Genomic DNA, 288,358 nt, shown 5'->3' with positions numbered 1-288,358 from the left:
TTCTAGTATACATTTTAGTCTTTTTTTTATCAGGTCCCTACAAACATCATTTCATGAAACCCTAAGCCGGTGAAACTTCCACTTGTGCTGTTCCATAATTCCACCATCTGGATTATTATAGGAATGATCCAGATTTCCTTTTTCTATACATATCCCAACATTCAATTTAACATTAAGAATGACTTCAAAGCATTCCAGAAGCAGCCTAATGTCATTAGTGCGTAAGTTGCATAGTAATTATAAATTGTGATAAGTATGCATCTGTCCCAAGTTTGCTTTTCTTCTGTCTCTTTGACACATCACACTGCCTCAATATCTGAATTAGATACCTGCCACTCTTTTGTTCTATCTAGGCCTCTCTTAATCTAATCTAATTTGTACTGCCCTACCTGGACATATAATAAAAATACAGTAGAAATTCAGTCTACTTCATATGCACAGTATGTGCTAAGTACAGAAAATTTACTCTGAAGACTAAAAGGCAAGTAAGGAATGTAATAGGGGGTCAAGACCCATGTTACTTTAAAAGAGGAGAGAAGCTAGAGCTACATCCTGATGAGGACAACAGAGCTTAAGATAGCAATATTAGAGGTAGCATAATCTGTAGCAGGGAAGAGCAGGTAGCACATTGACCTGAAAGGGGAGACCTGATTCAGTAAGAAAGCTAAGGAGAGGCCACGTGACTGGAAAATAAGTGGAACCTAGAAAGATAAATTTGGTCCTGAGCTAGAGCAGTCAGTCAGGCATGGATCTCCTGATGGAAAGGAGCATTTGCCTGCAGGGAAGCTAGAAACCTAGAGAAGCATTTGTAGCAAGGAGAGATGTGAGGTGTGCTACAAGATTATGTTAGATATTGTTGGGTTGATGTTTGTGTTTTGTGATTAAGTTTAGCTGGAAGACTGTCTTGTGACTATAGGGATGGACAAGAAGCCATTCAGCAGGGTGTTTGGGTACTCTGGAGTTTAGGCTCTGTACTGAGCAGGGGTCTGTTCAGGCTAAGTCTGAGAGAGTTGAAACCTGAACAGAGACAAGCTAAATCTGTGATAGGTAGAGTCAAAGCAGACAGGTTGAAGCCCTGGAAAGAGCTCAGCGGTAAGTGTGTGGCCAAGAGGCCCAAGGTTGGGGTTTAGTGGAGGGAGTGGTCAATAAATCCAAAGCTGGGACTGAGAAGAAGAAACAAATCCAGACAAGGAATGGAACCCATAAAAATAGATTGAGCCTTGCCAGGACCAGGGGCCTGGTGAGCTGAGACAGACAGAGCCAGAGCACCCAGGGAAGCACATCTAAAGTGACATATGTGAGGCATTGTTATGGCTATGGGGAACATGGAGGGCACAATTAGATCCCTTAAGGCACAATTAATGCCAAGAGGACCACAATTAATTCCCTAAGGCAATTAATGCCTGTAGGGCTAGGATCAGTACAATGATGGCAAGTTTAGGGCCATCAGAGCATGAGTAGAATGAGACAATGAATAGAATAATCTTGTCAGTGGACAAGGGTCTGGAAAAGTAAGTGAAGTGGGTCTAGAGACAGCACCATCAGGATCACTCAAAGACTCTGGCAGCCTCCTTACATGCTATAATACTAATATCAAGGCATGGAAGGTGAGATAACAAAAGAGAGTACTCTGAAGAGCTGGAATGAGGGCAGGATTAGTTCAGCCACTGGGGGTTATTATGACTGCCCTTTGGGGCTGGGGTGTCCTGTTACAGGGAAATTACACTTTAGTGGGCAAAATCAGCTTGTACTAACAACAAGATGACTGGCTTAAAATCTGTTATTACTACTGCTTAAAACTGCCTCAGGAGTATATTTTAATACAAGAAAGTATAATATTCATTCAAAGCAAGACTATGCTTTTTCATGCTGGAAGGGATTTATGGCAGTAGTTATACAGCAGGAGTTCCCAGGAGAAGTTCATGCAAAGAGTTCTGATGAAAATATTTTATACATTTTCAAAACTCCAAAAAAACCAAAAAAAAGGACTTGAAAAGGTGAACATGAAGTTGTATCTACAGAAAATACAGCTGTGATATAACTTTAGTCTGTTTCTATTAATTTATTGTCCTAAAGAGAAAATAAAAGACTAGATGACCTCTGAGGTCCCTTCCAATCCTAATTTTCTATGATTTTATGAGAATGCATAAGCTCATGTTGCCAATTGTCACATAGAGCATGTGACGGGCCAGTGGAGGGTGGTCTTGTATTGAACCACCGACCTCACTGCACCCAACTACCTTCCAGGCTCCAAGTGCCTGCCTAGGGGCACCTCACATCCAGCTGACTCTCTTCCTGGAGCACACCCGCAAACCTAGGGATAATGCTGACACCACCCAGAGTCTGGACTGATCTGGGACCTGCACCTGCTGAGAAACACAGCCCTAGTAGTTATTGAGGGTACTTGACCCGCTCCAAGATGCTGGGGTGCTTCCCTCAGTCTGAAGCACAAATAGTGGTCTCCCTTAGTCAGCTGAATCAAGGGTACTCCAAAGAATAATCTAGGCCGCTCTCCCAATAAGTCTCCATGCTAGGTACAAAGGAGAACTTCATTAGTTACAAGGAGTCAGTTTGGAATAGGGTACAGGGTAGAGCAATGTCAGGGAAATACCTTAGAGCAAACAGTGGCATTGTAGCCTTTGATCACGCATCTGAGTTATTGCAAGCTATATATCTAGTTAGATCTGTGGTAGCTTACTCAGAAGTGTGATCCAGAGGCAGGTGTAGATTCCCCCTGGAGGCAGGCAGTTCATTGATTGTGAGTTTCAAGAGAAAGAGAGAGTTTCAGATGGTCCAACTTTTCTGAGAGTTTTCATCATAGCTACTGCCCCTCCTCTTGGGCAGTCCTTCACTTATATTGCCCTTATGATCTCATTTACCTGATCCAATGAAGGCCAGCCAACCAATTTGAAATGCATCACTGGTGGCTGTGTAGACTGTCAGGGCCTTTAGCCCCCTCCAAGTCATGTCGGCCTTGCTTAAAACAATGGGGAGTTTAAGCCCCCCACCCAGGTATGTGAAGTCAGTCACATAGGCAGAGGGAGCAGGTTTCTCCCCTCCCTCAGGAATATATCCAGCTCAGGTTATAACTCAGAGTTATGTAAAGCCAATGGGGAAGAGGTAAACATCTCTTATAGATGTGCCCACTGTGGCCCAAGTTAATCCTGAAGGAATGACTCCCACAAGAGAAAGTAATTTCTGAAAGTTTACATTCACAGATTTTCCACTTGATTGCATAAGGAGAAGAATATTCTCCTGCATTCTTTGAAATAAAGTTCATCCTGTGAAAAGTTTGATTCTTCTGGATTCCTGGCAGAATTTGAGTGCCTAGGATTATTCATACAGTGTTTTCCACTCCTCCTTCCAATCTTTTATGCCAATATAGCTCTAATGGGAATTCAGTCTCCCCTGGTTTCACACCCAGAGTTCCATATAGCCCTGAAAGCAGACAGGCTATCTAGCACAACAAGGCCAATGGGTGGACACAGCCTGAGAACTGAGTGGGGCATGCCATAATATGAGATCACAGCCTTCAAGGCAGACAGGTTGTTTAACATAACAAGGACACACAGCCTGGGAACCAAAGAAGTATATACCATACTGTCCTATATCACAAGATAAGTGACACAAGCTACAAGGCGCCAGAGTGGCTGAGTCCTGGTTTTGGGGGAACAGACAAAATTAGGAGAAGGTTCAGAAGGCTATGTGGATGTGTGACCACAGATAAACAGCCAACCAGAGATAGCTATGGATGAAGAGTCAGCAGGAGTCATCAAGGGGGAAGGAGAATACAAAAGCAGAGACTTGAGATTAACAAAGGGGCCCTCCTCCCTTTTTCTTATTCCTCCCTGTCCCTCCTTCTCTTCCTTGAGAGGGGTCTCCATCTCCATCCCTGTCCCCCAGGAAGGGTCCCCAAGGCGACCATGGACTGAGAGGATAGCAGCAGCCCATCACATACACCTCACTGCAGGGGGGCCGTAGGGCTCAGCATCCAACCTCCAGATTGCTGACACCTAAGAGAAAGAGCCTCAGAGTGGAGCCTGCATCCTGACTAGATATACTTTGACACTGATGACAGTGCTAGAATTGGTACATGTAGAATTGCTTGATTTTTTGTATTGTTCCTTTTTTGTTATCACAATGTATCAATAAATTTGCCTATTATCAAGTGGCAGGTGTTGTGGTCAGTCTGAGGGTTGTGCCCACCTGGAACAAAGGCATAAGGACTGGGTTCCTAATATCCAGTGCCAAGAGCAGGGAGTGCCAAGTACATTAACTTTAGTGTCAAGTCCTTGCATGTGTAGACACTTGCCAAAAATTGCTTAATGCACATTATCTTAATGCACATTAAATTTAGTCAAACTTAAATGCACATGTAGACATGCCTGTTATGTAGGACAGGGGATTCATCTGTCATCCGTATACTTCCTGAAAGTCTACCATTGGATTTTGCTATCTTCTATGTAGGCAAATGCTCTTGGTACCACTGCAAGATATTTGTCATGTAGACAGATAATGGTAAAACCAGTTCTTAGTAACAGATGCTTATCATTTCTTAAACTTTGAACCATGGCTACAATGTATGCTCATGTTTAAATCTGGTATTTATTCAGGACTAGATTTTGACAATTTTATCCAAAGGAGGATCCACAGTGACTCTGTACCGGTCGTTCTGCACTCCCCCACCCTCCAACCAGTCTTTAGTTTGTCTTTGCACTTATTCATAAATTCATAGTTGGTTAGGAGCTGGGAGGGACATCAGAAGATGATCCCTGTGCAGTTGTTACTGTGCATTTATTTAGTACTTATTTATACAAGTACCCAAGTTACTGAATAGTAGCACTGGAGAATGCTTTTTTTGTGACACTTATGCACAGCAGCCTAATACTACCATACAGTAGTGTTGTATCATGGCTTGTGCCATACAATACTACTGTGCAGTAGTATCAGGCTATTGCATAGTCAGAATGTCATGTAAATGCTATGTTTGGGACTATGTTTTTCTCTCTAGCTTTCTATCCTCCTTAGATACAGTTACCCAGACTCCCCACAAAATTATTATAAAACTTTAGTACTAATCCCATCAGTGATTTTGTTGGAAATATTGTGCACAACCTTCTTGCCCTTCTTGCCAAGAAGGGTGACAGCATACTGAGCTACATTGGTAGGATTGTTGTCAGTTAGTCAAGGAACATCTGGTCTGGATGATCTTCACCCTAGAGTACTGAGGGAATTGGCTGAGGTCATTCCGGGACCCCTGGCACGGCTTTATGAGCATTCATGGTACTCTAGTGGTGCCAGAGGACTGGAAGAGGGCCAATGTGGTTCCCGTCTTCAAAAAGGGGATGAAGGAGGACCCGGAAAACTATAGGCCAGTTAGTTTTACTTCAATCCTGGGCAAGCTTTTCGAGAAAATTATTCTGGTCCATATCCATGAGAGACCAGCAGGGGAGATTATGCTTAGGGGCAATCAACACGGGCTCATTAGCAGCTGGTCCTGTCAGACCAACCTGGTGGCCTTCTATGACCAGATCACCAAATCCTTAGATGCAGGGGTAGCAGTGGACATAGTCTTCCTAGACTTTCAGAAGGCCTTTGACACTGTCTCTCACCCTGTTCTCATTAAGAAACTGGGGGACTGTGGCATCGACACCCACACAGTCAATTGGGTCACCAACTGCCTGGAGGGCCACACCCAGAGAGTGGTGATGGATGGGTCATTTTCGACTTGGAGGTATGTGAGCAGTGGGGTTCCACAGGGCTTGGTCCTTGGGCCCGCACCGTTCAACATCTTCATCAGTGACTTGGACGAGGGGGTAAATAGCACCCTGTTCAAATTTGCTGATGACACTAAAATATGGGGGGATGTGGGCATGCTAGAAGGGAGGAATATGTTGCAATTGGACCTAGACAGGTTACTGGAGTGGGCAGATGAGAATAGGATGGGATTCAACACCAACAAGTGTAAAGTGATGCACCTGGGGAGGAACAACCGGCACCATACCTACAGGTTGGGTAAGTCCACTCTCATCAGTACAGAGGCAGAAAAGGATCTTGGAGTCATCATTGACTCCAAGATGAACACGGGCCGGCAGTGTGGGGATGCAGTCAGGAAGGCCAACCTCACCTTGTCATGCATCCACAGATGCATCTCAAGCAGGTCCAAGGAAGTGATACTTCCCCTCTATGCAGCACTGGTCAGGCCACAGCTGGAGTACTGCGTCCAGTTCTGGGGACTGTACTTCAAGAGGGATGTGGACAACATGGAGAGGGTCCAGAGAAGGGCCACTCTCATGATCAGGGGGCAGCAGGGCAGGCCCTACAAGGAGAGGCTACGGGACCTGAACCTGTTCAGCCTCCACAAGAGAAGGCTGAGGGGAAATCTAGTGGCTTGTTACAAACTAATCAGATGGGACTAGCAGGCACTGGGGAAGTCCCTGTTCCCCCGTGCACTACCAGAAGTGACCAGGAATAACAGTCACAAGCTGGCAGAGGGTAGATTTAGGCTAGATATCAGGAGGCACTATTTCACTATCAGGGTGACTAGGATCTGGAACCAACTTCCAAGGGAAGTGGTGCTGGCTCCTATCCTGGGGGTCTTTAAGAGGAGGCTAGATGTACACCTTGCTGGGGTCATTTGACCCCAGTACTCTTTCCTGCCATGGCAGGGGGTCGGACTCAATGATCTGCTCAGATCCCTTCTGACCCTAGAAACTATGAAACTATGAAAGTGATTATTCCCCTCTACTCAGCACTGGTGAGGCCACATCTGGAGGACTGTGTTCAGTTTTGGGTCCCCCACTACAGAAAGGATGTGGACAAATTGGGGAGATTCTAGCAGAAGGCCACAAAAATGATGAGCACATTTCTGAAGAGAGGCTGAAGGAACTGGGCTTTTTTAGTCTAGAGAAGATAAGATTGAGAGGGGATTTAATAGCAGCCTTCAACTACTCAAAGCAGGATTCAAAAGAGGATAGAGCTAAACTGTTCTTCTCAGTGGTGATAGATGACAGAACAAGGAGCAAAGGTCTCAACCTGCAGCAAGGGAAGTTTAGGTTATATATTAAGAAGAACTTTCTCATTAGGAGGGTAGTAAAACATTGGAACAGGCTACCCAGAAATGTTGTGGACTCTTCATCTTTGGAGGTTTTTAAGACCCAGCTACACAAAGCCTTGCCTGGGGTGATCTAGTTGGGGATGGTCTGACTTTGAGCAGGGGGTTGGGGTTTTTTTTGTGGGGGTGGGTTTTTTTTACATATTTTACAGGTCAGTCAGCATATCTGGACAGCTTCACAGCCTGAGTTCTGTTCTAAGTAGGAGCACTTGTTATATGATCTGCCCCTCCCCAGTCCTTTTGTTTCACTGCATGTGACCCAGCATGAACCAGGAAAGCACCAACCTGAAGTACAGGCTTTGAAACTGGCTTTTTTACATGGTGTATTTGAGGTATGTTCATGCAAATTGTTTACATCCTTCTCACAGCATAGTTGTGGGATATCCAAAAACAATATTGACGTGTCAGAAAAAATACTGTCTGTACCACATGTGCAATGAATCAGATATTTTACAAAATGATAACATGTCTTGAATGATCTCCTGTGTTTTTATTAGCATGCTTTTTCTTCAAGATTTTTCATTACTGTTGCTGAAGGTTAACCAAAATCACTTTTAGCTTTTTGCTATCTAAGCTTTTCATATACAAAGTGAGTATCATCTAAAATGTCCTTTGTTCACAGAGAACACAGAGGGCCATTGAGATGAGGTTCATGACATTCTTATTAAAGCTATGGTAACTAAAAAGAGTCTGGTAGAGGTTTAATCTCCTTGAAAATACTTGAATACTACTTGAAAAAAATGTAGCTAAACTATAGAAATATATATATAATTACATTAAAGTCTCTCATGCAAAATGATCTGACTTTAAGACTAACCTTCTAATGAAATTTATAGTACAGAAGATGAATTTGGAATATTTTTTATACCTTCAGATAATTAAACACTCAAACTAAAACTGCAGTTAATGAAAAAAACTCTCTTTAATTAATTTTAATATAAATCTGTATTTGGGCAGTAGGTATACACAATCAAAAAGATGCAGAAGCGATAGGACTTGTAGCAAAGATGAACTAATGAGCCCAATTTAAGATCGTATTTTTACCGCACCTGTCTGTAGGGTGAAACCTATTGCAGTGGAAGGGAACCTCTTCAGTCATCATGGTAGGCAATCCAAAGTAAAATGTAAATTGAACAGTGAGAACTCATTCTGTTAATTTAGGCCTTATACAGACCATCAGTTTCTCCTGGGAAAACTGCTCTCCCAGGAGAAACCACAAATGTACAGATATTCAGCTTTTTTCTCCCAGAGTAAAAATGGCTGCTAAAGGAGAAAAATTACCTGGGAACAAGTAGAGTTACATAACTCCCAGGAGAGTGTCTTCTGGGAGAGAAAAGTCTTTACATGGTGGCTTCTCTCAGAAGAGAATATAGTCCTCCCCTCCTGTCCCCTTACCTCCCCCTGCCAAGGACAGAGGAGGAAGTGTGTCACTGTATGGACTTTGCTGCTCTAGCAGGGATCAGAACATGACCTCTTCATCTTCATATTGTACTGCAGGGAAACAGAGGATGACCATGGTCAGTCTGAGTCAGTCAGTCAGAGCATTCCTATGCCCTGCTGCCATCTATCTCCAAGCAGACTACAGAGTAAACTGAGAAGTGTCCGCAGAGTACCCACCTTTACCTTACCCCCCCGCCCCCACACACACTGCATTTTGTCAGCATTACAAGCTCTTTAGGATGCCTACACTCACATGTCTGTATACATGGTTCTGGATATGATTTTTCTACCGGGAAGATAAACATGGCAGAATTCTCCCAGATTATTTGAATGTTTGTACACAGTTTGTATTAGTGACAATTTTGCTCACTCAGGAATTCTGTAAAATTGTTCATCTTTATTTTAGCCTAACAAAATGATGTTTGCTAGCCATTACTTGCAATATTTTTATCCTGGCAATACCTCTCTGATGTTGAACATACAACTACATAATTTGGTGGATAAAAGAACTTAGTCATATAGAACTCTGGGGTGATTGAATCCATTGCCCTAAAATCACAGGCAACCACATTACACAATGCCTCTTTTAAAGCTTATAACAGATTAGCTTTTTATGAGGAAAATGTTTAGTTTTGGCTTAGACCTGAATGCAATCTTAGTGTGACCCTTAAATCCCAGAACTAATTTCTGCAAATTGGGGAGCAGTCATTTTTGTGATTGCTATGGTTTCTCATGCTGTTAATTATGATTCAGTGGCTATTTTACCCACTTTATAGAAAATTAAATTTTCTTTTATAGCCTAAATCTAGTTTCCCTGAAGTAGCTATTAAACTGAATGGGATAAGTATATAATTATACTGATCTTTGGTTCAACACAATCTTGGATCAAAATTTACTTTATGATCACTTATTTTCATCATTTACTCTGAAAAGAAAATAATCTGATTTCTTTATTATTTTGTGGTTGATTGATATTTATTTATTAATTGTTTAGGCTTTGTATCACGTTCATTAGACTGTGAGTGGGGTACAATGGGTGGTATGCTTTTAAGAATTTCCCCAGGGTCATTCTCAAAGCAAAAGTGTCAAATGCTTAAATCTTGTCGACAATTAGAAAATTACATACTAGAGTTAAAAAGGCATTTAGGCACCTAAGGCTGGAATTTTATTTTCCTTTGTGCACTTGAGCAGCTGTCTTCTATCTGCAGAAGTGGTGTTTTTGGCACTTACACACAAGCTGGAATTCTGTTTCCCTTGCACTATAGACATGTAACCATGCACACATAGATTTAGCATTAACAGTAAACTGTGTACTGGCTGGGCTTGTACACAGCTACATATGCATGTGCACTGTAGATACATATGTGCACCTAAGTCATGAATAAGATAACCAACCAGAAACCATGACTAGTAGGTACTACATGCAAAATGAGGAAGATCCTCCACTTTTTAACCTCAATAGTTGAGTAGTTCGGTACTTGTCCAGGACACAGGTTCTGCCTTCCCCCTCACTCAGGGGATGTTTGAACCTTTTTTCTTTGACTTTCCAGCACAGAACTCTAAGCAATACACACAGGTCCTCTCTCCAATTATTCTTTTGCAGCTAAAGTACTGTCTCTTATACTTAATAATCATTGGATAAGAAGGATGAAGAAGAATGCAGAAAGGAAGTTTCTGTTCCATTAAGAACAAAGGTCGAGACTAGACTGGTATTCTAGACCCATAGGCACATCATTGAGCCATACACCACCTAACTTTCCTTTTCCTCCTTGTTCCAAGTTTCTCTCAAGGAGCACATGGGGGGAAAGTTGCATCCCTATTCAGCTGTGTGGCACAGATGCAGTGAGTTTTTTGAGATCACTGGCCTAGCAATGCAGCTCCAGAATCCATAGATTGAATTTCACCACCTCTTGCACTTCCATCCCTGAATACAGTTCCATATCCCCTCCTGGGAGACCAGAACTCAGGTCTTCCACTCCCTAAACATTTCAATAACAATGGGATTTGGACATCCCGTGAGATGCTATCTGTATCTTTTGGGACTTGATTTTCAAAGGTATTAAGACTTGTAATTGTGCCTTTGAAAATCTTATATAAGGATGTTAAATGTATAACTGTTAAGAACATCTTATCACTCTGGAGGATCAGAATAATAATTCTGTTCTGACACATTTGTATCACTATTGTATGGTAAGGTAACTCTCTTCAGGCCAGTAAAATATTTCTTTGGCTGAGAAGAACTCCCCTTTGGCCTAAAACCACCCTGGAGTAGGATGTGTCAGGGACTCTGATCAAGCAGGTTGTCCTAGTTGTCCCCCAGGGCCAATCCAAAGGTCCAGCTACCTACATCCCAGCTGAACCCTCACAGCAAAATATGCCTCCACAGACCCATGGTGGCATGGAGGGATGGATCTATACTGAGACAGATTTCTGGGGGTGAGCTGATGGCTGTTTTGTAGGGCTAGATGCCTAGATTGTAGCCCTGAAAGCCCAATGTACCTGGCTTTCATGCCCACCAGGGGAGCCAATCCACTAAGCTCAACCTGAACCCCAGGTCCCATTGCTCAATACATACAGTGAAGACCCCCATTGCTTCAGGGGGTTCATTAAGCAGTGCTGCCTCACTTTTCATCTCTGCCCCAGAACCTACCCACCTGATATGGCCAAGGTGGGACTGATCATCCATCTACCAAATGGCAATATCCTGGCCTGGGCTTCCATGCTTTTGGGATAAGCCAACCTTCTGCTTGACAACTTTGAAAACTTTATCTAGGCCATGGTCAAAATCTTGGGTGATCTGGTTGCTGACACAGAGTGGAATAAGACAGCTCAGCATTTCCATTTTTGCCAGGAGCCTCAGGGCCACGTTAAAGATGAGTTGGCCCAGGTGCAGCTTCCAGCTACTTTGTATGTATTCACTGATCTTAGTATTTGTATTGATCCCCATCTGTCTGAGTAACAACAAGAGGGCTGAGCTGAACCTCTCTCTTTGGGCCCATCTAGGCCCTCAGAAGAGCTGACACTGCTCCCAGTGGAGGCCATGCAAATAGATGTGGCTAGGAAATGGCTCTACCCAGAGGAGACTGCTCATCATCATGCCCAGGGCCTTTGCCTCTATTGTGGGGAGTGTGCATGTTTTGCCCATATCTGCCCAAGGAGAGGAATGCCTGCATCCTCTTGGCCTTGATAAAGCAGTGGTAGAGACCAGTCAGTCAGCCCCTCCAATTCACAGTAAATTCCCAAGTACCTTCAAACACTGAGGGTCACTATTGCTAATTATTGTTCACCTACAGTGTACATCTTTATTACAGTCTTCCTAGATGAGGAGACTCTGGTAATTTCATAGTCTCAATCCGCATGGAACATCAGATACTGGTTCAGCCAAAACAGAATCCTGAGGCAGTAGAAACCACAGACAGATTCCCATTATCATCAGGCTTCATCACTAGCAAAATAGTCCCACTGGGAGTCTTCATTGGTGATCACCAAGAACCTTTTTGTTTTGAGCTCATCTGTTCCCCTCACTTTTTGATTATACTGGGAACCCCTCGGTTATACCTCCACAACCCAGTCATTCTGTGCAGCTTAAGGAAACTTCATTTCAACTCATCTTACTGCTTTCATTGATTTTTAGGGGGATTTACCTGGTCATTACTCAGGCCAAAAGCAGGACTAAAGATATCAAGTTGCTTGCACAAACCATAGAAGGTTTATAGCCAACCTTAGAAGAAAGTACATATTCCCTGGATACTAACCAATCTTCCCCTCCAAATATTAGCATTTGGCTGATGTATTTGATAAGAAAGAAGCAAACCAACTTTCCCCGTACTGCCGTTATGTTGCTCCATTGTTATTGTACAAGGAGCACAGATGGTAGGCCTCTGTGAGTCTTCAGATCCTGCTTCAGATCCGGACCCACTTCAAATGCTTCGGTGTCCAAAACGGCACTTCCAGGTGGAAGTGGGACACCAGCAATGGTGTCTGGAGTGGGTCAGGGGCATACAAAGCACTTTGGACCCACTTTGGATGCTTCAGAGCCACTTGAGAGCAGCTAGGACATTTTGTAACAATTAGAAAAGGGAGGAGAAGCAGGGGAGGGATGGAGAGTGGGAGCAGGGAAGGGAGGGGAGCAGGGTGGGGGGGAAGACTGATGTGTGTAGATAGCCAGTAAGAAGGATTTCTCCCTGGCTACTTTTCCAGTGGCAGTGTCTGGGGTGGGACTAAAAAAAAGTATAAAAGCCCCTGTTTTCAGCCCTTCTGTGCCTTTTGCAACTCATTCCCTGTCAGCCGCTGTGTGAGAGAGAAACGCTGCGACTAAGACCTGCCTGCTGCTTTTCCGTGTTATAAAGGAGTGGTTAGGATTTAGCTTAATTTAGCTTAGTTTAGCTTAGCTATTCAATTCAGTTATTAGTAGTATTACAGTTCAATTTATTTCTTTGAATTATTTTTGGGGGAACTTGTTTTGGAAACTTTGCAAAAAGACAGTTGTGTTTTCCCAGCCAGTGTTATGTATCACTGTGCAAGGAGGCATAGATTGCTTGCTTGCACACATGCACACATGCATGCACACATACACGCACATACACAGAGAACCAAAATATAGAAAAAAAAATTACAGTGGAAGAAGACAGACAGATATTTACAGAGGAGCAAGACACAGATAATATATTGAGACACAGGAACACATGCAAATAATTTTATTCACACCACAAGACAGACAATATCGTGAGAGCCAAAAAAAAGATGCACAAATATTCACAGCACAAGATAGACACAGATATTCACAGGAGAACAAGACAGACAGATATACAAAAGGATTCACACACACACACACACACACACACACACACACCTTTTGCAGCACAGGAAAGATAAATATGAAGTGTGCTGAAAAGACAGGTGCCGGGTATTCTGGAAGGGGAGGGAGAGGGGGTAAGGAGAGAGATAGAGCTGCAAGCCCACACCCTCATCCCAAACAAAGATGCATTCTTTTCCCGAGAAGCCATGACATCAGTGATCCCAGTGAAAGCTAAGAGGTGTGAGCAATGTCTGCACCTAACTTCCCTGTACCTGCACCACCTCCACTCAGTCCAGAAATGGGTACCAGCAGTGGAAACACTGCCTCTTCCACCCCAATTTCAGCTCTCAGCATAAGCCTCCCACTGCCAGAGGAGGAGCTGGAGCTGGAACCAGGGATGCTGAACACACTGAATCAGGTAATTCCGGGGAATGAGGGGGAATCAAAGTTAGTGCTCCACAGCCCTCATGTTTCCCCTACACCCAGGTCTCCTGCAGAAAGCAGCACCTTGGAGGAGGCTGATGTTTTGAAGGCGGGTGGCTCAGCAGAGGCAGTTACTCCTGCTGTTCAGCCTCAGCCTGCTAAGAAGGGAGAAAAGGCAGGATCCTTGCCCTCAACCCAGAAGCGGGGGAGTAGTGTAGTGTGGGATCATTTTGAGGTGGCAAATGATCCCAGGTTTGCCACCTGCCAGCACTGCTGAAGGCACATGAGCCATGGCAAGAACGTGAGACACTTTTCCACCATGGTGATGCTGCTGCATCTAAGGAGGCACTACCCCCTTGACCTTCTTCCTGCTGCTCAGCCTGGCACCAATGTGAGTGTGCTGAAAGGGAAGTGCCCTGCTCACTCCAAAGCCCCCTTCCCCCCAAAGCAGAGGCAGGTCATCCTGGACCAGTGGGGGAAAGGTGGACAGAAAGCGGGGCTTGTTCCCAAGGCATGCAAGATCACCCAGAGCATTGGGGAGATGCTTGCTCTGGATAGCCAGCCCTTCTCCCTAGTTGAGCGACCAGAGTTCAGGTAGTTTGTAGCACCTCTGGCCCCATTTTACAAAGTACCCACAAGCACCACCTTTAGCAGGGTGATGGTGCCCCCCTGTATCAGGCATGCAGGGAGTACTTGAGGGAGGAGCTGTGGGAGGCAGAGCCACAGGTAGCCTTGCACTTCACCTCTGACATCTGGAGCAGCTGGGGTGGTGATCACACCTACCTCTCCCTCACAGGGCACTGGTGCAATCAGTCAGGCCATTGGTGGGCTCTATTGCAAGCCAAGGTGCTGCATAAGTCCCATACGGCAAGGGAGATCATGCGGGCCATGAACTGCATGGTGCAGGGGTGGCTCATTGGGCAGGCTGAGCTCAACCGCGGGTTCATGGTCACTGACAATAGGGCCAATATGGTGAAGGCTGTCCCTGATGCCAACTTTGTTGGCATCCACTGTGTGACACACAGGCTGCACCAAATAGTGAGGGATGCCTTGGAGGGGAACAGGGCTGCTGATGACAGCACCACCACCAGTTCTGCTACAAGCCAGCTGATTTCAAAATGCAGGAAGGTGGCAGGCTACTACTACCACAGCATCAAGGGGGGCAAGATGCTGTGGTAGAAACAGGCAGAGCTTAGCATCCAACAGCACAGAATCATACAGGATGTGGAGACTCAGTAGAACTCCACGTACCTGATGCTCTAGAGGCCGGTGGAGCAACAGAAGGTCATCCATGAGATGGCCTTGCTTGGGGAGATTGGAATCAGTGCCCCCCGAACAGAGCTGAGTGGGATACCACCTCCCAGATTTTGGTGGTCCTCAAGCCCTTCCTCAAGGCCACTGAGACCCTTAGCACTGGTAATCCCCTCCTCAGCCAGGTGATCACCATAGTGAGGGAACTGGAGAACCAAAGTTCCAGGGGATCAATGTTCCTGGCTGGGGTAGGCCCCTGTCATCAGACATGCAGACACTGGTGATGTGGCTGAAGGAGGGCTTCAGGAGATGGCTAGATCCCTTGCAGTCCAGTACAGTCCACATGATGGTGGGCATGTGCGACCCAAACGTGAAGGGGAGCATGTGCACTGGCAGCCCCAAATCCCTTGATCACTGGACGCAGATGCTGGTGAACAAAGTCAGGGAGGCCAAAGTGCAGAGGTGAGGGGGATCCACTTTCCCATACCAGCACTCCCAGCACCAGCACCAGCACCAGCCAGTCTCCTCCATGCCAGCCACGGCCAATATGGGCTATGGGCATGGCTTCAATGCTGGGGTCCAAATGCACCAGACCCCAGCCTTGGACATGTAGTGCCAAGGCTTTGGTGGCTGCTTATCTTGCAGAGGATGTGGAGCCACTGGAATGTGACCCCTTAGCTTACTGGGAAAGCCACAGCCAGATGTAGCAGGATTTGGCCACGGTTGCTTGGCAACACCTGTCCTGCCCACCAACCAGTCCTCCAAGTGAGAGGGTGCTCAGCATTGCTGGGGATGTTGTGACACCCCACCACACCTGCTTGGATCCTACGTTGGTGGAACAGCTGCTGTTCCTAAAGGTGAACTTCCCACTGCTGGGGTTCCCCAAGCTCCACCTGCAGACAGAGTGCCACCCTCCTTACTCTGTCTGCACCAGTTTCCTTTTTTGAGGTTTTGAAAAGCCAGGTAATGCCCCACTCTCAGCTGGAGGGGGCACTAACTGCATCACCAGCCAGCAGGGGAAGAACATGTCTCTGGTGAGCTCATTCCCACCGGGATGAATTTGGAGGCATTCAAACACTTTGTTAATGATATATTTTGAGATATGTTGGATCCATTTGTTATAATTTATCCTGACAGTATTTTAATTTATTCTGATGATCCCACTCAGCCTTCAGAATCACCTATCCGGGGTTATTTGACCCCAGCATTCTTTCCTGCCCCTGGCAGGGGGTTGGACTTGATGATCTGCTCAGGTCCCTTCTGACCCTACCAACTATGAAACTATGAAGAACATGTGCATCAGGTCCTGCTCTGGCTCTGAAAGAACTCCCTATATGTTAAGCTAAAGAAATGTGAGTTCAGTCAGACCTCTGTTGAATTGTTGGGTTATATAAATTCCACCAAGAGCCTAATGATGAAAGCCCATAAAGTGACTGCCATCATTGAATGGGCTGCACCACCCTATGTTAAAGAGACACATGGACTTTGCTAACTTCTACAGATGCCTTATCAAAGGGTCCTCACAGCAAGCAGCCCTACTGACCACCTTTCTTAAGAAAGTGGTTGCATTCAAGTAATCTCTAGAAGCTGTTGAGATATTGAAAAGGGCTTTTACCTCTGCACCCATCCTGGTTCACCCAGGCCCCATGAAACCATTTATAGTGGAAGCTGACTCCTCAAGTTGTGTCATTGGGGCTATTCTGTCTGAGGCTTTCAGCAGCCAAGCAAGTTGCATCATTGTGCCCTTTATTTCTGGACCCTGATTCCCACCAAAGAGAATCACGACATTTGGGAGGTGGAACTCCTTGTGATCAAGGTAACATTTGCAGAGTGGCAGCACCTTTTGGAGGGGGCTTGTCATCCTTTGTAGGTAAAAAGGACCATAAAATCTTGGACTACCGCCAGACAAGCCAGAAACTGAATTCATGGTAAGTCCACTGCCCAGAATCAGAAGACAGATGCCCTGTCCCATAAGGATAAAATCTCTGCTCTAAATCTATCACCAACTTCCAATATTCTCCAGGCTAAGAATTTCATTTGGGAAATTACTCAAGAAAGCCTCCTATCAGCCAACCAAAAAGCATGTGATCAAGCCAAGAAACCTCAAATCAGGCTGGATGTTCTCCTCCAGCTCACTCCTGTGCTACTGTGGTCAATGTTCTCAGTGGATTTCATTATGGATATCCCACATTCAGAAAATTCTCCTATAATCATGGTCCTGGTGGGCACACTAACTAAGATGGCCCATTTTTCCCCTGCCCAGGCTGTCTCCACTGCCAGTGAAATGGCCAGCCTATTTCTGAGACATATATTTCACCTACACAGCTGTCCATCTCCAGTGCTCTCTGATCATTTATTTATTTATCAATTTATTTCCCACTTCTGGCATGAGTTCTGTAAGACTATGTGAAATCATCTGCCTGTCACCCTCAGGCTAATAATCAAATAGACCCTTGAGCAATAATATCTCAGATACTCTTAAAATTTCATCAGGATAATTGGGTAACTTTGCTCCCTATAGATGACTTTGCATACAACATCACTACCCATATTTCCACAGGCCAGATTCCATTTTTTGCCGACTATGGATTCCATCTTCAGTTCCACCCAATACCACCTACCTTCCCATGGCTTTCAGCAGTAAACAGCTTTGTATCACATCAACAAGTTCAGCAGGAATTAAAGGCTTATTTTGACACAGCTAAGACACAGGCTAAATATCACAGATAGTCCAAACCACCATTTCAGTCAGTGACAGTGTCTGCTCTCCTCAAAAAATATCAAGACCCCAAGATCTGCAAAACTGGATTACCAATATCTGGGGATATTCAAAGTTGTGGAACAAATAAGCCCTGCTGCATTCAAGCTCTAGCTGCCAGAGACATTGAAAGTACAACCTTTTTCCATGTATCCATCTTCAAACTACTCATCAAGAAGCCCTTTCCTGAATGTCTGAACCCTCTCCCCACCACCTGTGATAGTGGAAGGTCATGAAAAATATATTGCAAAATAGGTTTTAGACTCCAAATGCATCTGAGGCAAGCTCCACTACTTGATCAAATGGGAGGGCTATGGCCTGGAAGATGATCTTAAGAACAAGCTGACCACACTTATGTCCCCCAACTAGTAAAAAATTTCTGTTGAAAATACCCAGAAAAGCCCAGTCCTAGGCTAACTGGAAGATAGACCTATAACAGCATGGGAGGTACTGTCAGGGACTCTGATCAAGCAGACCTGGCTGTGGCAGGCACTTGAGTTATCACACTTGCCCATGGTTCCTGGCTAATGTGACTGATCCAGTTCTCTGCAACTAGATTGGCTGCTAAAAGCACCACTCATCCCTACAGCCTCAGGCTGCAGGCATGCCTTCACATAAACTCAGTCTGTTCTGGCAAGTCTTGCATTCACTGCTGTCCCTAGACCCTGACTTTTGACCTGACTTTGGCTGCTTCTGGCCCAGATCTTGAATCTCCCCTGAAACTCAGTGCTGGTTCTGCTCTCTCTGGTTTTCCTGTCAGCCTCATTCCTGACTCAACTTGGCCCCGATCTCAGATTTTCCCTGAACTTGGCACTAGTTCTCTGTCCCCAGTGACCAGCTTTGACCAGCTTGGCTTATATCTCAGACTGCATCTCTTTGATCTCTCCTCTCAGTTCTGGTAATGTATGCCCCCACCTTGCTAACCTCCTAGTTGCCCGCCCAGGGCCTACCCTTAGGCCTGGCCATTTACATCCCAGATGAACCCTCACAGGATGCATGTTATGGGAAGAAATGTTGTGTTAAGGTAACATGGAGGAATGATAAAGATCCACTCTATTTATTTATTGTCCATTAACATAGAGTTCCAGAAGGACCATATATCAGAGAGAGAAGTCAAAGTAACCCACTGACTACTCTAAATTTATGTAGCCCATAAATTTATGGGCTATAATCATTATACTAATGACCCCAATGAACATTCCTCTTCACTCAGCTCAGATATGGTGTGGAGGCATATCATTCACAGAACACTCTAAATAAACTTTAACCCCCAAGAATCTAGAATTACATGCCTCTTCAAACTGCAATGTTTCAAAATTTCTTGGAATTTTTCAAAAGTACACCAGGAAAATAGAGTACTGTTTTGAGCTGGTCTTCTATGATCTGTTACGTGTGGACAGACAGCATTCTGTGCCTAGTCAATAGACTCACTAGTGTCTGGTGAGTCCTCCAGGTATCCTGCACTGCTTCTCCTTCCAGCCCCCAAACATATTCAGGGGAAGAAGCTGCTCTGAAATGTAACCAGGACTTTACTCTGCAAACAAAAGACCATTGTCAACATGAGAGGGGAACCAAAGTGCCTGTTTCAGCATACTTTCCCTACTACAGACACTGAGGAGTGGGGAACTAGTCAAATTTTGGGTGGGAACTGAGTGGGAATGGAGGGGTTGTCAGGTGCTATATTGGGATGGGGGAGAGGTTGTGCAGCCCCCTGCTTGTGGTTTGGTAGCAAAACCCCCCAGTTTTTCTTTCTTCTTTTAAAATGCAATACCTCCCCTTCCACAAACATTTCTGACTTTTTCTCTCCCTCTCGATTCCACTATATATAAGTATAAGTAAGCTAAAATGTAGGATAAGCTTTAACATTTCATTTTAGGTAGTAAGTTTTATTTTTCTCTCCCCTCTTTGCAGATGAAGTGCCCTTCTATTTAGATATAAATATCCACTGCTTTATAAGTGATTATTATTATATTTTTATTGATTTTTTTTTACTGCTTTTATATTGTATGATTAGTGGTTTAGGCCTGAGTCATGTGAAAGTTTCCGTCTTGTAATGTCAAGCCTCTATCTTATCCCCATGCCTGGTTGTGTAACCTATGACTCATACTACCCCTCCCGTGTAACTTGGTTCCTGAATGAATGGGGATGAATGAGGGTGCTTGAGAGACAATGGCAGCAGGTCTAAAAATAGCTCCCTCTGAATGACTGAACCATCAACACCAATACCTGGAACGATGACCCAGCCCTTGGAACCACCCTCAGCATTCAAGAAACAAAAGATGAGGCAACCCACCATTGTGCCAAGGCTGCACATGCTCAGTAAGAACATCTGGAACCCTCTGGAACAGGACTGACACTGCTTGGAGAGTGTCTTCCCATAGGAAATCAGAGGTAGTCTGCTCCATAAAAAGGGGTAGTGAAGACTAATTCCTTGGGAATTCCATTTCCATCTGGACCAGACCAGCTCCACATCACGCTGCCTATACACCCCAGATAGCCTGCTGGTGTCAACAGCCTATACACCCCAGACACCCCTCTGGACAACACTGAGCTAAAGGAGACCTCAACTGGGCATCAAGGAACCACTTTCAGCCTGGGATAAGTAGATATCACCTGCATATTTCCTCCTTCAATTTGGACTCTATTTCTCTCCTCCCAGACTTCAGTCCCTGCACCAAGCTTCTTTAACCCCTACTGCCATTGTGTGTGTGTCTGTGTGTCTGTGTGTGTGCAAAGGAACCAATACAATATTGTGTCATCATCTCTCCTGTTCAATAAAACCACTGGCATTTGTAACCCCAAGTTGGGTTGTGTTTTACTGAGCCCCGGTCCATTCCCTATCTTAAATTCCAGGCTCTGTCTCTCTCAGGGCTCTCAGCCCTGTTTCTGCCACTTTTGCCCCCTCTCTGTTCCCCTTCTGCAGGCTCTCAGCCCTGTTGCTTTCTGCTTTCAATTAACACCAATTAACCTTAAATTACCCCAATTTCCGTCCAACTCTCCCAGTTCTAATCTTGGCAACTTTCATCTCAGTCTCCACCAGCAGTAACCTAAAGTAATCCCAAGACTTAGCTTCTTAGCCCAGCTCTCTCTAGTCTACAGGGTCTAATCCTGGTCCCAACAACTTTCATCCCCTATATTTTCACTCTCTGTCTTGCATACATACACACCCCAGGTATCCCAAGTACACCAGGCACATACATACACAGGAACTCACCTGTGTGTATGTGTACGTAAGTGGTGCAGTGGGCCAGTAGGGGGCACTCTTGCGTTGAACCACCCACCTCCCTGCACCCGACCACCTTCCAGGCTCCGAATGCCTCCCTAAGGGTGCCTCACGTCTGGCTGACCCCCTTCCTGGACCACACTCGTTAGCCTGGGGGTAACATAGCTGCCACCACCCTGAGAAGGGACTGTCTCATCCCAGTGTCCTCAGGGAAACACACGCCTAAAGTACTACAGGTACTCAACCCAATACAGGCACTTGGGGCACTTCCCCAAGTCGGGGGCCAAAAATGAGTCTCCCTTAGTTTGCAGACCTAAGGGGTCTCTTGGGCATAATTTAGACCCACCCGTCAATAAGTCTCCCACACCGGTCACAAAGGAGAACTTTATTGATTACAGGGGTAGGGTGAAAGTAGGGTACAAGATTGAGCAATATCATAGAAATCCTAAAGAGTCTGGCTGAGGTAGCCTTTTGATCACACATCTGAGTTACTGCCAACTAGCTATCTAATCAGATCTCAAGTGTCATCCAGAGGCTGGTGGAGATTCCCTCTAGAGGCAGGCCATTTCTAGCTCATGGGATTTGGTGAAAAGAGCAAGTTTCAGATAGTAAAGCTCCTCTGAGTCCCCCGCATGGCTGCTGCCCCCTCCTCCTGGCCAGTCTTAACTTATATAGCCCCTGTGACCTCATTCACCTGGTCCAGTGGAGGCCAGCTCCAGTTGGCTGCCGGCCAACCAATTTGAAATACATCACTAGTTACCAGGCAGACTCTAACCCCCAAGGTATATGCCCCTTACCTAGGTAGCCGATACCAGTCACGTAGGTAGAGGGAGCAGGTTTCAGATTTGAGTAGCTTACTCACAAGCATCTTCCAAAGGCTGGTGAAATTCTCCTCTGTAAGCAGGCAGTTTCTAGCCCATAAGTTTGGGGGAGAGAGCAACTTTAGATGGTAAAGCTCCTCTGTGTCCCCCGCATGGCTGCTGCTTCACCTCATGGCCGAAGAGACCACCTTCTTCCCCATCCAAACTTATATAGCCCCCGTGACCTCATTCACCTGGTCCAGTGGAGGTCAGCCCCAGTTGGCTATCAGCCAACCAATTTGAAATACATCATCTGTCACTGGGCAGATTCCAGCTCACCAGATAGAAACCCCTCACCCAGGTAACTGATGCCAGTCATGTAGGCAGAGGGAACAGGTTTCCCCCCTCCCTCAGGAATGCAGCCAGCTCAGGTTACCTAAAGAGACAGGCTGAGGTGTGAATCCTCTGTGCTGGCCCATCTTGATCACATTGTCGCAGGGCAGAGATTTTGGGGAGAAACCAAGGTGGCTTTCTGCCACAGCATGTGTATTGGGTGTGCAGGTATTGGTAATTAATTCTGGTCTAATTTCTTTTGGTCTGTATAGTGTGTATAGGTGCTTGAATTAGTGATAGGTCTGCATTTGCCTAGGCTGGTAATTTTGGATGTGTATGTGCCTGAATTCGTAGTGTGTGTGTGCACATCTGGTGGGGGGTGCATGCACTTAGAGTGTGTATGCACTTAATTGATTTTTGAGTGTGTACCTGTGCAATTGTACACTATGCCTCCTGTCTAACAGCGCAATATTGAGATCCACAGGGCAACAGTTTCAGAGGTGCTCTGTGTTCTGGGGCCCTACAGGGCCTCCACAGCTTTTCAATCCCTGTGCCATAAAGAGACTTGTCAGTCTCAGGTTCCTGCTACAGCCCCACACTGTGATTCACTGGCTCATTTGGCATAGTAGCAGGAGTGCCTTTTTCATTGAGGCAAGAAAAGAAGGCTTTCTCTTTCTCTTTCTCTCACTCCCATCTTCCTCTGTGGTGGTATGGAGCACAGTATTTTTGGCTCCAAAGAGAAAGAATCTAGTTGGGTGGCCAAAGGAAACAAACAAACAAACTTGTGACTAAAGAAAGGGCAGAGACCTGCCATCACAGGCTGGGTTTCAAATAGTTGCCTCTTAAAGCAGAAACTAGCACTCTGGCAAGTGAGCCACTGAAGTCTGTATTTCTTACATTTTCATCCAAGAATCTAGGGTCTTCAGCAAGGCACATAGAAGTCTCCAATGGAAACTGAGGCACAAGGCCTAATGCTTGCAACCCAGGCTCTGTGGATGTGGAATCAAAGGGGCCAAAGCAGAGTCATAGGCCCAAGCCTGCAGATCCACTTTGGAAGGAGGGACATCAATTTCTGATGAGAATGGCAACATTCCTTGAGCAAGAGGAAACTAGCACAGAAAAGACTGCATTGTCTGGGGATTGAACTCAAGGCTCCCACATAGAAGGTGAGAATTCTGCCGATGAGCAATGAAAATACTGGTTAGAAACTGTTGGGGGCCCCTCACCCACCAGACCTCTCCTCAACACTGACATGCATGAATCAACACTGTGCCCCTTGTTATGAGCCAATAGTATGCCCTTGTTGAAACAAGGCTAATATCATACTGGGCTGTATTAGTAGAAGTACTGCCAGGAAATCAAGGGAAGTGATTATTCACCTCTGTCTGACAGTGGTGAGGCCACATCTGGAGCAATGTGTCCATATTTGGGTTCCCTGCTACAGAATGGATGTAAAAAAATCAGAGAGTCCAGTTGAGGACAACAAAATGGTTAGGAAGCTGGGACTAATGACTTATGAGAAGAGGTGGAGGGAACTGGGCTTATTTAATTTGCAGAAGAAAAGACGGGGGGGGGTGTTTAATAGCATCCTTCGACCACCTGAAGGGTGGTTCTGAAGAGGGTGGAGCTAGACTGTTCTCAGTGGTAGCAGATGACAGAACAAGGACTAATGGTCTCAAGGTGCAGCAAGGGAAGTTTAGGTTAGATATTAGCGGGAAAATCACTGGAAGGGTAGTAAAACACTCTTATCCTGAGAGGCCCAAGGAATCCGAGGCCCCTCTTCAACCACAGAGAAAGAAACAAGGATAGAACACACCCCTTTTAGCAGGCAGAAGGAGTGCCAGTGAATGCCATATTTAGGGTAGTGTTTCTCAGGACAGTGGCTTTCATGAATGGGATGCAAATCCCAGAGCATGGGGCTGTAGCAGAGAACTGAAATTGAGAAGTCTTTTTTCCAGCAGAGGGGACAAAAATCTGTGGAAATCATGGAGGATCCCAGAGAAGCCAGCATACTGGTTGGTTACCACAATTAGCTCCCACAGCATCTAGCAACTCCTCCATTCCCAGTCCTAAGAGCCAACTGAGTCAGTCTTTTCCCCCTCATGGGATCCAGGCTCTCCCCTCAACACGTACCTGTGCATCCCCAGTCAAGGTACCACCAAGTACATTTATTTAAAGAGTAATTCTATTCTTTATTAAACTCAATTGGTATTTATTTACTTACTTATTTGAGAAGGGGGAGCAGAAATTACAATGGTTGATCATAACATCGTCTTCTTTCTTAGTATCTAGTCAATATGGGTCTTCCTTACCCTCTAGTGGAATCCTGCACAAGCTCCAGGCTTGATGAATTGGCTACTCTACCACCCTCTGGTGGCATTTTTTCAGCATTGTAATTGTAAGATGGGACAGTTCTATTTTGAATCTGTAACAATGCACATGAGGATGCTTCTGTCCAGGGACAAATGTGAACCTGTTTCTAGTCAATGACATTCTTGACATTGGTTAAGTGTTATATCTGTCCGATGCAGTAGAATCGGCCCCAACTCTTCGAGGAGTAAAACAGTTATGTCTTTGTTTGTCATTGAATATATGATATTTTAACACATACTCTTCAGCATAATACTTCAGAAAAACAGGGGAGCATTTGCATTTCCCTCAAAATATTTATCATTCATTGGCTCAAAAGTTTGTAAGAAGCATAAAAATATTTGGAAGGATGTCAGGAAAAGTAATTTTTGGAGGTCCTTTTTTCTGTTTACAAGACTAAACTGGGATCATTTCTTTTTCTTCAAAATAAACTAAGCTGCCAATTCTTTTAGTTCATTATAATGAGGAGGATTACAATAATGTAACAAAGCCGATGGCAGCAAAGGGGAATTAGGGAATAATCTCATGTAAAGGTTTTCCTAAGAGGCTCTCATTTACCACATCCAAAATAATGAAGAGGAAACTGAAAATTAAAGCATGAAAAGGAAGATTGAATATTCTACATATATATTTCTTTCATAATCTCCAGCTATTTAAATGATTCAGTTCACTAGTTTTAATCACCCAGCTCTATACTGCACCAGTAACTCTCTGAGCTCAGGATGAAAAATTATTTTTCTATGTAAGTAACTATCAGATGATGTATTATGTACTGCATGAAAAATGGCAACTCTTTAGGCTTCTAGAAAAGCCATTAGAAAGCTTACATATTTTAATTATATACATTCCTTTTTGTTACAGTGCATATAGATTGTAATTTCTCCAGTAGGTATTTTTCATACTCAGAATTGATTTTATTACTTATAATTATTATTTGTATTATGATAGCATCTACAGCTTCCAACTAAGATTAAAACCAAATTGTTTGGCTCTGTACAGATGCATATTGATGGTTATAATGTGAATTCATCCCAGAATTAATGCATCCATTGCTGAGCAACATGATGATTCCATTCTCAGAAATGAAAAGATCTGGGGATTGAAATATAAGAAAAGTATGGCAGCAGCACCTAGAAACTTCAGTCAAGACTCAGACTGCATTAAGGTAAGTATGGTACAAACACATTTTAGACAATTGTTTCAATTGCATTGAGGAGGTTGATGAAGTGAAATTCATAGGCTCATCTGTGAAAAGTGTTTTGTAAATTCAAACAAGCACCAAACTCACCACCAGAAGCAAAATTCCTACAGCTCAAAACACACACTAAATAAATCCAGATCAGACCATCACAAGAAATGCAAAACCTGCCAATAATATCTCCTGTACCCTCACAGTTACTACACCCCACAACAGAACCATTACCATTCCTGGAGCTTACAGCTCCAGAAACGTTATATACCTCACTGAGTGCAACAAATGCCCTGATGGAAACTAACTTAGGAGAGACCAAACAACAACTGTGCACCAGAATGAATGCACACCGAACATCTATTTAAGACAAGAACACCCAATTACCAGTGGGGGTACATTTCTCACCAGAAAACCACTCTTTCTCCAATTTCTCAGTCCTCAAACGGAATTTACAAAATACCTTTTGTAGAAAAGCCTACAAACTTCACTTCGTAAATGTACTGGATATAAAAAAAACATGCACTCAATATAGACACTGGATTTATTACACACTGTAATCTGCCTGACATCTGACTCCCCAGATACATCTCCACTTTTACCTGCTACTTACCTCTTACTCCCCCCCTCCCTCCAGCCTGTCTCTCACCCCCTGATGCCTCAATTTACATTTTCACTGACTGACTTTCTTGCCTGAAGCTTAGCCTCTGGCTTCTTTACTATTCATTCCATGCAGGAAGAGCACACAGACCAATTGCAGATGCTTCCTCAGCCTGATGAATGGTTTTTAAACCTGAATGCTTACTAAGATATATTTCTCCAACTGTTTAGTTGGTCTAATAAAAGATATCATATTGACCCAAAGAAACTTGTCTGCCTTGTGTATATTAAGGCAGAGCGGGATGAATGCAGCAGGGATGGTAGCCTGTAACAGGAGGCCTTCCCAGTGCCGGTTAGATTTCAGCCTTCCCACTTGTTACTGGGCCAGCCACCCACCCTTTTTTTTCCTGCCACACCTTGATGGAAAACTGGTTCAGATGTTACCCAAATGGGAGGCTGTCCATTTAGGTCCCTGGTGTTTAGGGTTGACATGCATTCCGCAGCTCTGTGCTTCCTCTACACTGCGGCCCATGCCTCGCACATTGCACCATTCACCCCCTCCAGCTGTGGTTTCCTCTCTGGGACCTTGGCTCCCCCTTAGGCCCTGGCCTTGCCTTCAGGTCAGTTGGAATCCTGAGCCTCTTGCTCTCGATGGAAAACTGATTCATATGTTACCCAGGCAGGAGACTGCCCATTTATGCCCCTGATGTCTAGGGGTGACATCCATTCTGTAGCTCCATACCTTCGCTATGCTGGGGCCCATGTCTTGCAGATGGCTTTCCCCAGCCACAACTGTGCATGTGTGTGGTGGCTGGAGGTTATCAGGCACCCTCTACCCACCTTTCACCTGGGAGGTTAGTGGTCCTGGCATTTCCTGGGGCTGCCACACCACCGGCAGTCCCACCAGGCCTCCTATGCTGGCAGGGTGAAGTTTTAAGTCATACCCAGGACCCGGAGCCTCCTCCTTCCACATAACCCCAGCCCATACCTCCAAGTTTGTCCTGGCACAGAAGCTCAGTAAAGAGATGTTCTTCCCCTGCTGGCAGGTGAAAAACTGCTGCCTCCAGCTCTGAGAGTGGAATGGTTGTCAAAGAAAATTTAAAAAGTAAATAGGTGTGGAGTGAGGATGGTGGCACTCACTTCATCAGCATGTAGAGCTTGGAGAACCCTAGTAGTGGGAGGTTCACCTTCAGGAACACCAGCTGCTCTACCAGACCAAGAAGGTGTAGTGGAGTGTCACAGCATCACCAGCAATGCTGAACACCCTCTCACTTGGAACACTGGTTGGTGGACAGGACAGGTGTTCCGAGGCAACCATGGCCATATCCTACCACATCTGGCTGTGGGTTGCCCAATAGGCCAAGGGGTTGCATTGCAGCAGTTCCACATCCTCGGTGATGTAGGTAGCCACCGAGGCCTCTGTACTACCTGCCAGATGGTGGGGTCTCCTGCCTCTGGACCCCAACTTTGAAGCCATGCCCTTGGCCCACACTGGCAGTGCCTTTGGTAGAGGAGATAGGCTGGCGGATGGTGTGCTGGCATAAGACAGTAGATCCCTCTCTTCAACTCCCCCCCCCCGCCTCTGCCCTTCTGCCTTCCTGACTCTGTTCATGAGCACCTCCATCCAGTGATCGAGGGTTTTGCTGCTGCAAATGCTCCCCTTCACCCTCTGGTCACACATGTCCACCAGCATGTGGACCGTACTGGACCACAAGAGATCTAGCCATTTCCTGATGCCCTCCTTCAGCTGTTTCACCAGTGCCTGCACCTCTAGTGAAAGCAGTTTGCCCCAGCCAGGAACATCAATGCCCTCGAACTTTTCCATTTGATTCTCAAGATCCTTCACTGTGGGGATTTCCTGGACAAGGAGGGCATCACCAGTGCTGAGGCTCTTGGTGACCTCAAGGAACAGCTTGAGGATCACCAAGATCTGGGAGATGGTATCTGTAACAGCAGGACTTCCAACCTGGGATGCTCAAAAAAGAAGAGCTGGCTATCCAAAGCAAGTATCTCCCCAATGCTCTGGGTGACCTTGCTCACTCTTGCATGTGCCCCCCTTTGTCTTCAGCTTTCCCCCATTAGTCCAGGGTACCCTGCCCCTGCTTTGTGGGGGGTGAGGGCTTTGGAGAGAGATGGGGACTTATTTGGGGGCACATTCTCACTAATGCCAGGCTGAGGAGGAACAAGGGCAAGAGGGTGCTGCATCCTAAGACGCAGCAGCATTGTCATGGTGGTGAAGTGTTTCACCTCCTTGTCCTGGCTGATCTGCCTTTGGCAGTGCTGGTAGGTAGCATACCTGGGATCATCTGCCAACTCAAAATGATCCTTTGGCAGAATACCATCTCTGTCTCTCCCCAAACTCTGCTATCTGAACATTTGGTAACCATAGTCACTGGAGAGGGCAAACCCCTCTGGTTTCATCTGCTTCAGGTAACCCTGAGTTGAACCTGAGCTAGATACATTCCTGGTGTGTGGGGGGGAACTTGCTCCCTCTGCCTACGTGACTGGCCCCACATACCTGGTTTGGTGGGGCTTATGCTCCCTATTGTTCTAAGCAATGCCAATATGACTGGGAGGGAGCTAAAGACCCTGTCAGTCTACCTGGCAACCAGTGATGCATTTCAAATTGGTTGGCTGGCAGCCAGAAGTTGCTGGCCTTCATTGGATCAAGTAAATGAGGTCATGTAAGTGAAGGACTGCCCAGAAGGAGGGCCAGTAGCCTTAATAAAAACTCAGAGAGAAGCTGAACCATCTGAAACTCTCTCTCTCTCTGGAAACTCATGATCAATGAACTCTTTGCCTCCAGAGGCAATCTCCACATGCCTCTGGAGGATACTTGTGAGTAAGCTACCTGAGATCTAACTAGATACATAGCTTGCAGTAACACAGATGTGTGATCAAAGTCTATCATGTTTGCTCTAAGGTATTTCTCTAATATTGCTCTACGCTGTACCCTATTCCAAACCTACTCCTTGTAACCAATAATGTTCTCCTTTGTACCTAGCATGGGAGAATTATTGGGTGAGGGTCTAGAATATGTCTTAGGGTCCTTTTGGTTCAGCTGACTAAAGGAGACCATTATTTGTGCTTCAGATGAAGAGAAGCACCCCAAGTTCTTGCAGTGAGTCAAGACCCCTTAAGGACTACTAGGCCTGTGTTTTGCAGAGGGTGCAGGTCCAAGATCAGTCCAGACTCTGGGTGGTGGTGGCATTACCCCCAGGCTTGCAGGTGTGCTCCAGGAAGGGGGTTGGCTGGACATGAGGTGGTCCCAGGGAGGAACTCAAAGCCTGGAAGGTGGTCAGGCACAATGAGGTGGGTTGCTCAACACAGGATCACCCCTTACTGACCCACAAAAGTTCCCATACTACACTACACCCCTCCCCCTGCTTCTGGGTTGAGGGTGGGGATCCTCCTTTATCCCCTTCCTCAGAAGGAAGAGGCACAACAACAGGGGAACAACAGCCACCTGCCCACACAACCTCCTCTAAGGTGCCTTCCAGAGGAAGGGACCTGCCTCTAGAGGAACTTTGAGGGGTGTGGAGCACAAGCTCAGATTCCCCTTTCTTCCCCAGTATTTCCATGGCTATGGCACTCAGCTCCCCTGCTTCCAGATCCAGGTCCTCCTCTGGTACTGGGAGGCTAATGCTGAGAGCTGAAATTGAGGTGAAGGAGATTGTCAGGCTGGTGCTGGTGGCTATTTCTGGTGTTAGTGGAGGTGGTGCAGTTGCAGGGACAGGTACTGCTCCTACCTCCTTGCTCCCACTGGCAGCAGAGACTTATCGCTGCCAGGAAAAAGGGTGCATGCATGTTTAGGGGGGAGGCAAAACTTGCGGTTATCTCACTACCCCCTCTAGCCCCTCTCCATCCCCTGCTAGAAGACCTGGCACCTACCTTTCCAGCACACTTCATAATGTTTGGTGCACTGTAAAATGTGTGTGTGTAATATACCTTCTATCTGTAATATATCTTGTGTCTGTTTAATGCGTATGTGTGTGTGTAATATACCTTCTATCTGTAATATATCTTGTGTCTATTTACTATATGTGTGTAATATAACTTATATGTGTTTAATATGTGTGTGTGTGTGTGTGTGTGTGTGTAAAATATGTGCTTTCCTGCACAGTGATGGATGAGACACAGCCAGGGAAAACACAGCTTTCTTTTTAAAATTTTTTGGGGAAATATTAACAAGAACAAATAAGTAGGTTTTGGTAGAAGAATAAGTTGAAAGAAATGGATTGGATAGATAAGGATAAGTAGAGGAACTCTAGGCAAGGGTAATTAGTAAGATGTATCCAATCCTTTCCAAGAAGAGAGACTAGCAAGAGACTGACTAGAAAGCCAGCCAGTACCTTTTACATACTGTTGCTTCCAGACAGAGACAGAGACTTCACAGAGACCCTTATATGCTGTTTCTATGTCCCTCCCCCAGACCACTGAGATTGTAAGGGAACTCAGAGAAAGAGAAGAACTCTTTCACTGGCCAGCTACAGATGTCAATATCAGAGCAGTCTCCCTGCCCCCTTCTCAGATTCTGTTTCCGAATCACCGAATCACCAAATCTTTTCTGAATTGATTCAGATGCTTCAAATCTATTTGGAGCTTTTAATGGGTCTCCTGATTCAATTCAGATTTCATGATTCAGCCACTGATTCTGATTGAATCTTCTCTGAATCAAATCAATGTCCAAAGATTCACACTGTCCCCAGTGGACACGAGGTACAAAGATTGCCTCAGGACATGCCTCTGCACATGCACTTCACTGTAGGATAAATTGTCCTGCAATGGGCAAGCTGCTCTTGGCCAGCTCCTCTTGGCTCTTGTGCCAGGGAGAGCTGGATGCTAGGGCCAGTCTTACCTTGTGGTGGCATGCTGAAGCAGCAGGGGCACAAGTTAACCTTAATGAGCTTTTGTGAGCTGTTTCTGCCAGAGCAACAGCATCAGAAAGGTAATGTGCTGCCAAGCTTGTTTCATAGTCAATCCGTTGCAACTTGCATGGTCCTTTTTGTTCTGGAAAGGATTGGATAGGATTTATCTTACCTTAGCTTAGAATCTCTTTACTTAATACTATCCAATTAATTTCTTTCAATTTATATTTGATCTCTTTTTTTTGTGTGCAAACTTTGAAAAAAGAAAACTCAGTGTTTTGCCTGCCAGTATGATCCATCATTGTGCAGGGAGGCACACAGATTGTACACATACACTTATAATATACACACATAGAAGAATAAAATCAGATATTCATAAGAGAAGAAGAGTGTCACATTATATATAGTAGTTATTAGTTATTAATATTATTATACTTAGTTTACATAGAGACTGAAGACAACACAGAAGTCAGAGATTCACACTGAGACTAACACAGAACTCAGGGTCTTAGAAGAAGATGATATATCATTTTAGGTACACATTACAACACAGAAGAAGAATCAGAAGTACAGCAGTAGTCACACATTCACATTAATAGAACATCAAAGAAGAATACATCATATATAGTTATTAATAATCAAAGTAGAGTCCAGTGCATGCACGCAATGCAGAGGGAATAGAACACAACAGAGTCACACTTCACATTCATAATTCATAGTAAGTAAATACATCACAGCAGAGAAAAAGATGGACAGACAGACAGCACACATTTTTTACATAGTTCTTATTACTTATTACTGAATCGAACAATCAAAGAAGAGTCCAGTGCATGCATGCAACATAGAGAGAATAAAATACACACCACAAAAGGAGTTACACACACACACACCTTTTGCAGCACAGGGAAGATTAATATGAAGCGTGCTGGAAAAGCAGGTGCCAGGTCTTCTGGCAGGGGAGGAAGGGGGGGTCGGGAGAGAGATAGAGCTGCAAGTCCCCCACTCCCCAACATAGACACATTTTCTTCCCAAGCAGCCATGACACTTCTGCTTCCAGTGGAAGCAAAGAGGTGGGAGCAGTGTCTGCACCTGATGTCCCTGTACCTGCACCACCTCCCCTAAGTCCAGAAATAGGCACCAGCAGTAGAATCACTTTCTCCTCCACCCCAATGTCATCTCTCAGCATAAGCCTCCCACTGCCAGAGGAGGAGCTGGATCTGGAACCAGGGGTGCTGAGTGCCTTGGCTCAAGCAATTCTGGGGACCAAGGGGGAATCAGAGTTTGTGATCTACACCCATCAAAGTTCCCCTAGACCCAGGTCTCCTCTGGAAAGCAGCATCTTGGAGGAAGTTAAGGTTGTGAAGGCAAGTGGCTCAGCTGAAGCGGCATCTTCTGATGTTGTGCCTGAGCCTGATGAGGAGTGGGATAAGGTAGCATCCTTATCCTCAACCCAGAAGCAGGGGAGTAGTGTAGTGTGGGAGCATTTTGAGTTGGCAGATGATCCCAGGTTTGCTATCTGTCAGCACTACTGAAAGCACATCAGCTGGAGCAAGGAAATGAAACACATTTCCACCATGGCGATGCTGCTGCATCTCAGGAGGCAGCACCTCCTTGCCCTCCTTGCTGCTCAGCCAGGCACCAATGTGATAGTGCTGAAAGGGAAGTCCCCCTCTCACTCCAAAGCCCCCTTCCCCCCAAAGCAGAGGGAGCCCACCCTGAAATAGTGGGGGAAAGGTGGACAGAAAAGGGGGGAGAGTTGCAAAGGCAAGTAAGATCACCCAGGCCACTGGGGAGATGCTTGCCCTGGATAGCCAACCCTTCTCCCTAGTTGAACGGCCAGGGTTCAGGTGCCTCACAGTGCTTCTGGCCCCATTGTACAAACTGCCCATATGCACCACCTTTAGCAGGAGGGTGTTGCCCTTACTGTATGAGGCATGCAGGGAGTACTTGAAGGAGGAGCTGCACGAGGCAGGGCTGCAGGTAGCCTTGCACCTCACATTCAACATCTAGAGTAGCCAGGGTGGTGATCATACCTACCTCTCCCTCAGAGGGCACTGGTGCAATCAGTCAAGCTATTGGTGGGCTCTCCTCCAAGCCAAGGTGCTGGATGAGTCCCACACGGAAAGGGCAGCCATGAACCACATGGTGCAGGGTTGGCTCATTGGGCAGGCTGAGCTCACCCATCGGTTCATGGTCCTGTCCTGTCCACCAACTAATGTTCCAAGTGAGAGGGTGCTCAGCATTGCTGAGGATGTTGTGACACCCCATCACACCTGCTTGGATCCTACGTTGGTGGAACAGCTGCTGTTCCTAAAGGTGAACTTCCCACTCCTGGAGTTCCCCAAGCTGCACTTGCAAATGGACTGAGTGCCACCCTCCTCACTCTGTACCAATTTCCTTTTTTGATTGTTTTAAAAGCCAAGTAATGCCCCACTCTCAGCTGAAGGGGGCACTAACTGCATCACCAGCTAGGAGGGGAAGAATATGTCCCTACTGAGCTCGTTCCCTTGCCAGGATGACCTTGGAAGTATGGGATGGGGTTACAGGGAAGGAGTAGGTCCCAGGTCCTGCACCCTGCCAGGGTAGGGAGGCCTGGTGGGACTGCTGGCAGTGTGGCAGCCTTGTATATGCCAGGACCAATGATCCTCTGGTTAAAGTCCCGGCTGGGGAACACCCAGACCTGTCACGTCTTTGACAGTTTTGATGCTTGCTGGTTACAGTGAAATTGTGAGGCTCCTGTTGTGCTCAGCTTAGCTGCCTGGGATGCCACCTTTTGTGTTGAAAACCCCTTTGTCAGGCTGAGGAAGTACCTGCAGTTGGTGTGTCTCCTGGTCCTGGATGGAAGGAATAGTAAAAGCAGAAGCTGGCCTGGCATGCAATGCAGGCAAGAATACCAGTCAGTGAAAATGGAAATGGAAGCAACAGGCTGGGTTGGGGGGGGTGACAGAGAAAGGGGGAGGTAGCAGCACAGGTAAAAGTGCAGAGGTACCTGGGATAGTGGGAAATCAGATGTCTGGCAAGTTGCAGTGTGGCAGAATTTCACTGTCTAATCTGTATTGAGTCCATGAGTTTCTCTACCTAGGAAGCCAATTAAGTGAAGTTCATGGGCCCAGTTGTGAAAAATGGTTTGCATTGTAAGTTGTTCCCTCTCAGGATCAGGCCTGAGAGACTGGAGAAGAGTGTTTTTTGTTCGTAATTAGTAGTGATGTACATGTTGAGTTTAGTATGCAAAAATGGAAAGAAACAGCAACCCCGAAAAAATGCAATACTTACTGCAGAAAATATTTTTTCTGTAATGTTTATTAGGAACAGTTAATAAATGTTTTTCAGACTTTGCAGTTTAACCTAGTTACTGCAGAACCCAATGGGTTTTTAAACAAATATTTACAAGCTTTTTGACTTTTTTTTGGCAAACTATAAAAATGTGACTTCTTGAGAGTTAGGGACACCAAGAGGTACTATAAGTATGCTGACCATAACAGAAGGACCAAGGAAATTATGGGTCCTTTGTTAACAAGCCAGAGGAAACTCCTAAACAGACATACAAAGAAGGCATAGGTACTTAACAGCTATTTTGCAACAGTCTTAACAAAAATTAAGCTTCCAGTTGCATACTAGGGATTATTTTGATAAGGAAGTTGGCAAGCTGAGGAAGGAGATAGCAAAAGAGACTGTCAGAGGGTTTTTGTTGGGTCTAAATTAATTCAAGTCAGCAAAGCAAAATCAGCTTCATCCCAAGGTCCTGAAGGAACTGGGAGAGGAGATCTTGGGCCCCTTGAAAATGATCTTCATGAAGTTGTGCATTATGGGCTAGGCACCAGAAGACTGGAAAGGGGTCAGTGTAATGCTTCTTTTTAAAAAAAAAGAGACGAGGAGGTCTTGGGGAACTGCAGACTACTTAGCTTCACCTCAGTACCTGAGAAGTTACTGGAGCATATCCTAAAAAATGACATTTGGACGCATCTAGAACAGGGGTGGGCAATTATTTCGGGCAGAGGGCTGCTTACTGAGTTGTGGCAACTTGTCAAGGGCCACATGGGTAGCCCCATCCCTTGACAGGTGCCCCACCCCTGGTCACCATCTTCTGAGTGGAAGGCCCGCCTCTGAACCCCCAACACTTACCACCAGAATTCCCTCTCCTTGCCCCCAGAAATACTTCTTTCAGCAAGGGGTTTTGCCATCTCAAGACCAGAAAAATACCAAATTATATTCTAAAACTCGAAAATCTACAACATTCATTAATTTGATTTCAAAAAATATTTTTGTCCTGATTTACAAGTCTTTGTGTACTGTACACTGAGGTGATTGCACAATAGCTTAAAGTGAAGTCTTACTCTTGTATACTGTGGGGGGGGGGGCATGGGGATAGGCTTGTGGGGGGCTGTTAGTGTGTGGGTATGTGGGGTGTGTGGGAGGTTGAGGGTATGAGTGTGGGATGAGGGAGCATGTTGGTGTGTGTGTGGATATGGGGGGAATGGGTGGGTATGAGGTTTGTGGGAAAATATGTGTCAGGGGATGTGTGTGGAGGGAGAGTGGCTGGAGTGTGTGAAGGGGTCTGGGTATGGGGGTCTACATGTGTGGCAGTGGGGAGTGTGCGTACATGTGTATGGTGGTGTGCAGATGTGGGACTCACCCTGTGAACAGACACACAAACACACTCACACACACAGTCTCTCTTTCTCTCTCTCTCTCTCTCACACACACACACACACACACACACACACGGTCTCTCCTTCCCTCATTTCTCTCTGTCTATGTCTCTCTCCCCCTCCCTCATTGTATGGGTGGGTGCGCACACACACACACACACACACACACACACACACACATGCATAAACCAGTCTGAAAATAGCTGAAACTGATTTGAGATAAACCTGGTTGAATTTAGTATCAGACATAACTGATTTGGCTCAAACCGGTTTATGAAATGTGTGTCCTAGACCCCTTGCTGGTTTAAGGTAAACCAGACACCGCCAGCATTCCAGCATGCTCTCTGGGCTGGGTGGGGCTCTCTGCTCCATAGCAGGGCTGGCCCCTCCCCTCTTCTCTTTCACTGCAGCTCCAGCAGAGACTTGCAGGCACAGCAGGGTTTGTCTGGCTTCCTCCTGCCCTACCCCCCCCACCTTGCTACTCGCTGTAAAAGCAGGGATCCCCCTCCTCCCTCCCATCTACTTCCCACAGCAGAGACCCCAGCCCCACCAACCGTAGGCATGTGGTATGCTATATAATGCTGAGAGGGGTCTCTGTGTGTCTCTCTCTTCACTTTCACTGGGACAGGCAGACAGAACAGTGACCACTTAGGGATGGTTGGAGCTAGTCAACAGGTCAGCTGCTAAGTTTTTTAAGAAGAGTTTGAAGTAATAGAGAGGCTATTGTTTTACTAATGAGGTGATAAACACTGTTATCAGCCCCATGCTGTCTTACTCACCTGCCAGTTTGGTACAGACAGTATAAAGAAGCAGGGAGGGAGATTGAAAAGCTCCATATCATCAACAGATGCATGCACCGCACACACCCCTTGCTTCAGAGTTCTAGCAGGGGGATAGGATCTAGCAACACTCCTGCCCCTGGAGAAGCAAGCAGGAAAAAGCCTGGGATGGTGCAGGCAGACCCTCACTTAGCAGAGCATTTGGCTGAGGCCTGGCCATACCCCCATTATCTCAGTGCTGTATAAGGAAGGGAGGGCTGCTCTAGCACCCCCACAACCTCTAGCCTGAGTCATTGCAGTCATGTGCCTGCTTGTCTGCCATGTTTGTGCAGTTACAGAGTGATTTAGCCTAGCCAGGTTAGACTAACCTGCAAAGATTGAATCAATTCAAGCTTTTTGAATGTCTTTCCCTAGTCTATGAGTCTGCCATGTGATGTAGCCACACAAAAGGAGAATGTGGTTTTAGCCTGCATCAACAGAAGCATTAGATGTGTATATATGTATATATTCATGTTCCTAGTAGTCCCATATCTGTTTTAATGTTTACACATTCTATAACAGAAAAAAAAAAGTGTTAGGCACTACTGAGAGTACCATTGTGGGAATTAGATGTACATATTTTTAACTAGCCATTTTTTGTCTGTGGAAAAATTCCCCTTGACGTTAGTGGGTGTCAGTTGACATAATGTAACCTTACTTCACAAAGACAAGGCTCTAAATATAACAGAAAATATCTGTTTTCAAAATACCAGTTTAAATCTACTGAAACAAATGGAGCTATTGGTATTTCACGATACTCATAGGTTACTCATAGAAATTCTGTGCCCTGTGTCATGTAGAAAAATCAGGCTAAATTATCATAATATTCCTTTTGGTCTTAAAATATCTCTCTCAAGATCACTACATATGGTTGAAGAAGTGTCTGCTTTAAATACACATCCAGCTTTGATTTGAAAACATGTAAAACTAGCATGTGATTTGGTAATTTTTTCCAATGTTTGAAGTTATTTTTTTCTTAAAACTAGTACCTTATTTTCAGGGTGAATTATATATTTTCTTCTTTCATTCATTCAGTCTTTCTGTTTTACTGTCTGTAGATTAAATAGTCCTCAATTATAATAAATATGTTTCCAATCTCTTTTAGAACAAACACAGACATGACTTAACTCTTTCTTTGTCAAGCAAAATGGATTCTATTTCTTTAGACTCTTACTCTAATCAGACCTGAAATACTATTCCCATGGGTCTCTTTTGAACACCTTTCCATTTCTCGCCCCTTCCCCAAGATTCTTGGTGAATACAAGAAATAGATACATGAGCATACAAATACAAGTATGCGTGGTGGTAAAAGATACTTGAGATAAGGAAAGGGCAAGAAGTAAACTTCATGAGACATCCACATTATTCTGTATTGTGACTGATATAAGAAAACAACATTCAGGCCAAAAAGAACAACTGCTTGATAGAGTAGATTTGGGTAGTTCTAAGAGATCTTCCTGTGCTATGCAAATATTTCTGAGGATGAAGAAAATCTGCTTTTGAAAAATAAATATTACCCCACAAAATATAAAGGCCATGCCAGGTGATAAACTTGGCTATATCCATGAAGTGATTTTTCAGTTTATGCATATAAACTTTCACTATTGCTATTTAGCCCCGTCCCCCCACTCCCCGCACTGTTTAGAATTTGCTCTATAACAATATTGAGGGCTTTCAGAAGAGTACTAGGTCAAGTCTGTGTATCAGAGAGTTATTCTTATTGAACATATCCAATAATATTGATAATAAGAGAAGTCACAATGAATGAACAGATCCTTATTTGGAAGAGAAAATTAATAGGAAGAATATTGGTTTGAGTGAGTCTTGTTTCCCAATCTGTGATACTCTGTATGTTACAGGGGGATAATCATACTTAACTGAAATAAAACTATTTAATCTTTGTGATAAAAGGAGGTATGTTAGTTATCTGGTTATTATATTATTGTGTGTTAGAACTGATAAAATGTGCTCAGATCATACAGAATCAGGTTTGAGATTGCATTTCTAAACCTAATGATTCATTGGAGCCGGAGGTAGAAAATATTTATTAAACCATTCAGGACATTCCTGGCAACAGCAGAATTGTCCAGTTCATTACATCTCTAGTGCTTTATGCAATCTAGTTTTAAAAGCCCTGTGTTGCCATTATTTCCCTTGAGACTCTTATATAATCCAGTATGAAGAACTGCCTCAGACTGCAGAAATAATTTTGCAATATTCAACGTATATTTCACATTTTTAATTCCATCTTATTACTCCTACCTACAGCCTTCTGTACCACACAAAATAATTCTGCTTATTCTTGAGATTACTCTCTCTTAATTAGTTATAGTCTGTACTCATAATCTTTCCTTTACTCATTGATATTAGCTCAATTTCATACTGTCCCTGATTTTCATTAGCATGCTATTTGCTTCCCTTTTATCATCACTAATGATGACAAGTACTGCTATGGCACCTTACCCTATGCTGCTCCCATTTGATATATTTCCATTTTTTCGTTTTGCCTTCTTCTTGTTGGTTAACAATATTGTCACAAAGAATGAATGCAAGAGACCTGGATTTCTTGGGGTGATATCTTTATTTGGACCAACTGTGTAGAAAACCCTATCCCAGGCAATTGGTCCAATAAAAGATATCACCCCAAGAAATCCAGGTCTCCTGCTTAATTCCAGGACCATCAGGGCTATGACATCAGTCTAACACTACAAAGAATAAGCCCAGGATCATTTAAATTAATTGTAAAATATGACATTAATGAATTTACTAGTAAAATTTAATACCTACCGCATTCCTCACATCCAGACGTTTTAATTCTGTCTAAACATCAAAGGTTTTCTAGCATGAATTTTCTTTTTACAAACCTATGCTGCCTGTTGCCATTATTACTATCTTGGGGAACAGCCTTCTAAAATAAGATGTGGGTCATTTTTCTGATTGAGAGTTGAGCACACAACTTGAAGTTTTTACTTAGGCAAAGCTCTTACTAACTTTTATGAGTTTTTCCAGAAACGAGAATTTCAAAACATGGCTTTCTGCCTTGAATACAATTTAAAGGTATTATTTAATACTATGGAATTCTGGATGATTTTCTTGTGTTCATGCCAGTGGATATAAATTAGATTCTAACTGACAGGAACACCCTTGTGTGGGACCAGAAAAATGCTGGTTCCACATCATTGGCACAGTGTAGGATAGGGTCAAGGAGCTCATCGGCCCTGCACCCAATGGGAGTGTGCCATATGGATGTGAGCTTACCCAGTTTCATAGTTGGTAGAGTCAGAAGGGACCTGAGCAGATCATCAAGTCTGATCCCCTGCCATGGCAGGAAAGGGTACTGGGGTCAAACAACCCCAGCAAGGTGTTCGTCCAGCCTCCTCTTAAAGAACCCCAGGGTAGGAGCCTGCACCACTTCACTTGGAAGTTGGTTCCAGATCCTAGCCACCCTGACAGTGAAGTAGCATCTCCTGTTGTCCAGTCTGAATCTTCCCACTGCCAGCTTGTGACTTATCTCTAGTCACTCCTGGTAGTGCTCAGGGGAACAGGGACTCCCCCAATGCCTGCTGGTCCCCTCTGACTAATTTGTAACAGGCCACTAGATCCCCCCTCAGCCTTCTCTTGTGGAGGCTGAACAGGTTCCGATCCTGTAGCCTGTCCTCATAGGGCCTGCCCTGCTGCCCCCGATCATGTAAGTGGCCCTCCTCTGGATCTTCTCCATGTTGTCCACATCCTCCTTGAAGTGCGGCGCCCAGAACTGGATGCAGTACTCCAGCTGCAGCCTGACCAGTGTCGCATAGAGGGGGAGGATCACCTCCTTGGACCTGCTTGAGATGCATCTGTGGATGCATGACAAGGTGCGGTTGGCCTTCCTGACTGCCTGCATCCCCACACTGCCAGCCCATGTTCATCTTGGCATCAACAGTGACTCCAAGATCCTTTTCTGCCTCTGCATTGACAAGAAGGGAGTTCCCCAGCCTGTAGGTATGGTGCTGGTTCTTCCTCCCTAGGTGCATCACTTTGCACTCAACAGTGTTGAAACCCATCCTGTTCTCATCCACCTACCTCTGTAACCTGTCTAGGTCTGATTACAGCCTATTTCTCCCTTCTAGCATGCCCACATCCCCCCACATCTTAGTGTCATCAGCAAATTTGAACAGGGTGCTTTTTACCCCCTTGTCCAAGTCACTGATGAAGATGTTGAACAGTGTGGGCCTAAGGACCAAGCCCTGGGGGACCCCACTGCCCACATCCCTCCAGGTCAAAAATGACCCATCCACCGCTGCTCTCTGGGTGCAGCCCTCCAACCAATTAGTGTCCTATTTGACTGTGCCACAGTCCCTTAGTTTTTTTAATAAGAATGGGGTGAGAGACAGTGTCAAAGATGTTCCTAAAGTCCAGAAAGACTACGTCCACTACTACCCCTGCATCTAAGGATTTTGTGACCTTCATAGAAGGCCACCAGGTTGGTCTGACAGGACCTGCCTCTAATAAACCCATGTTGGTTGTCCCTAAGCATAACCTCCCCTGCTGGCCCCTTGTGGACATGCGCCAGGAAAATTCTCTCAAAAAGCTTCCCCAGGATTCAGGTAAAACTAATTGGCCTATAGTTTCCTGGGTCCTCCTTCCTTCCTTTTTTGAAAAGGGGAACCATGTTGCCCGTCTTCCAGTCCTCTGGCACTACACCAGAGCACCATGAGTGCTCGTAAAGCTGTGCCAGGGGTCCTGCAATGACCTCAGCTAATTCCCTCAGCACTCTGGGGTGGAGATCATCAGGACCTGCTGATTTAAATACATCCAGTCCTTCCAGAAGTTCCTTGACTAGATCCTAACTGACCCTTGGCCTGAGTGCGCCTCCCCTGGGGCCTGAGGGAGTCCCGGTAGGGGGGCTGATCTGGTCCCTGCTCAGGAAAATGGAGGCAAAGTGATTGTTAAATAAGTTAGCTCTGTCATCTGGTGTGATGACCAGATTTTCTTAGCATGTCTTGCAGGGGCCCCACATTACCCAGTACTTTCTTTTTGCCCCCTTGTGAGGGAGTGGGGCCTAGGAGCGGCCATGAACTCCCTAGCGCCTCCTACCATCACATCAGGTGGTCCACACACCCTCGAATCCTCGCCTGCCATGACTTTGCTGTTTAATAGGTTAAATGGGAGGCTGCCTTTGTTCCCCTGGTGAATGGTATGCGTGTTCTTGCCCCTACTCCAAATGGGGTGCCTCTGTGCGCCCCTCCCTTAAGGGGTATGCGTGCCTCCAAACCTCCCCTTTAGCACGCCCCAAGCCTTGCAGCTGTTCCGTGGGACGTTGTGCAGTCCCTCGCCCCTCTGGTGCTCTCTCTTTTTCTCAGGCACCCTGGGCTCCTCACCCATCTGGCGCCCCTGGGCCGGGCTCCTATCCACCAGCCCGCTCCCGGCACCCCCGGGTCTGTCTCGCCGATGTCTGGCTACTGCCGGTGCCCCGGGCCTGGCCTGATACTGCCGCCCTGTCACGGGCGCCCTTGGGTCTGGCCCAACACCGCCGCGCCCGCTTCGCCCCCTCTGGGGCCTCTCCCGCTTCTCATTTCCTGCTCTTGGGGCTCAGGTGGCCGTAGCCGTGCCTGGCCCCTTGACCCTTTCTTGGGTTGTTTGCCCCACTGGGCAAACTGCTGCCCTCACGGGCTGGGGTCCAAACCCCATACACCACACCACTCAAGTGCAAACAGTCGTGCCCCACTGGCACTGTGCCCACTCTGGGGCCTATACCACGCCTCTCGCGCTTCGCCCCCTCTGGGGCCTCGCCCTCTCTGGGTTCTGTGTCGCGCCTCTCGCGGCTGGGGCTACAACCCCCACACAGCGAGCGCCCTCCTGGCACTCCGTATACTGTGCCTGCTGTGGCACTGTGCCCCTAATGGGCACCGGGAACCCCCAAGCTGCTGGGGAGCTCCCGTGAGGCCTCCTCACTCCCCTACAGCCTCACCCGGTCCTCCAGAGTAACTATAACACAACGCAAGCCACCTGGCTTCAACATAAAACACAGAGCCTCCTGCTCTTAACATAAACACTGAGCCCCCCACCAGGGCCTCCAACCCTACCATTCATCAAGGGGTTCTCATCCCCGGCATCATCGCAGCCAGTCAGCACCACAAGGCTGCCACTACCGATTCAGGCTGCCCTGCCCTGCCCTGCCCTGCCCTGCCCTGCCCTGCCCTGCCCTGCCCTGCCCTGCCCTGCCACAGAGCTCCTGCTCCTGCAGCTGCCAGAAGGGAACTGCTAGTCAGGCTGCAGCCTGGGCTGTTTATAAAGGCCCAGCCCTGCCCCCTTCTGGCCACCTGACCCGTCTGGTTGCCCTGGCAACCGGCACCTGAGCTGCCTGGTTGATTGACAGCTCAGTTCCTTTTACTTCCATGGCACAGGACACCTTGGTGCTCCTGTGACACCCATACGTATTTAAAAAAGGACTTCTTGTTGTTTTTGATCTGGGTAGCTAGTCCCAGTTCCATCTCAGTCTTTACACACAACTATGGTTTCCCAATTCTTGCAAGCCACATCTTTATGTCAAACTAGGTTTTTTTGAGAGATAGTTTACTTCAGCTATATGTTATGTTATATGTCTCCCTGTCTCCCTTAGCACTGGCAGCTGGCCAGCAAAACCCTATGCTGCCTTGGGTGGGGCCATGTTTGATCAAGCAGCTGCTCGTGAACTGGGCTGGTCCCCTCTTGCCCCCATCATTGGTTCCAGCTTTGTCAGTGATTCTTCCCCCTTGCACACTCAGAGGTATTTGTTTTTATTTCTTTACACACACTTCTACAAAGTTCCTCAGCTGTGCATGATTTGTCATCAGTACATTTCATAGGCATTTATCTCAATAACTGCCTTTGATGACAGTGCAGAAACAGCAGCTGATACAGAATGAGGAAGCTCATCTTCTGACAGGAGTGGGTTACCAAGTGCACATAACTCCAGTACTCCAGAGTTTGCACTAGCTTACAATAGCTTTTTGGGTGAAAATCAAGGTGGTGATATTGATCTATAAGGCCCTACATGGTCCAAGCCGCATGATCTAAGAGTTTGTCTTCTCCCTTATGCCCCATTGCAATCCATAGGGTCAGAGGAGATTAACTTCCATCAGTGTACTAAGTTCACATGGTAAACACATGGGACATTGTTCTTCATAGTCTTGCCTCAGTTTTGGAACTCCCGTCTCACTGAAGTCTGCCAGAGCCTCAGCTATGATGAGTCTTCCAGAAGCACTGTAAGACTGTCCTATCTGGGCAGGAATTTAGCAAGCAATTCTAGGCCAGGGTATTGGTTAGGGAGTTTATTCTTTTATATTCAAATTGCCTTTGTAAGTTTTGTCTCTTCTTGTAAGCTGGTATGAGCCTTTGGGGAAAGTGGTATATACGACATCTATGTAAATTCAACATATATGAAAGAGATATTGCATATTAAGCCTATTCTGTCTTGTATGGAAGTGGAGTGTGTGCTGGAGGGTTCAAGTGGGGTTCCATGGGAGGTCTGTTCTAAATTTGTTGCTGCTTAACATATTTATTAATGGTTTGGATGACAGAGAAGAGAGCCTCCTGATCATGTTACAGATTATATGACATTGGGAAGCATTTCAGTCATTTTTGAGGATAGAGATAAATTCAAAAGGACTTTGATAGATTGGAGGGCTGGGAGAGAGACAACAAAATGAAGTTCAATGCAGGCAAATGTACATGCTATACCTAGGGAAGAATAATCAAATTCATTAATACAGAATGGGTAATAACTGGCTGGGCAGCAATGTCCCCAGAAAGGATCTAAGGGTTTTGTTTGGTCACAGACTCAACATGAGTCAGAAATGCTGTCACAAAAAAAGCAAATGTGATTATGGGCTTTATCAACAGGAGTATTTTGTTTAAGTCTTAGAAGATAATAATACCATCATAACCCATGCTGGTTAGGCTTCATCTAGAGTGCAGTTCTGGGTATATTTTGAGAAGGATGTGGAGAAGTTGGAAGGGAACTGAAAAGAGGTTGGAAGACAAGTTTTACAAGGAAAGCTTAGAGAAAGGGACATTAAGGAGGAACACAATATCAGTTCTCAAATATTTGAAAGAAGAGGGAGAGAAATTGTTCTCCTTTGCCACAGAGGTCAGGACATGAAACAACGACTTAAAATTGCACAAAAGTAAAAATTGATTAGATTACAAGAAAAAAAGAGTCTTATTATAGGAACAATAATGCAGTGGAACAGATTGCCCAGGGAAGTTTTAGACACTCCTTCACTGGAAGCTTTTCAAAGGGAGACTGAATAAGTGTTAGTCAGGAATGATTTAGAAACAGCATTCTTTCATTCTTCCCTCAGGGTCCTTTCCAATCCTATGAATCTATGATTCCATGACCACCCATGTTCTCCGGCTTTTCCTCCGGACAGCATATGGAGGGTATTTGGCTGGTCCAGAATGTGTATGGGAAACATGGGTATTTTGGACAGTCTTGGAGGGACATTTTTATTTTTTGTTGATGGGTGGGGGCTAATAGGAATTGTCTGCTGCCCATGGCCACAATTTTAGATGTAGGGAGTTTCTCCAGAAAACAGAATACTGTAAGAGGCAATTTTTCTTTAATTGTGTTTGCTGGGAGAGAAGTGGAAGAAAACTTTATAACAAGGATCCAGAAAGGATCCAAAAAGGTTTTTTTTTTTTAAATCCCAATGGTCTAGTGTTAGGGCACTTACCCAGGAAGCAGGCAATCCAGGTCATAGGCCCTGTCAAGCAGAGGAGGTTTGAATCTGCACTTCATTTCTCCTGGCAAAGTGTAACCACCAAGTGACAGAGAAGTAGTTAGCCATATTAGCCTAAAGTTATACAGAAGGCAGAGCAGGGTGGTATTTTATTAAATAACAGCAACATAGCAAGGGCAGTGCCAGTGATTCAATGGCACTAGGTGCCCTTGCACAGGGGAAACCACATAATATCATGAAGTGGGGTGCTCTGCACATGACCTGCATTGAGTGCTGAAATGCTTGGCTATAGCTGTGTAGACTAACTGCTTTAGAAGGGCATGAGCTTTCACAGGCAACCGCTTACTTCATCAGATGCTATGAATGGACTTGCAGAGAGCAGGACTACTAAATAGAAGGAATTAAGTCATTTTAACACAAATGATGGGAGAGATATGCATGTGGTGTGGGTGAGGTATGTGGGCCCTGTGGGGGGGAGTATGTGGGCCATGCAGGGGGTGCATGTGGGTCCTGTGGGGGGGTCATGTGGGCCCTTTGGGGGGGGCATTTGTGCCCTGTGGGGGCACATGTGGACCCTGTGAGAGGTATGTGGACCTGTGAAGGGTGTGTGCCCTGTGGGGGGGGTGGTTCTGGTCCTCTGGTGGGGGCTGTTGCCCTGTGGGGGGAAGCTGTGGCCATGTAGAGGGGGTTGTGGCTGTGTGGAGGGGGGCTTAGACTCTGTGGAGAGAGCTCTTGGCCCTGCTGGGGGGCAGTCTGTGTGCTCTGCCTGTTGTGGGGGACAGGGGACCTATCCCTCCTAGGCAGCACCCCCAAGGAATCCTCCTACACCCACAGTTCCCCCACAATCCACCCACAACACCCACATCCCCAAGCCACACCCACACACCCCCACACAAGCCCCATACCTCTCCCAAACCTCACCCCCACAAACTCTACACTCACCCACAAACTCCCCTTACCCGCCCATATTGCTTTACACTTCTAAATATATCAATAAAATATCGTCTAACTGGTCTCTCTATATATAGTGGTGTTTCATTTTAATAGTGGAAGAATACCATTTTGGCTATTTTAATGAGAGAATTTGGGTTTCTTATCAGGGTACCTGCAATTTTTAAACAGGAACACAAGGATCTCTCCTGGTGAGACAAATGATGAGACCACCCATGCAGAGGAATCTGGCCAGAGTCAGCACTGGGGACTCAGCTGGGGGGCAGATGAGGTGTCTGACCTCTTGGCCATTTGGGGCCAAGAGGATACATTTTGACAGTTCAAAGCAGGCCACCAGAAGGAGCATATTTTCTGGGTGATAGCTGCCCAGAGGGCAGAGCGGGGGCACCCCACCTGCATCTGCAGGGATGCATCCATGGGGCTGCAGGTCCAAGGGGTTGGATGCTGTTGCAGGTGGCAGCAGGTCACAGCCAGGCAACAACCCCCACTGCCAGACTGCTGCAGTAGGTAGGGGATGCAGGGGCCACTCCAGCTCACGGCTACTTCAGTAGTGCAGCTGGCACTAGGAGTAATGTCCCCAGATGCCAAATTGCTGGGCCTCAGAAGCTCCTGAGAACAAGTAGCTCTGAGCTGCTCACCAGGGCAGCTCTTTATATGCTGGGGCCAGCACAGGGCAGGTTTTTATACTGCTGATGTCAGTACAGTTGCTGGCCTCAGGCCCTAGCTCCCTCTGGATGCAGATCCAGGAGGAGCTGGGCAGGGTCATGTTGCTCCACGTGGCACAACTTACCCCACACCAAAGTGCACGTCCAGGCACATGCACTGAGACAAAAATGCCCAGCACAAATTTGTGCCACTTCTATTTGAGCTGCTGCAAGTGTACATGCCTGCATGTAAGGATGAGCCCTATATGTCCACATTTTCTAAGTAGCTATTACAAATGGTTGTGTGTTTCTTTTTGCAAGATCTCTCTCTCTCTCTCATCCAATTTTCACTGGAAAAAAATTTTTGGAGAGAGAGAAAAAAATAATTCAACAGATTATTTTCCATTCATCATAAATTTAGGTGGCCTCCTCTTTCTCCTTAGTGCATCCTATGATTTCTGATTTGTAAATATCCAAGATTTATGTATCTCCTTTCTATTTCCTTTGCCCCTTTGACCATGTTCAGCTGGCATTTACTCATTTTGCTTTTCTATTTCCCTTTTCTTTCCCCTACAAGTATTAATGGATTGAATAAACTTGTTCGTGTCTGTTCCATTATCTCCATTTGTGGTAAAGGTTTTATTTTTATGCATGGATATTTGAGTAACCCATGAGAAGCTTTCCTTGTTCAGTTTCTTCCTCCTTCCCTCTCCCAAACACACACACACATTCTTGCTTTTTTGATAAACAATAAAAAGAAGGGTTCAGTGATTACAGGTTTTTTGTGTTTATGTTTGAAAACAATATTTCTCAGGTCATGCTGTGCTTCAGTAAGATGTAGAAAGGGTTTGTAGATGTATTGGATGGTATATTTTCTTCTCTGACTAGCAAGGCATTTTGCATTACAAAAAGATAACCTGAGACTTTTGTGGTCCAAAATAGGAAAACCAGTTGCTGCTCATTATTGTGGCTTTATCGCTCCTGTTTCTTAATAATGAATGGGGTTTTAAACTTTGTATGACAGTTTGGTAGTGAAATTATGAGTCATATATTTGTCTGTCCATGATAGCCTGAAAATGTATGTATTTCATTCTTTCTATATACTATATATGAACTGTTAACAAGCAATCTAAACATTCTCCACCAATGGATGTGACTGCAATAAAAAAAATTACTGGCTTGTTTTTCATATGTATTATGCATCTGCAGCTTTCATTGATTTAACTGGCAATTGAGAACGTTTAACACTTCTGCAAATCTAGTTACATGGCAAAGCCTGCATAATAATAATCTTCTAAAGGACCTGGGTAAGTTAGCCACAATGGCAATGTCCTTTTAATGTATTTTTATTTTTGTTTTAACTATACTTTACTCAGTACAGAAATGTCTTGCATTTACACAGTGCTTTGCCTTTGCAAAAGACTGTGAAGAGATTAATACACAGAACTTCTAACAGGTAAGTATGAAAATATTATCTCACTTTTTCAGATAAGACCATTTCACTGAAAATTTAAGTGACTTCCCAAGGCCATATAGAAAGATAAGAATACATCTGGGCTTTAAATTAATTCCTAGTTTCCAGGCCTGAAATAAGACAGAATTATGAATGTGTGATATACTGCATACAAACCAGTTAATCTGATGCCACAAAAAGAGTAATAAAAATGATAGCACAAAATGAGAAAGGCCGTTTTTTGTTCTTTTGTGCTTGCTGTTAAGACTCTTTCCTCTGATTTCTATGAGGCCTTTTCCCTTATTGCCTCAAGTTGTTACTAGAGAACCCCACCTTTTGATGTCCAAAGATTTGCCTGTAATAGTTTCAGTGACCTGTAATAGGTTTCGTGGCACAGTAGATGTGGCAGGGATCAGAACTGAAGCAGGTACAGCAAGAAATAGAGAGCAGAACAACAGATTTGGCAGGAGAAAGGGACTGAAGAGCCCCTGGGGGAGGGGAGAGGGTTTATCTTGTGCCATACCTATCAAAAAGGTTGGCATCCTGTGGTTTATAGCAGTGGTATTCAACTCATATCCCTGCAGGCCAGCTGAGTGTTATGAGGCTGATCTGTGGGCTGGATTAGGCTCCAGGTACTAGGACTGGACTCTACATAGCCTTGGCTGGCTCCTGAATGTAGCTGGCTCAACACACCACGATTGGGCCCAAATCGTGGTCCCATGTGCCAGAATTATGCCCTGTGCTACCTGCAAGCTTGACCTAGCTTGCAGAGTCATGCACCACTCCCCCACTGACAAATTTTCAGACCCATAGGGAACCCTATGAGCTGGATGATATGATGATGGGAAACATCTCTGGTCCACAGGCCAGGAGTTGAGCATCCCTGGTTTACCTCCAGAATGCCTCCTCTTGCTGAATGTATTCTACCAGTCCCAATGCACATTGTAATATCAAAATCAGCATCAGATATGAAAATAGTAGAGGAAATTCTTACAAACAAGAGTGGAAACCTTTCATTCTGTAAGATCTTAATTCATTATACAATCTAGAAGGAAAACATCTTTGGACATAAATTAAAATTGCATTAAAATCAAAATCCCAAGCCAAATAGCTGAACTTCCAATCCACTGCTTCTAGAATATTTTCTTGCTTTCTTCCCTTCTGCCTCCAAGCTTATTTTCTATATTATCTTGCGACAAGGTGCACTGGCTGATTATTTCCTGAGCAGGAGTTTTATTCCCAAACAAAATATTAATCTCATGGGTAACCCACTTCTGGAAGAGAGGGGCTTGTTTTACAGCTTAGCTAACCTCTCTCTTTGCCATTCCCCTATGTAATGATAATGTTGTTCTGTGGAGAGGATAAGGACTTTACTAACAACCATCTAATGCAGGTGTTCCCAAATTCTGGTCGGTGGAGACCTGCATAGTCACATGGAATATTTGCCCTTATTGCTTCCAGCTGCAAAATACCGAGGTTGGAGAAGAGTTTAAACCATGTGTACAAAATACATAATTTGAATAACTGTAATCAGAAAAAGAACAACAAGCATGAAAGATAATTAAAAGTGCACAAATTGCCTTAATGTTACCTCTTCAAGGAAATCGTTATATTTCTTTGCCTGATGCTTTTGCAGGACTGTGACATAGTTGAACAGGAAGGAGATATATCCAAGAGTCTGAACACTTTGTTAAAACATAACCTTTATTTTGAGAAATTTGACGTCCTCTGATCTAATACACAAACAAGATGCTGTGACTTTGTTACCGCTTTTTGACATATCCATATATTTTCCATCCAATATACTTTGCTGAAGGGGAAAAATGCAAGACTCTGAAGGAATGTGATGCAGCTCAATCACTGCCACCAGTTTGAGATTACTTAGAGGGGAGAAAGCAAAAGTTTTACTTTTTCTGACAGAATACAATTTAAACCAAAAGCCTCATTTCACAGTCCACAAGCTACCATGCTTTATACAGTAGACTCTTCAAAAAACTCCACTCCTGATATTCCTTCCATCTCTCATTAGCATGCAGACATTTTTCTTTCTTTTTATTCTATTCCTTAAAATAGGAAGTTAGTATTGGTGAAAGCTACAATATTGGCAACCCTGGAGTGTAATGTCTATCATTTATCTAAAGAACAAGCATAGCACAGCTAGGGACAATGAAAGCTTCCTCCAAGTTGCCTTGCCAATGTGTTTCAAAGCTGATCTAGAGAGACCCTGTTACTAGAGATAAAAGATAGTTCCAGGCTATCTCCAGGCCTATCCAGTCCATAGTCTACTTATGGACATTATTTAGTAAAGTTGCCAATTAACATAGCCTTCTTCCCACTTGCATCAGAAAAAAAGATACCAATTCTTGTTTTTACCTGCAATTACGTTAATTCCTTTAAAATACTGTTAAGTTTTTTACAAACAAGGATAAATAATATTACAATTTCACAAAGATTCTGCCCTACATAGGAAGACTAGAAAATCCAAGGGCAGAATCCTGTTTCCCTATATGCACCCAGAATCCTGTTTCCCAACTGAATAACTGACACACCTCTCTCGCCTCCAGATTTTATTATATCCAGACATTAAAAATGCCAAACCTTATCAGGTGGTGTTGTGAAGTGTGCTCTGAAGTGCAGTTCATTTAGGTAAAGATGTACTATAAAGGTGGTGGAGGACCAATGTGATGATCCCAGTCTAAGTCCCCCCATGTCCTTGGACAGCTGCAGGGTCAAAAAGCAACCAAGAATGATGTTCATTTACAAAATTAAGCAGCTTTAGAACATTAGGAAAAGCAGTTTAAATTAATCTTAACACAAAGTTAAAATTAGTTTGCACCATTCCCCTTGCATATGTAAATAATCATACATGTTATTATTCTTGCTAAATATGGAATTTCTCTTTCATCTGTATTTGTTATTAGAGGCAAATGCAGATAGCCATTATTGGATCATAGAAAAATACACCTAGAAGGGACTTCATGAGGTCTTCTGGTCCAGCCCCTGACTCAAAGTAGAGTCATCCCTGACTAAACCATCTCACCCAAGTGTCTGTATAAACTACTCTTGAACACTTCCAAGAATGGAAATTCTACAAATTCTCTAGACAGCCTGTTCCAATGCCTGATCAGCCATATAGGCAGAAAGTTCCTCCTAATCTCTAATTTAAATTTACCCTGCTGTAGTTTGAGGTCATTGATCCTAGTGCTGACCCCTACAGCCATAGAAGAAAGCTCATCTCCATTCTCTTTATAAGTCCCTTCATGTATTTGAAGACTGGTATCAAATCCCCTCTCACTCGTCTCTTCTTAAGACTAAATAAGCTTAATTCTTTCAACCTTTCCTCATAAGTCTTGCCTCCAGGTTCTAAATAATTTTTGTTGCTCTTCAAATTTCAGAACACCTAAACTGAAAAAAAAAAAGAATCTGCTTACCTGCATTGCAATTTACCCTTTAGTATTCTAACTTTATGTACAGGCCGTACTAAGTTTGACAAGGAAAACAATTACTCTTGACAAATAAATCTGCAGGTGAAAATCAGGAAAGGAAAAAGCGATTTAAGTTAAAAAGCAGTGTCAGCATAAGATAAAATGAATACTAACAGAAGCAAATTTGGGCTTGAAATTCAGAACAGCAATTAGAGACGTTTTGGATGATCTTGTAGTGGAAGCAAGAAACCTGAATTGCTTCAGGAATGATTTTGATCATTTTATGGAATGTAGAAGACAATGGAATTTCATAAGGGGGTAAAGTCTGTCCATATAGATACAGTTGTGGGACTAGGGCCTAAATTTGTAATGAATATATTCATATTGAATATACTTGACCAACTGTAAACATTACCTTACCATTCTGTGGCAATCAAGTAATATCTACGCAGGGCTGTCTTTGAAAACCATCTAGAGTTGCAGTTGGTATAGAATATGGTAGCCTTCATGGTAGTGCTCCAGAGTCTGTACTGTCTCTCAAAAGCTTTTCAGGTGCAATTTCAAGGTGCTGGCTTTGACCTGTAAGGCCCTAATGTATCTACAAAATCACCTCTTTTTCCTTGCACCCACTGTGATCCCTAAGGACAGCTGAGAGCCACCTTCACCAAGTAACATTAGTAGTTTCATAGTTCGTAGGGTTGTAAAGGACCTAAGCAGATCATCTAGTCTGACCCCTGCCATGGGAAGGAAAGGATGTTGGGGTCAAATAACCTCAGCTATGTGACTGTCTAGCCTCCTTTTGAAGACCCCCAGGGTAGGTGTGAGCACCACTTCACTTGGAAGTTGATTCCAGATCCTAGCCACCTTGACTGTGAAGTAGTGCCTCCTGATATCTAGCCTGACTCTACTCTCAGTCAACTTATGGTTGTTGTTCCTTGTTACCCCCGGTAGTGCTCGGGGGAACAGAGACTCTCCCATTGCCTGCTGGTCCCCCTTGGCCAGTTTGCATGTGGCCACCAGGTCCCCTCTCAGCCTTCTCTTGTGAAGGCTGAACAGGTTCAGGTCCTGTAGCCTCTCCTCGTAGGGCCTGCCCTGATGCCCCCTAATCATGTGAGCAGCCCTCCTCTGGACCTTCTCAATGCTTTCCACATCCTTCCTGAAGTGTGGCACTCAGAACCATATGCAGTACTCCAACTTTGGCCTGACCAGTGTTGCACAGAGGAGGACGATCACCTCCTTGGACCTGCTTTTGATGTATCTATGGATGCATGACAAGGTGCAGTTAGCCTTCCCCACATTGGTGGCCCATGTTCATTTTGGAATCAATAGTGATTCCAAGATCCTTCTCTGCCTCTGCACTGATGAGAAGGGAGTTCCCCAGCATGTAGGTATGCTGCTGGTTCTTCCTCCCAAGGTGCAATACCTTGAACTTGTCCGTATTGAAACCCATCCTATTCTCATCTGCCCACCTCTGTACCCTGTAGAGATCTAGTTGTAGCCTGTTACTCTCTTCTAGTGTGCTCACTTCTCCCCACATCTTAATGTTATCTGCGAACTTGAACAAGGTGCTTTTCACCCCTTCATCTAACTCACCGATGAAGATATTGAACAGTGTGAGCCTGAGAACCGAGTCCTGGGAAACCCCGCTGCCCACATCTCTCCAGGTCAAAAATTACCCATCCACCACCTCTCTGGGTGTGGTAAATCAAGTCCTCTTGGTGAAAACACATGGGTCTAAGTCATTTTCAGAAGCTGTTCCTCCACTCTGAAACTTGCTTCCTCTTGAGGATTGCCAGAGCCCAAGCTTGGACATCTTTCAGCAGCCCTGTGAGACCTTTCTATTTGATAGGTATTTACCAAATAAAGCTAGAGTGAGATGTTGTTTAGGGGGATCACTGTTCTATCTTGATATTCTACTTCCCTTTCAAATCATTTTGTTCTTTTGTCACTCTCCTACTTTGGGATTTATTCTATTCTCTTACTATAATCTGCCCTGAGCCTTTGTTGGGAAGAACAGCATACAAATCAACCAAGCAAGCAAGCAAGGGAACAAACACATAAGAAAATGCTCCACAACTTTAACTCCAAAGTAAAGAAAATAATTAAAGTATAAAATACGTGAGTCACTTATATTATGTAACTCACACTTATGGTACAATTCTCTAGTATGCTGTAGCACAAGAAAAGATTTGTAAAGCTGTACAGCTTTCTGTGTTGACTGTCAGCTTCAGAGCAGAGGCTTAGTTTGCTTGCAAATAACTTACCAGATTGTCATACTGCACATAGGTTAAATGCCTGAGATGTGAAAAAAGTAATAGTTAAAGATTTAATTTTTGACCTCAGGGGAGAAGAAAAAAAAATGGTGATGTACTATCCAAGTGATTTTTGTGCAGTATTCTCATACGCTGTCAAAATATTGTTCTTAGTTTGAATATCATATTTTTGTCCTTAAGATGCTAAGTCTAACTTGGCATACTTATGAAACAGAACAAGGTGGAAGTCATTGAAGAATTAAGGTCTTTTAGAAGAAATATTTCCTTCTTCTCTTGGAGGTACAGATTTGTTTAATGAGGTCATCAATTGTTATCCAAAAGGAAGGCAAATCTGTTATTAGAATCCATTATCTACCAAACTGTTACATATGCAGTTGTTTTTATTATACAGGTGCATCCTACAATTGTTTATTATTGTTGTTTAGTTTCATGCTGGTTCCCTTTTCTTCAAAGAAAGATTTGATTTGAGCAAACCCACCACTTACTGATTTCAGCGTATCAAAACAAAGAAGTAAAAGTATAAAAGGTACATATTATCCAATTCAAGATTACAATTATCTGTTAATTTGAAGTAGATATTATGAGGATTAAAACACATACAATATATCCTTTAAAATTTGGATAGGTACTTCCTACTGGTTTCAACAGAAATGGAGCTAGGACCAAACTGAATGCTTTTGAAAATACTGTCCCTAATATCTGTGTACACTAGATCCACACTCACGTTTCCATCTTATTAGACAAGTACAACCTTTACAAGAATGGACCATTTTCACATGTTCCGCCCTTCTTAAGAGATGTAAGTCATAATCACCTCTACCCTCACCAAAAGTATTACATTTTTTCACCTACTCCAATCCAGACGCTTATATTACATGCAACTCATCACAATAACTTGATTTAAATATAAAGTTAAATTACTACCCAACTCAAGGATTTGAATTATATTTTAATTTTCAGCTGAAAAAATAAAAACGAGAATACCTGCAGTGTAACCTTTAAAAGGAGAGTAGGCACTAACCACTGATTTCAATAGGAAGGACATTAAGTCACAGCTGAGTGATTTTGAAAAGCACAAGTGCAAATCACAGCTTTCCTTGCCTAGAGGTTAATGAGGAAAGTCCTGATTTCAGTAGGACTTTAACTTAATTGGAACAGGATTTCATCCTTAGCATTTGCATGGCTACATCAATAACTGGCCATTGATTGTGAGAGTCAGGGCAAATTCCCAATGTCATCAAGTCCTAAGGGTAAGTCTGCCTGATATATTGTAGAGTAGTGTAAAGCTACCCAATCTAGTACTACCTAAATTAGTTTGGGTACCAAAAGCAGTGTACCTGAAATAGTGTGGAGCTCAGTGGAACCCAATTTATTTTGCTAACAAGGTACCCTGAAAGTAAATGAGCTTGCATGTAGCTTTGTGCTGCAGCTGGATTGTTCCTAGGACCCACACTAACTCATTTAGCTTTACCCTAATGTGTGGTATAAATTACTTTAAGATTCAATTCTTCTTGTCATAGGCTTGAAGGACCCTACCTGGCTGAATTTGAATACTGAGCCCTCTTTGGGAACAACAGGATTTGTAATTGCTAATAAAGGTATCCTTTATGCAAATATTTTTGTTTGTTTTCACTTTGAAGCTGGTTTCAAAATAGAAATAGCACTAATTTATCCTAATCCTAATAAGGTTACTGGTTGAATATCTTTATTGTCTTTTCTGTAGATGCTTATTCATAGGGTTTTTGTACCTTGTTAATTTGCCTATAATTAAAAAATGATTACTCTAGCTAAGTAAGTAAATTACTAAAGTTTCTCAAGGTCTATTTGTTTCCCATATTTTGAGAAATATCACAAAAATGAAGAAAAAAATCCATCCACAGGAGTACCACTATATTCTACACACATACACATGACTTCAAAAGATGACTTGGCTATCCATTGTGCAAGAAGGAAACTGTAATGAAATTCTGTGCAATTAAAAAAGGCTCAAAATAGAAAGAAAATAAATGAAAAGTAGAAGGAACAAACTTCAATGTCAAATCTCTATGTAATTTGCATTCTTAAAGGCAATTTACCAAATATAAGATTGGCATGGCTATATTAAAGTAGGATACTACTGTCATTCAGAATATTGGCTTATATTAACAGTCTGAGTGGAAAAATTAAGGTAGAAAACTTAAATTAAAGTGGAGTCCATGTACAGACTTAGTACCCCCACAGTCTGATTTGTCCATTCATTCAAATTCAACTACCTGCATGTCTAAGATTATTATTATCACTTTCCCTACATGCAGTAATCAGATTGTTGTAAAACTGTATGCTATGGCTGTCTCATTTTTCCATGTAAAGTAGCTCTTTTAGAATCTCTCTAGAACCATCAGACAAGGAAATTGAATTGTTTTAAGACTGATAGACTGAACTGGAATCTCATCTCATTACATTGGTGTGAATCAGGTCTAGGTCCCTTGAGGCCAAGAAAGTTACATAGATAAAAAACCTGTGAGATCAGAATCAAGTTGTTAATCCATGAACCAGTAACTTATTCAGAAATGTTCCCAGCAACTTTGAAGAGAAGATATTGAGTAGCCTGGCTTATGCTTTTCCAGGAGATATGTCACCTGATTCACAGCTAAATCCTTAGGTAAAAATTGTACTCCGCATGTGTGCTGAAATATGTTTTCTTTTGCACAACTTCTCTGGCAGGTATTAACTCAGTGCTTTTATTTCCTTTCCAAGGAAAGATAGCTTTCTGTGATAGTTTCCACCCCACAAATTCCTAAATGGCACCTAGGCAATCAAGGTTCTTTGGATAGATGTGATATCTTTTACCAGGTTTGACTGTGAATAAATGGCACCTATATTCTCTGCTTTACCAACACAGTGGTTTGGGACCCATAGTTTGGGCTTGTAGTAGCACAGTTGGTCACAATATTAGATACTTATGTTGAAATAACAGGATAAGAAACCAAGCTGTAAAAGACACCACCTGTGGTAGAAATTACCTGGCCACTCTCCTGGCACACAAAAGAGCCTATATGATGACCTAATTCTTCATGCACTCAAACAAGGCAGGACAGCGTTGTAACAGGCGTCCCCTAACTCCTGCTACTTGGAGAATAAGAGGGCAGCATCAGAAGGCTGCAGTGTGGTGTCAATTAAGAAAGTGCCATCTACAGAGGAGGAAGCATCATAGGAACAGAGAAAGGGAGGAGCTAGATACCTCCCTCACAATAAGCTATGGGAGTAGTGCTGCAAGCAGACCAGTAACTAAAGTGCAAATGGGCAGAGTGTGGTGGAACAGAGCAAGTGAAATCATGAGCTGAGCAATAAATCCTGAGTCAAACAGAGGTCAGGTTACTGGCAAGAAGTGAAGCACCTGTATACTTAAAGTCTAGCTCCAGAGTTAGAGAAGTTGCCTGGCAGAACTCCTTAGAGCTCAGGTTGCTAAGGGAGGGGACCTAGTCTGCTAAAGTATCATGGCAAGCTGGAGGGGGCCAGCAGGCAGAAGACTGGCAGCTGCTGGGGCCTGGAGACTTGGGAGACCAGAGGCTTTGATGTGACTAATAGATGTGGTTTTGGAGGCCATAGGCAGGGTGCCTTGGACACACTCTATGTCATAAGGGGCTGAGACACAGATAGACCCCTGCAAGGGTCTAGGACCCAGTGAGCTATGTGGGCTAGAGACAAGATAAGGCTAGGTCCAGTGTGTGAATAAGGAAAGATCTGAGGGCAAGAATGAGCCCTGCAAGACTCAGGGGCCTGGTGAGTTGTGTGGGTTTGTAGGCAGATAGTATCAACCCAGAAAGAGTCCAGGATTCAAAGGGTCGAGGCAAAAATAAGACTAGAGGGCCCAGTGAAGGGCATAAAGTAAGACTTGCAAGGCATATGTATAGTTTTTGGGGTAGCTGGAGGCCGTGATTAAAGACTATAGGGCCCTGTGCAAGAGAGAGGAACAGTAAGCCTGTCCAGTGAGTTATAGAGGAGGTTGGAGCCCCACATGACAGCTGGTGTTCCAAAGGGGATTGGGGCGCCATAAGGTGTAAGGGGGGTGGGGGAGAGAGAGAGACTGTGTCTGGAAAGCTCACATTGGCCTCAGAAGGCAGTCTATCCAATTTCACTATCAGTATCCGGTGGCAGGTGGGATGACAGAGTGATACACTGGGACGCCAGAGGGAAGTATCAGTCCAAGTGAAGCTTCTAAGAGGTTCTATGGCCTGTCTCAGAGACTAAGCCCTGCTCAAGGTCTTCCTCTGAATAAGCTACAGCATGGGATCTACCTGGGAGAATAGTGAAGATGTAAAGTCAGTGAAAATTCTGGAATTGGAGGGATCATTCCAGGATTTTAGCTGTAAAAGTAACAATAATGCAAGGGAGAATGTTTGTTTCCTGTCTGAAAAAATAGCAAAATTATGTATCCAACTATTTAATAGAGTAAAGACTGCAAGATCTGGCTTCAGCTGACCAAAACTCTTCTCCAGTGGAGCTGACTTAATGAACTAGGAGCAGAATTAGCCCCACAAGTTCTGGCTTAAACAACCAAGGGGCAGATAACGCTTCCTTGAGATCCAGGCCGCTAAAAGCTTCTCTTAACAATGATGTCCCTAGTATATCACTTATCTGCCCTCATATTGTAGACTGAGTTCTTATTTGTAAATTGCTATTCTAGTTTGCATTACATTGTACAATGGTGTTCAGATTGGTGTTCACAGTGTATTGGACAAAGGAAAGGAAGGAAACAGTCACAAAGGGATAAAATCATGAGTCCAAAGTTACACAGAAGGTTAGTAGCAGAGCCAGGAATAGAATCCCAGTACCCTGCTATTTTTCTGGTGATTCATACGCAAGGCTTTGTTCTTCTTGTCAGCTGTTATTTGAATTTTCTCTAGAGTTAGAAATGAGGAGGTTTTATTTTACTTTGTTTTTCCAGTTAAGGTGTTTTGACCCAGTTCTACAGAGATGATACACCCACATTTTTCTGAAACCATCAAAAAATAATTTGTCTCATTTCTGTAGAACTGCAATATTTCTGTTCATTGAGTTAACTTGCTGCCCTCCCCCACCTTCAATTTTGTTTGTTTTTGTTTTTCATATAAAAGGTAAAATTTGGATTTAAAAATATAATACCAAGGTGCTGTGGATATATATATATTTGAGTCAGGTTTCTCTGCTTTGCCCTTTCTGACATCCTAGGTGAAGGAGGCTCACTAAGCTTGCATCTCCTGTTACAGTGTAGCATTTATCACAGTCAATGCAAGCTTCCACCTTGCACTTCCTAAGCACTTTGGACATTTTTACACTTGGTGTGGGACGTGGCACTGGGCACTTTAATTAGTGAGCCGCACTAATTAAAAGCACCCACGTGTCATGTGTCTCGGCATCACTGCACATCCCCACAGTGAAAAAATGGCAGTAGGGCACTTTGAACTAAAGCTCATCGAATGTGTTTTATTTCACAGCACACCACTGCCATTTTTTCAGCATGGAGATGCACGGAGGTAGTAATATACGTGTTGTGGAAGGCTACCAAAGCTGTGTCTGTTTTCATACTCCAGCAGACTCAATTAATCAAATCTGTTCTGATGTGCTGGATTTCCAGCGTGTCAAAGCAGGCTCCATGCACATGTGTAGGAGCCCTATAATGCCAATAGCATTGTTCCCTACATTCCAATTAGCCTAGACAGAAATAGCTGCCACAGGCTTCAGGGACAACATTTTGCTGGAAATGAAAAACATGCATAATTCTTACTTTTATGGTTGACTAGCCAATAGCTCTGACAGCAATTCTAAGCATACATAAATCCTCAGGGCAGTGCAAAAGAATCAGAGCAGGTTTATCTTACCTTTTTTACATGTCAGCATCTTAATTTGGTTTGTCTCTCCTTTCCTCTTGTGCTCTGTCCTTTTTTTATTTTTATTTTTTTTTGCTCCATCTTTCTCTTCACTAATCTGCTCACTAGCTGTAACTTGTTTATGCTTTCTTTAGAGTGTTCCTGCTGCTACAAAACTCTTTTCTCTCCTCCTTTTCAGGTTGCACTTAGTGCTAGCTAACATGGAAAATGTTTGCATTACAGCAGAAGGGGATGTTCCAGAGCCACTGGGATCCTGCAATGGGGGCAGCTTGCTGAACCTGGTGGTGGAAGGTGGCAGAGAGCCAGTGGTAGAGCTGCTTGAAGCACAGCCCTGGCTCTGAGTACAGCCTTGGCTAGTGGTTCTCCCCTGCCCCCTGAAGCTGTTTTTTAAGCCTTTTGTTTCATTTTGAGGTCACTGTTTTGAGCTCAAACACATTGAAACAACTTTGAAATGAAACACTCACCAAAATTTCAAACAGCCCTAGAGGCTTCCCATGCCTCTTGTGACATGAGTGACTATCACTGGTTTGAATTATGTTTTTTTTTTGTTCGTGACTTGTTTTTAACCAGCATATGTCTTCATTGGTTTTACTTACACACCTAATAATGTATGTGAATAATTCCAAGCCCATGAAGTATAAACTATCAGTAAAAATGGTCAACAGGGTATCAACATGTGGGAATGCATTTAATGTCAGGAGTGAGATTCAAAGCTACATCACTAAGCAAGGCTACAAATTTAGCACAATGCCGTAGACTATTAAGCCATCCTGATTTGTTCTTAACAGCCTTGTGGTTGGTGGAAGGGTTCATATGCTTCAGTAACCCCAGAAACTATTACCACAAAATGAATAACCTCCTGATAGGGGCCAACCATCCTGGACAGAATAGTTTGTATTAATGTGTGTAACATTTATTCTGTAAGATGACAGTGGCCAATGTTGTTGAGCAACTGAATAATGACCAACAGTTTTTCTGGTTGTTAAAGTATTATCTCAACAGTCAAAAAGTAGGTGAGCCCAACTGTAAATTGGGCACATGAGCCCCCAAATGACAGATGAAGTCATGTGGATCAAGAGCAGCTGAGGAGCACAGTTCTCTGCTCTGAGGTATCTCAGAGTAGCTATATTGATGTTCAGGGATTGCATCCTTCCCAGTCATAGCAGATTTTACTCTTCCGCTGGCTTTGAAAATGCTGAAACAACAGAGTGGGGGTGGTGGTGTGTAAGTGCCAGGCCAGAGCCTCAAACCTGACACCTCAGTCTGTCACAGCCACTCATCCCAGTCCACCATTGTGGCAGCTGACCATTTAGGCTGAACAAGCTGACCAAAACTTTCTATCTGGGTCAACCCATTTGCCCACTCCCTGCCACTAGAGTGGCTGGCAAGGGTCATCTGACCCCTAACTCCATCCCATATAAATCCCTGACCCCAAAGAAGTGTCTGGGTAATAGGGTGCAACCCCTATTCAAACTACCTTGCTGTTCCCTGTGGCTTATGCCTCTACCTGCTCTCTGCTTGATCTCCTGGTTACTTCCAGTTCACCCTCTAATTCCATGCTGTGCCTGATCCTCCAGCTTCCTGACTCAGATTCTTGAATTGAACTTCTGGCTTCCTGAATTCCACTTGTTCCTCTTGACTTCAGTCAGCCCCTGGGAATCTGGGGGACCCCCAAACTTGGCTATGACCTGACATGACAGCAAGCTACTAAGACTTTAAACCATTTATGCACTTTCACATCTATAGTCTTCTGAAATTCTCTCTCAGGTGATTTCTGCCATTGCAAAATTGGAAAGTTGATTATCTAGAGAGACTTTAATACACGTGTTGTAAAAGATTATTTGGCATGGTTTAATGGGCAATCACAGCATTGAAACTACCAGTGCTAGTGAGCATATACTGTCCTGTTTGTGGTAGGCAAAAAAACTAACCAGGACATTGCTTATTGTGCACTAAACAAACCATTGAGTTGTGGTCACTGAGACTGGGTTAATGCAAATGATAATATCATCCAAAAGCTGTTAGAGTGAAAGAGGTTCACTGAAAACTCTTTGATTATGAGGTTTCCCTTGTCCATCAAAAGGATAATAGAGAGGCTTGTTAGGAAATTATTAGTGCCTGATTCAGACAAATGTATGAATGTCAAAGCAGATGAGCTGATGACATGAGACAATTCAACACAGAGCTTAAAAATGTATATGGTTCTGCTCACGACACATCAGTGCCCAGGAAAGGCAGTCATAGTTGGGTACTGATTTTTGACTCTGCTAATATCCCATTGTGATGGCAGTAGAATTTCTAATACTCAGTCTAATATTGCTGATGCATTGATACATACTTTAGGCAAGATCTCCTGAATATGCTATTCAGAATATATATATATATATATATATATATATATATAAAAATCAGTTAAAATCTTTTGGTAATATACCAGAAGGGCCTGGAGCTTTCTTCCAATATAAATATATATATAGATATATTAAAGCACAGATTTCATAGACATTAGGGCTGGAAGGGACCTTGGAAGATCATCAAGTCCAGCCCCGCAACCAAAGGGCAGGAAGTCAGCTGGGGTCATAGGATCCCAGCAAGATAAGCATCCAATTTACTCTTGAAGGTGTTCAATGTAGGTGCTTGAACCACCTCCGATGGCAGGCTGTTCCAGACCTTGGGGGCTCGGACAGTAAAGAAATTCTTCCTTATGTCCAGCCTGAAACGGTCTTGTAGTAGTTTATCACCGTTCGACCTCATCATCCCTTGCGGTGCTCTGGTGAACAAACATTCCCCCAGGCACTGATGGTCACCTCTGATAAACTTATAGGTGGCCATCAGATCACCCCTGAGCCTGTGCTTTTCCAGACTAAAGAGCCCCATGGCTCTCAGCCTGTCGTCATAAGGTCTGTTTTCCTGACCTCTGGGCATGCGCGTGGCTCCTCTCTGGACTTTCTCAGACTTCTCCATATCCTTTTTGAATTGTGGGGCCCAAAACTGGACACAGAACTCCAGCTGCGGCCTCACCAAGGCCGAGTACAATGGGTGAACGACATCCCAGGATTTGCTTGAGAAGCATCTATGGCTGCAAGCCAGTGTTTTGGTCACTTTACTAGCCGCTGCATCATATTGCAGGCTCATGTTCATCATGTAGTTAATGATGACCCCCAAGTCTCTTTCTTCTGTAGTGCTAGCCAGCATAGCACTGCCGAGTCTATAAGGATGCTGCAGGTTTTTCCTCCCAAGGTGGAGAACCTTGCATTTTTCGGTGTTAAACACCATCAGGTTCTCACCTGCCCATTTGCTGAGCCTGTCCAGGTCAGCCTGGATCACCCGCCTGTTTTCTGGTGTGGATGCTTTGCCCCAAAGTTTGGTGTCATTGGTGAACTTGTTCAAGTTCATTTGCTGAATCTGAGAAGAGGGAGTTTTATACTTTTAAGAACTCACAGATACAATGGTAATTAAGATCTACAGAAAGGAAAGGAGATTGAACAGATTTTAGTAATTATTAGGGGATCTTGTTAGTGACTGCTAATAAAACTCTGCCTCAGATCCTCTTTAATAGACTGTACTTGCACAAGATCCTAAATTCCCAATGCAGCTTTCAAATGAGTTAAGGGACACAAGACGTGATGTTTGATCCACAACAGATCCAAAAAAAATGCCATGAATAGAACTGTGATTCTTATATAGCTTGCACTAACATCAAAAAGCCTTTGACAAAGCCAGCCAGATGGACCTCTGAATCCTTCCAGACAGGGTCATGAATCCTGTAAAATATTCATTGTCCTATGTCTGCTTAATGAAGGAATGTGTGGAAGAGTAAGGATTGCCATAAACATATCTAAGTGTTTTCACACCTCTAATGGAATTAAACAATATTGTTTCCTTAAATCTTTTTTAACTCTTCCATATAACACTTGTGCAGGCAACATATTGAAATGACTTTAAACCTGTGATTTTTAGTTACCATTTTAAGGCTCCACAGAATTCTGCAAATACCATTACAGCAAAGATGAGTGAGAGTGCTCACCTGGAATGTGGAAGACCTAGTGCAGAGGTTGCCAACCTTGTTGGGAAGAGTGCCAAAAACACCCACAACCTCAACTCATAAAATGTTGGTGTGCCAGAGGTGGATGGCAGGGGAGCTGCAATGGGCCTGATCCTCGGTGTGGCAGCACAGTCTCAGCCCCTTCCCCACTATGCACTCCACGGTGCATGTGCCAAGCAAAATCCCTTCGAGTACCATGCTCTGCACCTGTTCCAGGGCTTACCTACCCCGACCTAGAGTCAAAAGATTCCTGATGTGAAAAAAGGATTTGAACTCAAGGCTTCCACCGCCTAAGGGCATGCACTAACCCTTAGGCTATTAGGCAACTTGTGGTTGCTTTAATGTTAAGGGTTTACACCTCTGGACACTTGTGTGAGGTTGCCAGCAAGATCAAAAGTTCCCACACAATCATTCCATACATTGCTTTGTGTGGACAGCTATACTTTTTATGGTATAGACAGTGCAAGTGGTGGTTGTCTGCTTCACAGCTGCTATAAAAAGCTTTGGGATTAAAGGCTGAAGTCATGTATCAGCTGGTACCCAAAAAGAGTTACTTGGTTCCTGCACTGTACTTTGGTAAAGAGAAACTTCTGGTGGTTTATGAGTTCCACTGTCTAGGCAGTGATTAGATAAAGTTAGTATTGATGAGGAAGTCATTCCACACATCCTGAAAGCATATACAGTCTTTGACAATTTGACCATGTGGGTCTAGATGTAATGATAAGTCAAGATCTCAACAATGATTAAGGTTTATAAGACTATAATTCTTATTGTTTTGTTTTATAACTGTAAAACCTGGACATATCACAACACTTTCAGCAGCTGCAGAAATGCTTCTTTCATTTTCTTTTGGGAGTCAGATGATTTGACTGAGCATCTACTACTGAGGTATTGTAATAAGCTGGTCATTACAGCATTGACAGCAAGGATACCTGATTGGGAAATTTGGGTTCGTGTCCTTCCTCCCACCCCCAAAATGATTATTCTACCTTGCAGTTGTTAAAGTACACTTGGGGCAAGGGAGAAGGAAGGAAGGAAGGGCTTAGACTCTGAGGTAAACCTACTAGACTGTCAGGAGGGTGCTAAAGGACCCAGGCTGCTATCCTACAAGGCACTAAAAGCAGGGTAGGGAGTCTATGCTAACTTATCCAAATAGAGGCAAGAATTGTGGAGCCCCAAGAAAAGACTTCAGTGAGAGATTGGGGACTTAAATAATCAACAGTTATTGGAGGGAAAAGGAACATAATATTGGAAGAAAACTTCTTAGTCACTGAATCCAATCCCTTGATGATGTGACGGGCTAGCTGACAGTGACCTAGCCGAGGGGTTTTGAAAGGGTAAAAGATGACTGGAGGACTTGAGATTCCCTTTCCTCACCAATCTGGTAATGATTTTGCCCAGGGGTTTTGAAGGGGTAAAAGGTGATTGGAAGACTTGTTTCCTCACCAATCAGACCCCAGAGACTCACCCTCCATGTACTCTGATTGGCCCCTTGGGTCACCTGGAGGGGGATAAAAGGGGCAGCACAGCTGACTCAGGGGAGACCAGTGAGGGACCATGGGGAAGGAGTTTCAAAGAGTTGGCAAAGAGCTCTGCCAGCAGGGTGGGAGCAGTTTCACCAGAAGAGCCTGAAGGCATGAGACCTGCAGGCAGCAGTTGGACCCTCAGCAGTGCGGCATGTGGCCGGCAGAAGAGGCTACCTGCTGGGCTTCAGGATTGCCTATGAGAGGCTGCAGCCAGCAGGAGATGCTCCCCAGCTCCAGCAAGCATTTGAGCAGTGGCCTGAGAGGTTCCCAGCTCTGCTTCCAGCTCCTCCAATAAGAGTCCAGGCAACTCAACATAAGGCTAAGACTCCTGGATGGTCAAGACCCCCACCAGCTTGGTGAAATACCAGCACTAGTAGCTGTAGTATGGAGCTTTTGCCTACCATATGGGAGATCTGAGTTCAAGTCCCAGCTGGGGTGATTTAGTAGGGAGAAATTCTTGTTGCAGTGGAAAAGGGGCATTGTGTTTTCCCCTTTCTCCCCCATCCAGGCACCTAGGTCCTATATTCCTTGTCATTTGACATTTTGTATTTTGTGCCTTTTATATTTCACCAACCAGTATTGTTTGTTCTGCTGTTTGTGTTTTATATTTTGTTAACCCTGTCTTTTGTCAACTGAACGAATATGTCTAAGACTGTAAGTTTCTAACCCTTTGTTGAATCCTGCCTCCTTGGGATGTTGTAGTGTCCCCTGTACCTCCTGGTTTATACTGGTTATGTTCCCAGTACTGTTCTCTCATTAAAAGGTATATGGTTAAGTCCTCATTGGTGGTCTGGCTCTGCTCTACAGGGGGAGGAGAGTCCCTACACCTCCCACAGTGCCTTGTGCACCTGCTTTGATCCCTTCAATTGGAGAGGGGGTATCTTTTGGAGTACTGCCCGGGTTACACTGTCACAAGTAACTATGTCATATTATCCTTTTCATCAACTGATTGAGCTCCATATTAAAAGCAGTTAGACTTCCCCCCCCCCCCAATACTTCTTGCTTTAATGGACAGGAAACTTCTTTTCAATTTCAATTTCCCATGTAAATTTAGTCACAGTCTACACATGAAATTAATGTAATGCAATAAACTACAGCACATATCATGACAGAGCTTATGGTTCCTGGACTCCAGAATTGTATGCATGTGCTTGGGACTGCAGCACATTGAGTCAAGTCAGAGTGGCTGGCTGGGGCATGAAAGTGCATGAAGTGTGGGCCTAGTCAGTAGGCAGTTCCCAACTGAAGCATCTTCATGCCCCAGCCAGCCCAATAAATATCTATATATGTGTTTCTGCACACTAAATAAAACTGCTACAGGGTAGTACTTATGTTTGCAAGTACTAACCTATGGCAGAGTTAATTAGTTTCTTATGGCTTAATAGGACTTCACATGTAGATGCTGAGTCTTTACTGCAGAGCTCATGTAGAGTTTCCCAGTAAGCTCCTACCAAGGAAGGTGCAAAAGTGACAAGCAAAGTTAGTTGGGGTAGGTGAGTGGAGCACCAGCCCTCAGTGACAAGTTAGGAGTGCCACAATCACCCCAACCCCTGCAGAGTCTGTATCTCAGCAGCAGAAGCAGCCCCATGACGTTGCTTTTGCACTATCTGCTAAGTGCATGGCACTGTTGCTAGGTACAGAGAGTCAAAAAGCCCAAGACTGAATTGATTCAGTCTTTGCAGGTTAGTTGAGCTACAGGGATTGACCTGTTAAGCAAATGAACACACATTGACATTTGATTCAGGAAATGCAGCCACATGCCTGCAGTGGCTCAAGCCAGAATCCAGGGCGCACTAGAGCATGCCTGCCAGCTACTGCCACAGGAGAGGGAAGAGAGAAAGCCCTGTCTATGTTGGAGGCATGGCCAAACCCCAGCCTATGCTCTGCCTGGGCAGAGTGTGGGGCATGGGGGGAGGAGGAGAGGTAGTGGCATTGAATTTATAAAAGCTTGAACAAGAATAGTTCTTTCTCTGAAACACTATAAACTGAAGAGCTATACATTCAGCCTGGACTGTGTGCTCGCTTACTCTTCCTGCTGCCCCTGAGGTCTCTGGGATTTGCAGTCCACAGTCAGAGCAGCAGGACTCTCAGGGTTGCTCATCACTTCCTCTTTCTGCTTCCAAGTGCCTCTGAGAGCTGTAGTCCACAGTTGCAGCCAGCACTAGGTTTTAGCGAGGCAGGGCAGCTCTGTACTCATGGTTTGCCTGTGGCAGGCAGTGAGCCAGCCATCACTGACCCAGCTAGGGAGCAGAGGGGTGGGGCCAGGCCTGCTCTCTGGAGTAGACAGCACAGCCATCCCAGGAATAAAAAGCATGCTGGGATGCTGGGGGACTGGAAGGGGTCTGGGACAGAAGTTTCATAAACGAGTTTGACCTAAATCAGTTAAGTCTGATACTAAATTCAACCAGGCTTATTTTAAACCAGTTTCAGCCATTTTGAAACTGGCTTATGTGTACTGAAGTTCCATTCTGTTACAGGTTTAAATCAGTTTCTGATCACTTAAACTGGTTTATGTGTAACTTCTGTTCCTAGCCTGTGCTGCTACTGTACAAGCAACAACAGGCAGACCATGCTGTAGCAGCAGCAGCAGACACTGTTACTGTTGCTGCCATAAAGAGCTGTTTTTGAGTCCATAGCATAAGTAACATTTCCCTGCTTCCCCCTCCCATCTTATAACCTCAACCTTTCTGGCATTCAGTGGCACCTCCCCATCTAGGAAACAAATGCTGCTCTGGCCAAGCAACCCGAAAAGACCTCTGTGATGTGAAATTTGTTTCTCTTGAATATACCTGCAAATCAGCAGTGTTTCTGGGGGTAGAGGCTAGAAAGGGAAGTAATTCTCATAACATAAGGTAATATATACATTATGGAAACATCTTGATGCAACTTCTCAAAAATTATCATTCCTTAATATGATAGGCTCTTCTGCTTGTTCCAAACTGCGGATCAAAGAAATAAACTTTGCTTGATAGTACACTTCAAAAACTTCTCCTCACCCCAACTAGTAGTGAAACATGCTTTTAAACATATATACAAACTATAGGCATTTGGTTCAGAAAAGATATGAACCTAGAAATGCCAAAATTGCCATATCACATGAGTGGTTGCTCCTAGGTGTTCCAAAAAAAGGAGAAAGAGATTTTGCAGCAGAGTGCTCTGTAATAATCTGTCAATAGGGGAAGTATCTCCCTTATACCATTCAGATAGAAGCTCTCCTACACCCTGAAGAATGCTGTTTATAGAATAGAACCTCTCCTTCTACAGTGAATTTTAAAGAATAAGATTTTTTGTTGTTGATATAGAATCATTAGAATAATAGAAAATTAGGGCTGGAAGGGCCCTCAGGAGGTCATCTAGTCCAAACCCCTTCTCACAGCAGGACCATCCTCAACTAGATCATCCCACTCAAGGTTTTGTCTATCCAGGTCTTAAACACCCCTGAGGATGGAGATTCCACAACCTCTCTGGGTAACCTGTTTCAGTGCTTTACTACCTTGCTAGTGAGAGATTGTTTCGTAATATCTAACCAAAACTTCCTTTGCGGAAACCTGAAAACATTGCTCTTTTTTCTGTCATCTGCCACCACTGAGAACAGTCTAGCTCCATCTTCTTTGGAACCATTCTTCAGGGAGTTAAAGGGTGCTATTAAATCTGTGTTCAGTGGGCATGGCTACATGAGACACTTAATGCACAGTAGATTAATTCTACTATGCATTAGTGCAGCTAAAACTAATGCACAGTAGAATTAGTCTAATGAACTTTAAGCATCACATAAAGACTGTGTACCTTTGCTACTGAGCACTAGTGCCATCTCCTGTGCCTTTATGTAGTACCTCATACATAAGGTTTGGAGGTACTAAACTTGATGTGTAGTAGCAAAGGCAGATTAATGTACGTGTAGATGGCTCCAGTCTTTTCTACTCTAAACGAAATGAGCCCAGTTCCCTCAGACTACTCAGAAGTCATGTGGCCCATCCCCCCAAACTGCTTTTGTTGCCCTCCACTGGATTCTCTCCAATTTGTCAACATTCTTTTTGTAGTAGAGGACCCAAAACTGGACACAATACTCCAGATGTGCCCTCATCAGTGCTAAATAGAAGGGAAGAATCACTTGCCTTGATCTGCTGGTGGCAATCCCACTAATGCATCCCAGTATGCCATTAGCCTTCTTCACAACAAGGGCACACTGTTGGCTCATATTCAGCTTATTGTCCTCTGTAAGCCACAGTACTTTTTCTACTTTTTCTGCAGAGCTGCTCCTTACCCACTTAGTCCCCAGCCTGTAGCAGTGCATGGGATTGTTCTGTCCTAAGTGCAAGACTTTGTACTTGCACTTATTGAACCTCATGAGATTTCTTTTGGTCCAGTACTTCAAACTGTTGAGGCCTCTCCAAATCCTAGCCCTACCCTCCAGCATATCTACTACTCCCCACATCTTGGTACCACTTGCAAACTTCCTGAGGGTGCAATCTATCCCACGTTCCAGGTCATTGATGACAATATTGGACAAAACCAGCCCCAGGACCAATGTTGCCTCTAAGGAGCAGCAGTCTGTGAGTGCACTGCCTCGGTCTTTGAGTGTGCCACCTCGGCCCATGAGGGAGCCTTCTGTTGCTATATGTGCAACTAAGCAAGATTTTTCTCCATAAGACAAAAAGGTACACTTACAATTCTGTTCACTCTGCATTCCATCCCAAAACATGCGCCCCAAAGGGTGGTAGATTATTTAACCATGCGCCACAGTTAACATCAAGTACTTGCCAGCATGATATAGGTGGGCATATTCCTGCAGCTCACAGAACCAACAGTGATTTCCCAGAGCATACTTTCCTTATCCATCCTGTTCAGTCGAGTCCTCTACTGAAACTGCTGTGGCAAAATATGAATCAAAGAAAGGTTTCTCTTTCTTCTTAGATCAGCTGGAGGAGGAAGTCACTGAAGTTACTCTACGTGCACATATGTTCATTTTCTTCCTAAATGTAAGCAACAGCACTACTATGAAAAAAAAATATGATTTGATAGCACCATATAGTTAAGGGTCCAAAGTTGACCGTGATATCAGATTTTATAGAGCACTTTACAAACAATAATTAATTCTATGTCACAGAAACATATATTTTTAGATATTTTTTCATCAAAATTAAATTCAGGGTATGTTCAATGCCTAACTTCCCTGTTGGACAGTTTGGCAAGATTGTTAGATATAAAGATTTTTGGATTTCTCAGGGATAGTGACATCAAGTTCTGATTTAAAGGAAAGCTGTCCCTGCCATGATAAAAGTGATATAATCTTTTCCAGCCCTGATTTGTGGCCTGTATCTTGGTCAAGAAATAAAGCTCAGACTTGCATTAGCCTTTGGAGTCCCATTCTTTTATTACAGGTGGTGGGATTATTGGTCTGTCATTATTTCTGGGCAAAATATAATGGATCTTCAAGTCACCACAATACTTTGCGACTATTTAGGATAGGTAAATAGAATGCAGATGAAACTAAAGCTTGCATTTAAGTATATGGAACTTAATGATCTAACTGATTTCAGAGAGGTAGTTAGCCATGTTAAATTGAAGTCTGGTAGAAGGCAGGGTAGAGTAACACCTTATAAATTAACTAAATCAGAGATATATAGTATAAACTTCCATAAGCAGAGGACTTAACCGGTATTTCACTGGATTCTGTGAATAGTCAATATAGTCTATTTCATTGTCCAGATTCCTGACTAAAAGAAAATTGTGTCAACTGCTTAACTACCATTGAAGTTTATTGCATCAGTTTTGAGAAATCCAAGAACTTGCCTATAAATGGTAAGGCCTTATTGTGTCTAGTCTGTGGAATCCAACAAAAACACAGCCTTATACAGTATGGTTCATCATTAAATCATGAAATAAAGGAAAATAGGAAAAGAAAGGAAGTGTATGGTGGGGAGGGAAAAGGGGCTGTTATCCAGATGGAGAAGCAAAATTGAAAATTATGACTTTGTGATCATATACTGGTACTTTCATAGATTCATAGATTGTAAGGTTGGAAGGGACCTTGGAATATCATCAGGTCCAGCCCCCTGCACCAAACAGGAAAAATATTTGGGGATCAGGTGACCCCAGCAAGGTGACTGTCTAGCCTCCTCTTGAAGATTTTCAAGGTAGGTGATTGCACCACCTCTGGAGGGAGCTTATTATTGTTCCTTGATAATGTTCACCTCATACAATATATCTTTCTAGGATATTAACTAAAACTTTTCATTCCCTTATTTTGTTACTTACAATAACTTCATACACAATTTTTCTATTAAAGATTAACAAAAAGTATCCTGTCTTCCTCTACAACATTATGTTTCCATTCATTCTTGCCTCATTCTAGATTGTACCTCCTCATGATAAATCACTAATATTCATTATAAAGCCTCACTAGTGAATAAAAATTACACCTGCAGTCTTACAGTAGTATATGTGAAAGTAGAGTTTGTTTTAAGTAGACCCTACTGATTGGGACACTGGAAGTTTACATAGGGTTCTATTTATAGTTATCAATCTACAGAATAAATAAAAGGCACTTAAGAGAAAACATGATAGCAGCCTTTAAATACTTGAAGGGCTGTTATAAATAGTGTAGAGAATACCTTTTCCTTTTGCTACAGCGAACGGGATGTGGACCAATGGCTTGGATTTGCAGCAAAGTAGGTTAGATTGGATACCAGTAAAATCTTCAGTGTAAGAACTGTGAAGCAATGGAATAGACTGCCTAGAAAAATCATGGATTCTCCATCCATGGAGGTCTTCAAGAAGAGGTTGAACAGCAACTGGTTGTGCAATGACTGTGTTTTACTGTGGGTATTTCACATGCTGCTGGGCTTTGCTGGTTGCCACATGGGACTGGCAGGGAATTCTGCACCCCCCCCCCCCCAAACTTGCTACCTTGTAGTGGTGGGGTTATTTATTTTTTAAAGCCTTTTTCAGAAGTGTAAGGTGTTGGCTACAGCCAAGATTGGGGATTTTGACTCGGGTGTGCCAATACTCCTGATGGGACTTAAATTCAGAGGTTCCTGTCCTGAATGTCTTTCCCCTCTGCTCAGGGCCATATTGGGGTCATGAAGGAATGTTATCCTCTGATTAGATTGGTATGACCTATGGGGGGTTGCCTTTCTGTGTAGGAGGCGGCATGTCCATCTTCCTGAGATCTCTTGAGAGTATTTTTAGCAACCTTTGTAGCAACAGAAAGTTGGCCACCATGGTTCTTCTGCTCTGGCTGTGGCAGATTAGGATTTTTATGTCTTGTGTACAGTCAGGGTTGACTGTATAATTTTGCTAAGAGCTTAGATAATGGATTTTTATGGGATAGTTGGGATAAGAATAATCCTTCCTTAGGCAGGGGGTTAGACTAGATGACCTCTCAAGGTCCCTTCCTGCCCTACTTCTCTATGAATCTATGAAAATGAGACACACTAATAAGGAGAATGCCAAAATAAATTGTATGCGACCATAAAATGTCTATTAATTTAAGCTCAAGAAAATTGACAGGATGTCATAATATTCACATTTTGGTCTTCAGCATTGCATACCACAAACATTTAGCTTGTGATATTGTAGCTCAGCACAATGAAACGTTGGCTTTTTTATTAAGATTAAAATTAAAAAGGACATAACTCATATCAAAACCAATTAGAATCTTTTCAGTATCTGGTAGAAACGTGCTGTTAAATCAAAAGAGGTCTTTAGCAATTTAATTGGATATGTGAGTCTCAGAATTAATCAAGTATTCCCTTTATAAAGAGTAAATGAGCTTCATATCAAAGAATAGAGCAAAATTTAAATTGTATCAAGAATTGATATTCAATACTGCTCTCTCTTTGAGTACTCCTTTTAACTATTGCTTTGCTTGGAAATTAGTTTGCTTTTAGGATAACCTAATAATCTAATCTGTGTTCTCATATTTGAATGTTAAGAAGTCACTGTAAAAATTAAGTAAAAGTTGTACAAACAATAAAGGAAAAAGTGGAAAATTATTCAAGAATCAAAATATAGAAGTTCAGATTCTTATGATTAGTCCCACATTGGTGGGCATTTACACACACAAGTAATTACATTTACATCAGTATAGGCACTTTGATTACAATTTAATATAGTTTTACCAGAAAACAGCTGAAAATAATGTCCTCCTTGGGAAAGGGACAGGCAGCAGAGTAGTAGATAAGGCAAGGAGCAGAAAGAGTGTCAGATAAGATCAGAACAAAAGGAAGCAGAAAGCAGAGCAGCAGCTTGAACAGGGACCACAGGGCAGGGAACAGAGAGATGAGCAGAAGAACAGGAAGGGAAAGTGATAGAAGTATCACTCAGGGAGGCGTAGGACTAACTTGTGACATCTCTACTAAAAAGTTTGGCCCTCTCTGTACTGTCATCTGTAGCATCCTCTGTAGTTCAGTATTGTTACATTCAGGGTACATCTCCACATGCAATTAGTGTGCCTGAATTTTCTGTGCAGAAAATTAAATCACGTCTGGGCATGTATATATGTGTGCACCTGGGTTGGAAGCAAACTGAGCCAGAAAGGAGCAGCTTACTGCAGGCCTGCTCCTGCCCGGCTCTACCTCCCTGCAGCAGCCAGGGAGAGCTCCCAGGCTAGGAGCACTGGGCGTGGAAGTCAGCCCCAAGCTCTGGTAGGCAGCTGGGGAGAGCCCCAAGCTCTGGGAGGCAGTTGGGGAGTTATCCCTAGCTCTATGGGCAGCTCTGAGTAGCAGAGAGCTTGGAGCTGGATGAGCAGGGCAGGGCAGTGACAGCCCAATTTCCTGGGCTGGTGGCAGGGAGCTATGTCCTCTACTCTGTGCCTCTGCGAGGCTTACTGTTGCACTACCCTGGGTGCCTTGGAGCAGCACGACAGGGGAGGGAGGTGTTAGGGGGAGAGTAGGTTGCAGGCAGCCAGTACAAAGGGAGGGCAAAGTTTGCTTGGCTTTGCTCAATCCCCAGCAGCCTGGAAGCTGCAGCTGCAAAGACACTGCCTCCACCTCTGCCCAGCTGTTTCTTCCCACTCTGTATCCGTGAAAGGTGAGGGGTCCTTGCCGGGAAGTGCTTTTCATCCTATGACTGGAGGAGGAGGGAGGGGAGGCAGAGAAAGGCAAGAAGATCCTGGTGGAGGTGCAGCTAAACCAAGGAGAGTGCATCCTGCTTTTCCTGACAGCTAGAGGCTCCCTGACCCATGTGCCTGCAGGTGCTGGCTGCTGCAATGCTACACATGGATGAGGGAGCCTCCAGTTGTGGGGAAAAGAGGGGTGCATGCCCCTGGTCTGCACATCCCCCACATAGCTCCATTACATAGAGGTCCACTGCCCATCAAGCCCAGCTCTATTGCATGGGAATGCATTACCCAGCCTATCAGGAGATATGATTGCTTTATTGGGCTTCACTGCTCCCGCCCCCCCCCCCCGCCCCAAGCTTGGGACTTGGCTGAACAGTAGCTATGGCCCACTGCTGTCTGGGCTGACCAAGAGCAATTTGGTCCTGGGTCAGCATCGATATGTATTAATGGAAAGCACTATTGGCTAGTACTTGTATCTGTCAGGACTAGCAAACAGTATTTTATATTAATTTACTGTGCAGTAATTGCAGTGCACATGTAGATGGTGATGCTTTACTGCACATTACATTAGACTAATGTGCAGTAAAGTGCATGTGTAGACATGCCCACAATATTTCTAATATTGAGTTTAAAAGTCTGAAAACACATCACTTTTCTTGGGAGATAATTTGGTTTTCTGATGTTTCTCCCAGCCCTAAAGCATCACTGAATAGGCAAATTCTCCCCTTGTTTTTCAAACTACTGATTCCTGTGTTCTTCCTAGATCAGTTCAGAATGGAATGTCATAGTGCACCCTTATTATTTAAAACTTTTTCTCAAAGATTGTTTGAATGAATTAAATACATAATTCTATCAAGTACATTCTGTATCATATCTGTATTTTAACATCAGTAAAAATTCCTTACCGTTTTTCTTTGTACAAATCTTCTAGACATCAATACCAAACTTCACTGTCATCATTTCTGTTCAAGATGAAACTGAATTAATAAGACAGTGAAACTGATAAAAATTCATTTGAAACTTCTTCTGCAGAAATAATACAAAAAACCCATGTAGTTTTGGTAACCACATAAGGTCATTAAGGGCAACTCTTTTAAATTCTTTCAACCTGGCATGTGTTGAGATTATTGGATTTATCCAGCTGGATGCTTTGAAACAATCTCCTTTTGCACATTGTTTGAACATAATGAAATATCTGTAACAGACTAGCAAACATAGACTGACATTTTCTCTGACTATGCCAAGAGCTGCATTAAACAGATAAGCCCCTAAAAATACAAGTGAGGAAACTCAAGAGTTCTTATTTGTACAGTTGATATGGTTTCTACCTGGAAGATAGCCCAATTGTTGCTGCTTTTGCCTGCAATTAAAATAAGCATTGGCTGTTATAGTTTTCTTTTACAAAATAAAACCTGTCAGTACATGGGAACATTTTGCTGCTGGGCTGATACTGTGTCATTATAGACACTAAATCTACTGCATTGAGGCTTGTTTTGAAACTAATAAGAGCCCCAGAGTGTAGTGACTTTCAGTTACTCTGTAGCTTTTAAACACTGTAATGGGACTCACCTCATGAGGAAGTGCATTACATTTGTGCAGAGTGAAGCAGGGTACACGTCAAGGGGTGGCCATGGTGCCCATTGATGGCTGAAGTACCCCTGCCTCACTTAGTTTTGTCCAGACTTCTCAAGCTACCACCTAATCTCGCCTGCCACATCTTGATGGAATATTATAAAGTTTGGTAGACTGCCTCCTTGGGACTGGGATGAACCCTTAGGTGCCTCTATTCCTCCTCCTGCTACTCTTTCTCTTTCATACGATAATCATGTATTTTCACTGGAAGAGCATCTAGATGGAGGGCCCAGTGGAAACTGAGGTTTATTAAACTAGGAATGTATACTTTAGCTTTGTTACAGACAGATTGAAGAGCCTGTCTTGATAAATGAGGCAACCAAAGGGTGGGAGAAAAATAACACTGTTTCACACCCTTTAGAGAGGAACAACTGAGCCACAAAGATTTTACACCTGCCTTGCAGAATCTCTTAAACTTGGAAATTCTCCATACTAGTTTAGCACTTTAATCCCACAGCAATCTTTCTTCCTACCTCTCAATATAAAACACATATAAATGGAAAAAACCCTGAGTCATCAAGCCTGATCCTGGAAAACCATGTTGTATAATTCCCTTCATAAATTTCTCAAACTCTGTCTTCGCACCTTTTACTTTGTTTCCCCCTATTACTTGTAACAGGGAGTCTTTCACTCCCTCACTGATCTGATGTTTACAAATCTTATTCTAAATTCCAGCCAAATTTTATTCAGGGTAAATTAATACTAATTAGTTCTTAAGGCAACATTGTCCTGTACTTTAACTAGCTCCTCTATCTCTCCTTTATGCTTGGCATTTAGAACCAACAGTCATACCAAGCCCTGGTTTCAGATGTTGTACCTTTTATACAGCATAAGCCATCACCCTACTCCAACGTCCTTCAAACCTACATTGTCCCCTAACCAATCATCCAAAATCATTTAGTTGATGATGTTTTCTTGAGTTTTAAGTATAGAGGAGTTAAAGCCATTAGATAAAATAAACTTGCTTAAATCAGAGATAATATCAGTGTTCTTGCTGCTTTGAATTCTCAGTGCCAGACTGCAGTGTCTGCCACAGGAGTTAGTGACCAATTGTTTTTCCTGATCTTAGTACTGCAGAACTCATTGCAAGAAGTATGCACATCTCTATAAAACATACAGGTGGAGCTGGATGTGAAGAGGATTAAATCTGTTTTGCCAGTGAAATATATTGTACCCAAACTGAAGCAGTGAGTTGATGGCAGAAATTAGATAGCTGTTCCCTGAATCCCTCACTAGAACCCATTGGGAAGAATGAAAGAATAAATGTAGGACATAGATATATTTCAGGGATGTGATAGACTGGAGGAAAGGAATCCTGGGGAATTTTGTTAGTTTCAGTTAAATACCACTTTAATATTATGTGAGAAGCAAAGATTGTTGTGGGTGATATCTTTAAATGGACAAAATGCATGGTTAGGATAGATACAGAGAAGTTTTTGAATGCAGAACATTCTTCTGAGTTTTCAAGGTCACCTTCTGAGTTCTCAAGTTTGGTCCTGGGAAACCATGTTGTATAATCCCCTTTATACTATCAAAGGTGGCCTGAAGAAGAATACAGTAAATTCAAAAGTAGTCTAAGTCTATCCCAACCAAGACATTGGCCCAGTAAAATATATTACTCACAAAATCCTTTCCTCTTGCAATTTCCCTGGACCATAATTGCTAAATAACTCCAATACTTCTTTGATTTTTTTTATTAATTGAATTATTATGGAATCATAGAGTTGGAAGGGAGCTCAAGGGATGTCTAATTTAATTCTGTGCACAAACATAGCCTGTGTCCTAATGCATCCTAGACAAAATAACTATCCATACCCTTCTTGACAACTTTCAATGAAGAATATTTTACAATCTTATCCCACTGGGGAAGCTTACCCCATTGTCCACCTGTTCTAATAGTGAGGTGCTGTATCCTGAAATTTAATCCCAGTCTACATTGCTACATTTTAAACACATTGATTTCTATCTTCCCTTCTTTTATACAGCAGACTTTCAAATATTTGAAAGCTATCATATCTCCCTTGAATCTCCTTTCCTCCAAACTAAACATACCTAACTTTTTCAACCCTTTTTGTACATCTTGCATGCTAAACTTTTTATCATCTTTTTGCTTACCTCTGGCTCCCCTCCAGTTTCTCTGAATCCTTCTGAAGAGGCAGAGCCCAGAACTGCACAAAGTATCCAAGCGGAGGTCTATGCAGCACTGTGTAAAATGATACTATCAATTACTGTATCTTAAACACAATATTTCTCTGTCAATGCAGCTTAGGATTTCATTTGTCGTTTTTGCGACTGCATCATGTTGCTGACTGAACATAAGTGTGACAAAATGAGGCTCAGGTATTCAGAAGATGTGCACGATATTAAAGTCTAGATAAATAAAGTTCTAAAGACTGAAGGTACCAAATCATCTGCCAAATGAACCAGGCAGGTGTTATGAACCTCTAGTTCTGTATCATATTTCAAGGTAGAACTGGACAAAGCTGAAAAGGAATGCAGTTTCCTCTGTCTCAGCCTGAAAAAGACCACACCATGATGTACCCAAAACATAATTTCTTTGTTTTATTAGCTTCCAAGCTATTTCCTATGTATAGCTGCTGACACACACATAATTGTTTCCTTGGAAAAAGAAAATTGGAGTAGCTGAGCATGTTTATTTTCCATGATCAAAATTTAAATTAAGTAAATTTGAAAAAAATCAAAGTGTCTGAGGAGAGCAAAGTATTAATGCCCCAAATGATTTCTAAAACATTATATATGATTAGAAAATTCAAGCAATTTGAAGTAGTGACCTACAGCTTAATCACACTTTTTATTTCACTTTTTAGTTTACTAACTGTATAAGTATTATTACTGATCTGTTGCTAAAATTAAACGTCAGGACTATATCCTCATAAAGTAAGCCAATTTGGATGCAACCCACTCTTGGATGAGACATCTCCAAGGAAAACCCAGGATGATTGGCTTTAGAAAGCACCATTTCCCTTGACTAAGTTCCAAGCTAATTTCATGTTGTATTGCCAGAAGCTATTATTGCATTGAAGGAACTGATCCTGATTTTTATCTCATTTATACTAATTCATGCTTTTAGATAGTAACATATGCTGTTTGTAATTAACAAAAAGAAAAGTTGGTTTGAAGAACATTATTCTTAGAGGGGGTGTCATTGTCTAATTAGTTGATTATAAATTGAAGGTATAGACTACTAGCCTTTTTCCTAGTTCCATAAAGCTTGACACTGTATCATATTCTTATTCAGGCCTTTTCTTTCAGGGTTTCATTTAATTTCTTCTGCTTAAAAACTGGTTATTGGGATGCCCACATCAGTCACTCCATACCACTCACCCAGGGCTCAGACATTCATAATAGGCTCCTCTTCTACAAACTAACTGTCTTAGTTATACACAAATTGTGGGGGGTTTTGGCCTGACCAACCCAATGCCCTGTCAGAGCTTCCCTACGCTTACTAGCTCTACTACTGGGAATTTACTTGGGCATTCCACATGCTGATTGAGCCCTTACTTCCATCATCTTTAGATTCTTATTCAAATGTGGAATATTCGTTACTTGTCTAATAATCTGACCCCTGGTCAGTCCTGGGTGGGAGATAACCAGTGAGTCACAGATGGGACTGAGCATCAGCTCCCTACAAAAGGTAAGCAATTCTTTGACACTTCTCCACAAATTAGAGAGGATGTGTCAACACATGGTAATTTAATGCATATTAGCCCAATTTAAACCACATTGGGGCATGTGACTACATGTGCACACCCATAATACAGCTTAAAAATGACGATTTTAGGCTATGTGATCCTAAATTTGATACATGCCCAAACCAAGTATCAAATTTAAGTGGGTCTAGTTAATGTGGATTAATGCATGTGTAGGTGTGCTACTCTGCATCAATGCAGGGAATTTAGTCCTAGGTCTGTCCAGTCCCTAAAGGACCCACCAGACCCCAGCCACAGGACTCCTGGCTGGGCACCTCTCCTCCTCCAAGCCTGGGCTGCTCTCTATATAGTTGGGTACTTGTAAGCAGGTTTTTTATTATTGGTGGGTGGGGAGGGTGGTGGAGGGGCACTGTTTGTGAGAGGGGAGAAGGGAGGGATGGGGGTGGGTCTTGTTTAATATATTTTTTTTGTTTCAACTATGTGCATATCCTGAGAGTGCTGCAGGGGCTAGGGGATGCATGGGCAGGAGTGCTGGAGCAGAGAATGGCAGGAGGAAGGGGTTGGTTAGGACCTCCTGCAGCTGGTGCCATGATGTCTGCTGGCAGGTGAGTAGCTCTCCTGGGGCCTGGCCAGGGGGTGCCTGCAGGGGCCAGTACCAGGGCCAGCAGGATTGTGGGGCCCTGGTTATTGCTGGCAGGGGTGCTGAGCATTGCTGGTGGGGGAAGGGGCAGGGGCAGCACAGGTGCATGGTGGCAAGGTGGGTTTAGAGGGAGCTGCCATGTGTTGCCCCTGTGCTGGGCACATGGCTCCTGGGCAGAGAAGGAGCTGTCCAGGGATCAGAGGGCAGGGATGTGTTTCCAAGATGGCTGCCAAATGCTGGTAGCTGGCTCTAGCTACAGCATCACTGCCAAGTGCTAGCAGCCATGTGTCTGGAGACTGGAGCTCCCCCAGGTAGTCATAAGGGCACGTGGCAGGGCTGAAATGACCTGGGACTAAAAGTTAGTTCCAGGGCTCACCACGTGTAGACACCTGCCAAAAATCATTTAATCCTACATTAGTTTAATGTGCATTATGTTTAAGACCATTTAAATTTATGTGTAGACATGCCCAATATGTCAGAATTTATGTGAGATAGCTCAAGATAATTTATTTGATGTCTCATGTTAACTCCACTTTATAATAGTTCTAGATGGGGCTTGGTTCAAGATTTGATAATGACTGAGCATGTCTACATGAAATGGTCTACTTGAGATTAAAGCAAATTACTGTGCAGTAAGAATCACTGTCTTCATGTGAAGATGCTTACTGCACAGTAATTGGCTCTAATTGTGAGTAAATTTGTTGCCTGTAAATACAAGTATCAAATTTACTTGCAATTACTTACTGCACTGTGTGGCACATGTAGGCAGCTGACTGGGAGCAAACTTGTTCCCGATCAGCTGGGCAGCAGGGGGTGGGAGATTTCTCCCTGTCCCCGGGAGTTGCCTGCTGCTAGGGCACTGGAACTTGGGCAAGGACCATGCTATAGCAGAAGGGAGCTCACAGTACCTGCTCCCAGATCATGATCACAGAGCGACATCTGGGGAGATTGCTCCCAGCTTCAGCTCCACGATCATAAACATCATGGAGATGGGGCTAGGAACAGACTGCCCAGTCCCCGCCCCATAATCATGGAGTGAGGGCTAGGAACTGTTCCAGTCAGGGGCAGGTCCCAGCCCCATCCCCTGATTGGATGATTGAGGCATGGGGTGTGGAAAGAACTGAAGGGAAGGGGCAGGTCCCAGTCCCCTACCCTGATCCATGAGTGGAGCAGCTAGCAGTGAGCACCCAGCTGGATGGGGAATCTCTGCCCAGCTGGGGGCTCACTGCTAGCTGCCCTACCAGTGGATTGGGGTAGGGCACTAGGACTAACCCCTCCCCTGCAGTCCCCTGTCTCCTATCAAGGATCTGGGGCCAGGAGCTACCTGCTCCCAGAGAAGGGGAACATTGTCCCCACCAGGTCTCTGGTGGCAGAGCCTACCTCACCAGTAGGCAGTCCCCTGGGGGGGCAGGGAGCAATGTCCCAGCCCCTGCCAGGAGACAGTTGTCTCCTGGCCCCGGGCTCCCTGCCAGGCCCTGGGCTAGCATCCAGAGGATGCTTATGTTACACAAATCATCAGTTGGTCAAATCAGGAGTGAGGCTTTATAAAGGGGGATAAGGCAAGGTGCCGCGTTTATTGATTACATGAGTTAGACATAAAGGTTCAGGCACACTGTTCATACAAACACACACAAATCATCATATACATCATTACACACAGGCATATACATACATAAAACAACCATTTCATCCACACATACGCCAGATATAGCTACCAGAAATTGTTGCTCAATATCAGTCCAAGGTGGCCAACCCAGGTTTATTGAGTAGATGATGATGATTTGAAGATAGCAGATTTAAAGATAACAGCTGGAGCAGGGTGAACAGATGCATTTGTGCTCTGATGAAACAACAGTAGAGAAAGAGACTCACCTGACTTGGCATTTTCAAAGTGTTCTTTTATAGGGATCGGCAACCTTTGTTTCAGTGCTTTGGGGTTTTTCCATACCCAGCTTCTGTTTTTGCAGTTGTTCTTCTTTTGACTTCAGCTTATCTTAGCTTTGGAATGTTTTTGTTGCCTGTCTGGCAGATTTTCTTCTTCTGTTATCTCCTTTGTGCCTTCAAGCTTCAAAGGAAGTCTTCAGCCATTTGTTAATTAGTTAGTGGTTAGTAACTTACATTTGGCACCTTGTTGCTTTCATAAACAGTTGAATCTTCTCCCATCTCTATGCCATTATCTCACCATTCACCTTTTTACACACACTCATACATAAAGGCTATGCAAAGTTCATTCACTTATGTCAAGCAGAAAGATACAAAATGGAGTTTTCAAGTTGCTTACAGGACAAGACTAACATGGTTACATTTCACTATTATTACACTCTATGTTAACATCAGCTACATTAGTTCAGTTCATGCTACACTTAGAGCTCCCCCTGGCTGCTCTAGGAGCCCTGTATAGGTCTTGTGGGCATGGGAGCAGACTGCTGCAAGGAGCAGCAGATCTGCTCCCGCATCCCTGCATATGCAGACACCTGCGCATGTAGACATAATGACAACATACTATTTTCTAGAAGAAAAAGTTGTCTCAATCTGAGTGAAGTACTGCATGATTTAATACAATTTTTAAATTAATGATCATAAAAAGAGATGGAAACCAAGAGACATCAACTATGCCAGTGGGTACCAACTTTTTTTGGCAGATACGCCACAAATTAGCCCTGTATCCTCCCTAAGTACCATTCCAATACCCTTCCCCTCCCTGATCTGCTGCTCTGCTTTTTGCCTCAGTCTTACACTCCATGCCTGATCTGCTGTTCTACTTTCTGCTTCCTGTCCTATCTGCTGTTGTGCTGCCTGTCCCCTGCCAGATCTTCCATGTACCACACACAAAGGCTGCCTGTATGACTTTTGGCACCTCTGATCTCTACTATATTTGTTTCTTCAGTGTCAAAATATAACACTGAAATTGTTCAGGTCAAAATAAAAAAAAATATTTCCAGAGGTTTTTGTTCTACCTCTTCCCAAATGTTGGTATATAGTAAATTAAGTTGCATCATTGTGTTCATATATTTTCAGTAGGAAGAATAAATAATTATCCCAAAATAATATTCAAAGATGAAATGTTGAAAAAGCCAATGAGTGAAAAGTGAAGTTGTGCTGTGTGGAATGGACAACATTGGGGACCTGTGTATATGTGCACACTTGTCAGAGGCTCTATGAACTACTGTCAGTTGAGAAAAGGAAACTTTGGAGTGTTTAAATAACTCTTTTCACATAACCTAGTAGTATGGTTGATCAGCATTGAAGGAAGCCCTTTCTCTAAATGTAGCCATGGGCAACTGGTGCCTCTTGAATCCGGGGGAGCACCAGCAGTTGATCGCTGACCAGAGGGTTTTCCCCCTGTTGCCAATCTCCTGTGGAGGGGGGGTCCCCCTGCAGCTAATCGCCAACCCCAGAAACACTGTTGGCAAATACTGCCAGTGTTTCTCTCAGCACACCCGCACTCCCTGGCCAGTGAGGGCCAGTGAGAGCCAATGCAACTGTGCTCTGATGAAACAGCAGTAGAGAAAGAGACTCACCCAACTTGGCATTTTCAAAGTATTTTTTTTATAGGGATTGGCATCCTTTGTTTCAGTGCTTTGGGGTTTTTCCATACCCAGCTTCTATTTTTGCAGTTGTCTCTGACTGGGACAGTTCCTAGCCCTCACTCCATAATTATGGGGCAGGGACTGGGGAGCCTGTTTCTGGACCCATCTCAATTATGTTTATGATCGTGGAGCTGAAACTGGGAGGAATCTCCCCAGATGTCTCCCCCCTCCCCGCCCCATACACCCTTTAGGCATTGCCTATGAATGTAACTGGTCTGGTCTAAGCACTAGGAAGAAAGGAAGGAAATACATAAATCTTAAGAGAAATCAAACCCTGATCTTTCACCCTTTCACAGCCACTTTATAAACATCACCTGCATTCTTGGAGGGCTGAAGAGGGGACTCAATTGCAATTTAGTTTTTAGTTCTTGGGTTTATGTCTCCTTCCCCTCCTACAATTGCTTCTCCTCATTTGTCCTCTCAGTGGTTTGTTGTTTTATGCAATGTACACAGTAGGGCATCCCAGCTCTGGTGTGAGACACGTGGGTGTAAGCCTGCTGTGCTCCCATGAGCCCAGGGACCCCAGCAGCAACCCCAGGACCCCTGACAAGCCCTGGCTTGCTGGCAAGTAAGCAGGGTCCCATGGAGGGAAGGACCTAGCCAACTGGGAGCAGGCTAAGTGGACCAAGGAGGGTTGTGCCCCCGGCTCCTACTTGGCCCAGCCCCCAGGGAGCTGCGTGACCCCCCTGCAGGCACACATGCCAGGTTAGGGGGAAGTCACCCACCTGTTCCTTCCCTCAGTGGTGGGGAGGGACCCCCCTTAGCCCCCCAAAAGCACTGAGGTGCTGGCCGGCCCTTCTGCACATGCACACAGTTTAAAAAGGGCCCGGCAATGGCATAAGCCTCATCAGCATCCCAGCTCCATGTGAGATGTGTGGGTGGAAGCCCACTGTGCTTCCGTGAGCCCAGAGATCCCAGAGGAAACCCCAGCACCCCTGACAAGCCCTGGCCTGCCAGCAGGTAAGCAGGGGCCCATGGAGGGACGGACCTAGCCAGCTGGGAGCGGGCTAAGTGGACCAAGGGGTGTCACGCCCCCCCCAGCTGCTACTTCACCCAGCCACCCACAGAGCTGTGAGATCAGAGTCTCACAAACAGGCCGCACAAACAGGCACGCTCCTGAACCCAGCACACGAGTTAGCGCAGGAGTTTGCACAGAAGGGCAAGAGGGAGGACCCAAGGCCCTGCCTATAAGTCCCCCAGAGCGGACAGTCCCAGCTACAGCCAGCCCACCAGCAGCATGATATGGATGGGCACATGCTGCACCCCATTAGTCCCCTCAGGGTCTGTGGCCCCGCCTCTGGCATCTCAGAGACAGCCACCCAGATGGAGCCCACGGTTCTGGGCTTCACTCAGACAGAAGCTTTGGCTATAAGCTATGGGGGCTGCCTGTCCCTTTTTCAGGCTCTGGGGCCCTGGAGCATGGCCACCTCCCCTTGTGGGGTATGCTCCCTACTGGGATCTCTGGCACGCCAGCTGGAGGAGCTCCAGGCCACAGTCCAGGGACTGCGTGCCATCAGGGACTGTGAGCAGCAGATAGACTCCTACTGCCAGGCCCTTCACCCCTGGGAGGCAGAGGGTAGACCACGGTCTCCCTCCAGGACAAGGGAGGACCCGGGGACTTCCTCTTCTGTCCAGCCATGAGGATGGACCAAGGTGGTCAAGGGCCCCAGGGCCCACCACACCAAAGTCCCTGCCCCGCTGGTGCTTTGCAACAGGTACAAGCCTCTTGCAGCCCCAGCAGAGCCTGCTGAATTGCCAGCTCCCATAGGCAACACAGCACACTGTAACTACCATCCCCACTCTCCCCAAGACCAAACACAAAGTGTTTGTTGTGGGAGACTCCATCCTGAGGGGGACTGAGGGGGCAATCTGCCACCCTGACCCCTTAACCCAGGAAGTCTGCTGCTTCCCAGGGGCCCTCATCTGTGAAATTGTGGACTAGATCCCTAAAATCCTCAAGCCCACAGACCACTATCCCATGCTCTTCATCCATGTGGGCACCAATGACATGGCTTGCAGTGCTCCTAGCTGGATCATGAGACACTTCAGGGATTTGGGTGCGGGGCTAAAAGTTCTGGGGGCACAGGTGGTGTTTTCTTCAATCCTCCCAGTCTCGGGCTATGGGCTGAGGAGGGCGAGGAGGATCCACATAATCAACATCATCAGTGACTTGGACGAGGGGGTAAAAAGCACCCTGTTCAAATTTGCTGATGACACTAAGATGTGGGGGGATGTGGGCACACTAGAAGGGAGGAATAGGCTGCAATCAGACCTAGACGGGTTACAGGGATGGGCAGATGACAATAGGATGGGATTCAACACTGACAAGTGCAAAGTGATGCACCTGGGGAGGAAGAACCAGCACCATACCTACAGGTTGGGGAACTCGATTCTTGTCAGTACAGAGGTGGAAAAGGATCTCAGAGTCATCATTGACTCCAAGATGAACATGGGCTGGCAGTGTGGGGATACAGTCAGGAAGGCCAACCACACCTTGTCATGCATGCTCAGATGCATCTCAAGCAGGTGCAAGGAGGTGATACTCCCCCTCTATGTGGCACTGGTCAGGCTGCAGCTGGAGTACTGCATCCAGTTCTGGGTGCCACACTTCAAGAGGGATGTGGACAACATGGAGAGGGTCCAGAGGAGGGCCACTCACATGATTGGGGGCAGCAGGGCAGGCCTTATGAGGAGAGGCTACGGGACCTGAACCTATTCAGTCTCCAGAAGAGAATGCTGAGGGGGGATCTAGTGGGCTGTTACAAACTAGTCAGGGGGGATCATCAGGCACTGGGGAAGTCCCTGTTCCCCCGAGCACTGCCACGAGTGACCAGGAATAACGGTCACAAGCTGGCAGAGGGTAGATTTAGGCTAGATATCAGGAGGCACTACTTCACAGTCAGGGCGGCTAGGATCTGGAACCAACTTCCAAGCCAAGTGGTGCTGGCTCCTACCCTGGGGATCTTTAAGAGGAAGCTAAATGTACACCTTGCTGGGGTTGCTTGACGCCAGTACTCTTTCCTGCCATGGCGGGGGGTCAGACTAGATGATCTACTCAGGTCCCTTCCGACCCTAGAAACTATGAAACCATGAAACTAAAGACTGCAGCACTGGTGTCATCGGGAAGGCTTTGGCTTCCATGACCACAGTCCGCTCTTTGGTGAGAGAGTCAGTGAGCTGTTGGGAAGGGATGGCCTCCACCTCTCTCCATTGGGGAGGAGGCTCTTCTCAGCTAGACTGGCTGACCTGCTCCACTGGGCTTTAAAATAAGCCGACTGGGGGATGGGGGGACTACTGCCACTTCTGGCCCACCGAGTGGCCCTTGCAAAGCCAGCAGACCAAGGCACATAAGGGATCCCACCCCAGCCCTGGAACCAAATATAAGCAAGGCAAGGGCCCCTAAGGGAACACTTGCATGTCTATACACAAATGCCAGGAGCCTGGGGAATAAACAAGAGGAACTTGTTCTCCTCCTAAATGCAAATAACTAAGATGTCATTGGGATAACATAGACCTGGTGGGACTCCACCCATGACTGGACCACAGGTATAGATGGGTCTACCCTGTACAGGAGGGATCGAGTGGACAAAAGCGGTGGGGGTGTAGCTCTCTATGTCAAGGAAAGCTATGTATCCCTGCAAGTTGATATTGGCACCCATGGTGGATGACTTGAGACCCTCTGAGTTAAAATCCATGGGGAACACAGCACAGAGGATACTATGGTGGGAGTCTACTACAGACCCCCTACCCAGATTCAAGACCTCGACCAGGAGTTCACCAGGGAATTGGCTGAGGCTGTACAATCCTGATGTATAGTTGTCACAGGAGACTTTACCTACCCAAATATCTCGTGGGAGGAGCGCTCGGCCAAATGTAAGTGGTCACAAAGCTTTCTCTCATGTGTGGATGACCTCTAAGTGATGCAGGAAGTCTATGGGCTGACAAGAGGTAAAGCACTGCTCGACCTTGTACTGCCAACTGGGGAAGAAATTGAAGGGAAGCTGGTTGACAGTGATTATGAACTGATCACCTTCACCATCTGCCGTAAAGCTGGCAAGTCAGTCAGTTGTACAGAAGTCCTTGACTTCAGGAAAGCCGACTTTGACAAGCTAAGGAGGCTTGTCAGAGAGGCCCTAAAAGGCCACAACCCAATGGAGAGGAGAGTTCAGGATGCATGGTTGATCCTCAAGGGAGCAATCCTGGATGTGCAAGCAAAGTCCATCCCGTCTTGGACGTAAGGCAGCAAAATGGCACAGCAGCCCCCTTGGCTCCCCAGGGAACTCACGGACCTCCTGTGTCTTAAAAGGAAGACCTATAAAGGATGGACGACTGGAACCGCCACCAAGGAAGAATACTCTGCTTTAGTCCAGACTTGCAGAGAGCAAATCAGGAAAGCCAAGGCTGTGATGGAACTCCAGCTAGCTACAAATATCAAGAAAAATAAAAAGTCCTTTTTTAGATATGTGGGGAGCCGGAGGAAAAGCAAGGGCAACATTTGACCCCTGCTAAACCAGATGGGGCAACTGACAACTGACACCCAGGAAAAAGCAAACTTGCTAAATGGGTACTTTGTGTCAGTTTTCCATCAGCCCCATGAGATGCTCCTGCCCACTATGGGTCAGGGAGGCCCAGGTGAGGGAGATTCCTTGCCCTCCATCGAAGCTGACCTTGTGAAGGAACACCTCGACACGCTGGATACCTTCAAGTCAGCAGGCCCTGATGGGTTACACTTATCAGCTGGACAGAGGGGAATAGATTGACGTCATATACCTCGACTTTAAAAAAGCCTTCGATCTGGTATCCCACGATCACCTCTTGGTTAAATTGGCTAACTGTGGCCTTGACGTCACCATGATCTGCTGGCTAGGGAACTGGCTCTGTGGTGGACCCAGAGGGTGGTGGTCGATGGAAGCCAGTCATCCTGGTGCGCTGTGACCAGTGGGGTCCCACAAGGCTCTGTCTGTTTAACATCTACATCGATGATGTGGACATTGGTGTCAGAAACGGACTGGCTAAGATCGCTAATGACACCAAACTCTGTGGTAAAGCATCCACACCTGAGGACAGGAGGGTGATCCAGGCAGATCTGGACAGACTCGTAGAATGGGCAGACGAGAACATGATGGTGTTCAACACCGAAAAATGCAAGGTTCTCCACCTTGGGAGGAAAAACCTGAACCATGCTTATAGGCTTGGCAGTGCTACGCTGGCTAGCACTACAGATGAAAAGGACTTGGGGGTCATGGTTGACCACAAGCTGAACACGAGCCTTCAGTTTGATGCTGCAGCTAGTAAAGTGAGAAGAATGCTGGCTTGCATCCATAAATGCATCTCAGGCAGATTTCGGGACGTAATTCTCCCGTTGTACTTAGCCTTGGTGAGGCCGCAGCTGGAGTACTGCATCCAGTTTTGGGCTCCACAATTCAAAAATGATGTGGAGAAGCTTGAGAGAGTCCAGAGAGGAGCCACGTGCATGATCAGAGGTCAGGAAAACAGACCTTATGATAAGAGGCTGAGAGCAATGGGGCTATTCAGCCTGGAAAAGCGCAGGCTCAGGAGTGATCTGGTGGCCACCTATAAGTTTATTGGGGTGCTTATCAGGATCTGGGGGAATGACTGTTCACCACAGACCCCCAAGGGATGACAAGATTGAACAGTCACAAACTCCACTGTGACCGGTTCAGGCTGGACATAAGAAAGAACTTCTTCACTGTCTGAGCCCCCAAGGTTTGGAATAGACTGCCACCTTAGGCAGTTCAAGCACCCACTTTGAACACCTTCAAATCACATTTGCATGCTTATCTTGCTGGGATCCTATGATCCCTGCTGGCTTCCTGCCCCTGAGGCAGGGGGCTGGACTCGATGAACCTCCAGGGTCCCTTCCAGCCCAAATGTCTATGAAATCTATGAAATGGCACCGTTCCATTTTGACCAATATTTCAACGTTTCGATGGAACAGAATTCTGTTTTGAATTTTGTTTCCTTTCAAAACAGCTGTTCCATTCCATTCCATTGAAGCAGTTTTGCTGTTTCGACCCTGTTACGATGTTTCGCCCATAGGCTATAATGGGGAAGGTCAAAACAGCCTATAACTGTAATTTCTGGCCTGGCTTGGATGAAAATTGCAGGATTCATAGCCCCTTCTGAGGACATGAAGCTGCCAAGCTTCAAGAAGATAGGTGCAGGGGGTTCAGGGAAACTGCACCCCAAAATCTTGAAAGCAAAACTTGTGTTACATGTATATGTTAAGCCACAGCAAGGTCAAAACTGAAAGCAGTCTAGTCCCTGCAGGGGCCACAAAGCCTGCTAAGTTTCAAGAAGATAGGTGCAGGGGATTTTGGGAAACTGTACCTCAAAGTTTTGACAGCAAAACTCATGTCATGAGAATAAGTTCATTAAACAACTGTGAAGTACTATGGCAGGCTTTGCGGCTGCAGCAGTTTTCACCCCCCTCTGCCCCAAGACAGACACAGTCAGTTGCACAAGCACTTAAGTCATGAATTTTTCCTGTTAGCAGCTTGGGATGAAGGGCCCCAGACCCCTCCCCGCCCCGTACCTATCTCCTTAACAGCTGGCAGGCTTTGTAGTCACAGCAGGGCCTAGCAGGCCTGCAGTTTTCACCCCCCTCTGTCCCAAGACAGACAGTCCCATAAGCACCCATGACATGAATATTACCTGGCAGCAGGTAGAGGTTCAGGGCCCCAGAACCCCTGCACCTATCTCCTTTAAATCTGCAGGCTTCACAGCTTCAGCAGGGGCTAGCAGGCCTGTAGTTTTCACCCTGCTGTGCCTTAACACAAACAGTGTCACCCATGTCACGAGTTTTGCTTGTCCACAGCTTGAGGTACAATTTCCCCCAAACCCCTACACCTGTCTTCTTGAAACTTGGCAGGCTCTGTGGCTTCAGCAGGGGCTAGGATGCCTGCAGTTTTGACCCTGCTGTGGCTTAACATATACTCGTGATGTGTGTTTGACTTCAAGACTTTGGGGTGCAGTTTCTCTGTACCCCCTGCTCCTAGATCCTTGAACCCTAGCAAGCTTCATGCCCTCAGAAGAGCTTACAATTCCTGCAAGTTCATTCAAATCAGGCCAGAAATGACAAAGTTATAGGTTGTTTCAACCTTCCCCATTATAGCCTATGTGTGAAATATTGCAACAGCTGTGAAATGGCGAAACATCTTGACTTGCCTCGTTTTGTTTCGAAGCTGTTTTGACGATATCCATTCCATTTTGATTTTGCTGTTTTGACCTTGAAATGAGTTAAAAGAGTATCAAAACAAAACTAGCAGGAAAATTTCACACAACCCTATTACACAGGAGTCTATAAATCTGACCATGAAGATTAGTGAATGGGAAGCAAACAAAAACCCCAACACATCTTTGAAGGAAAAGAACCTGAACCTCTTGTATCTCTTGGAAATAACCAGCTTAAATAATAAGTTTTCTTCTGTACATACTTGCTTGCTTTCTCCCTCTCCACTTCCCCCTCCCCCAACCCCCACTACCTACCATCTCTTTTTTTTCTGGCCACCATCAATACATGATCATTTTAGAGCTCTGGCAAGAAAATAGTGATATGAGGCTACAGACTGAATTGTAAAAAGCCCATATGAAATGAGATAACCTGCTTTTCAAGGATGTCACCTGGTCTGATTTCTGATTTATGACAACATAATGAAGGGTGAGATTGTCTTTTCTAGTTCTATTTGGACATATGATCTTGTAAAAGAGTCGAGAGAGCAATAGGACAGGGAGTCTTGAGAAGTGGAGGCTCAAGAACAGAGGAGAAGGGGGAAGCCCTGGGGGAACTAATATTTTATAATGTTCATGTGGATTTATGGCACATTATCACCTGCCTACCATATGATAACCCCAAGTAACCTGTCTGCATTTTACCAGCTACATTGTATCACCAGTTCAACATTCCCGCTTCTACTTCCACCACCTACTTGTCTCACTACTATTGTCTCCCATTCCCTCTGATCCTCACTGCCACACATTTGCATTTTCACAGACCTACATTTTGCATACTGGCTTCTGTTCTACCCAGGAGAGCAGACAAACACCGGCAGAATCTCTTAAAGCTTTAAGAAGGGTGTTTGTGCCCAAAAGCTTGCAGAGAACATTTTTTCCAACTATTTAGCTGGTCTAATAAAATATATCACATCTATCCAAAGAATCTTGTCTGCCAACAGGAAAACAGTTCTTCATCTGCTTGAGATTAGAACTTTATGTTAGTGTTCTCTTAGGTGCTTGAATAGGGTCAATTTCAACCCTTCTATTTATTTGTTTTCATTATGTTCATCCTTATCATACATAATGATTTGTTCTTGGCTGTCTATGTCTGATATTCAAACACATACTACACCTCCTTCTGATCTATGAAGGCTAGAGGGGATGGGAATCAGGCATGCTGGAATATTGTGTGACTGAAATTGTTTGCTTTATCTCTGTGGAGCAGACTAACAATACCCTAGTTTGAGCTAGGTAGAATGGTTCAAAGATAACCCAGTGGCATAACTTTAGAACTTTAAAAGGTTCTTAGGTTCTTAGGTTAGTTTAATACCCTTAATATGTGGATGTTTCCATTTTAAGTGTCTTAGGATGGTTTAAAGATAACCTATAACACCACTAATTGAGAAGATTTTTCTGTATTTTTCCCTGTGTTGCCTTCTAACTGAATTCTGAGGTGAACTATGCTGAGGTAAGAGTACAACTGAATTTTCCTTCTTATCTTGTCCTTTGGGGGGGAGGGAGCTCAGCTGTGATGCTGATTCCCTCACTTGTAAAGAGTGGGTATTTATTTAACCTGTTGGAATCATGCTAAGCATGCCAATTCTTTTTGCATCACTACACAACAATAAGAAACCACCTTGCTTGCCACAAGACTTGAACAACAGAAACATTCCTTACCAATGCCACTTGTCTTCTACAAGTAACAAAATGATTCTAAAGGACTTCAAACATATTAAACAACTTAGGTGTAATCATGACTGTTTGGAAAATAAATAGCTCTTACTTATTTTGACAGGTTCTGAGTCAGCTTGTCAACTAACACTACTCTATTAAGCTCTCTGCCTCATCAGACTTTTTTATAAACTGTATGAAGTTGACAGGGCATACTACATAATAAGATTTAAGAAACACAGCATAATAAAAGCTTAAACTAATTTTCAGAAGTTTTCAAGTATATTAAAAATTTTATATCCATGGTGCTTTGAAGCCTGAACTAAAATGTTTGATATTTTCTGTAAAGTACTGTATTTTGTAACATACTCCTTACAGTCAGGAATAGTTTGTATTCAGGCTAGAAGCAGATGTTGCATTTGTCCCTGGACAAGTAGTGACTTTGTCCTGCAACACAGGTACAGAGTCTTGGATTAGCATGTACACACATCATCCTTCTAATGATGTGGCTGGGAGTAGTCCTGACCACATCATGAAGGACTTCCATGAGCTGAGGGGTCAGCCTCAGAAAGTGAGGGGCACAGGTGGTATTCTCCTCCATCCTTCCAGTTGGCAGCAGCCAAAAGCACCAGGATACCCATATCAGGGAAGTCAACTGGTGGCTCCAGAGATGGTATCTTCAGGAGGGATTCAGATTCTGCACCCATGACCAGCACTTCCAGGGAGAAGTCTTCCTAGGATGGGTCGATCTTCATCTCTTTCCTAGAGGTAAGCATCTGTTCTCCCACAGGTTGGCTGATCTCCTCCAAAGAGCTTTAAACTAGGCTCTATGTGGGATGGGGAACTGGTGGTTGATGTGAACCTGGGTTTGGAAAGCCACAAGCAAGGCACTGGACCTAACCAGGTAAGCACTAAGGGGAACATGTGCCATCAAGGCAAAGGGACACCAAGAGCACCCATTTCAGGGCTAAAATGTCTCTACACAAATGCTAGGAGTATGAGGAACAAGCAGGAGGAACTCACACTCCTGCTTGCTAGCACACAGTATGACCTAGTTGGTTTAACTGAAACATGGTGGGTTTCTACACATGACTGGGTGGTAGACATTGAGGGGTACAGTTTATATAGATGAGACAGAATGGGGAGAAAAGGCAGGGGTGTAGATCTCTATGTTAAGGAGCAGTACACATCTTCTGTCATCAAGGCAGGAGTGGAGGAGGGTAATACTAAGATACTGTGGGTCAGGATCCAGGTGGGGCCGGGGAGAAGGACTTGGTAGTGAGGGTCTACTACAGACCTCCTCACCAGGATGACAAGATAGATGAGGTATTCTCCAAGCAGCTTTCAGATGCCATGCAGGCAAAGGAGGAAGTGGTCAAGAGGGACCTAAATTACCCAGATATCAGCTGGAAGGAACAGGCGGCCAAAACAAGCCACTCAAGGAGGTTCTTACACTGTGTGCAGGACCTCCACCTAACTCAAATGGTGTTCAGTCCCACCAGGGGTAGTGCCCTGCTAGACCTGGTCCTAGCAACAGGGGATGATCTCATGGGGGACCTGCTGGTACACAGTAACCTGGGTGATAGTAACCACAACTTGGTAGAGTTCACTATTTAGTGAAGGGAGACACAAATATCCAGTGATGCTAAAGTTTTAGACTTCAGAAGGGCCAACTTTACTAAACTTAGGAACCTAATGAGGTAGCCGAACTCAAGAGCATTGATCTAATGGGGGCCCAAGAGGGTTGGAAGTTTCTCAAGGGAGTGATTCTTGAGGCACAAAAGGAGTCTATCCCCTTATGCAGGAAAGGGGCTAAGGGGATTTTAAAAAGCCCCCTTAGCTGAACAGGGAGGTTCAGGAAAGACTGGGGGCAAAGAATGAGATATATAGGCAGTGGAAGCAGGGGCAGCCACCAAGGAGGCATACATCACCCTGGCACACTATTGCAGAGAATCAGTTAGGTAGGTCAAGGTAAGACTGGAGCTTAGGCTGCCTACAACAATTAAAGACAATAAAAAGTACTTCTACAGATAAATAGTGAGAAAAAAGAAGGCACAGAGAAGCATAGGGCCCCTGCAGAACAAGTCAGGTCAGTTGGTGTTTGATGCAGACAAAAAGGCAGAACTCTTCAATGAGTTCTTCACTTCAGTAGTCCTTAATACTGACCAAGACAACCCCCCCTCCACACCTTGAACACAGACAGATGTCCAAAAGGCACCAGACCACCAAAGGTTAGTGCTGACTTAGTTAAAAAGCACTTGGAAGGGCTGGATGGGTCAGCTGGCCCAGATGACCTCCATCCATGGGTGCTGAAGGAATTGGCTAGTGTCATTGCTGAGCCACTGGCACAGCTGTTTGAGCTCTCATGGTACTCCAGACAGGTCCCTGAGGACTGGAAAAAGGCCATTGTGGTGCCCATTTTTAAGAAGGGGAGAAGGGAGGAGCTGGATAACTTTAGGCCAGTCAGTCTTACCTCTATCCCTGGGAAAATACTAGAAAAACTTATCAAAGAGCATATTTGTGAAAGCCCAGCAGGGGAAACAATGCTGAATAGAAACCAGCATGGGTTCATCGCAGGTAGATCCTGCCTGACAAACCTTATATCCTTTTATGACCAGGTCACACACTGCCTTCACACAGGAGCAGAGGCTGATGTCATCTACCTGGATTTTAGGAAGACCTTTGACACAGTTTCACATCCTATTCTCATAGGGAAGCTAATGGGCTGTGGAGTGGATGCCTACACAGCCAGGTGGGTGGCTAACTGGTTTAGGGACCAAACCCAGAGAGTGGTGGTTGACAGGTCATTTTCAATCTGGAAGGAGGTGGGCAGTGGGAACCCACAGGGTTCGGTCCTTGGGCCAGTATTATTTAATATCTTCATCAGTGATTTGGATGAGGGTGTGTTGAGCACCCTCTCCAAGTTCACAGATGATACCAAATTATGGGGCAAAGTTAATACACCAGAGGGAAGGGAGCAGTTACAGGCCAATCTGGACAGTTTAGATCAATGGGCTGAACATAGTAGAATGCAATTCAACAAAGATAAATGCAAGGTACTCCACCTAGGAAGGAGGAATCTCCAGCACACCTACAGGTTGGGGGATGTCCTCCTCAGCAGCTTAGAGGCTGAGAGAGATCTTGGAGTCATAGTTGATGCCAAGATGAACATGAGCTGGCAGTGCAACGAGGCCATCAACAAAGCCAATTGCACCTTGTCATGTATTAGCAGATGCATGACCAACAGTTTGAGGGAGGAGATGCTTCCCCTCTATGCAGCACTAGTCAGGCTGTAGTTGGAGTACCGTGTCAAGTTTTGAGTGCCACACTTCAAGAGGGACACAGAGGATCTGGAAAGGGTTCAGAGGAGAGCCACCCACATGACTAGTGGTGTCCATGAAAGACCCTACAAGGAAAGGTTGAGAGATCTGGATCTCTTCAGCCTATACAAAAGACAGCTGAGGGGTGATCTTGTGGCCACCTATAAATTTATCAGGGGAGGAAAGCAGGGAATTGGGGATGCACTGTTTACCAGAGCACAACAGAGAGTAACTAGGGATAATGGGGGCAAACTAGTGGACAGTAGATTTAGGTTTGACATTAGGAAGAAATGTTTTACAATAAGGGTGGTGAGAGTCTGGAATGGGCTTTCAAGAGAGGTGGTGCTGTCACCTAACTTGGAGGTCTTCAAGAGGAGGCTTGACAATCACCTGGCTGGGGCCATCTGACCTTGATCCTCTTTCCTGCCAGGGACAGGGAGTCAGACACTATGATCTATTGGGTCCCTTCCGCCTCTATAATCTATGAATCTATGAATAATCAGAGGTTAGTGACTGTCTGAATGTACTGCTACCTTTCTGCCATTGATTCAATGATGCAATCCAGGATAACAGTTCAAATGCACTTTGCAAAATCCCGGGAAAAACAGTTAGTACTTCTTATCCCATTAATCATTTTAGGATCTATCCTGGCACAATGGACATGGGCATCTAAAATTTGTCCTGGGATAAATTAATTATGTTGTAAATGCTTAAACCAACATGCAACAGGGATTCAGACAATCTAGGGTTTTTCTAGCGAACTATGTAATATAATTAATGTGATACAACTATGCTGGCATAATTCTCTCTATAAACACTTTCTTCTGGTATAATTAGTCTTTGCTAGAAATTGCTTATTCTATAATAATGCCAATACAGGCAGTTGCATTGATATAACGATAATGATATTATTTCAACTACTAGAATTATTTCTACTACATAGATTAGTAGTCCAAAGATGTATCTTTTAACAACTTGCACTATAGTAACATTTCCAGGAGAAGTGTTATGAGCAAAACCGACCTCTCTATTTGGCCTTCACTGACCTCTCTAAAGACTTTGATTCTGGAAACCACAAAGCCCTATGGAAAATCCTGTCCAAAACTGGCTGTCCAAACAAGTTCGTCAGTGTTCTGAGACTTCTCCATGACAACATATCAGCAAAGGTTTTCAGCAACGGGAATTAAACAAAACCATTTGAGGTGAAAACTGAAGTGAAGAAAGATTGCGTCATTGCTCCAACTTTGTTCTCCATCTTAATTTCCACCATAATGCACCTTGTTGACAGAAAGCCCCCACCTGGTCTTGAAATTGTGTATCGGATGTACAGAGACTCTAGGATGGACCTCAACAGACTCAAATCCAAAATGAAGACCACAACAACATCTGTAATGAAGCTCCAGTATTAGGATGACAATGCTGTCATTACTCAAAACAGACTTCCAAACCATTCTTAATGTATTCTCAGAAGTCTACGAGAGTATAGGTCTATGTGGGGGGATGGGGTGGACTACTTGGTGCTGGTCCCCCGTACCCCTCGATGGCCCCTGGAGAAGAGGGGGAATCTGCTGTCCGCCTCGCGCTTCCGCCGATCTCTCCTGCCACGACTTGATGGAATTTTGGGGGGTTCACCCATCTGGGGAAGCAGGCAGTTCGGACGCAGTCCTGAGGGCTCCTCCTCCCCTACACCCTCACCCGGTCCTCTGGGTAGCCGCCCTCTGGGTGGCTCCCTACAGGGGCTAGCCCTGGTAGGTAACAATGTCAAAGAAACAAAGTAATGTAACGTCAGTCCAAACGTAGTCGCCCGCTTCTCGGGGCGGAGGTCAGTTCCCTCTCCCAATAGCCTTCGGCCCCAGTCGGGCGGGGCCCTCGGCCCCTTAGTCTGTCCACCGGTCCCGCAGTGGGGTTCCGTCCTCCCACTGCAGGACCCTATAAGAACCCTCACGGTACCTGGCTTGGGCCGAGTGCCGCTGCCTCCTGCGGCCCTGGGGTCGATGTATCCCTACCGCCTGACGCCCACAACCTGCGGGCGCGTTGGGGCTTACCTCCAACCCCGCGGGTCCTGTTGAGTGGCCAGGTGGCTTGCATCCACCTGAGGAGGGTCTTTCCTTTGGGGCCCCTCTTACCAGGACCCTCCGGATCTGCTGCCGCTGACTCAGCTGCCACCGGCTCTACTGCCGTCGGCTCTGTTGCCGCCGTCTCCGCCACCGCCGGTGCCACTGCTGTCGGCGCCAGCCTCGCTGCTCCCGGATCCGCTGTCTCCAGCTCCACGGCGGCCGGCTCCGCCGCCTCCTGCTCCATGGCGGCCGGCTCCGCCGCCTCCTGCTCTGCGGTTCCCGGCTCCACCACCTTTGGCTCTGCTGCCGCCGGCTCTGCTGCCGCTGGTGTTGGCTCCAGCTGGAGCCTCTCCCTTCTCCTATTTGGGGTTGGGGGGCTCCTTTTATCTCTCTGGGCCGGTCCTGACCCAGATCTGTCCGGGTTCTGGGAAGGGGAGAGCTCCCGAGCCCACTTCCGGGTTCGCACCTGGAAGTTAGGTGGGACTCCGCTGTTTTCTGCCCGACCCCGGCCCCCCGGGGCCTTGACCCCTTCACAGTCTAACTCTAAACATCAGGAAAACACAAGTCCTTAACCAACCTGCTCCAAATCGAGAAACAAACGCTGCTTCCATTCAAATCAATGGAGAATTGCTCAAAAACGTGGATCACTTCACCTATCTTGGAAACCATCTTTCATCAAAGGCAGACATCGATACAGAAATACACAACCACTTGAAAAGTGCAAGTTCAGCCTTTGGACACCTGAGTCAGAGAGTCTTATTAAATCACAACATCCTTGCTGAAATGAAGCTCTTTTTTTATTGAGCCATTGTCATTCCAACTCTACCATATGGCTTGGAAACTTGGACCACATACAGAAAACATCCCAAGAGCTTGGAAAAGTACCACCAATGGTGCCTTAATAAGATCCTTCAGATTAGCTGGGAGGATAGACACACAAACATCAGCATCTTGGCCTAAGCAAATTCCAACAATATTGAGGCCGTGATCATCCAAAACCAACTTCACTGCATAGGCCATGTTGTTTGCATGCCGGACCCCCACCTTCCAAAGAAAATCTTTTTCTCACAGCTGAAAGAAGATCAGCAAAGTAGCACAGGGAAAAGAAAGGGCTTAAGACACCCTGAGGGCAATCATGAAGAAGTGTAACATCAACATCAACACTTGGGAGACTCTTGCTCAGGACTGACCAAAATGGAGGAAGGCTCTTTGAGAAGGACCTCAGTACTTTGAAACAGCTCAATGACAAACAGAAGAGGAAAAGAGGAAGAAGTGTAAAGAACATCAGAACGTCCAATGCAGAAACACAGGGCCCATCCCTCCTGGAAACACCTTTTCTCAGTGTGAATAGACATGTGGATCCAGAATTGGGCTATGGAGCCACCTGTGGACCCACTATTAAGATCCTTGGAAGACAATCTTACTCATTTGTGAGTGATCATCCCCTCATCACCAGTAACATTTCAATCAGGAATCAGCTTGTTTTATGTTGATCAAAGTAATACTTTCATTTATTGTCCCAGGAGATGGTCAGCCAGAAATGTCCAAAGGTTAAAAAAATGTGTATAAGAGTTAACACACGAATACTAATTTTCATCTAAAGAATACCACTGTTCTGTGAGCAATATTTCAAACCTGGTATAAGCAGGTTACTTAGCCTCCTGGCATCTGTAGGTAGGCTTTGCTTCCTAAGGAACTCCTCAGCCCGTCCTCTGAAGTCTTTAGGCAACAAACAGGCAGACAAATAAACCAAATAAAACCCTTCTGCCCTTTCCAGAACACTCAAGGAGGAGCCATTTTCTCTGGCTCCCAGGACAGCAGCCTGCCCCCTGCCCTCTTTCCCCCACCCCCACTCATCTCCTGTCTTCTTGTAGAAAGCAGTTGTATTCACAGCTTGTTTCCTTATCTCCTTATTTCCTTATCTCTTCCAAGAGCTCTCTCAACAGGGATGATTGTTTCATCTTAAAGGCACAGACCACTTAGTTACACCTGAATGTTTTGGTGTTAGACACCTAACCTATGTTTAGATATTTAAATAATATGATTTTTTCAGATACTGAATTCAACAGTGGATGGGCTTTGTGAAAGGCCATGTAAGTATTCCCTTGTGGATTTTCGTACTAAACATTACATTTTCAGCTGTGAATATTTTGGCCATAACTCCTCTTAGTTACTTCCCTTAGTTTATCTTCAGTAGGGCAGATGCTTTCCATTGCCTAAGCTGCCATAATTTTTTTCCAATGACTATATTAGTGACTCAGCTTCAAAAGGATCACCAGAAAATGGAGTCAATAAACAGGTGACCTGTGGTATAGTAGAGCCTTGTGCTGGGAAGTCAGGATACCCAAATTCAATCTCCCTTGGTATTAGGGCAGCTCCAAGACCTGCAGTGAGTAACTTAGACACTGAGCTATGGGGAAAAAAGCAGAGTAGCCCTTTTCTGTTCCAGAGCATGCATAGATTTAATAGATTTCATAGACATTTGGGCTGAAAGGGACCCTGGAGGATCATTGAGTCCAGCCCCCTGCCCCAGGGGCAGGAAGACAGCAGGGATCATAGGATTCAAGTAAGATAAGCACCCAAATGTGTCTTGAAGGCATTCAAAGAGGGTCCTTGAACCACCTCCGGTGACAGTCTATTCCAAACCTTGGGGGATCAGACAGTAAAGAAGTTCTTTCTTATGTCCAGCCTGAATTGGTTGTGGCTGAGTTTGTGACCATGCAATCTTGTCATTCCTTGGGGCACTCTGGTGAACAAACATTCCCCCAGATCCTGATGAGCACCCGTAATAAACTTATAGGTGGCCACCAGATCACTCCTGAGCCTGTGCTTCTCCAGGCTGAAGGGTCCCACGGCTCTCAGCCTCTCATCATAAGGTCTGTTTTCCTGACCTCTGATCATGCATGTGGCTCTCTTCTGCACCCTCTCAAGCTTCTCCACATCTTTTTTGAATTGTGGAGCCTAAAACTGGATGCAGTACTCCAGCTGCAGCCTCACCAAGGCCGAGTACAATGGGAGAATGATATCCCGGAATACAGTCCTTTTCTGTTCTTGAAGCAAAGTCTGATAGTCACAGGTTTTGGACAACTTCATTTTCAGGTGTCCACAAAGGGGACATAGAATCATAGAATCATAGAAAGTTGGAGTACTGCATCCAGTTCTGGGTGCCACACTTCAGGCGGGATATGGACAGCATTGAAAGGGTCAAAAGGAAGGCCACTCTCATGGTCAGGGAGCAGCAGGGCAGGCCCTATGAAAAGAGGCTACGGGACCTGAACCTGTTCAGCCTCCACAAGAGAAGTCTGAGAGGGGATCTGATGGCCATCTATAAACTTATCAGGGGGACCAGAAGGGAATGGGTGAGACCCTGTTCCCCCCGAGCACCTTCCAGAGTAACAAGGAATAATGGCCACAAGTTGACTGAGAGTAGGTTGAGGCTAGACATCAGGAAACACTGCTTCACAGTCTGGGAGGCTAGGATCTGGAACCAACTTCCAAGGGAAGTGGTGCTTGCTCCTACCCTGGGGGGTCTTCAAAAGGAGGCTAGACAGCTACCTAGCCAGGGTCATTTGACCCCAGCGTTCTTTCCTGCCCCTGGCAGGGGGTTGGACTTGATGATTTACTCAAGTCCCTTCCGACCCTACCAAGTATGAAACTAAGGTTGGAAGGGGCCTCAGAAGGCCATCTAGTTCAACCCATTGCTCAAAGCAGGATAAGCCCCAACTAGATCATCTCAGCCAAAACTTAGTCAAGCTGAGTTTTGAAAACCTCTAAGGATGGAACTTCCACTCTCTCTGGGTAACCTGTTCCTATGTTTTACTACCCCACTAGTGAGAAAATTCTTCCTAATATCTAACTTAAACTTCCCTTGCTGCAACTTAAGACCATTATTCCTTATGCTGTCATCTGCCACCACTAAAAACAGTTTAGTTCCATCCTTTTTTGAACTCCACTTCAGGTAGTTGAAGGCTGCTATTAAGTTCCTTCTCAGTCTCCTCTTCTCTAAACTAAATAAGCAAAGTTCCCTCAGTCTTTCGTCATCATAACTCATATCCTCCAGCCTCCACACCATTTTTGTCATCCTCTGCTGGGCTCCCTCCAATTTGTCCACATCCTTTCTGTAGTGGAAGGCCCAAAACTGAACACAGTACTCCAGTTATGGAATTACCAGTGCTGAATAGAGAGGAATAATCACTTCCCTTAACCTACTGGCAACTTGCATACCAATGCAGCTCAGTATGCCATTAGACTTCTTGGCAACAAGGGCACACTGCTGGCTTATATTAATCCTATTGTCCACAGTAACCCCCAGGTCTTTTTCTACAGAGCTGCTGCCCAGCCAGTTAGCCCCCAGGCTGTACTGGTGCATGAGATTGTTCTGTCCTAATTGCAGGACTTTGCACTTGTTCTTGTTGAATTTCATGAGATTTCTTTTGGCCCAATCCTTCAATTTGTCTAGGTCACTCTGAATCCCAGCCCTGCCCTCCAGTGTATCTACTACTTCCCACAGATTGGTGTGATCTGCAAACTTGCTGAGTGCTCACTGTATGCCATCTGTGGCAAGCCAGTAGGGGGTGCTCCAGCGCTGAGCCACCCACCTCACTGGGTCCTACCACCTTCCAGGCTCTGAGTGTCTCCCTGGGGGCACCTCACATCTGGCTCACCCCCTTCCTGGAGCACACCCACTAGCCTGGGGGTAGCACCACCAATACCCAGGGTCTGGACTGATCCTGTCCCTGTGCCCCCTGGGAAGCACATGCCTACTAGTCCTTGAGGGTACTTGACCCACTGCAAGAACTTGGGGTGCTTCCCTCAGTCTGAACCACAAATAGTGGTCTTCCTTAGTCAGCTAACCAAGGAGACTCCAAGGCATAATTTAGTCCCTCTCCCAGTAAGTCTCCAGCCAACTAACTTGAAATGCATCACTGGTTGCCAGGTAGACTGTCAGGGTCTCTAGCCTCCTCCCTGTCAGGCTGGCATTGCTTAGAATTATAGGGAGCTTAAACCCTCTCCCAGGTATGTGATACCAGTCACCTAGGCAGAGGGAGCAGGTTTTCTCCCCTCCCTCAGGAATGTATCCAGCTCAGGTTACCACTCAGGATTACCTGGAGCCCATTGGATGTCTGCCCTCTGCAGTGACCATAGTAACCAGATTGTCACAGAGCAGAGTTTTGGGGAGAGACAGATATGGCATTCTGCCACACCATTCTTCAGGTCATTGATGAAGACATGTCCAGATTTGCCTGCTATTCTGCATACTCAATCTGCATGACTACATAGTCATGTATAATTACATAGTTAGTCATAGTCATTCACATGATCAAGGCTATGTGTCAAGGAATAGAATTCCTCTAGGTGTATAGAGGCCAAAAATTACCTGTAGACAATCAAAAAATAATCATTTACATAACCAAAAAAGAATAGAATGTCACTCATAGTGTACTTTTGGTAATATGCTTACTGGAATTGAACTTGGAGATATTTAACTGAAAAACTATTTGTCAGAAAAAGTGATATATGAAGTTCAATGACATAACATTATTTTCTTTGAAAATAGTTCCCTATCACTGCATGTTAAATATTGCATCTGTGTTACATCAGTTTGTAAGTGGAACTGTTGTTAGCAATACAGTGGATGACTATGTCTTCCTCTGCTAGTGCCCTGGAAAGCTTATGATAGTTATCTATCTATCAATTGATCGATCGATTGATCAATCAATCAATTGATAGATATACATATATATCTCCATATATAGATATATATATACGTAGATAGATATACATATAGATATCTATCTATGTAAAACTATATATGTATAGTATAACTATATATATATAGTTTTTATATATATATATATATATATATATATATAAAAAACTATCATAAGCCTTCCGGGACACTAGCAGAGGAGATAATATTATATGCTGAAATACAGCTTTTTATCTACATGAACTCATGCAAACCTAAATGGTGTGCTTCCAAGCAGTCAAAATGATTTATAAATACATGATTACAACTCTAGTTGGCTGATGGAAGGAATATTTTTGAACAATGTAGCATTGTGTCACCTTTGAAGTTTGTGCTAGGGATAGGTTAAATCTATTGGTATCTGCTGACAAAAATTATCACATCTTTGTCCCTGAGGGACTTAGCATCCCAAATGATATATTTGTCTATTAGCAGCTATCTGGTAAACTAAAATATACTTTCAGATGTCAAGGTGAGGACAAGAAGCTACTGTGTATAAAAAGCAACCTTGTGTAGTGAAAGTGAAACAAGCTCCAAAGCAGAGGACATTAGGATCTCTGTTCGTGTATTTAATAACTGTGGTTCAAAAGAGAAGGAGGGGAGAAATTTTCTATTTTCTATCTTTCCTGCTCTTCTTATCTCTGGCCCCCATGTGCTTCAGTGGTCTCAGGTACAGGAGACACTAAAGGTCCTGCCCTAGCCTGCACAGTTGCCATATCCTAGTTATGACCAGTGCCTAAGCAAACTGATGCAGCAGAGCTAAGATCATGACTTGTGCTGATATTGATTCAGTAGTGTTATAGGGTCTGATTATCCTGCGGTATATGTTGAGTAAGCTTTGTTGATATCAGCAAAGCTATTCTGAGTTACAACATTTGAATGTGGATCTCACAGAGTGAGAACTGAATCAAAACAAGAGCAAAATTTTCAAAGCAATAACCATACCTAACAATACACAGCACCTGGTAGATACCCATACATCTCCCCTCAGAAAAAAAAGTTAATACAACATACCTTAGGTCAAATTACCTTAATAAGGCATGGTGACCTATTAAACAATGTCTTGAAATCAAAAACTTGTCTACCTTTATCCCAACCATGCATTTGGTCTAATAAAACGTAGGACCCACAAAAATCCTTGCTTCTCATATAATTCATGGATCATCATGGCTACAACATCACTCCAACATTACCTTCCTTAATAGTAACTCAGGCAAATAGCAAGAGGCTGATTGATATCAGTTGGATTTGGTGAAGCAGAGAGATGGAGAGGAGCAGGTTTCTGAAAAAGAAGGGAAGTGATTAAATCATACATGCTAAGAGTAACCTGTTTTAACAAGGTATGTTGTACTTAACTGTAAAGTATGTAAATTATGGTGCATGCAGCATATTAGTGTGCTGTAAAAACTCACTGCATACTAATAATCCAGTCAATGTACTGACCCTATGATCCACATCATGGATATAGTGTTAAACACTATAAAGAAACTATTCTTCAGAAGACAAAAGAATAATAGGAATGTGTAATCTTATTTTGAACAAAGACTTTTATGGAACTGAGAGAATGAATAGGATACTGAAGACCATTGGCAAGGATCCTTTATGATGCACCTTGTCAAAAATATTTCTGCCTCAGAAGATAGTCTGCATCTCATCAAAAGTTTCAGGGATCCTAGAAGGGAGGTGAAGGGGAGAAGAGTACAGGTGAGATCTTCTTGTATGCAGTGATGGCATGAACACTATAGAGACTGATGGTAAACTTTCAGTTACCTAAATGGTGAAAGGTGCAGGGATTTGATTTTGTGGAACAGCAGCCCACCATCTAAAGGTAAATAAAATTGAGTGCTTGGACTGCTTCTGAAAGAGGGGAGCAAATTGTCTGGGAAATAAGCTAAGCTTAGTAGCCAGGTGGGCTTTAACTTACCACTAAAAGGATAGAAGGCTAAGAGGATAAATTCAGTTTATGTGGTAAGACTTAAAATGTGGACTGAAGGTACCATACATTTTACAAAAACCAAGGCATTGAGGAATGTAAACAGAACAAAGTATTCAGTTGCATATATACTAGTACTTAAGGTTACTTCTACTTGAACCACAAGGCTGCTCCGATGCACTGTAATTACTGTATTACAATAAAGTTCATTGGAGCATTGAAATTACTTACTACACTCCAGCAGAGTCCAGCGTCTCATGTATCAGCATCCCTGTGCTGAAAAATGGTAGTGAGGACAGTTTAATTAAAGCTTGTTCAACGAGCTTTAGTTAAAGTGCCTCCACCACCATTATTCAGTGTGGGGATTTTGATACATGAGATGCTCCAGGCACTTTAATTACAGTGGCTCTTGGAGCCGCTCTAATTAAATCCTCCCCACACTCCCTCTACCCGCACTCCTGGAGCACATGTATAAGTGCCATAAAAATCTAGTTAATCTGCACTTGTATAATATAGCAGTGGATAAGAGAGAGTCAGAAATTGTAGACATTTCATGGAAATGGTCTATGGTAGAGCACAGCAAGCTCCTGTAGCATCCTGGGGAGAATGCTGACCACTGCAGAGTGGCAGGCTGGGGGACAAATTTTATCTGCCCCAGCTTTCTCCACACTCTGGAGGAAGCTGCTCCTGCAACTTCATGGGTACAGACTGCTAAAGTTGAGGAGCAGGCTTATCACATGCCGGCAAAAGAAGAAGGCATCAGAATTACCCCTTGGGAGTCTTTGATAGGGTAGGTACTGTCCCATGTTACCCAGCTATAGAAGCTAAGCAGCATTCCTTTGCACTCCAAAGCATATGGTGAGTCGTGGGCCTGCCTGTCTGTCCTATGAGCTGTGTGGCACAGGCTCTCCAGGGGTTGCTTCAGGGCTCTGTTTACTTCCTCGTCTCACCACCAAATACACTACTGGGCAAGGAAATGTGCCTTCTGCGGGAAAAGTCTTGGGAGGGTTCTAATCTACTCTCCCACTGGGGAATTTTGGCCCACTTTAAGTCAGAAGTTGGGCTTAGTTTTCCTTCCCCACCTCCCCAGCTATGCGACCGGTCTTTTCAGGTATAAAGGTTACTAATCACATCACAAGGTGTGAACCCAGGTCTGAAGAAGTTTCAGAACACCTACCCCTTTACAAATCTATTTTCCTCATAGACAGAGAATATAAGAAGTAGCACTGTATTATAAGAGAAGTACAGATTACTTTTAAACAGAAACAGTGTACTTAGAAAAATATTATTGTGAATACAAATCAAACAGTACAAACTGGAGTGACAGGAAAGTCTACATTACTCATTAAGTAGGTCAACTGTAGAACTGGCTGAATTATTTTACCAAAAATGTAGACTGACGTTGATTAACACATTTAATAAATTTTCTTCAATTTGGTTATTTGTTTCCACTGGCTGGGAAATTGGCTTCGTGGTCAGACCCAGAGGATTGTGATTGATGGCAGTCACTCATCATGGTGCCCTGTGACCAGTGGGGGTCCCTCAAGGCTCTGTCCTGGGACCCATACTGTTCAACATCTTCATTAACGATGTGGACACTGGAGTCAGGAGTGGACTGGCCAAGTTCGCCGATGACACCAAACTTTGGGGCAAACATCCATGCCAGAAGATAGGCAGGTGATCCAGGCTGACCTGGACAAGCTCAGCAAATGGGCAGATGAGAACCTCATGGTATTTAACACCGATAAATGCAAGGTTCTCCACCTGGGGAGGAAAAACCTGCAGCACCCTTATAGGCTCGGCAGTGCTACGTTGGTTAGCACTACAGAAGAAAGAGACTTGGGGGTCATCATTGACCACAAGATGAACATGACCACAAGATGAACATGCTGCGGCTAGTAAAGTGACCAAAATGCTGGCATGCATCCATAGATGCTTCTCGAGCAAATCCCGGGACGTCATTCTCCCCTTGTACTCGGCCTTGGTGAGGCCGCAGCTGGAGTACTGCGTCCAGTTTTGGGCTCCACAATTCAAAAAGGATGTGGAGAAGCTTGAGAGAGTCCAGAGGAGAGCCACGCGCATGATCAGAGGTCAGGAAAACAGATCTTACGATGACAGGCTGAGCGCCTTGGGACTCTTTAGCCTGGAAAAGCGCAGGCTCAGGGGTGATCTGATGGCCACTTAGAAGTTTATCAGGGGTGAACACCAGGATCTGGGGGAATGTCTGTTCACCAGAGCGCCCCAAGGGATGACAAGGTCGAACGGTCACAAACTCCTGCAAGACCGTTTCAGGCTGGACATAAGGAAGAATTTCTTTACTGTCCGAGCCCCCAAGGTCTGGAACAGTCTGCCAGTGGAGGTGGTTCAAGCACCTACATTGAACACCTTCAAGAGTAAATTGGATGCTTATCTTGCTGGGATGCTATGACCCCAGCTGACTTCCTGCCCTTTGGGCAGGGGGCTGGACTAGATGATCTCCCGAGGTCCCTTCCAGCCCTAATGTCTATGAATCTATGAATTCTTAGGAAACAAAGAAACAAGAAACAATGAAACATTTTGTTGGACTATTTTCAAAGCAAAACACTTAGGAACACTTTCATTTTGAAACTAAATTTTATATACATTTTTTCAAACAAAACAGGTGGTTCCCAAGTGGTTCCCAAACATTTTTTGTAACTTATTGGAATTGTCAATAAACAAAAAACAACAAACCAAACAAAACTCTTTTATTTACATACCTATTCATGAATTCTGTTGCAAAAGCTTACTCAACACAAACTACACATAGTATAAACGTGAAACAGGTGGACTTGAGAAGACCCTAAAAATCTATGCTAATGCCTTGGAAAGAGGTAGGTAATATGCTAGTGGAGTACAATTAGGTGGATATATTAGTTAAGGCTAATTTATGGGGGGAACAGGTAGGAAAGGAGTATCATTCCCCTTGTATGATTTTCCTTAGAGCAAAGAGGAAGCTGCCTAGGTAGCTTCCCTACCTAGGCTAGGGAAAGTAATTACACATAAACTAGTTTAAGTGTTCAGAAACTGGTTTAAACCTGTAACAAAACAGAAGTTCAGTGCACATAAACCCATTTCAAAATGGCCAAAACTAGCTTAAGATAAACCTTGTTGAATGTAGTATCAGACTTAACTAATTTAGGTCAAACCAGTTTATGGAACTTCTTTTCCAGACCCCTTCCTGGTTCAAGTTAAATTATACTCCCCCAACATCCCAGGATGCTTTGCAACCCTGGGTTGAGCTGGGCTATGCTGTCTACTTGATCAGAGCAAGGTTTATCCCGTCCCTCTGCTCTGTAGCCAAAGCTATGAGGGCTGGCTGACAAGTGGGTGAGGGTGAGGGTGGGGGTGAGGATAGGAAACACAGCTAGGGAAGGAGCCAAGTGTGCCTGGTAGGAGTGGAGCAGCCCTTGCTAGTCTTTTCCCTGCTGCTGTGGAGGGGGGTGGTGGTGTGGGACAGCAGGATGTGACAGGGAGGAGGGAAGGAAATTAAAACATTCTGCCTCCCCTCTCTCACCAACATGGGACCCTAGCTGGGGTCTGCCAGATTTCCTCACCTGCTGGCCACTTCGCCCCCACTACTCATGGCCAGCCGGCAGCCCAGGCAGCACCTCAGGCTCAGGTGGAGGGGAGGGAGGGGGATTAACCCCCTCTGCTTCCCCTCTCCCATCAGCACAGACCCAGCTGGCAGACACCAGGAAGTGTCCTGTGCCAGTGGGAGAGGGGAGGCAATGGGGTTTAATCCCCTTTCTTCTCCCTCCCCCTGAAGACCTGTCCCAATCTCCACAGGGCAGGGAGAGCTGTCTTGGCTGTTGAGCAGGGCAGGAGCAGCCCTAGACTGAACTGCTCCCACTGGGAGAAAACTTGCTCCTGAAAGGCATGCAATCAGATATGTTTAGATACGTGCATGGGTACATTAATTGCACATGTAGATGCACCCAACGTCCATCTATTTAAGTATAACTTCTCTCATTGTGACTAGTTTCTGGTATTTCAGAGGAAGGTAGAAGAAATAGTTGTGTAAGCAAACACTGAGTAAACTGCCTTCCACATAGACCTCATCCTTACAGTTAGAGTTTGGCTTAATTAAATCCTAAAGCACAAGCTTTAATGTCTCTTCCAAGAATGTGTTTACTTTAATTGAAATAACTGGGTATTAATATCCATATCAATCAAACTTATATTTCCTAATTATAAAACAATAGTTTTTTTGTAAAATATCATTGACTCTTGATTCTTATGACTCTTCTTCACTCTTATCTGAATGGTAGCTTGGATAATTTATTTCTGAGTTATTTAAATAAAATGCAGTATCCCTAAAAGATACTTAAAAAATCTTTCCATCTAATTCAGTTTCCTGTCCCTGACAGTGGCAGAAGTGGATGCTATAAGGGAGAGTATCAAACCAGGTATCTAGAGTGATGTATCCCCTAATCAGTATTCTCCCTGGCATCCACCATTTATTGGGTTAGAGATGCCAGGGAAAACACCTCCAACCATTGTGTTCAGTGTACATAACTACATTTTTGACAGGCAAGGGAATATGCCCAACTTTCCAGTTGACAGTTTTCTCAAAATGTAGCAGTAATACTGGAAAGTAGCAGAACTGAATATTATTTGGCAAAATTATTACAACAAAGCAAGGACCTAATTCCAAAAATGTGCATACCTAATTACAACCATTGAACTCAGGGTGATTACTCATGTGTGTAAGTGTCCTCCCTCCAAGCTATGGATAGGGTGTTCAGTGACAAATGTGTGCCATATTTTTAGAAAGTATTTAAAATTAAGTGAGTGAGGCACCCAAGTCCCTTTGATTTGGGTCTGAATGCTTAATATTCAATAGGCTTTTATCCTATGCCTATTTCCAAGGGGCTGGGCATAACAGTAATAAGCTTCATACCAATAAGACTCTGGGAACACCCCCACAAAGTACAGTTTCCAATACCACACTATATAGGGTGTTAAACTAAACATCACAGGTTTTGAAATAAGATACAAAGCATTTTAAGAATTCTACTAATCAGCAAGCTTCCCACTTCTTCAGACTCTTGATTCTTATCTGAGAAAATTTACCAAAAGGGTTGGTAACCCTGTCTGTGAAATGTTTAACATACATATAAAAACCTCCACTGAACGGAATTTTCTTCAAGGTCTAAAAGAGAGTTGTAGATCCCAAATCAGATTTAATGCAAATGTGTTTGTTATCTTAATTGTGGAGAGACAACAACCAGTTTCCATAATTGAGTCACAAAATGTGGTATTTGCCTTTTTTGTATCAGTGCCTACTTCTAATTTACTTCACTGGAATTTTTTGTTCAATAATGTCAAAACTATCTATAAAATACAAGCAATTTTACAATAAAATTAGACAAACATGAAATGTCAAAATACAGTCCTTTCCATTTCTCATCATTTTGAGATTTTTCCATTATCAAAATAACACATTTCTATTAAACATTTTAATTTTTACAAAACAGGAGAAAATGTTTCAAGTGAATCATTTTTATTGACTGTTGCAGTCTTTGCCACAACTGTGGTATATAATAGATCCTGCTTAACTACTAATCAAAAAATGTTGTCTATTGTTCAGACTTTGGGTCCTAAATAAATAGCATTTAGTTCTTTCCTGGAAACACCTATACCCTACTCTACTTGCTTTCCAAAATCCAAATATGAACAGCTTTTCTTCTTCTGGCTCATACATTCAAAATAATCAGTATGCTACTTTGCTTTTATAAGTTCACAAACAGTATTTGTATCATTAGCTACTCTGTATAATTGCCACTGATTCCCCAGGAGATTACTCACTTTGAGACCATAAGCCTTATACAGTCTCTTAGAGTACCTGAAACCAGCCCAGAAATAGCTTCTAGAAAGGGTTAGTCTCTGGCACCATGGGCTCCAAGACCTGGCCTTTTTGTCCCTGACCCCCTTGATTACCCATGGACCCCTTAAAGACCTATCTTCCAGATTAATTGTGGGGGACTTCACCTCTTCAAGGGGATGGAAGGCACCCAAAGTCACAGACAATGAATCAGGCAGGGCTTAAATAAAGTTTATTAGCTAATAGCAACACAGAAGGCAGTGTCTTTTGATCCAGATCTCCAGGTAGTCTAATTATTTATTTGAAAATATTTATCAAACTTCTAATCCTGTTCCTGGATATCATGTGTGAGCACTTCATTATACATTTCTGAAAAGTAAACAGTGCTGTTTAGCTTTGATGTCTTTGTAATGTGGCAAAGACATATTGATTTTTCCTTATTGAAAGCAGAGATTGAGATTGTCAGTGAGAATACTTGTGTTTATCCTTTGAAAATGTCCTTTTTGTGAATATCCTTTAACTTTTTTTCAAAACATTGTTTCCATGAAAGACTAGTTGTTTCATTCAATTAGAATGTTCAGGGGAAAATAAGCACAAAAAAGCACAAATACAAGTGGAGTGAATGATGAATATTCATGTAATATGTTGCTTTGTATTCACCCACTATCATTTCCAGAGATGGTGACAGAAACACCTACAGATGAGAAAAGAAAAATCATAACTTATCCTAAAGATAACATTCCTAGGGCTTCGTTTTTTAACCTATTTTTCCACAGAGGAAAACTTCAACGAATAGACTAAAGACTTGACATCTCATATTGCCCTAACATATAAACTTGGGTGGCTTCAGAGGGGTGCAGTGATGCAGAATCATTCCCCTGCTCTCCTTTGATTTCTGCTCTAACAAAACTTTAAAACCAACTTCCTGGCAATGGCAGTGGCATTTCTATCCAGGCAGCAGCAAGGGAGTCAGTTGACTTCGTGTCTTATAATGAACCTGATTCCTGCTAATCTCTTTACACTCCACAGGTGTTAAAAATCCTTACCATATAGCACATTAGTGTACATTCCATTATATTTATATTTATTTGTACCTTGAAGTTAAACTGAATAACATAGCCCTAGGCACCTAGAATATTAATAAAACTTCTCCTTTCAATTTAACTGGAGAAAAATGTGTGTTGTTATATGTGATGAAGTACCACACCATCTGTACCCTCCCCACTCCCCTTTCAAAATCCTAGATCTACTTGGCAGGTGAATACTTTGACACCATTGTATACATATTGCAAAAGGTAATGTAGGCAAAATACTTATCTTTTAAAAATTAGTCACAGGGCACATCTATATGTGCATTAAGGTGCCCTTTCCAATGCTCATTAAATTTAGTACGTCCAATGTGAGGTACTACAGAAATTTGCATTACGCTGCCTTAATGGGCCATAACAGATGTGCGTGTTTTTTAAGTGACACTTAATACACAGTAGCCAATTTTACTGTGCGTTAGCATATCACATTTTTCTGTGATGCTTTAATGCATGGTAAAATAAGCTACTGCACATTAAAATGCAAGTGTAGATGTGGCCATGGTGTTGTACAGTTCTTGAGTCATTTGGAATACTGTTAGAATCCCACTTAGTTGTGTTTAAATAGCACATATGTTTTCTTTGTCTGCATACAACCTAGAAATCTGTGACATGCCTCCATCAAGCCCACAATCTTACTCCTCTATCTCAGCTGTTGCTGTCTTCATAGAATCATACAAATAGGGTCAGAAGGGACCTTGTAGATCTTCAAGTCTGACCCCCTGCATAGGCAGGAGAAAACTGGGCTTAAATGACTCCAGCGAGGTAGGCATCAAGCCTCTTCTTAAAGACCCCCAGGGTAGAAGCCAGCACCACTTCCCTTGGAAGTTGGTTCCACATCCTAGCCTCCCTAACTGTGAAGTAGTTCTTACAGATGTCTAATCTAAACCTCCTCTCCAACAACTTATGGCGGTTATTCCTTGTTATGCCAGGGGGCACTAGGGAAACAAAGTCTCTCCCAACCCCTTCTGTTCCCCCCTAGTGAGTTTATAGATGGTCACCAGGTCCCCCCTCAGCCTTCTCTTGTGAAGGCTGAACAGGTTCAGGTCCCACAGTCTCTCATTGTAGGATATGCCCTGTTGTCCCCGGATCATGCAGGTAGCCCTCCTCTGGACCCTCTCAATGTTATCCACATCCCTCATGAAGTGGGGCACACAGAACTGGACACTACTCCAGCTGTGGCCTAACCAGTGTCATGTAGAGCGGGAGAATCACCTCCTTGGCCCTACTTGAAATGCACCTGTGGATGCATGACAAGGTCTGGTAAGCCCTGCCAACCGTGACATTGCATTGCCAGTCCATGTTCATCTTGGGGTCAATAATGACTCCAAGATCCCTTTCTGCCTCCGTGCTCTCAAGAAGGGAGCTTCCCATCTTCTAAAAAGTGTGCTGCTGGTTACTGCTGCCCAAGTGCAGCACCCTGCACTTGTCAGTATTGAAACGCATCCTGTTTTTGTTAGCCCACCCCTGTAACCTATCCAGATCTTGCTGCAGTCTTTCCCTCCCTACTAGCATGCTCACCTCACCCCAAATTTTGGTATCATCAGCAAATTTAAACAGTTTGATTTACATCCCATCATCCAAATCACTGATAAAGAAATTGAACAGCACCACCACCCTCTGAGTACGACCCTTCAGCCAATCTGCAATCCATCTGACTGTGTAGGCATCTATGCCACAGTCACCTAGTTTTTTAATGAGGATGGGGTGGGAGACAGTGTTAAAGGCCTTGTTGAAATCCAGAAAGACTACATCCACAGTGACACCTGTATCCAGTGCTTCTGTGACCTGATCATAAAAGGCAATCGGGTTAGTCTGATATGACCTGCCCCTAATAAAACAGTGCTGGTTGCCCTTGAGCATCATCTCGGAGGCCAGCCCACCACAGATGTGCTCCTTGATGATCTTCTCAAGGAGCTTCCCTAAGATTGAGGTAAGACTGATGGGTCTATAGTTGCCCGGGTCCTCCCTCCTTCCTTTTTTAAAAAAGATGGGGACCACCACATTGGCTATCTTCCAATCATCTGGCACCTGGCCTGAGCACCACGAGAGCTCATGAAGCCATCCCAAGGGCCCTGCAATAACCTGTGCTAGTTCCCTGAACACTCTGGGGTGGAGAGCATCTGGACTCGCTGATTTGAACACATCCAGCCCCTCCAGAAGCTCTCTAACCTGGTCCTCCTCAACCCGAGGTCTGGAATTGATTCCCTCGAGTCCATCTTGCATCAAGGTGGGGAAGTCCCAGTCCTTGCACAAGAAAACAGAGGTGAAGAATTGGTTAAAGAGGTCTGCTTTCTCCTCTGGTGCAACCACCAGATTGCCCAGAGGATCTTGCAGGGACCCCACATTTCCCAGTGCTTTTTCAAATATATAGGGAGGATGAAGAAAGGACTTTTTGTTATCTTTGATTTTGGACACAAGTCCTAGCTCCATGTCCACCTTAGCTTTCCTGACAGCCCCCCTACAGGCCCGAACAGAGGAGGTATACTCCTCTTTGGAGATAGCACCCCCCCCTTCCACCAGTTGTACCCCACCTTTTTAGCAATCAGGCATTCCCGTACACCCTTGGTGAGCAGGGGGGCTTTCAGGCACTTCTTCTCCCCTTGCTTCTTGTTGGGATGGTCACCACTTGTGCCCCGAGTATCATCTCCTTAAGGAATGACCACTCATCTTGGGCACTGAGTTCCCCTGCTCTCAAGAACCCCAGCGCCTCACCCACTAGTCTCCTCAACTTGTTGAAGTTGGCCCTCTTGAAGTCTAGGGCTACTGCCTTGCTGAAGGTCTTCATAAGCCAGGCAGCCATCTTTTTTCAGCTTCTGAGTAACTCTTATTTAGTTCTTTCAGTTTTAGTGTCATTGCTTAAAGACACCTTGGACTCAAATATTGAAAGAGTATATTCCAGTTGCTCTCATAACTCTGATGAAGAGCCAGTTGGGAATTTTATAATGAAATGGCTTTTATTGGAAATATTGATTTGACAGAATTGAAATGTTTATTTAAAATATATATATATATTTTCAAGGAACTTATACTGAAATCAAGCAGAGTGATACTAGGTACCTGCCTTGCTTCCTGTCAGCTCAACTACTGCACTTACAGGAAGACCAATTAAGGAGTCAATGAATAGCCTGCTTTTAGCTGCACAGCAGCATGAGGCCTGCCATCCCTGGGAAACTATAGTCAATCCAATTGTCTCAGAGCCTCCAGGTTCCCTACCATATGACTCTTTTGATGATCAGTGTAACGTGGGGTTTGGCCACCTTCTTGTAGAGAGTTCAAGAATGACGTCTCCTGCTACTGCCAGCCCAGAACATTGGCATAGACCTTGGGAACAGGGAACAGACATTGGTTGTTATAGCTCTGCTTTGGATTCTGCAGGACTTCTCAGGCCATCCCTGATCTATTTATGGTAAATGAAGTATGAAGGGCTACTGGCTACTATTTTTCAATAAAAAAGTATTCACTAGAAATAGTCTAGCTTTCACAAAGCAAAACAACTTCAGAATTTCATTTATGCAGAAAATGTTGATGAAATAACACTTTTTTTCCCCCCATCCAGGAGGGAAAACAAAAACCAAACAAACAAAAAATAAACCACAAAACTTTCCTTCTTTTAAATGTAAAGCCTTTCCCACAGAGTGAAAATTCCAAGTTTTCAACCAGCTCTAGTTTTAATAGTCTAAAAATGCACAACTTTAGTATGTATACTGTGATAGATTTAACTATAGCCAAATCAAAGAAATTTATCTTGAGCCTTCCCATGCCAACAAATCTACCATTGATATAGGAGGGTATACTCAAAGGCAGTCAAGGGACGGATATACTCAAAAGAAGTAAAATGATGGTATAGTGCCTTTCCCCCCGTGACTCTACAAGGAAAGAAGCCATAATATCATCGTGTTAACTGCCAAATACTTGGATTTATTAGAGCCCTCTTTGTGCCCTTCTCTTAAAGATGCATAGGCCACTGAAAGAGGTTAGTTTATTAAAGGGTGCAATGGGAGGATCTTCGAAAAGCAATAGTAGTTATACAAATGCCGAACATCTGCTCCACTGCATGTGAATTAACATGCTCCATCAGCCTCCAAGTCATGTATATTCAGCATACCTGCACTTCAAAATGGCATTGGGGGGGTGTTTAATTAAAGTTCATAGAAGGAGATTTAATTAAAACACTCTTCTACCATTCAGTGTCCTGCACTTCAAAATACACATGATGATGCAGGTGCTTTTCAGATGCTGCTCTAATTAAAGTGCCCTCCTCCCATCCACCTCAGAGCACATTTAAAGATGCCTTATGTCACTATCTACAGGCCCAACATATATTTTAATTAAGTTCAAAATGAGAAAGTATCTGACATATGAGTCAGACAGTGACACTGATTGGTACTCACTGGGTGCATCTACGCATGAATATTAATATGATGTAATACACTTCAGTGCATATCACACGGGAGTTTATTGCTCCCAGGTGCATAATTTTAACTTGCACTTTGGACCACTGCATGTTGAGCCAGTGCAATACAGCTCTGGTTGTCAGTGAGCCCTAGGGGATCAGCCTGCCAGCCTGGAGCTGCTCTGACCCACCTCAACATGCTGCAGAGGGGCTGGCTGGGGCATAAGAATGGTAACAGGCAGGGATAGCCAGCAGGCAGCCCCACACTGTAGCACTCCCATACCCCAGTCAGGCCAGGTCACCGTCTACATGTGTGTGCCCCGGAGCCGGGCAGGCGGGGGGCGGCTGCCCGGGCGCCGGTAGGTATGCGGGGCCCCGCGGGAGGGGGCGGATGGCCCGGGGCGAGGCGGCGAGGGGCCCGGGCAGCCCTCTGTGAGGGGGTGTCTCCCCGGAGCTCCGCAGGGGACCACGCTGGCGGCGAGGCCGGGCGGGAGTTCCAGGAGGCCGGGCACGTTTCCGGGCTCGCCCCGGTGACCCGTGCGGAGGTGCGGCCGGGCGCTTTTCTGGCTGAAGGGCCGCGGAGTAAGGACCGGGTTGACCTGCTGTCCGGCCCGGGACTTGGAAAAATTTCGAGGCGGCGGGCGCCCGGAAGTCCGTATGAGGTCGTTTTTGAACGCGGCGTCCGACCCTTCGATCCACGAGGGCGGATACTTTTGGCGGTTCGCCCCGGTGGCGGGGCCGGGTGCCACCCACTCCAAACTCCTAAGAAACATCCGCGGAGATTTTCGGGGACACGTTTTTTCGGACCTCAGGTGCCCATCTTCGGTTCCCGGAGGGCGGCGAGAGGAACCGCCGGGGCACAACCGAGCAGTTCCGGGCAGGGGTGTCCGCGCTCGGTGCCCCGGTGCCTTGTCAACCGGGGGCCCGATCCCGGCCGGGCGGGAGTTCCACGAGGCCGGGCACGATCCCGGCTTTGCCCCGCTGACCTGCCCCGGAGCCGGGCAGGCGGGGGGCGGCAGCGAAGTAAATAACTCCACCATAGGATAGTACTTGTATCAAGTAGTACTAACCAATGGCACAGTTAATTAGTTTATTACAGCCTAATAGCTCTTCACATGTAGATGAAAACACTTTACTGCAGAGCTAATTAGACAACTCTTAAAGTATGTATCTTGTATAAATGCCCCCACTGTGATTGTGGCCATTCTTAGGTAGGTGCACAGAATATGAATAGGAACTTGTGCACACCATCATCATTTTGAGTCAATGTATATTTTCAATCCACTGAGCTATGCTTTGTTCTGACCATTTTTTTTCATTATAGATTATGCATACAACCAAGTTCTTCCTTTCTGATTCTCCTTTTTCTTAGAATTCCAACAATTGAACTTAGTGAATTACTTATGCGTGTTGGGCTTTTGTGAAAGAAATTTAGATAGGATTGGTACTGCATTTACTTTAAAAACAAAATCAATAATGTGGTGAGGCATTTAAATATTTCTAATAATTATAATTCCACAGAAGTCCATTGTATTTCTGCATGCACAGAATATAGTATTGGCCCATTAGTACCTGCCAGGATTTAGTTTTTGAAGTAACATTGTGCTGAAATATTTTTTTTTCTTTCTTTCAAACAAAACTTCAGAATTAAAGTTCTGTAACTCCAAAATGTGCCAAACCACTTACCCAAGTAAAACAATTTTGTGTCATGGGCTTATGTTACCTGACTTTCTGTTTTTCAGTTTAATTCTCCAGCTAAAACTGGAAGACAGGGCTTGGAGTTTTAGGAAGATCTGGTCTCTAGTTGTGATTGTGTGTGTTCTAGTTAATGATTTAAAGTATTTGGTAGGTCCATAAGACATTGTGTAGCATCAGCACACAGTGTTGAGGCATACTTTTTTGAGGATTACTAAAAGGCAGGATTCTATGAGCTCCAGGATACACATGAACAGTTCACAGCTTCCTAAACATGGTTACAACATTCAGTTTACCTTGCAGCTATACAACCACACTGTTGTGCTGACCCTTTCAAAATGGGGTGAAATTGGCTCTGTCATGACCCTTTTCAAGAAACAGAGCAAGCATAGGAATGGAAGGGGTACTCTGGGCCAATGAGTCCATTCCCTTATGGTCACAGGCAGTCAGTTTTCCAAAGATTATCTATTCCAACACTTCTTTCACTTCACAAGAACAAAACACCTAATTAAAAAAAAAAAAAAGAAAGGCGAATACCCTACAGCATGCACTAGATAAGGAACAGGGGACACAAATTCACACCAGTACCTGGACTCTGGCAGGTAATTAGGTAAGTTGAAATAGGCTCAGATGATCCTAGGCAGACCAAAACAAAGCAATGACAAATGTATATTTTTGTCTCAAACTTTCAGGTGTTTTTTATACCTTCAGTGAGAGAGACAAGTTCATGCAGACAGCGTGTGCTTAAGTTGAAGGTACAGAAAACCATAAAAAATGAGGGTTGAAAGATCTCAGGATGTCATCCAGTCCAATGCCATGCTCAAAGCAGGACCATCCCCAACTAGATCATCCCAGCCATAGCTTTGTCTAGCCAGGTCTTAAAAACCTCCAAGGATGGAGAGTCCAAAACCTCTCTGGGTAATCTGTTCCAGTGGTTTACTAGTGAGAAAGTTTTTTTTCTAATATCTAACCTAAACTTCCCTTGCTGCAACTTGAGACTCTTGCTCCTTGTTCTATCATCTATCACCACCGAGAACAGTTTAGCTCCATCCTCTTTCAAAACCCCCTTTAGTTAGTTGAAGGATGTTATCCCCTCTCAGTCTTCCCTACACTAAATAAGCCCAGTTCTCTCAGCCTGTCCTCTCAAGTCATGTGCCCCAGCCCCAAAATCATTTTTGTTGCCCTCTGCAGGACTCTCTGCAATTTGCCCACATTCTTTGAATAGCAGGGGCCCCAAAACTGAACCCAGTACTTCAGATGTGGCCTTACCAGTGCTGAACAGAGAGGAATAGTATCCTTGACCTACTAGCAACACTCCTACCAATGCAGCCTGGTATGATGTTAGCCTTCTTGGCAACAGGGCACACTGTTGGCTCATATTCAGCTTATTGAACGTCATGAGATTTATTTTGGCCCAATCCTCCAATTTGTCTGGGTCACTCTGAATACTAGCCCTACCCTCTAGCATATCTACTACTCCCCCCAGCTTGGCATCATCTGCAGGCTTGCTGAGGGTGCATTCCATCCCAACTTCCAGGTTGTTGATGAAGATGTTGAACAAAACTGACCCCAGAACTAACCCCTGGTGCATCCCACTTGATACCAGCTGTCAACTAGACATCAAGCCATTGATTACTATCATCTGAGCCTGATGCTCCAGCCAGTTTTTTACCCACCTTACAATCCATTCATCCAGTCCATACTTCCTTAGCTTACCTGAGAGAATGTTGTAGGAGAAGATATCAAAAGCCTTGCTTAAAAAAAAACACAAAACAAAAAACCCACCAAGGTATACCACATCCTCTGGTCTTCCCACATCCACAGAGAAATCTCATCACAGAAGGCAATTAGGTTGGTCAGGCATAATTTTCCGTTGGTGAATCTATGCTGACTGTTCCTAATCACTTCCTTCTCCAAGTGCTTAGAAATGGATTCCTTGCGGACCTGCTCTATGGTTTTTTCCAGGGGCTGAGGTGAGACTGATTGCAATTCCCTGGATCCTCCTTTTTCCCCCTACTTAAATATGGGCACTATGTTTGCCCTTTTCCTATCATTCAGGACTTCTCCCAATCACCATGAGTTTTCAATGATAATGGCCAGTGGTTTTGTAATCACATCAGCCAACTCCCTCAGCACACGTGGGTGCATCCCATCTGGTCCCATGGACTTGCATATGTCCAGCTCTTCTAAATAGTCCCTAACCTGGTCTTTCACCACTGTTGGCTGCTTACTTCATCCCCAAACTGTGCTACCAGGTGGAGTAGTCTGCGAGCTGACCTTGCCTGTCAAGACCAAGATAAAAGAGGCATTGAGCACTTCAGACTTTTCTGCATCTTCTGTCACTAGATTTCTTCCCCCAGTCAGTAAGGGACCCACAATTGCCCTGATCGGTCTTTTGTTACATACTTGTAGAAGCCCTTCTTGTTACCATTCTTTAATTTAAAAAAAAAAAAAAAAAAAAGACATCCATGTTACTTGTTCCCTGTTCCTATATCTGGTAGTATTAAATCCTTGTACTGTTGGAAGTGTTTGTATCCATAAATTATGAACACATTATGTATGCTGGTAAGTGCTTACAGACACATCCCATTAAGATCTTGTTGGAGCTAACCAACCTAGTTCTTAGTGGTCTACATTTTCTTGTAGTGAATTTTACCCCAAGAGCCTGGAAAATTATTTCATCAGAAAGCAGGAAAAGACCAGCAATTGGTATTTCATGCTAACCAGAATCTTATTACAAACATAGAATATTGTTAGTGTAAAATAAGACATGAGTATTTTAAGCAATGGTATGTTGTTACAAAGCCAATGAAATATGCTAAATGTGCAAGACTCTACTTACTTATTCACTTAAAGTCATAAAGAACACTGTAATTGTGTTGTTTCTGGAAGTAGCATGCTTAGGAAATAAGACTCTTCAGCCTGGAAAAGCACAGGGTCAGGGGTTATCTAGTGCCACCTATAAGTTTATCAGAGGTGCTCACCAGGATCTGGGGGAATGCCTGTTCACCAGAGCACCCCAAGAGATGACAAGGACAAACGGTCACAAACTCCTCCATTTCCATTTCAGGAAGAACTTCTTTACTGTCCGAGCCCCCAAGGTCTGGAATAGACTGCTGCTGGAAGTGGTTTAAGCACCTACTTTGAATGCCTTCAAGAGAAATTTGGATGTTTATCTTGCTAGGATCCTATGGCCCCTGCTGACTTCTTGCCCCTTGTGCAGGGGGCTGGACTTGCTCTTCTGAGGTCTGCCCAATTCACATGCACTACTCCCAGAAACATACCTCAGACTTTCATAGTATTACAGTTAATCAAAGAAAGCCTGGCTTCCCTATTTTCATTTCATGCAGTCTCCCGAAGAAAAAGAATAGGATAGTCCAGCCACTTCGGAGAAACCTAGCCCTAATGCCCAAAGCAGCTCTTAACCATCACTGTACTCCTCTTTCTACTGCAATTGTAAATTTTTTGGAATTGGTCCTGTCTATTGTGTGTGGTATAACTCCTAGCCCAACTGGGGCTGCCATCTCATTTGGATATTTACATTTTATAACATCATTATTATGTACCATCTATTTATCCCAGAGTCCTTTTCTTTACCCTTCTTCTAAAGGAAAACTTACTTCCCCCCCACCACTTTCCTTTGGGATCTGAGTCAGTCTCCTCTAATGGAATGTGCAAATCTAGAAGAACAAAATCTCTCTCCTTTCCCATGCCTTCTGCTAGAGGACACAGTCCAACTGGTCTTTTTTTTCCCCCTTTAGTGATGTGCGGAAAGCAGCTCCGCTGCTGGCTCTCTTTAGAGAGAGCTTTGTTACTGAGTGGTGCATACTTAATCTGACTAACCAACTGATTGGTGGCTCAACAAGGTGGGGGAACCAAGTGAAACTGGGTGCAGAATGTGACCGCTGAAGTCCTTTCTCTCCCCACCAGTAGCTTTTTTCCCCCCCATTTCCATTCTTGGTTTGTCACTTTCTTAGCCCTAAAGTGATAAATGGATACTTAATTCCTTTACAATTTTCAAAACTGTCCCACATTTTATGATATGGGAAAAAAGTGAAATATAGCTTCTCCTTTACTTTTTTCAGAATAGGTGTCCACTTCCCTTTCCTTTCCCTTCTCCAGACATATTCAGGGGCAGGAAACTAAGAAAGCTTCAGTAAATCTTATACAAAAATGCTGAAGTAGGGGAGGGGAAATATCAGCAAGATGAAAGCATGCTAATCTCTTGGCAAACCTCATTACTGTTTCTTGTACAAGTACTGAAGTATGGAAAGGCAATGAATATCACTGTCACTTTTAAAACCTTCCATGTATTTATAAATAACATATTACTTGGCTGACAGACTGCTTATTGGCTAGTGTTTTGCATTCAGATTTTGCAGGAACCAAACCATGAATATTTTAGTAGTCTGTTAATCCCTCAACAGTTTGGTGCCTGTGCTGAGGTTTATTTCTCAGTGGATTTGTGTGTTTGCCTCAGGGAGCCATTTACATCACTGCAACTACTCAAGAGCTTGTTGTCTTTTAGTACTGATGCCAGCCAAGAACCAAAATGCCATGGAAAAAAAACCAAAAAAACCCCCCAGCTCTCTCATTATATCAGAATCAGGTTTCGTAAACCATTAAAGAAAAAAAAACCAAAAAATGTATCTTCGTGGAAAGTTTAAATTCAAATATTCATACCCATCACTGTTGGCACCACTACTGCGTTAACCTGAACCTCTGACTCTTCCTTTGGCTTCTGAGTGCATTCTTCTCAGCTATGAGGCTTCATCTGTCTACTTTCTCAATATGGGCTAGAGGAGGAAATTCCAGGTTTCTTAGACAAGGTGCTAGGCAACCAGTGTGTGGTGTCATAAATAGGACTGGCAATAGAAATTGCTCCAGCCTGTGTCAAGAGTTGCTTTGGAGTAAGACAGACTTTGCCCCAAGGCTTTATATTATATCATGGTATCATATATTCTGTTTGATATGTTAATCCTTATTTGGCTTCAATCATCAGCCTTGATATAATAGAATTTCTATGCAAGTCTATGTATTCCTAAGGCTACCATTATGAAAAAAAATCTGTTCATCTTTTGATAAAAGGTTTACAAAAAATGCAGGTAAAGTAAAAGGTCTCCAATTGTTTAGTTATCTAGGGGCCCAAATACTGTAGCATAAAACTGGGTGTGAATAGTGGAAATAAGACTGATGACAGATGTCATTTGAGATTTAAAAGGTATTATTTTTATAATATAAGGACAGTACTGCACTGGAAGGAAGCCAGCATTAATGTGATTAGAATTAGCTTCCAAGTTTGATAACCAACTTAGCACTGATGACTGGAATAATTAATGAGTTAAAAAGAATAAGGCAATTCCACTAGAATAATGTATACACCAAAATAACCTGTGGTAATATTACTACATTATGTTATGATTACAAGCAAAATTATGTCATCCCTGGATTTATCTGTTTTTCTTCACCAATCAGATAATTTTACTGTATATTAAATCAGATTATACAAAAATAATTTTAATTCCCGACTGTATAAGAAATACGTTAGAAATATGAGTATAACAAATAACTTCCATGATCATAGCTGGAATATGTAGTTCAATGTGTTTGTACCATTAAGCACAAAACAATCAAAGTCTAAATCTGGCTTTAATCTTCTTTAGCAATTTTTTACTTCACAGATTTTTGCCTCAAATTAACCAGCTATAACCAATGATAATGCCCTGGGACTGAAGTAGACATTAGCCTGCCTTGGGGCCAGCATTGACAGCACTATCTGCAAGCCTTGAAGGGTTTTCAACCATGAAAAAAGAACTGATTGCAAGTCTAAGTAAGAAAGACAGTGCTGTATCTTGTGCTTACGACAGAAGCATCAAGGGCTTCATAATAACTGTCCCTCAATACCTGAAATGAGTATGATGACTGAAAGACCACACAAGCGATTTGGAAGTGCCATATTTGTGAAAACTGGAACAGTCAGATTCTGCAGCAAACAATCTAACATGAGTTTTGGCTTTACAGATACACCATGGATCACACAGAATAAGCCACAGGTAATCACTGTTGACTTTTACAGCTACAGCATGTGGCACGCCAGTACGGGGCACTCTTGCATTGAGCCACCCACCTCACCATGCCCAATCACCTTCCAGGTTCCGAGTGCCTCCCTAGGGGTGCCTCGCATCTGGCTGACCACCTTCCTGGAGCACACTTGCTAGCCTGGGGGTAGCATAAGCTGCCACCACCTTGAGAGGGGACTCTCTCAGCCCTGTGTTCTCTGGGAAACACAGGCCTAATAGTCCTATGGGTACTTGACCCAGTACAGGCACTTAGGGCACTTCCCCAAGTTGGGGGCCAAAAACGAAGAAGTCTCCCTTAGACCACAGACCTAAGGGGCCTCTTAGGGATAATTTAGACCTACCCCTCAATAAGTCTCCTCCACCAGTCACAAAGGAGAACTTTATTGATTACAGGGGTAGGGTGAAAATATTACTCACAAGCATCATCCAGAAGCTGTTGGAGATTCCCTCTGGAGGTAGGCTGTTCCTAGCTCACAAGTAATGGGGGGGGAAAAGAGAGCCAGTTTCAGATGGTAAAGCTTCTCTCTAAGTCTGAGTCCCCCGCGTGGCTGCTGCCCCCTCCTCCTGGGTAGTCTTAACTTATATAGCCCCTGTGACCCCATTCACCTGGTCCAATGGAGGCCAGCACCTGTTGGCCAACCAATTTGAAATACATCACTAGTTGCCAGGTAGACTCTAGCCCACCAGGTAGAAGCCCCTCACCCAGGTAGCTGATACCAGTCACGTAGGCAGAGGGAGCAGGTTTCTTCCCTCCCTCAGGAATGCAGCCAGCTCAGGTTACCTAAAGAGATAGGGTAAGGGTATATCTCCTCTGCTGGGCCCATCCTAATCAAATTGTCACAGCACAGAGATTTTGGGGAGAAACAAAGGTGGCTTCTAGCCACACAGCATGCAGTAGGATTACAAGGAGACCGATAAAGATGGTGAAGCCGTAGAAGCTTGCTTGGCTGCATACTAGCTGAGTTTGATCAATGACCCAAAGATACTTCAATAGCAGCTCCTGGAAGCAGGATACAACCCAGATCTTATATTTACCAGCCACACCATCACTGAACTAAGTAAAAAAAGGTATTATACCCTATCCCGTGTTCTTAACATTGAACAATTAGCATTCATATCAAAGCCACAGTAACACCTATAACAGTGCCACAAACTGGAAGTGACTTTCAGAATACTTTGATGCCACAGTCCAAACCATCAAAGCATTGCCTGAAAATTATGACTAGTTCACAAAAGCTGTACAGAAATCTCCAAGGAAGAATATCCTGTGGGGCTGCTGCATGAATTACCTCCTAGGCCTCACTCTGCAAACCACTGGCCTATATGAAAACTATAGTTAACAGTTGGAACTAGATGCTATTTCCTCAAAACACCATCACTACAAGTGAGGAGCTCATATTAACCATCACATAGGAGTGCAGGAAATCCTGGCAGACCCTGATTGAGTCAACTGACATGTTGCATAATAGTAAAAAGACATGGTGACAATATGTAAACTAAGGGATGGCCCATGAAAGGTAGATCAACATCATGTCACTACTAACCAAATTTCTCACTAAATACTCCTTAATGGAAAAAGCCCCAAAATCAAAACCAAGCAAAAAAAAATTTCAGACTGGAAAGGTACAAGTACTCCAAAGATCTGGGTTTTACAAGCCCCTTCTAAATAACCGAGTTGAATGCTGGTATTAATGTACTGAGGACTGGGAAAGCAGCCAGCCTTGAATAAATATTTACTGCACAAATCAAGCAACTTGTATAGGAAGAGGAGCCATTCTTGAGTATGCAGTACAGCTGATGCACAGATAGTTTAAAAATTCCAAAGATATGGTGAAGTGCTCAGGTAGTGGCACATCTAAAGCCAGGGAAAGATCCCTCTGACCCAAAAAGATCAAGACCTCTCTTTCTGCTATGCCATGCATGCAAGTTGTACAAATGACTGATTCTGATCTGGCTTGCCCCATGTGGGCACCTCCACACATGCAAGCACATGTGCTTGCAGCAGCTCAAATAGAAGCAGTGCAAATTTGAGCCGGGGCTTCTTGCCTCAGTGCACGTGCTTGGACATGTACCTTGTTGTGGAGCAAATTGTGCCACTTGGGGCAAAATAACCCTGCTGTAGCCCCAGGATACTCCCAGAACCCCAGGTAAGACATCTGGGACCAGCACAGTGCTAGCCACAGCCTCTCCTACCAACCTCAGGGTAACTTGCCATACACCAAAGCGTGTGTGGCATGGGCATTCCCTGGAGAGAAGTAGCTGTAGTGCAAGATGCAGTGTTGCTAGTTGTCCCTGGGGAACTGAATGTCCATGCGCATCTGAATGCACCCTATGTGGATAAAAACCTAATCCCTGAACAGCTGACTTGTTGATTTTCCAGGGCAAGAAATACCCTGTTCAATCTAACTCAGCATATTGAGGATGGTTTTGAAAGAGGCCAAATCACTGGAGCTGTCTTTGACAACCTAACAATTGCCTATGATACAGGAACCCATGGCTCCTTCACAAGACCCTGGAAATAACAAAAGAGCTACACTAGGAGAGACAGGGGTGGCAACAGCCTCTTCTTAGTGAGGGGGCTGAGGTGGGAGAGAGAAAACTGGGGAGAGGGAGGGGAAGGGCTGTGCTATACATCTAATGGCTAAACATACTTATTGGGGTTTTTTTAACAGTACCTACTTTAAACATGTGTTTTATCTATGTTATCTTCAAAAGGAGAATAAAAATATATACTGTATGCAAGGAGATTGGTCTGGGCTAGGCCAGCAGCTGCTGCACCTCTGGGGGCAGGAGCAGGACAGGCCCAGCTGCATGGGGCAGGCAGCAGCAGCCTTGGGGAGAAGGTAGGGGGATTGGACAGGCACAGCACTGGGGTGGCTATGGGGCGAGGGGCTAAGGTGTATTTTCAGGTGGCTATGCCCCCCCAAGCCCTCCCCTACTGCTGCCCCTGTCTCATAGATTTCATAGATTTCATAGACATTAGGGCTGGAAGGGACCTCAGGAGATCATCGAGTCCAGCCCCCTGCCCAAAGGGCAGGAAGTCAGCTGGGGTCATAGCATCCCAGCAAGATAAGCATCCAATTTACTCTTGAAAGTGAAGGTGTTCAATGTAGGTGCTTGAACCACCTCCGCTGGCAGACTGTTCCAGACCTTGGGGGCTTGGACAGTAAAGAAATTCTTCCTTATGTCCAGCCTGAAACGGTCTTGCAGGAGTTTGTGACCGTTCGACCTCGTCATCCCTTGGGGTGCTCTGGTGAACAAACGTTCCCCCAGATCCTGGTGGTCACCCCTGATAAACTGATAGGTGGCCATCAGATCACCCCTGAGCCTATGCTTTTCCAGGCTAAAGAGTCCCATGGCTCTCAGCCTGTCATCGTAAGATCTGTTTTCCTGACCTCTGATCATGCGCGTGGCTCTCCTCTGGATTCTCTCAAGCTTCTCCACATCCTTTTTGAATTGTGGAGCCCCAAACTGGACGCAGTACTCCAGCTGTGGCCTCACCAAGGCCGAGTACAAGGGGAGAATGACGTCCCGGGATTTGCTCGAGAAGCATCTATGGATGCACGCCAGCATTTTGGTCGCTTTACTAGCCACAGCATCGCATTGCAGGTTCATGTTCATCTTGTGGTCAATGATGACCCCCAAGTCTTTTTCTTCTGTAGTGCTAACCAACGTAGCACTGCCGAGCCTATAAGGGTGCTGCAGGTTTTTCCTCCCAAGGTGGAGAACCTTGCATTTTTCGGTGTTAAACACCATGAGGTTCTCGTCTGCCCATTTCCTGAGCTTGTCCAGGTCAGCCTGGATCACCCGCCTATCTGCTGGCGTGGATGCTTTGCCCCAAAGTTTGGTGTCATCGGCAAACTTGGCCAGTCCACTCCTAACTCCAATGTCCACATCATTAATGAAGATGTTGAACAGTATGGGTCCCAGGACAGAGCCTTGAGGGACCCCACTGGTTACAGGGCACCATGATGAGTGACTGCCATCAATCACAACCCTCTGGGTCCGACCACAAAGCCAATTTCCCAGCCAGTGGATCGTGGTGGAGCCAAGGCCACAACTGGCCAGTTTGGCCAAGAGGTGATCATGGGATACCAGATCAAAAGCTTTTTTGAAGTCAAGATATATGACATCAATCTCATAAGTTGTCTTTTTGTCAAACTGGATGGGAAGCAAAGCAGATGGAGGTGACAGATAAATGATCACTTGCAAAGAAGCATACTTGCAACACTGTTATATAACATCTATATGAATTACCAACCAATCGATTTTGAAACAAAACATTTTATCTGTGCAGACTGTAATGGGGCAGCACCCTAGGGTAGCCATGATCTCCCCTAGCACCCCCTTACCATGCCAAGTTTGCCTCAAAGCACCCTCAAGTCTCACCCGCTACATCTTTGATGTTATTGTTCAATAGGGGTGCTGCCTATCCATCCTCTTAGACATGGTTTTCTGCTGTACCCTGGCCATGATCAGTAATGGGTGTTTCAGTGCACCCCAACCTTATGGGCTATGTGTGGCTCCAAACACCCCTTTACCACATCCCAAGCCTTGCAGATGTAACTGACATTATTCAGTCTCTTGCTGCCCCCTCTCTGGGGCTGGGGGTCCTACGCTGTCTTGGGTCCCCTATGAGGCCTCCTCCAACCCCTAATAGCTTCACCCAAACCTCTGGCATAAACAGCAAACAAAACATAATCCCTTGGGCTAAAACATAAATTCTAGCTGCTTAGGTATAATATCATTCAATCCACCCCAAGGGTGCTCCATCTCTACCGCAGTATCAGCCTGCTCGTGCAGTCCAGCCACTTCACTTCACTTCACTTCACTTCACTTCACTTCACTTCACTTCACTTCACTTCACTTCCCCCTTGGCAGCCAGCAGCTCACTCCTTCCTGGTCTCAGGCTTGTGATTTATATAGGTACCAGGCCCTGCCCCTTCCAGTCAGCTGACCAGGCAGGTGTGGGTCACTACCCTCATTAACTGGTTGTCCTGGCAACCTGCACCTGGGTCCTTATCTGTGCTCTCAAAGTAGCAGGAACCTTAGTGCCCTGCTACACAGACACTCTGTGCATAGCAGGCCAAAGCACTGGCTTAGACCACGTTGAAGAATCCCTAAGCAAAGTACTAAAAGGCGTACAATAAATATACTACATTGAAAAGCAATTATGTGCCAAGTCAGCAAAAACACAAGTATGTGCCTTCCATCTAAAAACTGTGGAGCCAAATGCCAACTCAGCATTACATGGTCCAGGATCCCAGCATCCCACTGTCCAAACCCTGTTTATCTTTGAATCACCCTTGATTGAATCCTCTCATACAAAAAATGCACCATGAAGACAAAAGGAGAGGTGAGCGCTCGTACCAACATTATATGTAACTCGCCAGCTTGAAATGGGGAGCTAGCCTCTCAACCATCTGAACCACCGCTCTGGCTTTCAGCTTCTCCAGCAAATATGTATGCCCTGTATGGGAGAGATCCATACCTGTTAAGTACCTTGACCCTATTCTGAATGATAGCTGCTAATGCCTCACAGGATGTCTGAAGCCTACCAGCCTAACCAGTGTGTACCTGCTGGCTGTGATTGCTCTACCGAACATCAGAAGAGCAGTAGCCAGCGGGACAGAATGATTGAGACAAACTGAAGATGTGAGACACCTGCTCTATGACCATCCCACAACACAGAAATGTCTGAAGTCACACAGGAGATTTTTCATCAGCACCAAACCTCTCACAACTATAGATGTGGAACAAGATACGTAAAAATGTGAGAATGCAGTTTGTAAGGCTAACTGCACCTTGTCATGGATCCACAGTTGCATCACAAGCAGGGCCAAGGAGGTCATCCTCCACCTCTATGTGACACTGTTCAGGCCACAGTTGGAGTACTGCATCCAGTTCTGGGTGCCACACTTTAGGAGGGATGTGGCCAGCATCGAGACGGACCAGATGAGGGCCACTCGCATGATCCGGGGACAGCAGGGCAGACTCTATGAGGAGAGGCTACAGGACTTGAACCTGTTCAGACTTCACAAGAGATGGCTAAGAGGGGACCCGGTGGTCATCTATAAACTTACCAGGCGGGACCAGCGGAGAATGGTAGAGACCCTGTTCCCCCAAGCACCTCCCGAAGTAACAAGGAATAATGGCCGTAAGTTGTTTGGGAATAGGTTCAGGCTAGACATCAGGAGGCACTATTTTACAGTCAGGGTGGCTAGGAAATGGAACCAACTTCCCAGGGAAGTGGTGCTGGCTCCTACCTTGGGGATCTTTAAGAGGAGGCTTGATAATTACCTAGCTGGGGTCATATGAACCCAGCATTCATTCCTGCCCAGGGCAGGGGGTTGGACTTGAAGATCTACTTAGGTCCCTTCATACCCTACATCTATGAATCTATGAAGAAAATGCATAACAGCAAAAAAAAAATGGGCATTCTAGCAGACATGTCCTTTCCACCAGGGGCTGATGAACCCTGGCAAAGGTGGCAATATCTCAACCACCTACATAGGGGAGTTGGACACTCCAAAAAAGTAACGAAGAAATGGAGCTATACCATTTGGTTCAACCATCTGTGACTGTGGCACAGAGCCTCAGACTAGGCAATACCTGCTACAATGCCTGCTGCTTGAAGGCTCATATACAGTGAAAGATCTCACAAAGTACAATAAACAACCACAACCATGTGTAACAAAATGGTCAAATGTGATGTAGACAGCTGAGAAGAAGATGATTTCATAGATACCATTATTATATCCTTTTCTTCTTTTTCACTCTCTGGAGCTGTTGTGAATGGAATACAGCACATGTGCCTACAAGTTGGCACTGAAGAGGTTAACTCCTCTCAGCTACAAAGGACTATCGTTTATCACTTTAAGTGCAAAGATTTGCAAAGCCAACTGTGGTAAATTCATTAGAGAGACACTTTGAGGAATGAAGGCCTGGAGCTAGCAGAAAGTATTGGACAGAGATTCTGATGGGCAAAGGCAGAGAAGTATTTGCTCAGCTGACAAAAAGAATTCCCTTTGGCTGTGCTTACATCTCATTTCTCTTCATCTGCATCACCTTTTGTGGTTTTTTTCCATTTATCTTTTTGGTACAGGCTAAGCAGTTATGTTGCCATCCATAAAAAAGTGCTATACAGGGTCAGTCCGATGGTCCAGCTAGCCCAATATCCTGTCTTGAACAATGAAAAGTAATAAATGCTTTAAAAGGAAAATATATGAACAGGGCACAGGTAGAGCAATCTAAGTTTTGTGATACCCTCCCTGGCATAAACCACTGTAGCAGGCACTAGGGTGCTTGCTACTGCCGATAGTGATATGGGCTTAGCTACCAGTCAACAGGGCAGCACAGGTGAGAGTTGCCGGGGCAACCAATTTAGTCAGCTGGCCAGAAGGGGGCAGGGCCTGGCCCTTAGAAGCAGCCAGGCTGAGGCCAGAAGGTAGTTCCCCTCTGGCAGCCTGAGCAGAGCAGCCCAGCCCAGCCCACCCGCCTGCCTGCATGATGGTATGGGGTGGAGAGAACCCTGACAAGGAGGTATGAAGGAGAGGCAGGGTGGAGCAGAACTTATGTTATAGCCAGGAGGCTTATTTTGTGTTACAGCCGGTTGGCTTATGGCTTTGTATTTTCTGTTTGGTTGTTTGTGTAACACCGGAGGACCGGGTGAGGCTGTAGGAGTTGGAGGAGGCCTCAGGGGAGCTCCCCAGTAGTGTGTGTGTGTGGGGGGGGTTCCTGGCACCAGAGAGGGTGCCGTGTTTGGGGGTTTGTACAGACCCCAGCCCCAGTGGGGCAGAGCCATGCAGTGCGAGACAGGCCCCAGTGTGGGCGTGAGCATGAGTAGAGACCTAGGGAGGGGTGTGCAAGCAGGAAACCTAGTGAGGGCACAACATTCAGGGGGCACTGACCCCAGTCCCATGAAAGGGGTCTTGAGGGCCAGGTAAGGCTGAGGCCACCTGAGCCTGATTGTGAGGTGCCCAAGTCGGGCATAAGACCCAGAAGGAGGGTCAGGGGGCCAGGCATGGCTACGGCCACCTGAGCCCTGACCATGGGCATCGCGATCGCGGGAGACGAAGCCCCAGTGTGGGCAACCAGGCCGCGGGAAGCGCGGGAGATGAAGCCCCAGTGCGGGCAACGTGAGCACAGGGAATACAAGACAGGCCCCTGTGGGGGTGAGCGTGTGGGGAGCGCAGGACGGCCCCGATGGGGGCGAGTGCACTGAGGTGAGCACACTAAGACACCCAGTGAGGGCAAGTATAGGAATTAGAAGCCCGGTGAGGGCAAGTGTACAAATAGACGCCCAGTGAGGGCACGTACAAGAATTAGGAGCCCGGTGAGGGCCAGTGTACGGCTAGAGCCCAGTGAGGGCAAGTAGAAGATTAGAGAGCCTGGTGAGGGTGAGCGAATGACTATAGCCTGGTGAGGGCAAGTACGGGAATGAGGAGCCTGGTGGGGGCGAACATACAAGTAGAGGTCTCAGACAGGGCCACTAAGGAAAGAGCATAGACGAGATAATGTCCGGGACAACTGAGAAGCTTGGGGCGTGGTATTAGGGGTGGAAGGAGCCACGCGACGCCCATAGGTTTGGGTGCACCAGAATCTATCCATACAGAGCAAGGACCAGAAGTGTAAGAGCACTGGGTCCAAGGGGTCAAGTAAAGGAAGCCTCCCATTAATATTATAGAACCATCAAAGTCATGGTGGACAAGAACGAGGGTGCTAAACGGGCAACTTGGTACGGTAGGGGCGCCAGGAGAGATCACGGCTGCTTCTGGGTCCCCGTCCCATGACAACCACCATTGCTACGTTGGTTTAGGAATGTCAGAGGATCCATCCTAGAGTAGTCTATATAAAAGCTCTCAATAGATGGGTCCTCCATACGTTTGTCTACTCCTTTTTGAACATGGCTGTGCTGTTTGTCCTTACAATGTCCTGTGGCAACAAGTTTCATAAGTCATCTATGAACTGGATAATAAGATATTTCCTTTTGTTCATTTTAAACTTGCCTCCTCATAATTTCATTGGTGATTTCCTACTTATTGAATCCTGGCACTTGATAAATAACTGTTCCCTATTCACTTTATCCGCAAGCTTCATGACCTTACAGACTTGTATCATATCCCTCCCAAAGTGAAGAGTTATAGCCTTTTAGGTTCTTCTGCCAAGGCAGATGATCCATAGCACTAATTATTTTTCTTGCCCTTTTCTGTACCTTTGCTAATACCTCTACATTGATTTTGAGATGTGAACACCAGAACCTCATACAACATTCAATATGTGCTTGAACCATAGATCTATACAGTGGTTTTCAATTCCATTAATGATACCTAACTTTGTATTGGCTTTTTTTTTTTCTGGTGGCCACTGCACATTAAGATGACATTATTAGAGTACTACCTACAATGACTCCAGTGGTCTCTTTTTGTAATCATAGGCTACATCCAGACATGTAGAACATTTGGTTCTCTGGGACAACTACCAGCAGGACAACTTGTGCCACTGCTCATTGTCCCTGGGGAATGCTTATGCCACACACCCTTTGAAGCACAGCAGGTTACCTCAGGTTGGATAGGAGAGGCTGGGGCCAGAACAGTTGCTGGCCTTACCTGTGGTCCTAGGGGCCAGGGAAGTTGTAGCCTCATCACTCCTGCAGCTTCGAGCCTGGCCAGCAGTCAGAGTATGGTTCTGCAGTGTGGAAAGTGCCTGAATGTGTGGTGTGTAGCAATGCAGGTGGATCTGTGGCACCACATACCACACAGTCATGCTCATCTGGACATAGCCACAACAGCAAGTGCAAAGCCCCATTTTTTGTCTTTATAGCTATATGCATTACTGTGCACTTGTCAAAAGTGAAGTTTATCTGCCACTTTTTTGCCTGTTGACTTAGTTTTAAGATGGACCCTTTTGCAGCACCTCACTACTGGCTAGAGAGCTGACTATATAATTTGGTATCATCTATAAATTTTGATTTCACCTTTTTGAGGTCATTTATAAAAATTTTGAACAAAACTGGCCACAGGACAGATTCCTGAGAGATCCCAATATTAACCTCCTTCCATCCTGAAAACTTACCGTTCAGCTCTACCCTTTGTTCCTATCTTTTAGCTGGCTTTTGATCAACCAAAGAACTTCGTCAAAATCTCGATATAAATCCAAATATATCAAATGGATCCCCTTTGCTGACATGTTTGACAGTCTTGAAGAGCTCCAGAAGATTGGTGATACATGGTTTTCCTTTAAAAAGCATGCTGACTATCCTATTTATCGATGGTAATCTTATTCTTTATTATAGACTCTACCAATTTTCAAGGAATAAAAGTGAGACTCACTGATCTTCATTTCCCAGGATCAACTTTGGAACTTTTCTGGACACCCTCTAAAGGCATTAGATACTTGAGGACCCAACCACCATCAATATGAACTCTCAACAATATAAATTCCCTTCTATGAAAATATCAGAACTTAGAGAACACATGTGTGTCAGTGCAATCAGCCTTTATACTGGGATAAACAAGAAGTGGACACATGACTTACAGGCTCATGCTGATATACCTTTCTTATTTGTGGGATAGAATTGCCAATAAAAAACCAGGGGCAACACTACACTGGGGTATAAATTAGGCAGGGCTCATCTACACATTCGTATTCATATAAAACAATAAACTCCAGCTTTGATCATGCCAGAGTTTCTTGCTCCCAGGTACAGCATACTGGGATCCCAGTACATTGATTTGAGTCAGAGGAAAACCCTGACTAGCAAAGGGTCTGGGGAGATCAGCCTGCCAGCCCCGAGCTGCTCTAACCCAGCTCAACCTGTGGTGGAGCCGCTGGCTAGGGCATGAGGGTGCTCCAGTGTGGGGCTAGCCAGCAGGAAGCCCTGGCACTGAAGCCCTGGCACTGAAGCACCCTTGTGCCCCCAGCCAGCCGGGTCAATGTCTACATGTGCAGTACTGTGCATGAAAAACTCCACAGCAGATTAGCACTTGTATTTACAAGTACTATTCTGCTTACAGAGTTTATTAGTTTCCTGAAGCGCAATAGGGCTGTACATGTGGCTGCCAAGATGTTTATTGTGCAGGTAATTAGACAACTCTGTAGTAAATGTCTCATGTAGATGCACCCACTGGAATCTTGTATGTCTGCAGCTGTGCAGGGTGAGATATTTGCCATAAGCAAACAGTCTATTTACCTGCCATTCTAGCACCTAGTATTCAGATGCTGTAAGACCAGCTACTGGCAACAGCTATATTGAGATATTCAACCATCTGTGTTTCCTCTCAGTTCTGGGGTACATCAGCATATAAAACTAATGTAAATAGCACCTTATGAGCTTCCAGTACAATGTTTTAAAAAATAACTGATGTGCTACAGGATTGTATAAACAGAAGAAGCAGGGAAGCAATTTTACCTCTACATTGATGCATTGTTAACACCAATATAGGTTTGGTGTCCGTATTTGGAAAAAATTCTCGAAAAATTGGAGAGGTAGCAGAAAAAAATTATTCAAGGGCCAGGGAAAGTGATGGACAGTGAGAGAATTAATGAGCTCGATCTATTTCGTCACACCAGACGACAAAGCTAATATGTTTAACGATTTCTTTGCCTCTGTCTTCCTAAGTAGGAACCAGAACAGCCACCTCCCTGCTGGGCCCCCCTTGGGCCCCAGGGAAGGCACACTTGGGCCAAAGGTTAGCGTGGAACTAGTTAGGAGGCTTCTGGAGGGGCTGGACGTGTTTAAGTCAGCTGGCCTGGATGATCTCCACCCTAGAGTCCTTAAGGAATTGGCCGAGGTCATTGCAGGACCCCTGGCACAGCTCTACGAGCACTCGTGGTGCTCTGGTGTGGTGCCGGAGGACTGGAAGAGGGCCAACATAGTTCCAATCTTCAAAAAGGGGAGGAAGGAGGACCCAGGAAACTATAGGCCAGTCAGTCTTACCTCAACCCTAGGCCAGCTGTTTGAGAAAATTATGCTGGTACACATCCAGGAGGGGCCAGCTGGCGACTGCATGCTTAGGGGCAACCAACACGGGTTCATCAGTGGCAGGTCCTGCCAGACCAACCTGGTGGCCTTCTATGATCAGGTTACCCAATCATTAGGTGGACATAGTCTTCCTGAACTTCCGGAAGGCTTTCGACACTGTCTCTCACCCCGCTCTCATTAAGAAACTGGGGAGCTGTGGTGTCGACACCCACACAGTCAATTGGGTCACCAACTGGCTGGAGGGCTGCACCCAGAGGGTGGTAGTGGATGGGTCCTTCTCAACCTGGAAGGACGTGGGCAGTGGGGTCCGCAGGGCTCGGTCCTCGGGCCCGCACTGTTCAACATCTTCATCAGTGACTTGGACGAGGGGGTAAAAAGCACCCTGTTCAAATTTGCTGATGACACTAAGATGTGGGAGGATGTGGGCACACTAGAAGGTAGCATCAGGCTTCAATCAGACCTAGACAGGCTACAAGGGTGGGTGGATGTGAATAGGTTGGGATTCAACACAGACAAGTGCAAGGTGATGCACCTGGGGAGGAAAAACTGGCACCATACCTACAGGTTGGGGAACTCCCCTCTTGTCAGCACGGAGGTGGAAAAGGATCTCGGAGTCATAATTGACTCCAAGATGAACATGGGCCGGCAGTGTGGGGAGGCAGTTAGGAAGGCCAACTGCACCTTGTCATGCATCCACAGATACATCTCGAGCAGGTCCAAAGAGGTGATCCTCCCCCTCTATGCGGCACTGGTCAGGCCGCAACTGGAGTACTGCATCCAGTTCTGAGCCCCACACTTCAAGAGGGATGTGGACAGCATGGAGAGGGTCCAGAGGAGGGGCACTCGCATGATCAGGGGACAGCAGGGCAGGCCCTATGTGGAGAGGCTACAGGACCTGAACCTGTTCAGCCTCCACAAGAGAAGGCTGAGGGGGGATCTAGTGGCCTGTTACAAACTAGTCAGAGGGGATCAGCAGGCATTGGGGGAGTCCCTGTTCCCCCCTGAGCACCGCCAAGAGTGACCAGGAATAACGGTCACAAGCTGGCAGAGGGTAGGTTTAGGTTAGATATCAGGAAGCACTACTTCACGGTCAGGGCGGCTAGGGTCTGGAACCAGCTTCCAAGAGAAGTGGCACAGGCTCCTACCCTGGGGGATTTTAAGAGGAGGTTAGATGAACATCTTGTTGGGGTCGTTTGACCCCAGAATTCTTTCCTGCCATGGCAGGGGGTCGGACTAGATGATCGACTCAGGTCTCTTCTGACCCTAGAAACTATGAAACTATGAAACTATTTAGATTATCAAAGAGAAGATGGGAGTGACTTGATTGTAATTTGTAAATTCTATTCCTGGGAGAAACTGTTGGCTACTAAAGGGTCCCTTAATCTAACAAAAATGCAATGGATGGAGACTGAAGCAAGACACATTCAAACCGGAAATAAGATTCTTTTTTTTTAGAAGGAGGATGATTAACTATTGGAATGAATTACCTCCAGAAATAATGTATTCTCTCACTGTCTTCAAATCAAGACTGGATTTCTTTCTAGAAAATGTGTCAGAACCATTTGAGGCTGAAAGGTCAGAGGATAATTATTTTTAGAGAAAAGGTCAAGATCAAGGGCATGGTCTTTCTGATGATGAATAGGAGAGCTGATCTAAGATTAAAGGTCAAACAAAGGCGTGTGTGACAAAGATTTCAGACAAGATGTCAGTGTGGCCCTTGAAGTTTCTGAGAAGGAGAATGTGAAGATGATGAAAGGAAGCTTGAAAGCAGTATGCTAATACCACAGGGGAAGATGACTGGGGATAAGTCAGTAAAGACTAAAAGGTGACAACTACTTTTTTAATATGAGATATTTTTGAGTCACCTCACTGCTCTAGTGCTGTGGCTGATGTTTGTCCTAACCAGCTACACCTATTTTTGGATCACATTATTCAGTCCCAAACCCAATTCTAATCAGGAAAAGAAAGTTCCTGAGGAACAGAAAGAATCTGGCCCAGTAATTTCTGTTCTTCTTCTATTTCCATGGTTTCAAAGGCAGAGAATGATGGGAAGAACATAAATTATTGGGCCAGATTCTTCCTGTTCCTCCCATCATTCTCTGCCTTTGAAACTATAGAAATCCAGCTGGAAGGACTGTGTTCATGACATAAATAGAGCACACTACAGCACCCCACCCATGCTCACAAATGCAGAGCATTCGTTAGAGGGGCACAGTTGTTTTTGGTCTTTCCTGGTCTCCGTGGTTACAGGAGTCAGTGAACAATAACCAGATGGGAGCAGCCTCCTCTCTGGTGCAAGGAGCAAAGAAAGTTAGGAACCCACATGGGGGACAGAAGAACATGGAGAGATCCTGGGACTCTTCTGGTTTCAGTGTTCCTGAGTATTATCACTAGCAGTCTGAAATCCTGGTGATCAGGGTGCTAGCTGGCACTTCAGTAAGTAAAGTAATGTATGCTAATCAAATATGTAAGTTAGTGAATTAAACATATGCATAAAGTTGCAGACTTCTGATCCGAAAGCCTTAGGAAGTAATGTATAGTAAAATCAGTACTGCTAGTTATTGTTGTTTATAGTATTGCTAGAGCTTGAAATTTTATGCAGTTAATATCATGCTGGCCCTACTAGAACCAGTCTTGCAACAATACTTGAAGTTCCACTCTTCAGTTTTCACTGCCAAAGGGAAAACCGCTTTAGATTGGCTGTCTTCTTCATTTCTCTGCCTTTTGGGGAAGAGAAACAAGTCAGAGCTGCTACAGCAAGCAGGTAGATGTCCCTTTAGCCAAAAGTCAGAAGTATTTGGGGGTTGGAAGCTTGGAGGAGAGATCGGAAAGAATCCAAGAGATCAGGGACAGAGCCAATCAGAAATATTTTCACAAATACGGACTTGTCAAAAAAAGCCAAATAGTTGAACATAAAATATGTTAGGCTTGATAAACATTGTCAAATTGCAGTAAGGATTCCAAGTGAAACCTTTTATTTTTCTGGGTGGCTACTGAAGAGCCTGGGTTTTGGGGATCCAGGGCATCCCTGCTAATAAGGTGTTCTAGGCCTTCTACTGCGGAGCTGGAACCTACCTGAAAACTCCAGCTTCGGAGGGGCTTAATGTTGTTGAGGAGGATTAAAGAAGTATGAAGTGAAGGCTCAGGGAGGTAGCATTGCAGGGGCTGTAACTTTATGCCAAAAGCAAAAGTCAGGGAAATTAACAGTTAGATCAGATTCAGTTCTCAGCCTATAATGTTGTAAATTCCCAATGACGTCATTGTCGTCAGTCGCGTGATTTCTGAAGATGGGTCCATAATGTTGTAAGTTCCCCAGAATTAAAGAGATGTGATTGTTTGTAAGGGAAGAGAAGAAACACCAGTGGCAGAAAGTAAGACACCAGGGTTGGAAGGGTGCTTGGAGTCATCTGTCCCATCGCTAAAGTTAAACATAGCCACACAGGGATCCTTCTTCTGGTGTTTCTGGAGGAGGAAGGAATGCTATAAAAAGAGAGCTGGGACAGATAAGAGGGGAACAACCAGAACTGGAAGTTTCTGAATCCAACAGAGTGGACTGGGAAGGGCTGAGAACGTCCGGGAGGCAGCAAGCAAGGCTCTTCAGGGAGTCAGCTCTAGTGAGAGAGCTGACAGGCAAGAAGCCAAGACAAAGCAGCTTTCAGGTAACCTGAAGCCTCAGCAGGACAGCCCAGTGAGAAGGACTGAAAAGGAGGTACCACAAAAACCTGAACAGAATCACAGAGATACGTTAACTTTGTTTTCTCCATCTGGGAAGAGGGGAAGAACCCTCCTAGACACAGAGCAATAGTGAACAGTAACTATCTGCACATAAGTCAGGAGGCTGTTTAAACATAAGTCAGTTCATTTTCTAAAGCCTTGGTGGAAGCTAAGCAGGACTAAGTTTGTGGTGACTCTGGTCAGAGGCATTGGAAGGACTCTGATAGACTCTGGCAGGTTGTATAGATTATAGGTTAACACCCAGTGGAACGGGAGAAGATATAGGGGTTGGTGGAGCCCTCTCTATACTGCAGTGGACATAAGGACTGATTGTGCTAGAAGCTACACGCCTTGACATTTCTTCTTTTCTCCCTTATCATGGCAGGAGAGAGTGTGGGGGTGCAGAATATTACATCAAGACAACCCTGGCTGTCTTCAGCCAGCCTGCTAAAGAGCAACAACTGCCTTAAAGGGAAAAAAACAAAAACAGAAAAACCCCACCATATGGGGAAGGTGATAACCATCCTAGACTAATTGATTACTTCAACTGAGGTGAGACTGACATCAATTACACTTTAGCACTCATCAGGAATGGGCATTGTTCCGGAGGTCCCTCTGCTTTTTTTTTTTTTTTTTTTAAATAGCTACAAAACACTAGCATAGCCAGTGATAAGCAAGCAATAATTAATTTTCTTAATTCATGGCACTGTCTTATGTGTATTTTCTGCTTCAGTAATAAGTGGCTGTTCTATGTCATCATCTTCTCTAATAAAAGGGTTTTTTATTAATACATTAAACAATTATCTCTGTTGTTGACAGATACTTTCTAAACAGTTCACATTTTTCCCATTTTCTGTTGGAGCTGGAAAAAGCCTCTTCCAAAAACAACAATCACATCCACTGAAAATGCCTGACAATGGCTAGATAGGCTAGAAAAATGGTTCATTTTTTGTTGACAAATTTGTTTTTCATACTTTCTGCATGTGTCAAGAGGATTCCCTTAGGAAAACTGACTACCATTGTCCATTGTGCTTATTAAGAATAAAGACAATATATTACCCTCAGGGGAAAATAGCTATTCCTTAGGCAATACATTTAAGAAACTGGCCTGGGTGGGGGGAAGCTGCTTCATTTTCAAAACCAAAAGCAACAGCAAGGCATGACAGCCAAGATAGAGAAGAGGGCACCCTACAGGCAGAGCGAGGCATGGTCATGAAGTCACCAGGGGATGTCACAGCCACCCCAGGACCCTGATGTGCTATACACTCAAACAGCAGGAAAGTTATCTTCTTTGTGCTTTTCACTTTTCAGCTCTTCAGTTCTAGACCAAAGTTCATCCACACATTTACACATTTCAACTCATAAGAGCTAATCAAAGCCTGTTCTCTGTTTTCTTAGCAATAAGGCCAAACACATTGCCCTGTATCCACAAAAAAAATATTTTTCTCCTATATGAAAATATTGCTGCTCTGCTTCTGTTTGGTTATTAAAAAAAAATATGAGAGGATTTTTTTGTTAAACTCATGTAAGGCCTAGCATGAGGAAAATCTTCTGATGTCAATTAAATACTCAGGAAAATCTAATAACAAAACTGAAGTTATTAAATTTGTTGCAGATGACCACTGTTTGGATAGCTGGCTTTTCCCTAGGCCAGAAGTAGCAATCAGGTTTGAATATTATGCTCTGCACAGTGTTTTGAACCTGTTTGTTTGTTTGTCTATCAGTCATGCCATAAACCTGAGAATAAACTGACAAACTGTCTATTCATGATGCCATTCGGGCAGCTGCCAAGCTCTGTAAAGGACACTACAGTTAGTACCAAATGGCAGATTTTTACATTTTCACATCTTTATATCTGCATATAATCATGGGGATGAAATTGTTTTGAAAGAGCAGATAGTAGAACAGATTGTTTTCTTCCCATGTTGACTTTTGGAGACACTGTCCCAGCCAAAGTTAACTAATGTTGTATTTTAGTGGTTGTCAGTGTTATGTTTTGGGGGTTTGTGGGGTGCCATGAATGTTTGCTTGTTTTACTATATTGAATGGTCTTGTTGGACAGTTCATATGATGTATCCATTTATGTCACTTTTATTGCTATATAGATTTTTTTTATACTGTCTTTATAATTTTGGATGTGGTTTAGCCAAAGAACTTAGGATCACATATTTAAGGACAACTGGCACCCCCAAACACAGACAGAAGGAGACAGTGAGTTGGGCACCCAAGATATTGTGAATGTATAATGAGGAAATCAAATCTTTCATAGAAAAAGCATGCGAGGGAAAAGGTCTTTTAGCCAAAGGACTTCCAGGTGCCTAATGGAGGCCAGAAATTTACGGAGGATTCTAGTGACTTTTGAGCAATTAGAATAATACTGGTTGCAGGGTGCATGACCGGGGGCTGCCTTGTAGGCTTTTTAGAGTGTAGCTAGGATAGTCTAGATATCTTGGATTTTTCCTATGCTGAAGAAGGGTCCAGGATTCCACCAAAGAGTGATGATAGAATCATAAGGTATCCTGATCTCTAAAACCACTGGCATAACCCAAAGGAGGGCTAGGATGTAGCAAGATGAGAGGGTAAGAAACTTGCCTTGTTTCTGTTTCCAGACTTTTCATCAGTTTTCTTATGTAATTCTTTTCTCCTGTGTTATACATCCTTTGGTTGTTTTCTCTCCCTACTAGTTGCTTGTGGAAAGAGTGATCTCTGGGTGCATCATAGTCCAGGCTAGCCTTTCTACAGAAAAGTGGACCTAAAATTTCTTTCACAAACCAAATGGAAGGCCACCTATAGCTGGCAGAGATTCCCTTGCTGCAGCTACGAGGGCTAGTTCATAGTCAGGGGAGCAGAGGCTTTGGGGATAAGTTGTTATTCCAGGAAAAACCTAATTCACTTCTTGGGACAAGCAGTGGTACAGCAGAGGGAAACTTGGGGTTCTGAGGGGACTCCATGAATGGGTTAGTGACACTGGTCTGAATTTTGCAGAGGTTTTATTAAATGTTTCTCTTCTTCCAAACTTTTCTCTACCCTTTGACTACAAGGTAAGTAGTCCTAGGTTTAAAATCAAAGTGTTTGACCGATTTGGAATAGTCTGCTGCAAACATTTATGCTTTGTACTCTGGCACTAATATTTCTTGTATTTTATGCTGCCAAAGATGGATTTAGCCTTACTCTACAATGAATGTTATTATACCTAAAGCTCCTTATGATAATTTTGTCTTCCCATTCCAGATAAACAGGTTCATTTGTTCATGACAATGATCCCTTCTATTGACGTCATAGTTTTCACCACAGTTAGTTTTACATTTTCCTTCTCATCCCACAATTGCAAATTGACAGTAGAGCTCAGTTATTTCAGTTCTCCTGTGATCGATGCCTGTCTCTTTATTTTCTGCTGCATTTTTAACCTATTGTATTATTTGATGGGTGCAATGGTTGAATGCTTAAGGCATTTTGCAGAGGTTCCAAAGGGGTGCATTTGAACCTTTCTATGGATTTCTGTGAAAGGCTGCTACTAGTTGACCCATTAATACATGAGTACAAGGCCATTTGGACTGGAAAGTACATGGCCATCTGGGCTGGCTAGCATTGTTTATGTACACACAAACACTGCTAGCCACATCATTCCCTTTTGTGCTGGTCACTGTGGTAATTGGTATGCCTTAACCATGCTAGCCTAATGGGATAGCAAGTTCCTATAAACGTCCTTTCTTTTGACAGCATCCTTTTCACATCTATTTACCCAGCATTTATTTCATGTGCAAAATAAGTCCCTGAATTTCACAATCCATATCCTAGTTTGAGCATTTAAGGATGCTAGGGGTAGATTTTAGTAAGGAGACATGATACTCTTGAGGATGAAGCACATGAGATATGACACAGGATTAGCTGTATGGAACTTATACATTCACGGCTCTAGAGCTGGTTTTAGAGTCTTTTTCTCCTGATTTTTAGTAATTAAGAACTTTAAACAATTATACTCTATGGACACATCTACATGTGCAAATAATCTGGGAGCAGTTTACTCGAGAGTAAATTACTCAAGAGTAAACTGTCCTGGGCATGTGTCTATACATGCCCACATGCTTTGTGGTTGCAAGACCCAGGCTGGGAGATCCTTCTATCCCAGCACCAGCTTTGCAGTTGTGAGGCCAGTGGTGGGAAAACCTTATTTCCTACCAGCAGCCCCATGACCACAGAGCTGGTAGCAGTAGAGAAGGCTCTCCAACCACTGGCCCCATGACTGTGGAGTGGACACTGGGAGCTCCCTGCTGCTGGGGCAGGAAGACATTGTCCTCACTTAGTCTTGGTTATGGAGCCCACCCTGGCAGCAGACAGTTCCCAGGGTCAGGGAGCAATCTCCCATTCCCTGATGCCTGGGAGCACGTTTGCTCCCAGGCATCTAAACATGCACTACTGAGCAGGTACTCATCACAAGTAAATTTGCTACTTGTATTTGAAGGTAGCAAATTTACTCACTATTGGAGCCAATTTCTGCATAGTAAATATGTGCATGTGTAGCTTTCCTGCACAGTAAAGTGTCTCACGCAGGCATGCCCTCCAAGGTAGTTCCTTGGCAGAGTGGTAGGAAAAGATGGTGGTATTCCACAGACTTCACTTGTATCCTTTAAGAATGTACTATTTATTAACAGAACTAAGCTTTGACTGCAGAGCTTTGCTGGGGTTAATGGACTTCCACTCACACTTCTGCATGTGGCAAGAGTCAGGAAATGCTGGATACCCATTATTCCCCTTCTATAACATCTAATCTTGTGAGTCTTGAATCTGTTTCCTATTTGCACCACTCAGTGCAAGTAGGTTTCTGAAACCACTACATTTTTTGCTAATACAGACCAGGAGATAAATACTAGCCTTTTAGTAGAAGAGTAGAACAGAGAAGGAATTTTGACTCTGCATCCTATTTCCCTTCAGGACTACTGTTGCAGCTATATGGCCTTGTACTGCTTTTATTCAGACTGCACTAAAAGGAATAATTTAATTTTCAGAAAACATGACATAATACTTAAAAAAGAAAATACATTCCAATAATTGGGTTTCAACTAATTGATGTAGCTTCCAAAGCATGCTTTGCTTTTTATTTGTTTGCAGTCCCTAGAGTTGACTGATGAAAGGATTGGAGTCATGCAGTTCTAAGGAACATTAATCTTTCAGTGGACAATTTTTTTTATCAGGGAGCATTTGAAACAACCTATTTTGTTCAACTATAGATCCTAGTACTTAGCAGAGCATGGAGAGGATGCATCTACATGAGACGTTACATTGCTATAACGACGAGATACAGAGACGTAGCTATGGAGACGTAGCTCGTTGCTACAGTGATGTATTATCAGTGGGCATGAACCATGACACCAACAATACTGCTCAGTAGGGTCAGAAAGTTAGGAGTAAGATAGCTGAAACCAAATATGTATAGAACCATGGGCAGCAGGGAGTTGTTTCTGTTTTGTTGGGAGGGCGGGGCAGGGAGACTCACCTGCCACAACATAAATACTCCATACCACATCAATAAATTGTTTGCTCTAACACTGATGAAGCATGATGGCTGTAGATGTATGGCCTAAATTTCTCCTTTCCATTTCTAGCTTTGTAGTTCTATGAAAGAGAAGACTCAGTAAGCAAGGGTAGGAGGAGCAATGTTTAGGCAGTCTGGGGAGCTAAAACTAATGTATCACCCCAGGCTAAATAGCACTTGGGCTGCTGTACATTGGCCCTTGAGTTTCCTCCTGCTACCATGAACCCACAGGTAGTGCATACTTTACCCATCACAAAGTCAGGCCCCAAAGGACAAGAGATCTTAGACACTTGGGACTATGGTCACCCAACCTCAGAGCTGGAGCTTTGGTAGAGCTACTATATAGTGAAACTTACAATAACTTAGAAAGAAATCTGTTCAGTTCCTGGTGTCTTTACTGCTTTAGGGCCCAAAGGGGGTGGCCAATTTTAAGGGCATAAGCAGTGTAGCAGGAGTGCAAGTGAAACAGTTGGTCCAAAACCCAACTTAAATGACCCTGAACTTGTTTTCCATTCTGTAAGTCTTACAAATGGCATGTTCAACAAAGTGGTTTATGTCATTACTGTATCTACCTGAATACAAGACAACTCTGAATGCAAGATGACTCCCCCCAATAATTAGGTTCTGCACACAGAAAATTGATAACTTTATTATAATTATACACACACACACACACAAGACAAGCAGTGGGGGACACAGAAAGTGGGGGAGGTGTTGGGGACATGTGGTAGGGCAGATGGTGAGGGGTGGTAGTGAGGCAGGTAGAGGAGGGGCACTAAGGAATAGGTAGTAGAGGGACAGGCAGTAGGGGACCCGCACTGTAGAGACAGTGGGGCAGGAAGTGAGAGAGGCAAGCAGCTTTCCCCCTGCTACCTGTTCCCCTCCCCACTTACCCCCATAGTGTCTGCCCTGCACCTGCAGCCTCATGTTGCTCTGTTTCCCCCTGTTCCTCTGTACAGCCTCAGGTCCCCACCCCCATCTCTCCCCACCCCTAAAGTCTCTTCTCCACCCCCTGACCTCCCCCTCCAGCCCCCCACCTCTACTTTTGCTCGAAGCTTGCAGGCTCATTCCATGCTTCAGCCAGGAGAATGGAGCATGCTCCCTGCCCAGCCCCATAATAGCAGCATGGAGCCAGCAGCAGGGGCAGGCTGGAGCCAAGCTTTATGCCCAGGCTGCAGCAGAGACAGAGCCTGCTGATCGAAGCAAAGGTCATGAGTGTGGCATAGAGGAGGAGAAGAGCAGAAATGGCTTGCTGGGGGAGACTTGGGCAGAGTTCGAATTACTCTTTGACTTTTGGGTGGGGGGGGTCTGCAAAAAAAAAGGGGTGTCCTTCACAATGCCCTAAGAAAATCAGAGACCCTCCCAAGTTATGATTCTGAAATCTTAAATGGGGGCTTTCTCATCTCTTATGGGGAGAAGCTGAGCTCACCCCCCCAGCTCCTCTGTATTTCGAACCCTGCACTTGGGGCTGCAGGACAGCAGCGGCAGAGTGTGCTGGGGCAATAGAGGAATAGTCTGTGGCTGTGGCTGCATCTACAGCAGCAGTCTCAACCCCAGGTTTGGGCCAGAGCAACAGCAACTACCTGCCTCCCTTTCTCCCCCCTTCAGCCCCCCCCCCCGCCTCATGCTCAATTGTAAGGCAAGGGGCTTTTTACCAATGTTAAATAGTGAGGGAAACATATCTTTTGATCAAGTAAATATGGTAATACAACCAGCTCAGCAACTAGTAAAATCTGCAGTTAAGTTTAAGCAAGGAAGTTATAACAGGACATAGTTTGCTAGAAGATCTTAGACAAAGTTTCATTGCTAAAATACTATTTGTTGTTGTTCTAAGGCATTTGGAGGTTAGGAGTGTTCCCAGCCAGCTTCTTGCCTGCATTGTTTTTGGTATTCAGACTGCTTGGGTCCATGTGCTCTCAGATGCCATTACCTGCAGCCAGCCTCCTGGAGCCCAGGTGTGACAAAAAGAACAACTCAAATTCATGTTCAGTGGTGAAATCTCTGAAAACTGTGAGGACAGTTCACTAGTGGGTTTATATAGCAATCAGCCCAGCTGAGTGAAACTACCCAGACAACGGGTAAGTAACACATTTACATGCAGCTGATACCCCCTAAATTGCTATAAAAGTGTGAGTCTTTCAATCCCTACATTCATAGCTTAGGTGCCCCCAACATGCACCAATCCATATTTCTCTGTCAAGATATCCCTTTATGCTTGTCTCTTTGCTAAGTACAGACACCTGCCGTTCATCACTTGCCAACTGTAGCTCTCCCCTGCCAAGTTCAGGCATCGAGAGCTCACTCCCTGCTGAGTGTAGGTTTCTCTAGCTCATCTCCTGCTGAGTACAGCTTCCCTCTTATGTCAACTTTAATAGCAAGTTTTAACTTTCTACTCAATTTGTTCAGTTTTGTTTTGTTTTGTTTTTTATTTTGAATCAGTGCTTTTGCTGATTGCATCTTTTGCCAAGTCATCCAGTGGTCAGGGAAGTCTGCTATTCCCAAGGTCATTTGCAGTGCCTTAGCTTACCTATAGCTTAGCATAACTCTAGCCTAGTGTAGCCAAAAATTCTATACATGTACACAATCAAAACTCTATATGAAGTATATCTGTACGGTAGCTTTAGTTGTGTTCATAATGATTATGTACCTTTCTACAGTTTAAGCCTAGCTGCATTGTAAATATATGTTCATGGTAGTTTACTTAACTTTTTATTTTTAGAAACATTAAAGATAAACATCAAAGGGGTACAGAAATAGCTTTGCCAGCATGATGTCAGTAAGTGGGTGGGTGATTGCACCACCTCTGGGAGAAGCCTGTTCCAGATCCTTGGAACTCAACTTGTAAAGAAGTTTTTCATTAAGTCCAGTCTGAATGCTTCATTTATTTTTATATATGTGAATAAAAATAATAAATGAATAAAAATAAATAATATATAAAAATAATATATTTTACATATTTATTTTATGTATATTTTATATATCATGTTTTATTTTACTCATATATAGTAGTAGAATGTGTGTGTTTTATTCTATTACTAATAACTCATATTTTTATTGCTAATTCTTCTGTATCATATTAGTGAAAGCTGCAAATAAACTACTGTTACTTACTACTATTGGTAAATCAGAAGGTGTTTATCAGAGTTTAATGTATACATAGGTGCATGTGTATATAGAGAGGCAGATGTGGAGGTCATGCTGTGGCATTGTTGCACTGCCTCCACTTTCCGCAATGTACCTCCAAAGCTCCAGACAGCCAGGTCATCTGTGGAGTTCAGCACATGCTGTGGAAGCAGCAGCTGGAAAGGTTTTTTTTAAGTCCCTGAAGCAGGTAAGAATCCCAGACTCCTGTTCTTGGCAGCATCTCCTTTCCCCTCTGCACTCAGCAGCACCTCCCCTACCATCTCATCCCTCATCTTCCTTCTCCCCAGCTAAAACCGCTTAGGACTCTAGGCACACAAAGAAGATACCTTCCCACCACTGCCTCTGCCCCAGGATGATCCAGAGTGTAGGGGGAGACCCGGAGCCACTCCTACCCTGCTCCAACTGGAGCTGCATGGAGAGGATATGCAAGGAGTTGGGCTCAGTCAAAGTGCAACCAGTGGTGGTGAGTTCCCCCTCCCTGCCCAGTCCCCCTAAGGTGTTCCCCACCACTCTACTGGAGTAGTGCAGGAGTAGCTGTGACAGCAGTGGTGACAGGCTGATCTCCCCTTTCTGTGCCCAGAGGCATATAGATAGAAAGGGTGAAGAGGGGAGTGGCAAGGCAGGTATTAAGCATGGAGGGAAAGAGATGGAGTGCTGAAACCATGGATAGTGGGAGATTGTTTATCTGATTCAGGGACTTAAAGTCCCTGGCTGCTTCTCCTGTTGTGTGGTCTGCTGCCCTCCGAAAAGGCACGTGGAAGATTAGGAGGAAGAGTGTGGCCATCCCTACAACACCAGTTATTTCTCCCACACTTCTATGTACATAAATACATAAACACACATACATATGTGTTTCATCAGAGGAAAATTAAGAGAGAAGAGAGGGAACCCCAGGAAAGACCTGCTGATGGCCATTTCCTTCATCAGGCCTCCCACAAAAATGCCACAGGTAACATGCATCTTTCTGTAACAGGAACCCAGATAAACACTTATTTCAGTGCCTACCATGCACTTTGGGTGTAATTAACAAAACGACAGGCTATAGGCAAGTCTCCTGCTTTTTGTCAGTAGTCAGCTCACTAACACAAATTTAAGATAGGTTAAGTCAGCTCACCAACACATAATTTAAGATGCACTACCTTCCTAAACTGCCACCATCCTCATCCTTCTCTCTAGCAGATAAGGATGGTGAGAGGATATTGCCAATAGATTCCAGAGACAGGAGACTTGTTTTTGACAATACATATTTGTTTTTAACTGGTGTTGGTCATCCTGAAATTGATTTTGAATTTAGATAATATTCACTAGATCAGTGGTTCTCAAACATTTTTTTTCTCGCAGACCACTTGAAAATTGCTGAGGGTGTATGTGGACCACTTAATAAACTTTTTTTTTTTGTTCTACTAATCAAAGCACACAACTCATATTTTAATATCAGTAGTTTTACCTTATAAATACAGATATTTGTGATTGTTCCACAACCTTTCTGCAGACCACCTGAATGGAGCTCGCGGACCAGTGGTGGTCTGCGGACCAGTGGTGGTCTACGGACCACAGTTTGAGAATCTCTGCACTAGATAACTTCTTCGGGAAGAAAAGGACCTGAAACTAGGTTAAAGAAAAGGGAAGAATTGCTTCTCTTTATCCAGGCACTTACACTGTGTTATTCCTTCCTCAGCTAAAGAGAATTGGACTTCTCTTCCAATGCTATTTTACATAAAATAATTAAATCAGGGACTGAAGCCTGAGTGTACCCACCCAGTTCTAACAAGTAGGATATAAAATATTCTGTAAAACACAAAATAAAAAAAAAAATCAGCACTGATTTAGAGACCAAGAGTGCCTCTACAGACTGCTGATTAGTGCATCCTTCAAGTGTGGTATATGTGCAACAGTGACCTGGCCTGTAGGGTCAAGAGAGTTGTGTTTACTCTTGAGCTTTCTCTATGTTTGTTTTAGTGCATCTGGGAACAGCTTCAACAGGAGTTGTTGAGTGTTCCCTTCAGCCCAGAATCATTTATTAGCTAGTTCCCCTCTCCCCACCCTTCCCTCACTAGAAGCTGTGGATTTGAATCCTCTTAGCCAGCAGAGGGAATTGAGCTCACATTTCCCATAGCAACTAGCATTCTAACTACCAATGCATTGCATAAAAAGTGGGTAGTAACAATAGTTCCTCCTCATGCATGCTTTGAAGAAAGGCAACAGCCTCTGACCCCCATCTGGTAAGTGAGCACTGAGAATGCTTACTGAATTGAGACCCTAGTGGGGGATACGTTGAGGAAAGCCTCCATGTGGGGCCTAAAAGGCACTGAGAAGCACAGCCCTATCAGGACTTCTACACATACCCAAAAGCATTTCACTTTGGGTCCTTGGTAAGCTCCAATGTTGACAACTGAGGAACCTATAGATTCTAAGGGACTCTAGAGTAAGTTCGCCATTAAGCAGAGATTGCATTTCTCTTTATTGACGGTATTTCCCAAACTTCTGCCATAGGCAAATTTTATTAGTTCACTTTTACTTTTTGTACCATAGTCACTTTTAAATGGTTAAATATGACAAACCTTGGATGAAATCCATTAGTGACCCCCCCCGGAATATTTACTCTTTCAGTACTACCAGTTGTTTCAGCTTTTGGTCATATTCTTCCCTACTTCATAATTCTTCTTTTCATCTACTTAGCTACTGTTTTTTGATTAAGTCAAACTTGTTATTCCCCTCCAAAGTAGCCATAAACATTTCATTCTACTTGTATGTGAAGTTGGCCAGTAATTGGGCCCCGACAGTCTTTTTTTTTTTAATTTATAATATTCCCATACATGCAGTAAGTATCAAGTCAGAATTTGTCGGTGAAGCTGTTATTTTTCTACATTAAACTCTTTGGGTCCTTTCCCTAGTTATTCGATTCTCTTGTGGAATATTGCATGGGTCATAACAGTATAAGGTTCTTACCTATAGTTATTTACTTAAAGGAAGAAGTACTGTCTTTCCACACCTGAACTTGAAGATGTGGGTCAGGTTATAACCAGGACAAAATGGTAATATTTTCCAATGTAGTACACTATCACATGTGGTATTGAAAACCAGATAAATGAGACTTATACATTTCCCTTGTCTGGGATATCAATTCATTTATAAAAGAAAGTTAATAGGTTAATCCAGTATAAATGACTGTCACAGGGCACCTAAGTGCCCTGTTCCTAAGTAGTGGAGATGCCAATCTCCAGGGCAGCTCAGGTGCCGGTTGCTTGGGCAACCAGGTGGGTCATGTGACCAGAAGGAGGCAGGCCTGGGCCTTTATAAACAGCCCAGGCTGGAGCCTAGAGAGCAGTCCCCTTCTGGCAACTGCAGGAGCAGGAGCAGGAGCAGGAGCAGGAGCAGGAGCAGGAGCAGGAGCAGGAGCTCGAGCTCGAGCTCTGTGGGAGAGTTGGGCAAAGCAGAGCTGATGGTTGCAGCCTGACCACCCAAGCAGCTATGGCGTGGTAAGGGTAGAGGGAACCCAGGCTGGGAGTGCATGGCTAGAGAGCCAAGGGAGTGTGGACCATATGTTATAAGCCAGGAAGCTTCTTGTTGTTGAGTTGCAGCCGATTGGCTTATGTTATTGCTTTGAGTTTAATACCGGAGGACTGGGTGAGGCTGTAGGGGTGTGAGGAGGCCTCATGGGAGCTCCCCAATAATCTGGGGGTTCCTGGTGCCCAGTGGGCACAGCGAGCGGTGCCTGGTGGGCACAGCAGTTTGCACCAGTGGGGTGTGTGTTGAGGGGTGTTGAATTGCCCCACAGGGCTGGGGTCATAGAGAAGCCCTAGTAGGGCAAGAGACCCAGATAGTGGTCCAGGGGCCAGACACAGCTACAGCCACCTGAGCCCCAACTGGGGGTACAACCAGGAAAGGGTCCCAGAGGGGCTCCACTGCAGTGGGGACCCCAAAGGGCCAAAGGGGCCAGGTAAGACTTGAGCCACCTGAGCCCAACTGATAAGACTACGGTTAGTAAGCCCGAGAGGGCTAATGGACAAAGGGGCATGGGTTGCATGACAAGCCCCGGGGTGCCAGACGAGGGGCGTGGGTTGCGTGACGAGCCCCGGGGTGCAGAGAAGAGAAGGACCTGACAACGTCCGGAAGAGCAGTGAGGCTTGGGGCATGCTAAAGAAGAGGTAGGAGGCATGCTAGGGTGTATCGAGTCACCCCATACGGAACAGGGGATAGTCCAGCAAATACCATGTATTAGGAGATAAAAGGCAGCCTCCCTAATTGAACCATTTAACAGCAAAGATGTGGTGGGCGAGGATAGAGGGTATTGAATTGCCTAACTGACACGGTAGGGGCGCTAGAGGGATCACAGCCACTCCTAGACCCCACGCCGTGACAAGGACCTTCCTTAAATCCATGTTGCTTTTATTCCTATTTTCCATTCATCTCTGTGGCCAGAACAGAAATTGAGTAACACTTTCTTTTGAGACTCTGTTCCTTAAGTCTTTTTGCTTCTCAGTTACCCATATATTATTCTGGGCCTGAAACTTACAAAACTGCCAGAAATGGTTCATAAAATGTAGGATCAGAAGGGACTTCAGCAGATCATCAAGTCTGACCCCCTCCCCTGGGCAGGAATGAATACTGGACTCATATGACCCCTGGTAAGCTTAACCCCTTATAACCCCAGCCAGGTAATTATCAAGCCTCCTTTTAAAAAAAAAAAAATCCTAAGGTAGGAGCCAGCACCACTTTCCTTGGAAGCTGGTTCCAGATACTGGCACCCTGACTGTGAAATAGTGCCTCTTGATGTCTAGCCTACTCTCAGTCAACTCGTGGCCGTTATTCCTTGTTACTCTGGAAGGTGCTTGGGGCGAACAGGGTCTCACCCATTCCCCTCTGGTCCCCCCTGGTAAATTTTATAGATGGACACTAGATCCCCTCTCAGCCTTCTCTTGGGAAGGCTGAACAGGTTCAAGTCCCATAGCCTCTCCTCATAGGGTCTGCCCTGCTGCCCCGATCATTCAAGTGGCCCTCCTCTGGACCCTCTTAATGCTGGCCACGTCCCTCCTGAAGTGCCTGTGGCAAAGTGGGGCTCCCTGCCTAGCCACAGTGCTAGGTTCCTCACTTGCCTTTAGGCACACCACCCACTTGACTCTCCTGCCACACCTTGTTCTTAATTAATTAAGGTGGGAGGCTGCCCATTTGTGCCCCAATGCCAGGGGGTGTTATCTGTGGCTCTACCTCCCCTAGACCACAGCCCATGCCTCACAGATGGCATCCACTGATGTTAATCTTACCAGCCCTACACTGCACCCCAGAATCCTCCAGTTTGGACCCCTCTAAGATCCCTCCATTCTAGTGGCTTGCCCTGCCTTCATTTGAACTGCCTAGCTCCCTGAAACCATTTCCCTTCTCAAGTGTGGTCCCCCTGGGACCTTTGGCCACACAGGCCCTGGCCTTACCTCCAAGGCCAGTCAGGACCCCAGGCCTTCATCTGTGGGTATCTCTCTCATGGTGGGCCCCTGGCCCTTTTGACCATTCTGGTCCTGGCCCCAGCATTGACCAGTCAAGGGTATTCTACCTCAGGCCTCTGAGCCTCTATCCCCACTCTCTTTGGGGTCTGCCTTCTGGCCCCTACTAGGGGTTACCCACTCAATTGTGGGAGCTGGGGTAACTCACACCATGATTGGTGTTCCAGGGTCTCACGGGGACTCTCACTCCCCCCTGGAGCAGCATGTCATTGTGCTCTATTTATATAAGCTTACCGGGCTCTCAGCCCTCCTGGTTTTCCTCCCTCTTCACTAGGGCTACTCAACTCTTCCCCCTCACCTGAAGTCACGGGATTTCCCTCCCTGGTGGGCTCAGGTGGCCACAGACATGCCTGGCCCCCACTCTTCCTCCTCAAGGTCTTGCACCCCACAGGGCTTAGATGGCCACAGCCATGCCTCACCCTAACTACCTCTGCTGTCACCAGATCCACTCAAAGGTGAGGGCTAGGGTTAAGGAACCCCTACCCACTTTTCACCAGGGTGATCATTGGCCTGGCACTTCCTGGGGGCTCCCACACCACTGAGAGCCTCACCACGCCACCCACTCCTGGTAGGGTACAGTTTTAGGTCATGCTGAGGACCAGGAGCCTCCAATCTCCTCCCTACAGCTCTTGCCCTTACCTCCAGAATGTTACATGAAACCTTGCAACCAGACAGTAATACTGCCTCCACTATCAGCAACAAAATGCTCTGCTTTATATAGGCAGCCCTGAATCTAAAATGGCTGCTGCAATCAGGCACCTGCTGGCTGCTTGGCTTAGGTCTTAAAGTGGCAGGCACCAACAGTACGCTGCCACATACCTTCCCCCTTAAAATGGTACCTGGGGGAAGTTTCCCCTGCTGCTTCTCCAAAGCAGGCTCCCTTTGGAGCCGGTGAGAGCCATTAAGTGGCAAGCACCCCAAAGGTGCTCTGCCACATTGCCCAAGTGCAGTACCTGGCACTTGTCAGTATTGAACCCCTTCCTGTTCGCATAAGCCCACCCCATAACTTGTCCAGGTCCAGTTGTATCCTGTTCCTCCATTCTAGTGTGCCCACCTAGCCCCAAATCTTGGTGTTATCAGAGAATCTGAACAGGGTGCTATTTCCCCCCCCCCCCCCCCAAGTCACTACTAAAGAAATTGAACAGTATGGGCCCGAGGATTGAGCCCTGGGGGACTCCACTGTCCACATCCCTCCAGGTCACATATGACCCACCCACCACCACTCTGAGTGCAGCCCCCTAGTCATTTTGTGACCCATCTGACTGTGTAGGCATCGGTGCCACAGTCACCTAGCTTTTTAATGAGAGTGGGGTGGCAGACGGTGTCAAAGGCCTTCCTGAAGTCCAGAAAGACTACATCCACCACGACACCTGTGTCCAATGATTTTGTGACCTGATTGTAGAAGGCAATCAGGTTGGTCTGATAGGACCTTCCCCTAATAAACCCATGCTGGTTGCCCTTGAGCATCATCCCCCCTGCTAGTCCTTCACAGATGTACTCCTGGATAATTTTCTCAAAGAGCTTCCCCAGGACCAAAGTAAGACTAATGGGCCTATAGTTGCCTGATTCCTCCCTCCTCCCTTTTTTGAAAATGGGGACTACATTGGCCTCCTTACAGTTTTCTGGCACCTGGCCAGAGTGCCCATAAAGCTATGCCGGCGACCCTGCGATGACCCCTGCCAATTCCCTCAGCACCCTAGGGTGGAGAGCATCTGGACCTGATGATTTGAACCCAGCCCCTCCAGAAGTTCCCTAACTCAGTCCTCCCTGACCCTAGGCCTGGCGGAGTCTCTCCTGAGTCCCAGTGGGGGAGATTCCAGTCCCTGTTCAGAAAAATGGAGGCAAAGAATTTGTCAAAAAGGTATGCTTTTTCATCTGGTGCAACTACCAGATTGCCAAGCATATCCTGCAGGGGCCCCATGTTTCCTGTTGCCTTCTTTTTACTCCCTATGTATTTAAAAAAGGACTTTTGTTGTCCTTGATCCTTGTTGCTAGCCCCCGTTCCGTCTCTGCCTTAGCCTTCCTAACAGTTTCCCTACAGACTCTAGCAATGGAGGTATAATCCTCTTTGGTGATAGTCCCTCCCTTCCACTGGATGCCCACCTCCTTTTTGGCTTTCAGTCATTCCTGAATGCCTTTGGCAAGACAAGGGGGATTTTGAGCACTTGTGTGCCCTTTTACTCGCATTGATACTGTCACCTCTTGGGCTTGGAGGACTATCTCCTTAAGGAATGACCACTTATCTTGGACACCTAGTTCCCCTACTCTCTGGGATCACAATGGCTCTCCTACCAATCTCCTCAACTTGTTGAAGTCGGCCTTCCTGAAGTCAAGGGCTACTGCCTTGCTGCATGCCCTTGACACCCTGCTCTGGATGGTGAATTTCAGTAGGCAATGATCGCCATCACCCAGGTGGTCAAGAACCTGGAGTCCCCTCACCAGGTCATCATCTGTGGCCAGGACCACGTCCAGCAGGGCATTCCCCCTGGTGGGGCTGTGCACCTCCTGGGTTAGGTGGAGGTCTTGTATCTCAGCAAGGAACCTACATGGGTGGTCAGACCTAGATGACTTCTCTTCCCAGCAAATGTCCAGGTAGTTTAGATCACCCATGACAACCACTTGACTTAACTGTCTCCGCAAGCTGACCCGAGAATTCCCGGTCCAGCTCTTCCCCCTGGTTGTGCGGTCTATAGTAGACCCCCACCATTAAGTCTGTTTCCCCATAACCCCCTTGTATTCTGACCCAGAGCACTTCAGTCTGACCCTCCTCTGATCCCATCCTGTTAGTTGAGGACGTATATTGCTCTTTGATGTAGAGTGCCACAATCCCACCTTTCCTTCCCATTCTGTCCCACCTGTATAGTCTGTAGCCCTGAAGGCTTACTGCCCAATCATGGGTTGAATCCCACCAAGTTTCAGTGAGCCCTACTATGTCTGGGTTTGTATTAGCTATCCAGAGGGTGAGTTCCTTCTGCTTATTCCCCATACTTTGAGCATTAGTGTAAAGGCATTTAAGGCCTCCTATCAGTGCATACATCCCCCTTCCCCCCCGCCCCCCGATTCCTAGGACTATCCAGACCCTTGTTACTTACCTGGGTACTTCTTGTTGCCTGTCTTGGCTGGAAGGTGCCCTCATGTCCTCCTATGGCCTCATCCCCCAGTTAAGCTAGTTTAAAGCACACTGTACAAGATCAGCCAACCTGGAAGAAAAGACACGCTTGTCTTTAGAGGAGAGGCCACACATTATATTTGGTATTTTTTGCAGTTTCAGGCCCAGACACACTTTATTGCTGAACACAGAGCCTTGCATAAATAGATGGCAATGTTCCATTATATAGAACTTAAATAAGACATCGTGAAGTGGGATTAGTGTCATGGTGGCTCACAGGTGGTTAGGGATGAGAGTTACTCGGGGTCTGAGGAAGAAACAGGGATTTGAAGGAATAAACAGAATCCACAAGTGTTGGCAAGTCAGGAAGCTAGGAGGTCAGGCTGAAGAACTGAGTCAGAGACTGGGAGGGTTGGGCAGAGTACAGAGTCAAAGCAAGCTGGGTTAGGTATCAAATTAGGAGTCAGAGTGGGGGGTCCAAGGGTCAGGCTGAACACAGAGTCTGTGGGTGAGTTGGGTTGGGTAGCCAAAGGCGTGGGTGACTGGTGCCACCTTAGTCAAGGAGGGCATGTGCCCCCACCAGCGACCAGTCAGTGACTGGCTGTGGGGGACCCTCCCCCACCAGTCTCACAAACCAGGAAGTGGGCCATGGCACTCCTGGAAGTGACTGTGGCACTATATCCAGTGCTCCTACTTCCCATCTGGTGCTCATAGCGGGGGACTGGCACTCTGGCCTGTCCCCCCACCCATCACTTAAGTGGAAAGTGTGGCCTGTCTGGGGTTGCACCAGCACTCTCAGGGTGTGCACATGAACTCCTGTGTACCCCCTAAGCATCACCACTGGCCAAGGGTTCATTCAGAGAGCCTAGCCAAGGACAAAGCAGCCCAAGTACAGATTATTTCTCTTCCAGGTCAGAGGTTTATATAGAAAGGGGTGAGAGGTCAGCTGTCCCTGGCCTACCACTTCAATGGCAGGGAATGGGCAGTGGTTTAGTCCTGGATGAACTGGATGTATTTAAGTCGGACGGCCTGACTGAGCTGCATCCAAGGGTACTGAAGGAATTGGCTGGTGTCATAGCAGACCCACTGTTTGAGTGCTCATGGCACTCGGGTCAGGTACTGGAGGACTGGAAAAGGGCCAATGTGGTTTCTCTTTTCAAGAATGGGAGGAAGGAGGATCCAAGTAATTATAGTCTGGTCCGTATCACTTCCATCCTTGGAAAGGTCTTTGAAAAGATTATAAAGGATCATATCTGTGGGAGTCCAGCAGGAAAAATAATCCAGCAGGGTAATCTGCATGGATTTCTACCAGGCAGATCATGGCTGACCAATCTAGTTTTGTTCTATGACAGGGTCACAAAATGCTTGGCATTTTCTTGGATTTTAGCAAGGCTTTTGATATGGTATCTCATCCCATTCTCATTAATAATTAAAGAGGCTTTGACTTGGATGATTACACAGTCTGTTGGGTGGCAAACTGGCTTAGTGGTCACACCCAGAGAGTGGTAGTAGATGGGTCAGTATCAACCTGGAAGGATGTTGGTAGTGGGGTCCCGCAAGGCTTGGTCCTTGGACCTGTAGTCTTCAGTATCTTCATCAGTGACTTGGATGGGGGTGTGGAATGTACTCTGTTCAAGTCTGTGCATGATACTAAAGTACAGGGCAAACTGCACACTCTGGAGGGTAGGGAATGATGTCAGGCAGACCTGGACAGGTTAGAAAAGTGGGCAGTACACAATAGGATGCAGTACAAGGACAAGTGCAGAGCGCTGCACCTAGGGCACAAAAATATCCAGCATACCTACTGGCTGGGAGCAGCACAGAAGCAGAAAGAGATCTCGGAGTCATAGTGGACTCAAAGATAAACACGAGTTGTCAGCATGACAAAATCATCAGCAAAACTAATCGTGCTTTATCATGCATCAGTAGATGTATAACAAATAGAATCAAAGAAATGATACTTCCCCTCTATGCAGCATTGGTCAGACCGCAATTCGAGTACTGCATCCAGTTTTGGGTGCTGTACTTCAAGAAGGATTCTGATAGACTCGAGAGAGTCCAGAGGAGAGCCACTCATATGGTTAGGAGCTTACAGGACAATCCCAATGAGGAGAGACTGAGGGGCCTGGACCTCTTCAGCCTCTGCAAGAGAAGGCTGAGAGGTGATCTTCTGGCCACCTACAAATTCATTAGGGGAACACAGCAAGGGATCGGAGATGCTCTGTTCACCAGGGCGCTTCTTGGGGTAACAAGGAACAATGGTCACAGACTAATAGAGAGTAGATCTAGGCTAGATATCAGGAAAAACTTCTTCATGGCAAGGGTGTCCAAAATTTGGAATGAGCTTCCAAAGAAAGTGGTGCTCTCCCCTACCTTGGGAGTCTTTAAGAGAAGGCTGGATAGGCAGGGGGACGGACTCGATTGATCTGTTGAGGTCCCTTCTGACCCTAGCATCTAAGAATCTATGAAGGGCGAAGGGTGTCACAACCTGACAAGTAGGATCCTGGCCTGTGAGTATCTCTGGCCTATAACATAAATTTTGGCCACTAAGCAGGGTGTTGAAAGTTCTACATATACCAAACCAAGCCTTGTCTATATTTTCTGCTCCTACATCAAGCACAGGAAAAAGTCTGGAAGGATGTCAACAACAGACCAAAGAGAAATTTTTGTTACCTAAGAAAAATCTTGAGTCATATCTTAAGGTCCAAAAATGCAGCAGAAGCAGCTGTTCCCAAGCTGGCATTTCAACATCACTGTTTCATTCATCATGTGCTGCCTACTGCTATGACAACCTAACATGGTGCTACTGAGGTACATCTTACACAAGGCTTTATGAAGCTCTGCCACCATTATGGAGTGTTTCTTAAAATAATTATGTTAGCACCCACTTCCTTTGCAATATATTTTCTGGGGAAATGTCACCATTTCAGAATAAAAGTCATTGCACAAAAATTATGTAATATATTAAGTATAAACTTATTAAGCATGAATTATGTTTTAACAAGATGTTTTAAAGGACTAACATTCTCTCAGCTAATTTTTTTTCCCCCCTCGGCTTTTTAATTACATTTTAAACACAAAAAATGTAAACACTTACGAATAGTGTTAATGCATCTTTAAAATATCCGGCTTGTCTTTGGGAACCATAATCATAATTGTATAACTATTATGATTGGAGATGGAACTTCTGATGATAAGTGTGTTATTTTGAACCACACTTTTGCTCTGCTTCACTCTATAAAATGACACCCAGAGAGCTTAATTTCAAGCAAAAAGAACTTGGATGGCCATCCAACATCCTTTTTCCCTTTTGTGTGTTGCAACTATACCAAGTCATCTGTCAGTGGAAAAGTTTGATGAAAATTGAGTTTCACAGCTTCAGGTACCAAGTGCATTACTTTCATCTAGTCCAGTTCACTACTAAAGGCATGATCATCCTTATCCAAACCACCTGCTACTAATCCATTGTCTAACCTATAAGAAAAAATTGCAGCCAACCCTGAAACAACCACAGGGTCACCCTAAAACCCTAACCTGCCAGATTAAGGCAAGGGGACAGCAGTGGCCAATGTCATGCTGGTGTGATGGTTGTTAATATACTAGAAAGATGTAATGAAGAGGGCCATTCCCACTGCTACAGAGGAAGTCAAAGTACCCCACAGTCTGTACCAAATCTGATCAAAGGGTAAAAAAACCTGTCTGATTCTATGTATGGCAATTAGTCTAATTGTGAAAAGACCCTCTGGGTTTAAGGTTCAGCAGGAGCATTAGCTCACTTCAGTCAAATTCTCCAACCTTGACTACAGCATGCTATCAGGCCAAGGCTTTGAACCTGGGGTATCAGTCAGGCTGATACAACTGCTCATCCCAGTCTGCCACCTCCTGTACTAAACATTGGGGTAGACATACGTGGCCAGAACCTGCTCTCTGGGCCTACCCACCCACTCACTCCCTGCAACTGGAGTGGCCAGACAGAGTCAGCTGACCCTTTTACCCCTTCCTCTACAAGTCCCTGACCCAGAAGAGAAGTGCCTGAGCAAGAAAGTTTAACTTTGTGTAGAGATTTTCTTCCTCTTTATTTGTGTCTGTACTGGCTCTCTGATAGATTGTCTGGCAATCTGACCCAACTTGCCCATGGAGTCTAAGTTTGGTCTGAGCCTCTGGCTTCCTCACCTGGCTCTGGTTTGATCTCCCAAACAACTGACTGGCCTGGACTCCTGATCCTGTGCTCTGTCTGACTCTCTGGATCTCTGATTCAGTTCCTCAAATGGATCTCCTGGCTTCTTGGCTTCCCTATGCTCAGACTCTGCACAATCCCTTTGGGTATCAGTTGCTTACTCTAACCTTGGATGACCCCCAGACATGGCCACCCACAACATCACATAACATTAATACCCAATGCTTTTGACAAAGACCAGAAAAAACACCTGAGATGTTGTAGCAGGGGAACTCTGGTGCCTGCCACTTCAAAGGCAGAAACCAAGCAGCAGCCAGGTGTCTGATGAGAGCATCCATTTTGGACCCAGGGATATAAGCTGGAGTTTGCTGCAGGAGGAAGGAGAAACATCAGGTTGAGAGGCTGCTTCATCCTGGTCAGGAGGGAAGGGCAGGGGCTATGCCTAGAAATGACCCCTTGTCCTGGGTAAGGTGTGAAACTGCATCCTGCCTGGGAAGGGTGGTCTGGTGGGGCTCCTAATGTCATGGGAGCTGCCAGGAAATGCCAGGCCAGGTATCTCCCCAGTGAAAGACTAGTCAGAACATCTCATAACACCAGCCCCACATCCTCATTGGTGTTCTAATGCGCAGGGGGAGCCCAGGGCTCATTAAGTAGCCCTGAGGCAGAGCTCAGGCTGGAGGAGGGACCTGGGGCCACATCCAAGCAGTGGGGGAAAGCCTGGGGTGCGTGTGAGACCCTGTGTGAGAAGGATGATGATTAATGAGACCCTGTGTGAGAGGGGTGACGATTAGTAAGACAGAGAGGGCAAGAGGAGGGACTTCTTGTGGCAAAAAAGTCAGGGATTAGGGGTGGGACATCCAGTACCAAGATAGTGACCAGGTGGTGGGGCAACTGTCAAGGGGTAAGGCTACCCATGTGGCTCTTGACAGCTCACCAAAATTTATTAAGTGGTCCTCCACCTGAAATAATTGCCTGCCCCTGTCCTAGATCATCCCTGACCAGTGCTTGTCCAAACTCTTCTAGAAGATCAACAATGGCAATTTTACAACTTCCCTAAGGCAGTCTATTCCATTGCCTAGCAGTTCTAACAGTGAAGAGGTATTTGTGGGTTTTTTCCTGGTATCTGTCAATGGTAGGTACTATAGGGCTTGTGTCCTTTCCTAGTCAACATCTTTTCTTCTGCTACAATGGGTAAGGGGGCTTATATCACCCTTACCTTCTCCCTGTTGACACAACTCACCTACCATGACTTGGATGGTAAGTATACTTGTTCTTGTTTTTATTACAGGGTGTGTACACACTTTCCCCGACAGGAGGATGTTCACCATGACACAGGGCAGAAGAAGACTTTTACCAATGTGAAAACTACCCAACAGAAAAATTGGGGTTCCACCATCCCCTGCACTCCAGACTCATGAGGTGAGTGCTGATGGAGGGTAAGAAATCTCCCACACCTGGGCCTCCTTATGTTTAAACCTATATTGCTATTTTTTTCCCCCAAGTTCCAGTCATCACCACTGGGGTGCCACTCCCTCTGGCTAGCCTCTGGTGTTTCTCTTACCTGACTGTGGGGCTCTTCTTGGTCCCTAGCTTCAGCTGCTGCCCGCAGGCTCATCACTCTTTCGTCCCCCTGCTCCCTGGGACTTTTCTACAGCCAGTTTCCTGGCTGTTCTCCATATTCTTCCTTTCCAGAGTGTGTCTGTTCCCTCTTCTCTCTCCCGGGCTCCAGTGCCCACCTCCCTGCCTCTGCTGGCCACACCTTCTGGGCCTTTTCCCCCTTGCTGTTCCTCCCAACATCTCTCTCTGGATCAAGGCTTCTCCTCACATTGCTCCCTGGCTTGGGGCTGCTTCAAGCCGAGCTCTGCCAGCTCGTTTGGAGCCAGCATTCACTATGGAACTGCCCCCTTCTCTCTATCATCTCCCAGCATTTCCTGGCAAATGCAAGGAAGACTGGCTTCCTTGTGGAGAAAACAGTCTCCTGCCGTGGCTCTCTTTCACATCTCTCACCCCTTAAGGCACTTTTTGGTGATCTTATTTTAGTACCTGGGATTTCTGTTTCCTCATCTCTTCCATCTTTTGGTGATGATTCCTCCACTCCAGGATCTCCCACCATGTGACACTGAAAGGAAATCAGCTATGACATGGGCTTTCATAATGCAAGCTTTCCAATTCTCTATTGAACATAGATTATGCAAAACCAATCTCATGATATGGACTGTGGCAGGACAGCCCCTAGGGGCACCGTGACCTCCCCTAGTGCCCTCGCCTACCGTGCCAACCTAGGCCTTGAATGCACCCTCTATCTCGCCCGCCATGTCTTTGATCTTAGTATTGTTAGTGGAGGCTGCCTTCCTGCCCTTCTTGGCACGGGGCCGGTCTTACTATACCGGGACTTTGGTTCTAGTCCCTGTGCTGGTCCTCTCCCAGGGCCAACTCAATACATGTGCCCCCTCCTGGGGCGTCTTTCTGACTGCGCCCCTTCTCGCCCAGCCCAGACTTCCCAATGGGCTTATTCCCCTCTCGGGTCTTTGCATCTCACAGGCAGCGCCCCGCTCGGGCCTGCCTCCCCTATGTTCCGCGGCCACTTGCATACTGGCCTATTCCACGCTCCCTGCGATCTCTACGCCCGCACTCAGGCCTGTAATTGCATTCCTCGAGCTCTGCGCCCGCACCCGGGCCTGTAAATCGCTCCTCTTGCACTCTACTGCCCCACCCTGGGGCCCTTACTCGCACTCTTCACCCACACTGGGGCCTTCTATGCCCGCACTGGGGCCTGTGGTCGCACCCCTTGCGCTCCCCACCCGCACCGGGGCTCTTCCCAATTGGGATTTCCAATTGGGGCCTGTCCCGGTAATGCCCACGCTGGGCTGGGGTCGGGACCCCCCCACTGCTTGGGGCCACCTTCCTGGGCCCACGCCCTACTGGGCTTCTGCCTCTACTAGACTCTCCCAAAGTCACCCCAATGGGCTGGGGTCAGGACAACCCCACAACGTGGCACTCTCTGTGGTGCCAGGAACTCCCCCTCCTTACTGGGGAGCTCCTGCTGAGGCCTCCTCCACCCCTACAGTCTTGCCCGGTCCTCCGGTGTAATAATCACAACTCAACAAAAATATAAGCCAGCTGGCTATAACGCATCATAAGCCCCCAAGCTTATAATACCAACTCCGCTCTATGCTGGCTCTCTCTCATACCTCCGTCAGGGTTCTCTCTACCCCTGCATCATTGCAGCCAGTCAGAGTGGTCAGGCTGCAGCCATCAACCCACAGAGCTCCTGCAGCTGCTAGAGGGGAACTGTCTCTGGCCTCAGCCTTCCCTCCTTATGAAGACCAAGCCTCCCCTGGCAGTCAGCTGATCTAATCAGCTCCCATAACAACTGGCACCTGCTGCCTTAATAAGTGGCAGCTAAGCCATTTTCTATCTTCAGTAGCAGGCACCATAGTGCCCTGCTACATGGACATTGTCTGTTTTAGTTGATTGTAGCCGCTTCAGGGGAGCATCATCTGTTATTAGCTTAAACTTCTGACCTAACACATAATGTTGGAAATGCTTTGTGCTCCATCTGAGGGCTAAGCAATCCTGCTCTATGGTAGCATACCTTCTCTCGTGTTCATATAATTTCTAGCTAGCATATGCCACTGGTCTCTCATGCCCATCCATCACCTGGGATAATATGGCCCCAGTGGCTTCCCCTGAAGCATTGACCTGTAATACGAAAGACTTCAAAAATCAGGAGGGTGAAGCACCACATCTTGACATAAAGCTTTTTTTACTATCTGCAAATGCCTCCTCTTGTTGTTTATTCCATACCAGTTGGCTATTTCTCTTTTGTTTAATGGGATCAGTGAGCAGACGGTAAATTTCTGACAAAGGCTCTCATTTGTCTTTTGCTTTTTGGGGGTGGAATAGTTTATTATTGCCTCTATTTTGTCGACAAGAGGTTTTATTTGTCCTTGCCCAACTACAAATCCAAAGTATTGAGTCTGCGCTTGACCCAGAGTACACTTGTTATGGTTAGCCATTGCCTCCAGGTGTTGTTCCCACCCCTCAGTATAAATTACGATGTCATCAATATATGCTGTGGCATAACTCTGGGGTGCTAACATCCAGCCCATCAGCCTTTGAATATGGCTGCTGCTCCATTCAACCCAAACGGCATTCTCATCAATTCATACAGCCCCTATGGGGTCCTGAAGGCTGTTTTCACTTGATCTCCAGCTCTAAGGGGTATTTGCCAATATTCTTAAGCTAAATCTAATGTGGAGATGAATTTTGCTTTTCCTATCCACTGTAACAAATTCTGTACCTGTGGCATAGGGAAGGCATCAAAATGTGTTATCAAATTGAGTTTTCTACAATCTATACACAGCCAGATGGTTCCATCACCCTTTGGTACTGTTACTAGTGGGCTCCACTATGGACTCTGCAAAGTAGTGATGACCTCTTGTTGCAACACTCTTTGTAACCCCTCCTTAAAGGGCTGATACTTATGACAGGGGATCTGCCTCCACTTTTCCCTTACTATGCTTCCCTCAGGAATAATTATTTTGTGTTCTACTCCCCATGCCTTACCTAAGTTCTCACTGAATACATCTGAGAATTCCCTTATCAACTTCTTTAATTGATCTTAGCCTAATATCCTGACCTCCTGATCCATTTGCCCCAGCTTCCGGGCCCAATTTCTCCCCTTTCCCTGTTGTAGTTATTAAAAAACCTTCCATCTCTCTCCATAGTTTCAAGAGGTTAGCATGGAAAAACTTGCTTCTCTTGTATATGCCCTGGACACAGCAATTCATAATCTACAGGACTGACACATTTCAGAAGAACCGTGCCAGCATTTCAAAAACTTACTGGTCAAACTAGGTAATAATACTAACAACCTTTGTCCTACCTTAAATTCCTGTTCTTGTGTTTGCTGGTCATATCTTTCCTTCTGGCTTTCCTGTGCTGTCTTCATCTGTTCCCCCGCTAGTCTATTCACTTTACCCAACCTTTCCTTTAAGGAGATTACATATGCAGTGAGTCTACTCTACTCTCTTTAGCATCTTCCCACCCCTCCCATACAATTTCAAGGAGACTCCTAGGTGTGTGTCCAAATACTAATTCAAATGGGACATACCCTAACGAAGCCTGTCGGGCCTCCTGTACTTCAAATAATAATGGGGGTATTAAGAGATCTAATATTCATGATGTTCATCTTGTGTACATCACTTAAGCATCCCCTTTAGGGTGCCATTAAAGCATTCTACTAACCAGTTGGTTTGAGGGTTGTAGATTGAAGTTTTCAGGTGTTTAATTCAGAGAATTCAACACACACCTTTCAGAACATTGGACATGAAATTGGTTCCCTGGTCCATCACTTTCTCTTTGGGGATCCCTACCCAGGCTAGCCAGCTGAGCAGCATCTCGGCTACCCATGACCTTGTAACTGACTTAAGCAGGATCGCCACTGGGGATCTTGTAGCGTAAAGGTTAAGATGAACTGATGACCCCCCAAATTCTTTGGGAGGGGCCCAATGACATTTATCGCTATACAGGAAAAAGGTTCCCCAATGATGGGCATAGAAATCATCAGGACCATAGGAGCTTTCTCTCTCCTGTCTCCCAGCATCTCCTGGCAAGTCCAGGGAAGACTGGTTTCCTTGAAGGGAAAAAAAGTCTCCTGCTGTTGTTCTCTTTCACAATATCCAGTCTAAAGTTACTTTGCAAATCATTGTTCTGTGACCTCCTCTCTACAGTAAGAGAGAAAAGGTGTTTCCCTTTTCTTTATGGTAAACCTTCAGATATTTGAAGACCTCTATCATCTCTTTTCTTTAGCACGTTTTCTGCAAGCTAAACATGCCTATTTCTTTAAACTGCTTTTGATTAAAAGGAAAGACTGTTTTACCATTGTTTTATCATTGCCCTAAATGCAAGATACCCATTCACACTATGCAAACTATGAATAAAAAAGCACAGTGGGATAACAACATTATACTCTCTTTAGCACCGTATAAATTGCTGGCACATGATAAATGGGTCTTCAATTCACTTGAATTTAAGATTGAGTTGCATACTAGAGCAATGCTTCAGTGACAGGATAAGAAAGACAAGGTGGCAAACTTGACTGTGCCTTGCCATGCAAACTTCACAGCCCAGCACTCCTTCCATCAGTCTGCATGGCCACATTTGTGCAGTGTTAATAGGAAACATAAATCTGGATTCTACCTTCAGGGATAATGTATTTGTTTCAGTCTGTTGGAGACTGAGGAAAAATTCTTCTCATCCTTCAAAATAAATAGAATTTTTTCTTCCTTCTTTCCCCTCAAACCTCAAATTGAGATCTTCAACTGGAAGCTCTGTATGGGAGTAACTGGGAGTGATGATCAGCACAGTCCCTAAGAACCATTTTGCCATCCTGCAAGCATCGTTAGGCTCATTTCAGACCATCTGCCTTCTCAGTAACATCAGGGATTAGTAGCAAAGTTGCTAGTGTTATACTTAATGAACCTCAGGTTGATTTGTATTTTCTGCCTCTGAGGTGGCACATCATTTGGAGAAACTAGTACAGGTCTGCAAAAATGATAGATGGGGACAGTTTCTACCTCAGTGTAAATATTCATCTTTACCCAAATTGACAAAATTTTCATATTCCTTGCGCACACATCTTCAGCCTCAAAGAGTCCCCTCTTCTTCAAAACCAAACTCAGAACAAAAGCCATTGTTTTTATAAAGGTGCCACTCAATTCCACTTCTGCAATCTTCACTAGATTATAGCTGATTCTACAATGACCCAACACGTTCTCTTACTAATGGTCATGTCACTCAAATATTAATTAAAATGGCATCACATAAATATGAAGTTGAAATTGATTATTTCTAAATGTATCTCTTGTATAATTTTTTGAGGGAAAACTTTTTAGAAACAAATATTTGCACAAAAATTGACTTTGGTTCTATTTGATTACTTTATCTTTTATAGCTGTCAACTTTTTAAGTTTATGTAACAAAATAATAGGTGCTGTCAACAAAACTTTCTCTTCAGTAAAAATGACTGAGTGATTAGTAATGAAATAAGTATGTTTAAGCAGTAAGATTTTTCTTTTAAAGGAAATTGTACAGCTCTAAAAAAGAAGAGGAGAAAAAAACTTTTAAACATTATCAGAGTTATTTTTTGAAGTATTCAGACCATCTTTTTCATTACTTAGCTTTTCTTGTCTTAAAATCTTCCATCCTTTTGCGGGCAATAAATATGGTTGCATCAGTGTCATCTCAAGTCTGAGGGTTTCATGCAGGTTTCATGCTGCTGAACCCTATAGCTCCCATAAAGCACAGTGGCATATAAGAAAGTGCTGTAGAGGTTCTCTCTCTTCCATGGCTAAAGTCCTTACCCTTCTCTTTCCAGCCATGCATGCTGTTTTGTGTGGAGCAGAACTGCACTAGCTCCTTCATCAGGGAATGAAGTACTGGACATTTCTTGCCAGGGCTTGAGGCACTGTTTTTTTTTGTTAGAAATTCATTGCATTTGGTAGAAAAATAGCAATTCAAATAGGGAGCTGAATCTTGGTTCCATCCATTTCTGATCTTAGCAGTAGATAAACAGTGAGACAATTCTCTCAGGTACAGAAAAGTTCAGGAGAGAAAAACTAGAAAGTTATGTTGAGTACATGCTATCAGAAGCTTTCAAGTGCCTCAAGCTGCCAGAAATACAAAATTTGCATATGATCTCTTGAGAAAGTATACTTTTTGTCTAAGCCCTAACTGCATGTGTACATTTGTGGCAATGGTGGATGAGGCTAGAAATGACCTAAGTAACTAATTTTTGTCAAGATTTATTATACATTATTGTAGCAGGTCTGGTCCCTGAGGGTAGCTGTAGTACCCGTTAGTGGCTATGTAAAGACTACCTTACTCCAGCTCCTTAGTATACTTACCTGGTATTTCCCCTGCTGTACCTTGATGTGTATGTTATACGAATTGGGTGGCTGTCCTTGACTCCTGTAGTGATCCTGATGTTCCTTAAGTGACCTAGCCAGATTCTCAGTCCTACTGACCTCTCTCTGGGCCTGCAGTCTACCACCCAATTATTTTATCCTGCTGACTCTTACCCTGCTCTGTAGGTCCTTTCTGTGCTTTGGGGCACTAAATCTTCTTAATGATACTTATCATGACCACAAGTCACTTCTATAGCCATGCCTATACCTTGCAGATTTCATTCTGTCTTTCTTCACATGATCCTCTTGTCCATTCTTAATTTCCAGTCACCTGGGGCCTTGGCCTCTCTCTTTTGCAGGGCTGCTTGCTCACTGTCTCAGACCTACTTAACTTTCGCTTATGTTGCCCACCAGATCCCAGCCACTGATAGTGTGGAGTGCCTCGCAAGCACTTCACTCATGGACTCCACCATCTTTACTAACTTTAGTCTCAGATCAGTCAGACCTGCCGTGTGCCTCTATGGCCACCAGGGGGAGCCCCAGTTTTTGGACACATGGCTGCCAGCACTTGGCAGCCATGCTGAAGCCACAGCCACCTGCCAGGGCTTGGTAGCTCTCTTAAAAGCACAGTCTCCACACTGAGACCTCTAGGCTGATGATTCCTGTGTCACAGCAGTAGCGGCAGAGACACAGGCAGCATGTGGCTGATCTGTCCCTGTCACAGCTGCACTTCCCAGCCCTCACTGCCCAAGCTCCTGGCACCGGCACCCAGGGACAAGCTCTCCCATTCCTCATTGCTGCCACAGCTGTCATGCTCACCTGCAGCCATTCCACATACCTGGTGCTCAGCCACCTGGAACCTTCTGACTCCCCCACCCACTATGGCTGCCTACTGGATGACACGTATATGGCCTCCAGAGCCCCTGACACCATGCAGATGCTGCCAGCAACCATGGCAACCACAGGCTCCAAGACACCTCTACCTGGCTTGCAGTCACTCTCCTCTGCCACCATCCCTGCCACCTCTGGGACCACCGTGCCATCCAGGACTGGTGGCAGTGTGTCGTGCTGCAAGAATGCAATGATGACCAGTGGGTCAATATATCCCAAATGACATGGACCACATTTGAAGACCTGCTGCACCAGCTCCATCCCCACCTGGAGCACAGGACATGGAGATACACCCACTTATCCCTGCCCCACTGCCCACCCCGCAGCATCACTCCAGGACATGAATATGTTTGTAATTAAAACCTTTATACCATTAACCCGATCCCCCCACCTCCCCTCAATCAGCAGAGCCCCCTCCTTCTCCAACACACAGAGCTCCTCCACCACCCACACCAACAATAAAAAACTCTCCTCCCAAACATAAAACTATGTACAAGTGTCAGAGTCTCTGTCCAACTCCTGGAGTGGGGGGTTGTGTGGAGAAGACACACAGCAGGCAGAGCCCAGTACCAGGAAGCCAGCACCCAGTCCATGGAAAGTTTCACCATAGGATGTCAAGGGCTCCTGTGGGTGAGAGGTGGTGAAGGATCTCCTCTGAGGTTTAGTCAGGGGCCTGCTGTGAGGTGGTGAGCAGGACCCAGGGGCCCTGCAGGGCCAGAGGCCAGGCATGGGGGGACCTGGGCATGGGCTCCACTTCCCAGCCCTGGTTGGCCAGTTGGTGCTGGAGCAGCCCCATGCAGCACTGCTCCAGGGCCTGCAGCTGGGCCAAGTGCCTCTAGTCCTAAACTTACTTCTGAGCACTTTCCTGAGCAATGTTATCCTTCCACCAGGCCATATCCCATGCCTCCAACACCTGCTGCCATGTCTGCTCCCACACTGCCCAGTTCTCCATGACTGCCACCAGCTACTGGAGCAGGAGGGTCCAGTACCTGGTGCACTGCTGGCACAGATGGTACGTCCAGGAAGCTCCAGTGGCAGGTGGCAGCGACCCTAAGATGGCATTTCATCAGGCCCTGAAGCTTCTACCCCACATCCAGATATTGGTCCTGCATAGACAAGAGACAGAAGTGTTTTGTGAGAGTTCACAACATTGAATAGATAAGATGCTCTGCATCAGGGGCCCTGCACTGCCTGGATTCAGGGGTAGGCTGTACTCGGGTGCCCAGGGACCATGGTAAATTGGCTTCTGAATGAGCCCTCCATCCCCACACACTCTCCTGGGGCTGGCAGGCCACCAGGTTGTAGCAGCAGAGACCCTGTCTCAATTGCCCATTTCCCATAGTGAGCCTGACCAGGTGGCTGGCAGTACCCACTGCTGCAGCTCCAGACCCCTACCCCCACCACAGGCCAGCCCTCTGCTGCACTACTGCCAAGCCCACAGCAACCAAGCTATGGGCATGTGGGGTTCCTGGACAACTAGGGTGAGGGGCTGGCCTCTCTGAGGAAATGCCATGGGGCTGTCACTCTCATACCACCACTGTGCCCCTAGCATGCCACTGCTGCATGTGCCCCATGTGGTGTGTGATGAGCTGTTTGTTCAAGCAGAGGGCTCCCCAAGCCACTATGGCCTACTGATGATGATTCTGCTCATGCCCCATGCACATCTGCACTCCTGGTTTAGGACCGTGATCTACAATGTTTAGGGGAAAGCTCAAGCTGGTCCTGAACCCCCACCACTGCCTGGATCACTACATGTGCCCACCTCTGCTTCTGAGGAGAACATCGCTGCTTGTACTGATGCCTTCCTCAGCATATGAGAGGCTTGCGCCTGCCCAGCTGTTGGGATGCAGGCTGTTCAATAAAGTTTTGAACTGCGTCCTGCCTTTGTGTGTGTGTGTGTGTGTGCGCGTGCGTGCGTGTGTGCGTGCATGAGTGGAGGGGAAATGTGGCCAAGGAAGTGTGGGCAGGCTCAGTAGGGAGTGAGGGCAGGGGCAGGGCTGGACACCGGGTGAAGCCAGAAGCCATCAATGACAGGAAGCACCATGGTAAGCCACCAGCCTTGCCAGCTCTGGACACACTGGCGGAGGGTCCTCCCAATCCCCAGGTCCTGTGATGAGTGGCAGGTCAGCGCTCAGCCAAGACCCTCACACCCAGGGAGGAGCTAGCGGCTGGTGGTGGTATGGGTGGCTGCTCCTTATGGCAGGCCTTTGGGCTGAGCCAAAGGAAAGGCCACCATTGGGCAGTGAGCTGCCAGTGAGTGCAGTAGCTGGGGAGGTATGTGGGGCAGAGCACTGAAGGTCTGAGTGCACCTCCTCTAGTGACCCATCACCAGAGATGTCAGGGTGGGGTGGAGGTGAGGCCAGGCTGCCCCTGCTGGTGGCACTCACAAAGGTGTGTCTCATCTCCCAGGGCACCAAAATATAGGTCAGCTGCTGCATGAAGGGCATGGTCTTATGGATATGACCAGACTGATGATTTAAATTAGTCATCCACTGTGCCCACAAGGCTTGGCCTTCACATGGCACGTCTGTGCTGCCTGGGAGTGGCCTCATGCATGCATCCTAGCTGAGATGGCCTCATAAATGTGGGCATTCCTGTGCCTACTCTGCACAAACTGCCTCTGGATGTCAGCCTGTCCCAGAGTGCCATGAGGTCACACATCTCCTCACAGGTTCAGTTGGGGGCTCAGGCACTCAGGATGGGCATGGGTACATGGGCAGAGCTGAGGCTAGATGTGGAGGATGTGCTTGACATGGTCATCATACCAGTTCTTGGGATCCCCCACATGCTTGTCCCTGCAATGCTGGCCCTGAAGGGCTGGCAGCAGCAATCAGGACAGGGGCATAGCCAGGGATAGGGTGCTACATGGTAGAGGCATTTAATCACAGTGCCTGCAAAGACAGAGAACTGGGGGTGAGGAGCAGCAGGGTTCAGGTGCTGGTCCTGCTACCATAGGAAGTAGGTCCAGAAGCTCTGGGGGGACTCTCAGGGATGGGTAAGGGATGCAACAGGCTGCAGCCCTTTGCAACACTAATTTGTGGCCAAGGAGAAGCTCCAGCTGGGGGACAGGTTGGGCACAGGCTGCATCCAGGGCACATTGGCGATGCGTTGGGGGTACATGCGGGTACACTGTTGGTGGTACCTTGGATGGTGGCCACTCACCACTCCCCCCTTGCTCACTGCTGACATCACTGGCAGCATCTTCAGGCAGTCAGCAATCACCACTTCTCACTGCCGCCACTGCCGGTGGCATCTGCAGGTGGTCACCAACCCCAGTCAGTGCTCACCACCCCACCTGTCCCTCTGCTGACAGCACCAGTGGCATCTGCAGGAGCTCCCCACTTGCCATTGCCATGCTTCTGCCACAACCAGTGCCGCTGTGCACTAGTGCCAGGGGCATGTGTTGTTCATGCCAAGGCAGCACAGAGGCCCTGATGGGTTGTTGCAAACAGACTGGCTCCCTCAGGCTCCCTGTGCAGTGTGCTCTAAGCCACAAAATGGCTGCAGACTCTTATGGTCTGCATCTAGGGGCTGCCAGAGAGCAGCCTAAGCATGGAAGAGGAAAGGCTGCCAGCCAGGAGCCCCACAGTGGGACTCCAGCTGGCCCCCTAGTGGCTGGGCAGACCTAGGACTAAAGTCTCTGTGTTAATTTACATTAACATGTCTACACATGCATTAATCCTCATTAACTAATCCTGCTTAAATTTGATACTTAGTTTGGGCAAGTATAATATTTAGGCTCACAGGGCATTTATACATGTACCTTTGTCTGCTCCAACATGCCAGAAATCCAGCGTGTCAGAGCAGACATGATTAATTGAGTCTGCAGTGTACATGAGCTGGTGTGCTCAGCAATGCATCACATGCATTTGTATAAATGGTGAAAAGATGAAATGCATGGCAGCATGCAGAAAATGGAGGTGTTGCACTTTTGAACTAAAATACTGTCAATGTGTTCTGGTTCCAAAGCATGCCACTGCCATTTTCTCAGCAGTGACACATGTTAGGGTGACTGTATTTTGAACATGGGGAGCATTAGATTTGCAGCTGAATAGAAGGCTATAACCTGTGGCCTAGAAAAGCTGCAGAATGATAAATAATAGTAACATTGCAAGATGTTTAAGCAAGCATTTTCCTAACAATGTAGTAGTGCTGTAAGATATATAGCTAATTGTGCAAGGAGAACAGGATGCAGACCACTTGCTATCATTAGAGATAAAGACCTTGGAGATGGTGAAGAAATCAGCCAAAACAGTAAATGACTGAAAGAAGATGGGGTCATGGTTTTAGGCATGCATTCATAGCAAAAAGACATGTAAATAAATGAAATGCATAGGTATGCATACATTCCACACATTCCATGCTAATGAAACAAACAGTAAACAGAGGTGGATCTTGAGATAGGAGGGAACATGGGTGGAACAATGGAGGGACAAAGGTGGAGTAAATGTTAATGAGCATGAACCAAGGTGTATAAATGTGGAAAGAACTAATGTTCAGGGCGGCTCCTGTTTGATGGAGCTAGTCCGAAGCTGTCTCCATTTTGAATAAAGCTATTGATGAGCAATGTGTGCATCGATCCATTGTCTCCCTAGTCATTGGGTATCACATGGAGTCGAGGTCTAATAACGTGCATTTCACTATTTATTCAAATGTACGTGCCACAGTGCTGGGTGCTTTTAAAAGCACCTAGTGCTTCAGTGCATGCACATGTACAGATGCACACATACCTAAAATCACCATTTTTAAGCTGCAAGGGTGCGCACATGTAGATACCGCCCCCCAATGCACCTTAAATTTGGCTAATCTGCATTAAATTAGAGCTCTATCCTGTTTGCCTACTGCCTAGCTAGCTCCCAAGTTGTTACGTTATAGGGAAATAGAATGCTTAATAGTTTGGCTCTCTCCAAGCTGCTTACTCTGATACAGCTGGCTATAACAGAGGGCAGGAGAAGAGGTGGCATTCAGGGTCATTCAGGGTCATCAGGTGCCTGCCAACCACAGCTGCTGCCAGGTGAGTCAGGTGGGAGTAGCCAGTGGCCAGACAGTGTGTCTGAGTCGTGGTGGCCCTATCCTTTTTTACATCTGCAGCTTTATCCTCATGCTGCTGTTGGCTGGACTGCAGACTAGCCAAGCAGCTTCTAAGCTCTGAGGGGTCTAATTCTTTTCAGAGCTCAGGTAGTATCTGGCCATTCAGCAGCCCAGCTGGCAGAATTCTCAGTCCCCTGCATATCAGGACCCCTCTCAATGTGCATGGGGCCAGGAGACAGTTGCCACTGCAACCACCAGAGCTCTTCTTGCCCCATGCATGTGGGGACTAGCCCCCATGCTCCCTGCCAAATACTGGGTTAGCACCCAGGGGAAACCTGCAGCGAGCAAGAGCAGGGGTGGAGCAGCCCAGTACCAGGCTGCTTCCATTGGGAACAAACTTTCTCCCAGAAGAGGGCACATGTAGATGTGCTCCTGAGGAAGGCTTACTGCACAGTATTTTTCTGTGCAGTAAACTTTTATAGAATTAATTGCACATGTAGACAAGCCCACTAGCATATCAAATCAATGATACTTCAAGCCTTTCAAGCACAGAACACAAATCTTTCATGTAGGTGGCCATTCTGCTGCCAGTTACTTGAAATCCTGTTTCTTGAAACCCTTAGTTTTCTTATTCAACTGAATGGGGACATTTGTCCAAATAAAAGCAGTTCAGATTTCTTTATACAGTATCATGATTAAAAAGGAAGTTAAAATAGCAATGTTTTCTAAAGTTTGCTTAATATATGAGAGAATACAAATGGGAAATACATGTCCAAATGGTAAGCAAAGTAAATATAGTTTCATAGTTTCATAGTTTCTAGGGTCGGAAGGGACCTGAGTAGATCATCTAGTCCGACCCCCTGCCATGGCAGGAAACAATACTGGGGTCAAACAACCCCAGCAAGATGTTCATCCAATCTCCTCTTAAAAACCCCCAGGGTAGGAGCCAGCACCACTTCTCTTGGAAGTTGGTTCCAGATCCTAGCCGCCCTGACCGTGAAGAAGCGCTTCCTGATATCTAGCCTAAACCTGCCCTCTGCCAGCTTGTGACCGTTATTCCTGGTCACTCCTGGCAGTGCACAGGGGAATAGTGATTCCCCCAATGCCTGCTGATCCCCCCTGACTAGTTTATAACAGGCCACAAGATCCCCCCTCAGCCTTCTCTTTTTGAGGCTGAACAGGTTCAGGTCCCGTAGCCTCTCCTCATAGGGCCTGCCCTGCTGTCCCCTGATCATGTGAGTGACCCTCCTCTGGACCCTCTCCATGTTGTCCACATCCCTCTTGAAGTGTGGCGCCCAGAATTGGATGCAGTACTCCAGTTGCGGCCTGACCAGTGCCACATAGATGGGGAGGATCACCTCTTTGGACCATGGGTCTGTCCTAGGCCTAGTAGTGTTCAGTATCCTCACTGATGATGACTTAAAGGATAGGATTCAGTGCACATCTGGTAAATTTGCAGATGACATAAAATGTGGGTTGGGTAGCACAGGAGCATAACTAGAGGTGGTGAACAGGGCATCATCCCCAGGTGTTGCTTCAAAGAGGGCACAAGAATGGTAGCTGCCACTGCCCTAGTCACTGTAAATGCTCAGAGTGAAAACAAAAATGCTTTTTATACTCCTGGGGTAACACGCACCTTGTAGGATAGGATTGGATTTCAGAATGACCTTAAAAAACTGGGAAGTAGTGTAAAATGTATCAAATGAAATTCAATATGGAGAAGTGCAAAATATTGGACTCAGATCTATCACATGCACAATATAGATGGGGGAACATCCAACTAGGCTTTAGTATTGCAGAAAAGAACATTGGGGTTATAGCAGACCTCAAGCTGAATACAAGACCATCATGTGCTACCTTTCCCAAAAATAAATAAATAATAGTACTTTTGGAAGTATTAAGATGAATATGGTATGCAAAGCAAAGCAAGTGGTTCTTCTACCCTGCATAGCATTGATGAGGCCTCACCTGAAATACTGGGTACACTTTTAACCACCACATTCAGGAAATACGTGAATAAATTGAAAAGAGTCCAGAAGACAGGAACATAAATGAGTAGAGGTCTAAAAAGGAAAAGAGGAAAGGTTAAAAGAACTAAGATTATCTAGCATGGGAAGGAGAAAACTGAGGTGTATTTGATTAGAATCCTTCAACTATATAAAGAGTTTTTATAAAGGGAGTGATAATAGACTGTTCTCTGGCTGCACAGGGAACAAGACAAGTTTAATGGTTTTAAATTACAAGGGAGATTTAGTTGGGAATGAAGAAAATGATTCTATGTATGAGGGCAATTAAACACTTGAACAAACTGGGCACGTCTATATGAGATGCTAGACGTGCAATAAATTAATTCTATTGTACATTACTGTGTCACTGTGAAAGCTGTGCTAATATGCTAATGCACAGTAGAATTAATCTACTGCACATTAGCGTCACATAAAAAATGTTCACCAGTGCTATTGCCTAGTAGCACTAATTATGGTGCATTAATGCACATATAGATGTGCCCATTAGAAGTTTTTAAGACCAGGTTTGACAAGGACTTGGCTGGGATAATTTAAACAGGGGTTTTCCTTCCTTAAGCAGGGAGTTGGACTAGTTGACCTCTTGAGATCCCTTTCAGCCCTACTTTTCTTTGATTCTGTGAGGACAATATGTAGCCTAAATCCATTTTGCCCATTCAGATGGAGAAAAAGTTTGCCGGTAGCACTGAGTCATTACTTCTAAATGCCAGAATTAATTCTAGATTTGGATTAGGAGAAAAAACAATAGAAAAACAGAGGGAAACTCCCTACAGTAGTAAACTGAAATATCCCACCCTTTTTTTCTGTTGGAAACAGGAAACTTATGAGAATAGTACCACTATAGTTACCCTCCATGCATAGCTTGGTCTTCTTTTTAATATGTTTAATGCATAGCAGGTCTTCTAAGAAACCCCAAATGTATATCATTCTTTCAAAAGTAATAATGGGTTTTTTATACTTTCCCATGACCATTACTTCAGGTCTCCCAATGAAATAAATATATCATAATTTACTACTTAGATGACCAGGAAGGGAAGAGAATGCCAACTTTAATTTAGAGAGAAGTTTGAGAAAACAAAAAGAAAACACAAAAGACTTTTAAAACTTTTCTCCTATTTATTTGCATTGAGGAAGTTTAAATTCATTCTAGCTTCCAAATGGAAATCAAGGAAGGAGGATTCCAGAGATTTATTAAAAGAGATCAGAATGCAATAATTTCCGCAAACTTAATTCTTACCTCTACCTGACTTAAAATCTTTCAAATTATAAAATAAGTAAACCTCTGAATGCATCAGATTGGATTTTGGGAGTTTAATACTCTGTAGATTTAGGGAAGGAAAATAGTTAAAACCTAAAAAGTAAAAGAAAATTTTATCTTCACATCATTTCCTCAAGTGGCTACTTTTAGCTACTGGTAACTACCTAAAACCATCTTCAGTGCTTTCTGTCATAACTACTCTCAACCAAATATCAATATATTTATTTAATAAGAAAAGACTTCCAAATAGGTTAATAAATTATACAGTAGCAGGGACTTAAAATGTATTAATACAATTAGAAGCTGTATTAGTTTTGATTTTACCTTCTGTTGTGATGAATAGCTGTTCTACATAATTTTATTTGAAAGCTTGTTCTTCTGGAAAATTATTATTCTGGAGCATTTATCTATGCAAAGAAACCCTGAAATATCCACCAGACCACACATTAAAAGTTGGTGAGCATTAGAAAACATCAAAAAGCCATGAGAGACGTTAAAGGAAGAGTTATAATTGCATGTCCTCCAGTAATTAAATATGAAATGTGTAGGTTGAGAAAAATTGTCTAGGTCAGTGGCCAGCAACTTTTAACTTCCACTGCAGCTTTGCCCGGGCCTGGCATGCCTGCCTCCAACTGAGAACCTAGGGTACGCACCTACATTCTATAGAGCTGCTTCTTCAGGAGCCCCTGGATCATAACTTGACCTTACAGCAGGGAGTGATGTGGCTGGCAATGCACCATGTAACCTTTGGTTTTTAAGCCAGATGAGAAGGTAACCATCCATAACTGACTTAATTAGGTGCTCACTTCAACACAAATCCAGAACCAGACTTAAAACTTATACATCTGATTTCATCATGTAAAACTCTAACATTGTGCCTTCCAGTTTGAAACCCTAATATGCAACACCATCAAAAATAATTAATAAAAAACATAGTTTGTATGTTTACTACAGGCCAGCACATCAGGAGGAAGAGCTGGATCTGGAATTTTCCAGGCAGCTGGGGAAGGCCATCACTCACAAAGTGTGCATACAGGACCTACACCTCATGCAGGAGGTACTTGTCCCCACTAGGGAAAATGTTATACTGGATCTGGTGTTAGCCTCTGTGGACGACCTGGTGGCTATGTGCTAGTGCAAGGGAGGATAGGGGACAGTGATCATGAAATGATCCAGTTTGTTATTCAGAGAAAGGTGGGAAGGGTAACTAGCACAGCACAAATGCTTGACTTTAGAAATGCCAACTTCGATGTGCTCAGGGCAGTATTCAGGGAGGCACTCAGAGCCTAGGGTGTAGCTAGTATGGGGGTCCAGGAAAGGTGATCCTTCCTCAAGGAGGCTGTCCTTGGGGTACAACAGGATGCAATTCCACTGTGCAGGAAGGCAGGAAAATGGTCCAAGAAACCTCCATGGCTGAGCACAGATATCCAGGCTGGCCTGAGGGCCAGAAAAAAAAGTGTACTGGAGGTGGAAGCAGGGGGCAGGGACAAAGGAGGAGTACACCTCCCTTACTCAAGCTTGTAGGGATTTGGAAAGGAAGGCTAAAGCAGCACTGGAGCTTAGATTAGCTTCTGGGATTAAGGATAACAAAAACTCCTTCTTCAAGTATATAGGTAGCAAGAAGAAGTCTCAGGGTAACATTGGACCCCTACAGGGCAGGGCAGGGCAGTTGGTGACGGATGCATGAGAGAAGGCAGAACTCTTTAACAAGTTCTTTGTCTCTGTGTTCCTGTCTGCTGACAATGGGGTGCTCTCAGGTGATAACATAGAGAGGCCCAGGAAGGATGAGAGTCCCCCAGTTGTTAGTTCAGACCTAGTTAAGGACTACCTGGAGGACTTAGATGTATCCAAGTCAGTGGGCCCAGATGACCTTCATCCATGGGTGCTGAGGGAATTGGTCGGTGTTATTGAGGAGCCATTGGCACCACAATGCTGTTCGAGGATCCCTGGTGCTTGGGCCAAGTCCCTGAGGACTGGAAAAGGGCCAATGTGGTCCCTATTTTCAAGAAGGGGAGGAGGGAAGAGCCTGACAACTACAGGCCAGTCAGCCTCACTTCCATCGGGAAGGTCTTTGAAAAAATTATCAAGGGCCACATTTGTGAGAGCCCTGCAAAGGAAGTGATATTGAGGGGTAACCAACATGGGTTTGTGCCAGGCCAATCCTGGCTGACTAACCTGGTCTCTTTCTATGACCAGGTAACAAAAAGCTTAAATGTGAAGGAGGAAGTTGATGTCATCTTCTTGGACTTCCAGAAGACCTTCGACACAGCGTCCCACCCAAGTCTGGTGGGCAAGCTGAGGGACTGCAGCATCGATGAATGCAAGTCACATGGGTGGCAAACTGGCTCCAGGGGCAAACCCAGAGGGTGGTGGTGGACAGGTCGATGTCAACCTGGGAGGATGTGGGCAGCAGAGTCCCCCAGGGCTCAGTCCTTGGGCTGGTGCTGTTCAACATCTTCATTAGCAACCTGGACAAGGGGGTGGAGAGCACCCTGTTCAAGTTCATTGATGACATCAAGCTGTGGGGTAAAGTGAATATACCGGCAGGCAGGGACTGCACCCAGGCAGACCTGGATAGGTTACAGAAGTGGGCGGATCTCAACAGGATGCGGTTCAACAAGGACAATTGCAGTGCTGCACCTGGGAACCATCATTATGGTTATAGGTTAGGGGCTAACCCTCACGGCAGCACAGAGGCAGAGAGGGATCTTGAAGTCATGATTGACTCCAGGATGAATATGAGTCACCAATGCGATGAAGCAATAGGCAGAGCCAGCTGCACCCTGTCCTGCATCAACAGAGGCATCACTAACACATCCAGAGAGGTCTTGTTTCCCCTCTATGCGGCAATGGTCAGGCTGCAGCTGGAGTACTGTGTCCAGTTCTGGGCATTACACTTCAAAAGGGACGTGGAGAACCTGGAGAAGGTCCAGAGGAGGCCACTCATATGGTTGAGGGCCTCCATGGCCAGCTTTATGAGAAAAGGCTGAGAGACCTCAATCTCTTCAGTCTCTGCAAGAGGAGACTGAGGGGGGATCTTGTGGCTGCCTACAACCTTATCAGGGGCCAGCAGCAGGGACTCGGGGAACATCTGTTCACCAAGGCCCCCCTTGGAGTCACCAGGAACAATGGCCACAAGCTGAGGGAGGAGAGGTTTAGGTTAGATATTAGGAAGAACTACTTCACTGTAAGGGTGGCCAGAGCCTGGAATAGGCTTCTCAGAGAGGTAGTGCTCTCACCTTCCCTGGAAATCTTCAAGAGGAGACTGGATACAAATGTGGCTGGGGTCTTATGACCCCTCCCACACCCAGCGCTCATTCCTGCCCATGGCAGGGGGTCAGACTTGATGATCTGTCTAGGTCCCTTCTGACTCATTGATTCTATGATTCTGTGATAGCCTTGCTATTGACGTATTCAAAGCATTTGGCATATCTGTAGTATTTGTGAGTGGGAGGAGGTGGCTGAGTGGAGCCAGGCAGGGTCTCGCCCCACCCAGGCCCCTACTTTGCCCAGCCCCCCAGGGAGCCATGTGAACAGGCTGCGTAAACAGGCACGCTTGTCTGCCGGTGAATGAGTTAACACAGAGTTCATGCAGGAGGGGGTGCGGGAGGGCCCAAGACCCTGCCTGCAAACCCCCCAGGGTAGACAGTCCCAGCTGTAGCCACCTTACCAGAGGCATGACATGGATGGGCATGCGCTTCACCCCAAGGATCCCCTCAGGCTCTGCAGCCCCCCCCCCCCCCCGGCACCTCAGAGACAGCCACCCATATGGATCCCATGTTTCTGGGCTCCACACAGACGGAGCCTCTGGCTGTCAGCTGCAGGGGCTGCCTGTCCCTTTTTCAGGCTCTGGGGCCCAGGAGCATCGCCACCTCTTCTTGTGGGGTCTGCTCCCTTTTGTGGTCCCTGGCGTGCCAGCTAGAGGAGCTCCAGGCCACAGTCCACAGACTGTGTGCCATCAGAGACTGTGAGCAGGAGATAAACTCCTACTGCCAGGCCCTTCTCCCCAGGAAGCCAGAGGGTACACCACGGTCTCCCTCCAGGAAAAAGGAAGACTCTGGGACCTCCCACTCTGTCCAGTCAGGGGCATGGACCAAGGTGGTCAAGGGCCCTAAGGCCTGCTGCACCAAGGCCCCTGCCCCACCACAGCTTAGCAACAGGTACACACCTCTTGCTACTCCAGCAGAGCCTGCTGAGTTGCCAGCTCCTGCAGGCAACACAGGCCCAACTGCAGCTACTGGTCCCGCTCTCCCCAAGACAAAGCATAAAGTGTTTGTCATGGGAGATGCCATCCTGCAGGGGATTGAGGGGTAATATGCTGTCCTGACCCCTTAGCGAGGGAATTCTGATGCTTCCTGGGGGCCCACATCCGGGACATTGCAGAGAGGATCCCTAAGCTCCTCCAGCCTACAGACCACTATCCCATGCTCCTTATTCATGTGGGCACCAATGACATGGCTTAGATCACTCCCAGCTGGGTCATAAGATTGGGAGCAGGGATTTGGGAGTGGGGTTAAAGGGACTGGGGGCACAGGTGGTGTTCTCTTCAATCCTCCCAGTCTCAGGGTATGGACTGAGGAGGGAGAAGAGGATCCACGTAGTGGTGTCATAGGGAAGGCTTTAGCTTCCATGACCACAGCCTGCTCTTTGGCGAGAGAGGAAGTGAGCTGCAGGGAAGAGATGGCCTCCACCTCTTTCCCCTGGGGAGGGGGCTCTTCTCAGCCAGGCTGGCTGACCTGTTCCACTGGGTTTTAAACTAAGCCAGCTGGGGGACAGGGGGACTGCTCCCACTGCTGGCCCACTGAACAACCCTTGCAAAGCCAGCAGGCCAAGGCACTTAAGGGAGCCCACCCCTGCCCCAGCCCTGGTACAATCTATGGCCAAGGCAAAAGCACCCAAGGGGACACTTGCCTGCCTGTACACAAATGCCAGGAGCTTGGGGCATAACCAGGAGGAGCTCATCCTCCTGCTCAATGCTAATAATTATGATGCCATAGGGATTTCATAGATTTCATAGATTTCATAGATGTTAGGGCTGGAAGGGATCTCCGAAGATCATCGTGTCCAGCCCCCTGCCCAAAGGGCAGGAAGTCAGCTGGGGTCATAGGATCCCAGCAAGATAAGCATCCAATTTGCTCTTGAAGGTGTTCAATGTAGGTGCTTCAACCACCTCCAATGGCAGGCTGTTCCAGACCTTGGGGACTCAGACAGTAAAGAAATTAATCCTTATGTCCAGTCTGAAATGGTCTCGCAGTAGTTTATGACCGTTCGACCTCATCATCCCTTGGGGCGCTCTGGTGAACAAACGTTCCCCCAGATCCTGGTGGTCGCCCTGATAAACTTATAGGTGGCCATCAGATCACCCCTGAGCCTACGCTTTTCCAGGCTAAAGAGCCCCATGTCTCTCCACCTGTCATCGTAAGATCTGTTTTCCTGACCTCTGGTCATGTGCGTGGCTCTTCTCTGGAGTCTCTCAAGCTTCTCCACATCCTTTTTGAATTGTGGAGTCCAAAACTGGATGCAGTACTCCAGCTGTGGCCTCACCAAGACCGAGTACAAGGGGAGATTGACATCCCATGATTTGCTTGAGAAGCAAGCCAGATGCAAGCCAGCATTTTTGTCACTTTAGTAGCTGCAGCATCGCATTGCAGGCTCATGTTCATCTTGTGGTCAATGATGACCCCCAAGTTTCTTTCTTCCGTAGTGCTATCCAGTGTAGCACTGCCAAGCCTGTAAGGATGCTGCAGGTTTTTCTTCCTAAGATGGAGAACCTTGCATTTTTCGGTGTTAAACACCATCAGGTTCTCATCCACCCATTTGCTGAGCCTGTCCAGGTCAGCCTGGATCACCTGCCTGTCTTGTGGCGTGGATGCTTTGCCCCAAAGTTTGGTGTCATTGGCGAACTTGACCAGTCCACTCCTGACTCCAACGTCATTAATGAAGATGTTGAACAATATGGGTACAAGGACAGAGCCTTGGGGGACCCCAGTGGTCACAGGACACAATGATGAGTGACTGCCATCAATTACAACCCTCTGTGACTCATTGAGATGGCTGCTGCTGTGAAAATGGAGGGTGGGAAGGGTGAAGCTTAATTCTAGCTTTGACTTTTGCCAATGAAGCAGAAATTTCTTACACTGTCCTCCATCCTTTTTTTCCCAATGACTATTAAATGCAAGGAGCAGTGGCTCCACTTCAGAAAGAACACCATAGACATCTCTGACTAATGAGTTAACTATATCATGGTAATTTTGAGGGTCATGTGTAGCAGACCAAAAGATTAGACAGGGGCAGATCCAGATGGGATGTAGTGGCATGGTTGCACTCCACTTTCAGATTGAATCACACCCTGGGAGACCCTGGAGCTGGGGGGAAGTTTAAAGTCCCCAAATCATGTAAGAATCTTCCTCCATGCTGAGAGGTAGGTTCTCCCCCGACCCTATTTTTCCTGGAGGGCTGGGACTGGGGAAGCTTCAAAGCCATTTTGACCTACTCCAGCCAGACTGCACAGGGCTCGGCTCAGCTGAAAACAGTGAAGGTGTTCCCCCTTCCACTGCATGCTTTTGGAGGGACTGGGCAGGATAGGGGACTCTTACCCATCTATACTGCTACCACAATCACTGTCCCAGTTTATCTTAGCCCTGTCATAGCCTGGCTAGAGCAAGGAACAGCAGGGAAAGCAGTAGCAGGAGGCAGGTGATGGAGGGAAGGGGAGGGAACAGGACATGGCTGTGAACATGAAGGGGAGGTAGGGATTCTTACCTGATTTGGCTCCAGGTTTATGGTCTGCCCACACTGGTGGGGCTGAGTATGGGGGAGAGAGTCTAGGAGCAGGATGCAGCCTCTCTCACCCCTACATGTATGTTTAAACCCTCTCTGGGTCAGTGGATCTAGAGCTTGAGTCACTACCTTTCTAGGTGAGTACTGAGCTATTGGGGCAGAACATAGCAGAAATATGATGTCATTGGGATAACAGACACCTGGTGGGACTCCACCCATGACCGGACCACGGGTATAGAGGGCTATACCCTATACAGGAGGGATCGTGTTGACAAAAGGGGCGAGGGTGTAGCTCTCTATGTGAAGGAAAGCTACATGTCCCTGCAAGCTGATGTTGGCGACCGGCATGAACAGCTAGAGACCCTCTGGGTAAAAATTCGTGGGGAATACGGCACAGGGGACACAACAGTGGGAGTCTACTACAGACCTCCCACTCAAAGTCCCGAGCTTGACCAGGAGTTCGCCTGGGAACTGACTGAGGCCGCTTGCTCCAGGACCTTGGTTGTCATGGGTGACTTCAATTACCCAGACATCTCGTGGGAAGATCACTCAGCAAAATCCGAGCGGTCGCAAAGCTTTCTCTCATGCGTGGATGACCTCTACCTGACTCAAGAAGTCTATGGGCCAACGAGAGGCAAAGCGCTGCTTGACCTGGTACTGGCTACGGGGGATGACCTAATCGGTGACCTAGTGATTGATGGGAAGTTGGGTGACAGCGACCACGAGCTGATCACCTTCACCATCCGCCGTAAAGCTGGCAAGTCAGTCATCAACACAGAAGTCCTTGACTTCAGAAAAGCCGACTTTGATAAGCTCAAGAGGCTTGTCGGTCAGGCCCTCAGGGACCATGACCCCAGGGAGATGGGAGTTCAAGAAGAGTGGTTGCTTCTCAAGGAAGCGATCCTCAGTGCACAAGCTAAATCTATTCCAACATGGAGGAAAGGCAGCAAGAAGGCACAGCAGCCCCCCTGGCTCTCCAGGGACCTAGCGGACCTCCTGTGGCTAAGAAGGAAAGCCTACAAAGGATGGAGGACGGGATTCACCTCCAAGGAGGATTACTCTGTGCTGGTCCGGTCCTGCAGGGAGCAAACCAGGAAAGCCAAGGCTGCAACTGAACTCCAACTAGCTTCAGGCATCAAGGACAACAAAAAGTCCTTTTTCAGATATGTGGGGAGCCGGAGGAAAAGCAAGGGCAATGTTGGACCCCTGCTAAACCAGATGGGGCAACAGACAACTGACGCCCAGGAAAAAACCAACCTATTAAATGGGTATTTTGCGTCAGTCTTTCATCAGTCACACGGGATGCCCATGCCTGCTATGGGACAGGGAAATCTGGGTGAGGGGGATCCCCTACCCTCCATCAATGCTGACCTCATGAAGGAACACCTTGAGAAGCTGGATACCTTCAAGTCAGCCGGCCCTGACAATCTGCACCCATGGGTACTCCAGGAGCTGGCGAGCGTCATAGCCCAGCCCCTGGCACGGATCTTTGAAAACTCCTGGCGCTCTGGTGTAGTGCCCGAAGACAGGAAGAAGGCCAATGTGGTGCCGATCTTCAGGAACGGGAGGAGAGTGGATCCGGCTAACTACAGGCCCACTAGCCTGACTTCTGTCCTGGGGAAGATCTTAGAAAAGTTTATTAAGGAGGCCATCCTTGAGGGACTGGCCCAGGCTAACATTCTAAGGGACAGCCAGCACGGGTTTGTTGTGGGTAGGTCTTGTTTGACCAATCTCATTTCCTTCTATGACCAGGTGACCTATCACCTGGACAAGGGAGAAGAGATTGATGTCATATATCTTGACTTCAAAAAAGCTTTTGATCTGGTATCCCATGATCACCTCTTGGCCAAACTGCCCAGTTGTGGCCTTGGCTCCACCACGATCCGCTGGCTGGGAAACTGGCTTCGTGGTCGGACCCAGAGGGTTGTGATTGATGGCAGTCACTCATCGTGGTGCCCTGTGACCAGTGGGGTCCCTCAAGGCTCTGTCCTGGGACCAATACTGTTCAACATCTTCATTAACGATGTGGACATTGGAGTCAGGAGTGGACTGGCCAAGTTCGCCGATGACACCAAACTTTGGGGCAAAGCATCCATGCCAGAAGATAGGCGGGTGATCCAGGCTGACCTAGACAAGCTCAGGAAATGGGCAGACGAGAACCTCATGGTGTTTAACACCAATAAATGCAAGGTTCTCCACCTTGGGAGGAAAAACCTGCAGCACCCTTATAGGCTCGGCAGTGCTACGTTGGTTAGCATTACAGAAGAAAGAGACTTGGGGGTCATCATTGACCACAAGATGAACATGAGCCTGCAATGCGATGCTGCAGCTAGCAAAGCGACCAAAATGCTGGTGTGCATCCATAGATGCTTCTCGAGCAAATCCCGGGACGTCATTCTCCCCTTGTACTCGGCCTTGGTGAGGCCGCAGCTGGAGTACTGCGTCCAGTTTTGGGCTCCACAATTCAAAAAGGATGTGGAGAAGTTTGAGAGAGTCCAGAGGAGAGCCACGCACATGATCAGAGGTCAGGAAAACAGATCTTACGATGACAGGCTGAGAGCCACGGGACTCTTTAGCCTGGAAAAGCGCAGGCTCAGGGGTGATCTGATGGCCACCTATAAGTTTATCAGGGGTGACCACCAGGATCTGGGGGAACATCTGTTCACCAGAGCGCCCCAAGGGATGACTAGGTCGAACGGTCACAAACTCCTGCAAGACTGTTTCAGGCTGGACGTAAGGAAGCATTTCTTGACTGTCCGAGCCCCCAAGGTCTGGAACAGTCTGCCAGCGGAGGTGGTTCAAGCACCTACATTGAACACCTTCAAGAGTAAATTGGATGCTTATCTTGCAGGGATGCTATGACCCCAGCTGACTTCCTGCCCTTTGGGCAGGGGGCTGGACTCGATGATCTCCTGCGGTCCCTTCCAGCCCTGATGTCTATGAAATCTATGAAATAGGATGACCTCTTCCTCCATTTTGTTTCCGTTTATGAGCATGCATACATTGTTACGTATGCATGCAAAGTTATATGTCAAGAAGAAAAAGAATCCCTACTTGCAGGATAGTGCCAAAAAATGCCACTTAGATGACCAAAGAGAAACAGAATACCACCCATGCTGTCGAAACAGCACCTTAGACTTTAAGATATAGTTCAAAACAGCACCTTAGACTTTAAGATATAGTTTCCAAACCACCAACAGATAATGACCTAACTTTGTTTTTATGTCAATCAATGGTAAAACTTAACTTTAATGAGAGCAGGGCATCATGTAATGCATTGATATTAATGAAAAGTGTAGAACTAACACCCCGCATTACATGTATCTCCTTGTATTAAAAAATGAGATATGATTAGTTATGAGGGTTGATTCAATGCTTTTTTCTGCTTTCTGAAATGCAATTTGTAATAGATTCATAGATTCATAGATGCTAGGGTCGGAAGGGACCTCAATAGATCATCGAGTCTGACCCCCTGCATAAGCAGGAAAGAGTGCTGGGCCTACATTACCCCAGCTAGATACACATCCAACCGTCTCTTGAATACCCCCAGGGTAGGGGAGAGCACCACCTCCCTTGGGAGCCCGTTCCAGACCTTGGCCACTCGAACTATGAAGAAGTTCCTCCTAATATCCGATCTAAATCTGCTCTCTTCTAGCTTGTGGCCATTATTTCTTGTAACCCCCGGGGGCACCTTGGTGAATAAATACTCACCAATTCTCTTCTGTGCCCCCCTGACGAACTTATAGGCAGCCACCAGGTCGCCTCTCAACCTTCTCTTGCGGAGGCTGAAAAGGTCCAGTTTCTCTAATCTCTCCTCGTAGGGCTTGGCCTGCAGGCCCTTAACCATACGAGTGGCCCTTCTCTGGACCCTCTCCAGGTTATCCGCATCCTTCTTGAAGTGCGGCGCCCAGAATTGCACGCAGTACTCCAGCTGCGGTCTGACCAGCGCCCGACAGAGGGGAAGTATCACCTCCTTGGACCTATTTGTCATGCATCTGCTGATGCACGATAAAGTGCCATTGGCTTTTCTGATGGTTTCGTCACACTGCCGACTCATGTTCATCTTGGAGTCCACTAGGACTCCAAGATCCCTTTCCACTTCCGTGCCACCCAGCAGGTCATTTCCTAGGCTGTAGGTGTGCTGGACATTTTTCCTCCCTAGATGCAGCACTTTGCATTTCTCCTTGTTGAACTGCATTCTGTTGTTTTCTGCCCACTTGTCTAACCTGTCCAGGTCTGCTTGCAGCTGTTCCCTGCCCTCCGGCGTGTCCACTTCGCCCCATAGCTTAGTGTCATCTGCAAACTTGGACAGAGTACATTTCACCCCCTCGTCCAAGTCGCTGATGAAGACATTAAAGAGTATCGGTCCAAGCACCGAGCCCTGAGGGACCCCACTGCCCACACTCTTCCAGGTCGAAACCGACCCATCCACCACAACTCTCTGGGTGCGACCCTCCAGCCAATTCTCCACCCACCGGACTGTGCAGTCATCCAAGTCACAGCCCCTTAACTTGTTCACCAGTATGGGGTGGGATACCGTATCAAAGGCCTTCCTGAAGTACAAGTATACGACATCCACTCCTCCTCCTGCGTCGAGGCATTTTGTGACCTGGTCATAAAAAGAGACTAGATTGGTCAGGCACGATCTGCCTGCCACGAACCTGTGCTGGTTTCCCCTCAGCATAATTTGTCCTGCCGGGCTCTCACAAATGTGAGCCTTGATGATTTTTTCAAAGATTTTGCCAAGGATGGAGGTGAGACTGACTGGCCTATAGTTACCCGGGTCCTCCTTCCTCCCCTTCTTGAAAATGGGAACCACATTGGCCCTTTTCCAGTCCTCCGGGACTTGACCCGTGCGCCACGAGCGTTCAAATATTCCCGCCAGTGGCTCTGCAATGATGTCAGCCAGTGCCTTCAGTACCCTCGGATGGAGCTCATCTGGGCCTGCCGACTTAAAGGCATCCAGTTCCTCCAAGTGACCCTGCACCACCTCAGGGTCCACGCATGGAAGTCTGGTGCCTTGCTGCTGCCTCCCTACACTCCCAGTGAGAGACTTGTCGTGCCTCTCGCTTAGGAACACTGAGGCGAAGAACTCGTTGAGGAGTTCAGCCTTGTCCCCTCTGTCCATCACCAATTGTTTCTGCCCATTTAGCAGGGGTCCTATTCCTCCCTGGGCCTTCCTTTTACTCCCTATATATCTAAAAAACAATTTCTTATTGTCTTTTACTTGGGTTGCCATCCTCAGCTCCATGGTAGCTTTGGACTGTCTAACTGCCTCCCTACAAGCACGAGCAGAAGAGGTATATTCCTCTTTGGTGATCTCTCCCTGTTTCCACTTTTTATGTGCTCCCCTTTTGGCCCTTAGTCTGCCCTGGATTTCTCTGGTCAGCCAGGGAAGCCTCCTGGCCCCTTTCCCTCTTTTACCTTGCACGGGGATCGTCTCGCTTTGTGCTCGAAGGATAGCTTCCTTAAGGCACAGCCACCCTTCTTGGGCTCCCATCATTTCAAAACTACTACTCTGCAGTGCGTCCTTCACTAATCACCTGAGTTCACTGAAATCAGCTTTCCTAAAGTCCAGCACGTTCACCCTACTGGTTACCTTACCCACTCGACGCCTTATGTTGAATTGTACTTTTAGGTGATCACTGTCCCCCAGATGGCTACCGATCTGTAGGTCCCCTACTATGTCATCCCCCGTTGCCAATACCAGATCCAGTAAGGCATTCCCCCTAGTGGGACCATGTACCTCCTGCGTCAGGTGGAGGTCCTGTACACAGGTTAGAAACCTGCGTAATGTAATGAATGTGTTAAGTAAATCAGAACCATAGCCTTGTTTTATTCTAAATACCTGTTATTTAGGGTTGGCTGAGCCAATTCCATCTTTAGCTCATATCATTAATATATGTCTGGCACTGTATCTCTTTTTTCTGCTCATCAGGCTAGCAGGAAAAAGCAGCAGCTCATCAGTTGATTAATACCTCGGGAGATTTTTTTGCAGTCAGAACCTGAAAAAAAATAGCTGTTTTTCTTAGTGCAGATACAGATATAAGTGAAGAGAAACGTGCAGAGTCATCTCTTTCTGTTGCTGTTTTTGCACGGCTGCATTCTCTACCAATAACTTCATTTTTATTACCTTATTTATAAATCTATTAATAATAGCCTTATGTAAACTATTGTGAATAGAATTATGTCTAAATTATGTCATTTAGCTTTGCAACTTTGGTTGCAAACATAAAGGGAAATATAAAGACCTTGGTTTCTCACACTTAAATAATGGTTTACAAGACCTTCAAATAGTCAGCCAGGAAAACCTGTCAGTCTACAGGGAAAATTTGCTCTGATTGGCAGTCTTCCCCCACCTCTTAGTAAAAGACATCAAACAGATGTAGAAGTCAAGCTATTCCTCCTCCACCCACTCTCCTACACCTCCAGTTAATCTCTTTCCTTCTCCATCTCCTAAGAGCCATAAAGACTTTTGGGAGACTATAGGAGTATTGATCCCATTTAACAAAAGGGTAAAAAAAAATTCAAGAACAGTAAAAGCTTAGCAGCACAGAATGCTTCTCTTTTCCCTCTCCTTTTTTTCTTCTTCTCCTTCTTGTATCCTCTCCTATGTCTGCCTGCCTGGATGAACTAAAGAGACCCTGTAGTCACTTTTCAGAAGAACCTCTAAAGTTGCAGGGCCACAAATATGTGGATGTGGCATAATGCAGAGCTGAGATGAGGCAGGGCTCTGAGGCTTTTTTGGCAGTTAAAGAAAACAGAACCAAGTGGCTTGAGACCAGGAGTAGTGAGGTATACTGAGATGATGTGTTGATAAGCCAGGGTTGGTACACAATTAGTTTGGAGGTCAGGGCATCGAAATAATTGAGAGGGAGGCAGTTAAGACCTGAACTAACTCATATGGGTCTGGGAAGTGTGTCATTAATTGATGTGGTTAGTCAAAGTTCTTTTAGCATCACTTTTAATTTTGGGTACTTGTACACATTATGATTTGACCATGTACATGTGACAAAGAGTGGTGAAAAATCACATACACATGCAGGTTTTTTTCATGACAGATTTTGTTTGAGCATGGCAACTTAGGCCACCTCTGATGTATTTTAGTTTGATTGTGGCAAATAGGTCTGGGAAGCTTAATTTTATTGTGACAATTCCATCACGTACATGTTACATATAGATAAATTCACCACCGTACGTGTTCTGATGGCCCTTGGCCACTAGGTGAAGCTTCAATTTATTGGTAATTTCATTTATTTTGAAGTTCAGTTGTCAGCTGTCTTGTGTAACAAATGCCTTTTCACAATAGGTGTTGCTGCAGAGCTCAACACAGGAGCCCATCATGGATCAATGTTATGCCTACTAATCATGACTTGCTCCTTAAGAAGCTAATTAATTTAATTAAAAGATTTTTTTGTACTGCAACCTGTTTATGTTAGTAGACTTGAAATTTACTCTACTCACAGCTACAATGTGTCTTTGTGTCTCAAAGATTGGGCAGTGTGAAGGCACCCTTAAGCATAAACCCCCCTTGTTTTAATGGGAAAGCCTTTTGCAGGAAAACAATTGGCATCACTTACCAAACCACATTTACAATACTCTCCACCGTGTACTGCAGTTGTCCAATTTGATGCTGTTGTCCCCTGACACTGACAGACCCTGTTCTCCCTCTCAATGTTTCCTGATCTAAGCTATCACACAGCACCACTTTTATGCAGCCATTTCACTCATTGCTGGTAAATGGGCTTCGCTCAGCGATACAGAGTCGAAAACAGTCCCTGACACAGGGGTCTGCTAGGTACTACTGGTTTTCAGTTTGATGCTGCTGAACGCTGTTTTACTTGGTCTTCCTGACACTTTTAGACTTAAGCATCCCTCTCACTGTTTCCTGATCTCACCCAGCCATATCTCAAAACTAAAAATTCCCCCATGCCTGAACCATGAGCTAAGGCTTGGTAAATTACTGTCTTTCTTTGTACACTCTCCAAATTTTTTAAGCATTGCCATTACCACAGCCTAAGCTGTACTTCACACCCTAATATTAAAAATCCATGATGTATGCCATGGGACAGCCTTCATGAACCCTCCCCCAGCTCTCCCCGTCCCTCCGCCATACAGCATACAGAAACCATTTCCCCGACATGCTCAGGGGACAACCACACATCCCTAACAGCAGCTGCCAGCCAGAAGGCATTTGCCAATGTGTGTATTGACTGTAGACACACATGTAAAAGAATAATAATTTATTTTCTTGTTAAATGATAAACCAAAGTAATATCTCTTCTGGGCCCCTTTTTCTGATGTAACAACTATTCTGGGGGAAGAGAGAGGAGATTATAGTTTTGTTTTCCCTTCCCTTACAGTAGATTTCCCCAGATATATGTCCTCAAGCCTTCCTTCTGTCAAAATATCTATGCACTTGGTGCCACTAACCATCCATTGGCAGAGGTCTGTGTGGATGCATCTGCAGTCAAGTGATGCACATCAGGAGGGCAATTGAAAGACACCGCATTTAGCTTGACATGTTTAGCCTGACACTCATGAACCTTAATTTGGATCAGGTTTATGCACAGCACCCCCAGACCTCCATGCTTGCCCACCCATACCCCAAAATGACCCTTGTGAACACTTTGGTCTGGCACACAAAACTGATAAATTTTCAGAGCTGATATATTGTCTAGTCTTCCAAGTTTTCCCAAGCATTACACAGGGTGAGTTCTTTGGGGGAGGAAGGAGGTGTTGAACTTTCCTTCAGCACCGAAGTGTTGAAGGGTGTTGAACTTTCCTTGAGAGCAGGGAACCTCAAGAACTATTAGTGAACCACAGCTCTCCATGGATGGTGGTCTCCATGAGAGAAGAGATTGGGCAGCAGCTCTTAGTAGGTCTTGGTTTATTTGGGTGACAGACAGGTGCTCGCTTCCCATGTCTATATAGGTACTATTATTGCAGCCACAAGTGCTGAAGACTTCTCCTTCCCTCCCTCCCTCCCATCACCCTCTTTTTACATTCAGGTCCCTCACTGCTAATCCATTTGTTGTGCTCAGCAAAACATTTATTCATCTGAACCCAACCTCATGGTCCAGCGGGTATGTTGTGGCTCAGATTCCATGCTGGCATCCCATGTTTTCATATGGGACCCGCACAGAGCCAGACTAGGCACCCTCTCAATTTTTTAGCCTCTCCCTCCCAGCACCCTCTTTTTAGAATCATGTCTGTTATTAGTGCTAACATTTGTTGCACTCATGTCTTCCCCTTGACACAGCCCAACCTATCCAACTCTTGCATCTAGCCAACCTACCATCCTAACTGTCTCCTCATCTCTCCTGGCCAGGACCATCTTGACTCAGCCTTTCCCAAGAATGACCTTGGTCAACACCACATTATGGCACCATACTCAGATACTTTCAGTACCCCATGTCTTGTCAAGCAAGCTTTCCTAGGGACATCCTCCTAGCCTGTACCCCCTTTTTTGAAAGCAGGCCACTTGTCGCTGAAAAGTGTTGTGTGCACAGTGACCAGAAATCACTACCATGCAGGGAAATTGGGGCTCCATTGTGTACCCCAAAGTGTAAATTTCCCCACAGTCAAAGCCTTCCTCTCTGGGTCCTCCTGACACTTCCTGACCTATGAATCTCTTGAACTTTATCCTCCTCCTTTCTGCTGATCATCACCCAGACAGGGCTTGCCAGTGGGTCCCCTCATTGCTAAGAAATGGGGTTCTCTCATCATTAGCCATTCTTACTCAGTGTCCAACTTAAAGGGTCCCCAGGGACTCCCCAATTCTAAAGATACCTGCAGATGAAGCAAGACTTAAAAGTGGCTCCCCTTGACACTGCCCAGCTATCTAGCCTGCATTCCTGAGGTCTCCCTAGCTTTCACTCCATGTTTTGAAAACAGGTCACTTATGGCTGAAAAATGGTGTGAGCACAGTGACCAGGAATTGCTACCATGCAGGGAAATCAGGGCTCCTTCGTGTACTTCAAAGTGTAAGCTTTGCCCCCATCAAAGCCTGCCTCTTTGAGTTCTCCTGTCACTGCATGACCTTGCTGTTCCTGTGACTGTTTCCTCACCCACTCAACCCTGAAATGACTCCACTGCACACCTGGGATTGATGCCAAAAATGTGCAATGTGTCTGGTCTTCTACCTTCACATAGTCAGCAGGGCAAGTGGGAGGGGGGTTGAACTTTCTGTGGAGACAACACCTCAAGATCTATAAATTGCAACCGCTGCTCTCTTGAGGGTACACCCACTGACCCAACACAGCTGAGGAACATGCAAGAAGTGAGTGAGCACCACCATGTAGGTCTATGTCTGCATGGACCTACCCTGAAGTGTAGAGTCTCATTCATATTATAGCACACCCTGAGGTCTTGCATCAATTTATAATCAGCCCAAGAGCCAACTGGTGCATTTACATCTATGTTGCTAGCAGAATGGCAGAGTGTAGTCACACAGGAGTACAGAACACTTCTGTGTCAAGGTAAAGGTGCTTTGCGTAGAGTTCCATAGGAATGTTTCCAAGGCAGAGTACCCGGGCACCCCAGTTCATCATATGATTCATTATCAGTATCTTCATCCACTCATGGAAATACCAGATCGATGCGGAATGTGACCTATTCAGACCACTGGGGCATCCTCTCCTGTGGCCAGTCCCAATGCTCCCAGCTCTCTGGCCACACTTGTGCTGCTGTCAGTGACTCAAGTTCAGAGTGCAGCAAAGCATACAGGGACACATCATGTACCAGTTCTGAACAACAGGAGGAGAGACACCTCCACACAAGGCATGAGGAAGCCCTGGCCAATGATCTTTAAACTGCCTGCTACAGTTGTCTGTGAGCTTTGAGCATCTGGGGTGGTGGGCAGGGGTTTAGCTGACCCACTTATGGTTATGTGGCCAAATTCCTAACAGACAATCAAATACCAGTCCCTTCCTCTTGGTTGGTGAATGAGTTTTGGTCCCTCATAGTAAAACCTCTACATGCTGACCTCAGAATTTCCTAAGTGCATCACCTGTACATCACACACCGTACTAAAAATTTGTCATTTTACAGAATGTATTGTAGCATTGTTTTCCTTCTGTTCATTTGCAGTTCTGCTTGCAACCCCCCCCCCCCACCCCTTCCCCAGCAGGACCATTAGGTGGACAAACAAGGCAGCCAATGCAAGAACAGATTGGATGGTGAAAAGCCTTAATGAAAGCTGCAATTGGATCAAAGAACTGATCAGACGGGTTCAATGGTGGTCAGTGTTATCAGGGTAATTGACAAAAGCAGCCACACAGCTGCAAGGAGACCTAGTCAAAATCACGATGATCATCGGGTGCTTGCTGGTGTCTTGATCACCATCCTGGCCCTGCCAGTCCTCAGAATGGAGCCATCTGCCTCTTCTGTAGCTTCTCATGACAGCCCCATGCCACAGGTCTCACGCATTCATCCACTCTCAGTGGAGAGATCTAAGCTGAGCTTTGAGTAGTGACTAACTTGCTGTTTCTAATATTTAATTTAGCAGTTTCTAAGCTCAAGTTTTTATTTTCTCTTTTAGCCACCTTATATTAGCAGTGATAAGTAGCTTAACAGTAGTATTCTCAGTTAAGAGCAATGACTTCTATTTAATTTAATTCCTATTCTATTTTCAGTTAATCTTACTGTTTAGTGTAAAGAAAGTTGACCTTTTTATTTCATATACTCATAACTTCAATTGTGCAGTCATTCATTAGATAGGAGTAGATATGTATTTCTGTGTGGTTTGTGGAGGGGGCGTGGCTTTGGGTGTGTGGTTTGAATATATGGACACTGAGTTACACTCTTCAGTGAATACTGTCTGGGGAAAAATATGAAAAAATGTTTGGTCATTGATAGCAGTATTTGGCCAGTAAATGAGACTCAATTATACTTGAGTCTCACTGAAGCTTAATCTAGATAATGGCACCATTCCTCATTGCATGGCCCAACAAGTTGAAGCTGTGAATATTGCCGGGCACCCATGACACAGCAGTACCCCAAAGCCCAGCTACCTCTCCCCCACATCCTGATTTATAGATTCATAGATTATAAGGCCAGAAGGGACCTTGGAAGATCATAGGGTCCAGTCCCCTGCACCAAGCAGGGAAGAGTGTGATGTGACCATGAGCAGGAAACACACAGGGGGCTTTTGTGCATGCTTGTAATTTTGCACAGACAAGATGCTCCATAACAGGGACTGCAGCTATTCCCAGCCTCAGATCAGTGCAAAGCAGTTCGAGGAAGGTGGCCAAGAAGGATGGTAAGCTTAAAGGGATGCTAGGTGTTTGGGCAACTGCGGGACCATCCACCCTCCCTCTCATTCATTTAGGGTGTCTGTCAACACACTTTGGCTGCTGAAAGCATGGCTTCCTGGCTTTCACATCCTCTGTCTCTTTACAGGGTGACAATCCAGAGGAAATGTGCAGGCATTCAAAAGCCCATGCTTTCCTGGCTGGGGTCAGGGGGGCTACCACTGGACAACTGGAGTGAGGGGCTGGCCACCCCCTCTCTCTCACTGCAGGTGCCCTCTCCAGATAGGCATCAGCAAGACAGCAATCCTTCACACAACCTATGCACCCTGAGCATCCTCCTGCAGTGTGTACCCCATTCAGTTCACACATTTGTGTGATTGGCTGAAGGTACAAACGCAGGAATTTCAAACCGTGAGCTTTAAAAAGTGGGAGTTTGAAATTCCCTCAGCAGTTGGGAAGCAGGAGCGGAGGGAGCAGGGTGCACGTGTGCCACATGTGTACCCACCTTACCTCGGCGGTGAAGGCAGCAGCTGCAGAGGAGACAGCGGTGGGGGCATCAACAGCTGATTTCCCCCTACGCCGGGTCCTCATCATCAGAGACTCCATCCTACGAGGACTGGAAGTTCCCATCTGTTGGTCTGACCCCATGATGCAAGAGGTCTGCTTCATGCTTGCGGCTTGGGTTAGAGACATCACGGAGAGGATCCAGGCCTACATCCGACCTGCAGACCAGTACCCCATGGTTGTCATCCACATGGGGAAGAATGATGCTGCCAGGGGCAACCCTGACTGCATTATGAAGGATGTCAAGGCTCTGGGGGACAAGCTTAAGGAGACAGGGGTGCTGGTGATATTTTTCTCTCTTCTTCCAGTGAGTAGGCAGGGACGGCGACGCGAGGCCTGCATTGGTGAGGTCAACCAGCACTTATGCAGTTGGTGCCGCCAGGCAGGCCTTGGGTTCCTTGATAATGACCCATGCTTTTGAGCAGGGGACTTGCTGGGGTGGAATGGGCTTCACCTTTCTTCTAAAGGCAAGCATATCTTCTCATCCAGGTTGGCTGATCTCATACGGTGAGCTTTCAACTAGCATCGCCAGGGGAGGGAGCCGCAGGAAGATAAAGAGACACCACCTGAGCAAGACAGGTGACAAATGCAAGGAGTGCCCAGGTAAGAAACAGGGGTCCAAACAGTCTCCCAAATCGGGGGCTGGCACACGCAGATAGGCAGGGCCTTAAATGCCTATATACCAATGCCCGTAGTATGGGGAATAAACAGGAGGAACTCGCCTTCAGAATAGCCAGGTCAGACCCAGACATAATAGGGCTTACAGAAACGTGGTGGGATTCATCCCACGACTGGGCAGTAAGCATTAGGGGCTATAGGCTTTACAGGCAGGAGAGAGAAGGAAGGAAAGGCAGGGGTGTGGCGCTCTATGTCAAGGAGCAATACACATCCTTTGCCAGCAAAATGGGGTCAGAGGGGCAAGCGTAAGTGCTCTGGGTCAAGATATAAGGGGGCTGTGGGGAGAGGGATCTAATGGTGGGGGTCTACTACAGACTCCCCAACCAAGGGGAGGAGCTGGACCAGGAATTTTCGGGCCAGCTTGCAGAGTCACTTAAGGCACGGGATGTAATTGTCATGGGTAATTTAAATTACCCAAACATCTGCTGGGAGGAACAGGCAGCCAGGTTGGATTGTTCCAGGAGGTTCCTCGCCGAGATACAGGACCTCCACTTAATTCAGGAGGTGCACAGTCCCACCAGAGGAAATGCGCTGTTGGACCTGATCCTAGCAACAGGGGACAACCTGGTAAGAGCCCTCCAGGTCCTTGACCACCTGTGTGATAGCGATCATCACTTGCTGGAATTCACCATCCAGCGCAGGGTGTCAAGGGCCTGCAGCAAGGCAGTAGCCATAGACTTCAAGAGGGTCAACTTCAATGAGTTGAGATTAGTGGGAGAGGTGCTGGGGTTCTTGAGAGCAGGGGAGCTCAGTGCCCAAGATGAGTGGTCGTTCCTTAAGAAGACGATACTCAGGGCCCAAGGGGTAACCATCCCAACAAGAAGCAAGGGGGCCAGGAGTGCCCATAAGCCCCCTGACTCACCAAAGGTGTACAGGAATGCCTGATTGCCAAAAAGGTGGTGTACAACCAGTGGAAGGGGGTTGCCATCTCCAAAGAGGAGTATACCTTGATGGACTGGCCCAGGCTAACATCCTAAGGGACAGCCAGCACGGGTTTGTTGCAGGTAGGTCTTGTTTGACCAATCTCATTTCCTTCTATGACCAGGTGACCTATCACCTGGATGAGGGAGAAGAGATTGAGGTCATATATCTTGACTTCAAAAAAACTTTTGATCTGTTATCCCATGATCACCTCTTGGCCAAACTGGCCAGTTGTGGCCTTGGCTCCATCACGATCTGCTGGCTGGGAAATTGGCTCCGTGGTCGGACCCAGAGGGTTGTAATTGATGGCAGTCACTCATAGTGGTGCCCTGTGACCAGTGGGGTCCCTCAAGGCTCTGTCCTTGGACCCATACTGTTCAACATCTTCATTAATGATGTGGACATTGGAGTCAGGAGTGGACTGGCCAAGTTTGCCGATGACACCAAACTTTGGGGCAAAGCATCCACACCAGAAGATAGGCGGATAATGCAGGCTGACCTGGACAAGCTCAGCAAATGGGCAGACGAGAACCTGATGGTGTTTAACACCGAAAAATGCAAGGTTCTCCACCTTGGGAGGAAAAACCTGCAGCATCCTTATAGGCTCGGCAGTACTGGCTAGCACTTTCTTCCGTAGTGCTGACTAGCACTACAGAAGAAAGAGACTTGGGGGTCATCATTGACCACAAGATGAACATGAGCCTGCAATGCGATGCTGTGGCTAATAAAGTGACCAAAATGCTAGCTTGCATCCATAGATGCTTCTCGAGCAAATCTCAGGACATCATTCTCCCCTTGTACTCGGCCTTGGTGAGGCCGCAGCTGGAATACTGTGTCCAGTCTTGGGCTCCACAATTCAAAAAGGATGTGGAGAAGCTTGAGAGAGTCCAGAGGAGAGCCACGCGCATGATCAGAGGTCAGGAAAACAGATCTTACAATGATAGGCTGAGAGACATGGGATCCCAGGCTGACTTCCTGCCCTTTGGGCAGGGGTCTGGACTTGATGATCTCCCAAGGTCCCTTCCAGCCCTGATGTCTATGAAATCTATGAATACCTCCTCTGCTTGGGCCTGTAGCGGGGTGTCAGGAAAGCTAAGGCAGACATAGAGCTAGGACTTGTGTCCAAAATCAAAGATAATAAAAAGTCCTTTTTAAAATATATAGGGAGGATGAAGAAAGCACCAGGAAATGTGGGGCCCCTGCAAGATCCTCTGGGCAATCTGGTGGTTGCGCCAGAGGAGAAAACAGACCTCTTTAACCAATTCTTGTCATCTCCGTTTTCTTGTGCAGGGACCGGGACTTCCCCACCATGATGCAAGATGGACTCGAGGGGAACGCCTTCAGACCTCAGGCTGGGGAGGACCGGGTTAGAGAGCTTCTGGAGGGGCTGGACGTGTTCAAATCAGTGGGTCCAGATGCTCTTCACCCCAGAGTGTTGAGGGAACTTGCACGGGTTATTGCAGGGCCCTTGGCATGGCTTTATGAGCTCTCGTGGTGCTCGGGCCAGGTGCCAGGTGATTGGAAGATAGCCAACCTGGTGGTCCCCATCTTTAAAAAAGGGAGGAGGGAGGACCCAGGCAACTATAGGCCCATCAGTCTTACCTCAATCCTAGGGAAACTCTTTGAGAAGATCATCATGGATCATCTGCGATGGGCCGGCCTCAGAAGGGTTTGGGAGAGACCTTGTTTCCCCTAGCTCCCCCTGGCATAACAAGGAATAACGGCCACAAGTTGTTGGAGAGTAGGTTTATATTAGACATCCGTAAGTACTACTTCATAGTTAGGGAAGTGGTGCTGGCTCCTACACTGGGGGTCTTTAAGAGGAGGCTTGATGCCTACCTGGCTGGGATCATCTGAGCCCAGTTTTTTGTCCTGCCCAGGCAGGAGGTCGGACTTGAAGATCTACAAGGTCCCTTCTGACCTGACTTCTATGATTCTATGATTCTATGAATAATTTGTTTCAGCAGGAAGAAGGCAGCCCCAGTGACTATTCCCTCTTCCTGTTCCTCATGCTGTTGGCCCTGGCACACCTGCTCAGTTCTGGTGTGTGCCGGTGTCCAAGTAATGGCTTTCCATGCCACACCCACAGTGGTAGGGGTAGCTTGCAAGGTAAAAGAAAAACCAGACCCTGTAAGTGTTACCTATGAATGCACCTCCTCCCCCCCCCCCCGCGCAACCATTTCATGTGAGACTCAGAGCCAGGAGTGGACATAGTTCCCCCTTTCAGTCACTCCCTGCCTCACTGCCACATTATAATGCAAGGAAAGATTTTTAGCTTGTTCCCTCCTCATTTTCCTTTCACCTATTACTTACAAGTCACAGGTCACATTTCTTGTGGGATCTCCTGCACAGAACAGACTGATCTGTCTTGCTAGCTTAAACCTTCCTGTGTCAAGTTAATGATGGAGTCTGAGGAGTCCTCCTCCTCTCTCATATTGAGGACATTTTGTGGGGACACTGTAGTCAAATTCAAGTTCCATTCTTGATGTGGGTTCTCCTTCTGCTGTAGCTGCTCAGAACATTCTTCAATTGAGTGGGACTGATTGTGTGGAGTTTTAGCACTGGCTACCCTCACAGTGCAGCCCGTTGTCAGGGCAGCCTGTATTCTGGTGCAGGGGTGGTGATTCTGTGACCATCTCCAGCACACCCGTCATGCTGAATGACTGCAGGCAAGCATCCTTTGTAAGGATGGTCGCCAGCTTGCCATAGAATGAGATCAGTATGTGTGCCACTCCAGACCAAGAATTATTGTCCTTGGCACAATAGAAAGCACATTTTAAGGACTTGATCTTACTATGACACTGTTCCCAGTTGTGATTGTAAAGCTGTTTCTTCATTTTCTCAGCAATGGACATGTACACTGCCTTATTTCACCTACTTTCCAGTTGCTTGAGCACCTTCTTTTCACCCCAAATATTAATCAAGGCCTCAACTTCAGCATGATCCCAGTTGGGGCCCCAACTTTGTGAAGTATCTGGCTGATCCATGAAGCTGAAAGAGTATGAGTTTTGCCGCTCCATTGCCTAAGTTTTTTTGGGTGAGAAGTGATGATCTAGAGACCTGTTGCGGTAGTACCTGGTGCTTTATGCCCTGAGCTCACCATATGTGTCCTACATGCTAAAACCTGTTTACATCTTATAAAGTTATTCATAGTTATATAGGTGTGATCTGTGCCTTAAGCAAACATTTTTGCTGTTTTGTCCTTTGTGAGTCAAGGCAGTGCCATTGATAACAATAGTCTGTGTGCTCAAGGGACAATGACTGGCATTGCCAGATGAACCCTGGTAGACAGACACATCAGAATTAAGGGGGAGCACCAAAATCTTGACTGATGGGTGCCCTAAAAGTTAGGTGGATGAGAGCATGCCACAGCAAGAGTGGGCTACCCTGACCCCAGGAGCAGGGCAGGACTCATATGCTGCCCAAGCAACAAAGACAAGCTGTCCTATTTTGGGGGGTGAATAGGTCAATCTGTGGCATGGAGGTTTTATCCAAGCACCCAAAAGAGGTGGTGATGGATGGGCAACTTTGGAAAACCGGGAGTGATCTGATGGAACCAGATAGTGATCTGATGGATGGCTTTCAAGCCCAGATGTAATAATGGCATCTATTGTTAAATTTTGGGCTGACCCGAGATGATACCAACACTAGCAAAATGACCCAGAATTCAGGGGTTCAGGGGTTCAAGTGTTCCAATGAACGCAAACAAACTGTCAGTGCTGAGTGCATTGCATGTAAAAATGGGGGATTGCCAAACTGGGGAGAGGCACGTTGTTGTTTCTAACCACATTGTAGGGCTGACCTATCAAAGAGAAGTTCTACAGTTTATCACATACCTGTGGCTGATCCAGAAAAGTATTTAAAATTAATACAGCAATCACTACATTGACTGAAAACACACAGAAGCAAGACTAATTAAACTTTACTTGAAAAAAGGAAATAACAACAAAAAAGTGATAATCTGCAAAACTTCTAAATACCCAGTCCCATATTCCCAAACTGTACAGCAATAAATAAGATGAGATATCATGATGCCTCACTTGTGACTCTCTCAAAAAATGTGCAAACTGTCTTCCAAAGAGCAATGGCAGGCCTCCTGATGAACCAAGGTGTGTGATGCAGTGAAGGAAAGAAGATGTGGGTGTTTTCCCCTTACCATCATGTATTTGCTCATCTCACATCACAGCATATTTCAAAAGGGAGATTTCCCCATTCTATTGTAAAAATGCCTATTCACTATCATGATGCATAGCCTTGTGCCGTGGTGTAGGTTAAAGCATTGGACGTCATCCAGTAAGGAACAGCTGAGAGGGGAATTGAAAGTCAGCAGTTAGCCTTGATGTACAAATATACCCTAAACAGTGGTTTACAAGATTTCTGTATCGAAACGCACCCCACAAACAGGAAACTTACCAATATCATGGGCTTGGTCTTGAAGCAGTGGCTGATGTAGACGGGTTTGGAATCCATGCAGTGGTGGCAAGGGGGAAAGCACAGTGTGTGGATGAATGGTAACCACTGTGGGCAGTGGGAGCATTAGCACACTGTGAATGGGTGCAGGAGCGGGTAATAATGCATGAGACAGCAGGAAAAGAATAGGGATGGGGAGATGGTAGTGGAGAATGTGGGGGTTGCAGAAGTCAGGCCTAGGGGTCAAACCAGTGGGTCTACCTGCAATATCATCCATGGCTGTGGTGGGTGGGTGGATAGGTGGGTTAGTGTTTGTCTGGAATTTATAAGGTTGGTGTGTTTTTGTTTCTTGGCTGTTTGAACAGAAACTGCTGCCCTGCCTTTCTTAAGGAGCAACGCCTATTGCTGAGAGCCCATTCATTAAAGCCCTTTGAGGTGATAAATGTTCAAAGCAGAATGCACACAAAGGGTCCAGGGAGTACCTGTTGAGAAGGCACCAAGATGGTTGTCACCCACATTAACCCCCTAAAAGGAAGAATTTGAGGTTCAGAGGGAATAGCATATTGCTGAGCATGATAATTCCCCCCCACCCCATTTTTGGGGGGTTGTATGTAAAAAAGTTCCTACCAAAAGTGGGACTGGGACTTTGCTGTGCTGTTGGGCTGTGGTGGTGGATATGATAATGGGAGCTATGTTAATTATTGCTCATGGAACATGACACCTGCAGTAGGCATAGTAACACAAATTCACAGTTTGGGTCAGGGTCGGTCCAACCATTAGGCAAACTAGGCAGTCATCTAGACTGCTAAAATTTGGGGGAGTACCAAAATTATATGCAGGACAAAATAAGAAAGAAAATACTGGCAGCAAATATTGGGCCAACTAATTGCTTTAGTGAGAGTTCTCAGTAGGCAAAAACTGGCATTCCGAGGGACAAATGAAGAATTATACAGTGCTGGCAATAGAAACTTCTTAAAATGTATTGAATACCTGGCTTTGTCTGATCCAGTCATGAAGGAGCATCTGTGTAAAATTAGTGACCATGAAACACATGTTCATGAGGGTTGTGTGAAGCTTCCGGTGCTGATTCAATTCAGAGGAGATTTGGCCCAATTCGCTAGTCAAATCTCCAAATCTGAATCGAATCAGGGGACCAATTAAAAGGTCCAAATCAATTCAAACCTCTCTGAATTGATTCAGAAAAGATTTGGAGAACTTCAGGCAGTCCTTGCTCGTGGCACCAGGGAGCTGGACCCGGACTCCATGCTGGTAAGTAGGGGGTGGGGAAGAAAATCTTAGAAGCTGCCTATTCTACAAAATACTTTTCAGTAATTCAGGACTGTACACAAGATGTGAGTCATGTTGAGCAGATGACAATGATCATTCACTTTGTAGACGTGGCAAAATCTGCAGATGTAGATCATGCTGAAGTGATCATAAAGAAACATTTTTGGGGGTTTGTACCGTTGAAAGAGACAACTGGTGCTTTTATGACTGAAAGCATTCTACAAGGGCTTGAAAGAATGTCATTACCTGTTGAGAACTTACGTGGCCAGGGCTATGACAATGGGAGTAATATTAAGGGTAAAGACAATGGTGTACAAAAGAGAATAATAGAAATTAATCTGTGGGCCTTTTTTGTTGTCTGGAGGCAAGTAGTTTCTTTGACCTAGTGCAATGCATTTATGTGTTTTTCTCAGGTTTCACACACCATTGGAAAGTTCCTAGTTGCCATGTGCCTTCTGTAAATGTGAAATAGAGTGAAACAAGATGGGAGGGTTGAATTGATGCCTTGAAGGCTCTTTGTTATTAGCTTGGCAATATCTATGATGCATAAAATTGAAATTTCTGATGATACTACCCTTACAGGATCACCTGGCAATATGACACATGCTGAAGCAGAAACTCTTGTGAATGGCCTTTCCAAGTTCAAATTTGTGGTTTCACTCTTTTTGTAGTATAACATCCTTTTTGCGATCAACCTTACTAGCAAGCAACTTCAGACAAAGGACTTTGACATACATTCTGCTATCCAACACCTGAAACAAACCAAAAAGTTTCTGAAGGAATGCAGGAGTGATAAAGGGTTTGAAAAGACACTGGTAGATGCTCATGAGCTTTTTGAGGAGTTAGAGCTACCAATAAACTCTGAACCAGAACTAGTACACATTCAAAGAAAGAAGCAGCAGTTCACATATGAAGCAAAAGATGAGTCACTTCAGGACCCAAAACAAACATTAAAAATAAACTTCTGTTTTGCAGTCCTTGATACTGCAATACAGACAGTTAAAGAGTGATTTGAACAGATACATTAGCTTGATTCAGTCTTTAGTTTTCTCTATGATGTCCACAGTTTGCAAAATAAGACATCAAAACACATAACAGAACATTGCTTGAAGCTCAAGTCAGCATTACAGCATGGAAATGCTAAAGATATTGATGCTTCAGATTTGTGCAGTGAACTGCAGATTATTTCATGACAGCTTCCAAAACGTCTTACACCTCAAAATGTACTGAAGTTTATTTCTGAATATAAACTGACAGACAGTTCTCCCAACATCTTCATTGCCCTCTGTATTCTCTTGACACTCCCAGTTTCTGCTCGTAGTGGGGAGTGTAGCTTCGCAAAGCTAAAATTGATAAAGATATACCTTCATTCTTCTATGCTGCTAGAGAGACTAGTTGGACTGGCCACTGTATTGATAGAACATGAAATAGCTGGAAAACTTTGTCTTAAAGAACTTGTTTCTGAATTTGCAAAACTGAAAGTATGAAAAAGAAAAGTTCTAATTTTTACACTAATGTTCATGAGGATTTTCTTTTAATTGTACATGTCTTATAATAAATTTTAATAGAGTTTTTGCAGTATAATTATGTTAGGGTTAATGAAAAGTGTGAAACAATCAATACAAGAAATGTTTTTATTGTTTTATTGTTCATTTTGAATATCAAATGAGTACACGTAGGAGTTCATTCTAGACTCCTCATATATTGGAAGTGGTGAGGGTACACAGTTCACCAATTACCCTTGGACCAGCCCTGGTTTGGGTGAGAAAGTGTGCTGCTGAATGCATCACATTTTTTCTGCTTTGTGGGAACTGCATGGGAAAATGAGGTGCTGGGCAGGGCAGTTAAAGAAACAGGGACAAGAACACCTAAGTAGGGCTGTGTCAACATGACTGACTAAGCCATGGGTCACCAGACTGGAAATGAACACAGTAGGGGCTTGTAACATGAACTGTGTGGATAAGAACTGACATGTAAATAGTGAGAGTGTTATAATGCAAATAGACCTATACAATAGCTTTATGTGACCAGGGCCACCCTTAGCAGACCTGTCTCTGTTCTCTGCTTGATAGAGAATATGTCTTCATCCACTCCTAAAGGACTGAGAGAAAAGAACTGGCTAATCTTGCAGGCCCTAGAAGCATCACAGCTGAAGACTCAGCTAAAAGAAGAGAAAACATTCATGTTCATTCAACTAGGGCAGGGTCTGTTCAATCCCTTGGCAAACTATGACCAGGTACAGGATGGTGAAAAGACTTTACAAGGTGCTGCACTAATTTGAATAAGATGAATTAATGTATCAGGAGGCTATATATAAGGGCTTTGTGGCTAAACCTTAATGGCAACGATCACCAGGTATAGGCACATGCAAACAGCTCTGACTGGTGGGAATGCATTTTTATGTTGACTTGGGTAGATCAGCAGTGGCTTGAGACATTCAGAATGAGCAGGGAGACATTCTTTGACATAGTTAATATGCTGTCACTGCATATTGAGCACCAGAAAACTGTTATGCAGCAGCCCATCACCCCAGAAACACTGGTTGCCATGGCCATCATGAAACTGGCCACCCCAACAAGCCTGCGCTTCATTGGAAATCAGTTCTGCATGGCTTCCTGCACAACAGGGGTGGCAATAAGAGAGGTATGTGAGCTGATGCAAGAAGTGTCAACAAAATACTTCATCTGCCTCAGTGACCCCAGAAAAGTTGTTGAAGGATTCCAGGTGATGAGGTTCCCTAACTGCATAGGAGCATTAGACAGAACATACATTCCCATCCTGTCACTATCCCAGAAGAGCCAGTCATTCATCAACAGGGAGGGATTTAATTCAGTGATCCTCTAAGCTGTAGTGGATCACTGTGGAAGATTTAATAATATTTATACTGGTTGGGCCAGAAGCACTCATGATGCACATCTCTTTTGAAACTCACTGCTACCTGGGATGATAGAGAAAGGCCAGTATACACCAGGACTGGAGGATGTTGTGATCCAGAGTGTTTCTGTGCCAGCACTGATCATCACGGACATGGCTTGCCCACTCCTGCTCTGGATCATGAAGTCATACAGGAGGGGCAAATGACTGATCAGCAAAAGCAGACCTTCAACTATCACCTAAGCAAATGCCACATGAGTGTTGAATGTGCCTTTAGCTGTCTGAATGCTTGGTGGAGATCACTGAACTATAGGCTGAAGGTAGAGCCAGAAAATACAATTGCTTTCATAGTGGCAGCCCAAGTGAAAAATGGGGTGAAATTTTCAGTGATTCTTGGGCTCAAGAATTGAGGAAAGTAACAGCAGCTGCCAAATCTAGACAGGGCCAAGCAGGGCATAGTGTGGGGTTAGACATGCAAGCAACCAGTAGTAGGGAAGCTATTGTGAGAAATTGCCTGGCAGCACACATTCTGGCTGTTGCAGATGGGGAATGTGTTCTGTAGGACAAAATAAAACCTTCTAGAGTTTGCTGTTAAGGTTGAGTGAAGCTGTGTTACTGAGTTTTTCTGGAAATTCAGTAAATTTTTTGGTTCAATCAAATGTATGTGATTAGTACATTGACTTTCTTGGAATCGGATGGGGGTGGTTTCCATGGCAAGATAGTATGCGGGTGGGAGTGGTTGCTCGAGGCAAACATAGCTGATATTTTTTGCTTCCATGGGGGGGGGTGGGGGGAAGGGAAGGGAAGGGAAGGGAAGGAAAAGGACATCTGGATGTTTGGGAGACTGTGGCAGCTGGTTGTCTGGGCAGGGGAGGGTGGCTTGAGCACTGAGCCACTGTACATGGTGGGGAGGCAGGGCCTTGGGGTGTGAGCCCAGGAAGCAGTGCCATCAGAATTTGGGGTATGCTGCAGAAAGTTGCCTGCTCAGTGAACCCCAAATCTGGATGGTGAGGGCATACCAGGGCTAGAAGTGGGAACCCAGAAAGCAAGCCAAAGGCAATGAAGTGCAATGCAGAGTGAGAGCCAGTCAAGCTGTGACTGAAGGGCTATGTTTGCAATATAGAACCCATAAGCAGCACAGTGTGGTGTTGAGGCTCGCATACAAATTGTGTGTTGTCAGCAAGACCTGAGTTGGGTTGAAGAGGGAATGGAAAAGGGGGTGATGCTGTAGCCAGCAGACACCCAAGGTAATCAAAGCAGGGGCTTACAGTAACATGACTTTTCGGTGGGCAGGATTTGCCATGTAAATAGCACGACAATTATGATGCTAATAGGCCTATACCTATGTAACCTGCACCCCCCCACCCTTAGCAGACCAAACTGTTCTCTGCACTGCAGATGATCTTCCAAGCCCAAAGCATGACAATCCCCATGTGGATCAAAGGGGGTAAGAGTGCTCACCAAAAGCATCCAGGAACACCTCAAAGCAAAAAAGGAAGCATACACCCAATGGAAGGGAGAGGCCATCTCCAAGGAGATTATACCTCCATTGCTCAAGATCATGGGGGGGGGCTGTTAGGAAGGCTAAGACAGAGATGGAACTGGGAGTAGTGACTCAGATCAAAGATAACAAGAAGTCCTTCTTTAAATACATAACAGGTAAAAAGAAGGTACCGGGTAATGTGGGGCCTCTGCAGGACATGCTTGGAAATCCAGTGGTCACACCAGATGACAAAGCTAACCTCTTTAACAAATTCTTTGCTTCCATTTTTCTGAGCAGCAACCTGGACATCCCTTCCCCCCACAGGATCCTGGACAGACCCAGGGGAGGCACAGCCAGGCCCAGGGTCAGTGAGGACCTAGTCAGGGAACTTTTGGTGGGACTAGACGTGTTCAAATCAGCAGGTTCTGACGATCTCTACCCCAGAGTGCTGAGGGAATTGGCAGAGTTCCTTGTGGGACCCCTGGTACAGCTTAATGAGGACTTGTGGTGCTCTGGCGAGGTGCCAGAGGACTGGGAAAGGGCCAATGTGGTCCCCTTTTTTAAAAAAGGGAGGAAAGAGGACCCAGGAAACTATAGGCCTGTTAGTCTTACCTTGGTCCTGGGAAATGTCTTTGAGAAAATTATCCAGAAGCACATCTGCGAGGGACCAGCAGGGGAGATTATGCTTAGGGGCAATCAACATGGGTCCACTAGAGGTAGGTCCTGTCAAACCATCCTGGTGGTCTTCTACGACCAGATCACAAAATCTTTGGATGCAGGTGTCATGGCGGACATAGTCTTTCTGGACTTTAAGAAGGCCTTTGACACTGTCTCTCACCCTATTCTCATTAAAAAATTAGGTGACTATGATGCCAATGTCTACACAGTCAGATGGGTCACAAATTGTCTGGAGGGCCACACCCAGAGAGTGGTGGTGGATGGGTCATTTTCAACCTGGAGGGATGTGGGCAGTGGGGTTCCCCAGGGCTCAGTCCTTGGGCCCGTACTGTTCAACGACTTGCACAAGGGAGTGAAAAGCACCTTGTTCAAATTCACAGATGACACTAAGAAGTGGGGAGAAGTGGGCATGCTAGAAGAGAGGGACAGGCTACAACTAGATCTCGACAGGGTACAGAGGTGGGCAGATAAGAATAAGATGGCTTTCAATACTGACATACCTACATGCTGGGGAACTCCCTTCTCGTCAGCACAGAGGCAGAAAAGGATCTTGGAGTCATCATTGATGCCAAGATGAACATGGGCCGGCAGTGTGGGGTGCAGTCAGGAAAGCTAACCGCACCTTGTCATGCATCCATAGATTCATCACGAGCAGGTCCAAGGAGGTGATCCTCCCCCTCTATGCAGCACTGGTCAGGCCGCAGCTGGAGTACTGCGTCCAGTTCTGGGCACCGCACTTCAGGAGGGATGTGGACAGCATTGAGAGGGTTCAGAGGAGGGCCACTCACATGATTGGTGGCAGCAGGTCAGGCCCTAGGAGGAGAGGCTACAGGACCTAAACCTGTTCAGCCTCCACAGGAGAAGGCTGAGGGGAGATCTGGTAGCCATCTGTAAACTTACCAAGGGGGACTAGCAGGCAATGGGAGAGTCCCTGTTCCCCCAAGCACTACTGGAAGCAACAAGGAATAATGGCCATAAGTTGTCTGAGAGTGGATTCAGGCTAGACATCAAAAGGCACTACTTCACAGTCAAGGCAGCTAGGAGCTGGAGCAACTTCCAAGGGAAGTGGTACTCACTCCTACCCTGGGGGTCTTCAAAAGGAGGCTGCATACTCACCTAGCTGGGGTCGATGACCCCAGCATTCTTTCCTGCCCATGGCAGGGGGTCAGACTTGATGATCTGCTCAGGTCCCTTCTGACCCTACCGACTATGAAACTATCAAACCAACTATGAAATAATAATACTTTAATTACTAAAATTAAGTTAATAATCATAATTAACATTATATTGAATACAATATTAATTACACAACTTTGCACAGGACACAGTGCAATACATGTTCCAATTATGAAATTTAAAAAAAAATTATGAACATTATGTAAAATGCATCACTTAAAGTGGACAACACATTTGACATGTCACAAGTGCCCCCTGCTATAATATATTAGTAAGAGGTAAGGAGGGTAGAATTAATAAGAGGTGCCCTCTAGTGTCTTTTACTTGTAGTAGCACATTGAGCAATTGTTAGTTTTAGACATGTAAGGTGCAAAATAGTTATGGGAATCATGCTACATTGAGGGAGGTTAAGTGAAACAAAGAATAGATTGATCTAAAAACCCCTACAAATGTGTACAAGCACTCATAGTTTTTCTTAGCTAAATACTGTTAAATTAGCACTGATAGGCCATGTCCAAATGAGTGCAGCTCTGTGCTATGTGGTGCCACAGATACATTCAGCTATTCTCTGCACTGGATATTCAAGGGTAAAAAAAAAACCTGCAAAAAAGAAAAAGTGGAGTGATGCACATGGAAGCAGTCCACGCCACACAAAACCAGAGTCTGGCCAGCTGGAGCCATGATCTGGCTGCTGGCCGAGCTTCAAGTGGCAAGATCATTGCTGCTGCAGCCCCAGGAGGCCCGCAGGAACCCAGGTAACATTGTTGGGGCCAGCCCTGTGCTGGCCCCAGCCTCCCCTCCCTTCCCCAGGGTAACCTGCCACATGGCATAGGGCACATAGCACAGGCATTACTTAGGGACAACTAGCAGCAGCACCTCCCCTGGATCATGTGGCCCTACACTGGCTAGCTGGACCTCCGCTGGACTCACTTCAACAAAAGCCTGGTCTGGACCTGGACCGTAGTGGAGTGTACCTTGACTATCTCAAGTGAGGGTGCTGAGGCACCCTCATTGCCTGCCTCAAATTCTCTGAGGACAACATCCCCTGGGCCATCATCAGAACCTGTATGGTGCGTAAAATCTGTGAGGCCTGGAGGAGCTCTTCCTTGAGGCCTGGGTGGAGGATGCCTGGCAATGGGAACATCAGCTTCAGTGGTAGTAGCAGTGGTGGGTCCCTCCCTGCCAAGACCTGAGCCAAGCCCCAAACCTGCCAGTAGGGGCCAGGGCAGTGGGTCCTAGAGGCATTGACTGACAACCTCCTCCTGCACTGCCCACTAGTCTACCTGGACGGCTTCCCACAGACACCCAACCCTACTATCCACCCCCATCACCACACTCACTACAGGCAGTTATCAGGAAAAGACTTTATTGCCCTGATAACAAACAACAGACCCCACCCCATATCCGTACTCCCTCCCCAAAAATAGAGTCCCTTCACCACCCACCCTATCCACCAATCTAATCCCTCTTCCCCCATGCAATCTATCTACATTGTAGTGTGTGTGTGTGTGTGTGTGTGTGTGTGTGTGTGTGTGTGTGTGCACGCGCGTTCCTGCAGTGGGCGGCCATGGGACAGGGGTACCTAGGTGGTGGAGCCTAGGAACAGGTGGCCAGCACCCTCACCACTCCACCATGGGTGTGCAAACTGCGGTGAGCCTGATGGGTGTGGGGCTCTCCCAGGGGTAATGGCACCTGCTGTTCCCCTGGCATGGGTGGCTCCCCTTCTGACAGCCAGTGGCCAGGGCTAGTAGGGCTGGCACACATTCCTTGCCTCGCTGTAGGCAGATCCTGCTGAATGCACACATGGAGCCAGGGTGAACTGCAGGGCTGGGCTCAGGCATTGGGGTTGAGTGACAGGGAACTGGGGTGGGGGCCAGGACAGTGGGTCTAGGGCTGTACAAAATGGAAGCGTTTCATTTTGACCAGCATTTTGACCTTTTGACAGAACAGTGTTCCATTTTGACTTTTGTTTTGAGTCGAAACGGCTGTTCCGTTTCGTTCTGTCAAAATGTTTTGCCGTTTCTACCTTGTTTTGACATTTTGCCCATAGGATATAATGGGGAAGGTCAAAACAGGCTATAACTTTGTCATTTATGTCCTGATTTAGATGAAACTTTCAGAAATGGTATCCCCTTCTGAGGGCATGATGCATGCTAAGTTTCAAGGAGATAGGTGTAGGGAGGTCAGAGAAACTGCACCCCAAAATCTCAAGAGCAAAACTCATGTCACGTATATGTATTAAGCCACAGCAGAGTCACAACTGAAAGGATGGTAGCCCCTGATGAGGCCACAAAGCTTACCAAGTTTCAGTGAGATAGCTGCAGGGGGGTTGGGAAAACTGCACCCCAAAATGTTGAAAACAGAACTCATGTAACATGTATGTAGTAAGCCATAGTGTGGTCAAAATTGCAGGATTGGTAGCCTCTGAACCTCAAGCTGCTGATAGGCAAAACTTGTGATATAGATGACACTGTGTATGTTAAGGTGCAGCGAGCTGAAAACTGCAGGGGTGGTAGCTGCTGCTGAGGCCACAAAGCCTGCCAAGTTTCAAGGAGATAAGTGCAAGGGTTTGGGGAGAACTGCACCTCAAGCTACAGACAAGCAAAACTTGTGACATGGATACTTACGCAATTGTGTCTGTCTTGGGGCACGATGGTGCGGGGGAGGGAAGGGACTACTGGAGACCTGGCTGGTGAGCTACTATGTTACCAGTTACTAATTAAACATGATTCACTCAGGGACCAGCTCAATACACAGGATCTAGCTACTACATAATGAGTTAATGAGCATGGACTAACACCTACAAAACCAGAGACTAAGGAGAGGAAATAATCAATACAGACAATCAACAGTCAGTCACACAAGCACCCATGTCATGAGTTTTGCCTGTCAGCAGCTAGGGGTGCAGGGTGCCAGAATGCCCCTTCACCAATCTCCTCGACAGCTGGCAGGCTTTGTGGCCACAGCAGGGGCCACCATCCCTGCAGCTTTCACCCTGCTGCGCCTTAACACACACTGTGTCACCCATGTCATGAGTTTTGCCTGTCTGCAGCTTGAGGTGCTGTTTCCTCCAAACCCCTGCACCTATCTCCTTGAAACCTGGAAGGCTTTGTGGCCTCAGCAGGGGCTAGCATGCCTACAGTTTTGACTGTGCTGTCACTTAACGCATACACATGACATGAGTTTTGCTTTCATGATTTTGGGGTGCAGCTTCTCTGAACCCCCTGCACCTACCTTGTTGAGGGCACACTTTATGCCCTCAAAAGAGGCTACCATTTCTGCAAGTTTTACCCAATTCTGTCCAGAAATGGCAAAGTTATAGGCTGTTTTGACCTTCCCCATTATAGCCTACGGGCAAAATAGCAAAACAGCATTGAAACAGTGAAAAATTTTCACTTGCCTCGTTTTGTTTTGAGGCTGTTTAGACCGTATCTGTTTCATTTTGATTTTTCTGTTTCAGCCCTGAGTGGCTCCTGGTTGGTGGAAGTGGCAGTGGACCTCCACCCAGGCCTGCTGCTAAGTGGCAGACAGCTGCCAGGTGTCAAGCACAGATAGTCAGGGGCAGGGTGGTGGGGAGCATAAAGGCGACTGCCAGGAATAAGATAGTGTCCAGACCCCAGTGGTCCTCCTCTATGGCCTCCACTGACCTGGCCATGAGGGCAGCCTGCTGCTCCAGGGCCTCCATATGCCACTTCTCCAGGGCCAGGAGCTTCACCCTAAACTCCCAGTCTAACTTTTCCTGCACCTCTTTGTGTCAGTCCTGTGCATCCTCTCGAGCGATGTCCTCTGCTTGTCAGCTGTCCTGCTGGCTGACACCCTCCACCCACCCCCTGTCCTGGCAGGTCATGTTCTCCAACTGCCACACCCATGTGTCTGTCAGCCAGTCCTCCAATGCTATCACTAGCCAGTCCAGGAGGACAGTCTGGTCCTGAGTCCTCTTCCTGTGGAGCTAGTGCATGCACAGAGCCCCAGACAGGAACTACTGTGACCTGATGGTGTGTCCTGGCTGCCAACTGTGGTCTCACCCCAACATGCTGCAGGACCTGCAGAGCTATGAGAAAAAAAGCTGTTTGTGAGAGTTTGCAACTTTTCTGAAATAAGACCCTCTGTACCAGGTGGCCATATGCTGCCTGGACTCAAATCGAAGGTTGTGCATGCACGGGTGCCCAAGAACTGTGGTAATTGGCAAGGCAGGCCTGGGTCCAGGCAGCCACCAGCTGAGTCCCCCATCTCCGCTCACTGCCCAGGGATCAGTGGGCCACTGGGTGCTGGCCTCTGGCAGCCTCCCTCCCCTATCCCCTCCCAGGCCAGGTCAGGCCTGGCTCCTGGTAGCATCTGCTGCCATGGCTCCAGATCTACTCCCCTCCCTTCTTCTCCTTCAGGCCAGCCCATCTTCTATGCTGCTGTCAAGGCCACAGTGCCCAGTCTTGGTGGGCATGAAGTTCAAAGACAACAGGGGTGTGGAGCTGCCTGTGCCCCTGCCCCCACCTGCACCCCCACTACTGCCATGGCCACTCTGCACTCTAAGCATGGCCTAACTGCATGTGACCCAGATGCAGGACAAAGAACTTTTTGTGTGGATGGAGGGGTGCCTGATGCGCTATGCCCTGCTGCTGCTGATGACCATGATGTCCCAGATGCACCTGCACACCTGGCACAGGATCCTGAGCTTTGACGGTGCTGTGGCCAAGTCCAGGATGCTCTGCAACCTCTGCTACCAACTGGAGGGATAGCCCTAGATATGTTACATGGCCCTACTGCCCCTCACAGCCAAAGAGAACTTCACTTCCAACATCAAAGTGTTCCTTGGTGTGTGAGAAGACTGTGCCTGCCTAGCTGCAGGGGCACAGGCTACTCAATAAAGTTTTGCACTGTCTGATGCCTCCCTGCCTGCTGTGGGGAAGGAACCTGGGTGCTAGAGGAGTATGTCCAGGCCAAGCAGAAAGTGGAGGCAGAGGCCTGGGCCAGGGACCAGGATGGGGAGAGCCCTTCCCTCAGTGTGGGGCATACCACATAGGCAGAGTTAGCGTGCCCAGTGCCTCAGGTAAGTCCCTGCTAGCAGTGATGGCATGTGACTCCTTGCAGAGTTGTCAGTCATAGGGGTGTGGCACGCAGCTGCTCAAGCAGTCCACCCCTTGGGGAGGAGCTGGTGCTGCTGGTGGCTGGTGGTGCAATGGCCAGCTGCACCTTATGACTGGGGCTGAGGTCACGGAGTTGTTGGGGCAGGCACTGGCCCAGGTTCCCCAAGCCACTGGAGGACACTGGGGGCAGCAAGCTCAGTGGGACAGGCTGCTAGCAGGACAAGAAGCCCTGCCCCAGTGACACATAACTATAGCTGCCAGACCATAGTGGGGGCTTGGGCAGGCTGCTCATGCTTCAGTACACAGCACAACTGCAGCATGTCCCTGGGTGTGAGGATTTCATCTGGTTGCCATGTAAAGGGCATGGACTTGCAGGCACTCTTTGACAAATGGTTGTGGTTAGTGATAATGACTCACTGTTCTTGCAAGGCCTTAACTTTTATGCAGCCATGCCAACCAGTTCTGCTCACACTCCTACTTTTGGCTGGATAGCCCCTCATACACAAGTGCATTGGAGCTTCCATGCTGCATAAATTGCCTTTGCATATCCACCTCACCTCACAGTGCCACAAGGTCACCAGTCTCCTCCATCGGCCAGTTGAGGACCTGGGAGGTGCTACTCGTTATTGGCAATGACAAAACCGTAGCTCCTACCTTATAGTTATTTTCTTCCTTTCTAAGTGACTAGAGATACTGCAATGCCTTGATAAGCAGACAGAAAAAATACAGACTTGCACTGATGGTCCACTATAAGAATCTGTACTGACTCCTTGCTCTTCAGTATCAACAGGAGGAAATAGTAAACATAAAATTAAGAAAGTTCATATATATGTCATTGTCCTTGCAGCATTCATCCCCAGACTTATCAATATCAGCACCTCCTCCCCTTCTGCTGCGCTTGGGGTCAAGGCAACTTTCAGGATCTCAATATTGTGCTGTTAGACAGGAGGGTGTGACACAATTGCACATATACAAACACACAAATCAATAAGGTCCATAAACACACACACTACCAGATCAGGCACATACACATCCAAACCAACCTAGGCGCATGCATACCTATCACCAATTCAAGAACATACACTATACAACTGAAATGTTAGACACAGATCACTAATTTATAACATGCACACAATGCCATACACACACACACACACACACACACACTCAGCAGTTCACACACATACAACCCACTTACACATACACACAGGTAAGTTCCTAACTTGGATGGTACAGTGTGTATGTGTATGCTTGGGGTATCTGGGGGAAGGTTCAGGTGAGAGAGAGTTAAAGTGTAGGGAGTGAAAGTTGCCAAAACCGGTGGACTGCAGAGAAGATGGCTTAGGAACTGAGGCTTGGGTTTACTTAAGGTAGACTGGGGCTGGAAACTGAGGCAAACAGCTGAGATATTGGGAGGGGAGGAGCTCAGATAAGTGGTGGCAAGGAGGAGACAGCTAGGAAAGAAACTGAGGCAGAAACCTGGTTGCTCAGGTGTAAAGGAAAAGGCAGTGGGGATAAGACTGTGTTAAAGAAACATGGGGGTTGGAGGCAGAGAGGAGCTCAGGACAGGTATTGAAGGTGGCAGTGAGCCAGAAGCAGGAGAGGGAGAAATGAGACTGAAGTTAGAGGAGCGAGGAGCAGAGATTGGAGCAGGGCCAAACCATAGTAAAGCAAAACCCAACTTAAGGGTCCAAATAACAGTTTTATTACAAAGACAAAACACCACACAGCCCCATGAAGTTACTGGTTCACACACACACACACACACACACACTCACACTCACACACTCACACTCACAATGGCAGCAGGAGAAAGAGACTCAGTGGAAGGGTTGGAGTCCAGGTAGAGAAGAGAAGCAGAATCCAAGTCCTTAGATGAGGAAAGGGTGGGAGGTGATAGCTACCTATCCAGGCTGGAAAGGGGTCCAATAGATGTTGTCCAGAGGGGGGTCACCGACAGGGCCTCTGGGTGGATAGGTAGTATGGCATGGTGCTGGTCCAGATGGAGAGGGCGTCCCACTGGGTCTGTCTTCACTGCCCCTTTTTATAGGGGCAGACCTTGTATGACCCTAGTGACAGGAGGCATGCCCAGGCAGGGGTCAGCCCCTGGCATACTGAGCATGTGTGCTCCATGCAGGGATGTGCAGTTTCAGGTGTCTGTAATGGTGGGGTACAATGGTAGAGTTGCTGGTTCTGCAGGGTCTTTTGTCTTTCAAATGTTGGGTTCTTGTCTCTGTTCCAGGGTGAGGTCCATGGTTCCTGGACAAATCAATGCAAGGTGACGGCCCAGTCATTACAGGCCATTCAGTAGAGGCCTGCTACCATAGTACTTCAATCATTCCCAATCACTCTCATTCATCCGGGAATGAATGGAAACACAAAATGGAAACTTGATATGACTTTGGTTCACTTACAAACACAGGCCTAAACCATACAATATCCAAATGAAACAATAAAAATCAGTACGAAAATGATAATAATACAATATACAACAGTAAGAATCAATACAAACATAATAATAATACAATATATATATCCAAACCCAAAAACTTGCTACCAAAATAAAAATGTTAAAGCTTATCCTAAGTCTGAGCTTGCTTACGCCTGCCTATAGGGAATAGAGAGGGAGAGAAAGAAAAGTCAGAAATGGATGGGGAAGGGAAGGGAATACTTATCTATTTAATATGTGTATTAAAAAGGAAAAACTGGGTTTTTGCTACATGCTCACCCCTAGAACCTAGGGACAATTTCCACTACTAGAAACTATGCCCCAATCCCTCAAAAAAAACTGTGACAGTCTCAACCTGCATATAGTTTTATCAGTTTAAGAGTATTACATTCCTGTTTGGGTTGACAATACCCATATTAGGTGCTTGATTGTACAGTTCAAGGCTGAAACGTAGATCATAACTGTGGCACTTAAATCAATACCAGTCATGTGGCTAGTAATTCCATTCAATGTAGCACCACTTAAAATTCAGAAAGACATATGAATGTGCCACATCTTAACTCATATTACAGCTAATTCTAGTCTATCATTAAAACAGAATTTTTAGAACCTACCAGAACCCCAAATGAAGTCCTTAAAACTATTCTATGATGGGTGTAGTCTCTCAACAGGCCTTGGTATGAAGACATAGCACAGAGAACAGCATCCTCGGACAATTCTGAGGTCCCCAACAGTTATCTCATTGCCAACCCCTAAGGGGGAAGAAAAAAGCTCTTGGATTTGACCAGCATCACAAGATAAGGTCTACACTGAATGTCATGAGAACACCATGGCTGGCATGAAGCAGCCATCTCCATCTGCAGGGTCTTCAATAGACCCAAGGTAAGACCATAGTTTTAAATCTCAGAAATTCTTTAGACCACTGCCAACTTTGATTGGAACATCCACCAGCCTATTACATTGGGTCATAACCCTTGGCTATCATAAGAAAGGAGATCCAGAGAGAATGCCTGGCATTAAGACTACTGTCAAGACACCTTGGAAGAGGGAGTCTCATCTAATATTTTTGATTAATTATTCTGGATATCCTAACTTTTCTTCCTAATAAGTCTTGCGTTGATTACATGTACATGAAGAAATATTAATCATCATAAGCATAGAGACACTAATTAATCTTTCCAAGTGTCTGAGTGGTCACTGAAGTCCATGTTTATGTTTTTGTGAGAAGGAAGAAAGCAGCACAGTTTTTCCTTTAAAAGTGAGAAGACAAAGCAGATAAGCAATAAGATGGAGCAGATTAATTTCTTTAAACAAAAAAAACTGTTTTTTCTCATTTCAGAAAAGCTTTTCAAACATTCAAAATTGAATTAAAGTTAATGCTGGGATAATCTACTTTGGAAGTATACAGATATCTTTGATCACAGTGGGTATTATGAGAACCACAGGGGATTCATTTATATTGACATTATTAAACTGACTTTAAGGCAGAGACAGACATCATTAAAAGACCTCAATATAACACAACACAAAAACAAATAATTTGCATTTCTTTTTCAGATTTGTTCAGCATGATACTTATATCTAAATAAATAAAATCTACCAGATCTCCAGGTCATGACAGTCAATGTAATTTCATTGAAATCAGTTCAGTAAGACAAGAATCACTAAAGAACAGATATAACAATCCTTTAAAGAATCCTTGAGCAAGACCAGCTAATCTCCAAAAACTTCCTTAAAAATTACATTAGAAGCTTACTGCCTCTATGGATCACTCTTGTTAGAGTTAAACTACTCCACTTCTGAGGTCCTCATTTCCCCATGCATCATCTGGAAGTCTCAGGCAGTCATTGGTAGTGCCAATCTAAATTAGGTGCAAGAGGGCATGTTTACACATACAAAAAGTCTGGGAGCAGTTTATACTTGAGTAAACTACTTGACAGTAAACTCTCCTGAACCCATGCCTACACATACAAGGATGCAGGAGAAGATTTGCTTCTCCTAGCAACAGACTGCTCCTGCTCCCTGCAGCCCTTCACATGACACCAACAGCAGCCAGGGTGAGCCCTAGGCTGCCTCTACCAGTCCTGTCCCCTATCCAGAGCTCCTGCTTGGCCAAAGGTGAGTGTTGCAAAGGACTGCATCCTGCTGCTCCCCCTTCTCAGCCCTGACATCTCCCCACCCACATGTGAACACTTGTGCCTACCATCTGGGGCCCCAACTGGAGCCAGGAGGAGGTTGAAGAGCTTGTGTCATTCTGGGGGAATGTGCAGGTCCACAGGAAGTTCATGTGGGGCCACCTGGACAGGCACCAGCTGAGCTATGACAGTGCTGAGGGCAAACCCGGGCTGCCCCACAACCTCTACCAGCACCTGGAGTGCATGTCCTTGCCTCCCACTGCTGAGGAGGACATTGCTACCATCGTTAATGCTTTCCTTGATGTGTGACAGGCCCCAGCTCACCCACGTGCTCAATAAAGTTCTGAACTCTTTCTCACCTCTCTCTACAAGTTTGGGGGTGGGGGAAGGGGGAACCCTGGGCCAGGGGAGTGCAGACAGGCTAGGGGGGGAGTAGAGGGGGGGGCAGGGGGCTAGGACCAAGGTCCGGAGCTGGGACAGGAGACAGGGACAGGGTCTGAGAAAGTGTCCTCATTCCACTGTCTATGGCCAGCTGGGGTCTGGGTGGGGCTGTTGTATATTGTATTATTATCATTTTTGTATTGATTTTTATTGTTTCATATGGCTACTGTATGATTTAGGCCTGTGTTTGAAAGTGAAGCAAGCCTCCATCTTCTGTCCTCTTCTTGGGTATCCCATGTTGCAACAATATGATTCATTGTACCCCTCCCATGTAAACTGGTTCATGATTGGGCATGATTGAAATACAATGGTAGCAGGCCTCTACTGAATGGCCTGTAATGACTGGGCCATCACCTCGCATTGATTCATTCAGGAACCACAGACCTTACCCAGGAACAGAGACAAGACCAGAATTTGAAAAACAAAAAACCCTGCAGAACCAGCAACTCTCACCATTACAGACACCCAAAACTGTGCATCCCTGAATGGAGCACACATGCTCAGTATGCCAGGGGCTGACCCTTGCCCGGGCATGACTCCTGTCACTTGGTTCATACAAGGTCTGCCCCTATAAAAAGGGGCAGTGAAGACTGACTCCTTGGATGCCCTCTCCATCTGGACCAGCACCATGCAACACCACCTATCCACCCAGAGGCCCTACTGGCCACCCCTCTCTGGACAACACCTACTGGACAAGGACCCCTTTCCAGCCTGGATAGCTAGATATTACCTGCACACCCTCTCCTACAATTTGGACTCTCTCTCTCTCTCTCTTTCTCTCCTCATGGACTTCAGCCCCTGCAGCAAGCCTCTCTAACCCCTGCTGTCATTATGTCCGTGTGTGGGTGCAAGAAAACCAATAAGACATTGTGTCACCATCTCCCCTGTTCAATGAAACCACTGTCATTTGCAACCCCAAGCTGGGTCAAGTTTTACTGAATTCCCGTCCCTTCCTTATCTTAAATTCCAGCCTCATTCTCTCTCTCTCTCTCAGCTCCATTTCCCATCCTCTCTACTAGTTTCCCCATCTCCTCCTCCCAATCCATCTCCCCTTTTCTGACACCTCTCAGCCTTCCCTGCTCCTACTGCCTTTTCCCTGTGACTGTCTGCTGCCCTGCCACCTGCTGCGTTTTCCTGTGATTTTTCTGCTGTCCGTCTCTCTTTTCAGGTTTTCCCTGCACCTTCTGTAATCTTCCCTCCCCCCACAACTTCCCAGCTCCTCTTAGTTGTCCAGTTTTCTCCAGGTTCCAATACCTACTGCTGTTCCCTGCAACTCCTCTAACTGCTCTGGAGGCATCCTCTGGCTCCCCACACCCAAGGCCCCTCTTTAACACTCACACTTTCCCTTAGTCCCATTTCCCCCCCTCCCCATCAACCTTTTCAGCTCCCATGTAGCTCTGGCTCCAGTCCCAGACTTTGTATTGCATGCTTCCCTGTTCTGCAGGCTTTGGGTGATGACTTTTAATCAATTAAAATCAATTAACCTAAAGTTACTCCCGAGCCTCAGTTCTTTATCCCAGGCCCCTGTAATCTACCAGTTCTAATCCCAGTCTTAGTAACTTTAATGCCCTATACTTTTATTTTCTTACCTTTAACCTTTCCCCAGGTATCCCAAGTACACCAAGCCAATTTAAGAACTCACTTGTGTGCATGTGTAGGGGAGTGGTATGTGTGTAAATTAGTGAATTCATATATAGATATTGTGTGTGGTATATGAATTAGTAATCTGCATATGTATATTGACTGATTCTGTCTAAATTTGTTGTGTGTAGCATGCATGAACCTAATTATTTTGAAGGTGCGTGTATCTGAGTTGCTAGTGTGTATGTATGTGTGTATATATATATCATGCACACAATGTCATATATATGAATTAGTGATCTGTGTCTAACTCTTGGAGTATATTGTGTATGTGCCTGAGCTGGTTGTGTGAATGTGTATGCCTAATAGGGGTGTACGCACCTAGTGAGTGTGTGCTTAATTGATCTTTATGTGTGCATGTGCAGTTGTACACCACGCTCTCCTGTCTAACAGTGCAATATTGAGATCCTGAGCATTGCCCTGACCCCTCAGAGCAACAAGAGGGAGGATCTGTCATTCCTGATTGGGTCTAAGGAAGTAAGCAGGTGTCTATCATAATGAAGAGTGGACAAGGAGGTGGAAGCTTTTGGGGTTGAGGCTCCAATGCATCGAGTCAGAGGAGCAGGGAACAAGTGGTTGGACACTGAGAATGGATTATGTCATGTGATTTGCATGTTCAGAAAAGTAAGAACTTTGCTTGGTGAGCAGATCTGGTACGTAATGAATTGGGAGTAATTTGATGAGTCAATGGAGTTAATTGGATGAACTGATTCCTTAATGACTTGCAGGCAGTTTTGATTTTATCATTTATCATTATCAGATCATCTGGTAGAATTAATTGGACAGATTGATTTGCTTGTGGATCAATGAATTGAGGATGGGTTTGGTTTTGCTGATTTATTGTTATGTGCTTGCCTGTTGGAATTAATTGTATTGACTGATTTCCTTGAAGACCAATGAATTGCACACAATTTTGATTTCCCTAATCACCGTTTGTTTATAATTGACTGATCAAGTAGATGGAAACTTTGGTAGACTGTCAATCCTAACTGACCTCATTGACTCTGAAATCCTACTGATAATATTTAGTGAACTAACACCATGGTTGCATCCCTTTGTAGAGAGGTGGGGTTGGCCAACAACATAACACTCTCACTTGGCATGCGGATGGAGTGTGAGGAGAGATGAAGCTCCACGGAGCACCCTTGTGTGTGACCAGAGCAAGACTCCTATTGATGACCAGGATCCCTCCCAATAGTATACAAATCAAGGCATGGTGGATGAAACAAGGCATGGTGAGTGGAACATGCTGAGGGGCAAGCTGTCTAACTTTAAGAGCTAGTATTCTGGGGGCCTGAATTCACAGTCATTTCAGCACTGGTAGTAGCTGTGGCACTGCTCACAACATACCTAGAGTCTTCATCTGCAAGACAGACAGGCTAGGGCAATTGGTGATAGATAGGAGGGACAAACCTGAGCTTTTCAATGAGTTTTTTTGCATCTGTATTCCTAAACATAGATAAAGACATTGTCACGGAGTCACAGAAGGGCTCCGTGATTGTGAGGGTGATTGGCAGGGCTGCCAATCACCCAGGCAGCTCAGGTGCCGGGTTACCAGGGCAACCAGGCGGTCACATGACCGGAAGGGGGCAGGGCCAGGCCTTTATAACCAGCTCAGGCCAGAGCCTGAGACACAGTTCCCTTCTGGCTGCTGCAGGAGCAGGAGCTCTGCGGCTGAGCTGAGCGGCCGGGGTTAGTGGCTACTACTTCATCGCGCTAACCGGCTGCAATGATGCAGGGAACAGGATCGCCCTAACTTGAGGTAGGATTGAGAGCCCTGGTGGGGCTTGGAGTTATTAGGCGTGTGGAGCCTTTGCTTATGTTATAGCCAGATGGCTTGAGTGTTAAGTTATAGTTTACATCCGGAGGACCGGGGAGGCTGTAGGGGAGCGAGGAGGCCTCAAGGGGAGCTTCCCCACAGCTTGGGGGTTCCCAGTGCCCAGTTGGGCATAGTGCCAGGGGCACTATTGTCGGTGCGATAGGGCACCATATTGCGCCGGCGAGGCGCGGGGTGCGGGGTTACAGACCCCGGCCCATAAGGGCGGTGTTTAGCCCCGGAGCGGGGCAACGACAGAGCGCGAGGCGCAGAGTCAGCCTCGAGAGGGCAAGGCCCCTGGAGCGGGGCAGAGACAGAGCGCGAGAGACGCAGAGTCAGCCCCGAGAGGGCAAGGCCCAAGGCGGGGCAGAGACAGAGAGCGGCCTAGCTAGCCACCCGAGGGCGCCGAGACTAGGGCGGCGATAGCGCCGGCCCAAGGGCGCCGAGGCTAGGGCGGCAATAGAGCTAAGGCAAGCGCGCCAGGCGAGAGAGAGACCCGGCCCGAGGGCGCCGAGACTAGGGCGGCGATAGCGCCGGCCCAAGGGCGCCGATGCTAGGGCGGCGATAGAGCTAAGGCAAGCGCGCCAGGTGAGAGAGAGCCAGCCCGAGAGTGCCGAGACTAGGGCGGCGATTGAGCCAAGGCTAGTGCGGCGAGACCAGCCTAGCTAGCCACCCGAGGGCGCCGAGACGAGGGCGGCGGTAGTGCTTGCCCAAGGGCGCCGAGACTAGGGTGGCGAGAGACCCGAGATCCGGGCGCAGGGAGTGAGCCGGCCCGAGGGCGCCGAGGCTGGGGCGGCGAGAGTGAGCCGGCCCGAGGGCGCCGAGGCTGGGGCGGCGAGAGTGAGCCGGCCCGAGGGCGCCGAGGCTGGGGCGGCGAGAGTGAGCCGGCCCGAGGGCGCCGAGGCTGGGGCGGCGAGAGTGAGCCGGCCCGAGGGCGCCGAGGCTGGGGCGGCGAGAGTGAGCCGGCCCGAGGGCGCCGAGGCTGGGGCGGCGAGAGTGAGCCGGCCCGAGGGCGCCGAGGCTGGGGCGGCGAGAGTGAGCCGGCCCGAGGGCGCCGAGGCTGGGGCGGCGAGAGTGAGCCGGCCCGAGGGCGCCGAGGCTGGGGCGGCGAGAGTGAGCCGGCCCGAGGGCGCCGAGGCTGGGGCGGCGAGAGTGAGCCGGCCCGAGGGCGCCGAGGCTGGGGCGGCGAGAGTGCTCCAGACTCGGGCAGAGCCGGCGATTAGCCAGGCGCCGGCTAGAACCCGGCCCAGGGGGCCGGTAGTGAGCGGCGCTGGAGGAGCCGACCCAGGAGGTGCCAGCAAGTAGGCGCCAGCAAGTAGCTGGGCGCCAGCGTGATAGGCCCAGGGCGTGGGGAACGGGCCAGAGATTGGGGCCCGACCCAAGGAGGCGCCAGGTGGGCGAAGAGCCCCGGTGCCCGAGAGTGAGAACAAGGGCACCCGAGGGGCGAGGGACCATACAAGCGTCCCCCGGAATAGCTGCGAGGCTTGGGGCGTGCTAAGGGGGAGGCTTGGAGGCACGCATTGCCCTTAAGGCAGGACGCTTATCGAATCCCCGTCTGGGAATAGGGACGACTAACAAGACCGTCCATTAGGGAAACTGGCAGCCTCCACATCATATATCTTAACATCAAAGTCGTGGCGGGCGAGATTCTGAGGGTGCTACGTCACCCTAACGTGACGGTAGGCGGCGCTAGGGAGTTCACGGCCGCCCCTAGTTGCAGACCCTCACAGACATATCTCCCAGTTTGATTATAGACAGGCACAAGAGGGACATGAGCCCACCAACAGTTGGTGCTGACCTAGTGAAGGGGCACTTGGAGGGTCTGGATATGTTTAAGTTAGCAGGCCCAGATGATCTTCATCCAAGGGTGCTGAGGGAATTAGCCAGAGTCATAGCAGAACTACTGGCAAGACTGTTTGAGCACTCATGGTAATCAGAGCCGGTCTCAAAGGAATGGAAAAAGGCCAGTGTGGTCCCTATTTTCAAGGAGGTGAGGAAGGAGGATCTGGGTAACTATAAGCCTGTTAGTCTCATCTTTATTCTCGGGAAAACCTTTGAAAAAATTATTAAGGATCACATCTGTGGTAGTCCAGTAGGAAAAATAATGCTGAAGGGCAACCAGAATGGATTCATAGCAGGTAGATCCTGCCTGAATAACCTTGTTTCTTTTTATGATCAGGTCATAAAATGTTTAGATGTAGGAGTCAAGATAGATGTCCTTTACTTAGATTTTAAAAAGGCCTTTGATATGGTGATAAGCTCTGTGATGTATATGATTACACAGTCAGGTAGGTGGCAAATTGGCTTATGGGATGCACCCAGAGAGTGGTGGTGGACAGGTCGGTATCAACCTGGAAAGATGTGGGCAATGGAGTCCCCCAAGGTTTAGTCCTTGGACCAGTGCTGCTCAGTGTCTTCATCTGTGATTTGGATACGGGCATGGAGAGCACTCTGTCCAAATTTGTGGACAACACCTAATTATGGGGCAAAGTAAACACTCTGGTGGGCAGGGAATGGATTCAAGTGGATTTGGACAAGTTAGAAAATAGGGCAGAACAGAATAGGATGCAGTCTAACAAAAATAAGGGCAAAGTGCTGCACCTAAGAAGAAAGAATCGCCAACATACCTACAGATTGGGAGTTGACTTTCTAAGTAGCACAGTGGCAGAAAGGGATCTTGGAATCATAGTAGACTCAAAGATGAACATGAGTTGTCAATGTGATGAAGTGGTAAGTAAAGCTAACTGCACTCTATCATGCATTAGCAGGTGCATCATGAACAGATGTAAGGATATGATACTTCCCCTCTATGTGGCATTGGTAAGGCCACAGCTGGAGTACTGCATCCAGTTTTGGGTGCTACGCTTCAAGAGGGATGTGAACAACCTTGAGCGGGTCCAAAGGAGGGCTACTCATATGGTTAGGGGCCTGGAGGTATGGTCCTACGAAGAGAGATTGAGGGACCTGGATCTCTTCAGCCTCCACAAGAAAAATCTGAGAGGTATGTGGCCATCTACAAATTCATTAGTGGGGGTGGGGGGGAAGAGGGTGGCAGAAAGGAATAGGAGATGCTCTGTCTACCAGGGCACCCCTTGGGGTAACTAGAAACAACAACAATGGCTAAAAAACTGACAGAACAGATTTAGATTGGACATAAGGAAAAACTTCTTTACAGTAAGGATTACTAGAATCTGGAATGGGCTTCCAAGGGAGGTGGTGTTCTCCCCTACCCTGGAGGTCTTTAAAAACAGGCTGGGCAAGCACCTGGCTGGAGTCATCTCACCCCAGTGTTCTTTCTTACCCATGGCAGGGGGTCAGACACATTAATCTATTGAGGTCCCTTCTGACCCTAAAAAAAATCTATGAAATCTTGAATTTAATGTTGTTTAAACAGGTGCAAGGGAACAATTAATACTGCTTGTACTCCATGCCGAGACAGGTAAGCCTAAGAAGAAGCTTTATGGACAGTGTCAAAATTTTGACTATCAGTGATTTTTGCATATTTTATTTTTTTAAAATCTGATTCAACAACCTCTTAAAATAAATGGTTATGGTTAGAGATATCTCACTAAAGAGATCAGTGGCTTACCTTCAGTCTGATTTACTAGCCTTTGTAACTGGTACATAGTTATCAACCAGTAACAATATTCTTTTAAAGACTGAAAAGCTATACAGATTTCCCTCAATTTATGTGGTACATGAAGTCCTGGAGAATGGTACACAAATCAAACTTACATAAAGCATATACCACATAATGTAAGAAATAGGCATATGTATCCATGGCGGTGAGGGAGGGAGGGAGTAAGGCTGGGACTAGGGAATGGGTGGGGGGAGGGGCATGGCGCAGCCCATCAGCAGCTCCCAGGATCCAGCAGGCAGCAAAGCAGTAGGAACTGTGAGTGGGTGCTGGGTGTGAGGTGTGGGCAGGGAGTTGGGGGGGCATAGCTCTTACTGCTACGTGCCTCATGGGAACATAGCAGCAATTTACCATAGCCCCCAACCTGCCCCAGCCCACAGTGACAGCCTGCTGTTGTCCCACATGCAGATCTGGAGGCCTGCACCTCCCCCCAGGAAGAGCCTGGCACAGCCCTCCAGCCTGCAGCCCTCACTGGGGATGCATAGCAGCAAAAACCATGCTCCCACACCATGCCCTGTGCCCACTCACAGTTCCTGCTGCCTTGCTGCCTGCTACATCCTGGGGCCTCCACTCTCCCCGCTCACTCCAGTCCCTGCTGCAGAGGCTGCAGGAGCAGCTGATGCCAGCTGCCTGTAGCCACTGGGCTGCACCATGCCCCAAACCTCCTGAGGATCCACTTCTTCCCCACTCACCCCAGCTGCTGCAGCAGACCTCAGAGTAGCCAACACCACCTGCCTGCACTGAGGCACAGTGGAGCCCAGGGGCTTGGGTGAATGGAGAAAAGCAGACCCCTGATCACATAAGAGTGAATTTATCTTACATATAAGGATTTGGGGGTAGAAAAAGGGTGATTGCATAAGAGAGAATTCATATATATGGACACTGCATAAATTGAGGTAAACCTGTATTTGCTCTCCATTTATCAGAACTGTTGAAACCGTATACTGAAGGCTCCCAATAGACAAAGCTAATTTCCATTTGCAGGTGTTGCCCTGCTCAGGTTTCACATTCACTTGGATCCTGATCCTCTGCTACATAAATACGGTAATCATACATCATAAAGCAAACTGGGACAGTCCTGACTTCCAGTCCAGTCCTGGACAGATTGGATTTCAGTAAGGATGCAGAGTGGCATGGTGTGCTAGGAAGGTGGTTGGGAAGGTATAGCAGCTTCTGGGTAAAAAAAAGTGTGGATAGATGAAAAATGACAATATCCAACAACAAAAGGGAAAATATTAAACTGCAAATACAAAGGTTGTTGCTTCAATCCCTCCTTTTGGCAGGCTATACTCAGGAGTTGTGCTTTCCTTAACAAAATGTTCTCTAGTGTTCCTTGTATATGCTTTAATGTAAAATCTGAAGCCTTAGATTCTACTGAAGCACAGAGAGAGAGAGAGAGCCTTTTAGCAAGTAGAAGAATAAAACTTGTGTCTTGCACATGCTGAGAGATGGTGGGGTGCCATAAAATATAAGTATGCTTTTGGTTAAAAAGGAGCATCCATTGGAAGCAGAGTTAAAGCAGCCACCATTGGATATGTTGCCAAGCACGCTCCAGCATGTGCTCCACCAGTTGAGCTGTGTTAGGAAGGTTAATGAGTGGGCCACCACAGCTGCACTCCAGTATTGTGTAGTGGTCATCATGTTTGCCTCACATGCAAGAGGTCCCCCATATCAAAACTAGGCAGAACAGCTGATGCAGGCCAGTATCACACTCCACCAGCTCTGGGAGAACCTCGACTCTTCTTCTAGGAGCATCTGAAAAACTAATATCCCCAGTAGTTCAAGTAGTAGCAAGTCAGTATGTAAAACCTACAGCTGTTGGTTCAATGCCTCCTACTGCTAGGCTTTAGTCTTATCATTCAGGTTTCCAAACAAACCTTTTCACTTGACTTTCTTCTGTCGTCTTTAACATTCAACCTGAAACCCTAGTTTAGTTTCAACTAGAGAAAGACTTTTGGCAGTCAGAGAAGTAAAACTTGTGCCTTGCCTGGCCCGTATAGCAGGGGTGTCAGGAAGGGCAAAGATGCTTGTGATTTCATAGACATTAGGGCTGGAAGGGACCTTGGAAGATCATCGAGTCCAGCCCACTGCCCAAAGGGCAGGAAGTCAGCTGTGGTCATAGGATCCCAGCAGGATAAGCATCCAATTGGCTCTTGAAGGTGTTCAATGTAGGTGCTTGAACCACCTCCGATAGCAGGCTGTTCCAGACCTTGGGGGCTCGGACAGTAAAGAAATTCTTCGTTATGTCCAGCCTGAAATGGTCTTGTAGTAGTTTATGACCGTTCAACCTCTTCATCCCTTGGGGGGCTCTGGTGAACAAACGTTCCCCCAGATCCTGGTGGTCACCCCTGATAAACTTATAGGTGGCCATCAGATCACCCCTGAACCTTTGCTTTCACAGGCTAAAGAGCCCCATGGCTCTCAGCCTGTCATTGTAAGATCTGCTTTCCTGATCTCTGATCATGTGTGTGGCTCTTCTCTGGACTCTCTCAAGCTTCTCCACATCCTTTTTGAATTGTGGAGCCCAAAACTGGATGCAGTACTCCAGCTGTGGGGAGAAGGACATCCTGGGATTTGCTTGAGAAACGTCTATGGATGCAAGCCAGCATTTTAGTCACTTTACTAGCCACAGCATCGCATTGCAAGCTCATGTTCATCTTGTGGTCAATGATGACCCCCAAGTCTCTTTCTTCTGTAGTGCTAGCCAGCGTAGCACTCCTGAGCCTGTAAGGATGCTGCAGGGGTTTTTTTCCCCAAGGTAGAGAACCTTGCATTTTTCAGTGTTAAACACCATCAGGTTCTCATCTGCCCATTTGCTGAGCCTGTCCAGGTCAGCCTGGATCACCTGACTGTCTTCTGGTGTGGATGCTTTGCCCCAAAGTTTGGTGTCATCGGCAAACTTGGCCAGACTGCTTCTGACTCCAATGTCCACATCATTAATGAAGATGTTGAACAGTATGGGTCCAAGGACAGAGCCTTGAGGGACCCCACTGGTCACAGGGCACCACGATGAGTGACTGCCATCAATTACAACCCTCTGGGTCCGACCACAGAGCCAATTTCCCAGCAGCGGATCATGGTGGACCCAAGGCCACAATTAACCAGTTTTGCCAAAGAGGTGATCATGGGATACCAGATCGAAGGCTTTTTTGAAGTCAAGATATATGACATCAATCTCTTCTCCCTTGTCCAGGTGATAGGTCACCTGGTTGTGGAAGGAAATGATTTTGGTCAAGCAAAACCTACCTGCAACAAACCCATGCTAGCTATCCCTTAAGATGTTGGCATCAGCCAGTCCGTTAAGGACAGCCTCTTCAATAAACTTTTCTAAAATCTTCCCTAGGATAGAAGTCAGGCTGATGGGCCTATAGTTAGCCGGATCCACTTACCTCCATTTCTTGAAGATAGGTACCACATTGGCCTTCTTCCAGAGTGCTAGGAGTTTTCAAAGATCTGTGCCAGGGGCTGGGGTATGATGCTCGCCAGCTCCTTGTATATCCTGGGGTGTAGATTGTCAGGGCCAGCTGACTTGAAGGTATCCAGCTTCTCAAGGTGTTCCTTCATGAGGTCAGCATTAATGGAGGGCAGACCACCCTGTCTCGTAGTGGGCATGGGCATCCCATAGGACTGATGAAAGACTGATGCAAAATACCCATTTAATAGGTTGGCTTTTTCCTGGGCATCAGTTGTCAGTTGCCCCATCTGGTTCAGCAAAGGTCAAACATTGCCCTTGCTTTTCCTCTGGCTCCCGACATATCTGAAAAAGGACTTTTTGTTGTCCTTGATGCTCAAAGATAGTTGGAGTTCAGTTGCAGCCTTGGCTTTCTTGGTTTCCTCCCTGGAGGACCAGACGAGTGCAAAATAATCCTCCTTGGAGGTGACTCCCATCCTCCATCCTTTGTAGGGCTTTCTTTTTAGCCTTAGGACGTCTGCTAGGTCCCTGGAGAGTTAGGGAGGCTGCTGTGCCCTATTGCTGCCTTTCCTCTGAGACAAAATAAAATTAGCTTGTGCATTGAGGATCACTCCCTTAAGGAGCAACCACTCTTCCTGAACTCCCCTCTCCCTGGGGTCATGGCCCCTTAGGGCCTGACTGACAAGCCTCCTGAGCTTGTCAAAGTCAGCTTTCCTGAAGTCAAGGACTTCCATGTTGCTCACTGACTTGCCAGCTTTACAGCGGATGGTGAAGGTGATCAGCTCGTGGTCGCTGTCACCCAGCTTCCCATCAATCACTAGGCTGAAGATTAGGTTGTCCCCAGTAGCCAGTACCAGGTCTAGCAGTGCTTTGCCTCTTGTTGGCCCATAGACTTCTTGAGTCAGGTAGACATCTTCCATGCATGAGAGAAAGCTTTGCGACTGCTTGGATTTTGCTGAGTGATCCTCCCACGAGATGTCTGGGTAATTGAAGTTACCCGTGACAACCATGGTCCTGGAGCATGTGGCCTCAGCCAGTTCCCAGGCAAACTCCTGGTCAAGCTCAGGACTTTGGGTGGTAGGTCTATAGTAGACTCCTACCATTGTGTCCCTTGTGCCGTGTTCCCCATGGATTTTAACCCAGAGGTTCTCCAGTCATCCACCCTGGTTGCCAATATCAGCTTGCAGAGACATGCAGCTTTCGTTAACATAGAGAGCTACACCCCCGCCCCTTTTATCTACACAATTCCTCCTTGTCGCAGGAGTATCATTTCCGGAGCCTCTCCGGACATGCAGCTCTGACCTCCTGCAATGGGCCCACCGCCTGCCTACTCTCGCCTGCCACTTCTTGATCTTGTTCATAATTAAGGAATGATGAAATCTAGCAGGAGGCTGCCCATTTTGTATACACCCCGATGACAGGAGGTGCTGTCTGCAGCTCCTTTCCTCCCCTGCACCACAGCTCAAACCTTGCAGTTGTTGCTGAAGTAATCTTTCTCCGGATCATGGTATTGGATCTCGGCTCTTCACTTGCCTTTTGGGCTTCTCAACGCCCTTCTCACTCTTGGGGCCCCTTATTGCCCCCCCCACACTTTAGGTTCCTTACTACTCTCGCTGTCGGGCTCTTCACCGCCCCCTCGTCAGGGTTTCCTCCACTGCCCCCTTCTAGGGCCTTTGCCGCACTCCTCACGCTTCTCACCCCCTCTCGGGCCTTTGCCATGCTCCTCGCCCCCTCTAGGGCCTGAGTGCCCTTTTGCAGCTGGGGCTACAACCTCCCCGCACCGAGCACCCCTCCGGTACTCATCATGCTGTGCACCCTGTGGTACTGCTTGCTGTGCCCCTGCTTGGCACCGGGAACCCCCAAACTACTGGGGAGCCCCCGTGAGGCCTCCTCTCACCCCTATAGCCTCACCCTGTCCTCCGGTATAACAATAACCAAATCACAAGTCAAACGGCTGATAACTAAATCATGAGACAAATGGCTGTGACAAAACAACAAGGAGCCTCCTGGCTCATAACATAAACTGCATGCCATGCTGGCTCTTAGTTCCTACCTCTCATAGAGTGCTCTCTTCCCCGCATCATTGCAGTCGGTCAGAGCACCCTGGCTGCAACCCTCGACCTGATCTGCTCAGCTCTCCCGCAGAGCTCCTGCTTCTGCAGCTGCCAGAAGGGGACTGCTCTCTGGAACTTCTGCCTGGGCTTTAGAAGGGCTAATCCCCGCCCCTTCCTGGCTCTAGGCTTCCCTGCTTGCTAAGGCAACCCACACCTGCACAGTCTTGGGGACGGGCAGTTACGCTTCCCCCTTCCCGCCACCAGAGGTCTCTTCTGAGCCAAGTCCAACCTTCAGTCACAGAGCACCTAAGAGCCCTGAGACACTCCTGTACAGAGTATAGCTATCTATAGCTGAGGTCTAGTCATGGCTGGAGTCCCACCAGGTCTCCATTATCCCTATGACATCATAATTATTTGTGTTGAGCATGAGGATGAGTTCCTCCTGGTTCTTTCCCAAGCTCCTGGCATTTGTGTACAGGCAGGCAAGTGTCCCCTTGGGGGCTCTTGCCTTGCCCACAGATTGTACCAGGGCTGGGGCAAGGGTGGGCAACCTTAAGTGCCTTGGCCCACTGGCTTTGCAAGGGTTGCTAAGCAGGCCATCAGTGGCAGTAGTCCCCCCATCCCCCAGCGGGCTTAGTTTAAAGCCTGGTGGAGCAGGTCAGCCAGTCTGGCTGAGAAGACCCTCCGCCCCAGGGGGGAGAGGTGGAGGCCATCTCTTCCCAGCAGCTCGCTGCCTCTCTCACCAAAGAGTAGGCTTCAGTCATGGAAGCCAAAGCCTTCTGTATGACACCAGCGCCACAGTCTTTGGTTGACTACGTGGATCCTCCTCTCCCTCAAAGAGAACACCACCTGTGCCCCCAGACCCTTTAGCCCCACTCCCAAATCCCTGTAGTGCCTTATAACCCGGCTGGGAGCTCTCTGAGCTGGGTCATTGGTGCCCACATGAAAAAGGAGCATAGGAGAGTGGTCTGTGGGCTGGAGGAGCTTAGGGATCTTCTTTGCAATGTCCCGGATGTGAGCCCCTGGGAAGCTGCAGATGTCTTGGGCTAAGGGGTTGGAGCAGCAGATATCCCCCCCAAGATGGAGTCTCCCACAACAAACACCTTACGTTTTGTCTTGAGGAGAGCAGAGGAGATAGCTGAAGTGGTTGGAAGGCTGCTGTAAAGGAGCATCCTTTGAAGGCAGAGTTGAAGCAGCCACCACCGGATATGTTGGCAAGCACACTCCAGCCTGTGCTCTAGCAGCTGAGCTGTGGCAGGGAAGGTTAAGCAGTAGGTCAGCATGTCCAACTGCCAAACAGCTCTCTCCCTTTTTCTCTCTGACTGAATAAGACCCAGATCTTCAGGTTGAAATTAAAGAGGACAGAAGAAACATGAGGGAAAGGTTTGTTCTTAAATGCAAACTTCAGAAGTAAAGCCTGCCAGAGAGTTGGGATTGAACCAAACACTTTTATGTATGCAAACCCACACTAGTCTAGCTGAGACACTTCTAATGTTTTTCTGTGATATTGTAAATGATGTTTCTAAGGACATCCTGGACCAGTTTGTGACAGTCTATATTAGATGATATTTTAATATTTTCTGAGGAACCCTGACCAACACAAGTATCATGTTTGAGTGGTATTGCAATAGTTAAGGAGCCATAGCTTATATGCCAAATTGGAGAAAAGTGAATTTGGTAAGACAACAATCAAGTTCTTGGGGTATGTGATCACACTTGAAGGGCTGCCTATGAACCTGAGGAACTTTTCTGCCATATTAGATTGGCAACCACCAGAAGATGTCCATGGAGTGCAGCACTTCCTTAGTTTTGCCAGTTTCTATAGGCAGTTCATCAAGGGTTTCTCCAGACAGGTAGCCCAATAACTGTCCTTCTCGAGAAAAGGCCATGCTGTACGTGGACCTCAGAGACCCAGACTATCCTCAAGAGGCTTAAACAAGCCTTCACCTCAGCTCCCATTTTGATACATCCCAACCCTGCCTGGTGTTTTCTATTCCTCATGGAGTATGATACCTCCAGCTGTGCGATTGGAGCTGTACTGGCACCACCATAGGGGGCACAAGGGTTTCCTAATCCATACACCTACTTTCCCAACAAACTGGATTCTGCTGAGTTCAATTATAATATCATGGATTGAAAGCTTTTAGCCATCAAGGTAGCTTCTGAAGAATGGCTGAACTGGTCACAAGGTGCTTGGTTCCCAGTACAGGTACTAACCAACCATAAAAATCTGAAATACTTTCAGAGTGCCCAGAATCTCAACCAGAGACAGATATGATGATTTCAGTTGTTTACATAATTTAATTTCACCATTGCCAAACACCTCAGCATCAAGAACAGTAAAGAGGATGCCCTGTTCTGGAAAAAATGAATATTTAGAACCCCTTTCTGTGACTCACTGCACTGTCCTCAGTCCAAGGAACTTTACCAGGGCCACATAAACAAGGACCTGGTGACACTGTCCCTTTCCATGATTCCCCAAGATTCATTGGCTTCTTGAGTAGAATACAACTCAGAAGGGGCTGAATCATTCCCTGCTTGAAATGTCCAGTTTCTTGATTATCTCCTCTGGTAGAAGGGGTGCCTATACATCCCAGAGGGAGAACTATGGATTTAAGTCCTACAGCAATGCTATGATGACTAGGGGCCTGCAGGATAGGTCCTCTAAGCAGAGGTTGAGGGACCTGGATTTCTTCACCCTCTGTAAGAGAAGGTTGAGAGGGGATTTGGTGGCTGTCTACAAATTTGTCAGGGAGGGGCAACAAGGAATAGGAGATACTCTGGTTACCAAAGCACCCCTGGGAGTACCTAGAAACAATAGCCACAAACTTACAGAGAGCAGATTTAGACTAGACATTAGGAAGAACTTCTTTATGGTAAGGGTTATCAGAATCTGGAATGGGCTTCCAAGTGAGGTGGTGCTCTCCCCTCCCTTGTAGCTCTTTAAGAACAGACTGAACAAACACCTGGCTGGGGCTATCTGACCCCAGCACTCTTTCCTGCCCAGGGCAGGGTTCAGACTTGATGATCTAATGAGGTCCCTTCCAACCCTGAAAATCTATTAAAGTTTCTCTGAGTACCTTTGGACCCAGCCCAGGCATCATTTCTAGAGAGGCTTCCGAGACTCTAATACTTGGCCTTTTAATCTCTGACACCCAGGTTACCTTTTGCCCCCCTCAGAGAACTACTTTCTGACTTAGCTTTTGGAGAAGGGCTTTATTTCTCAAGAGGAGAGAGTGCACCCAAAATTAGGTGCAGCAAGGAAACAAGCAACTCTTTTAAAAAATTATCACCCAGCCTTTATTCTTCAACAGGAACTTAGCAGGCAGAGTTCTTAGGCCCCACAAGCCCAAGCAGTATCACAAATTAATAGAGAAGTAGGGTGGTAGGGGACATCCAGAAGTCATCTTGTCCAAGATGACCCCTGCTTTAGGCAGGAGCAGACCTATCCACACCATCCTATACAACCATAACCTAAACTCTACATAAGCCTACCATCAACCCTGACACAACATGGACCTAACACCATAACCTGCCACAGGCAAAGCAGGGAAATCATGGTAGTCAATGACCTGCTTCTATACAATGTTGTCAGTATATGCTCAAGAGGTCCCATGCACAGGGCCATGCCCCATGCACCAGAGAAAGACAACCTCCCTCCTCCCCCCCACCCCGCCCTGCCACATTAGTCATCACTAGCTAATCTTGTCCCAGACATTTCCCTTAAATTTGTCATACCAATCTGACCATGAGATAAAATTCCTTCTAACCCAAAATATGATGAACAGCCTTCTCTAGAGTAGAGGGGCAAGACTCTCTAGCCAGAATGTTGAGCTTTTCTCTTAGCAGAAGAATCAGTGCACCCCAGTTGAAGTCTCCAGTCAGAAAAAAGGGGTTGAAGGAGCAACCAGAAAAGCCCAGAAGCATGAGAAATACCTATGGTAGAGAATAGGTGTAGCATAGTCACCCCAACCAGAGCCTGTCCAACCTTTTCTTGAAGACCTCCAGTGATGGAGAGTCCACAACTTCCCTAGCATGTCTATTCCACTGCCTCACTATTGTCACAGTGAAACAGTTTTATCAGGAGGTGTCTATCAGAAGAAACTGCCCTCGCTGTTTTATCTCAAGCCCCTGGGGCTACTTTTAGGCTTCTCACTGACTTAGGCTCTCTCCCCTCTCCTTTCGCCTCTGGAAGTCTCTTCTTTTTCCAGACAAGTCTCTTTGCACTGTCCTTCTCTAAAATGCCTTCCTGGCACAAGAAACAAGAATCTCCCCAAAGACTTTATGTGTCAACATTTGCAGATTGGTTCATTATTCTCTTGATATCCCATTCCCCGTAGTAGAACAGGTGTTCTTCCAAACATAGTTACCTCTTTCTCCACATATAAAATAGCCAGAGAAACTGAGGCATGCAAGATTATTGTAAAAGAAACACATTTAATCTAGAAATATTATTTTTTAAAAGGCTGTTACACCAAGTATTGCTTTGCTCCTTAGGGAAGGAAGGGAGAGGGGGTTGTAGTTTGTTGTGAGTGCTGTACTGTTGCAGCCACATTGCTACCAATACCATGAATTCAAAGTAGCCATAGTCTTCCAATCCATTTCTCACCCTATCAGGTGCAGAAGGCAAAAATCAGTCATTACCAGTCAATCCTATCCCAGGCATGTTTCTTTAATTTGTTCAAATTTGTTACTGTCCTGCAAATAGTTCCTCTGGATTGATGTCTCTCTCTCTCTTTTTCTTGGGATCACCAAAAGAGGACTTTCTCTAGAAGGCCATTATCTGTCACCAGGAGAAACTCCAGGTGGGGTACAGTGGCGCAGCTGGACCCATGCTTTGGATTGCACAGTAGGGCAATGCAAAATTTAGCTGAGTGTTTTGTTTTGAAGCTGTTTCAGTGCCAATCAGAGCATAGCACCAGCTCTGCCCACCTCCTGCTGTTGGGCTGAACTCCATGGGGCTGGCAGAGCCAATCGGACTTCAGCCCAGTGGTGGGAATTGGGAAGAGCTGGCACTGAACTCCATGGGGCTGGCAGAGCCAATCGGAGTGCAGCCTGGCAGTAAAAGGTGTGCAGAGCAGGTGCTGTGCTCTGATTGGCTCTGCCAGCCCCATGGAGTGCAGCCTGGTGGCAGGAGGCAGGCAGAGCCGATGCTGCACTCCATGGGGCTGGTGGAACCAACTGAAATGCCAACTGTACCCATCTCCTGCCACCAAGCTGTGCTTCAATCAGCTCTGCCAGCCCCATGGACTGCAGCACTGGTTCTGCCTGTCTCCTGCTGCTGGGATGCGCTCCAATTGGCTCTGCCAGCCCCACAGAGTGCAACCCAGTAGTGGGAAGTGGGCAGAGCCAGTGCTGCACTTCAATCAGCTCCACCAGCCCAGCAGGGAAGCACCAGAGTCAGTCCTGCTTGATGCCCAGGGGCTGGGTTAAGCTGGTGGTGGGAATGAGAGTGGCAGGGATGGATGGGGAGGTTCCCTTTCCTCATGGCTGCTCCATGCAGGGTGATATTCTCCCTCCTGCCATAGTGTTCCCACCATCCTCTCCCCAGCTGAGTCCAGACCTGGCTGAGGCCAGCTGGTTCTGTAGCTTCTACATTCCTGAGCAGTGGAGAAAACAGCAGTGGTAGGAAGGGATTTGAAGGGGTAGGATAAGAGGAGAGAAGGGGCCAGGCCTCTGAATAGGAAATGGAAGGGAGGAGGGATTTTTCATCTGTTTTAGGGACTTAAAAATGTCTCACAGGGGCAGAGGAGCCTGGGAGAAGGGGTGCAGCTACCCCTGCAGTATGGTTGCTGCTTCTGCACACATTCCCCACTTTGGGAAATGCTGGATCTGCTCTGTCCACCACCTTTAGAATAAGGCTAAGATAAAATCCACCTTCTTTTGTGCACCATTTTTGCAGCTGAGTAGTTGTGCCTGCTCCAAAATACTAATTTTCTTTACTCTTATCTTACCATTTCACTCAGACTGTCTAGCTCAGGCATCTGTCCTGGAAGCCATTTAATTAAGACAAATGAAAAATATTTCTTGCTTTAAAAAGTACACAGTCTAACTAGACTAACTTACAATCTAACTAAGAATGGAAGGAGGAGGGAGGAGCAAAGAGAGGAAAGTGATTTATCCAAGTTACACAATGGATCAAGCCCCAGTCCACTGTATTAGAACACACTCTATTTCCACTTTATAAAACACACTCTATTTTCAACTTGAGCCTCTTGCTATTCAGTGAAATTTAAGAAACGGTTTGTCTGACACAAAAGAAACATTAATTAATTAAGAATGCCACAGGTATTCTGAGTAGGGTTTCATTTGTCTAATTACTCACAATGACCTGCTTGGCTTCAGTTTTGTAGGTTCAATGGCCTGATTTTCTCAGCTGTTTAAGTCATCAGCCCTTCACTGTTACACCCATTCCATAAAGGACTTATTTTTCCCCCCACTGGTTCACAGTCCCTATCTCAAATGATTCCTGTATTTCATGTTAGAATTCTATTGTGTTACAGGTTTCTAGTTAATTAATCTTCACAAAGGCAAAAATTCTGCTCCCTGGTACAAATAACCAAGTACTGTCATTATTATACTGATTCCTTTTGGACAGAAACATGACTATTTGCAAAGCCTCAAAGTACTCCCAGCTGTCTAGGCCATAACTTGGAAGAAAATAATTGTTATTTCTGTACTTGAATGTGTAGGTAAAATTCCACACCTTCTAACTACAAACAACAAGTTGGAAATCTGCAAGTCCATCATAGGGTTCTCATATCATATCATGAGCTAACATAACAGGGCACTTGCCAATAATGTAGATAAAATAATCTGGGCTTTGAAAATGGGGTAAGAAGGTAACAACAGCAATATTACTGGGAGCCCGTCGTCTGAATAGTGGAGGAATTCATCTATTAGTATGCTTGCTATAGCATCTTTGGCAGCATCTCTGATTCTGTTTACAACAAAAGTTTGTGAAAAAGATTTTCTTTGTGCAAATACAGTTCTTGTGTGCAAATGCATGTAATTGTTCTGAAATATAAAATCAGTCATACGCTATATGCACATGGTACATATGACACAAGAAAGGAAATCCCACTTTAATATATAAATTGCTAGAATGCTATTAAGCTTTCTCATTGTTAGTCACAAAGAAACCCAGCTACATGTAAGTCTGAGGCCCATATACAAAACATACCTAAAAGAGGGCTATTCAGTTTTGGGTACCTCAATTTTTGGATGTATAATTTCAACCATTTTAAAAAAGGGTTTCAATTTTCAGAAAATACTAAGCAACTTCCACCTGAAAAAAACAAGTCTCAACTTGGGTACTCAAAATGTAGGTCATATCAAATCAGTCATTTTTTAAAGTCTTCACTATTGCTTTCTCTCATGAAAGACAGGTAAGGATGATTAGAGACGTCTACCTACCATCATATTTTATTCACTAAAGGTTTATTTTCCCTCTATCTTTCTCTTATATCTCTGTCTGAGCCAATCAGTACATTCCATTACTTTCCATAGCATACTGTTCCTGTGCATAGTGATAAAATCATTGAATCAAAGAATGTGCTTTACATTATGATTGTATAGACTAAGTAATGAAATTTGGAAGATGGATACTCAAAAGGACTTGATATGAACTTGTTTCAAATATATTTGAAAACAAGGACAACAGCATTCTATTGACACAATTATGAAAAAATGAAGAAATTGCTATAGCAGAAAATTGTGATCACCCTTTATTCATATGAAATATGACCTTATTCCACAAGTAGACCTAGTGGACATGTCCGCATGAGCGTGCACATGCAGGAACAAGAAAATTAGACCTAAAAATTAGGTCTAAAAAATTCAATGTTTAAAAAAGCGGAGCAGGGCATGGTCCCTAACCGTGCCCTGAGGCAACTGAAGGCTGGGTCCTCAACAGAGATGCCCTGGCTGCCATCCCTCACCCCACCAGCCCCCCCCCCCCGAGGCCTCTGACCCATGCTGGGGCCCTCTGAGCCCTCCCAACCCCTGCCAAGACTGGCCCCATCCCCCCAAGCCCCCCTATCCCTGCCCTATACTTTAAACCCCCCCCAAAAAAACCCCTGGCACTTACTGGCAGTTGAAGCTGCCATGTGACTGACTGAGGCCTCATCCACACAGTGCGGGGCTGGGTGACAGCCCCAGCAGCTCCAGCCTGGGCCATCCTTCCCCTCCGCTGTGCTGCCTGTGGGGGACTCTGCCAGGAGGCCCTGGAGGCCCCCCCCCCCAGCACTTCTAAGGTAAGCAGAGGCTTTTTTTCCCATTTTTTCTGGGTTTTTTCTGGGGTTTTTTTGAAGTTATGGTGCCTGGGGTTGTGGGGGTAGACATGGGGACCTGGGGGTGCAAGTTGGGGGGGTGAGGCTGGGTAGAGCAGCAAATGGGGAGTCTGCGGGTGCGGGGGTGGGGCAGCCATTGGAGGGCTTCAGGAACTGGTGGGGGGTGGGGCAACAATTGGGGGGCTGGGGTGGGGCATGCAAGTCTTGCAAGAGGGGTGGTAGCACCTGTGGGGGGCCATTTGGCTCCTGTTGGGGGGCCATACCCGTTGTCTGGGGGCTGATTCCCCTGTTGGGGGACCGTACCCCTTCTGAGAGTGCCAAGACCCCTGTTGGGTGGCCAAACCCCTTGTTTGGGGGTTGAATCCCCTGTTGGAGTGCAGCAAAACATGTAGTCATTAATTCATGAAACATGTATTACAGTTCACTTTATTATTGTGATAAGAGACGTGCTTTAACACTGTAAGATATAGCAATAAAACATTGTCCAGCTGATCAATGTCTCTTTCTTGCTCTTTGTCTTTATAGTGGTCTTTTGTTTTACTTGTGGAGGAACATGGATTTGGGGGTATTTTAAAGAGTGACTTGGGGATTTTTTTTTTATCAGGGATTTTTCAGTTTTCCAATAGGGAGCACCAGAATTCCTGCTAGAGAGGCCAGTGGCAGGACCCTGCCTGCTCAGAGCTGGACCTGTCTGGCTGTGACTGACCTCCTGGACAAGTGGGGGCTGGAGGACATGTTTTGACAGTTCCAAGCAGGCCACCACACCCAGAACATCTTCCGGGTGATAGGTGCCCAGATGGCCTGGCAGGGGGCACAAATGGCAGTAGTGCCATACAAAGGCCAACCCTGCAACTGCAGTCCACTGGCAGCTGGCTCAGAGGGGCAGATGCCTCTACTATCCGTGCAGTCCCCATCCAGGTCTGGCAGGTGCACAGCAGGTCACAGCCAGGCAGCAGCCCCCACTGCCAGTCTGCTGCAGTGGGTAAAGGGTGCAGGGAATTCTCAGGGCTGCTTCAGCAGTCCAGCTGGCACCAGGGGTGGTATCCCTAAGTACCAACTGGCTGGGCCCCAGAAGCTCCTGAGAGCTAGTAGCCCTGAGCTACTTGCCAGGGTTGCTTTTTATACTGCTGGGGCCAGGACAAGATAGCTTTTTATACTGCTGGGGACAGCACAGGTGCTGGCCCCAGGCTCTAGCTCCCCCTAGCTGAAGATCCAGGAGGAGCCAGGCAGGGTTATTTTGCCCCAAGTGGCACAATTTGCTCCACAACAAAGTGCATGTCCAAGCATGTGCGCTGAAACAAAAAGCCCCGGCTCAAATTTGCACTGCTTCTATTTGAGCTGCTGCAAGTGCACGTGCTTGCATGTGTGGATGCACCCAGTGAGGTCATGTATGGACTCTGATATTCCTAACATGAATATCAGTCTGGCCTTTGCCCCCAAGTGCTTTATGGAGTGCTCATGAACAGTTAAAAGTCCAAATCCAATTTACTGACAAAGTTTGTTTAAAAGTCAGACTGTAAAGCACATGGTTAGCAGCATTTGGCTCAAAAAGAAGGATTAGAAATAAAATTCACGAGGAAATAGATTTCTATCCATTACCCTAGGGAATATTTTGGGGGAGATCAAGAAAACCAGATTTTATTTATTTATTTATTTATTTATTTGGAGCAGAAGTGATAGCAAGTTAATACTTTCCACACACACACAATTCCCACCAACCTACCCCCTCCAACCCCCCCCCCCCCCGGTATACTAGAAAGTTGTTAACTAGCCCTACTTAGAAAGGCCCCAGAATGTTATAAACTCTAGTATTCCTCAGACAGAATTAGATAGTGACTTATAGTATACAACGGGAAAAAGAGTTATCCACTTTATTATCAAAATTAGTTAAATACAATTCTCAACGAGTAAAACTCAAAGTCTGCAGAATAACAAATCTGACACTGAAGTCTGCCAAGAAACCAGATGCTCTGTCTGGAAAACAAATATTATTTATATAACTTGCCAATGTTTTCTTGTTTGCTTTCCTAAGGGAGAAGACTAAAATGTAAAATACTTTGTTTCTGTTGGAATAAATACTCTTATAGCAGGCAGATATTTGTAATAAAATTATTTCTTAATAAGAAAGTATGTTTTATGTTGTTTTACCATCCTTTTTCTGACATATAGGACAGCAATAGATTAGAAGACCCAGAGCACTTATTTGGCAACATTGTCACTGATGTGCAGTGAAAATCCTACAATATAGCACTGTTGATATCCACATAAACAGTCAAGAGTTTAGCAGAAGTTATGTTCTCAAATACCAAAGGGCAAAAAGGAATATGTTGCCAAAATGCTAGAATTTCATTTGAATACTGTGCAGAGTATGATCATTTGACCTGTGTGACCTGGTAATTTGATATTGTTTAATTTTTGCTTCTCATCCAAAATGAGATGACATTCATAATTCATGTCCTAATTGTTGAATATAAGGCCAAATTTTGCAATCCTTAGTCTTTCCTCAGACTACCTGTACACACAAGCCCGCTGTGGGTAGACTTTAGTGCAATGGAACTTATGCTTAAATAAAGACTATAAAGGACTATTTACTATTTTTTCCCTTTAAAACAAATTTCTGCACTACAAATCAAAAATGGCTCAAATTAAGTCAATAAATTACACCACAGATGCAAATGAGGTATGTACAGAATTTGTTAAATTTGATCATTTAATTCTACTAATGTGACAGAATTACAGGCAACAAAATTAAAATTGCTATGGCAGCATAGTAGAGTTGTTCATGTTATATAAAAGCAAGAAGCAGCAATGGGACTTCAGATCCTTCAGGTGCCTCAAATACTCTTTGCACCCAAATGGGTGTGTTTACACAAAACACTTTACTAATCTAATAATGTAATCTAATAACCAAATAACCATCGAGGGAAAGAGCCTGGAAGTAGTTGAGCGCTTCCCCTAGCCACCTCTCTCAGAGTGTAAACACTGATGATGGGTTCTGGGTGCATCATCTGGTGCATAAGTACCCTCTTTGGGAAATTGCTTTGGCATGTCTTTACTCATTATGATCTTCTGAAAGACAACAAGATCCAGGTCTACAACACAGTCATCATCCCCACTTTCCTCTACAGATTCCAAACATGGGTGACCTACCATTGTCTTCTCAAGAGCCTAGAGGGGTATCGTCAATGATGCTGTCCCGTCCCACTCAGTGGGGTGAAGGGAGAGGTACTTTTGCAATCCTCTGTGCGGCGTGGTTAGGCAACACTCTCAAAGTAAACAATTCACTGTTTTATTTTGGTTAACTCAATAACAACATTAAAACCCTTGGTCAAGACTCATTACTAGAAACATTCACATGAGGCAAGGAGAAGGAAGGAGAACTTGAGAGAAAAAGAGAAAAAAAGAGAGAAAGAGAGAGAGAGAGAGATATCACCACCCCTGGATCCTGCATTGTCGGCGCGTGTCTCTGTCGCTGGCGCTTCTTTCTTGATCCGTGGGTGATGGGTCGACGAGCGTGTGTTTCCCTGTCCACCTTTTATCTTCTTCCCTCATGATGGCTCCGCCTCTGGCTGTCACTCATTCGGACTTGCGCACTTTAGAGTTTTAGAAACTTCCCCATTTGAGTCAGTGGGCTCATTGGGGGTTTCTGGTGGTAGCTGAGTTGACCGAAATGTGACCTTTGTTTTGCACATGCTCAGATTAGCAAACAACCAACTTTACACAAACTGCAGCTTAAGGAAGCTGTTACAGTGCACTGATCTGCATTGCTACCCACTTCCCCCAGCACTTGTTACCACAGAGTCAGCATTTGCGGTAATGTGCTTGCTTACAATGTTTGAGACAAACCTTTTAACTTCAGGCTGTCCCCAGGTTATTTCAAATGCTTAGGCAACTTTTAAAACAATTCAACTCCGGGTTATCACAGATGCCTCCAGAAAATCCTCCACATCAAATGGCAAGATCACCATACAAACACCAGCATCTTTGATGAAGCCAGTGTTACAAGCATTAAGTAGGTAATCCTCAAACACCAACTTTGCTCAACTAGACATTGTATGTAGATACCAGACTCTCAACTCCCAAAACAAGTGCTCTATTCCCAGCTTAATAATGTCCTGAGACCTCATGGTGGCCAGAGGAAATGCTACAAAAATACACTGAAGACATAACTCAAGAAAACAGATTCTGACATCAAGAACTGAGAGGAGCTGGTGCCATCTGACTGGAGTGGTGCCACAACCTCAACTATATGACATCCTGTTTTGAGGTAAACCATCTGTCCTTGAAGTAGAGAAGAGATAGAAGGAGAAAAGGAAAGAAATCCTGGCCTATGGCCTACCCTCCACTGGGGAAAGACCTGCAACTTCTGTGAATGTGTCTGTAGCTGAAGGATTTTTCTCTTAAATCACCTCAAGACCCATCAATGATCTATGGTAGAAATTATCCTCAAATTGGGGAATTGTCAATGTTTGGGATTGCAGAGGTTGTGACATCAGTCGAAGACTCATTTTTATGATTTATTAACATTTCCTAATAACATAGTCTCCCCCAAACTCCTTTTGGGAGTTTGCTCTTTATTGCCAACAGAAATATTAAGTAACATTTTTTAAGAATTAGTACTGGAGTGTGCTTTTCCCTACAGTTGATAGTTCACTGAGGTTAAGAAGAAAATTTCCCATGCTGCAGATTGAAATGATAAGCTAGAATATTTAATCAGCCTCAAAGTTTTGAGTAGAAGGGAAGTAAATGGAATGACAAATTAGTTGTGTTCACTGGAAGGAACTGCCACTATTTTCTTGGTAGGGATCCCATGCAATGGTGATGCATTGTCAGATAACTAAGGTATCCCATGCCAGGGTCTATAATGAAAATGAAGTAAACCTAGAACACCCTAAACAAAAACATTATCACTAAGTTATATAAAAAGGGAACATTGGGTCCCTCAGGGAACATAAACCAAGGAGTCTGAGCATCCTCCTTAGGCCCAACAAAAGAATTCTGAGCTGTTCATCTTGCCAAGATGGAGGCAGTTCTGGACAAGCAGACAAGTCAAACTGAAGGCATCTAGGAACTTAACTCACCAAAAGTATCAAATTATGTTTTAAATAAATAGTTTGCTTCTGCTTCTTTGAAGGAGGAAAGATTTGTGCTCTTGCTTTTGCAAAGTTGATGTATTACAAAATGCCAATGAATCAAAATCTTAATTTTTGGGCACATCTACACATGCATTACTGTGCTGTAATTACAGCACATTAAGTTTAGTACCAGTAATAACAAATACTACTTTAATGCATTTTAATTGATGCTACTGCGCATTAGTGCTGGCATATGATTTTGTGTGTGACACTGATGCTCAGTACACTAATTCTAATGTGCATTAACACAGTTTTTGCCAGTGCTTATGAGCAGTAGAATTAATCTACTGGGCTTCTAGCATCTCATGTAGATGTGCCCTCTATTTGCAACTGACAATTCTCTTTTAAAAATCAGAATGAGACCTAATGCAGGGTATAATTTATCCCAGACCTGTTTATTATGGGGTTCTTCTGCCTTCTCTTGAAGCATTTGTTGCTACTGTCAAAGACAAGATACTCAAGTCAATCTGAGGTCTGATGCAGCAAGGTAATTCTTCTCTTCCTATTATTTTAACCTTTAAGGTTTTAGGAGGTGCAGGCACTAGACTATCCAAAATAATATTGATACAAAAACACGTACAAAGATGGTTTAAAATCACCTTTTCATTCCTCTAAACTCAGAGCTGCTAGATGCCCCAGTGGGATAAGTTTTTGCAGCTATTATTACCAAATTATTCTGGATAGTCAAGTCCAAATGATGGGGAGGAGCTGCAAAAAGATCTCACCAAGCTAAGCATATGGACAAAAAAATGGCAGATGGACTTCAATGTTGACAAGTGCAAAATAATGATCATAGGGAAAAATAACTTCAACTATAAATACAGAATGATGGGTTCTGTACTTATTATGACTCAGGAAAGAGAGTCATTGTATACAGTTATCTAAAAAATTAGTAGCAACCAAAATGTCAATAAAATATTGGCCATCATTCCATATGGAATACAAAACAAAAGAGAATATCATCATGTCATTGTACAAATCCATTGTTCATCCACATCTTGAATACCATGTGCAGTTTTGGTCTCCACACCTCAAAAAGCATATAGTAGAACTGGAAAAAGTACAAATGAGGGTAACCAAAATTAAATGGGGTATGGAGCAGCTGCCACACCAGGAGAGACTAAAAAGGCTAGGATTCTTCAGTTTAGAAAAGAGAAGGCTGGGAGGGAGGGCGGGCAGGGAATGTTATAGAGGTATAGCAAGGAGCCAGGGACTCCTGTTACTTTAAGAGAGCTATCACAGCAGGTATGTCCCCAGACAGGTAAAGACAACTGATATTGGGCTAGGTTCAGGGGAGCAGGCAACCAGAGATCCATAGGCAGCAAGTGCCTATTTCATGGCTAGCTGCTTATCAATAGGACAGTAGGGCAAAGACCTAGACAGGGGCTTGGCCAAAATAACAGCAGTAGGCTGGAATCTTGGAGTCATTATCGATTCCAAAATGAACATGGGCCGCCAATGTGAGGACACAATCAGTAAGGCTAACTGCACCTTGCCATGCATCCACAGATGCATCACAAGCAGGGCCGAGGAGGTGATCCTCCACATCTATCCGATGCTGGTCAGGCCACAGTTGGAGTACTGCATCCAGTTCTGGGTGCCACACTTTAGGAGGATTGTGGCCAGCATTGAGAGAGTCCAGAGGAGGGTCACTTGCATGATCCGGGGACAGCAGGGCAGACCCTACAAGGAGAACCTACGGTACCAGAACCTATTCAGCCTTCACAAGAGAAGGCTGAGAGGGGACCTGGTGGCTATCTATAAGTTTACCAGGGGGGACCAGCAGGGAATGGGAGAGACCCTTCCGGAGTAACAAGGAATAACGGCTGTAAGTTGTTGACTGAGAGTAGGTTCAGGCTGGACATTAGAAGGCACTATTTCACAGTTTGGGCAGCTAGGATCTGGATCCAACTTCCAAGGAAAGTGGTGCTGGCTCCTACCTTGGGCCTCTTTAAGAGAAGGCTTGATAATTACTTAGCTGGGGTCATATGAGCCCAGTGTTCTCTCCTGCCCAGGGCAGGGGGTTGGACTTGATGAACTACTTAGGTCCCTTCCGACCTTACATCTATGAATCTATGAATCTAAAGTCTGAGAGGACACACCTGTGGCCAGTCAAGACAACACCTGACCGGAAGGGGAGGAGGCAAGACCCTTCCAGGTTCCTGAGGCAGAAGGGGTAGTGCAGCCCTGTGGGGAGAAGAGTTCCTGCCAGGTCAGGCTGTTAGGTAATCCCAGGGATGAGAGAGCCAGTGAATGGGGAGGTGGCTTAGCAGTGGTGTGATGACCCAGAGGGGAGCTTTGAGTATAATATGGTTGCTTGCATTTCTGTTTTGGTTTTATACCGAAGGACCAGCTATGGCTAATAGGGGTGGATAGGAAGCCACAAAGGGGTGAGTGAGAGACACACCATATTTGAGCCCTGCCAGATGCAGGGGCTCAAGATAGGGAGACATAGGCAAGCTGAGGCCGAGGGGACCAGGTCCTGACCCAATACGGCCAAGGCTAAGAAGGATGAAACCTATACAGCAAGGCAAGTGACAATAGAGTGACACCCATGAGTCATTAGGATGGGTATGGGGGAGGCTGGAGGCTATGATTAAATGCTGTAAGGCTTAATTAGGGCCAATAAGGCCACAAGTGGTGACCACCAGCTCACAGTACCAGCGGAGCATCAGTAGATCCTCTGGGATGTAAGAAATGCCCACAGAGAACCATGTAGTGGGCAGAGGGCCCAGAGACCACAAGAAATCAATTAAGTTGGTCAGGTACCAATGAGAGCACTCAGCGACAGCCTCCCAATCAATATCAAAAGAACATAAAGGAATGTCAGATGAGATAAACAAGGGAGATTTTATAGAGGACTGGGAGTGAGGGCATGATTAGGATGGTCCCTGCCACCATAAGTATATACAATTATGAATGGTATGGACCAAGTGAACAAGGAGCTGTTGTTTCTCACGTCCTGGAATACCAGAACTAGGAGGGATCTACTGAAATGGATAGGAGACAGGTTTAAAACTAATAAGAAAAAAGTACTTTTTTATGCAACACATGGCCAGGTTCAAAACAAGACTAGACATATTCATGGAAGATAGATCAATTAATAGCTGTTGAACATAATGGTTAGAGATGTTTTCTCTAGGATCTCTAAACCAATGACGGTGGATGTTAGGAAGGGTAATGGATAGAGGGGAGAGAGATCACTCTAAGAATGTAAGAAGTGCTGTACTGATTCAGACCAATGGTCCATGCAGCCCGGTAGCCTGTCACCAACAAACCTTGGACTCAGGCCTGAAAAAGATACTTTTCTTTTACTCTTTTTGCAGTCTTATTTGCATTGCAAAAATTGCAAAAGGAAGTATAAGAAGGACGGAGTTTACAGTGACTGTCCTCACACATGAGAAAACAGTTACTCAGATTTCCATTTATGAGGTATAGCACCTCTTACATTCTTTGTTTAAGAGATGTGCCAGAAGAAAGTAGGAGAGATCATATATCATTTTACCCACCAGAGTATTTCCCTTCTATCCTGATTCCAACAACAAGGTATTAAAAAAAAGGCTGCCTCATAGCTGGAAATCTGAGTCACTGTTTTCTCATGTGTGAGGAAAATTGCTGTAAACTTCATCCTCCCCATGCTTTCTGCAATTCTTGCAATGCAAAGAAGAGTATAAAAGGAGTAAAACAAAAGTATCTTTCCCAGGTTTGAGTCCTTTCAAAGTTTGCAGTAGTGGAGTTATAATTAAACTACGGTTGTTATATCTTGACATACCTCACTCTTCTAAATATATTCCCTCAGCATATATACTGTTCAAAATATAGCTTAAAGTTTGAAGAGGTCACAAAACCTAAGTTTGGTATATGCTAAGTAACTACACTGAAAAGCTATGGCATTGAATAAATATCAATATTAAAATAAATCTGATTTGAAAGTTTCTCGTTTGCAGTGTTACATTACTGCAAAGTAAACTGATATGCTGTTTATTACTGAAAGATGGCTCTGAGAGACTTAATACCTCTAATTTGTAACCAGCACAGTGGGTTACTTTTTTGTCATTCTTCATTAGGTTCATGTACGGTAGTGCTAGCACAGCCCTTCTTCTAAAAGTCAGATGCTATTTGTTTACAAGGTTGTAAGCATTTGAACACTTAGTGCTTGTTTACTTTGTACCATTTTCTCTTAAACAAAGGGTGAGTGTTGTGGGAGAAAAGGGAGGGTGAGTGTTGGGAATGGGACCAAGAGCTTTCCCCTTCTTTCTGTGCATGCTTATTAAAGGATTTGCAATTTTTTAATGAATAAGCTCTAAATGGGAAAGCAAATTGTATTGAACCAACTTCGTGATTGCACTCCTCAGGCTCTAATTTTTCTAAACTCCCATCCCAGGGAGTTTGGGTAGCTTTAATAAAGTTTTTGTATCTAAAACCACATATGTGATATGTGGCTTGAGGGCAATTTCATGTTGTGAATTTTATTTTCATTTTGGGTAAATGTCTACTTACTATGGCACCAAAAATTCAAAACACAATGATTCTCTCCTTGCAATTCAATAGTGTCATCCAATCCAAACCAAGTTTCAATGTAAAAAAAAGCAGGAATGAAATCTATACATATCTTATCAAAATGTTTATGTAGGTCTGAATTCTTTGTTCTAGTTTCCAAATTATTTTTCCTTCCCTTTTATGATATTTGAGCTTAGTGCAGTCAGAGGTAGAATCATACAATCATAGAATCATAGGGCTGGAAGGGACCCCAAAGGATCATCGGGTCCAGCCCCCTGCGTGAGCAGGAAAGACATCTGGGGTCAGATGACCCCAGACAGGTGACTGCACAATCTTCTCTTGAAGACCTCTTTAAGAGGAGGCACCACCTCTGGGGGGAGCTTGTTCCATACTCTGGACACCCTAGTTGTAAAGAAGTTTTTCCTAATGTTCACCCTGAAACTATCTTCAGGAGTTTGTGGCCATTGTTTCTAGTCTTCCCCCAGAGCACCCTGGTGAACAGTTGTTTACCAAGCCCCTGATGTATGCCTTTGATATAGCAGTAAGCTGCAATCAGGTTATTTCAGTTCAAAATGGCATCTGCATTGTCCTTTAAGTACTGATAAATAAGAGAGTTCTGAAGTTATCTCCATCTCTGTATATGTGCTAGAAAGCTCTGCTTAATGTAAACCCTTCTAATAATGTAAAAAATATCAGCACAAACAAAAAATAATATTGATAAGTTACAGATAACTCCTATAGCAATCATAGCCACATCACTAATATTCTAATTTTATATATGTTCTATGCTTTCAACTTAAGGAATTTTTTTGTTTTCCATTCTGAAGAGTCTGGCAGTACTTAGCCAACTATATGTATAAAAAGGTGGAGTGGGGGGAGAGGTAGTGAAAGAAGCATTGCTAGCCACTTCTAGGGGTTATTCATAGCTCCTTAACAGTACAGGACAACAATTAACAGCAGGAAAGATTTGGTGTCCAATTGAAGCTACACAAAACATTTTAATTGGCTTTTTCTTATTACATTTCAGATAGGATGCAGAGTTGTAAGAAGTTACCAAATCTGTCATGATCAGAAAACAGTCAAAAGTCAAATGATCAGTTCTTGGTTATGTCAAGAAAACAATGCTGATGAATGTACAAGTAATATGGGAACAGGTACAGGTTAAAATCTCTGAATGTTCAGATTATCTAAAAAAAATAATTTGATTTATTTGTAGGTCTGTAAGAAAAAGGAAATCTAGACAGAATAAAGAGAAATCAAGCAAGTGTAATGGGAGAAGGAAGAAGGGAGAGGTTTTGATTTTTACTTTAATATAGGTGATATCCCATGGTCTGAATATGGCCTGCACGTGGTTAATATGTGGCCCATGAGTTCCCACGTTAGCACCACTTTTCCCTATTGCTCCTGTTTGTGCTGAAGCTGGGATCTTTGGGCTCCCCATTCCCTGCTCCAGTTTGTATTCCCTGACTTCACCTTTGGAGGCAGGTGGTACAGCCCATGGGGCCGGAGGAGTCTATGCCCCATGCAGCAGGAAAGTCTGGGAGGCCTGTGGTCTGTATGGCATGCCACTCATGTGTCATACAGCACCCAACCACTTAGAAGCTGTACAGTCCTGTTTTAGCATGTTAGATTGCACTTGAAACAGATTGTTTCTTCACAGCCCAAGCTTTGTTGTGTATATATACTGTATTCCAACAGGCTAGTTGTGATATTTTTTTAAATAATCTAGCCATTTCAGTATATTATGCTTCAGAATTCCTGAAGACATTTAACAAAATCCTGAGTAGCAGTTAGTTATTCTGAGAGAGATTTTAAACTCTTTAGATTCCTTCTGCAGTTTTCAGACCTTAAAATATTTAATTCATACCTCAAAGTAAACCTGAAGATATTTGAGAGTTTTTTTAAACATAAATAAACCCATGTGAACTTCATAATTATTCCTAGATTTTGGCAAATTGTGCAAAAATGTATAAGTCCATTTGAATTGGGAGGGAGGCTTTTAATTCAACTATATTTCTGATTGTGGCTGAGATGATGAATATTGATGAAAACTTTTCCATGTAAGTTTCCCTTTAGCAAGCTTAGCTGTGTATTAACTTCTGATTAATTACATTTAATTTTAATTACGCAATTTTCATGCATCAAAAGGTGACATTCACAAGTTTTAAAAATTGTTTTAAAGAGACTCATGTGTGGGGGCTGCACTAGTTTAAGTCGAGGGACTCGGTGGCCAGGTGCCTGCATGGCCAGGTACCTGTGTGTAACGCTTTGAGTTGCCTTCAACTCACTGCAGAATTAGTCAGCTCTGTTCTGTCATCTTGATGGTTTATGATATATTGGAGTGGAGGTGTCTGACTTCTGCCATGGACTGAGTGAGTGTCCAGATAGGGACTTCTTCTGGGGCTCCAACCTCCTCTACACCCCATCCTAGCACCACCCTAATGTTACAACACAGATTGCACCATTAGGTCTTACGGTGCCCTCCTTATCTGTTATAGGCTCATGAGCATCTCAACCAAACAAATCAACAAATGCAAACTAAAGAATTGCAGGACTTTCCTTCATCCCAGGTAAGTCTCCCCATCTCAGGCCAGGACACCACTGCTTTCTTTGTTGTGGTCCACCTTCGCACACTTAACACAAAAGAAGACCCCCATCTGGGTTTCTGCTGCTTTGAGTCTGACATTCATCAGCTCTCGACTTGAGGCTCTTCAGTCTGTGCAGCAGCCTTTACACAGGGCCTTTCCTGGACATAGCTTATGCACCATGTGTCTGGCCCTTGTCTCTCTATTTTGTCCCAGCCCATGACTGAATGTATGTTCTCTTTGAGTTTCTTGTTCTTTCTTTTTTTTTTTCATGGCCAGGCACAGCCTGCCTGGTTATCACTCTGACAGACCCTCTCCGCCCTCCCCTGGAGAACTAAATACAAAAAGAAGGAAAAAAACTAAACAGGTATGAGTTCGAGCATGGCTGCCTTGCCCATGGCCATCTCACCTTCAGTGGCATCTTTCTTCAGCAAGGTCCCCTTTCTTGCAGTGCCACCAGAGCTAGAGTCCTGGATCACCAGAAATCTCCTGAGACCTCTTGCCAGTCTGCAGTTGGCTCTCCCAGGCTCATAGCCTGCCACCCCAAGTCCCAGGATTTAGGGTTCAGTTCTCCCCTTCAAGACTCCGCCACTTTTTTCTGTCCCTTCCATCCCTTGTGATGATCCTCCACTGCTGCTCAGAGGCCTCTCTAGCCACATGGAGCAGCTGCTCCAGAAGCACGACTCCCTTGGTGTCCTCCACTTCCTCAGCACAGCAGTCTCCTTTTGTGCCAGCTTGTCTCTCCCTGCAGTAAGTTCAATGTGTTTTTCCTTATTTCCTTCACATAAGGGTAATTTATCATTCCTAAGAACCTGTTAGATATCATGAAAGAAAAATATATATTTTTCATGGACTGTCAGTACCATCAAAAGTTAAAAATAATCATGGCCAAAGTCCAATAGCTCTAAAGACAGACCAAGCAGTGTTTTATTCAAATTATTCTATTAATTACAACCAGTTATGAAGCAAAGCACCAATGGGTGGCAAAATATTGCTTCTAATTGATCTGTGACCTCAGCTCTAAAGTGTTAATGTGGAAAAAAAATCTATTTATCTCATGTTGGCAGGCAGTAACTAAAGTGATCACATTCTATATTGGCTAAAGGAGAAAGAAACCCAACTGTCCAGTATTCTTAGATTGCTGACTTGTAAGCAAACAGTTGAATGATGTGAATGGTCTCAGTTTTTATTACAATACCATTATGAGTAATGGGTATGTAACAGAGAGCCTGGTGTTCCCTGTTCCTTTAAGATAAAAGCAGCCCAGCCAAGGAGCCCTACAGGCTAGGCAGGGTACAGTAGCTGTAGGCTGGGGCAACAGGGCAAATGGGACCATAAGCAGGCACCTGCAGGTAGCCCAAGCAGTCAGCTGACTAAAAGGGGGCAGAGGCCTGGGGGCATGTAAGGTTGATGCTTGGGCTAACAGGCTTGTCTAGCCCTGCCAGTCACAGGGTTAGGATTCTGTATCCAAGAAAACTACCCAGGGATGCTAAACTGTCTGCTTTGCTGCCTGCAGGAACAGTGAGGCATGGGGACCTCAGGGATCCCAGACTAGGAGGTATGCCAGCACAAAGGGTGAGGGAAGGTTTTCCCTTTTAAAGGGACAGAGGGCTGCTTCTTCTGCTATGTTAAAACCAGGGACTAGACCTCTTGAGGTCCCTTCCAACCCTAATTGTTTATGATTCTATGATTTCCCTGTTTGAACTTCTTTCTTTCTTTTTTTAATGGTGGTAGTTAGAATCTGCTGTATACAATATTCTAAGTGGGGGACATCTTGTACACGGGTAGTTATTCCCTTTGCCTCTCCTGATCAATTCTATCAATAGAATTACATTAGCTTTTGTTGCAGTTGTACTGTACTGACAGCTCATGGTTATCTTACAACTGACCAGTACAGCAGCTCCTTTTTTCTTCAGCTGTCTCCAATCTGTGTGCTCCAATTTATAGACACCTTATAGACAAAGTTCTTATTATTGGTCCCTATGTGTATTGCTGTGCTCTTTATAAAATAATAAATTGATTACCAGTCATCATCCAGGATCAGACCTAAGCTGTTTAGCCCAGCATCTTGATTTCAACTAACTTAATTATAGGGCCCATTTCTTGCTAACCCAAATTAAAGGTGCAGAGAATCCTGGTGTAGGAATTTACAAGATAACAGAGGTCTGTATTACCTTTTCATGTTCCCAGAACCTTCATTTTTTTCTGTTACTACAGGGAATAAAGTACAGAGTTGATAAGTACAGACTAATGGCAGAAGTGTGAAGCAGTGTTATGGAAAGTGCAACAACTTTTTTGTGTACTGTCTTGAACCTGGTTTTTAATATTATTGTTGATGTCTTCTACATGGAATGAAAAATCATCACTTTAGACAGGCTCACTTCACTGAATGAAGCTTTCTTCTGTGTATATAATGCCTGCAGGAGTCAGAGTGTAGTCTTTAATAAAGTTACCAATATATGATTTGCTCTTAGAAATCTTGTAAGCCACAATACAACCATCTCATAGTTACTTCATTTCCTTGGACCAGAAGTATGAAACCAGAACTACTGAGCCATAACTAGGTCTGTGCAAAGCTTCGGGTGCTGATTTGATTTGAAGGAGATTTGGCTCAATTCAGGGGTTGAATGTCCAAATCTGAATCAAATCAGGGGACCAATAAAAAGATCCAAATCAATTCAAAGCTCTCTGAATCTGAATCTTTGGAAAAGATTCAGAGAGCTTTGATTATTTGGGCAGTTCCCACCCACTGCATCAGGGAGCTGGAGCCAGACTTGTGATATAAAAAAATTGAGTTAGCCTGATTAATTGAGTAGGTCATAGGAATAAGTACATGTAGTTCAAGTATTTTTATATCTGTCTAACAAATTGATTAGTGAGCAATTTGTCTTATGTATGAGTAACTAATTGTCACGGAGTGGGGCCTGCGAGCAGCCGTGAGCTCACTAGTGCCCCCTGCCGTGTCAATTAAGGTGGTCTAGCACCCTCTACTCGCCCGCCACATCCTTGTTCTTAAGTTCAGGCTGCCTACTTCCACCTTGACACGTCACTGGTATTGCCTCCGTTCCACGTGGGGTGCCCCAACACCCCCAGCCTTATGGGCAATGCATACCTCCTACCTCCCCTTCAGCACGCCCCAAGCCTCACAGCTGTTCCTGGACGTTTATTCTGTCCTTGCCCTCTGGCGCCCTCTCTGGTGCCCCTTGGGCTCGCCCTGCCCTGGTGCCCCTCTCTGGCACCCCGGGCCTGTTACTTACTTACCTGGCACCCCTGGGGCTTGTCACACCCCGGCGTCCCCCTCCAATCTTCCTGGGCCTATCATGCCACCAGCACCCCTTTACCAGTGCCCCTGGGTTGGTCACATGCCTCTCGCCCCTTTACCAGCGCCCTGGCCCGATTAAACAACCTGCACCCTGCTACCGGCACCTCAGGGCTTGCTGTGCCCAGGCCTCGCCCCCTCTAGGGCCTTTTGCTGCGCTCCCCGTGCTTCTCGCCCTCTCTAGGGCCTTTTGCCGCGCTCCCCGTGGCTGAGGCTACAACCCCCACACACCGAGCACCTCTCCGGCACTCGTCTCACTGTGCCACTGTGGCACTACTCACTGTGCCCCCACTGGGCACCGGGAACCCCCAAGCTACTGGAGAGCCTCCATGAGGCCTCCTCGCACCCCTACAGCCTCACCCGGTCCTCCGGTATAAGGATGACTAAACTGTTAGAAATATTATTAAAAATGCATTATCAATAGCAGATTTAGGAAAAAAAAAAAAAAAAACACAGCTGCTACCCCTCCTTGTCTCCTTAATGGGAGAGGGAAGGTGGGGGTTGGAAATTGATGGGAAAAACCACCAAAAGCCCTTTGTACTAAGGTATCACTCCCTCTCTGTCCTGCAAATTTACTATCTCTTTGTTACACTAAATCACACTTTCTTTCATGACCCCACATTCCTAGGCTAAGATAAGAGCAAATGCCATTTTTGCCTTCAGGTTGAACCTTGAGTAACCTTGGGTCCCATCTACGCACGCGTGATAACCTAATGCATATTAAGCCTACCCGCCCCGCATACTTAAGTAGTTAATTATAATGCACATGGGACGTATGAAGCGACATGTTTACATATATGTTTGTATGAACCGGAAATGAGTTGTAAAAATTCCTCCTTCTACACACGTGGTCAGGAGAAGGGGGATAAAAGCCTGCTAATGATTGTGCTCGGGGGCAGAGGGATTTGATCTTTTGTCTTCTCCCTCTGACCCTATTTGCAAATATATATCTTTTGTGTTGCTAATAAAGTGTGTCTGTACCTGAAAGTTTTTTTCCACCTCCCGAGAAACGAACCACGATTTTTTTTAATTCAACAATTGGCGCCCAACGTGGGGCTTCTCGAGGACTACCCCGGAATTCAGTGACGGAGCACCTCCGGTACCAGGGATTTGTGCACACCGAGCCGACTTTGGACTCACCCTGGTATTTGAGGTTTAAGTCCAAATATCCGGGAAGTTAAAGGAAGTATCCTATGTAAATTCTGAGTTTCTGGAGAGGCAGACACACTTTGGAATTTGGATCGAGATCTCTGGGGTATCTGAGTGAGTATACGAATTCCCTTTGCCCAATCTGGTGTACGGATCTAAAACAAAGGATGTGTAAGTTTGCTGAGAAATTCTAGGCTTAGCTCTCATTGTAAATCATCTGTTGTTGAGATCTTTTTGGTATTTGGTGTGCCTTGAGCGCATTTTTGTGGGCAAATGGGTACAAATAGCTCTCGTGTAGAAAACAATATTGATACCCCTCTAAAAGTCTTATTACGTTATTTTAATAAATTTGCAAGGCCGGCTGATTATGGAATAAAAATGAAAAAAGGTGATTTAACTAAGTTTTGTCAACTCGAGTGGCCAACATTTGGGGTCCACTGGACCCCGAAAGGATCCTTTGTGCTAAAAGAAGTGATAGCTATCCATGAAATTGTTATGCAAAATGGGTATTGGAATCAGTTTCCTTATATTGATTGTTGGTTGTGGGTGGTTCAAAATCAGCCACCTTGGATTAAGAATTACTTAGCAAAGTCTCATGTGATGCTTGTTAAGAAAAAGGCTCGGGGGGGGCCGCCTGTACTTCCTGAGTCTAATGAGGGGGGGGATTCTGAATTGGCTGAGTACCGGACCCGTGCTCCGGTTGCCCTGTCGGGTAGCGAAGATGAGTCAGACGCCTCCTCGGCATCCAGTCCTTCTGCACCACCGCCCCCTCCCTTAGAGAGACCACCACCGACGTACCAATGCATACCTAATGAGTTAGAGCGTGAGCCTCAGCCAAGTGCCTCATCTGAATCAGGAAATAAGGGTTATTATTTGCGCACGCCTGTAGAGTCACAGCCGGTGTTGAACTGTCCGATGCGAGAGGTTATTGGGGAAGGAGGCACTGCAACTTTTGTCTACACCCCATTTAGCACTTCAGATTTATTTAACTGGAAAAATCAGAGCCCCTCTTTTCGTGAAGACCCTGAAAAGATGAGGGATTTGTTTCGATCTATTGGGCAGACTCATCGACCCACTTGGGCTGATGTCCAGATGATGCTCCAGACCCTCCTAACCCCGGAGGAGAGGAGATTAGTGTTAGGTACAGCAGAGCGTATTGCGGCAGTCAGAGTTGAGTCAGAGGGTGCTGCTGGTCGTACTCTGCGTGATACCTACCCTGTAGAAGAGCCGAGATGGGACAATCATACTGCAGAAGGCAGAGAGCTGAGTGCACGGTATTTGGGAATTATAGTGGAAGCAATGGGAAAGGCAGTGCCTCGGATTACCAATCTGTCTAAATTGTATGAGGTGAGACAGGGAAGAGAGGAGGATCCCTCAGCTTTCCTTGGGAGGCTGTATGAGGCGTTTCGCAGGTTTTCGGATCTGGATCCAGAAGCCCCAGATAACCAGCGCATGGTAAATCTTATGTTTATTGGTCAATCTGCTGCTGATATCCGTAAGAAGTTACAGAAAACTGAGGGAGGTGCTGGGAAACCGATTTCAGAGCTGGTGGAAATTGCATATAAGGTGTATGGGAATCGTGAGCAAGTGCAGGAGTGCAAGGAGGATAAAAAGGCTCAGCGACAGATGGCAGCACTAGCAGCTGCTATAACTGGAGGGAACCCTGGAAAGGCTGGGATACAGAAGAGGAAGGGAGAAAGAGTGGGAGCAGATGTTTGTGCTTATTGCAAGGAGAAAGGACACTGGAAGAGGGAATGCCCGAAGTTGAAGGAGAAGAGAGAGGGGGAACCGAGAGGTCACCTCATGCGGGCAGAAGACAAGGGTGAGGATTCAGAATGAAGGGGACAGGGATCTAAGACCACTACCCTTCGGGTTGGAGCCCGAGAAGATCCCATGGTAACCATTAGGGTTGGTGGCAAAAACTTTGAAGCCTTGGTGGATACTGGGGCTACATTTTCAATGATTCCAGAAAAACCCCCCTGTGCAGGAACTAGTGAACAGCATGTACTTGTAGAAGGGATTGAGGGAATGCAAACTCGACTCCCTGTTTGTAAACCACTCCTCACCAAGGTGGGAGACCATTTGCTCGAGCACTCCTTTGTGTATTCTCCAAGTTGCCCGGTTGCACTCCTTGGGCGGGACTTACTCACAAAATTGCAAGCTGAGATCTTTTTCAGAGACGATCAGATGGTGGTCCAGCTACCTGTCAAGCAGAGCTCGAACTATCAGATGGCTCTCCTGGAGGACCGACGCCCTGCAGTAAGTCCAGAAGATCACATGACTGGAGTAGACCCCTCAGTATGGGCTGATGGAACCCCTGCGCGAGCTAAGTTCGTCTCCCCGGTAAGGATCGTACTCAAGGATGGGGAGGGGCCCGTCCGGGTAAAGCAGTACCCACTCAGCCGAGCGGCCAGAGCTGGACTCAAGCCGTTAATAGAGAAATACAAGAGGTACGGATGGCTAGTCTTCACCCTATAACACCCCCATTCTTGGAGTGCCAAAGGCAGATGGGGTCTCATACAGACTGGTCCAAGACTTACAGGCAGTAAATAAGAAGGTCCTTTCAGACCATCCTGTAGTCCCGAACCCTCACACGATTTTGACACAAGTACCGGGGGAAGCTGAAATATTTTCAGTGCTAGATTTGAAAGATGCTTTCTTCTCTATTCCTCTTCACCGAGAGAGTCAAAAATTGTTTGCTTTTGAATGGGAGGATCCAGATACTTTCCATAAAGCCCAACTCATGTGGACAGTTCTTCCACAAGGATTTATAGCAGCCCCCCATATTTTCGGACTTGCCCTTCAGAAGGACTTGGGGGAATGGAAGGGATCACACCCCGCAGTGACTCTCCTCCAGTATGTGGATGACCTGCTAGTTGCAAGCCCAAACTTGCAGCTCTGCGAGGAAGCCACCAGGTCACTCCTAAACACTCTGGGAAAAAAAGGATATAAAGTCTCTAGAGAAAAAGCCCAAATATGTCAGCCTGAAGTCACATTTTTGGGATATAAGCTCTCAAAAGGAGTCAGAGCCTTGAGTGCAGATCGCATACAGGCGATTCAAGGTCTAACCCCACCTAAGTCACCCAAGGAGCTGCGGGCATTCCTAGGGCTAACTGGGTTCTGTCGACTATGGATACCAGATTACGGTGGGAAGGCTAGACCACTGTATGAATCCCTGACTAAGGAGAGTCTCACTAAATGGAAATGGAATAAAGAAATGCAGCATGCTTTTGATCTGCTGAAGGCAGCATTAACCCAGCCCCCAGCCTTAGCCATCCCAAACAGTAAAAAGCCATATCGACTGTATGTTCATGAGAATCGAGGGGTTGCATCAGGGGTGCTGACACAGCCATCGGGCCCGACCTGGAGACCCGTGGGATATTATTCAAAGGTTCTAGATCCAGTTGCACTCGGGTGGCCAGCCTGTCTTCGGGCTGTGGCAGCCACAGCAGTGGTTGTTGAAGAAGCCCAGAAGATAGTCATGGGTGCGGATATGGAAATACTCACTCCTCATGGAGTTCCCCAGATCCTAGGGACTGAGGGAGGGAAATTTCTTAACCCCTCCAGACAATCACGGTATGAGATATTTTTGCTCTCTAATTCAGGACTTACTTTCAAACATACTACAGCCTTAAACCCTGCAACCTTGCTGCCAGAGCCAGGGCAACCGACGCATGACTGCCTTGAGGTCCTGAATCAGACCACGCAGGTGCGACCTGATCTTGCTGAGGACCCAATTGAAGACCCAGATGTTGAATACTTTGTGGACGGCTCCAGCTCTGTCATCGATGGAAAAAGACGAACAGGATGTGCAGTGGTAACCTTGGATAAGGTAGTATGGAGGGAGTCATTGCCGAGCTCATGGTCGGCACAGGCCGCAGAACTCACTGCGCTCACCCGAGCATTACAGCTGGGGACAGACCAGCGAGTTAATATATACACTGACTCTCGCTATGCTTTTTCTACAGTCCATGCGCACGGACTATTGTGGAAAGAAAGGGGTTTCGTTACTGCCTCTGGGAATAAGATTGCTAATGGCCCCCAGATTATCAAACTACTAGAGGCACTCCACCAGCCTAAAGAGGTAGCAGTCATTCATGTGCGGGCCCATGGGAAGGCTGCTGAGAAAAAGCATAAGCTTGGAAATGCAAAGGCTGATGCAGCAGCAAAGGAAGCTGCATTTATTGGGGGAGAAGCGGAAGAGGTATCCAAGCAGGCTATGTCCCATGCCATATGGCCATACGTTCAGGATTTAGTCCCACAGTATTCCCCTGAAGAAGATAAATTTGCACAGAAAACTTGTGCAGAAAAGAACTCCCAGGGGTGGTGGATAGTACCAGGAGGGAAAGTCATGATACCCAGGCCATTGCTTCGGGAGGTGCTGCAACAGCTCCATGCAAGAACCCATATGGGAGGTTTGGCCATGGGTGATCTAATGATCCGCCAAGCAGTAGCCCCAGGGCTATATGTAGAAGCTCAACGCATTGCTACCAGGTGCATTACATGCCAGAAAGTAAACCCTCGAAGGAAACCCCCTGTGCCAATGGGAGGTAGACCCTGGGCAGCGTACCCTGGACAGGCATGGCAGATTGATTTTGCCGAGCTCCCACGATCCAGACATCACGGGTTTTTACTTGTCATGGTAGACCAGCTCTCTGGTTGGGTCGAGGCTTGGCCCACCAGGACTGCCACTGCAGCTGCAGTAGTGAAGTATTTGTTACAGGAGATCATTCCCCGGTATTCCCTGCCTGAGTCCATCGAGTCGGATCAAGGACAACACTTTGTGGGAAGAGTGGTTCAAGAAGTCGCACAAGCTCTCAAGGTTACTTGGAAACTACACGCACCATGGAGACCACAGAGTTCAGGACAAGTGGAACGCATGAATAGAACTTTAAAGACTTTGCTCACCAAAATCTGTATTGAAACACGCCTTAAGTGGCCTCAAGCATTGCCGCTAGCTCTTACTTGTATTCGAAACACTCCCCGACGGGGCCTCAAATTGACCCCATATGAAATTATGTTTGGCAAGCCGCCTCGAGTCTTACCTCCTGGGATGCGAGAGAATGTAACTTTTGAATTAGGTAATAGTGAACTTCATACATATGTTATTGCCTTGCAGTCTGTCTTGTTTTCTCTTCACAGGTATGCAGCCTCCTTTCAGCGTCTGCCTTTAGATGTACCGGTACATGACTTCTCCCCGGGAGACTGGGTCTTGGTGCAGCGGTGGAAAAAGGAGCCTTTGACTGAGAGGTGGAGTGGCCCTTTCCAGGTACTTCTAACAACCCACACCGCTGTAAAGATTACTGGCCATGATCGTTGGATACACCATACTCGTGTGAAACGACATCCACAAGCGTCAGAGGACAACATCTCCCAAGACGAACTCACTCCGGAAGCTGAGTCGTCTTCGGAACAAGAAGCCAGCAAGTGGAGCTGTGAACCTACTGGTGATCTCCAAGTGCGCCTGAGACGGCTTAATCAAAGCTCAGAAAATTAGACAAGAAAGTAAAAGGGAAAATATGGTGGGAATCTTAATGTGCCTTGTTGTTATCTGCATAATGAAAGAAGCAAAATTGAGCAGCCTTAACCGCTGGCTCAGACCCTCGCTTTCCCAAATTGCTCCCCCAGGGACAAATTTGTATGTTGATATGATGGAAAGAATTGCAGGTACTTTTAATCTTACCAACTGCTGGGCCTGTGGGGGGCTTCGGGAGGCCAGAGGCCAGTGGCCTTGGAGGGCTTTTCCTTTGGCCCCGAAATGGCTAGTAAGTAGTAAGACAGATGTTAAAAGTACTAGTCAAAAATGGGATGAGAACCACAGTTGGGAACTTTCCCAAGTGGCGTTAGGAGAGTATTGCATCAGTAATAATGGTACAGGAAAAAGGTTGGGACACAGCCGTTGCATATGGACTTTAAAAGTAAGGTGGATGAACCTTACAAGATTAGAACGGCTTTATTATCCTAATAGCCCAGGGTATAATCGGCTAGTGTGGCAGCATCCCAATGGAACAATTGTGTGGTTTAATAAGTATTGGAGTGCCACAAATCAAAGTGATGATCGGACAGATTGTACAGACAAGAACCAGGATGGGCTATGGGAATGTTCCATGAAAGGAGGCCACGCAGTTGCTGGTCCTTTGGGTCCAGAAGGAGGCTTGGGGTTTCCCGAGATGCCCTATGGTTGGGCCCCTCCAAATGCCACCAATAGAGAAAATAGGGCCTTAAGAGGATACTATTGGATTTGCGGACGACGGGCCTATACAATACTACCACAGGGGTGGACAGGAACTTGCTATATGGGAGTAATTGTACCAGCTTTCTTTTTGTTACCGTCTGAGGTTGGAAATAAGCTAGGAGTCTCTTTGTATGATGATTGGAAAAGGGCCAAGAGAAGTATTGATGTAAGTTTGACACAGGGTAGCTCCCAAAAGTGGAAGAAGGATGAGTGGCCTCCTCAGAGGATTATTGAGTATTATGGACCAGCTACATGGGCTAATGATGGGAGTTGGGGATACCGGACACCAATATATATGCTGAATAGAATCATCCGGTTGCAGGCAGTCTTGGAAGTAATTACTAACCAGACCGCCACTGCTCTCGAGTTATTGGCCCGACAAAGTTCTCAGATGAGAGCAGCCATATACCAAAATCGGATGGCCTTAGACTATTTACTTGCAGAGGAAGGCGGAGTCTGCGGAAAGCTCAACCTTTCTAACTGTTGCCTCCAAATAGATGACAACGGGAAAGCAGTCTTAGAGATTGCCAAAGAGATTAGAAAAATAGCCCATGTACCAATACAAACGTGGGAAACCACATGGAATAAGGACTGGTGGTTTCAATTATTTGGAGGACCCTGGTGGAAAAAGGTAGGGTTTGTGCTTTTGTGTGCTCTAACTGGTTTGATTTTTATCCCTTGCCTTATTCCTTGTCTCACTAGATTGATAACCACCACAGTAGAAGGAATGCAGGTCGCAGCAGTCCCTCTAAAAGCACAGACTGCTGCAAAGGTCATGGTCCTCAGAAAAATTCCTCGTAATTATCTTGATATGCCCGAATGAAGTAAAGATCAGAAAGCATCTCGAGGGGGGATATTGTTAGAAATATTATTAAAAATGCATTATCAATAGCAGATTTAGGAAAAAAAAAAAAAAACACAGCTGCTACCCCTCCTTGTCTCCTTAATGGGAGAGGGAAGGGGGGGGTTGGAAATTGATGGGAAAAACCACCAAAAGCCCTTTGTACTAAGGTATCACTCCCTCTCTGTCCTGCAAATTTACTATCTCTTTGTTACACTAAATCACACTTTCTTTCATGACCCCACATTCCTAGGCTAAGATAAGAGCAAATGCCATTTTTGCCTTCAGGTTGAACCTTGAGTAACCTTGGGTCCCATCTACGCACGCGTGATAGCCTAATGCATATTAAGCCTACCCGCCCCGCATACTTAAGTAGTTAATTATAATGCACATGGGACGTATGAAGCGACATGTTTACATATATGTTTGTATGAACCGGAAATGAGTTGTAAAAATTCCTCCTTCTACACACGTGGTCAGGAGAGGGGGGATAAAAGCCTGCTAATGATTGTGCTCGGGGGCAGAGGGATTTGATCTTTTGTCTTCTCCCTCTGACCCTATTTGCAAATATATATCTTTTGTGTTGCTAATAAAGTGTGTCTGTAGCTGAAAGTTTTTTTCCACCTCCCGAGAAACGAACCACGATTTTTTTTAATTCAACAAAACCATGAAGCCAAATGGCTCTAACCCACACCAGAAGCCTACTGGCTTACAACACCAAAGCTTGTTAGTCATGGCCTCTTCTAGCGTTCTCTCTCCCCTGCATCACTGCAGCCAGTCAAAGTGGTCAGGCTGCGACCATTGACCCGGGCTGCTCAGCTCGCCTGCAGAGCTCCTGCTCCTGCGGCTGCCAGAGGGGAACTGCTACCTTAGCTCCGGCCTGGGCTATTTATAAAGGCCCTGGCCCTGCCCCCTTCTGGTCACCTGACCTGTCTGGTTGCTGTGGCAACCAGCACCTGAGCTGCCTCTGGAGATTGGCAGCTCCTTAACCCTATATTAGTCACAGGACATCTCTTTGATCCTGTGCAAATTAGTCACAGGACATCGCCTTGATCCTGTGACACTAATACTAAATATAATTTTAGGAAACATAAGTACTAATATAGAAAGAAAACTATTCCGGAGTCGGCTTGACCCAGCTGGAAAAAGGAAGACACCGAGGTCGGCTTGACCCAACTGGAAAAAGGAACATGCCCTTGTGATGGTTTCCATCACAAGAGATAATTATAAACTAACAGAAATATTATGTTATGATTAATGATGCTTATCTTGCTGGGATCCTATGACCCCAGCTGACTTCCTGCCCTTTGGGCAGGGGGCTGGACTCGATGATCTCTCGAGGTCCCTTCCAGCCCTGATGTCTATGAAATCTCATTGCGCACACAACTAAGCATATGTAGAAGGAACCATATAAATATGGGAGTTAAAAATTCCTCGGGGTAGCTCTTAACTCTTAAGGCGGGAGTTTACCCTTCTGCAGAAGCAATACATTTTTTACTGGCACTCTTGTGTCTCTTAACTTATATTATCATGGCTAGTGCCCATGACGCAGGACCAGGCTGTCCTTTCCTGTTTGGGCAGCTAACTCGGGTTTTGCTGACACTTGGAGCTTGTAAGTAAGAGAGAGGGCTGGAGGAGGCGACCATAGGGGGACCCCTTCTAGGCCCCACCCCCTGTCTGATCCCCTAACCCTAACCCCCACCTGCTCTAACCCTAACCCAGCACCCAGCCCCAGCTCTGCCTCTTTAAGGAAAAAAAAAGTGAAAAACAACCCAGGCCTCACCACCTTCTGCAGTGGCCTTGGGGCTTCAGGGGGCTTGTGGAAGAGCCCCCCCCCCACAGGGCATGGGTTCACCCCCACTGGGCAGAAACCGTTGAATCTGTGGGTTTGGGTTTTGTTTTTTTTAAAGGGCCAGAGCCGGGGAGGGTGGAGCAGCCATGGAGGGGCTGGGGGAGCAGGGGACTGGGCCTGGGGGCTTGTGCAGAGCCCCCAGTGTGGCATGGGGCTGTGGGAGGCAGCGGGGATCGTCCCTCTGCCTGGCAGCACCCAGTGAGTCAGGGTTTTTTTTTTCAAAGTGCTGGGAGCTGGGTGGGGCGGGGCAGCCATTGCCAGACTGGGAGAGTGGGCAGGGATGGGCCTGGTTGATTTGGAGATTTGGCAGCAGCCGAATCTCCAAATCAGATTTAGCCAAATTTGGACTTCCCCCTACCCCTCCCCCCCAAAATTGGCTGAATCCAAAGCAAATACTAGCCGCTTCACACAAGCCTAGCCATAACCTCTTCACACACCTATTTCAGTTCTTGTCTTCAACAACCCACAGCAAATTTTTCACAGGAATTATGATTTATCTTGAAACATGATGTAGTAATTTTTAATGAAAGTAATAAATTTGCATGTAAACTAAGCTTATGACATTTTCATCTTCTAAGCAAATAAAGTAGGCATAACTGTGTGTGTCTTGAAGTTTCATCTTTTCATTGTCAACGTAATATTAGTTAAGTAAAGAATGCACATCTTAACTACAGTAGGCATGTCTACATGAGATGTTTACTGTGCAGTTGACTATTAGCCTGCTGTCTATCCCTGTACTGAAGCTCCCTCGTGCCTCAGCAAGCCCCTCCTCAGCACACTGTGCCAGAGGGAGCAGCTCTAGGCTGACCTCTGGGCCCCCCTGCCAGACACAGCTTTTCCAACCCATCTCTTCATGCTGTGTCTGAATAAACTGCAGAGCTTATTGTTCCAGAGTTAACTGCTCCTGGGCACGTGTTCAGACAGCACATCTGGGAGTAATTAACTTCAAAGCAAAAATCTCTGCAGTTTATTTGGGTGCTGTAATTGCACGTGTAGATGCACCCAGTGACAGCCAAACTGAGTAAAATGCTAAAAGCCCAATACTAAAAGCTCTTTTAGTATATGATAACACTCAGATCATCCTAAGTAGTTTTTATTTGCCACCAACAGTCCAGTACAGCTACAAATATGCACTGCTGCTCTATTGCACACTGCAAAACTAAATCCTTTCCCACCCCCACCACACCCCAGGCTCTGCAGCCTTGCCACATAAATGTCTCAGGAGCAATGATATAACTGGCACACTGCAGCACTGAACAAAACATCAGGTGTGGCATAAAATATATTGGGACAAATCTCAAAACATTCGCCACATTGGTATCCACTCAAGGAAGGGAAAGGGAAGCCACATTCCCTGATCGCTTACTAGGTCCATTTCCGATGGAATTAATTATCTTTTAAAACGGATCACAGGTTGCTGCTAAAGTTCAACAGTCAGTTACTGCTGAACAGTTAATGGTTCAGCTGGTTCTGTCAGACATACACCAGTAAAATGTCCTTTTCAGGCTGCACACAAGTATTTTGTGGGCCACAAGTAGCCTGCAAGCTATGCTTTGGGAACCCCTAGTTTAGGGTCTTTTTCCCGCCTTGTTTCCACTTTGCTATTTGAGATGGTTTCAAACAGTGGGGGACCAACCTTTTTGGTAGGTGTATCACCCAGTAAGGTGTCTCTGCATCCTCGCTGAATGCCACTCTAGTCCCCTTCTCCTGTTCGATCTGCTGCTTTGCTTTCTGCCCCCTGTTCCATCATTGTGCTCTTAGCTCCCTTCTCAATCTACTGCCACAACCAGAGACTGTCCGTGTGACTTGTGGCAGGTATCCCACTGATGGGCCATCCATATAAATCCTCTCAAAAGCTGGTGGAACTTTTGTCTATGATATTCTATTTTACCAAAGTATGCTGTGTCCAAGACAAAATACAAGAATCAGGTAAGGCTTCCTCAATTGTATTTCCTAACTAAGAAAGGGCAAAGGAGGGTGTTCTCCTTGTTGGTATTTTTTTGTCTAAGAGAGCCACAGTCAACTCAGAGATCTATCAAGATCCTGGAGAAACCAAAACATCACATGTAGAGCCTGACACAGACATATCTAAATTACTGCTTCTACATGACAATGCTTGCCCACATACCAAATTACTCCCCACGGTAATTCTGCTCCTCAGAATCTCAAGAAGATGAGATTATGCTGTCCTATCCTCTGTACAGCTTGAAGGCCAAGGACAGAGGAAGAGGACAATATTTTCAGGTTGACAATGCACTGGTGGATCCTGTGAATTGGTGGCAGTGCAACAGGGACTAGGACTTTCACACTGTTGGGAAACATGCCCTTGTTCACCTGTAGAAACAGGCCAGTAACAAAGAAGGAGGAAACCATGAATATCAGCTGTTTGTTCAGTGATGGTGTACAAATTTTCCACAATAGTTTAGTATTTTTTTTCAATAATATTTGGCTGAGAAAAGCATAGGAGGTATTACTTTCTGACTAAACTTGTATATTGCTTTGATAAATTTGAGAGGGGGAATTGGGTTAAGTACTAGGCTGGGGTGCAGAAGACTCAGGTGTAAAAAATCTGGACTTGTCTTCCTTCCTCACACCTCCCTAAGCTGCTCTACTCAAGATAAGGTAAGAATTAATTCCAATAATTATGACCTGGCCTGGAATAGTACAGGAAACACAGCATACTGTTGGTGCAGATTCTACACATAATAACATAACGTATCAGTGTGAGAGTCTGCATAGTGTAATTCGAACCCAGTTAGCATAGTCATGCCCAGTGGGACAGTCTAATGATAACTGTAGCATTTCTCATTAATATACCAGAGTGCTCATACAATACCCAAAGGAAGAAGGTGTGATTAGAACAGAAAGCATGAGTAAATAAGAAAAAATTGGTACAGGAATTGCATGAGGAAAAAAATCAGAAACTCGTTTATCAGTTTGCCTTTCAAAGAAGATAAGAAAAAAGTTTACTTTCTGTAATTCTATAAATACAGATTAGCATTTTAAATAAAAACTGAGATTATCTTTAAGTCTGAATATCTTACTTTTTGTTCTGAATTAAAAATATACATTTGTTTTCTGAGCAAAGGGAGCAACAAAGAAAACTGTAAATGATCTTTGCAGCTACAATGAGCAATAGTCTAAGATTAGGTTTTGAAGTAAGTTATGGCGGTTATGAACTAAGTTATGACTCACTGTGTTTCCCTTTGTATAGTATCTTTTCTATTCACCATCTATAAAAGGGAGGAAACTAACTATAGACCACAGTCAGGCAAGGTACTTAATCATATCCCTAACCTTAAGTAAGAGAATGCACCATTCAACTCATCTGCTTAAACATTAGTGTGGCACCCCTAGTTGGCACTGTGAGTGTGCCCCTGCTCCACAGTTAGAGCTCCCCAATTCTCCTGCCACAACTTGTTGGAAAATGTAAAGAAGAAGGGGTTCAGTGGTGCTCCTTCCCTGCTTGACCCAAAAACAGGATACTAATAGGTTCACTGCAGTGGTCCTTGTGGCTCTGCCTCCCCTACACTCCATCCACTCACCAGCCATATGGATCTCCGTGCCACTGCCCCAACTCAGGGCTGTGGTACCTATGTTGGCCCGAGGGGCAGACGACCCAAAAATGCAGGTATGGTGTAGGCTCAGATAGTCAACCTAGCTATCTTAAACCCTAAGCTGACCCTGAGGCCTGAAATGGTCTGAATAGAATGAGTCTGTCGATCCCCTGAGAGAGACTCACTGACTTGGAGCCCCTAATGCTCCTGAGCCATGACTTGCCCATCCCTAGCCGGGTTCCAGTTGCTGCCCCCATTCTTCTGCCACAGGGCAGGATCATTTGGATCGTTCCTGCCAGTGCGCTGGGTCTCAGCATGCCTGGCGTTCTCCCAGCTGGTTCCCTTCTCCTGCCTGACTTCCAGCAGGGTTTTTAAATCTCCCATGGCAGCGGCCCAGCTGGTGTCATCAGCTGGCCACTGCCCTGCTTGATTGACAGCTGCTTTAAGAGCCAGCAAAACGCTCTCACAGATTCTTCCCTCCACCCCTGTCCCAGCTTGCCTGATTGGCAAGTTCTCTGTGACATGGGTGTCCCCGTGCCCTGCTTCGGGGTCCACCCCCAGCACTTCCAACCCCTGTGGATGTCTCCCACCACCACAATTAGGCACACCCATAAGTGTTTTGTGGAATTATTGACCAACTTCTGCAATTCCTAGGAAGTGGAGAGAACTCCCTATTTTTCAAACTGTAGATTCAGCATTCACTCTGGGAAGGCAATCACTGATAACCCACTAAATAAATTGATTTGAGATTAACTGAGCCACTTTCCTATAATGATTTTGTGGTATCGCAGATTATTATATATAAGTGATATCAAAATTGACTATATAAAATGAGGGTATACTTTTGATAGCTTATTTAATTAACGCCCAAATTCTGTTAACCTTTGTTAACCTAAATAATACTTATCTAGAAATATAAGTGCCTTTTATGGCATTTGCAGACAGCTTGAAATGTTATTACTGCTGTGGTCCCAGGCATACGTTCAAATGGCATGCCCAGAAGAAATAAACTATGGAGCGATAAACTCCAGGGTTTATTGCTTTGCATTAATTACATATATAGACATGCCCAAAGACAATTAAAAAGGAGAGAGAGTTAACACTAGTGAAGAGTGCTTAGCAAGAATTGTAGATTCTAATGAGCCATGGAATCAATTGACTCCAACAGCATTGCCTGACTAGAAGTGTCCCAACTTCTGCTGTGCAGTTGGTTTTAAATTTTTGGGTGCACATCTGCATTTCCCCTGCATCTACCCTTTCACATTTGTCCCTCTCTTCATGTCACTTCTGGAGGGACCGAAGAGAAGGAAAAGAAGTGAAACCATTTTAAAGCATCTCCGTGTATCTATGCAAGGCAGATAAAATCAGCTTCCCTGATAAAGATACGCACCCAATTCTGGAAGGTTATTTTTTTGGAAAAAAGGTAAGTGTGGAACATGAGTAAATATGGTTCCCATGTATATGCATATGTAGCTGGTTAGCTACTTGGTTAGTGTGTAGCCCACCATGCATACTAGGTAGTCACGTGGATCCTTATGTGTGCACACTGCACATGTAATAGAATCCAAACTGTAGAAAATGTCTGAAAACTACTGCCGGTCTGGCTGCTTTGACCCCTCTGTGGCTTAACACATACACATGACACAAGTTTTGCTTTCAAGACTTTGGGGTGCAGTTTCACTGAACCCCCTGCATCTAACTCCTTCAAATTCAGCAGGCGTCATGCCCTCAGGAGGGGCTACCAGTCCAGCAAGTCTCATCCAAATCAGGCCAGAAACAACAAAGTTATAGGCTGTTTCAACCTTCTCCATTATAGCCTATGGGCAAAACATCAAAACGGGCAAAACGGCAAAACTCTTTTGATGGAACGGAATGGACCATCTGTTTTGACTCGGAACAAAATTTGAAATGGAAAGCTGTTCCTTCGAAATGTCAAAACGCTGGTCGACATGGAACACTGCCTTTTTGCCCAGCCCTACTGGTCAGTCACTTAGGCTAGGTACAGGGCAGTACTTATATTTTACAAGACTGCCCTGCTGTGGAGTTTATTAGTTTTTGCGCCATAATAGGGGTGCACATGTAGATGCCGAGACATTTACAGCTCAGTTAATTAGTCAACTGTGTAGCAAACATCTTATGTAGACACACAGACTAAGTGCATCTACACATGTGTTTTACTGCAGAGTTGACTTATTAGCTCTCTAGTAAAGCATCACTGTCTACACATGTAATGCTATTAGGACACAATAAAGTAATTAATTCCCCTGTAGGAAAGTTCTGTCTCAGACAAATACTGTCCTACAGCAAAGTATTTTATGCTGTTACAATGCACGTGTAGATGGTGACCAGGACTGGCTGGGGCATGAGGGTGCTACCGTGCAGGAGCTGCCTACCAGCTAGCCCCAGACTATAGCACCCTTGCCCTAGCCAGCCCTCCATAGCACACTGAGCTGGGACACAGCAGCCCCTGCCTGGCAGGCTAAACCCTGGGGTGCCTGTCAGCTGGTGCTGGCTCAACATGCTGCGGTCCCAGGAGCTCATGAAGACACTGCGCCTGGGAGTCCAATTCCAGCACAAGGTGTGCTAGGGTTTATTCAGGCACACTAATTTCATGTGTAGATGCACCCGCTGAAAAATTAACCTTAAGATTTGAGAAAACTATAATATTGTATCCTCATTACTGCCTACTATAAGAACATGTACAAACAAATAATAAGTTTTTTTATAATAAAACTGGACTTTGTTTCTTATTTTCTACCATTCTTAGAGAGAGACAGAGAAGCAGCAGGGGCGGGGTGCAGCATTTCTTCACTTACATGTGAAGAAATGTATCCATTTCTGCTGCAATTACCTCTCAAGTCTAAAGGCATATTTATAATATGCTTAATTGTTTTATTAATCTTTGCATACTTCAAGGGTTCTTAGTTTCCAATTTTCCTTTTTATAACCTATTTACTTGTTTCCCTCTGAAAGTACACATACTGTACACATTAGTTAAGAAAACATGAGTAGCAAGGGCTATTTAAAAATGTACTGCAAAGTATATTCTGACACTACTTCATGCATAAAATTACACTTAAATGTCCTAAAGGGAACAAAGATACAGTAACCAGTGCTAATGAGTTTTATCCTGCTGAAAGGATTTTCACCTCTTACTTTCTGTACATTAGAATGTGTTCTGTTGATTACAAAATAGTTCCTGAATAATATATTTTATTTCCTCTTCTTTGCTAGTGAACACAAAAAAGTGTTTGTTTAGACTTTCATCTTCAAAGGGTTGTACATCATTAAAATCAATCATTTCATCCAGGAAAGTGTTTTCCTTTTCCCCAAGAGTATATTTGGCTGATGCTTAAACAAGTAGAACTGGTATAATTCTCCCCCTAACTCACCCGAAAGCCAGAGTGTTATGAACTAGTTATCTGCTGAAAAAATTCAAGCATGAGAAGATTCAGTCAATTTTGGAGGGGAGGGAGGAAATCCTAATACTATGTATATTTAGAAGGTTCAAATTAGTTAAATTTTCATTATAACACAGCTCCAGCTTATGCTTTAAGGCCAACTAAAGCTCAGTAAGAGGTGGAATCCCACTCATTTACATTCACTTAATGTAATGGTTTTAATAGTTTACCAGATACCAAGACTAAGTTGTTATGAGCATCAGATCACTAATGTATCTGAGGCTCTGAGATACTAACTGGTTCATGAAGGCCTCTGGTCAGTCAAGGGGCCACGTATCCCGCCCCCTTCTTACTTGTAGTGGGTAGTTTCCTCTGTCAGAATCAGTGCTTACTGACCGAGCTCGTGACTTGCTTGCAAAGCAATTACTCTGCCATTCAGTATTAACAATAGCTCCTCTAACATGCTAGAAGGGAAGCATGAAGATTTTTGTGTGGTAGCATCCAGGTCCACCTATTTCACCACATCGAGTCCAGGACCCTAAATCACACAAATAAAAAAAAGATACCTTGACAAAGAAAGATAAGACCTGGAATGTAGCGTGGGTATCTAGGCTATAAATACAGAGGTTGCAAGACTCATCCTTTTGTAGCCACTTGGACATTGGTGCATGCAATGTGTCATTTACCATTGTCTGGGGAACCTCCCTGTGCCCAGCTATTTGCTACACTGACTCATCAGAGTACTTTTCAAATAGTCAGAAAACCTATCTGAGATTTTGCCACCAAACATGAATTAGAGTAGTTCTTTCTGCATTACACCTGAGTTTCAGGAGGCTGGTTGCAGGCAATGATCTCTGAAGCAGCCTGAACACCAAGGCTAGGGACAGACATTCAAAAAGCTAGGGCCTGAATTGATTCAATCTTTGCAAGTTAGTCTAACCTGCAAAAATTGAACAGGTTTGCAAGTGGATAGATAGACATACCCCTTTCATTCCGGAAATGTAGGCACCTGCCTGCATCGCTCAGGCCAGAAGCTCAGGGGTGTTAGAGCAGCCCTCCCTTCCCTTTCACAGGGAAGCTGAGCTGAGGGGGGAGGTTGTATGGCCAGGCCCCTGCAGGCCTAAGTAAGACTGAGGACGGAGTTAAACCCCCATCTTGGCCTGAAATGTTTGGAGGGTGGCGGAAGAGGGAGCCTGGCCAGACCCCTGTAGCAGTGGAGGAGGAGGGGAAAGAGCTCTGCCCACCCAAATAGCTCCTTTACTGAAAGAAGCAATTTGGGTGCACAGCACTGCCTGGACCCAGAAGGGGACTCTTCCCCCTGCTCCTCCCCCACCCTGCAGGGCAGGGAGGGGGCTCTGTTCAGTCCTCCGAGGGAGGGGGGACTCTTCCCTTCCTCCTCAGTCTCCCCCTCACTAAGCTGCAGCCACTGTGGATGGCCCCACCCCTACGGCCCAGTCTGGTCCAGCCTGGCCACACTGTGTGGCTGCCTTGACTAAAGCTCAGTCAGATCAGCCCAGGCCATGGGGGTTGGGCCCTCCCCAGCAGCCGTGGCTCCCTGTACCCAGGCTGGGCTGAGCCGGGCAACACCACACAGAGCCCTCCCCTCCCTGCCTCACAGTGACAGGAGGAGGAGGAGCAGAAGCAGGAGGGAGACTTCCCCTCCAGGGTCAGGCAGTCCTGCTCAGAGCCCTTCCTCCCAGCCTCACAAAGGTGGGGAGGGTGAAGAGAGGAGGAGGGGGAGGAGTATCCCCCAGGTCTGAACAGAGCCCCTTTCCCTGCCCTTGGGGGAGAGGAATAGGGGGAAGAGTCCCATTCTGGGGCCAGGCAGCCCTGCACAGAGCCCCACTCCCACCCTGCAAGGGGGGGGAAGCAAGGAGGAGGGGGGGGCGTTCCACCCCAGATCCAGTCCCCCAGTGGGGGGGGGGAATTAACCCCTTCCCTTCTCCCTTAGCCTTAATAGGGCATGCCAGAATGGCTGCGGTCCCTGCTGGTGGGACAGGGGAGGAAGCAGAGAATAAATCCCCTCCTGGGCACTCTGACAGAGGCTGCTGCCCCTCCCCATCTCCTCACTGCTCCAGCCAAATACCATCCCAGCATGTCTCCATTAAGGACAAGGGTTAATTCCTCCCTCTGTCCCTTCTGCCCCACAGCCAGTGTCTGCCAGCCCCAGATACCCTCTCCACCTCTGTTGTTCCACTCTCCAGCAGACAGGCAGACCCCAGCTCCAGTGGAGAGGGAAGAATTAATCCTCTCCCTTCTAACTTTGCCTTAACAGGGCCATGCCAGCCAGTGTCTTGCCACATCCAGAGAGTAGAGGGGTGGGACCAGCCCTGCTCTGGAGCAGACAGCCCAGCTCAGCCTAGCCCAGCCCAACCCAGAGATCATGCTAGGATGCTGGAGGACTCTGGTTTAACTTAAACCAGGAAGAGGTCTGAGACAGAAGTTGTATAAACCAGTTTGACCCAAATCAGTTAAGTCGGATACTACATTCAACCATGTTTGTCATATACCAGTTTCACACATTTTGAAACTGGTTTGTGTGCACTTAACTTCTGTTCTGTTACAGGATTAAACCAGTTTCTGGTCACTTAAACTGGTTTATGTGTAACTTCTGTCCCTAGCCCAAGAACAACAGCGGGCAGGATGCTGGCTACAAGGAGGAGCCTGCTGAATGGCCCCTCTCCCCATCCCAGCTGTGTATTGCCCCTGTCAAAAGGCTGGGGCATGAGGTGGGAAAAGGAAGGTGGGGAGGTGAGGGAGATCTCTCCTTCCCCCACTCCTGGCCCAGCAGCACTCAGCTACCAGCTGGGCTTTGCCATGGTTGCAGCTGGATGGCGGATTGAAAAGGAGCCTCCTCTTCCCACAGGCCTGGCCCAGTTCCCCTCAAAAACCCATTCAGGGTAACACAAGGTGAGGGGGCTGTGTTTCACCCTGCTCCCCCCCCCGTACCAGGTCTGGCCATGGTAAAGCTCAGTTGGCAGATATATGCTGCCCCTGTCAAGAGGCCTAGGTAGGTGATAGCGAAAGGGACCCCCTGCCTCAGGGCCCCTCCCCAGCTACCCTGACAGGGGTTCTGGAGGGAGCCAGACCACATAACTTGTGTAAGTGCCCGTAATCTTCAGCCGCTGAGCAAACATGATCTATAAAGTGGGATCAGCTGTGCTGAAATGCATCCTGGCAGAGTTGGTTTGTTCACTGGTGCCTACAGACATTACCCAGGTCCATTCTCCCACAAGTTTAGGTTCCTGCTATTCCTGGAGCTTCAGGGACCCAGTCTTGCAGGACAACAGCTCTGAATACTGTGCTCCAAACCTGGGTATGCATGTCTGCAAATAAGAGGACCACATAAAAATATTTTTGGCCACACAAGGGTGATATTGTCCATTTGCAAGCTAAAAGACAGTGATGATTTGTATTAAACAATCCAGATTCAAATGATCTTTTAAGATATATCATAAGTCCCTATGCCCTCCTACAGATTAAAAAAAGAGCCATGTGAACTGTAATTCATACAGCTCCTCCATTTAATTAGGTGTTATTTAGCCAGAAGTCTGGAAATGCCAATATCTTCTTGAAAAACTTTTCTCTTCATCTGATGGTACTACTCTTTTGCTGTTGAGAAAACACTATTTACCTTTTCTACCAACTTACAGCTTACATATGTAAGTTCATGTATGTTTACTATTTGTTGAAGAAACTTGTTATTGTAAAACAGAGGACCAGGTTGATGATCATTAGATGACATGTCCTTTTCCACCACTATGTTGCCAATCAGCTTCTGTTTAGAAGATAATATATTAAAAAGGTAGTGAAATCAATTTGTACCATGTTCTTTATGAACTCTGCTTGCATACTGTATGTATTTCTTTAAATGGAGTATATTATATGAAGGCAACTGATGTATTTCTGGCTTTTTATTATTTTTCATTCATGTTATGCATAACACATCATACTCTAGGAATTATCTCCTGAAATGGATATGAAAGAAGTTTAAGTCTTTGTATGATACGATTTTATGTTACCTAGGTGTTCATTTGAAATTTATGAAGTATATTTTCTGTATCTCATCTACAAGAATCATAGGGTTCAAGTTATTTGGAGAGTTCATAATATATCACATAGCCATATAGTTTTGAAAATTATTTAAAATGGCAGCAACCAATAAAACACCCACAAGCTATTATCAAAACAGCTTTCCTTCCTTCTCATCATTGCACTTGTATAGTGAAAAGTGATCAGTCTTGGCTAGCAAATTGGAAAATGGTTCCCCCAGTATTTCCATAAATACTACAAAAGCTGCAGGATAATACAACAACACAGAATTTAATAGGCAGAACTGATGATTAGCAATAAAACTAGAGGAAAATAAATCATAGGAAAAGAAAAAGATTTTCTACTGATATTATCTACATATCAACTAAAATCAACATTTTATTTTTCTATTTGTACTGTATATTTTGTCTGCAGAAAACAGTAAAAAACAGCTTATTAAAAATAAAAAGGAAGGCATATTAGTAAACAGATAAACGTTTCTGCTATCAGGACTTTGTATTAGAGTATTGCAAAATTTGATTCTCCAAAGGGATACAAGTAGTGAAAACAAATACTCTTATGATTCAATTATTTTTTCAAGAGACAAACTTATGATTAAGGTAAAGTAAGGGCTAAAATCTGAAGACCAAACTCAATATGGTTGGAACTTTTTGACAAATAGCAAATCTGAAGAAAAGTGGAATTATACTTTCCACATGTGAAAGCATTGCTCTTCAGTGATTTTAAATGAAACTTTTTCTACTTTTTCTTTCAAAACAGCATTTTTAATTTACAAATGGACTTAAATTAAATTGGCATATGAAAAAAAAACAGATGAGTAACCTTGAAAATGTTATGCGTTGATCCAAAATGATTCTCCCCCTGTCATCCCCCATTTGGATTTAGAAGCAACACCTGACAAATACCTTTTTTACTAAGTTATTCCTCCAGTTTGAAATAATAATAATCAGGGCATAATTTAATTAGAAGTTTCTCTATATTTAGGAAACTAATTTCTGCACTCAGTAGAGGTCAATTTTTCCCCTCACACATGAACTACTCCCATTGACTTCAGTGACTGCTCCAGGCACATAAAGGCAAAATTTGTCTCAGTAATTAGATTACTAAGAGGCTGGTAATAACAATGTTCCAATTTTTGCTTTCAGTCAGGTTGCTGAAATCTGAAGTTGTACTGAATGTCCAGAAAGAAAATTAGAGAAAGATTGGAAGAGGAGAGAACAAGAACAGAACTTTCAACTTTCTCGTTGAAGTATAGCACCCAAAACTGGTTACTGCACTCCAGCTGCGGTCTCATCAGTGCTGAGTAAAGTGGGAGAATCATTTCCTTCATTTTGCTTGAGATGCATCAGTTGATGCATACCAAAGTATTGTTTACCCTGCTGGCTACTGCACTGCACTAATGGCTCATGTTCATATTATGGTTTATTATTACCCCTACCACCACCTACCATTTTTACCTCCTTTCAGTCATGGTGTTAGTCAGTTTTGCACCACTAGGCCTGTAAGTATGTTGAAAATTGTTCATCCCCAGATGGAGCACATTACACTTCTTAATGTTGAACTTCATCTGGTTCTGATCCGCCCAACTTGCCGGCCTGTCTAGGTCCGCCTGTATCTGCAGCCTATTTTCAAGCGTGACCACACTCCTCCATAACTTGGTGACATCCATGAACTTGATCAGTGAGCTCTTCACCCCACATCCAAATCACTGATAAAGATGTTGAAAAGCACCGGACCAAACATGGACCACTGAGGGACACCACTGGCCACTTCCTATCGGGGCAACACAGATCTGTTCATTAGAACTCTCTGGGTCCTTCTGTGCAGTCAGCTTCCTACACATCTAACTGTTGAACAGTTAAGCTCACAATCCTCCAATTTTCCCATGACAACATCACGGGATACTAGATCAAAGGCCTTTTGGAAATCTAGGTATATAGTGTCAACCTTGTCTCTCTTATCCAGCTGGTGAGTTACCTGGTCATAGAAGGACATGAGATTGATAAGACAAGACCTGACCACGATGAAGCTATGCTGGTTGTCATTCACATATCGCACATAGACTCCTTGATGAATTTTTCTAGGATTTTCCCTGGGATAGAGCTTATGCTAATTGTCCTATAGTTGCCCAGGTCCTCTCTTCTCCCCTTCTTGAAGATGGGCACAACATTAGCCCTCTTCCAATCTTTAGGGACCTCCCACAAGTGCCATGAGTTTTGGAAGAGTTTTGCCAGAGATCCCATGATGACTTCAGCCAGCTCCTTCAGCACTCTCGGATGAAGTTTATCCAGCCCTGCTAACTTAAAAATGCTTTTCTAACTGATCATGCACCAGCTCAACCTCAACAGTAGGAAGGTGGTCATTCCCACCATGCCCATTCCAAACCTTATGTAGTATGATTTTCACCTTAGTCTGGTGAAATACCGAAGCAAAGTAGTTATTCAGGAGTTCAGTTTTCTCCTGAGTGTCGTTAACCAGCTGTCCTGAACTGTTAAGCCATGACCTCACACTTCCATTTGTTTTCCTCCTCTTCCTACATACCTAATGAAAGGCTTCTTATTGTCCTGGATTTCTGTTGCTAGTTTAAATTCAGTTGCCGCCTTAGCCTTTCTAATCTGCTCCCTACAAGTCAGCCCATTGTTGTATAGTCCTCCTTGTAGACTGTTCCCAGCTTCCATTGTTTGTATGCCTCTTTCTTCTTTTTCAAGAGCATCATGATATCCCTACTAAGCCAAGAGGGCTTACCAGACCTGCTGCTACCTTTCCTCTGCATGGGAATGGACTTCTTTTGTGGTTCAAGGATTGTATCCTTGAGGAACAACTACTCTTCATGCATTCCTTTCACCTTTGGCCCCTGGTCCTGCAGTGCTCCCTGTACTATTACCTTGAGCCTCTTGAAATTCACTTTTTTTGAAGTCCAAAACTTCACCCCTGCTAGCTGATTTGCCAGCTTGTGATGGACAGTGAATGGAATGGTTTTGTAGTCACTGTCACCCAGGCTACCCTCTATATTCAAGTCACTCACCAGATCATCTCCTTTGGCCAAAACAAAGTCTAGGAGAGCATTACTTATGGTCAGGTAGAGCTCTGCAATACAGGTCAGGAAACAATGCAACCAATCCAACTTAGCTGAGTGTTTCTCCCAGGAAATATCTGGGTAACTGAAGTCGTCCATGATGACCATGTCCCGTGAGTGTGCAGTCTTTGTTAGTTATAGAGATAACTCCAAATTGAGCTCCTCTCCCTGGTTGGGTTGTCTGTAGTATACACAAACAGTTAAGTCTCTCTCACCATGCCCCTCCCCTCCCCCCCATTTGACCCAGAGGGTTTCAAGCTGCTATTCTTTGCAGCCAATGTTGGCCTCCAAGGAAGTGTACTGCTCCCTCACATAGAGCTCCACACTTCCACCTTTTTTCCCTACCTGGTCCCTTCTATGCAGGGTGTAGCCCTCTATGGCTGCATTCCAATTATGTGAGGAGTCCCACCAGGTCTCCGTAATGCCTACTAGATTGTAATGCGGAGAATAGGAGGGCTAGCTCCTCCTGCTTGTTCCCCATGCTCCTGGCATTAGTGTACCGGCCCCTGAGTCCTGCAATTGAGACTCTTGATTTCTGTCACACTGAGGGAGAATCATTCCCTTAGCTCTGGCAAGAGTGGCTCTCCTAGTGTCCCCAACTTTGGAGCTTACTTGTGTGCCGGTCCACAGGCATGCTTCAGTCAGTGTTTCCCCATCCCCCAGTGATCTTAGTTTAAAGCACTATTTAGAAGATCTGCCATCCTGACTGACAACAGGGACTCACCCCTCTGCATGAAGTGGATGCCTTCCCTTCCCAGGACTCCTCTCTCCCTGAAGTGTGATCTGTGGTCAAAGAAACTGAAGCCCTGTCGGTAGCTCCACCACTGGAGTCAGTAGTTCACTTCTTTGACTCATCCATTCCTTCTAGGTCCATGGCCTGCAACTGGGAGCACAGAGGAAAAGACTACCTGTGCCCCAACCCCTTTAGACCATCCCCCAGGGCTCTGTAGTCACTTATGACCCAATCCAGATTACTGCGGTTGTCATTCATGCCCACATGGATGGGGAGCATGAGGTAATGGTTGGAGGGATGGACAAGCCTGTGGATCCTCTTCGCAACATCCCGGATATGGGCCCCAGGGAGGCAGCAGACCTCATGGGCTAGGGGGTCTGGATGGCAGATGGGTCCCTCAGTGCCCTGCAGGAGGGAATCCACCCCCTCTACCACCCTGTGTCTTCACTTGGGGGGGGGGTTCAGTGACTACCCACCTCCTCCTCTGGTGTCTCCATCAGAGCCTCCTTATGCATGGTGAGGGGAGCATACCTGTTGTGCAATGCCAGGGGAGGGGCAGTCCTAGCTCTGCATGTCCTGGAGCCTGAGACAACCATCTTCCAGGTAGCACTGCGTCAGTCTAATTAGCACTAGAGCAAGAATTTGGAGCACCTTTTTGGTATATTTAAAATGAAAAGTATCAATTTACCAAAAAACTATGAGAAACATTAGTTGCTATACTATAACTACTTTGAAACAATTGTTTATATAGATCCTTCTCTTCTAGGCCAGTGGTTCTCAACCTTTGGTACCTTACGTACCCCCTGCCAATTGATGCAGCAAAAGAAAAACCAGAAGTCCCACCGTGGCAGTTCCGGTTTTGCCACCGTGAGCCAAGTCTCACTTTTCCCATCACAGCCTGGGGCAAAGCAGGCTGCACGGGCCTCCTTCCCTATCCCCTGACACACTGATGCTGGGGAGTGAAAGCCTTGGCACACTGGGCATGGCAGGAGGGGCAGCAGCCGGAACTTCCAGCCTAAGTAGGCAAATACCAAAATGCAGCACCTGTGTACCCCCTGCCCATGTCTCATGTATCCCCAGGGGTATGCATACCACGGGTTGTGAAACACTGTTGTAGGCCGTGTACGTATCTGCTGTGATAAGTTAGAAACTTCTAGCTATCAATACTTGGGGTTGCTCATTTTACCTCCTTTATTCCACAGACAGAGGCATGATGATTTAAAAAGGATATGAGGGATATGACTCTGAACTGGGCCAGGTCATCACTCCCAGAAAGGACCAGCATTATACCAGTCTTTTCCAACCCTCCTCAGGACATTCTTTATTAAAGCAAAGCACCAAAATGAAGCATTTGCTCTGCCCAATTGCATTACCATGAAGGTCATAACAAGGGCGCTGCCAGAGGTGCACCAGCACCAGGTGCCCTCACAATAAGCCACAGTAACTGCATCACTTAGCACCACTCCTGCTGCTCAGTAACTACTCCAGTCTTCTCCATGTCCAACAGCCACTGTTCACACACTGCCATGCTTTGTTATGCAGCATAACCACTTCAACTATCACTCTATATAGACAGAAACAACTCTAAATACTTAGGCAGACAAGGTTCTTTGGGTGAATCTGATACCTTTTATTAGACCAACTCAATACTTAGGGCACTTACTCAGGAGACTATATACCTGAGGCTACATAAACAAGTCATTTTGTGGATTTAAGTTAAACATTTAGCAACTACCTAGCTCTTCAAAACCATCTTCAGCTCAGTTGCTACCTAACTGTATAGGCAACCCAGTTTGTGCCTGTGAAGAGCTGCCTAGTTCTGATACTGCTGGACTACTCAGAACCCTAGTTCACCTATAAGACCCGGAATAATCCTCAAATCAAGCACATCAAATTTACTTCAGGCAGGTCTTGGCCTGTATGTCCTTTAGAAGGTCATTTTTTCTACTAATTAATGAATCTCTAGCAAGCTGTTAGTGGGGTAGGTGGGTTGGTTATACAGATCTATAAGACTCAATTATTTCAATGAGCCACAAATAACTGTTCCTCTGCAAGATTAAACAGCAGTAGTAACTTCTCAGAAGGTGTCTATGAAGAAATATAGGGCAAACTGGCTGCAAATAATCTGTCCTGAATTAGATATCAAACTGAAAGTCAAATGGAGGAAAGTTCTTATGTATATAGGTATTATTGAACTCCTAATAGAAGTCAATAGAACTTCGGAGGAACTGTTATTTATGCAATGGTAATCTCTCCATAAGGAAAGAGATCTGAGTTGAGAAGATAACTTACGTATCCTATTAGCATGACTACAAACCTTTTGTGCGAGGCAGTGACATGCTCAAACAAGCAGATCTGCTCTGTGCATACTACCTCCCTAGCTAAAAGGAGAGCAGCTGCATTTGTATAGCACTGTAGGTAGGGTAATTAGTACTTTCTCTCATCATCAGCACCTCTCAGCAGGCCCATTAGTCAAACCTCAATAGGCATTCAAACAAATTTTGAAGGAAAGAATCATTAAAAATAGACATACATGGCAAATAGGATCAAATTCAACTTAGATTTAATAAATATAGCTTGTTCCAAGTTAAATTGTTATCTTTCTGGATCAGGGAATCATAGATATGTAGGATGGGATGTGGGACCTCAAGTCATTCAGTCCATTACCCAGATCTGAGTTAGGAAGAAATGTATGTAGAACATTTGTCACAGATGTTTATCTTAACAGCTTGGAATTTTTGACATTTACATGCAGGTAGGAACTCAAGTAATGACCACATAACCAAGTACACCATTTAAAGCTGACTTTCTGTCCTTTGCATTTAATATTTACTGAGGAGAAATGGATAGAGGAGACGAAGGGAATTTTTCTGTCATGAGGAGAAGCAATAACCCAGGCTTACTGTGCTTAAAGAGTAACAGCCACCTTACTGAGCATATATCTCATATGCAGTTCTATCTTGTGGCTGCCCAGGGGGCCAGCTTAAAACAAGGTTCTGAATAAAGGAGCATACAATGCTTGTGCTGGGAAATCGGGAGGACCCAGCATAAATTCATAGATGTTAGGGTCAGAAGGGAACTCAGTAGGTCATCAAGTCCAACCCCCTGCCAGGGGGAGGCAGGAAGGAGCACTGGGGTCAGATGACTCCAGGTAGGTGCTTATCCAGTCTCCTTTTGGAGATCCCCAAGATAGGGGAGAGCACCACCTCCCTTGGAAGCCCATTCCAGATTCTGGCAACCCTTACTGTGAAGAAGTTCTTTCTAATATCCAAACTAAATCTGACCTTCAATTTGTGGCCATTGTTCTTAGTTACTCCAGAGGGTACCCTAGTAAATGGATCATCTCCTATTCCCTGCTGCCCTCCCCTGATGAATTTATAGGAAGCCACAAGATCACCTCTGAGCCTTCTCTTGAGAAGGCTGAAGAGATCTAGGTCCCTCAGTCTCTCCTCATAGGGCCTTGCTTGCAGGCCTCTGACCATATGAGTGGCCCTCCTCTGAACCTTCTCAAGATTCTCCGCATCCCTCTTGAAGTGTGGCACCCAAAACTGGATGCAGTACTCCAAATGAAGCCTGACCAGTGCCACATAGAGGTGAAGCATCATCTCTCTGGCCCTGTTTGTCATGCACTTGGTAATGCATGATAAAGTGTGGTTAGCCTTGTTGATCACTTCATCACATTGATGACTCATGTTCATTTTGGAGTCAACTATGACTCCAAGATCCCTTTCCGCTGCTGTGTTGCTAAGAAGGTCATCCCCCAGCCTGTAAGTGGTTCTTTTTGCTCAGGTGCAGGACTTTGCATTTGTCTTTGTTAAACTGCATCCTAATTCATTCTGCCCATTTTTCCAACTTGTCCAGATCCTCCTGGATCCATTCCCTGGGTACCCTGGGTACCCTGGGTACCCTGTTGTGTTAACTTTGCCCCATAATTTGGTATCATCTGCAAACCTAGACAGGGTGCTCTTCATGCCATCTTCCAAGTCACAGATGAAGACATTGAATAGCACCGGTCCAAGGACCGAGCCTTGTGGGACTCCGCTGCCCACACCTTTCTAGGTCAATATAGACCCATCCACCACCACTCTCTGGGTGTGACCCCCTAAGTCAATTTGTCACCCACCTGACTGTTTAATTATCTACATCATCGCCTGTCAGTTTATTTATGAGAACAGAATGATATACCATATTGAAGGCCTTCTTAAAGTCTAGGTTGATGACATCTACCTCATCCTGCATCTAAGCATTTTGTGACCTGGTTACAGTTGTGATGCATAGTGGGTGCACAGGGGTGCATGTGCACCCCCTGAGAATGCTGGTGCACCTCCTGACAGGCCGTGCTTCCCTCTTAGGCAACAGGCAGGGGGGCAGTGGGAGCACTGGCTGGGGAGTAGAAAAGCTCCACGGCTGCCTCCCAGTTGG

At 45.7% G+C, this 288,358-nt stretch overlaps 1 pseudogene; it reads left to right on the top strand.

Moving 5' to 3' along the window:
* The first annotated feature begins 206,874 nt into the window (after nt 1–206,874).
* LOC149873266 (uncharacterized) lies at nt 206,875–207,525 on the top strand (annotated as a pseudogene).
* The last annotated feature ends 80,833 nt before the right edge of the window (nt 207,526–288,358 follow it).

The sequence above is a fragment of the Crocodylus siamensis genome, chromosome 1 (assembly GCF_052110815.1).
Source record: "Crocodylus siamensis isolate JL-2025a chromosome 1, ASM5211081v1, whole genome shotgun sequence".
NCBI lineage: Eukaryota > Metazoa > Chordata > Crocodylia > Crocodylidae > Crocodylus > Crocodylus siamensis.
Note: the sequence above shows the minus strand (reverse complement) of the source record. Positions and strands in the feature narration are given on the sequence as shown.